Consider the following 288,358-nt stretch of genomic DNA (forward strand, 5'->3'; position numbering starts at 1 on the left):
TGCATACACGGAGACGCCAAGGACTACCCTGCAGCCAGAGTAACCATGGAAACAGACTGTGATAATCTGACCCATGTGGTAGTAAAAGACTAAATTCATCCGGTCATACTCGGGCAGGATTTTTCTCTGTTCTGGAACTTGTGGCAAAAAGGGGCTGTACAGAGGGCCTCAGTCAAAAGCCAGGCCCCTCTGAAGGAAACTCCGTCAAAATCAGAGATGAAGGAGTTTCCCATATGTGTCCACACTGGAGAGGATGACGAGACGGTAACAGAGGAGCCCAGCTTCTCCAACTTAGAGGTGCCAGAAGAGAACTTTGAGACTGCTTAACTTCAGGACCTTACATTGAAGAAGGCATTTGAGAATATGACTGTATATAAGAGGGTTGCTAAAGAGCCTGAGGCTGACACCAGGTTCCCTCATTTTGTAGTACATGGTGAGTTATTGTATCCGGTAACCAAACTGAGGGGAGGAGAGATAGTAGAGCAGTTGTTAGTTCCAGGACCCTACCGGCGAAGGGTTTTAGACATGGCCCATTCACATGTTTTTGGTGAACATATGGGATGGAGAAAACTCAGGAGAGTGTGTTACAGAGGTTCTATTGGCCAGGGTGTTACTGAGAGATCCTGAATTATTGTATGTCCGGCCCCACCTGTCAGATAACTGCTCTTACTTCCGACTTCCAAAGCCCCTTAGTTCCCTTACCTCTGATAGAAATCCCCTTTGAGAGCATTGCTATGGACCTGGTAGGTCCCCTCGTGCCATTGAGGAACGCTTCAGCTAAGAGTATCGCCCTGGAGCTTGTCCATATCTTTGCCATGACTGCTTTGCCGAAGGAGATTTTGACAGACCAAGGGACCTGGTTTATGAGCAAAGTAATTCGGGAGCTGTGTAGAGTCCTCCATATCGCCCAGCCGTGAACCTCCACTTACCATCCGCAGACCGATGGGCTGATGGAGAGCTGCGCTCGTTCCTGCTCTTTTTTATCAGAGAAGTCTCACAGGCCTACACTGGCTTCTCGCCATTTGAGCTCCTGAACGGCCGACATCCTCGAGGGCTACTGGAGATCACCAATGAAGGAGTAGAACCATCTCAAGGAGAATCACAATGAAATGGACAGCATGTGGCTTAAATATGAGTGTCTGAGCAAAGGGTCTGAATACTTATGAGCATGTGATATCTCAGTTTTTCTTTTTTAATAAATTTGCAAAAATTTCTACATTTCTGGGGTTTTTTTTCAGTCAAGATGGGGTGCAGGGTGTACATTAATGAGAAAAAAATGAACTTTTTTGAATTTACCAAATGGCTGCAATGAAACAAAGAGTAAAAAATGTAAAGGGTTATGAATACTTTCCGTACCCACTGTATGTGTCACTGCGCATATTGGCTTCAGTGATGTGAAACCAGAATAGTTTTCCTCCAGCATGCTATGTGTTGAGAGGGTTAAGTTATGTTATAGGCTGGTTTAAAGTGGACCTCCATAGAGTGGGTGGGAGGAGGTCCACCATATCTCCACCTGCAGAGTTCTGACAGGACCTGTGTGATGTCAGGGTCATGTGATAATCACATGGGGTGCTAAAAAGCTGGCCTTGAGAGTCAGTGGGTGTGGTGTGTTAGGAGAGGTGGAACTCCCACATAGCTCCTGGAGGAGCTAAGGATGCTGTGCGTGTTGCCTGCAGTGAAGCCTACAGGGAAAGGACTCTCTTTAAACCTTACCTTTAGTTTTTGTTTTACCGTTATTCCAGGCTCTGTTTATTTTTCCTGAACCCTGCTGAAGTCTATGCTGACCATAATAAACTAGCAGGTGAACTACCACCAGTACGGTTCCTGTGTCTACCTGATCTATCTATCTATCTATCTATCTATCTATCTATCTATCTATCTATCTACATATCTGTGTCTGTCTATCTATCTAACCTATCCATTTATTTATCTATCTATCCATTTATTATCTATCTATTATCTGTCTATCTACATATCTGTGACTGTCTATCTATCTATCATCCGTGTCCTCCACATTGTCAGTACAGGCACACATCCGAGCTGTAACTAGTAGCTTTCTGTTTTTGTCCTGTGTGAGTCATCCTGTCCGTCTCCTATTGGATGTGAGCTGAGCTCCCTCGGGATTGTGAGTCAATTCCAGCCATTCCTGGCTCCATTCACAGATTGCTAGCGTGCAAACCTAGGGAGCATTTCATTCAGTAGAGTTCATTCATATAAAATCTGCAACGCCCCCAACATCCTTAACTAGAGAATGATGCCTGGGTGACTTCTGGCTGATGCATGGGTTGAAGGAGGGCTCATTTCACAGGATATATGGACTTTCTGATGCCTCACTTTCTGTGAAAGAAGCAAGCTCGTGTTCAGCAGCTCCTACCCTGGATTCTAATTTCCTTACATAGGACAGCAGGATCACATGGATATACTACACTTTGTGGACAGTAGCTAGTTAATGTATCTATTTAGGCTTCTGGATCTATAGCTGCATGCAACATACATCTGTATTGTACTTTTTAGGAGCATTCGTTTGTTGTTATGGTGTATAGATTTGTATACATTTCTTAATGTGAAATTATGCTCCATAAAATACAACTCTTCCGGTGGATTGAGGACTGATGACTGCGGTGTCTATTATAAAATGTCCGTGAGTATTATCATTAGGCTATGAAAGACCACAGTTCGCCCAGGGGACACGTTTTGCATCAGCTCTTTTGTGGACACCCAGTAATGCTTCAACGGGCCAAGTACAGTCGATTTAGGAATGACTCTATAACAACTACAGAAGAATGTTCACCGACCCCAACTTTAAATGCCAAAGCTTGTGCCAACTCTCATACAAACGCTATGTCCTATATACCAGTAGAAGACCTCACCTTGGTGGCACAGGACAATACAACTACATTATGCACTTTTATGCCCAAAATGCCACATTTTAAACTGTCCAGCTCAGCGAGCCTGATGAGGTTGAGGCATTTCTCTCTGGGGACTAAACAAGTGCCTAGATTAAAACTGACAGGCAGTCCCAGTGCTCCAAATAGCCCAACATCTGCAGAAAACACTTTCAACAGCTACATGAGCTCTTCTCAAGTACGGCAGGATGTGGAGGTGAATGTAAAACCCCAAGAGGATTGTGCTCTGCCAGAAAGTGAGAAGTCTCCCCCTGGTCAGAAGAACAGCTACATACAGCACGTCAACATGGGACCTGTCTTCTCCTACCATGTAAAAGTGAGTAGCCTGCATACTGTATAAATATGGGTTAGTACATAAAGTCTAGCATGGGGCTGCATGCCATATTTTGCATGCTTGGCTACCATCACCCAGCTTTTCTAGTTTACTAAACATCAAGTTCACTATTAGGCAGCAGTTGGGAACATGTGTTGACTTTGTAATGTTGGGTACATTCATTGTCAACCATGCTTTCCTAGTGACAGATAATAAGAGAAAGAGGTAACCTGTCACATGAAAAAACGTTATTAACCTGCAGAAATGAGGTTAACCTGCAGGTTGTAGCACTCTGAACCTGCACAGCGCCCGGACTTAAACCCCCGCTGACGGGAAGAAATTAACTTTATTCCCCTGGTAGCGTTCCTTTCTCAGTCACCACTCTGTGGTATAAAGAACGGCATCTGTAACCGCACCCCTGCAGTGACTGACAGCAGCTCAGCATTAGACCTGGCTGTCAGTCAGTGCTGTGGGTGCATTTACAGCCTGTTGCTTTCTATACAAAGAATGTTTTTTTATTGAACCAGCATTGGCACCACTCCCGAGACTGAGACCTGAACACTGCCAGGGGCAATAAAGTTAGTTTCCTCCCCCAGAGGGGCTCTAAGTCCCGGCACCGGGCAGGTTAGTAACGCTATTAACCTGCAGATTAACCCCATATGTACATGTTAATAGCAGGTTTTCACACCTCACAGATGGATACAGGTGGAATGAAGCTGTTTAGAAGTATTGCTTAAAGTAGTATTCTCAAGTTTGGAAGTTTTCTCCTATCCATGGCAGTCCGACTGCTGGGACACCCACCAATTCCTAATAGAATGGGCTCTGAATTGTCCCATGTTTATGGAGCAGTGGCAGATCATGCACACTGATGTGACCCCCGGAGGTAGCCCAGCTATGTGCTCAGCTGGTTCTCCCAGAAGAATGAATCGCGCGACCATGATTGACCACCGCTCCATCCATGTTGTCTCTTCCAGTTCTTGGAATCAGTCCCAGTACTCTCAGTCAGACCCCAGCGAGCAGGAAGCTATCCCCTATGCTATGGATAAGGGATAATTTTCAAAGTTGACAATACCCCTTTAATGACAGATTAATAATACCTTCCTGTACAGCAATTTATTGTGATAAAACATTGGGGCGATGGTGAATTCTGGCTGTAAAACGCAGCTCATCTCCTCTCTCACTAACCTTGCTTCATAGCACCACTCACATAGGACATGAAGTGCAGGCAGCCGTCTCATCAAACCAATAAATTCTCTAAAACGGTTGGCGTGAAAAAGTTTCTACACCTTCACTGAAACCTGAGAATGACGGCAGTGACTGGTAATATCACAATAGGTGTTGAAAATCCAGCCTATAAATGGCCGTACAAGTCTGCCTGTGTAATTACGCTGTGAGTTATTGGGTGACTTATCGCTAATGTTTGTTGTCCTGCCCATTCAGCTCAGAAATACAGACTTGCTTTAAAGTACTGTGTCATGTATCTCCATTCTCCAGTAATGCTGATCCAAGACCGAATGTTACACAAGGTGATACTGCGGGAATATTTTCGAATTTTAGATATCTGCAGAAATTATAGTGCTGCAGACATCTGCAAAAATGATTTGTTCACCGAAGCCTCTCATGCTGAAAGTCAGAGCCGGAGTAGTAGTATTCACTAACGGACAGACACACTGTGCATTGTAGGCATGACACATACATTAATGTCTGTGTGCACAGAGTCTATGTACACTGCTATGTAGGCAATACATACACATGGAATCCCTTAGATGATGAAATTCTTAAGGTTCACTCTCAGGGCTAGGATATCAGCGCCGTAATGCTAAGTCTCAGAGCATTCTGTGCATTAGAAAACCAGGCTTAATATTATTATATTTCTATTTCACATACCGGATGTCTCAGAAAAACAATGACCAAACAATAGCACATTCTCGGTACCGTACTGTTCAATGGACAGACAACGGATTTTACCTCCGTTAACGATTGACAGCTCCTTATTAATCAAAGCAGTTGTGAGCTTAACTTTGTGCTAAAGCTGCAATCCAGAAGATTTTATTTTCCCTATATATTACAGCATAGGCTATCATTAAAAGGAATCTGTCACCAGGGTTTTGCTTTCATCTGAGAGCAGCATGATTTTGGGGCAGATAACCTGATTCCAGTGATGTATATACTGTGCCAATATTCAAAAAGGGGACAAAAACTGAACTCGGAAATTATAGGCCAGTAAGCTTAACCTCTACTGTGGGTAAAATCCTGGAGGGCTTTCTAAGGGATGCTATACTGGAGTATCTGAAGAGGAATAACCTCATGACCCAGTATCAGCGCGGGTTTACTAGGGACTGTTCATGTCAGACTAATTTGATCAGCTTCTATGAAGAGGTAAGTTCCGGACTAGACCAAGGGAGCCCAGTGGATGTAGTGTATATGGACTTTTCAAAAGCTTTTGATACGGTGCCACACAAAAGGTTGTTACATAAAATGAGAATAATGGGGATAGGGGAAAATATGTGTAAGTGGGTTGAGAGCTGGCTCAGGGATAGGAAACAAAGGGTGGTTATTAATGGAGCACACTCGGACTGGGTCGCGGTTAGCAGTGGGGTACCACAGGGGTCAGTATTGGGCCCTCTTCTTTTTAACATATTTATTAATGACCTTGAAGGGGGCATTCAGAGTAGAATTTCAATATTTGCAGATGACACTAAACTCTGCAGGGTAATCAATACAGAGGAGGACAATTTTATATTACAGGATGATTTGTGTAAACAAGAAGCTTGGGCTGATAAATGGCAAATGAGCTTTAATGGGGATAAATGTAAGGTCATGCACTTGGGTAGAAGTAATAAGATGTATAACTATGTGTTTAATTCTAAAACTCTGGGCAAAACTGTCAATGAAAAAGACCTGGGTGTATGGGTGGATGACAAACTCACATTTAGTGGCCAGTGTCAGGCAGCTGCTACAAAGGCAAATAAAATAATGGGATGCATTAAAAGAGGCATAGATGCTCATGAGGAGAACATAATTTGACCTCTATACAAGTCACTAGTTCGACCACACTTAGAATACTGTGCACAGTTCTGGTCTCCGGTGTATAAGAAAGACATAGCTGAACTAGAGCAGGTGCAGAGAAGAGCGACCAAGGTTATTAGAGGACTGGGGGGTCTGCAATACCAAGATAGGTTATTACACTTGGGGCTAGAGTTGAGCGACTTTCATTTTTTTAAGATCGAGTCGGGTTTTGTGAAACTCGATTTTGTCCAGAGTCGAGTCGAGTGCAGTCGGCCGATTATCGCTAAAAGTCGGGGATCGACCGAAACACGAAACCCAATGCAAGTCAATGGGGAAGCATAGTCGGCAGTGAGTGGAGGCCAGGAAAACACCTACAGTGCCCATTTTAATGCCAAAAACATCCATTCTTGTTTCTGAAGCTTGTCAATCTTAATTAACTTTATAATAATAGTTGGGCATAGGGAATTGGGGGTCATTTGGCAAAAGTTGTGGGGGGAGTAGGGCCGGCTCAAGTTTTTCGTGGGCCCAGGAAATGCGGACTACGTCACGGCGGTGTTGCAGGGAAAGGTAAGTATTTCAACGTTGCAAGTGCTGTGATCCTGAGCAAGCAGGGGGGGCCCACTCGTTCGCATTGGCACTGGCACAGGGCCCCTCAAAGTACAGCGATGTGTGTTTGCATGGCGGGGGCGCCTCCCACCAGCAGCGACACTTTTGCGTACTCTGAGGGGCCCTGTGCCAGTGACGTCGCCAACGAGTATGCCCCCCCACCTGATGAAGGAACCTGCACTTTCATCTGCACCTTCCTCTCTGTCCCTGTGTAAGGTGGTATAACATGCGGGAAGGGGAACCTTACTTTCAGCAGGGTCAGATTCTGGCTGTGTAGAGTATAAGGGGAATGTAGTGGTCTAGGTCAATGTACCAGCAGACTCATCTAGCAGTGGCTGGGCAATGGGCAGGATGAGGAGGAAACAGATATAGGGCCAAAGAATAAAGTAGGCTAAATGCAGTTCAAAATTGGTAACAGGACTAAACAGGCGGCATTGCTTTGTTCAGTGGAGTAGCAAACCCAAGAGCAGAAGACACTGTTTCAAGGGCCTAACCACACTAGTAGGCCAAATGCAGTTTAATATCTGATAGTATAGGGCGAAAGCCAGAATGTGGAAGCTCAGCTTTGTTCAGTTGAGGACAACACCAGGCAGGGGCAGACAGACACCTTTAGTAGGCCGGAACAGCCAATTTTTTAAAAAAACAGCAGTTAGTAAGAGGCAGAAGGTAGAAGCTCAGCTTTATTCAGTTGAGGACAACACCAGGCAGGGGCAGACAGACACCTTTAGTAGGCCGGAACAGCCAATTGCATTTTTAAAAATGGTAATTTGGAACTGAAGGTTGAAGCTCAGCTTTATTCAGTTGAGGACAACACCAGGCAGGGGCAGACAGACACCTTTAGTAGGCCGGAACAGCCAATGGCATTTTTAAAAATGGTAATTTGGAACAGAAGGTAGAAGCTCAGCTTTATTCAGTTGAGGACAACACCAGGCAGGGGCAGACATTCACCTTTAGTAGGCCGGAACAGCCAATTGCATTTTTAAAAATGGTAATTTGGAACAGAAGGTAGAAGCTCAGCTTTATTCAGTTGAGGACAACACCAGGCAGGGGCAGACATTCACCTTTAGTAGGCCGGAACAGCCAATTGCATTTTTAAAAATGGTAATTTGGAACTGAAGGTTGAAGCTCAGCTTTATTCAGTTGAGGACAACACCAGGCAGGGGCAGACATTCACCTTTAGTAGGCCGGAACAGCCAATTTTTTAAAAAAACAGCAGTTAGTAAGAGGCAGAAGGTAGAAGCTCAGCTTTATTCAGTTGAGGACAACACCAGGCAGGGGCAGACAGACACCTTTAGTAGGCCGGAACAGCCAATTGCATTTTTAAAAATGGTAATTTGGAACTGAAGGTTGAAGCTCAGCTTTATTCAGTTGAGGACAACACCAGGCAGGGGCAGACAGACACCTTTAGTAGGCCGGAACAGCCAATTTTTTAAAAAAACAGCAGTTAGTAAGAGGCAGAAGGTAGAAGCTCAGCTTTATTCAGTTGAGGACAACACCAGGCAGGGGCAGACAGACACCTTTAGTAGGCCGGAACAGCCAATTGCATTTTTAAAAATGGTAATTTGGAACTGAAGGTTGAAGCTCAGCTTTATTCAGTTGAGGACAACACCAGGCAGGGGCAGACAGACACCTTTAGTAGGCCGGAACAGCCAATGGCATTTTTAAAAATGGTAATTTGGAACAGAAGGTAGAAGCTCAGCTTTATTCAGTTGAGGACAACACCAGGCAGGGGCAGACATTCACCTTTAGTAGGCCGGAACAGCCAATTGCATTTTTAAAAATGGTAATTTGGAACAGAAGGTAGAAGCTCAGCTTTATTCAGTTGAGGACAACACCAGGCAGGGGCAGACAGACACCTTTAGTAGGCCGGAACAGCCAATGGCATTTTTAAAAATGGTAATTTGGAACAGAAGGTAGAAGCTCAGCTTTATTCAGTTGAGGACAACACCAGGCAGGGGCAGACATTCACCTTTAGTAGGCCGGAACAGCCAATTGCATTTTTAAAAATGGTAATTTGGAACAGAAGGTAGAAGCTCAGCTTTATTCAGTTGAGGACAACACCAGGCAGGGGCAGACATTCACCTTTAGTAGGCCGGAACAGCCAATTGCATTTTTAAAAATGGTAATTTGGAACTGAAGGTTGAAGCTCAGCTTTATTCAGTTGAGGACAACACCAGGCAGGGGCAGACAGACACCTTTAGTAGGCCGGAACAGCCAATTTTTTAAAAAAACAGCAGTTAGTAAGAGGCAGAAGGTAGAAGCTCAGCTTTATTCAGTTGAGGACAACACCAGGCAGGGGCAGACAGACACCTTTAGTAGGCCGGAACAGCCAATTTTTTAAAAAAACAGCAGTTAGTAAGAGGCAGAAGGTAGAAGCTCAGCTTTATTCAGTTGAGGACAACACCAGGCAGGGGCAGACAGACACCTTTAGTAGGCCGGAACAGCCAATTGCATTTTTAAAAATGGTAATTTGGAACTGAAGGTTGAAGCTCAGCTTTATTCAGTTGAGGACAACACCAGGCAGGGGCAGACAGACACCTTTAGTAGGCCGGAACAGCCAATTTTTTAAAAAAACAGCAGTTAGTAAGAGGCAGAAGGTAGAAGCTCAGCTTTATTCAGTTGAGGACAACACCAGGCAGGGGCAGACAGACACCTTTAGTAGGCCGGAACAGCCAATTGCATTTTTAAAAATGGTAATTTGGAACTGAAGGTTGAAGCTCAGCTTTATTCAGTTGAGGACAACACCAGGCAGGGGCAGACAGACACCTTTAGTAGGCCGGAACAGCCAATTGCATTTTTAAAAATGGTAATTTGGAACTGAAGGTTGAAGCTCAGCTTTATTCAGTTGAGGACAACACCAGGCAGGGGCAGACAGACACCTTTAGTAGGCCGGAACAGCCAATTTTTTAAAAAAACAGCAGTTAGTAAGAGGCAGAAGGTAGAAGCTCAGCTTTATTCAGTTGAGGACAACACCAGGCAGGGGCAGACAGACACCTTTAGTAGGCCGGAACAGCCAATTGCATTTTTAAAAATGGTAATTTGGAACTGAAGGTTGAAGCTCAGCTTTATTCAGTTGAGGACAACACCAGGCAGGGGCAGACAGACACCTTTAGTAGGCCGGAACAGCCAATGGCATTTTTAAAAATGGTAATTTGGAACAGAAGGTAGAAGCTCAGCTTTATTCAGTTGAGGACAACACCAGGCAGGGGCAGACAGACACCTTTAGTAGGCCGGAACAGCCAATTGCATTTTTAAAAATGGTAATTTGGAACTGAAGGTTGAAGCTCAGCTTTATTCAGTTGAGGACAACACCAGGCAGGGGCAGACAGACACCTTTAGTAGGCCGGAACAGCCAATGGCATTTTTAAAAATGGTAATTTGGAACTGAAGGTTGAAGCTCAGCTTTATTCAGTTGAGGACAACACCAGGCAGGGGCAGACAGACACCTTTAGTAGGCCGGAACAGCCAATTTTTTAAAAAAACAGCAGTTAGTAAGAGGCAGAAGGTAGAAGCTCAGCTTTATTCAGTTGAGGACAACACCAGGCAGGGGCAGACAGACACCTTTAGTAGGCCGGAACAGCCAATTGCATTTTTAAAAATGGTAATTTGGAACTGAAGGTTGAAGCTCAGCTTTATTCAGTTGAGGACAACACCAGGCAGGGGCAGACAGACACCTTTAGTAGGCCGGAACAGCCAATTGCATTTTTAAAAATGGTAATTTGGAACTGAAGGTTGAAGCTCAGCTTTATTCAGTTGAGGACAACACCAGGCAGGGGCAGACAGACACCTTTAGTAGGCCGGAACAGCCAATTTTTTAAAAAAACAGCAGTTAGTAAGAGGCAGAAGGTAGAAGCTCAGCTTTATTCAGTTGCAGCTTCTTGGCAATAATATAAAGAAGACGCGACAGGACAACACTCGGTGGATGCCATATCTGTGTTTTCAATGGAAAAAAACCTTTCAGTTAACTACTTGCAGGAGCAAGTTTTTGTAGCTGGTGGACAATTTTTTTTAAAAAAAGCAGTTAATAAGAGGCAGAAGGTAGAAGCTCAGCTTTATTCAGTTGCAGCTTCTTGGCAATAATATAAAGAAGACGCGACAGGACAACACTCGGTGGATGCCATATCTGTGTTTTCAATGGAAAAAAACCTTTCAGTTAACTACTTGCAGGAGCAAGTTTTTGTAGCTGGTGGCCAATTTTTGTACTGTACCAGTTTTTTGTTGTATGTGTTTTTGTTTTTAATGTTAAAATGTCTGCATTTGATATCTCTCCAGTATTTTCTTTTTTATAAGCAAAATACTGCAGTTTTACATCGGTTACATGGATACACAGGCAGCTTGGTGGTGAGTGGAGGAGTATTTAAAGTAGGGACCGCAGACAGGCTATCAAAGGCCTAAAATAACAAACAATAGGCTCATGGCAGTTTTACAGCGGTTACATGGATACACGGGCAGGCAGCTGGTGATGAGTGGAGGAGTATTTAAAGTAGGGACCGCAGACAGGCTATCAAAGGCCTAAAATAACAAACAATAGGCTCATGGCAGCTTTACAGCGGTTACATGGATACACAGGCAGCTTGGTGGTGAGTGGAGGAGTATTTAAAGTAGGGACCGCAGACAGGCTATCAAAGGCCTAAAATAACAAACAATAGGCTCATGGCAGTTTTACATCGGTTACATGGATACACAGGCAGCTTGGTGGTGAGTGGAGGAGTATTTAAAGTAGGGACCGCAGACAGGCTATCAAAGGCCTAAAATAACAAACAATAGGCTCATGGCAGCTTTACAGCGGTTACATGGATACACGGGCAGGCAGCTGGTGATGAGTGGAGGAGTATTTAAAGTAGGGACCGCAGACAGGCTATCAAAGGCCTAAAATAACAAACAATAGGCTCATGGCAGTTTTACAGCGGTTACATGGATACACGGGCAGGCAGCTGGTGATGAGTGGAGGAGTATTTAAAGTAGGGACCGCAGACAGGCTATCAAAGGCCTAAAATAACAAACAATAGGCTCATGGCAGTTTTACAGCGGTTACATGGATACACGGGCAGGCAGCTGGTGATGAGTGGAGGAGTATTTAAAGTAGGGACCGCAGACAGGCTATCAAAGGCCTAAAATAACAAACAATAGGCTCATGGCAGCTTTACAGCGGTTACATGGATACACAGGCAGCTTGGTGGTGAGTGGAGGAGTATTTAAAGTAGGGACCGCAGACAGGCTATCAAAGGCCTAAAATAACAAACAATAGGCTCATGGCAGTTTTACATCGGTTACATGGATACACAGGCAGCTTGGTGGTGAGTGGAGGAGTATTTAAAGTAGGGACCGCAGACAGGCTATCAAAGGCCTAAAATAACAAACAATAGGCTCATGGCAGCTTTACAGCGGTTACATGGATACACAGGCAGCTTGGTGGTGAGTGGAGGAGTATTTAAAGTAGGGACCGCAGACAGGCTATCAAAGGCCTAAAATAACAAACAATAGGCTCATGGCAGTTTTACAGCGGTTACATGGATACACGGGCAGGCAGCTGGTGATGAGTGGAGGAGTATTTAAAGTAGGGACCGCAGACAGGCTATCAAAGGCCTAAAATAACAAACAATAGGCTCATGGCAGTTTTACAGCGGTTACATGGATACACGGGCAGGCAGCTGGTGATGAGTGGAGGAGTATTTAAAGTAGGGACCGCAGACAGGCTATCAAAGGCCTAAAATAACAAACAATAGGCTCATGGCAGCTTTACAGCGGTTACATGGATACACAGGCAGCTTGGTGGTGAGTGGAGGAGTATTTAAAGTAGGGACCGCAGACAGGCTATCAAAGGCCTAAAATAACAAACAATAGGCTCATGGCAGTTTTACATCGGTTACATGGATACACAGGCAGCTTGGTGGTGAGTGGAGGAGTATTTAAAGTAGGGACCGCAGACAGGCTATCAAAGGCCTAAAATAACAAACAATAGGCTCATGGCAGCTTTACAGCGGTTACATGGATACACAGGCAGCTTGGTGGTGAGTGGAGGAGTATTTAAAGTAGGGACCGCAGACAGGCTATCAAAGGCCTAAAATAACAAACAATAGGCTCATGGCAGTTTTACATCGGTTACATGGATACACAGGCAGCTTGGTGGTGAGTGGAGGAGTATTTAAAGTAGGGACCGCAGACAGGCTATCAAAGGCCTAAAATAACAAACAATAGGCTCATGGCAGTTTTACAGCGGTTACATGGATACACGGGCAGGCAGCTGGTGATGAGTGGAGGAGTATTTAAAGTAGGGACCGCAGACAGGCTATCAAAGGCCTAAAATAACAAACAATAGGCTCATGGCAGCTTTACAGCGGTTACATGGATACACAGGCAGCTTGGTGGTGAGTGGAGGAGTAGTGCAAGGAGTGTCTGTCCCAGTACTCCCAAAATATAAATAGATGTTAATGTCTCGCAAAACAACCAAAACAAAAAAAAAGGTGGCATACTTAGGTACAGGGGTGGGCTCATCTACTGAGTTTCTGACATAGTAATTTGGCAGTAACTATTTAATGGTGCCAATATAGGACACAGACACAGACTACTTTAAGTTGCATCATAGATGTCTACAAATTTGTATTGTCAGTGCCAGACATTGAATGATGTCAGCGAATAGACTAAAGATTGGTGGAGCTGTGCGACATAATTTTGCACGTGGTAGAGCACATTTTGAGCTGGGGTAGGGGGGAACTCTCTTGAGGCCGGCGGGACCGCCCCAGGGCCCCTCATTTTACAACGGTGTGTCTGACGTTGGGTGCGCACCGCCACCGCCAGAGACACTACATTGTACTATGAGGGACCCAGTAGCAATGCCGTCAACCAAAAGCGAGCACACCCACCTCTTCAGACAAACAGCAGTCTCACGGGTGCTTGCGCCAAGTCGCGATACCACGGCCCCGTGTGGGGAGTTTGGCCATTTAGGGAGGTGTAAACATGTCGTATGCTGTACAATCAGCTGCAGCAAATTAGACATTAGAAAAGTAATTCACAGGCAAGAGCTTTTCATAGGAAAGCTAGGTGTCGGCCGGGCAAGGTGGGGCAAAAGATTTCGAAATCCAGTTGTGGTTCATTTTAATGAATGTTAGATCGTCAACATTTTGGGTAGCCAGACGAGTCCTTTTTTCGGTTAATATTGAACCTGCAGCACTGAATACTCTTTCTGATAGGACACTTGCTGCCGGGCAAGCAAGCTCCTGCAATGCATATTCTGCCAATTCTGGCCAGGTGTCTAATTTGGAGGCCCAGTAATCAAATGGGAATGACGGTTGAGGGAGAACATCGATAAGGGATGAAAAATAGTTAGTAACCATACTGGACAAATGTTGTCTCCTGTCACTTTTTCAATTGATGCAGCAGTACCTGTCCTGTCTGCGGTCATAGCAAAATCACTCCACAACCTGGTCAGAAAACCCCTCTGTCCAACGCCACTTCTGATGTGTGCACCCCTAACACTCCTAGTCTGCTGCCCCCTGGAGCTCGTGTGAGAACGATCACGTGCGCTGTGTGCTGGGAATGCCTGAAGCAAACGGTCAACAAGAGTTGATTGTTTGGTTGCTAATATTAGTTCCAAGTTCTCATGTGGCATAATATTTTGCAATTTGCCTTTATAGCGTGGATCAAGGAGGCAGGCCAACCAGTAATCGTCATCGTTCATCATTTTCGTAATGCGTGTGTCCCTTTTTAGGATACGTAAGGCATAATCTGCCATGTGGGCCAAAGTTCCAGTTGTCAAATCTCCGGTTGTGATTGGTTGAAGGGCAGTTGCAGGCAAATCTACGTCACTTGTGTCCCTCAAAAAACCAGAACCCGGCCGTGACACGCAACCAATTTCCTGTGCCCCCGGGAAAGGTTCGGCATTAAAAATATACTCATCCCCATCATCCTCCTCGTCCTCCACCTCCTCTTCGCCCGCTACCTCGTCCTGTACACTGCCCTGACCAGACAATGGCTGACTGTCATCAAGGCTTTCCTCTTCCTCTGGTGCAGACGCCTGCTCCTTTATGTGCGTCAAACTTTGCATCAGCAGACGCATTAGGGGGATGCTCATGCTTATTACGGCGTTGTCTGCACTAACCAGCCGTGTGCATTCCTCAAAACACTGAAGGACTTGACACATGTCTTGTATCTTAGACCACTGCACACCTGACAACTCCATGTCTGCCATCCTACTGCCTGCCCGTGTATCCTCCCACAAATAAATAACAGCACGCCTCTGTTCGCACAGTCTCTGAAGCATGTGCAGTGTTGAGTTCCACCTTGTTGCAACGTCTATGATGAGGCGATGCTGGGGAAGGTTCAAAGACCGCTGATAGGTCTGCATACGGCTGGCGTGTACAGGTGAACGTCGGATATGTGAGCAAAGTGCACGCACTTTGAGGAGCAGGTCGGAGAACCCAGGATAAGTTTTCAATAAGCACTGCACCACCAGGTTTAAGGTGTGAGCCAGGCAAGGAATGTGTTTCAGTTGGGAAAGGGAGATGGCAGCCATGAAATTCCTTCCGTTATCACTCACTACCTTGCCTGCCTCAAGATCTACTGTGCCCAGCCACGACTGCGTTTCTTGTTGCAAGAACTCGGACAGAACTTCCGCGGTGTGTCTGTTGTCGCCCAAACACTTCATAGCCAATACAGCCTGCTGACGCTTGGCAGTAGCTGGCCCATAATGGGACAACTGGTGTGCAACAGTGTCATCTGCCGATGGAGTGGTTGGCAGACTGCGTTCTGTGGAAGAGCTGTAGCTTCTGCAGGAGGACGAGGAGGAGGAGGAGGAGGGGGTGCGAACGCCTACAGCCAACTGTTTCCTAGACCGTGGGCTAGGCACAACTGTCCCTAAATTGATGTCGCCTGTGGACCCTGCATCCACCACATTCACCCAGTGTGCCGTGATGGACACATAACGTCCCTGGCCATGCCTACTGGTCCATGCATCTGTAGTCAGGTGCACCTTTGTACTCACAGATTGCCTGAGTGCATGGACGATGCGCTGTTTAACATGCTGGTGCAGGGCTGGGATGGCTTTTCTGGAAAAAAAGTGTCGACTGGGTAGCTCGTATCGTGGTTCAGCGTACTCCATCAGGGCTTTGAAAGCTTCGCTTTCAACTAACCGGTAGGGCATCATCTCTAACGAGATTAGTCTAGCTATGTGGGCGTTAAAACCCTGTGTACGCGGATGCGAGGATAAGTACTTCCTTTTTCTAACCAGAGTCTCATGTAGGGTGAGCTGGACTGGAGAGCTGGAGATCGTGGAACTTTCGGGTGTGCCGGTGTACATGGCAGACTGAGAGACGGTTGGAGACGGTATTGTTTCCGCCGGTGCCCTAGATGCAATATTTCCTCCTACAAAACTGGTGGTTCCCTGACCCTGACTGCTTTTGGCTGGCAAAGAAACCTGCACAGATACTGCCGGTGGTGCGGAAAATGGTGGCCTTACAGTGACGGAAGGGATGTTGCGTTGCTGACTAGCTTCATTGGCCGAGGGTGCTACAACCTTAAGGGACGTTTGGTAGTTAGTCCAGGCTTGAAAATGCATGGTGGTTAAGTGTCTATGCATGCAACTAGTATTTAGACTTTTCAGATTCTGACCTCTGCTTAAGCTAGTTGAACATTTTTGACAGATGACTTTGCGCTGATCAGTTGGATGTTGTTTAAAAAAATGCCAGACTGCACTCTTCCTAGACTCGGATCCCTTTTCAGGGATTGCAGACTGAGCTTTAACCGGATGGCCACGCTGTCCTCCAACAGGTTTTGGCTTTGACACGCGTTTTGGGCCAGATACGGGCCCGGCAGATGGAACCTGTTGCGATGTTGATGCCTGCTGCGGCCCCTCCTCCACCTCCGCTTCTGAACTACTGCCGCCTGCACCCTGTTCCCCCAATGGCTGCCAATCGGGGTCAATAACTGGGTCATCTATTACCTCCTCTTCGAGCTCGTGTGCAACTTCGTCTGTGTCACTGTGTCGGTCGGTGGTATAGCGTTCGTGGCGGGGCAGCATAGTCTCATCAGGGTCTGATTGTGGATCTGTACCCTGAGAGGGCAATGTGGTGGTCTGAGTCAAAGGAGCAGCATAGTACTCTGGCTGTGGCTGTGCATCAGTGCACTCCATGTCAGAATCTACTTGTAATGGGCATGGCCTGTTAAATGTTTCACTTTCTAAGCCAGGGACGGTATGTGTAAAGAGCTCCATGGAGTGACCCGTTGTGTCGCCTGCTGCATCCTTCTCTCTTGTTGTAGTTTTTGCTGAGGAGGACAAGGAAGCGACTTGTCCCTGACCGTGAACATCCACAAGCGACGCGCTGCTTTTACATTTACCAGTTTCGGAAGAGGAGGCAAAAGAGCTAGAGGCTGAGTCTGCAATGTAAGCCAAAACTTGCTGTTGCTGCTCCGCCTTTAAAAGCGGTTTTCCTACTCCCAGAAAAGAGAGCGTTCGAGGCCTTGTGTAGCCTGACGACGAAACTGGCTCCACAGCTCCAGACTTAGGTGGAATATTTTTATCCCCACGACCACCTGATGCTCCACTACCACTACCATCATTACCAGCTGACAATGAACGCCCACGACGACCTCTTGCACCAGACTTCCTCATTGTTTTAAAATCTTAACCAAAGTAACTTTATTTGTTGCTGTCAAACAACTTACACGGTGAGCTATAACTTCAGTATGATTTCAATATCCCTTAACAGGTTGGTGAGACCACAAGGAAAATCAGGCACAATGTTACACACTCTGTTTTCTGTGGCACAAAATCACAGAGATGACACACACGCAGGACTGTCACTCAAGCACTAATGTCAATATTAATCTCCCACCTAATTTATTTTTTTTTTTTTTCTCAGGGAGACTTTAGAAACCAAATAATATTAAAAAAACCAAAAAAATAAATAGGCTTTCTATGGCCCACTGAATGAGAGAGAGAGGTGGCACACCCAGGAGTCAAGACTGGCACACAAGCTGAAAGGGCAATATTACTCTCCCACTGTTTTTTTATGTATTTTTTGTTTTTTAAGGGAGACTTTAGAAACCAAATAATATTAAAAAAACCAAAAAAATAAATAGCCTTTCTATGGCCCACTGAATGAGAGAGAGAGGTGGCACACCCAGGAGTCAAGACTGGCACACAAGCTGAAAGGGCAATATTACTCTCCCACTGTTTTTTTATGTTTTTTTTTTTTTCAGGGAGACTTTAGAAACCAAATAATATTAAAAAAACCAAAAAAATAAATAGCCTTTCTATGGCCCACTGAATGAGAGAGGTGGCACACCCAGGAGTCAAGACTGGCACACAAGCTGAAAGGGCAATATTACTCTCCCACTGTTTTTTTATGTTTTTTTTTTTTTCAGGGAGACTTTAGAAACCAAATAATAAGAAAAAAAATAAATAAATAAATAGGCTTTCTATAGCCCACTGAATGAGAGATAGCACACACAGCAGTGGCACACAAGCCCTGACTGAGGCCAATATTTTTCTCCCACTGATTGATGTAGTGTTTTTGTGTTGAGGTAGATTTTAGAACACAAATCAAGGAAAAAAAAAAATGCTTTCTATGGCCCACTGAATGAGAGAGAGAGGTGGCACACCCAGGAGTCAAGACTGGCACACAAGCTGAAAGGGCAATATTACTCTCCCACTGTTTTTTTATGTTTTTTTTGTTTTCAGGGAGACTTTAGAAACCAAATAATATTAAAAAAACCAAAAAAATAAATAGCCTTTCTATGGCCCACTGAATGAGAGAGAGAGGTGGCACACCCAGGAGTCAAGACTGGCACACAAGCTGAAAGGGCAATATTACTCTCCCACTGTTTTTTTATGTTTTTTTTTTTTCAGGGAGACTTTAGAAACCAAATAATATTTAAAAAAATAAATAAATAGGCTTTCTATGGCCCACTGAATGAGAGAGGTGGCACACCCAGGAGTCAAGACTGGCACACAAGCTGAAAGGGCAATATTACTCTCCCACTGTTTTTTTGTTTTTTTTGTTTTTTAAGGGAGACTTTAGAAACCAAATAATATTAAAAAAACCAAAAAAATAAATAGCCTTTCTATGGCCCACTGAATGAGAGAGAGAGGTGGCACACCCAGGAGTCAAGACTGGCACACAAGCTGAAAGGGCAATATTACTCTCCCACTGTTTTTTTATGTTTTTTTTTTTTTCAGGGAGACTTTAGAAACCAAATAATATTTAAAAAAAAAAATAAATAGGCTTTCTATGGCCCACTGAATGAGAGAGGTGGCACACCCAGGAGTCAAGACTGGCACACAAGCTGAAAGGGCAATATTACTCTCCCACTGTTTTTTTTATGTTTTTTTTGTTTTTTAAGGGAGACTTTAGAAACCAAATAATATTAAAAAAAACAAAAAAATAAATAGCCTTTCTATGGCCCACTGAATGCGAGAGAGAGGTGGCACACCCAGGAGTCAAGACTGGCACACAAGCTGAAAGGGCAATATTACTCTCCCACTGTTTTTTTATGTTTTTTTTTTTTTCAGGGAGACTTTAGAAACCAAATAATATTAAAAAAAACAAAAAAATAAATAGCCTTTCTATGGCCCACTGAATGAGAGAGGTGGCACACCCAGGAGTCAAGACTGGCACACAAGCTGAAAGGGCAATATTACTCTCCCACTGTTTTTTTATGTTTTTTTTTTTTCAGGGAGACTTTAGAAACCAAATAATAAGAAAAAAAATAAATAAATAAATAGGCTTTCTATAGCCCACTGAATGAGAGATAGCACACACAGCAGTGGCACACAAGCCCTGACTGAGGCCAATATTTTTCTACCACTGATTGATGTAGTGTTTTTGTGTTGAGGTAGATTTTAGAACACAAATCAAGGAAAAAAAAAAAAAATGCTTTCTATGGCCCACTGAATGAGAGAGAGAGGTGGCACACCCAGGAGTCAAGACTGGCACACAAGCTGAAAGGGCAATATTACTCTCCCACTGTTTTTTTATGTTTTTTTTTTTTCAGGGAGACTTTAGAAACCAAATAATAAGAAAAAAAATAAATAAATAAATAGGCTTTCTATAGCCCACTGAATGAGAGATAGCACACACAGCAGTGGCACACAAGCCCTGACTGAGGCCAATATTTTTCTCCCACTGATTGATGTAGTGTTTTTGTGTTGAGGTAGATTTTAGAACACAAATCAAGGAAAAAAAAAAAAATGCTTTCTATGGCCCACTGAATGAGAGAGGTGGCACACCCAGGAGTCAAGACTGGCACACAAGCTGAAAGGGCAATATTACTCTCCCACTGTTTTTTTATGTATTTTTTGTTTTTTAAGGGAGACTTTAGAAACCCAATAATATTTAAAAAAATAAATAAATAGGCTTTCTATGGCCCACTGAATGAGAGGGAGAGAGGTGGCACACCCAGGAGTCAAGACTGGCACACAAGCTGAAAGGGCAATATTACTCTCCCACTGTTTTTTTATGTTTTTTTTTTTTTTCAGGGAGACTTTAGAAACCAAATAATATTAAAAAAAACAAAAAAATAAATAGGCTTTCTATGGCCCACTGAATGAGAGAGAGAGGTGGCACACCCAGGAGTCAAGACTGGCACACAAGCTGAAAGGGCAATATTACTCTCCCACTGTTTTTTTATGTATTTTTTGTTTTTTAAGGGAGACTTTAGAAACCAAATAATATTAAAAAAAAACAAAAAAAAAAAGGCTTTCTATGGCCCACAATTAGAGAGAGAGAGGTGGCACACCCAGGAGTCAAGACTGGCGCACAAGCTGAAAGGGCAATATTACTCTCCCACTGTTTTCTTAATTTTTTTTTCTTTTATTTTCAGGGAGACTTTAGAAACCAAATAATATTAAAAAAACCAAAAAAATAAATAGCCTTTCTATGGCCCACTGAATGAGAGAGAGGTGGCACACCCAGGAGTCAAGACTGGCACACAAGCTGAAAGGGCAATATTACTCTCCCACTGTTTTTTTATTTTTATTTTTTTTTCAGGGAGACTTTAGAAACCAAATAATAAGAAAAAAAAATAAATAAATAAATAGGCTTGCTATAGCCCACTGAATGAGAGATAGCACACACAGCAGTGGCACACAAGCCCTGACTGAGGCCAATATTTTTCTACCACTGATTGATGTAGTGTTTTTGTGTTGAGGTAGAATTTAGAACACAAATCACGGAAAAAATAAATAGGCTTTCTATGGCCCACTCAGTGAGAGATGGCACACACAGGGATGGCACTGTAGCAGAAATGCCAATCTTAATCTCCCACAAAAAAAAAAAAAAAAACAGGGACTGTCCTACAATTACTATCTCCCTGCAGTAATCTAAGCCAGGTATGGCAGGCAGCAATAGGAGTGGACTGATGCACAAATTAAATAAAAAGTGTGGACAAACAAAAAAGATAGCTGTGCAGAAAGGAACAAGAGGATATGTGCTTTGAAAAAAGCAGTTGGTTTCCACAGTGGCGTACACACAGCAATGCAGCTATCACGGAGCCTTCTAGGGCAGCCCAATGAGCTACAGCGCTGAGGAAAAAAAAAAAAAAATAGCTTCCACTGTTCCTGCACACCGAAGGTGGTGTTGGACAGTGGAAATCGCTACAGCACAAGCGGTTTGGTGGTTAGTGGACCCTGCCTAACGCTCTCCCTGCTTCTGACGAAGCGGCAGCAACCTCTCCCTAAGCTCAGATCAGCAGCAGTGAGATGGCGGTCGGCGGGAACGCCCCTTTATAGCCCCTGTGACGCCGCAGACAGCAAGCCAATCACTGCAATGCCCTTCTCTAAGATGGTGGGGACCAGGACCTATGTCATCACGCTGCCCACACTCTGCGTTCACCTTCATTGGCTGAGAAATGGCGCTTTTCGCGTCATTGAAACGCGACTTTGGCGCGAAAGTCGCGTACCGAATGGCCGACAAGCACAGGGGTCGGATCGGGTTTCATGAGACGCCGACTTAGCCAAAAGTCGGCGACTTTTGAAAATGATCGACCCGTTTCGCTCAACCCTACTTGGGGCTATTTAGTTTGGAAAAACGAAGGCTAAGGGGTGATCTTATGTTAATGTATAAATATATGAGGGGACAGTACAAAGACCTTTCTGATGATCTTTTTAATCATAGACCGGCGACAGGGACAAGGGGGCATCCTCTACGTCTGGAGGAAAAAAGGTTTAAGCATAATAACAGACGCGGATTCTTTACTGTAAGAGCAGTGAGACTATGGAACTCTCTGCCGTATGATGTTGTAATGAGTGATTCATTACTTAAATTTAAGAGGGGACTGGATACCTTTCTGGAAAAGTATAATGTTACAGGGTATATACACTAGATTCCTTTATAGGGCGTTGATCCAGGGAACTAGTCTGATTGCCGTATGTGGAGTCGGGAAGGAATTTTTTTCCCCAATGTGGAGCTTACTCTTTGCCACATGTTTTTTTTTTGCCTTCCTCTGGATCAACATGTTAGGGCATGTTAGGTTAGGCTATGAGTTGAACTAGATGGACTTAAAGTCTTCCTTTAACCTTAATAACTATGTAACTATGTAACTAGGCTGCTTACTGTAGTTTTGATGAAATCAGTTTTATTTGCTGCACATTTACAAGATCTCTGAATGCTGACATACTGTATGTATAACCCTACTAACACCAATGATTTTTGTCTATGCACAGTACACAGAGCCATTTGCCAATCAGTGGTTTTAAAGAGCTCATGAATATGGAGGACTACATGGCAGCAGGTTTAATAGTTTTCTAGTGATAATTTTCTGCTGGTAAAACAGTGATTTTATTGACACTATATTAAACAGTCCTGTAAGTGAAACATCACTGGAATCTGGGTCCGCGTAATGAATTAGGAGCATATTAAAATGACATGCGCCCTGCCACAAGTATAATCCAGTCAGGGACTGAAGTAAGATTTGTGGCATAAGGTACACCACAAGCAATCATGAATTATGTCAGGGTATGCAACTCCGCTATATCCAATAATCAGGACAAATTCTCAATTGATTGAAGAATAAAAACTGAAAATGTAGGCCCCTTAAAAAATAGTGAGGAAAGAATGGTTGTAGATGACGAGGAAAAAGCTAACATATTAAACACCTTCTTCTCCACGGCATTCACGGTGGAAAATGAAATGCTAGGTGAAATCCCAAGAAACAATGAAAACCCTATATTAAGGGTCACCAATCTAACCCAAGAAGAGGTGCGAAACCGGCTAAGGCTACGTTCACATTTGCGGTCAGCGCCGCAGCGTCGGGCGCCGCAGCGTCGCCGCATGCGTCATGCGCCCCTATATTTAAAGGGAACCTATCACCCCGTTTTTTTCGGTATGAGATAAAAATACTGTTAAATAGGGCCTGAGCTGTGCATTACAATAGTGTAGTTTGTGGACCCCGATTCCCCACCTATGCTGCCGAAATACGTTACCAAAGTAGTCATTTTCGCCTGTCAATCAGGCTGGTCAGGTCGGATGGGCGTGGCTTCTTCCCCCAGATATTGCGTAGTTTTCCGTTGGTGGCGTAGTGGTGTGCGCATGTCCAACGTCCCCAATCCTGCACGGGGGGGTGAAAATAGCAGCGATGTCCGTTATTCCATTGGTGGTCGGTGGGCGCGGCCATCTTCCTTTGGCCGCGCGTGCGCAGAAGCGGCGCTCTGCTGGCCGCGGCTTCAGGAAAATGGCCGCCGCGATCTCCATCTGCGCACGCGCGGCATCCCGCGGCCATTTTCCTGAAGCCGCGGCCAGCAGAGCGCCGCTTCTGCGCACGCGCGGCCAAAGGAAGATGGCCGCCCCCACCGACCACCAATGGAATAACGGACATCGCTGCTATTTTCACCCCCCCGTGCAGGATTGGGGACCTTGGACATGCGCACACCACTACGCCACCAACGGAAAACTACGCAATATCTGGAGGAAGAAGCCACGCCCATCCGACCTGACCAGCCTGATTGACAGGCGAAAATGACTACTTTGGTAACGTATTTCGGCAGCATAGGTGGGGAATCGGGGTCCACAAACTACACTATTGTAATGCTCAGCTCAGGCCATATTTAACAGTATTTTTATCTCATACCGAAAAAAACGGGGTGATAGGTTCCCTTTAACATGGGGGCGCATGGACATGCGTCGCACTTGCGTTTTGCGCCGCATGCGTCACTGCGGCGCCCGCATCCGGGCGCAGAGGATGCAGCAAGTTGCATTTTTGCTGCATCCAAAATCAATGAAAAAAAGGACGCATGCGGCGCAAAACGCAGCATTGTGCATGCGTTTTGCTGCGTTTTTGTTTGCGTTGTGCGTTGCGGCGCCGACGCTGCAGCGCACAACGCAAATGTGAACATAGCCTAAATAAGATTAAAATAGATAAATCTCCGGGTCCGGATGGCATACACCCACGAGTACTAAGAGAACTAAGTAATGTAATAGATAAACCATTATTTCTTATTTTTAGGGACTCTATAGCGATGGGGTAGGTTCCGCAGGACTGGCGCATAGCAAATGTGTTACCAATATTCAAAAAGGGCTCTAAAAGTGAACCTGGAAATTATAGGCCAGTAAGTCTAACCTCTACTGTTGGTAAAATATTTGAAGGGTTTCTGAAGGATGTTATTCTGGATTATCTCAATGAGAATAACTGTTTAACTCCATATCAGCATGGGTTTATGAGAAATCGCTCCTGTCAAACCAATCTAATCAGTTTTTATGAAGAGGTAAGCTATAGGCTGGACCACGGTGAGTCATTGGACGTGGTATATCTCGATTTTTCCAAAGCGTTTGATACCGTGCCGCACAAGAGGTTGGTACACAAAATGAGAATGCTTGGTCTGGGGGAAAATGTGTGTAAATGGGTTAGTAACTGGCTTAGTGATAGAAAGCAGAGGGTGGTTATAAATGGTATAGTCTCTAACTGGGTCGCTGTGACCAGTGGGGTACCGCAGGGGTCGGTATTGGGGCCTGTTCTCTTCAACATATTCATTAATGATCTGGTAGAAGGTTTACACAGTAAAATATTGATATTTGCAGATGATACAAAACTATGTAAAGCAGTTAATACAAGAGAAGATAGTATTCTGCTACAGATGGATCTGGATAAGTTGGAAACTTGGGCTGAAAGGTGGCAGATGAGGTTTAACAATGATAAATGTAAGGTTATACACATGGGAAGAAGGAATCAATATCAACATTACACACTGAACGGGAAACCACTGGGTAAATCTGACAGGGAGAAGGACTTGGGGATCCTAGTTAATGATAAACTTACCTGGAGCAGCCAGTGCCAGGCAGCAGCTGCCAAGGCAAACAGGATCATGGGGTGCATTAAAAGAGGTCTGGATACACATGATGAGAGCATTATACTGCCTCTGTACAAATCCCTAGTTAGACTGCACATGGAGTACTGTGTCCAGTTTTGGGCACCGGTGCTCAGGAAGGATATAATGGAACTAGAGAGCGTACAAAGGAGGGCAACAAAATTAATAAAGGGGATGGGAGAACTACAATACCCAGATAGATTAGCGAAATTAGGATTATTTAGTCTAGAAAAAAGACGACTGAGGAGCGATCTAATAACCATGTATAAGTATATAAGGGGACAATACAAATATCTCGCTGAGGATCTGTTTATACCAAGGAAGGTAACGGGCACAAGGGGGCATTCTTTGCGTCTGGAGGAGAGAAGGTTTTTCCACCAACATACAAGAGGATTCTTTACTGTTAGGGCAGTGAGAATCTGGAATTGCTTGCCTGAGGAGGTGGTGATGGCGAACTCAGTCGAGGGGTTCAAGAGAGGCCTGGATGTCTTCCTGGAGCAGAACAATATTGTATCATACAATTATTAGGTTCTGTAGAAGGACGTAGATCTGGGGATTTATTATGATGGAATATAGGCTGAACTGGATGGACAAATGTCTTTTTTCGGGCTTACTAACTATGTTACTATGTTACTATGTATGTTACTATGAGTAATGAAACGCTATGGCAGACCCAGGAGGACCCACTGCTTACACAAAGACCTAAAAAAGCTAGACTGCAGTTTTCAAAAATATATGTGAGTAAGCTAAAATTCTTCTGGGAAAGCTTCTTGTGGACAGATGAGACCAAGATAGAGCTTTTTGGTAAAGCACATCATTCTACTGTTTACCAAAAACAGAATGAGGCCTACAAAGAAAAGAGAACAGTACCGACAGTGAAATATGGTGGAAAGATGGTTCAAAGTTGCTTTGGGGTTGTTTTGCTGCCTCTGGCCCTGTGTGCCTTGACTGTGTGCAAGGTATCTTGAAATCTGAAGATCACCAACGCATTTTGGGTTGCAATGTAGTGCCCAGCATTAGAAAGCTCGATTTGTGTCAAAGGTTATGCGTCAAGGATTTGTGTCAGCAGGACAATTACCTCAAACATACTTCAAGAAGCACCCAGAAATGGGTGGAAACAAAGCGCTGGAGAGTTCTAAAGTGGCCGGCAATGAGTCCGGATCTAAATCCCATTAAGCACCTGTGGAGAGATCTTAAAATTGATGTTTGGAGAAGGCATCCTTTAAACATGAGAAACCTGGAGCAGTTTGCAAAAGAAGAGCGGTAAAAATTCCAGGTGAGAGGTGTAAGAAGCTTGTTGAATTTTATAAGAAGTTATTGATTGCAGATATTTATTCCAAAGGGTGTGTAACCAAATATTAAGTTGAGAGTGCCATCAATTTTGTCCAGCCCATTTTTGGGAGTTTGTGTGAAATTATGTCCAATTTGCCTTTTTTGCTCTGTGTTTTGTGTTGTTCCAATACACAAAAAGGAAATAAACGTGTGTAACAAAATATGTAATTGCAATAATTTTCTGGGAGAAATACTTCATTTTCTGGAAGAATTTCAAGGGTGCCAACACTTTTGGCCATGACTGTATACCCTGGTACAATCACTGCTAACTCCACAATAGCAAAAGGAACAAGCTGCCACCATAAATCGTTTATACAGGCCGATTCAACATGAGTTACTGGTAGTGTTTCACTTCAGGGGTGCGGTTTTCAGAGCAAGAGGAACATAGCTATTAAATTTTATATATTTAATCCTAAAAGTTAGGCAGTGTTTACAAAAAATATACAAAGATGATAAAAAATGGAAAAAAAAAACAAAATGGTATATACAATCACATAAAATAAAAGGGATAACAAAAGAAAAAGTACTAAATGCGTGTAACGGAAATGGTTCAGAGCTTAGCAGAGGGAACCCCTTCTTTTAGGAAAACTGACAGAACCAAAGCAAGCTGTATCTTCCAGGACTGACAAATGACAAAAACCCAAACTCTGATTTTTATTAGATCAAGGTAATACCCACATATCTCAATACCTTTTCCAGTGAATTAGTTTACATCGCATTTATAAACCTTGTAGAATATGTACCCTATCCATGCCCTCCTAACGTTTGTTCTGTATAGTTGGAGATATTTTACTGGGATTTCATGTAAGCTAAGAGTGTGGATATTTCATAGGAAGACACTAGTGAAATAAGCAAATTTAACATAAATTCATCATATTGTAAATAGATTTGTTCTGAAACATTCCTATAAAATCAGTGTCTCAGCTATAAAGGCATATAGTGGTTTAGTAAAACTCAGGAAATATAGAACTGTCATTCCTAGGTTTTATTGTACTGGATTAGTCATAAGGCCATTAAATATATCACACCTGTGTCTTGAAAAGGGAACAACACAGCAGCAAAATATCGCTAGTGCAGTTTATTAACCCTAGTTATGTAGACAACGTTTCTGCTCTACTTTAGAACCATTTTCCAGCACGGCATCTTAGTATCAGTGATCCTAAATACCCATATTATGAAGACAATAATTGAAAGATCTTGCCTACAAATCTAAAAAATGTTCATCTGTGTGACATATATATTGTAGGGCTTCACGCTCTTAGATAGGCATTAGGTAGCATTCACACAGGCAACGCGGTTTGGCCCAAACACATGCAGCTTATTGCTTTCAAAAAACATCAAAGCATTAAAAACCAAAACAACCTCTTCTGGGCACAAAGGTATAACAGCAAATAAACAGTTCATTCAGCATGCACAAATATGTCAGTGCAGGCTCGCCAAACAGATTATAGTCATTTCTGCAAAGTGCGAGCGCTTGAGAGTAGAAGCAAGATGAAGAAAGGCTGCCACTAGAAAGGCTGATAAGGTACCCATAACTTTGCGAGTGCATGGCGCATTTGCAGTATTACAGCACGGCAACTGGACATCACAGGGCAGTGTGATGTGCATGGGAGGGCAGTAGTATTGCAATGAAGAGAGGAGGCAGAGTTTCTTCCAGGCATCGCACGCCCCTGAGCCTGGAATAAATAAATAACATAACATCTACATTGCAGTTATGAGGCATACAGGTAAGACTAGTTTAACCATTCCAGTACCTGTATTCCCATAGTAATACCTTAAAAGCATCCCAGGGATGACATTCTCTTTAAATTTGATTTGTGAACTGAAACATTTAAGCGTGACAAACATGCAAAAGAAGAGGAAATCAGGAAGGGGCAAACACTTTTTCACACCACTATAATATACAGTATATACACTGATTACAAATATAAAGGGAACACTTAAACATCATAATGTAACTACAAGTCAATCATACTTCTGTGAAATCAACCCATCGAGTTATGAAGCAACACTGATTGGGAATCAATTTCACCTGCTGATGTGCAAGTGTAACAGACAACAGCTAGAAATGATAGGCAATTAGCAAAACAACGGCTATAAAGGAGTGGTTTTACAGGGGGTGACCACAGACCAATTCTCTGTTCTCATCCTTTTTTGGCTGTTTTTGTCACTTTTGCATTTTGTCATTGCTCTCACCCCTAGAGGTCCTGTACAGTAACATGAGACGTTGTCTACAACCCACAGAAGTTGCACAGGTAGTGCAGCTTATCCAAGATGGCACATCAATGTGATCTGTGGCAAGAAGGGTAGCTGTGTCTGTCACCACAGTGTCCAGAGCATGGAGCAGATACCAGGAGACAGGCCAGTACACCAGGAGACATGGAGGGGGCGTAGGAGGGCAACAACCCTGAAGCAGGACTGCTATCTCCTCCTTTGTGCAAGGAGAAACAGGAGGAGCAGTGCCAGAGCCCTGCAAAATGACCTCCAGCAGGCCACTAACACCCATGTGTCTGCTCAAATGGTCAGAAATAGACTCCATCAGGGTGTTACGAGGACCTGATGTCCACAAGTGGGTGTTGTGCTTACAGCCCAACACCATGCAAGGCGAATGCCATTTGCCAGAGAGCAAGATTGTAAGATTTGACACTGGCACCCTGTGGTCTTCACAGATGAGAGCAGGTTCACACTGAGGCACATGTGACAGATGTGACAGAGTCTGGAGATGTCGTGTAGAGTGTTCTGCTGCCTGCAACATCCTCCAGCGTGACTGGTTTGGCAGTGAGTCAGGAATGATGTGGGGAGGCCTTTCTTTGGAGAGCCGCACAGTCATGTGCTAGCCTGAGGTACCCTGACTGCCAGTAGGTACCAGGATGAGATCCTCAGACCCATTGTGAGACCATATGCAGGTGCAGTGGGCCCTGGGTTCCTTCTGATGCATGACAATGCTAGGCCTCATGTGGCAGAAGTGTCTCAGTAGTTTGTGCATGATGAAGGCATTGATGTTATGGTCTGGCCTGCCCGATCCCCAGCACTGAATCCTTTCGAGCACATCTGGGACATCATGTCTCGTTCCATCCACCAACGCCACATTGCACCACAGACTGTCCAGGAGTTGACTGATACCTTAATGCAGGTCTGGGAGGAGATCCCTAAGGATAACATCCACCGCCTCATCAGGACAATGCTCAGGCATTGTATGGAGGTCATACAGGTGCGTGAAGGCCACACACACTACTGAGCATTATTTTCTTGTCTTGAGGCATTTCCACTGAAGTTAGATAAGCCTGCAATTTGATTTTCCACTTTGATTTTAAGCATCATTCCAACTCCAGACCTCCATGGGTTATTAGTTATGATTTACATTCATCATTTTAGGTTTTATTGTTCTCAATGCATTCCACTATGTAATGAATAAAGATTTGCAACCAGAATATTTCATTCAGTGATATCTAGGATGTGGGATTTTAGTGTTCCCTTTATTTTGTGTTTTATTGTTCTCAATGCATTCCACTATGTAATGAATAAAGATTTGCAACCAGAATATTTCATTCAGTGATATCTAGGATGTGGGATTTTAGTGTTCCCTTTATTTTGTGTTTGAGCAGTGTAGTTATTTTTACCACTTATATTGAGAACTGAGGGAGGTGAGTGATAAATGACACAAAAAGACTTCTCAAAAGAAGACAGGCAAAGCATAGAGTGTCCATTGCATTTAGAAATTTGCTCCACCATGATTTTTTTGAGCAGTATATATATATATATATATATATATATATATATAGATAGATAGATAGATAGATAGATAATTTAAAAAAGAAGGCAGCACTCCATTTTTCTTAGTAAATGTGCAGGATTTAATCAGACCCACATGTCTGTTCAACGTTTCGGCTCAAGTGAGCCTTTCTCAAGCCTTGAGAAAGGCTCATTTGAGCCGAAACGTTGCACAGACATGTGGGTCTGATTAAATCCTGCACATTTACTAAGAAAAATGGAGTGCTGCCCTCTTTTTTTAATTTTGTGGACTTTGGATAACCAGTGGACAGGTTACCTGGGGGCTTTGCACCCAGAGATAAGTAGAAGCGTTGTGCTGTTCCTTTTTTTTGAATATATATATATACATATATATATATATACATACATACACAGCTCTGGCAAAAATTAAGAGAACAGCTCTGGCAAAAAGACCACCACATCAAAACCCTGTCATGGGCAGCCCAATCTACAGACCTGAGCCCCATTGAAAACCTCTAGGATGTAATCAAGAGGATGATGGATAGTCACAAGCCATCAAACAAAGAAAAACTGCTTACATTTTTGCACTAGAAGGAGTGTGAAAGACGCATGAAAGCTGTGATTAAAATTCATGGTTATTCCACAAAATATTGATTTCTGAACTCTTCCGTAGTTAAAACATTAGTATTGTTGTTTCTAAATGATTATGAACATGTTTTCTTTGCATTATTTGAGGTCTGAAAGCACTGGAGTTTTTTATTTTGACCATTTCTCTTTTCAGAAAAAAATACATAATTTATTGCTTGGAAATTCGGAGACATGTTTTCAGAAGTTTATAGAATAAATGAACAGTTTACATTTTACTCAAAAATATACCTATAAAGAGAAAAATCAGACAAACTGAACATTTTGCAGTGGTCTCTTAATTTTTGCCAGAGCTGTATATATATACAGTACAGACCAAAAGTTTGGACACACCTTCTCATTTAAAGATTTTTCTGTATTTTCATGACTATGAAAATTGTAAATTCACACTGAAGGCATCAAAACTATGAAATAACACATGTGGAATTATATACTTAACAAAAAAGTGTGAAACAACTGAAAATATGTCTTATATTCTAGGTGCTTCAAAGTAGCCACCTTTTGCTTTGATGACTGCTTTGCACACTCTTGGCATTCTCTTGATGAGCTTCAAGAGGTAGTCACCGGAAATGGTTTTCACTTCACAGATGTGCCCTGTCAGGTTTAATAAGAGGGATTTCTTGCCTTATAAATGGGGTTTGGACCATCAGTTGGGTTGAGCAGAAGTCTGGTGGATACACAGCTGATTGTCCTATTGAACAGACTGATAGAATTTGTATTATGGCAAGAAAAAAAGCAGCTAAGTAAAGAAAAACGAGTGGCCATCATTACTTTAAGGAATGAAGGTAAGTCAGTCCGAAAAATTGGGAAAACTTTGAAAGTGTCCCCAAGTGCAGTTGCAAAATAAGTTTATCCGAGTCACCAGCCTCAGAAATCGCAGGTTAACAGCAGCTCAGATTAGAGATCAGGTCAATCCCACACAGAGTTCTAGCAGCAAACACATCTCTACAATTGTTAAGAGGAGACTTTGTGCAGCAGGCCTTCATGGTAAAATAGCTGCTAGGAAATCACTGGTAAGGACAGGCAACAAGCAGAAGAGACTTGGTTAGGCTAAAGAACACAAGGAATGGACATTAGACCAGTGGCAATCTGTGCTTTGGTCTGATGAGTCCAAATTTGAGATCTTTGGTTCCAACCACCGTGTCTTTGTGCGACGCAGAAAAGGTGAACAGATGGACTCTACATGCCTGGTTCCCACCATGAAGCATGGAGTAGGAGGTGTGATGGTGTGGGGGTGCTTTGCTGGTGACACTGTTGGGGATTTATTCAAAACTGAAGGCATACTGAACCAGCATGGCTACCACAGCATCTTGCAGCGGCATGCTATTCCATCCGGTTAGCGTTTAGTTAGACCATCATTTATTTTTCTACAGGACAATGACCCCAAACACACCTCCAGGCTGTGTAAGGGCTATTTGACCAAGAAGGAGAGTGATGGGGTGCTACACCAGATGACATGGCCTCCACACTCACCAGACCTGAGCCCATTCGAGATGGTTTGGGGTGAGCTGGACCGCAGAGTGAAGGCAAAAGGGCCAACAAGTGCTAAGCATCTCTGGGAACTCCTTCAAGATTGTTGGAAGGCCATTTCCGGTGACTACCTCTTGAAGCTCATCAAGAGAATGCCAAGAGTGTGCAAAGCAGTCATCAAAGCAAAAGGTGGCTACTTTGAAGAACCTAGAATATAAGACATAATTTCAGTTGCTTCACACTTTTTTGTTAAGTATATAATTCCACATGTGTTAATTCATAGCTTTGATGCCTTCAGTGTGAGAAGGTGTGTCCAAACTTTTGGTCTGTACTGTGTATATATATATATATATATATATATACATATATATATATATATATATATATATATATATTTTATTTATATATATTGTTTATTTTCGTTGTGTGTATTGGAACAACACAAAAGACCTGAGAAAAAAAAGACAAATTGGATATCATTTCACACAAAACCCCAAAAATGGGCCAGGCAAAATTTTGTCACCTTCCCAAAATTGTGGGTAAACAACTTTGTTTCAAGCACGTGATGCTCGTTCAAACTCACCTGTGGCTAGTAACAAGTGTGGGCAATATGAAAATCACAACGGAAGCCAGATAAAAAGGTGAGACATTAACTCAATCTTTGCATTGTGTGTCTGTGTGTGCCACTCTAAGGCTGTGTGCACACGATGCGGATATAGTACGGATCCGCAGCGGATTTTTCCACACAGAAACGCTGCAGTTCCGCAAAGTGATTTACAGTACAATGTAAATCAATAGAAAAAAAAAAAGCTGTGCTAATGGTGCGGAAAAATCCGCATGAAAACTGCGGTAGATCAAAAGAAGTAGCATGCTACTTCTTTTGTGCGGAATTGCAGCTTTTCTGATCCCTTCCATTATAGAAATCCGCAGGGGTAAAAAACGCATCAAATCCGCATCAAAACCTCACAAAATCCGCAGCAAATCTGCACCTGCAGATTCTGCCAGGAGATGCAGATTTTGTGCAGAAAACTCTGCACCTCAATCCGCAATGTGTGCACATAGCCTTAGTGTTAAGGACAGACCTGAGTTGGAGTAGTGATATTGCATCCACTAGGGGCAGCACCGGCAGGTAGCATCATCAGGGTATAGTCTGAGGTCAGTACACGGAGCAGCAGTGTAGTTGGAAGGATAAGCAGGAATCGTAGTCAGGATATAGCCAGAAGTCGGTACATGGAGCGGCAGTAGGATCTTGAGGATAAGCAACAGGTGGGAAGAAGCTAGACTAAAGGTTGGAGCACAATAATCTTGCAATGAAGGAAGTGCAGTGCCAGGTTTATGTAGGGTGCTCAATCAGGATCACAGGGTGAGCCAATCAGGAACTTGGGTTGGAGACATCAGGAACTCAGGTTGGAGACATGAGGAATAACACAGGTACTACTACCTATCTGATTTAGCAAGGAACTGTCCAGTGAGCTGAATAGCTCAGAGGGAAGAGCTGCCACCTGGTGAACAAGAGCCGCTGGGTTCGTATCATGACACTAAGCATGAAGAACAGAAAGAGGAGAAGAGAACTGTATGATGACTTGAGAACCAAAATTGTTGAAAACTATCAACAATCTCAAAGTTATAAGTTAATCTCCAAAGATCTTGATGCTAATTTGTCCAACGTGTGCAACATAGTTAATACATTTACAACCCTTAGCACTATAGCTAATTTCTCTGGATGTGGACGGCATAGAAATAATTGATGAAACGCAGCAATGAGTCTGGATCTAAATTCCGTTGAACACCTGTGGAGAGATCTCAACCCCTTTCTGGCATTGGACAAACTATTCCGTCCATGTGACCTGGGACTTAATTCCCATGGACGGAATAGTACGTCCAATGCGAGGGGAGCACGGCCGATCGCGGCTGGGTGTCAGCTGATTCTCACAGCTGACACCCGGCACTTTAACCCCCAGAACACTGCGATCAAGTATGATTGCAGCGTTCCAGAGCCGACAGAGGGGCTGATAGCCCCTCTGCGTTTGGATCAGAGATGACGCGGGGTCTTGATCGCTCCCATGGTAACCAGAGCTGAGAGACTTCCTGCCATGCGCAGTGCATGTCAGGAAGTCTCTGAGGTCAGTGTGCACAGAGTGCAGCGCTGACAGCTTCACATCTGCATGCCATATAAGCGATCAGCCTGCACAAAATGAGTGAACCATAGTGGGACACAGTGTAAGGCCGGGGACACACACAACGTATTAAAAAATGGTCCGTTTTTCACGGACGAGAATCGCACAAATGTTTTCAAAACAGTGATCCGTGTGCAGTGCGAGGATGCGATTTCCTCACATCAAATTATCCGTGTGACATCCGTATGGCATCCATATGGCGAGATTTTCTCGCAGGCTTGCAAAACCAACATCTAATGGATTTTTCGGCTCAAATGTTCGTTTAAACATATATACAGTATATATACACTCACCGGCCACTTTATTAGGTACACCATGCTAGTAACGGGTTGGACCCCTTTTGCCTTCAGAACTGCCTCAATTCTTCGTGGCATAGTTTCAACAAGGTGCTGGAAGCATTCCTCAGAGATTTTGGTCCATATTGACATGATGGCATCACACAGTTGCCGCAGATTTGTCGGCTGCACATCCCAAAGATGCTCCATACAAGGCAGGATGGATCCATGCTTTCATGTTGTTTACGCCAAATTCTGACCCTACCATCCGAATGTCGCAGCAGAAATCGAGACTCATCAGACCAAGCAACGTTTTTCCAATCTTCTACTGTCCAATTTCGATGAGCTTGTGCAAATTGTAGCCTCAGTTTCCTGTTCTTAGCTGAAAGGAGTGGTACCCGGTGTGGTCTTCTGCTGCTGTAGCCCATCTGCCTCAAAGTTCGACGCACTGTGCGTTCAGAGATGCTCTTAGGCCTACCTTGGTTGTAACGGGTGGCGATTTGAGTCACTGTTGCCTTTCTATCAGCTCGAACCAGTCTGCCCATTCTCCTCTGACCTCTGACATCAACAAGGCATTTCCGCCCAAAGAACTGCCGCTCACTGGATTTTTTTTATTTTTCGGGCCATTCTCTGTAAACCCTAGATATGGTTGTGCGTGAAAATCCCAGTAGATCAGCAGTTTCTGAAATACTCAGACCAGCCCTTCTGGCACCAACAACCATGCCACGTTCAAAGGCACTCAAATCACCTTTCTTCCCCATACTGATGCTCGGTTTGAACTGCAGGAGATTGTCTTGACCATGTCTACATGCCTAAATGCACTGAGTTGCCGCCATGTGATTGGCTGATTAGAAATTAAGTGTTAACAAGAAGTTGGACAGGTGTATCTAATAAAGTGGCCAGTGAGTGTATATCATTGAGACACACATATATATATATACTGTATTTATATTTAATTCAGCGCTAGATATCCTAAAAGCCGGTAATTCAATTGCCGGCTTTTCATTTCTCTTTCACAAACCCGACATGATATGAGACATGGTTTACATACAGTAAACCATCTCATATCCCTTTTTTTTTGCATATTCCACACTAATAATGTTAGTAGTGTGTATGTGCAAAATTTGGGCGCTGTAGCTTGTAAAATAATTTGCGGTGATGCGCCCCCTGCTGGATGTCCTCATATGAACTCGAGCGTGGGAAAAAGGCTCGAGTTCATATGAGGACATCCAGCAGGGGGCGCATCACTGCGAATCAAGGTAACTACAGGACATTCCCCTGCACTCCATTCATTCACAACATTTTACAGACAGGAGCGGGTGCATTAGCACAGCTCCTGGCTGTAAAATGATTTAACCCCTTCAGATGGATTTACATCGTGGGACTGACGGAATGACGGAAGGTATGAAATATTGTTGTTTGTTTTGTTTAACTTTGTTTCAGGTGACAAGGGTCTTCAGGTGGATTACCAGTATAATAAAATATTAAAACACCCTGTGTCTTTATTTCATTAAAATACTTTTAAATAATGTGTGTGTGTTTTATTAACCATTTCGTACTATTGGATTAATAATGGATAGGTGTCATAATTGACGCCTCTCCATTATTAATCTGGCTTAATGTCACCTTACAATAGCAAGGTGACATTAACCCTTCATTACCCCATATCCCACCGCTACACGGGAATGGGAAGAGAGAGGCCAAGTGCCAGAATAGGCGCATCTTCCAGATGTGCCTTTTCTGGGGTGGCTGGGGGCAGATGTTTGTAGCCAGGGGGGGCCAATACCTCTCTAGGCTATTAATATCTGATCTCATTCACTGGCTTTACCACTCTGGCGGAGAAAATTGCGCGGGAGCCCACGCCAATTTTTTCCGCGATTTAACCCTTTATTTTACAAGCTACAGCGCCCAAATTTTGCACATACACACTACTAACATTAGTAGTGTGGAATATGCAAAAAAAAAAGGGATACCAGATGGTTTACTGTATGTAAACCATGTCTCATTTCATGTCGGGTTTGTGAAGGAGAAAGAAAAAGCCGGCAATTGAATTACCGGCTTTTCACTAACACCGCTGCGTATTTCTCGCAAGTCACACTGCTGGTCCGTGTGGAATCTGATTTTTTTTCTCGCACCCATAGACTTGCATTGGCGATAATGGGAGCTGCCCCATAGATTAACATTGGGTCGAGCGCTATGCGATTTTTTCTCGCATTGCACTCGTCCGTATTACGGTCTAGTGTGACCCCGGCCTAAAAGTTAGAATTAATTAAAAAAAAAAATTAATAATTGTAAAACTATAAAAAAATAAAAAAAAATAATAAAAAATCAATATTTATTCCATCAATAAATAAATATTTGAATTAAAAAAATCTAAACAATAAAAGTACACACATTTAGTATCGCCACGTCCGTAACAACCTAACCTATAAAACTGTCCCACTAGTTAACCCCTTTAGTGAACACCACAAAAAAGGCAAAAAAACAATGCTTTATCATCATACCGCCAAACAAAAAGTGGATAACATGCGATCAAAAAGACAGATATAAATAAACATGGTACCACTGAAAACATCATCTTGTCCCGCAAAAAACAAACCGCCTTATAGCTCCATTATCGGCAAAATAAAAAAGTTATAGCTCTCAGAATAAGCGATGCAAAAGAATGATTTTTTATATGAAATAGTTTTTATTGTATAAAAGCGCCATAAACATAAAAAAATATAAATGAGGTATCACTGTAATCGTACTAACCTGAAGAATAAAAACTGCCTCATCAATTTTACCACACACGGAATGGTATAAACGCCCCCGCTAAAAGAAATTCATGAATTGCTGTTTTTTGTTCATTCTGCCTCACAAAAATTTGAATAAAAAGCAATCAAAAAATGTCATGTGCCCGAAAATGGTACCAATAAAAATGTCAACTTGTCCTGCAAAAAACAAAACCTCCTATGACTCTGTGGGCCAAAATATGGAAAAATTATAGCTCTCAAAATGTGGGGATGTAAAAACTATTTTTTTGCAATAAAAAGTGTCTTTTAGCGTGTGACAGCTGCCAAACATAAAAGCCCACTATAAAAACCCGCTATAAATAGTAAATCAAACCCCCCTTTATCACTCTCTTAGTTAGGGAAAATAATAAAATTTTAAAAAAATGTATTTATTTCCATTTTCCCATTAGGGTAGGGTTAAGGCTAAAGTTAGGGTTAGGGTTGGGGCTAAAGTTAGGGTTGGGATTAGGGCTAGGGGTGTCTCAGGGTTAGTGGTGTGTCAGGGTTAGGAATGTGGTTAGGGTTATTGTTAGGGTTGGGATTAGGGCTAGGGGTGTGGTTAGGTTTGGGATTAGGGTTAGGGGTGTGTTCGGGTTAGGGGTGTGGTTAGGGTTATGGTTAGGGTTGGGATTAGGGTTAGGGGTGTTTTGGGGTTAGGGTTGGAGTTAGAATTGGGGGGTTTCCACTGTTTAGGCACATCAGGGGCTCTCCAAACGTGACATGGCTTCCAATCTCAATTCCAGCCAATTCTGCGTTGATAAAGTAAAATGGTGCTCCTTCCTTTCCGAGCTCTGCCGTGCGCCTAAACAGTGGTTTACTCCCACATATGGGGTATCAGCGTACTCAGGACAAATTGGATAACAACTTTTGTGGTCCAATTTCTCCTGTTACTTTTGTGAAAATAAAAATTTGGGGGCTAAAAAAATCATTTTTGTGGGAAAAAAAGGATTTTTTATTTTCACGGCTCTGCCTTACAAACTTTATTGAAACACTTGGGGGTTCAAAGTTCTCATAACACATCTAGATAAGTTCCTTGGGGGGTTCGAGTTTTCAAAAAATGGGGTCACTTGTGGGGGTTTCTACTGTTTAGGCTCATCCGTGGCTCTGCAAACGCAACATGACGCCCGCCGACCATTCCATCAAAGTCTGCATTCCAAAACGTCACTACTTCCCTTCCGAGCATGGATATGTGCCCAAACAGTAGTTTTCTCTGACACATGGGGTATCAACAAACTCAGGACAAATTGCACAACAACCTTTGGGGTCCAATTTCTCCTGTTACCTATGGAAAAATACAAAATTAGGGGCTAAAAAATCATTTTTGTGGGAAAAAAGATTTTTTATTTTCACGGATCTGCGTTATAAACTTTAGTGAAACACTTGGGGGCTTAAAGTTCTCACAATACATCTAGATAAGTTCCTTGGGGGGTCTAGTTTCCAATATGGGGTCACTCATGGGGGTTTCTACTGTTTAGGTACATCAGGGGCTCTGCAAACGCATCGTGATGCCCGCAGACCATTCCATCAAAGTCTGCATTCCAAAATGGTGCTGCTTCACTTCAGAGCTCTGCCAAACGGTCGTCCCCCCACATATGGGGTATCAGCATACTCAGGACAAGTTGCACAAAAACTTTTGGGGTCTAATTTCTCCAGATACCCTTGGGAAAGTAAAATATTGCGGGCTAAAAGATAATTTTTGTGGAAAAAAAATATTTTTTTATTTTCACGGCTCTACATTATAAACGTTAGTGAAACAATTGAGGGTTCAAAGTGCTCACCACACATCTAGATAAGTTCCTTGGGGGGTCTAGTTTCCAAAATGGGGTCACTTGTTTGGGGGATTCCACTGTTTAGGCACATCAGGGGCTCTCCAAACGCAACATGATGTCTGATCTCAATTCCAGCCAATTCTGCGTTGAAAAAGTAAATGGTGCTCCTTCCCTTCCGAGCTCTGCCATGCGCCCAAACAGTGGTTTACCCCCACATATGGGGTATCAGCGTACTCAGGACAAATTGCACAACAACTTTTGAGGTCCAATTTCTCCTGTTACCCTTGGGAAAATACAAAATTGGGGGTAAAAAGATCATTTTTGTGAAAAAATATAATTTTTTATTTTTACGGCTCTACATTATAAACTTCTGTGAAGTACTTGGGGGTTCAAAGTTCTCCCCACACATCTAGATATGTTCCTTAGGGGGTCTACTTTCCAAAATGATGTCACTTGGGGGTTTCCACTGTTTAGGCACATCAGGGTCTCTCCAAACGCGACATGGCGTCCAATCTCAATTCCAGCCAATTTTGCATTGAAAAATCAAAATTTTCACCAAATTTCTGTTTTTTTTTCACAAATAAATGCAAGTCATATCAAAAAAATGTTACAACTATCATGAAGTACAATATGTCACGAGAAAACAATGTCAAAATCACCCGGATCTATTGAAGCATTCCAGAATTATAACCTCATAAAGGGACAGTGGTCAGAATTGTAAAAATTGGCCTGGTCATTAACATGCAAACCACCCTTGGGGGTAAAGGGGTTAATATTGCTGAAAAGGCATCCTTCAAATATAAGAGACCTGGAGCAGTTTACAAAAGATTGGTATAAGAAGCTTGGTGATGGTTATAGGAAGCGATTGATTGCAGTTATTTATTCCAAAGGGTGTGCTTCAAAATATTAAGTTCAGAGTGCCAACAATTTTGTCATGACCATTTTTGGGGTTTTGTATGAAATTCTGTCCAATTTGCCTTTTTTTCTTAGTTCTTTTGTGTTGTTCCAATACACACAAAGGAAATAAACATGTGTATGACAAAAAACATGTAATTGCAATAATTTTCTTGGAGAAATTCTTAATTTTCTGGAGCAATTTGAAGGATGCCAACACTTTTGGCCATGATTGTATAGTCCTCAACATTAAAATTTATACAACAAGAAGAAAAAGTGGAATTATGAAAATCGTAGGAGTTAATGATATGCAAATGATGAAAAATATGGAATTTAAATTTTCGAAACCTCTTGATTTGTTTAGTATCGAGTCTGCGCATCACATGCATAAATACCTGCACTTACACACCTTGGCTGCAATCAATGAGATTATTAATAGTTGTCTAAAGAATGTTCTGCCACGCTAAATGTACTTGGGCACTCAAATCATCAAGAAAAATGTGTAAACTTGTATTTCTTTTTTTCTTTACATTTCTCCCTCCCCCTACGATATGAGCAAAAAAAAAAGGAAATTGAAAACCTAAAAATTACACCTCATGCGTCATGAAAAAAAGAGGCAAAATTAGTAAAGAACAGGTATTTTTAGAGCTGTTAAAACAAGATGTACGAAAAAAACTGTCTGGTCTGGAACATGGCAAAATGGTCTGGTCCTGAGCTGGTTAAAGGGAACCTGTCAGCTGATAAATACCACAGATTGGGCAGTATGCATTATGCAACAGCTGTACATTCTCAGCCATGTATGTTTGACTCTGAAACTGGGGTGTTTCAGAGAAAAATCTACTTTAATAGCTGCTAGGGACAAAAACCATGCTGTAGACTAGTCGTACAGACCTTCCCAAGCAGCTTCTCCCTGCCTACTGCCCTGGAACATCAGGTCTCTGCCCAAGTGTGGCTACTAAAGTATGTTTTTCTCTGAAACACTGCAGCATCAAATATGCTTGGCTGAGATCACACTGCCAGTGCCTGATACATGCTGCCTATGGATTGCACAGCATGTATCAGCTTACGGGTTCACTTTAAACATAATATCATAAAATAAATTACTCAAAAATCAAGAAAGGCCAATTATTCAGATTATGATATACAATCCAAAAACTTATCAGATTTACTCCATTGTGACCCAAAAAGTTTGTTTAAAAAAGGGGACACAAACTAAAAATGTATACGTCGTCTGGGCAAGTCAAATAAATCATGGTGGAGCAAATTTCTAAATGCAATGGACACTCTACGCTTTGCTTGTCTTCTTTTGAGAAGTCATTTTGTGTCATTTATCACTCACCTCCCTCAGTTCTCAATATAAGTGGTAAAAATAACACTGCTCAAACAAAATAAAGGGAACACTAAAATCCCACATCCTAGATATCACTGAATGAAATATTCCAGTTGTAAATCTTTATTCATTACATAGTGGAATGTGTTGAGAACAATAGAACCTAAAAATTATCAATGTAAATCACAACTAATATCCCACGGAGGTCTGGAGTTGGAATGATGCTCAAAATCAAAGTGGAAAATGAAGTTACAGGCTGATCCAACTTCAGAGGAAATGCCTCAAGACAAGGAAATGATGCTCAGTAGTGTGTGTGGCCACCACATGCATGTATGACCTCCCTACATCGCCTGCGTATGCTCCTGATGAGGCAGCGGATGGTCTCCTGAGGGATCTCTTCCCAGACCTGGACTAAAGCATCCACCAACTCCTGTACAGTCTGTGGTGCAACATGACGCTGGTGGATGGTGCGAGACATGATGTCCCAGATGTGTTCAATCGAATTCAGGTCTGGGGAATGGGCGGGCCAGTCCATACCTTCAATGCCTTCATCTTGCAGGAACTGCTGACACACTCCAGCCACATGAGGTCTGGCATTGTCCTGCTGTAGGAGGAACTCAGGGCCAACCGCACCAGCATATGGTCTCGCAAGGGGTCTGAGGATCTCATCTCGGTACCTAATGGCAGTCAGGTTACCTCTGGTGAGCACATGGAGGGCTATGCAGCCCTCCAAAGAAATGCCACCCCACGCCATTACTGATCCACTGCCAAACCGGTCATGCTGAAGGATGTTGCAGGCAGCAGATCGCTCTCTACGGCGTCTCCAGACTCTGTCACGTCTGTCACAGTGTGAACCTTCTTTCATCTGTGAAGAGCACAGGGTGCCAGTGGTGAATTTGCCAATCCTGGTGTTCTGTGGCAAATGCCAAGCGTCCTGCATGGTGTTGGGCTGTGAGCACAACCCACATCTGTGGACGTCGGGCACTCAGACCATCCTCATGGAGTCGGTTTCTAACTGTTTGTGCAGAAACATGCACATTTGTGGCCTGCTGGAGGTCATTTTGCAGGGCTCTGGCAGTTCTCCTCCTGTTCCTCCTTGCACAAAGGCTGAGGAAGCGGTCCAGCTGCTGGGTTGTTGCCCTCCTACGGCCCCCTCTATGTCTCCTGGTGTACTGGCCTTTCTCCTTTTAGCGCCTCCAGCCTCTGGACACTACACTGACAGACACAGCAAACCTTCTTTCCACAGCTCGCATTGATGTGCCATCCTGGATGAGCTTCACTACCTGAGCCACTTGTGTGGGTTGTAGAGTCCGTCTTATGCTACCACGAGTGTGAAAGCACAACCAACATTCAAAAGTGACCAAAACATCAGCCAGAAAGCATTATTACTGAGATGTGGTCTGTGGTCCCCACCTGCAGAACCACTCCTTTATGGAGTGTGTGTTGATAATTGTGTCATGTCGGACACTGTTCCGACCAGGTCGTTCGACAGACAGCGGTAATTCTGCTTTTGACCACTATGTGCTCATTGGCTTCGGCTAGATTTTAGCTAGCTGTTCCGGGGTTAATTTACCTGATCCTCGGATTGGAAGCTGGGCCATGCCCATTGCCTTTAAATAGTTCTCCTGATCATTGGGCGTCGCCGATTATAGCTTCTGTCTTGTGCGTTGTTATCTCGGTCTGGAGTGGAGAGCTGGTTGTTGGAGATTCGTTGCTGGTGGTGTATTTTCCTTTGTCTTATTTACTCCTTCCTATATTTGTATATATTTTGCCCTGCACGTTTAGAGTGTATTCCTGTGTGACTGCGGCGTGGTGTATATTTTCCTTTATCCTTGTCTGTGCTAACTGTGGGTATTGGTGTATTACCTCTTCACTGGGTGGTGGGTGGAGGTTTCAGCCTAGGGTTGAAACAGGAGACAGGGTGAGGTTCGAGGCCTTGACATGCACACCATCAGTGTAAACTCCAGGTAGAGGGTCAGTCAGGATTTCCGTAGTCTGAGGGAAATTGCAGGGGCCCGGGTTATTTGCTCTCACTCACCTAGTCTCCCCGTGACAAATTGCCAATAATTTGCATCTGTTGTCTATTCCATTTGCACAACAGCATGTGAAACTGATTGTCAAACAGTTTTGCTTCCTAAGTGGACAGGTTGATTTCACAGAAGTTTGATTTACTTGGAGTTAAATTCTGTTGTTTAAGTGTTCCCTTTATTTTTTTGAGCAGTGTATAATTGTGAATATAAATCCTTTACTTTATGACTTCATAATTTTTTTTAGAACAGATAAATCCAATATCAAGGTACAGTAAGTATCCACAACTGTGAGAGTTAAGGCACAATTTACATTATTTGTGATCTTCCCTGTTATGATCTGGTGACCTTGGAGCCGCATGAAACTTTCTCTGGAGTCGGTGGAACCTGTACTGACCGCAATGTTGTGAAATTGGATTCTGGGCTCCCCCGGTGGCCACTTGTGGAATTGTACTTGTGTGCATCATCCCCTCTGTTCACCTGCTCCTATCAGGATGTGGGAGTCGCTATATAACCTTGCTCCTCTGTCAGTTTCATGCCGGTCAACAATGTAATCAGAAGCCTTTCTGTGCATGTTCCTGCTACTAGACAACTCCCAGCTAAGTTGGACTTTTGTCCTTGTGTGTTTTTGCATTTTGTTCCTGTTCACAGCTGCTGTTTCGTTACTGTGTCTGGAAAGCTCTTGTGAGCGGAAATTGCCACTCTGGTGTTATGAGTTAATGCTAGAGTCTTAAAGTAATTTCTGGATGGTGTTTTGATAGAGTTTTCTGCTGACCATGAAAGTGCCCTTTCTGTCTTCTTGCTATCTAGAAAGCGGACCTCGATTTTTGCTAAACCTATTTTCATACTACGTTTGTCATTTCATCTAAAATCACCGCCAATATATGTGGGGGCCTCTGTCTGCCTTTTGGGAAAATTTCTCTAGAGGTGAGCCAGGACTGTCTTTTCCTCTGCTAGGATTAGGTAGTTCTCCGGCTGGCGCTGGGCATCTAGGGATAAAAAAACGTAGGCATGCTACCCGGCCACTTCTAGTTGTGCGGCAGGTTTAGTTCATGGTCAGTATAGTTTCCATCTTCCAAGAGCTAGTTCTCATATATGCTGGGCTATGTTCTCTCGCCATTGAGAATCATGACAGTTTGACCGGCCCAAAAAAAAGGGTTAAATTACTGGCTGGGAAAGGAGAGAAAAAAGAAGTCTGCTATAATTTTTTTTTTTTTTTTTTTTCCTCTAGTTCTGAGTGTGCTCTTAATTGAATCACTTGCTAGTCTGCCTATACTGCAGCCTTCCTCTCTTTCTCTCCTTCTAATCCTTGAATGGCTCTGTGTTCACCTGTTTCAAATGGATCTTCAGAGTGTAGCTACAGGTTTGAATAATCTCGCCACAAAGGTACAAAATTTGCAAGATTTTGTTGTTCATGCACCTATGTCTGAGCCTAGAATTCCTTTGCCTGAATTCTTCTCGGGGAATAGATCTCACTTTCAAAATTTTAAAAATAATTGCAAATTGTTTTTGTCCCTGAAGTCTCGCTCTGCCGGAGACCCTGCACAGCAGGTCAGGATTGTAATTTCCTTGCTCCGGGGCGACCCTCAAGACTGGGCTTTTGCATTGGCACCAGGGGATCCTGCGTTGCTCAATGTGGATGCGTTTTTTCTGGCCTTGGGGTTGCTTTATGAGGAACCTCATTTAGAGCTTCAGGCGGAAAAGGCCTTGATGTCCTTGTCTCAGGGGCAAGATGAAGCTGAAATATACTGCCAAAAATTCCGCAAATGGTCTGTGCTTACTCAGTGGAATGAGTGCGCCCTGGCGGCGATTTTCAGAGAAGGTCTCTCTGATGCCATTAAGGATGTTATGGTGGGGTTCCCTGTGCCTGCGAGTCTGAATGAGTCCATGACGATGGCTATTCAGATCGATAGGCGTCTGCGGGAGCGCAAACCTGTGCACCATTTAGCGGTGTCTACTGAGAAAACGCCAGAAAATATGCAATGTGATAGAATTCTGTCCAGAAGCGAGCGGCAGAATTTTAGACGAAAAAATGGGTTGTGCTTCTATTGTGGTGATTCAACTCATGTTATATCAGCATGCTCTAAGCGTACTAAGAAGCCTGACAAGTCTGTTTCAATTAGCACTTTACAGTCTAAGTTTATTCTATCTGTGACCCTGATTTGTTCTTTGTCATCTATTACCGCGGACGCCTATGTCGACTCTGGCGCTGCTTTGAGTCTTATGGATTGGTCCTTTGCCAAACGCTGTGGGTATGATTTGGAGCCATTGGAGGCTCCGATACCTCTGAAAGGGATTGACTCCACCCCATTGGCTAGTAATAAACCACAATACTGGACACAAGTGACTATGCGTGTTAATCCGGATCACCAGGAGGTTATTCGCTTTCTGGTGCTGTATAATCTACATGATGTTTTGGTGCTGGGATTGCCATGGCTGCAATCTCATAACCCAGTCCTCGACTGGAGAGCTATGTCTGTGTTAAGCTGGGGATGTAAAGGAACTCATGGGGACGTACCTTTGGTTTCCATTTCATCATCTATTCCCTCTGAGATTCCTGAATTCTTGTCTGACTTTCGTGACGTTTTTGAAGAACCCAAGGTTGGTTCACTACCTCCGCACCGGGAGTGCGATTGTGCCATAGACTTGATTCCGGGTAGTAAATACCCTAAGGGTCGTTTATTTAATCTGTCTGTGCCTGAACACGCGGCTATGCGAGAATATATAAAGGAGTCCTTGGAAAAGGGACATATTCGTCCTTCGTCATCTCCCTTAGGAGCCGGTTTTTTCTTTGTGTCTAAAAAAGACGGCTCTTTGAGGCCGTGTATTGATTATCGACTTTTGAATAAAATCACGGTTAAATATCAATATCCGTTACCACTGCTTACTGATTTGTTTGCTCGTATAAAGGGGGCCAAGTGGTTCTCTAAGATTGATCTCCGTGGGGCGTATAATTTGGTGCGAATCAAGCAGGGGGATGAGTGGAAAACCGCATTTAATACGCCCGAGGGCCATTTTGAGTATTTGGTGATGCCTTTTGGTCTTTCAAATGCCCCTTCAGTCTTCCAGTCCTTTATGCATGACATTTTCCGCGATTATTTGGATAAATTTATGATTGTGTATCTGGATGATATTCTGATTTTTTCGGATGACTGGGACTCTCATGTCCTGCAGGTCAGGAGGGTTTTTCAGGTTTTGCGGTCTAATTCCTTGTGTGTGAAGGGTTCTAAGTGTGTTTTTGGGGTTCAAAAGATTTCCTTCTTGGGATACATTTTTTCCCCCTCTTCCATCGAGATGGATCCTGTCAAGGTTCAGGCTATTGGTGATTGGACGCAACCCTCTTCTCTTAAGAGTCTTCAGAAATTTTTGGGCTTTGCTAACTTTTATCGTCGATTTATTGCTGGTTTTTCTGATGTTGTAAAACCATTGACTGATTTGACTAAGAAGGGTGCTGATGTTGCTGATTGGTCCCCTGATGCTGTGGAGGCCTTTCGGGAGCTCAAGCGCCGCTTTTCTTCCGCCCCAGTGTTGCGTCAGCCTGATGTTGCTCTTCCTTTTCAGGTTGAGGTCGACGCTTCTGAAATCGGAGCTGGGGCGGTGTTGTCGCAGAGAAGTTCCGACTGCTCCGTGATGAGACCTTGTGCTTTTTTTTCCCGTAAATTTTCGCCCGCCGAGCGGAATTATGATATTGAGAATCGGGAGCTTTTGGCCATGAAGTGGGCTTTTGAGGAGTGGCGTCACTGGCTTGAGGGGGCCAGACATCAGGTGGTGGTATTGACTGACCACAAAAATTTAATTTACCTTGAGTCTGCCAGGCGCCTGAATCCTAGACAGGCGCGCTGGTCGTTGTTTTTCTCTCAGTTTAATTTTGTGGTGTCTTACCTACCGGGTTCTAAGAATGTTAAGGCGGATGCCCTTTCTAGGAGTTTTGAGCCTGACTCCCCTGGTAATTCTGAGCCCACAGGTATCCTTAAAGATGGAGTGATATTGTCTGCCGTTTCTCCAGACCTGCGGCGGGCCTTGCAGGAGTTTCAGGCGGATAGACCTGATCGTTGCCCACCTGGTAGACTGTTTGTTCCTGATGATTGGACCAGTAGAGTCATCTCTGAGGTTCATTCTTCTGCGTTGGCAGGTCATCCTGGAATCTTTGGTACCAGGGATTTGGTGGCAAGGTCCTTCTGGTGGCCTTCCCTGTCACGAGATGTGCGAGGCTTTGTGCAGTCTTGTGACGTTTGTGCTCGGGCCAAGCCTTGTTGTTCTCGGGCTAGTGGATTGTTGTTACCCTTGCCTATCCCGAAGAGGCCTTGGACGCACATCTCGATGGATTTTATTTCGGATCTGCCTGTTTCTCATAAGATGTCTGTCATCTGGGTGGTGTGTGACCGTTTCTCTAAGATGGTCCATCTGGTTCCCTTGCCTAAGTTGCCTTCTTCTTCCGAGTTGGTTCCTCTGTTTTTTCAAAATGTTGTTCGTTTGCATGGTATTCCGGAGAATATCGTTTCTGACAGAGGGACCCAATTCGTGTCTAGATTTTGGCGGGCATTCTGTGCTAGGATGGGCATAGATTTGTCTTTTTCGTCTGCTTTCCATCCTCAGACTAATGGCCAGACCGAGCGGACTAATCAGACCTTGGAGACATATTTGAGGTGTTTTGTGTCTGCGGATCAGGATGATTGGGTTGCTTTTTTGCCTTTGGCGGAGTTCGCCCTCAATAATCGGGCCAGCTCTGCCACCTTGGTGTCCCCGTTTTTCTGTAATTCGGGGTTTCATCCTCGATTTTCCTCCGGTCAAGTGGAATCTTCGGATTGTCCTGGAGTGGATGCTGTGGTGGAGAGGTTGCATCAGATTTGGGGGCAGGTGGTGGACAATTTGAAGTTGTCCCAGGAGAAGACTCAGCTTTTTGCCAACCGCCGTCGTCGTGTTGGTCCTCGGCTTTGTGTTGGGGACTTGGTGTGGTTGTCTTCTCGTTTTGTCCCTATGAGGGTTTCTTCTCCTAAGTTTAAGCCTCGGTTCATCGGCCCGTACAAGATATTGGAGATTCTTAACCCTGTGTCCTTCCGTTTGGACCTCCCTGCATCCTTTTCGATTCATAATGTTTTTCATCGGTCATTGTTGCGCAGGTATGAGGTACCGGCTGTGCCTTCCGTTGAGCCTCCTGCTCCGGTGTTGGTTGAGGGTGAGTTGGAGTACGTTGTGGAAAAGATCTTGGACTCTCGTGTTTCCAGACGGAAACTCCAGTATCTGGTCAAATGGAAGGGATACGGTCAGGAGGATAATTCTTGGGTCACTGCCTCTGATGTTCATGCCTCCGATCTTGTCCGTGCCTTTCATAGGGCTCATCCTGATCGCCCTGGTGGTTCTGGTGAGGGTTCGGTGCCCCCTCCTTGAGGGGGGGGTACTGTTGTGAAATTGGATTCTGGGCTCCCCCGGTGGCCACTTGTGGAATTGTACTTGTGTGCATCATCCCCTCTGTTCACCTGCTCCTATCAGGATGTGGGAGTCGCTATATAACCTTGCTCCTCTGTCAGTTTCATGCCGGTCAACAATGTAATCAGAAGCCTTTCTGTGCATGTTCCTACTACTAGACAACTCCCAGCTAAGTTGGACTTTTGTCCTTGTGTGTTTTTGCATTTTGTTCCTGTTCACAGCTGCTGTTTCGTTACTGTGTCTGGAAAGCTCTTGTGAGCGGAAATTGCCACTCTGGTGTTATGAGTTAATGCTAGAGTCTTAAAGTAATTTCTGGATGGTGTTTTGATAGAGTTTTCTGCTGACCATGAAAGTGCCCTTTCTGTCTTCTTGCTATCTAGAAAGCGGACCTCGATTTTTGCTAAACCTATTTTCATACTACGTTTGTCATTTCATCTAAAATCACCGCCAATATATGTGGGGGCCTCTGTCTGCCTTTTGGGAAAATTTCTCTAGAGGTGAGCCAGGACTGTCTTTTCCTCTGCTAGGATTAGGTAGTTCTCCGGCTGGCGCTGGGCATCTAGGGATAAAAAAACGTAGGCATGCTACCCGGCCACTTCTAGTTGTGCGGCAGGTTTAGTTCATGGTCAGTATAGTTTCCATCTTCCAAGAGCTAGTTCTCATATATGCTGGGCTATGTTCTCTCGCCATTGAGAATCATGACACCGCAAATCCTGAACTAACACCGCAACTAGAAGTAGCCGTGGGGTGTGCCTAACATACCCTAGACACCTCGACACAGCCGGAGGACTAAATACCCCTATAGATGGAAATAGGAATGCTACCTTGCCTCAGAGCAGACCCCCAAAGGATAGGCAGCCCCCCACGAATAATGACTGTGAGTAGGAGAAGAATAGACACACGCAGGTAGAAAACAGGATTTAGCAAAAGAGGCAACTCTAGCTAAATAGGAAAGGATAGGACAGATTACTAAGCGGTCAGTATTAAAACCCTTCCAAAAATATCCACAGCAGATAATACAAAAAGTTCCACAATCTAACTAAAGACATGGAATGTATATCTGCCACTCCAGAGAATCCAACAAGACTGAGAAAATACTGACACAATCTAAGCTGGACAAGAAAACACAGAGAATAGCACTGAATTGTGAAGCACACAACATGTGTGCCACAGGAAAAAAAAAAACAGACACTTATCTTTGCTGATTTGGCAGAAAGGCAGGAGGAACCAGGCAGAGGTCCTACACCTCCCAACAACAATTGACAACTGGCAAGGACTAATGAATCCTGCACGCCTAAATACCCCAGTCAGAACTGCAATCAGCAGATACACCTGACCAGGACTGCAACTCAGGGGCAACTGCATTACCACCTACAACCACCGGAGGGAGCCCAAAAGCAGAATTCACAACAGTACCCCCCTCTTGAGGAGGGGTCACCGAACCCTCACGAGAGCCCCCAGGCCAATCAGGACGAGCCAGATGAAAAGCATGAACCAAATCAGCAGCATGGACATCAGAAGCGAAAACCCAAGAATTATCCTCCTCGCCATAACCCTTCCATTTGACAAGGTACTGAAGCCTCCGCCTCGAAAAACGAGAATCCAAAATCTTCTCAACCACATACTCCAACTCCCCATCAACCAAAACAGGAGCCGCAAGATCCACAGAGGGAACAACGGGCACCACATATTTCCGCAATAAAGATCTATGGAAGACATTATGGATAGCAAAAGAGGCCGGAAGCGCCAATCGAAAAGACACCGGATTAATAATCTCAGAAATCCTATAAGGACCAATAAACCGAGGCTTAAACTTAGGGGAAGAGACCTTCATAGGAACATGACAGGAAGACAACCAAACCAAATCCCCAACCCGAAGCCGGGAACCAACACACCGACGACGGTAAGCAAAACGTTGAGCCTCCTCCTGAGACAACACCAAATTGTCCACCACATGAGCCCAAATCTGCTGCAACCTATCAACCACAGAATCCACACCAGGACAGTCAGAAGGCTCAACCTGCCCAGAAGAAAAACGAGGATGAAAACCAAAATTACAAAAAAAAGGCGAAACCAAAGTAGCCGAACTAGCCCGATTATTAAGGGCAAACTCGGCCAATGGCAAAAAGGCCACCCAATCATCCTGATCGGCAGACACAAAGCATCTCAAATAAGTCTCCAAAGTCTGATTAGTTCGCTCGGTCTGGCCATTTGTCTGAGGATGAAATGCAGAAGAAAAAGACAAATCAATGCCCAGCCTAGCACAAAAGGCCCGCCAAAACCTAGAAACAAACTGGGAACCTCTGTCGGACACAATATTCTCCGGAATACCATGCAAACGAACCACATGCTGAAAAAACAACGGAACCAACTCTGAAGAGGAAGGCAATTTAGGCAAAGGCACCAAATGAACCATCTTAGAAAACCGGTCACAAACAACCCAGATAACCGACATCCTCTGGGAAACCGGAAGATCAGAAATAAAATCCATAGAAATATGCATCCAGGGCCTCTCAGGGACCGGCAATGGCAAAAGTAACCCACTAGCACGGGAACAACAAGGCTTGGCCCGCGCACAAGTCCCACAGGACTGCACAAAAGAACGCACATCACGTGACAACGAAGGCCACCAAAAAGACCTACCAACCAAATCTCTGGTACCAAAAATACCAGGATGACCAGCCAACACAGAACAGTGAACCTCAGAAATCACTCTACTAGTCCATCTGTCAGGAACAAACAATTTCCCCACAGGACAGCGGTCAGGTCTATCAGCCTGAAATTCCTGAAGAACCCGCCGTAAATCAGGGGAAATGGCAGAAAGGACCACCCCTTCTTTCAGAATGCCGACCGGTTCAAGGACCTCAGGAGAATCAGGCAAAAAACTCCTAGAAAGGGCATCAGCCTTAATATTCTTAGAACCTGGAAAATACGAAACCACGAAATCAAAAACGGGAAAAAAACAAGGACCATCGAGCCTGTCTAGGACTCAGCCGTTTGGCAGACTCGAGGTAAATCAAATTCTTATGATCGGTCAGGACCACAATACGGTGCTTAGCTCCCTCAAGCCAATGTCGCCACTCCTCAAACGTCCACTTCATAGCCAACAACTCCCGATTGCCGACATCATAATTGCGTTCAGCAGGCGAAAACTTGTGGGAGAAGAAGGCACACGGTTTCATCAAAAAACCAACAGAATCCCTCTGAGACAAAACAGCCCCTGCCCCAATCTCAGAAGCATCAATCTCAACCTGAAACGGAAGAGAAACATCTGGTTGGCGCAACACCGGAGCAGAAGTAAATCGGCGTTTAAGCTCCTGAAAGGCAGAGACAGCCGCAGAGGACCAATTCGCCACATCAGTGCCTTTTTTCGTCAAATCAGTCAAGGGTTTAACCATGCTGGAGAAGTTAGCAATGAAACGGCGATAAAAATTTGCAAAACCCAAAAATTTCTGAAGGCTCTTCACGGATGTGGGTTGAATCCAATCATGAATGGCCTGAACCTTAACCGGATCCATCTCCATAGATGAGGGAGAAAAAATAAAGCCCAAAAAAGAAACCTTCTGCACCCCAAAGAGACACTTAGACCCCTTCACAAACAAAGCATTGTCACGAAGGATCTGAAATACCATCCTGACCTGTTCCACATGAGACTTCCAATCATCGTAAAAAATCAAAATATCGTCCAAATATACAATCAAGAATTTATCAATATAAGTCCGGAAGATATCATGCATGAAGGATTGAAAAACAGATGGAGCGTTAGTGAGCCCGAATGGCATCACAAGGTATTCAAAATGGCCTTCGGGCGTATTAAACGCAGTTTTCCATTCATCACCCTGTTTAATACGAACAAGATTATATGCCCCCCAAAGGTCAATCTTCGTAAACCAACTAGCCCCCTTAATCCTAGCAAACAAATCGGAAAGCAAAGGTAAAGGGTATTGAAACTTGACCGTGATCTTATTCAAGAGGCGATAATCAATACAAGGTCTCAAGGAGCCATCCTTCTTAGCAACAAAAAAAAAACCTGCTCCCAACGGTGAAGAAGATGGTCGAATATGCCCTTTCTCCAAAGACTCCTTAACATAACTCCGCATGGCGGTATGTTCAGGCACAGACAGGTTGAAAAGTCGGCCCTTAGGAAACTTACTGCCTGGAATCAAGTCAATCGCACAATCACAGTCCCTGTGCGGTGGAAGGGAACTGGACTTGGGCTCATCGAATACATACTGAAAATCAGACAAAAACTCTGGAATTTCAGAAGAGGAAGAAGAGGAGATTGACATCAAAGTAACATCATTATAAACCCCCTGACAACCCCAACTAGTCACAGACATAGATTTCCAATCCAACACAGGATTATGTACCTGCAACCACTGGAAACCCAGCACGATAACATCATGCAAATTATGCAACACCAGAAATCGAAAATCTTCCTGATGGGCTGGCGCCATGTGCATGGTCACCTGTGTCCAGAACTGGGGCTTATTTTTAGCCAAAGGTGTAGCTACAATCCCCCTTAAAGGAATAGGGTTCTGCAAAGGCTGCAAGGGAAAACCACAACGCCTGGCAAACTCAAAATCCATTAAGTTCAAGGCGGCGCCTGAATCCACAAACGCCATGACAGAAAATGATGACAATGAGCAGATCAAGGACACCGATAACAGAAATTTAGGTTGTACAGTACTGATAGTAAATGAACTAGCGATCCTTTTTGTCCGCTTAGGGCAGACTGAAATGACATGAGAAGCGTCGCCACAATGACTTTGCTCTAAGGACGACGCCACAGCGCGCACAGTTTGACGCTCTCACAAGCGCCGATGAATCTGAATGGCCAGAGACATAGAATCACTCAGACCGGAAGGCGTGGGAAACCCCACCATAACATCTTTAACGGATTCAGAAAGACCCTTTCTGAAAATTGCCGCCAAAGCATCATCATTCCATTTAGTCAACACAGACCATTTTCTAAATTTCTGACAAAACAATTCTGCCGCCTCTTGACCCTGAGACAGGGCCAACAAGGTTTTCTACGCTTGATCCACAGAATTCGGTTCATCATATAATAATCCTAAAGCCTGAAAAAAGGAATCTACATTAAGCAAGGCCAGATTCCCAGATTCCAGGGAAAATGCCCAATCCTGTGGATCGCCACGCAGCAGGGAGATGACAATTTTAACCTGCTGAATGGAATCACCGGAGGATCGCGGTCTCAGAGCAAAAAACAGTTTACAATTGTTTTTAAAACCCAAAAATTTGGACCTATCACCAAAAAACAAATCAGGAGTAGGAATCTTCGGCTCTAAAGCAGGAGTCTGAACAATATAATCAGAAATACCCTGTACCCTAGCAGCAAGCTGGTCTACACGGGAAGCTAATTCCTGAACATCCATGCTGGCACAAGACTCCTCAGCCACCCATAAATAAAGAGGGAAAAAAAGACAAAACAGACTGCAGAAAAAAAAATGGCTCAACACCTTTCTTCCCTTTTTCTGAGATGCATTTAATTCATTATGGACCAGTTGTACTGTTATGATCTGGTGACCTTGGAGCCGCATGAAACTTTCTCTGGAGTCGGTGGAACCTGTAGTGACCGCAAATCCTGAACTAACACCGCAACTAGAAGTAGCCGTGGGGTGTGCCTAACATACCCTAGACACCTCGACACAGCCGGAGGACTAAATACCCCTATAGATGGAAATAGGAATGCTACCTTGCCTCAGAGCAAACCCCCAAAGGATAGGCAGCCCCCCACGAATAATGACTGTGAGTAGGAGAAGAATAGACACACGCAGGTAGAAAACAGGATTTAGCAAAAGAGGCAACTCTAGCTAAATAGGAAAGGATAGGACAGATTACTAAGCGGTCAGTATTAAAACCCTTCCAAAAATATCCACAGCAGATAATACAAAAAGTTCCACAATCTAACTAAAGACATGGAATGTATATCTGCCACTCCAGAGAATCCAACAAGACTGAGAAAATACTGACACAATCTAAGCTGGACAAGAAAACACAGAGAATAGCACTGAATTGTGAAGCACACAACATGTGTGCCACAGGAAAAAAAAACCAGACACTTATCTTTGCTGATTTGGCAGAAAGGCAGGAGGAACCAGGCAGAGGTCCTACACCTTCCAACAACAATTGACAACTGGCAAGGACTAATGAATCCTGCACGCCTAAATACCCCAGTCAGAACTGCAATCAGCAGATACACCTGACCAGGACTGCAACTCAGGGGCAACTGCATTACCACCTACAACCACCGGAGGGAGCCCAAAAGCAGAATTCACAACACTTCCCTCTATATAATAAGTGCCACAGACTAAAAAAAATAAGTTTAACAAGTTCAAATTTAAATACCAAATATAGTTTAATCTGAAAACTCTACCCTGGACCTGGGTGAGTGCACTGATGATCTGTAAAAAATATTTAGAATTGAGAGTCCTCAGTGGTTGATACCTTTTTAATGCTAACTGAAAAGATGGTAACAAATTGCAAGCTTTTGAGACTACTTAGGTCTCTTCATCAGGCATAGGTTAATACACAATCTGAAGAGTCACATACAGTTGTGCTCAAAAGTTTACATACCCCAGCAGAATTTTAGCTTTCATGGCCTTTTTTCAGAGAATATGAATGAAAACATCAAAACTTTTTCTCCACTCATGGTTAGTGGTTGGGTGAAGCCATTTATTGTCAAACTACTAACCCAAAACATCCAAATGACCTGTCACGGGGGTACTGGGTAGACTACAGCTGATTACCCGGGCCCCTGCGATATCCCTCAGACTAGGGAAAACCCTGTCTGTCCCTCTCCCAGAATTTACACTGATGGTGTGCTTGTCTGGGCCGCCAGGCCTGACCCTGACTCCTGTTTCAGTCCTATGCTGAAACCTCCACCCGCCACCCAGTGATTAGACCACACACCAACCCCCACAGAAAGTACAGACAGGGAAAACTAAAAATGCATCACGCTGCAGACACACAGGAAAACACTATAATGTGCACAGGGCAAAACAAGTACAAATATAGGAAGGAGAAATATGACAAAGGATAATACACCACCAGATATGATATTTCTTCTCCTAGACCACCACTCCAGACCGAGATCACCAGGGACAAGACACAAGCTATAATCGGCGACGCCCAAAGTCCAGAATGACTATTTAAAGGCCACGGGCGTGACTGTTATGATCCGGTGACCTTGGAGCCGCATGAGACTTTCTCAGGAGTAGGTGGAACCTGTACTGACCGCAAACCCTAAACTGTCACCGCAACTAGAAGTAGCCGTGGGGTGTACCTAACACATCCTAGACACCTCGACACAGCCGGAGGACTAAATACCCCTATAGATGGAAATGGGAATTCTATCTTGCCTCAGAGCAGAACCCCAAAGGATAGGCAGCCCCCAACAAATATTGACTGTGAGTATTAGAGGAAAGACACATGCAGGCAGAAATCAGGATTTAGCAAAAGAGGCCACGCTAGCTAAATAGGAAAGGATAGGACAGAATACTAAGCTGTCAGTATTAAAACCCTAAAAATATCCACAGCAGATAATACAAAAATTCCACCATCTAACTAAAGACATAGAATGTATATCTGCATCTCCTGAGAACCCAACTTGACTGAAATATCCAAACACAGTCTAAGCTGGACAAGAAAAAACATAGAATAGTACTGAATTGTAAGGCACACAGCATGTGTGCTACAAAAACAAAACCAGACACTTATCTTTGCTGAATTAGCAGCAGGGCAGGAGGAACCAGACAGAGATGCAAAACCTCCAAGAACAATGGACAACTGGCAAGGGCTCCTGCACACCTAAATATCCCAGTCAGAGCTGCAATCAGCAGGGACACCTGCCCAGGATTGCAACCCAGGGACAACTGCATTACTACCAACAACCACCGGAGGGAACCCAAGAGCAGAATTCACAACAGTACCCCCCCCTTGAGGAGGGGTCACCGAACCCTCACCAGAGCCCCCAGGCCGATCAGGACGAGCCAGATGAAAGGCACGGACCAAATCAGCAGCATGGACATCAGAGGCAAAAACCCAAGAATTATCCTCCAGGCCATAACCCTTCCATTTGACAAGGTACTGAAGCCTCCGCCTCGAAAAGCGAGAATCCAAAATCTTCTCAACCACATACTCCAACTCCCCATCAACCAACACAGGGGCCGGGGGATCAACAGAGGGAACAATGGGCACCACATATTTCCGCAATAAAGATCTATGGAAGACATTATGGATAGCAAAAGAAGCTGGAAGGGCCAATCGAAAAGACACCGGATTAATGATCTCAGAAATCCTATGAGGACCAATAAAGCGAGGCTTAAACTTAGGGGAAGAAACCTTCATAGGAACATGACGGGAAGACAACCAGACCAGATCCCCAACCCGAAGCCGGGAACCAACACACCAACGACGGTTAGCAAAACGTTGAGCCTCCTCCTGAGACAATACCAAATTGTCCACCACATGAGCCCAAATCTGCTGCAACCTGTCAACCACAGAATCCACACCAGGACAGTCAGAAGGCTCAACCTGCCCAGAAGAGAAACGAGGATGAAAACCAAAATTACAAAAGAAGGGTGAAACCAAGGTAGCCGAACTAGCCCGATTATTAAGGGCAAACTCGGCCAATGGCAAAAAAGCCACCCAATCATCCTGATCAGCAGACACAAAGTATCTCAGATAAGTTTCTAAAGTTTGATTAGTTTGCTCGGTCTGGCCATTTGTCTGAGGATGAAATGCGGAAGAAAAAGACAAATCAATGCCCAGCTTAGCACAAAAGGCCCACCAAAACCGAGAAACAAACTGAGAACCTCTGTCGGACACAATATTCTCCGGAATACCATGCAAACGAACCACATGCTGAAAAAACAACGGAACCAAATCAGAAGATTAAGGCAATTTAGGCAAAGGCACCAAATGGACCATCTTAGAGAACCGGTCACAAACAACCCAGATGACAGACATCTTCTGGGAAACCGGAAGATCAGAAATAAAATCCATAGAAATATGCGTCCAGGGCCTCTCAGGGACCGGCAATAGCAAAAGCAACCCACTAGCACGGGAACAACAAGGCTTGGCCCGCGCACAAGTCCCACAGGACTGCACAAAAGAACGCACATCACGTGACAAAGAAGGCCACCAAAAGGACCTACCAACCAATCTCTGGTACCAAAAATACCAGGATGGCCAGCTAACACAGAACAATGAACCTCAGAAATCACTCTAATAGTCCATCTATCAGGAACAAACAGTTTCCCCACTGGACAGCGGTCAGGTTTGTCAGCCTGAAATTCCTGCAGAACCCGTCGTAAATCAGGGGAGATGGCAGAAAGGACCACCCCTTCTTTCAGAATGCCGACCGGTTTAAGGACCTCAGGAGAATCAGGCAAAAAACTCCTAGAGAGGGCATCAGCCTTAATATTCTTAGAACCCGGAAGATACGAGACCACAAAATCAAAACGGGAAAAAAACAAAGACCATCGAGCCTGTCTAGGATTCAGCCGCCTGGCAGACTCGAGGTAAATCAGATTTTTATGATGGGGCAAGACCACAATACGGTGCTTAGCTCCTCGAGCCAATGTCGCCACTCCTCAAATGCCCACTTCATAGCCAACAACTCCCGATTGCCGACATCATAATTGCGTTCAGCGGGCGAAAATTTATGGGAAAGAAGGCACACGGTTTCATCAAGGAACCAACAGGATCCCTCTGAGACAAAACGGCCCCTGCCTCAATCTCAGAAGCGTCAACCTCAACCTGAAACGGAAGAGAAACATCCGGTTGACGCAACACCGGGGCAGAAGTAAATCGGCGTTTAAGCTCCTGAAAGGCAGAGACAGCCGCAGAGGACCAATTCGTCACATCAGCGCCTTTCTTCGTCAAATCTGTCAAGGGTTTAACCACACTGGAGAAGTTAGCAATGAAACGGCGATAAAAATTAGCAAAGCCCAAAAATTTCTGAAGGCTCTTCACAGATGTGGGTTGAATCCAATCATGAATGGCCTGAACCTTAACCGGATCCATCTCCATAGATGAGGGAGAAAAAATAAAGCCCAAAAAAGAAACCTTCTGCACCCCAAAGAGACACTTAGACCCCTTCACAAACAAAGCATTATTACGAAGGATCTGAAATACCATCCTGACCTGTTTCACATGAGACTCCCAATCATCGGAAAAAATTAAAATGTCATCCAAATATACAATCATGAATTTATCAAGATAAGTCTGGAAGATATCGTGCATGAAGGACTGAAAAACAGATGGAGCATTAGAGAGCCCGAATGGCATCACAAGGTATTCAAAATGGCCTTCGGGCGTATTAAACGCAGTTTTCCATTCATCACCCTGCTTAATACGAACAAGATTATATGCCCCCCGAAGGTCAATCTTCGTAAACCAACTAGCCCCCTTAATCCTAGCAAACAAATCGGAAAGCAGAGGTAAAGGGTATTGAAACTTGACCGTGATCTTATTCAAGAGGCGATAATCAATACAGGGTCTCAAGGAGCCATCCTTCTTAGCAACAAAAAAAAATCCCGCTCCCAACGGTGAAGAAGATGGCCGAATATGTCCTTTCTCTAAAGACTCCTTAACATAACTCCGCATGGCGGTATGTTCAGGCACAGACAGGTTGAAAAGTCGGCCCTTAGGAAACTTACTGCCTGGAATCAAGTCAATTGCACAATCACAGTCCCTATGCGGTGGAAGGGAACTGGACTTGGGCTCATCGAATACATCCTGAAAATCAGACAAAAACTCTGGAATTTCAGAAGTGGAAGAGGAGATTGACATCAAAGGAACGTCATTATGAACCCCCTGACGTCCCCAACTAGTCACAGACATAGACTTCCAATCCAACACAGGATTATGTGCCTGCAACCACGGAAAACCCAGCACGATAGCATCGTGTAAATTATGCAACACCAGAAATCGACAATCTTCCTGATGGGCTGGTGCCATGCACATGGTCACCTGTGTCCAGAACTGGGGCTTATTTTTAGCCAAAGGTGTAGCATCAATGCCCCTTAACGGAATAGGGTTCTGCAAAGACTGCAAGGGAAAACCACAACGCCTGGCAAACTCAAAGTCCATTAAGTTCAAGGCGGCGCCTGAATCCACAAACGCCATGACAGAAAATGATGACAATGAGCAGATCAAAGACACAGATAATAAAAATTTAGGTTGTACAGTACTGATGGTAAATGAACTAGCGATCCTCTTTGTACGCTTAGGGCAGACTGAAATGACATGAGAAGCATCGCCACAATAAAAACACAACCTATTCTGACGTCTGAATCCCTGTTGTTCCGTTCTAGACAGAATCCTATCACACTGCTTTGACTCAGGCATCTGCTCTGAGGACGCCACAGCGCGCACAGTTCTGCGCTCCCGCAAGCGCCGATGAATCTGAATGGCCAGAGACATAGAATCACTCAGACCAACAGGCGTGGGAAACCCCACTATAACATCTTTAACAGATTCAGAAAGACCCTTTCTGAAAATTGCCGCCAAAGCATCCTCATTCCATTTAGTCAGCACAGACCATTTTCGAAATTTCTGACAATACAATTCTGCCGCTTCTTGACCCTGAGACAGGGCCAACAAGGTCTTCTCAGCTTGAGCCACAGAATTTGGTTCATCATATAATAATCCTAGAGCCTGAAAAAAGGCATCTACATTAAGCAAGGCCGGATTCCCAGATTCCAGGGAAAATGCCCAATCCTGAGGGTCGCCACGCAGCAGGGAGATGACAATTTTAACCTGCTGAATGGGATCACCAGAGGAACGAGGCTTCAGAGCAAAAAACAGTTTACAATTGTTTTTAAAACTCAAAAATTTGGACCTGTCCCCAAAAAACAAATCAGGAGTTGGAATCCTAGGTTCTAGAAGCGGAGTCTGAACAATATAATCAGAAATACCCTGTACCTTAGCAGCAAGCTGGTCTATACGAGAAACTAATCCCTGAACATCCATGCTAGCACAAGACTCCTCAGTCACCCAGAGGAAAAGAGGGAAGAAAAGACAAAGCAAGCTACAGAAAAAAAATGGCTCTTTCTTCTCTTCTTCTGAGATGCATTTAACTCATTGTTGGCCAGTTGTACTGTTATGATCCGGTGACCTTGGAGCCGCATGAGAGACTTTCTCAGGAGTAGGTGGTACCTGTACTGACCGCACCCCTAAACTAACACCGCAACTAGAAGTAGCTAGTCCTAGACACCTCGACACAGCCGGAGGACTAAATACCTCTATAGATGGAAATGGAATTCTATCTTGCCTCAGAGCAGAACCCCAAGGATAGGCAGCCCCCCACAAATATTGACTGTGAGTATAAGAGGAAAAACACACGCAGGCAGAAAAACAGGATTTAGCAAAAGAGGCACTTCTAGCTAAATAGAAAAGGATAGGACAGAATTCTAAGCGGTCAGTATTAAAATCCTAAAAATATCCACAACAGATAATACAAATATTCTACATCTAACTAAAGACATAGAAAGTATATCCGCATCTCCTGAGAATCCAGCATGACTGAAAAATCCAAACAAAGTCTAAGCTGGACAAAAACACAATGAATTGCACTGAATTGCAAAGCACACTGAATGTGTGCACAGAGACAAAAAAAAAAGACACTTATCTTAGCTGAATTGGCAGCAGGGCATGAGGAGCCAGAGAGAGATGCAATCCCTCCAAGTACAATGGACAACTGGCATGGACTCATGGATCCTGCACACCTAAATACCTAATAGAGCTGCAATCAGCAGAAACAACTGCCCGGATTACAACCCCAAGACAACTGCACTACCACCAACAACCACCGGAGGGAGCCCAAGAGCAGAATTCACAACAGCTAGCACAAGGCTCCTCAGCCACCCAGAGGAAAAGAGGGAAGAAAAGACAAAGCAGGCTACAGAAAAAAAGGCTCTTTCTTCCCTTCTTCTGAGATGCATTTAACTCATTGTTGGCCAGTTGTACTGTTATGATCCGGTGACCTTGGAGCCGCATGAGACTTTCTCAGGAGTAGGTGGAACCTGTACTGACCGCAAACCCTAAACTGTCACCGCAACTAGAAGTAGCCGTGGGGTGTACCTAACACATCCTAGACACCTCGACACAGCCGGAGGACTAAATACCCCTATAGATGGAAATGGGAATTCTATCTTGCCTCAGAGCAGAACCCCAAAGGATAGGCAGCCCCCACAAATATTGACTGTGAGTATTAGAGGAAAGACACACGCAGGCAGAAATCAGGATTTAGCAAAAGAGGCCACGCTAGCTAAATAGGAAAGGATAGGACAGAATACTAAGCGGTCAGTATTAGAACCCTAAAAATATCCACAGCAGATAATACAAAAATTCCACCATCTAACTAAAGACATGGAATGTATATCTGCATCTCCTGAGAATCCAACTTGACTGAAATATCCAAACACAGTCTAAGCTGGACAAGAAAAAACATTGAATAGTACTGAATTGTAAGGCTCTCAGCATGTGTGCTACAAAAACAAAACCAGAGACTTATCTTTGCTGAATTGGCAGCAGGGCAGGAGGAACCAGACAGAGATGCAAAACCTCCAAGAACAATGGACAACTGGCAAGGGCTAATGAATCCTGCACACCTAAATATCCCAGTCAGAGCTGCAATCAGCAGGGACACCTGCCCAGGATTGCAACCCAGGGACAACTGCATTACTACCAACAACCACCAGAGGGAACCCAAGAGCAGAATTCACAACACGTGACCCAGCCTCCAACCCGATTACCAGCTAGATTAACCCCGGACAACCTGGATAAAGTCTAGCCGGCGCCACTGATCATATAGTGGGCGAATGTGGAATTACCGCTGTCTGTCAGACGCCCTAGTGTGAATAGCGTCCGACATGACATGACCTTGATGAAAAATTCAAATACACCATTTCTTAATACCATCTATTGCCCCCTCTAACATCAATGACAGCTTGAACTCTTTTGTGGTAGTTGTAGATGAGGTTCTTTATTATCTCAGATGGTAAATCTGCCCACTCTTCTTGGCAAAAAGCCTCCCGTTCCTGTAAATTCCTGGGCTGGTGAGATCTCACCAGAATGGCTCAATGATATTGAGGTCAGGAAACTGAGATGGCCACTCCAGAACCTTCACTTTTTTCTGCTGTAGTCAATGACAGGTCAACTTGGCCTTGTGTTTTGGATCGTTGTCATGTTGGAATGTCCAAGCATGTCCCATGCGCAGCTTCTGTGCTGATGATTGCAAATTTCCCTACAGAATTTGCTGATAATGTGCTGCATTAATCTTTCCTTCAACTTTGACCAGGGTTCCTGTGCCTTTGTAGCTCACACATCCCCAAAACATCAGCGATCATCATAGGCCTTGTTGACCTCTCTCCAAATTTCACGTTTCTAGTTGTGGCCAAAAAGTTCAATTTTGGTCTAATCGCTCCAAATTATCTTGTTCCAGAAGTTTTGAGGCTTGTCACTGTGCTGTTTTGCATATTGCAGGCAAGATAATTTGTGGCATTTGCGCAGTAATGGCTTTCTTCTGGCGACTTGACCATGCAGCCTATTTTTCTTCAAGTGCCTCATTATTGTGTATCTTGCAACAGCCACACCACGAGTTTTCAGAGAGTCCAGCATTTCAGCTGATGTTATTTGTGTTTTTTTCTTTGCATCCCAAACAATTTTCCTGACAGTTGTGGACGACCGCTTTGGTGGTCTACCTGACCGTGGTTTTGTTTTTACAGAACTCCTGATTTTCCATTTGTTAAACTACAGTTTGAACGCTGCTGACTGGCATTATCAATTCCTTGGATATCTTTTTGTATCCCTTTCCTGTTTTATACAGTTCAACTACCTTTTCCCGTAGATCTGCTGACAATTCTTTTGCTTTCCCCATGACTCACAATCCAGAAACGTCAGTGGCTGGATGAAAGATGCAAAATCTGTCTGGATCTCAGAAACTCACTCAGCTTTTATGCACAGACACTGATTAAAAGCAAACAGGTCACAGGTAAGGAATGTAACCTTTACTTGCTATTCAAACTCATTTGTGTCAACTTCTGTGCATGTTTTCAGGCCAAAATCACCAAGCTATGTGTCATTATGATTTTAAAAGAGAAAACACAGTAGTTTGATAATAAATGGCTTCACCCAACCACTAACCATGAGTGGAGAAAAAGTTTTGGTTTTATCATTCATATTCTCTGAAAAAAGGCCAAGAAAGCAAAAACTCTGCCGGGGTATGTAAACTTTTGAGCACAACCGTTATTTATGCACAACACAGCACAGAAATAACGCAATAGATAGGACATGTGAGGTGAAGCAGAGCTATCATTATGGGAGAGGGATAAACAATTGTGGACATAAATATTGGAACAGTTCATAGATAAGGAGTGTGAAAGTTTTATTGTCCTCTGATTTGGGTCTATCTGTGTTGTGATGCCCCCACAAAGTCTGAGTAGCAAATTTCTTAATTGATGTAAAATACATAAATCCATGTGACACATTCATTCCTGCACTGAGTGTGTCAAAGGATGTCCTGAGTTTATACTCCCAGACCCTTCTGTCTCTCTGAGATTTGAAGTTATCTTTTAATAAAGTAATTTCATGTCCATGGTGCTGTGATCAGGGAGAAAAAAAGTTTGGCCACATTCTTTTTTCTCTTAATGTGTGGTGATGAGAAATCATCCTTGTTCTAAGCTTTTGCCTTGTCTCCCCTACATACAGACCCCCGGCTGGATATTTAGTACAAATATTTAAGTACAGCACATTAGCACAATAAATGTTATTTTTCTTTAAATTACTCCAACTGGAATAGATAATGAAATAGTTTAAACATTTTTTTGGGGAGACACTCATAAAATTAGCTATTAAGTGAAGGCATGAAGTAGTTGTCAACGAGACCTAACAAAAAGGATTATGTAAATTATAAATTATGTTTGGTCATATTCATTTTTATTAAACTGAAAAAAATGTAGAACTAACAGTTATTAGACAAGACATTTTTTTTCTAGACATGCAAATCAAGAAAAAAATTATAATAGGAGAGCAAATCTATGACAATCTGTCAAGTTGGCATTTTGTTTATGGCACACTTCCAATTGCAGAACTGTATTTTATTACATATAAAACAATTATGAACGACTCATATGGATCCATATTTCGGCCCCATAGTTTTAAAAGGGGAAATAAGGCTCAGTAATAGAAATGTTGCCCATCTATAAAATATTAGAGACACATTTGTCTTGCATTAGTGACATTAAATGTGCAGTGATTTGAAAAAGGATTCATACCCCGTAAACTTTTCCAAATTTTTTTCACATTACATCCACAAACTTGAATGTTATAAATGTACCGGGTTTGCACATCTAGAGGCTAACATTTTTGCCCATTCTTCTAGCACTAGCTCAGTGAAGTTACATGGAAAGTGTCTGTGAACAGCAATTTTTAAGTCTTGTCACAGATTCTCAATGGAATTTATGTTTTGACTTTGACTTGGCCATTCAAACACATGAATATGCTTTGATCTAAACCATTGCATTGTAGCTGTGGCAGCATGTTTAGGGTTGTTGTCCTGCTTGTAGGTGAACCTACGCCTCAGTCTCATGTATTGTGCTGCCTCTTACAGGTTTTCCTCCAGGATCGCCCCTTTCAGATTATCCTTTGACAGTATCCTTCATTACCCCCTAACGAAGGAAAATTCTGAAACGCATTTCAAGGGTGTGCCACACTGCCACAATCTGTTCCCCGGACCACCAAGATAATATCTACAGTTCTATATATTTACTGACCATGTCTTGATCTCTTTGAGTGTTCTTTTTATGACACTCTTTTTATCACACTCTATGACTATACTTTGCTGGCTATGAGTAATCTTTAATGACTTACACAGATGTTGCCATTTAACCTACATTCTATTGATAATTGCTTTGGCCCCTGACTATTATAGTCGTTTTCACTTGTTCATATTTATTTGTATATTTTTTCAGAGCTTAATGTTTGTATACACACTTCCTTTCATTTAGTCCTAATTTGTGTATTCATACAGTATGTTTTATATACCACCATAATAGCTTTGTGTTCTACCTTCCATATTTTGATCAACATCGTCTTACCCAATAGTGAACTATTTATTTATTTTGAGGTTTTTTTGGCTATAAATTAGACACAGCATATACCCTATAAATATTCACATATATACAATGTACAATACCTTGCTAATTCCTTTTCAGAAGCTTTCCTTGTGGTTCAGCACGTTTTTTCAATAGTACCATTGTCTCATTTTATGTGTATGCATGATGCATCACCTTTGTTTCGATCACTGTATGGGCACCAATCTTCTTCAGTACCACCTCGTAACCAATTGTTTGTTAAATAAAGGTTTTTTACTCTTATGATCTTCCTTGTTCCGACTTTTTATGACCACATGTTTGGTGTTTTTCTTTTGGGTTCATTATTCTTCCAAATGGTCTGCCATTCACTTTTTAGCAATTATATTTAAAGGTTATAATTTTCCCATTAGTGTTACATATGCTATTTGTCGTCTGAGATCTAATATTTGCACAGTCCAGTATATGTTTTGTCCATCGCATAGGAAACCTGCCATTTCATCAGCCAAGTACAGTAAATTCACAGCCCGAACAGTCAGAATAGAACAGATAGATAGATGTCTGTGACATATATTATTAGTGCAGCGCGGGTGTATTTGAATATACATGTATTTAGCTAATAAATAAAAGAAAAAAATGACTTGAGAGGAATACCCTTATTTTTAATAACCAGCTGAGGGAAAGCAGACAGCTGGCGGCTGGTGTTATTATTCTGGGATAGGGCCACTATCCATGGATCTTCACAGCTTTGTAACACCTTCACGACCTATGACGTATGTATACCACATAGGTCATGTCTCTGCACTCTATGCAAGCTCCGGCGCTGAGCCCGCATGTTTTCCTTACAACCGCGGATGGAATCGCACCGCCATATTGACATAAAAATAAAAATGTTATTACTCTGAGAAGACAGGTAGCAAAAAACAGAAACGCAAAAACGGAAAACCCCAAGGTCGTGAAAGGGTTGATATCAGCTCACAGCTGTCTGCATAGCCTTTACTGGTTAATAAAAAGGCTGGTGAATCCCAAGAAATTTTTTCTTTAATTTATTTATTAGCTAAATATATGTACAATAACATACACACGAATTGCACTAATTATATATGTCACTGACATATTTCTATCTATCTAGTATATTATGAAATTTCTCATTATTCAAGTGGTGACATTAGTAAGATTACCAGCAGGCATGTTCTTATGCTTATTCTTATTGTTATTGCTATTGTTCTTGGGGTATGAATACTTTTTCAAGGCACTGTAAACTAAAACATCAAATTCTGCTTTGAACCAGTTCTATATTGCTCATAGTTTGTGATCCAAATGCACCTATTAAATGGAACAATCTTTATATTTTGCAATGATTTCTCTATTTCACTGCCATTTCTAGATTGTATTATTCAGACTAACTAAGTGAATTAGACAATGGATTTAACACAGGATAAACTGCTCCATGCTACCGTGTGGAGCAAGTATGAGTCACCGAGACACTGTATGGATACCAGATCTTCCTGGCACTTATCTTTACCATTAAATAAAAAACAGACCGACCTTGTCGGAAGTTGAATTAACATGGGTGACTCATGCATGGTTCAATCTCATCAGTGATTCAGATATTTTCTTTCCTTGGCTCAGTCTTGTGCAGCAGTGTACTTGTCCATTTCATTATGAAATTAAAGGAAAATACATTAATGTTATGTTCATAGTAACCTAATGCACATGGCACTTACAAGCCAGTGTAATTAATCAATGCTAAAATATCTGTGCTCTGAGCAAGGAAGTTCATGCGGATGTTATGTGATATGATCTGTAGCATAGAAATAGCTCACCATTGTATGCAGGATACACGGATGGGTGTAAGACTCAGATGTGAATATTGTAATATTATTATAATAGGGTTTCACATTCTGTCAAGTTCTAGTATTTTCAAGTGCAAGAATGGCGCTGAAGACTATTCTGTCATCCATAATACTGGAAAAGAAGGTAGAAATACTAAAGGAAGTCTTGACTGCAAATATGATTACAAATAAAATTGCTTTGAAAAAGTAATATATCTTTAGTTTTGATCTAGACTCCTTTTCCCAACTGCGTACCTAACGATTGTCATTTACAGCTAGGAGTAATTTGACAATAAAGTAGGGGATGAAGAAATCATTATCCACTGTTGCTCTATTCTCCATTGAGGTAACGCAGAATGCGCAACTGTAAAGATGATTATGGTGCAATCGGCAGTAAAACAGCCTATATCTTTAAATGAATTGTCAGAGAAGATAAAAATATAATATATGTGCAATTTCCATACATATGGGTAGACGCTAGAGATGAGCGATTGGAATCACAGGACCTTGGTAGAGGGCACCAGGGGCCACATTAGTAGACCATGAGTACCAAACAAAAATCATGTGAACCACCTCCCATCTGCCGGCATCCCCAGCACTTGTTCTGATTAATAGGCCTGATGTGATGTCAAGTGTACTACTTCTGTTCTTTACTACTTATATATTCAACCCATGTTCAGAGATAGTGGTCACTGTTTGGCCATTTAGGCAAGATTATTGAGTCCATGTGAACTAATTGATCTAGGGATTTATTTTTGAATGACGTAGTAAAGCCCAACATACACTTGAGACTTGGCTGTCGGTCAAACGATGCTTTGGCTGATCATTAGGCCGGCAGCCATATTGGATGGCTCTCCCATACACACTACATCACTTATGATGCTTTGTTTCAGGGGGAGAGGGCAGGGGCAGTGGCAGTGACTATCCCTTGGTGATGACACATTTGACTATCCCAGCAAAGAGGAACTAGTGAAACAAAAACTAAAGCAGAGTAGTGAGGGAAAGGTAGTGACTTTTTAATTAAAGTATATTAGAAAACAGATTAAATTCTGACATTAAATAGGCATTTAGGATTAAATAAATTTTAGTTCTTGGCCACCTTCACAGAGTGTCAGCCCTCCGTTCTGATTGATTCATTTCTTGTTCTATCTGTGAAAGGTTCCCTCTTGTCTAATAAAACATCTGTTAAGCACCTCATTAGAGTTTGTGTCTATTATCTTCAAATAGAGAGTTTCTTTTTTTTTAAAACAATTGTGAGACTGAAATAAAAAAAATGGAAAAAATAGGGTTAGATTAAGAAATAATTTACTTAAAATGGATGAAGTGATCCTGAAGAAAACATGTAATGAACTGTATTTTTGGTAAAGAGAATCCAATAGATTATTGTCTTGAAGAAAACACAGTTCTGTGCCGTGAATTCTAGACTGGTATAATTATTAGGATTATGTTATAACAATTGATAGTGTGCAAATTGACTAGTGGGGAAAGCTAATGGTACTTTGAAATGTCCTTGTCCCAATCTGACAGTCTGCCACGGATGCTAAGGGGCCGTTTACACAGACCGACCGGTGGCATGGTATGACCGCCAATTGGTAAACTCTTACCGATTAGTGATAGCTTATTAGCCAGTGGATCAAAGTAAATGAGATCTAGATTGCTCAGTGGGCATACATTGCCATTGTTTTTAGCAGCGCTAGTCCAGTTTACACAGTATGATGCACCACTGACAACGATGATCTACAACACCTAGTAAAAATTATGGAATCACCGGCCTTGGAGGATGTTCATTAAGTTGTTTAATTTTGCAGAAAAAAAGCAGATCACAGACATGGCACAAAAGTAAAGTCATTTCAAATGGCAACTTTCTGGCTTTAAGGAACACGAAAAGAAATCAAGTACAAAAAATGTGGTAGTCAGTAATGGTTGTATAATAGGGGTTGTATAATGCTGCATAAAAGACCAATTCAACCGTTAAACAAGCGTTTTGCTTGTTCATTGGGCGATCTGCATCTTGTTTGCATAGCAAAATAATTATGAAATGAGCATTTTTAGTAACACTCGCTAACAATTATCTTACCATGTAAATGCTCCTGTTTCTATGAAACATTTCAGATGGAATTCCTATTAAAGGGATTATCACACAGATTATGGTGTAAATAGCTGAGATCCTTACTGATCACGTGTGCAAGGGTTGCCATATACCCTTTGTGTCCACTTCTTTGTTCACTTTTATCCCTCAGTGATCATCAGTTTTGTACAACTTGGACATTGAGTGGAGCTTCAATAGATTAAGATTTTCATCAGACAGAATTGAACAAAGCAAAAAGCATTGCAAACTACAGATTGGACTTACGTAGAATATTAGGAAAATCATTTGCTAAAAGGTCAAATTGTTTTTTTTCTCTGTGTATTTAACAGTCTATTACTTACAGAGAAACCCCATGAGATGTGAGGTGGGGGGTTTTGGAGCAAAATCCATAATGAGCATTTTATTAAACATTTTTATAGCGGTTTTAAGCCACTCAATTACTTGGGAATTAAAAGGATCTGTATTTCAATTCCAGTCACAACGCTTAATCTGTAAATAAAAGATAACATCGGCCTGTATTCTCCTCTGAGTAATTCTGATATTGATTTTCTCATCTTAGTTTAGAGTAGCTTCCCACGCACAGGGCACAGAGGCAAGTGAACACTTACTCATCATCATATGATCTCAGTGCATGACTCACCTACTCCACTGAATATTTCATTTTATCAATGACAGGGGAGAGGTGCTGGCTAAGAGCATCTCTCTGCGCATAACACAGGGAGAATCCATAATGAAGATCTGCAGATGGAGCACTGCAGGATAGGTGCACAACTACAAATCCCAGCAAAGGCTGCACAAGAAAAGTAATAAGGTCATAATCCCATCAGCTATGAGGCATGTTCTCATAATATATTATATACATAGAGATAGATAGATAATGTATGTGTGTGTATATATATATACTGTATATTGTAACAGAGTCACTGGCATAGTATGTGAAGGGAGATATGGGTCACTGCGCATACTGCAGTCAGTCATGTAAAACCAGAGTGTTTTTGCCTCCAGCACGCTAAGAGCTGAGAGGGTTAATAGGAACCAATGTTATGGGCTGGTTTTAGTGGACCTCCATAGAGCGGGTGGGAGGGGGTTCACAGTATCTCCACTTGCAGAGTTCTGACAGGACCTGTGTGATGTCAAGGTCATGTTATCATCACTTGGGGTGTTAACCCCTTCCCAACCCATGACGCCAAGTAGGCGTCATGAAAACCCGTGCCAATCCGACCCATGACGCCTATGTGGCGTCATGGAATGATCGCGTCCCTGCAGATCGGATGAAAGGGTTAACTCCAATTTCACCCGATCGGCAGGGACAGGGGGAGTGGTACTTCAGCCCAGGGGAGTGGCTTCACCTCCCCGTGGCTACGATCGCTCTGATTGGCTGTTGAAAGTGAAACAGCCAATCAGAGCGATTTGTAATATTTCACCTGAAAAACTGGTGAAATATTACAATCCAGCCATGGCCGATGCTGCAATATCATCGGCCATGGCTGGAAACCCTGATGTGAGCCCCCCCACTCCACCGATCGCCCCCCCAAGCCACCGATCTGTCCCGTAGTCCCCTCCGTCCTGTGCTCCGCTCCCCCGTCCTCCTGTCCGCTCCCCCCGTGCTCCTATGCCACCCCCCTGTGCTCCGACGCCCCCCGTGCCCCGATCTCCCCCCACTTATACTTACCGAGGCTCCCGGTGCCCGTCCATCTTCTCCATGGGCGCCGCCATCTTCCAAAATGGCGGGCGCATGCTTAGTGCGCCCGCCGAATCTGCCGGCCGGCAGATTCGTTACAAGTACATTTTGATCGCTGTGATAGGTTCTATCACAGTGATCAAAATAAAAAAATAATAAATAACCCCCCCTTTATCACCCCCATAGGTAGGGACAATAATAAAAAAAAGAATTTTTTTTTTTCTTTTTCCACTAGGGTTAGGGTTAGAACTAGGGTTAGGGGTAGGGGTAGGGTTAGGGTTAGGGCATGTGCACACAGTGCGGATTTGGCTGCGGATCCGCAGCGGATTGGCCGCAGATGCGCAGCGGATTGGCCGCGGATCCGCAGCGGATTGGCCGCTGCGAATTCGTAGCAGTTTTCCATGAGGTTTACAGTACCATGTAAACCTATGGAAAACCAAATCCGCTGTGCCCATGGTGCGGAAAATTCCATGCGGAAACGCTGCGTTGTATTTTCCGCAGCATGTCAATTCTTTGTGCGAATTCCGCAGCGTTTTACACCTGTTCCTCAATAGGAATCCGCAGGTGAAATCCGCACAAAAAAACACTGGAAATCCGCTGTAAATCCGCAGGTAAAACGCAGTGCCTTTTACCTGCAGATTTTTCAAAAATCGTGCGGAAAAATCTCACACGAATCCGCAACGTGGGCACATAGCCTTAGGGTTAGGGTTGGAATTAGAGTTAGGGTTGGAATTAGGGCTAGTGTTGGAAATAGGGTTAAGATTAGGCTTGTGGTTAGGGTTACGGATAGGGTTAGGGGTGTTATGGACCTGGTGGTTAGGAGCACCCGGAATGACCTGATGAGTAAACTAGAAATCGGTACAAGCTCTGGGAAAGTGGGAACTCTGCTGACCGCAAACAGTACTCCTATCACACACACTAGAAATAGCCGTGGAGCGTACCTAACTCTCCCTAGACGCCTCTTCACAGCCTAAGAGCTAACTACCCCTAAAGATAGAAATAGAAGCCTAACCTTGCCTCAGAGAAATTCCCCAAAGGTAAAGGCAGCCCCCCACATATAATGACTGTGAGTTAAGAGGAAAGTCACAAACACAGGAATGAAACAGGTTTTAGCAAAGGAGGCCAGACTTCACTAATTTAGTCAGAGGATAGAAAAGGGAGCTATGCGGTCAGCACAAAAGACTACAAAAAACCACGCAGAGTAAGCAAAAAGACTCCCCACACCGACTCACGGTGTGGAGGTGCCACTCTGCACCCCAGAGCTTCCAGCTAGCAAGGGAATATCATGATAGCAAGCCGGACTAGAAATAGCAGTACTAAGAAATATATTCGGGAAGCAGTAACAAAAAATGAACTAGCAAAGACTTAGCTTCTGCTGGAGTAGACAGGTCCTCAGAGAAGTCCAAGAGAGATCTGAACCAATACTGAACCATTGACAGCTGGCATCAAGTAACGATCTGAGTGGAGTTAAATAGGGAAGCCAGCAAGCAATAAACGAGAGCAGCTGACAAAGCCAACCTCAGTGACCAGCAGTTCCGCTCAAAGCCACCAGAGGGAGTCCAAGAGCAGAACTAACCAAAGTACCATTCATGACCACAGGAGGGAGTCCGAGAACGGAATTCACAACATAGGGGTGTGTTGGGGTTACAGTTGTGGTTAGGGTTGGGATTAGGGTTAGGGTTGGGATTAGGGTTAGGATTAGGGTTAGGGTTGGGATTAGGGTTACGGCTGTGTTGGGGTTAGGGTTGTGGTTAGGGGTGTGTTGGGGTTAGGGTTGTGATTAGGGTTATGGCTACAGTTGGGATTAGGGTTAGGGGTGTGTTGGGGTTAGCGTTGAAGTTAGAATTGAGGGGTTTCCACTGTTTAGGCACATCAGGGGTCTACAAACGTAACATGGCGCCACCATTGATTCCAGCCAATCTTGCGTTCAAAAAGTCAAATGGTGCTCCCTCCCTTCCAAGCCCCGACGTGCGCCCAAACAGTGGTTTACCCCCACATATGGGGTACCAGCGTACTCAGGACAAACTGGGCAACAAATATTGGGGTCCAATTTCTCCTGTTACCCTTGGAAAAATAAAAAATTACTTGCTAAAACATAATTTTTGAGGAAAGAACAATTATTTTTTATTTTCACGGCTCTACGTTATAAACTTCTGTGAAACACTTGGGGGTTGAAAGTGCTCACCACACATCTAGATAAGTTCCTTGTGGGGTCTAGTTTCCAAAATGGGGTCACTTGTGGGGTGTTTCTACTGTTTAGGCACATCAGGGGCTCTGCAAATGCAACATGATGCCCGCAGACCATTCCATCACAGTCTGCATTTCAAATGTCACTACTTCCCTTCTGAGCCCTGACGTGCGCCCAAACAGTAGTTTACCCCCACATATGGGGTACCAGCGTACTCAGGACAAACTGGGCAACAACTATTGGGGTCCAATTTCTCCTGTTACCCTTGCAAAAATTAAAAATTACTTGCTAAAACATAATTTTTGAGGAAAGAACAATTATTTTTTATTTTCACGGCTCTACGTTATAAGCTTCTGTGAAACACTTGGGGGTTGAAAGTGCTCACCACACATCTAGATAAGTTCCTTGGGGGGTCTAGTTTCCAAAATGGGGTCACTTGTGGGGTGTTTCTACTGTTTAGGCACATCAGGGGCTCTGCAAATACAACATGACGCCCGCAGACCATTCCATCAAAGTCTGCATTTCAAATGTCACTACTTCCCTTCCGAGCCCTGACGTGCGCCCAAACAGTGGTTTACCCCCACATATGGGGTATCAGCGTACTCAGGAGAAACTGGACAACAACTTTTGGGGTCAAATTTCTCCTGTTACCCTTGGGAAAATTAAAAAATTTTGGGTTAAAAAAATATTTTTGAGGAAAGGAAATACATTTATTATTTTCACGGCTCTGCGTTATAAACTTCTGTGAAGCACTTGGGGTTCAAAGTGCTCACCACACATCTAGATAAGTTCCCTTGTGGGTCTAGTTTCCAAAATGGGGTCACTTGTGGGGAGTTCCTACTGTTTAGGCACATCAGGGGATCTGCAAATGCAACCTGACGCCCGCAGAGCATTCCATCAAAGTCTGCATTTCAAAACGTCACTACTTCCCTTCCGAACCCCGACGTGTGCCAAAACATTGGTTTACCCCCACATATGGGGTATCAGCGTACTCAGGAGTAACTGGACAACAACTTTTGGCATCCAATTTCTCCTGTTACCCTTGGGAAAATAAAAAATTGTGGGCTAAAAAATAATTTTTGAGAAAAGAAAAATTATTTTTTATTTTCATGGCTCTGCGTTATAAACTTCTGTGAAGCACTTGGGAGTTCAAAGTGCTCACCACACATCTAGATTAGTTCCTTGGGAGGTCTAGTTTCCAAAATGGGGTCACTTGTGCAGGAGCTCCAATGTTTAGGCACACAGGGGCTCTCCAAACGTGACATGGTGTCCGCTAGCGATGGAGATAATTTTTCATTCAAAAAGTCAAATGGCGCTCCTTCCCTTCCGAGCCTTACCATGTGCCCAAACAGTGGTTTACCCCCACATGTGAGGTATTGGTGTACTCAGGAGAAATTGTCCAACAAATTTTAGGATCCATTTTATCCTGTTGCCCATGTGAAAATGAAAAAATTGAGGCTAAAATAATTTTTTTGTCAAAAAAAAGTACTTTTTCATTTTTACGGATCAATTTGTGAAGCACCTGGGGGTTTAAAGTGCTCACTATGCTTCTAGATAAGTTCCTTGGGGGGTCTAGTTTCCAAAATGGGGTCACTTGTGGGGGAGCTCCAATGTTTAGGCACACGGGAGCTCTCCAAATGCGACATGGTGTCCGCTAAAGATTGGAGCCAATTTTTCATTCAAAAAGTCAAATGGCGCTCCTTTCCTTCCGAGCCCTGCCGTGCGCCCAAATAGTGGTTTACCCCCATATATGAGGTATCAGCGTACTCAGGACAAATTGGACAACATCGTTCCTGGTCCAGTTTCTCCTTTTACCCTTGGGAAAATAAAAAAATTGTTGCTAAAAGATCATTTTTGTGACTAAAAAGTTAAATGTTCATTTTTTACTTCCATGTTGCTTCTGCTGCTGTGAAACACCTGAAGGGTTAATAAACTTGAATGTGGTTTTGAGCAACTTGAGGGGTGCAGTTTTTAGAATGGTGTCACTTTTGGGTATTTTCAGCCATATAGAACCCTCAAAAAGACTTCAAATGTGAGGTGGTCCCTAAAAAAAATGGTTTTGTAAATTTTGTTGTGAAAATGAGAAATCACTGGTCAAATTTTAACCCTTATAACTTCCTAGCAAAAAAAAAATTTGTTTCCAAAATTGTGCTGATGTAAAGTAGACATGTGGGAAATGTTATTTATTAACTATTTTGTGTCACATAACTCTCTGGTTTAACAGAATAAAAATTCAAAATGTGAAAATTGCAAAATTTTAAAAATCTTCGCCAAATTTCCTTTTTTTTCACAAATAAACTCAGAAATTATCGACCCAAATTTAACACTAACATGATGCCCAATATGTCACGAAAAAACATTCTCAGAATCGCTAAGATCCGTTGAAGCTTTCCTGAGTTATTACCTCATAAAGGGACACTGGTCAGAATTGCAAAAAATGGCCAGGTCATTAAGGCCAAAATAGGCTGGGTCATGAAGGGGTTAAATACTGTAACGCCGGTGGGTTTATACCTTGTTTCTTCTGCGTTACTTTTGCATGTTTCTGCTTTAACCCTTGTTCCTCTCCCCCTAACTTGCAGGGATACTGTAGTCTGTTACCTGTATGGATGCAGCTCAGTTCACACCTACCCTGCTTTTTTTAGGGTTTGAGAGTGCACCTGTGTTGCTTCCTCAGCCTATCGCTGAGGGGCAGCTCCTATATAAACTCTCTGTTTCCTGTTGGGCGTTGCCAGAGCATTGCATTGTGTTTCTGTGTCTTGCCTTGTGTGTGAGGTATCCAGCTCCTGTTCTGTCTGCAGTATGTTCTGGGAGAGCTGATACCTGTCTTCTGCCTGTTCTGGGGGCAGAGTACCCAGATCCGCCTATCCTGGAGGCTGCATATCCAGATCTGTTTGTGTTTTGTTTTTCCGCTTATTCTGGGGGCAGAGTACCCAGACCCGCCTAACCTGGAGGCTGCATATCCAGTACCTGATCCTGTCTGAACTGTGTCCATTGTGTTATGTTCCTGAAGTCCCTTTGTGTCTGACACCCCGCACCCAGTGACTGAAGTTTCAGGGCTCATCTTTTAAAGATGGAGTCCGGTGTTCTTGCTGAGCTCTTACTATGCTGTGCTCAGCCTTCCATGCGGTGCTAACCCCATCTGGCCCAGTTTTAGTCCGGCGGTGCTTGCACCATCACACTTGAGTTCCTTCCTAGGTCCGATGCCCGGAGCCTGACGGCCGTAGCTAGGAACCTGATGACCACCGCTACCTGGTCCTGTGCCATCCGTGTTCCAGCCTGTGTCTGATGTCTTGCCTGTGACCTGATGGTCCACTCTGTGATGACGTCTGTCCTGGGTATGTGTCTGATGTTCTCCTGCTGAGCCTGTGCTGCGCCTGAGGCCTGAGAGAGAGGCCGTCCTAGTAAGCCCGTGCCAGATGACCCTGGACTGCATCAACCCGTGATGTCCTCCTGCCTTCATCTGTTATCCTGAGACATGTACCCTACTCTGATGTGTGGAATCGGGATCTGACATCATTATGTTTTGTTATGTACTGTGTTTTCATTTAAGTAAACTTTGTTTCTTTATACCTGAAGTTGTGCGGTGTAATCTAGTTCTGCATATTGCCATCTTGTTCGGGGTAGCTGCAGGTTGAAACTTGCAGAGAAAGAACTCTGCTATACTTTATTTGTTTTGTTTTAAGCCAAGAAGGCTCTGATTTTGTTTTCTGAACCCTGCTTTGGTGTATGAAGACGTTAATAAACCTGCAGGTGCTTCACCACTAAAGTGTGCCTGTGTCTAAATGAAGAAGTAGCATATACAGTGGGGCAAAAAAGTATTTAGTCAGTCAGCAATAGTGCAAGTTCCACCACTTAAAAAGATGAGAGGCGTCTGTAATTTACATCATAGGTAGACCTCAACTATGGGAGACAAACTGAGAAAAAAAAATCCAGAAAATCACATTGTCTGTTTTTTTATCATTTTATTTGCATATTATGGTGGAAAATAAGTATTTGGTCAGAAACAAAATTTCATCTCAATACTTTGTAATATATCCTTTGTTTACAATGACAGAGGTCAAACGTTTTCTGTAAGTCTTCACAAGGTTGCCACACACTGTTGTTGGTATGTTGGCCCATTCCTCCATGCAGATCTCCTCTAGAGCAGTGATGTTTTTGGCTTTTCGCTTGGCAACACGGACTTTCAACTCCTTCTATAGGGTTGAGATCTGGAGACTGGCTAGGCCACTCCAGGACCTTGAAATGCTTCTTACGAAGCCACTCCTTCGTTGCCCTGGCGGTGTGCTTTGGATCATTGTCATGTTGAAAGACCCAGCCACATTTCGTCTTCAATGCCCTTGCTGATGGAAGGAGGTTTGCACTCAAAATCTCACGATACATGGCCTCATTCATTCTTTCATGTACCCGGATCAGTCATCCTGGCCCCTTTGCAGAGAAACAGCCCCAAAGCATGATGTTTCCACCACCATGCTTTACTTCTCCCAAAACTCCTCTGGATCATCCAAATGCTCTCTAGCAAACTTCAGACGGGCCGGACATGTACTGGCTTAAGCAGTGGGACACGTCTGGCACTGCAGGATCTGAGTCCATGGTGGCGTAGTGTGTTACTTATGGTAGGCCTTGTTACATTGGTCCCAGCTCTCTGCAGTTCATTCACTAGGTCCCCCCGCGTGGTTCTGGGATTTTTGATCACCGTTCTTGTGATCATTCTGACCCCACGGGGTGGGATTTTGCGTGGAGCCCCAGATCGAGGGAGATTATCAGTGGTCTTGAATGTCTTCCATTTTCTAATTATTGCTCCCACTGTTGATTTCTTCACTCCAAGCTGGTTGGCTATTGCAGATTCAGTCTTCCCAGCCTGGTGCAGGGCTACAATTTTGTTTCTGGTGTCCTTTGACAGCTCTTTGGTCTTCACCATAGTGGAGTTTGGAGTCAGACCGTTTGAGGGTGTGCACAGGTGTCTTTTTATACTGATAACAAGTTTAAACAGGTGCCATTACTCCAGGTAATGAGTGGAGGAAAGAGGAGACTCTTAAAGAAGAAGTTACAGGTCTGTGAGAGCCAGAAATCTTGATTGTTTGTTTCTGACCAAATACTTATTTTCCACCATAATATGCAAATAAAATGTTAAAAAAACAGACAATGTGATTTTCTGGATTTTTTTTTCTCAGTTTGTCTCCCATAGTTGAGGTCTACCTATGATGTAAATTACAGACGCCTCTCATCTTTTTAAGTGGTGGAACTTGCACTATTGCTGACTGACTAAATACTTTTTTGCCCCACTGTATATACATAGGTAGAAATACAGATTAGTATAAGGCCACCACAGCATTAGATAGTCCCTCAGTTAGGAACGTAGGTTTAATATTTATAGACAGTGATTCTTCACTTTATGTGCAGTGAGCTTATGGAACTCTCTCCCACATGATATTGTAATGGTTGATTCACCACAAAAATTCAAGCAGGGTCTGAATGTCTTACTTGTAAAATGGAAAAAATGTGCTGAAAAACTCGGCTTATACAGTAATCTGATTGCCGTAAGTGGAGTTGGGAAGGAATTTCCCCCTAATATGTAGCAATTTGTGTCTCCCCTATGGAGTTTTTGCCTCCTTCTGCATCAACATGGTGGGTTATAGGTTGAACTCAATGGACTTATGCCTCCCTTCAGCCTTAAAAACTATGAAACTGTAATATGTATATTATAATATGCCATACCTGTGGCTTATGACACATATATATTTCATTGTTCATTAATGGCTTAATACTTAGCCTTTATTCAGGGAACCTTCCAGGCCCATACTTAGGCTCATTAACTCCAGTGTATCTGATTAGCCTTATTTTCTTACTGGTGGCTTATTTGCTTGTAGTTTATAATGATCCTGCCCTTGTCATAATAAAGATAGACCTCGCTTCCTGGTAAGCTTGTAATAGACATATGATCTGCAGCCCTTTTAAGGCTAAGTTCCCACGGTCATTAATCGGCAGCGCTTTGTCCGCTGCGTCCAAAGAGCTGCCGGCTTTTGAACCATGTGTTTATTTAACCGTGCGGAATCACCGCATCCAATACATTGTATGGGTGATATTTATCTTGCGGAGGCTCGCGTCTCCACAAGATAAATTGACATGCTGCGGTCTGGAAAGAGGTGCCACATGTCAGTCTCCCCAAGCAAGCCGCGGGCATCTGTGCATGCATAGTGGACATGGGATTTCTTGAAATCCCGTCCATTATGCTGAAACATCTGTACGCTGCGGGTTGGACTCTTCGGATGTACACAATGTCAAACCAGCAGCATTTACTGACCGTCGGAACATACCCTAACAAAGGGGAGATGGAGGAACAGGGAGATAGCAGCAGGACTGTGCCTTAGACTTCCTTAACCCCTTCCCGACCCATGACGCCACGTAGGCGTCATGAAAACCCGTGCCAATCCGACCCATGACGCCTATGTGGCGTCATGGAATGATCGCGTCCCTGCAGATCGGGTGAAAGGGTTAACTCCTATTTTACCCGATCTGCAGGGAGAGGGGGAGTGGTGCTTCAGCCCAGGGGGGGTGGCTTCACCCCCCCGTGGCTACGATCGCTCTGATTGGCTGTTGAAAGTGAAACTGCCAATCAGAGCGATTTGTAATATTTCACCTAAAAAACTGGTGAAATATTACAATCCAGCCATGGCCGATGCTGCAATATCATCGGCCATGGCTGGAAAACCTGAAGTCACCCCCCCCACACCCACCGATCGCCCCCCCAGTCCTCCGTTAGTCCTCCGGTCCCCTCCGTCCGCCTGCCGGCTCCCCCGTCCTGCTGTCCGCTCCCCCCTGTGCTCCGATCACCCCCCCTGTGCTCCAATCACCCCCCCTGTGCTCCAATCCACCCCCTCACCACCCCTTCATACTTACCGATCCTCCCGGTGTCCGTACGCCTCCTCGCTGGGCACCGCCATCTTCCAAAATGGCGGGCGCATGCGCAGTGCGCCCGCCGCATCTGCCGGCCGGCAAAGTACATTTTGATCGCTGTGGTAGGTTCTATCACAGCGATCAAAATAAAAAAATAATAAATAAACCCCCCCCCCTTTATCACCCCCATAGGTAGGGACAATAATAAAATAAAGAAAATATTTTTTTTTCTTTTTCCACTAGGGTTAGGGTTAGAACTAGGGTTAGAACTAGGGGTAGGGTTAGGGGTAGGGTTAGGGTTACGGGTAGGGTTAGTGTTAGGGGTAGGGTTATGGCATGTGCACACAGAGCGGATCGGCCGCGGATCCGCAGCGGATCGGCAGCGGATCGGCAGCGGATCGGCAGCTGATCGGCCGCGGATCGGCAGCGGATCGGCCGCGGATCGGCAGCGGATCGGCAGCTGATCGGCCGCGGATCCGCAGCGGATCGGCCGCGGATCGGCAGCGGATCGGCAGCGGATCGGCAGCGGATCGGCCGCGGATCCGCAGCGGATCGGCCGCGGATCCGCAGCGGATCGGCCGCGGATCCGCAGCGGATCGGCCGCGGATCCGCAGCGGATCGGCCGCGGATCCGCAGCGGATCGGCAGCGGATCCGCAGCGGATCGGCAGCGGATCCGCAGTGGATCGGCCGCGGATCCGCAGTGGATCGGCCGCGGATCCGCAGAGGATCGGCAGCGGATCCGCAGCGGATCGGCCACGGATCGGCAGCGGATCGGCAGCGGATTGGCCGCGGATCCGCAGCGGATTGGCCGCGGATCCGCAGCGGATTGGCCGCTGCGAATTCGAAGCAGTTTTCCATCAGGTTTACAGTACCATGTACACCTAAGGAAAACCAAATCCGCTGTGCCCATGGTGCAGAAAATTCCGTGCAGAAACGCTGCGTTGTATTTTCCGCAGCATGTCAATTCTTTGTGCGGATTCCGCAGCGTTTTGCACCTGTTCCTCAATAGGAATCCGCAGGTGAAATCCGCACAAAAAAACACTGGAAATCTGCTGTAAATCCGCAGGTAAAACGCAGTGCCTTTTACCTGCAGATTTTTCAAAAATCGTGCGGAAAAATCTCACACGAATCCGCAACGTGGGCACATAGCCTTAGGGTTAGGGTTGGAATTAGAGTTAGGGTTGGAATTAGGGCTAGGGTTTGAAATAGGGTTAAGATTAGGCTTGTGGTTAGGGTTACAGATAGGGTTAGGGGTGTGTTGGGGTTACAGTTGTGGTTAGGGTTGGGATTAGGGATACGGTTGGGATTAGGGTTAGGATTAGGGTTGGAATTAGGGTTACGGGTGTGTTGCGGTTAGGGTTGTGGTTAGGGGTTTGTTGGGGTTAGGGTTGTGATTAGGGTTATGGCTACAGTTGAGATTAGGATTAGGGGTTTGTTGGGGTTAGTGTTGAAGTTAGAATTGAGGGGTTTCCACTGTTTAGGCACATCAGGGGTCTCCAAACGCAACATGGCGCCACCATTGATTCCAGCCAATCTTGCGTTCAAAAAGTCAAATGGTGCTCCCGCCCTTCCAAGCCCCGACGTGCGCCCAAACAGTGGTTTACCCCCACATTTGGGGTACCAGCGTACTCAGGACAAACTGGGCAACAACTGTTGGGGTCCAATTTCTCCTGTTACCCTTGCAAAAATAAAAAATTACTTGCTAAAACATAATTTTTGAGGAAAGAACAATTATTTTTTATTTTCACGGCTCTGCGTTATAAACTTCTGTGAAGCACTTGGGGGTTGAAAGTGCTCACCACACATCTAGATAAGTTCCTTCGGGGGTCTAGTTTCCAAAATGGGGTCACTTGTGGGGTGTTTCTACTGTTTAGGCACATCAGGGGCTCTGCAAATGCGATGTGACGCCCGCAGACCATTCCATCAAAGTCTGCATTTCAAATGTCACTACTTCCCTTCCGAGCCCTGACGTGTGCCCAAACAGTGGTTTACCCCCACATATGGGGTATCAGCGTACTAACAACAAACTGGGCAACAAATATTGGGGTCCAAATTCTCCTGTTACCCTTGTGAAAATAAAAAATTGCTTGTTAAAACATCTTTTTTGAGGAAAGAAAAATGATTTTTTATTTTCACGGCTCTGCGTTGTAAACTTCTGTGAAGCACTTGGGGGTTCAACGTGCTCACCACACATCTAGATAAGTTCCTTGGGGGGTCTAGTTTCCAAAATGGGGTCACTTGTGTGGGGTTTCTACTGTTTAGGCATATCAGGGGCTCTGCAAACGTAACATGATGCCCACAGACCATTCCATCAAAGTCTGCATTCCAAAACGTCACTACTTCCCTTCCGAGCCCCGGCATGTGCCCAAACAGTGGTTTACCCCCACATATGGGGTATCAGCGTACTCAGGAGAAACTGGACAACAACCTTTGGGGTCCAATTTCTCCTGTTACTCTTGCAAAAATAAGAAATTCTGGGCTAAAAAAATATTTTTGAGGAAAGGAAACACATTTATTATTTTCACGGCTCTGCGTTATAAACTTCTGTGAAGCACTTGAGGGTTCAAAGTGCTCACCACACATCTAGATAAGTTCCCTTGGGGGTCTAGTTTCCAAAATGGAGTCACTTGTGGGGAGTTCCTACTGTTTAGGCACATCAGGGGCTCTGCAAACGCAACCTGATGCCCGCAGAGCATTCCATCAAAGTCTGCATTTCAAAACGTCACTACTTCCCTTCCGAACCCCGACGTGTGCCAAAACAGTGGTTTACCCCCACATATGGGGTATCAGCGTACTCAGGAGAAACTGCACAACAACTTTTGGGGTCCAATTTCTCCTGTTACTCTTGCAAAAATAAAAAAATTCTGGGCTAAAAAAATATTTTTGAGGAAAGGAAACACATTTTTTATTTTCACGGCTCTGCGTTATAAACTTCTGTGAAGCACTTGGGGGTTCAAAGTGCTCACTACACATCTAGATAAGTTCCCTTGGGGAACTTGGGGGTCTAGTTTCCAAAATGGAGTCAATTGTGGGGAGTTCCTACTGTTTAGGCACATCAGGGGCTCTGCAAACGCAACCTGACACCCGCAGACCATTCCATCAAAGTCTGCATTTCAAAACGTCACTACTTCCCTTCCGAACCCCGACTTGTGCCAAAACAGTGGTTTACCCCCACATATGGGGTATCAGCATACTCAGGAGAAACTGGACAACAACTTTTGGGGTCCAATTTCTCCTGTTACCCTTGGGAAAATAAAAAATTGTGGGCTAAAATATCATTTTTGAGAAAAGAAAAATTATTTTTTATTTTCATGGCTCTGCGTTATAAACTTCTGTGAAGCACTTGGGGGTTCAAAGTGCTCACCACACATCTAGATTAGTTCCTTGGGAGGTCTAGTTTCCAAAATGGGGTCACTTGTGGAGGAGCTCCAATGTTTAGGCACACAGGGGCTTTCCAAACGCGACATGGTGTCCGCTAACGATGGAGATAATTTTTCATTCAAAAAGTCAAATGGCGCTCCTTCCCTTCCGAGCCTTACCATGTGCCCAAACAGTGGTTTACCCCCACATGTGAGGTATTGGTGTACTCAGGAGAAATTGCCCAACAAAATTTAGGATCCATTTTATCCTGTTGCCCATGTGAAAATGAAAAAATTGAGGCTAAAATAATTTTTTTGTGAAAAAAAAGTACTTTTTCATTTTTACGGATCAATTTGTGAAGCACCTGGGAGTTTAAAGTGCTCACTATGCTTCTAGATAAGTTCCTTGGGGGGTCTAGTTTCCAAAATGGGGTCACTTGTGGGGGAGCTCCAATGTTTAGGCACACGGGGGCTCTCCAAACGCGACATCGTGTCCGCTAAAGATTGGAGCCAATTTTTCATTGAAAATGTCAAATGGCGCTCCTTCCCTTCCGAGCCCTGCCGTGCGCCCAAACAGTGGTTTACCCCCACATATGAGGTATCAGCGTACTCAGGACAAATTGGACAACAATGTCTGTTGTCCAGTTTCTCCTTTTACCCTTGGGAAAATAAAAAAATTGTTGCTAAAAGATCATTTTTGTGACTAAAAAGTTAAATGTTAATTTTTTACTTCCATGTTGCTTCTGCTGCTGTGAAACACCTGAAGGGTTAATAAACTTCTAGAATGTGGTTTTGAGCACGTTCAGGGGTGCAGTTTTTAGAATGGTGTCACTTTTGGGTATTTTCAGCCACATAGAACCCTCAAAATGACTTCAAATGTGAGGTGGTCCCTAAAAAAAATGGTTTTGTAAATTTTGTTGTAAAAATGAGAAATCACTGGTCAAATTTTAACCCTTATAACTTCCTAGCAAAAAAAAATTTGTTTCCAAAATTGTGCTGATGTAAAGTAGACATGTGGGAAACGTTATTTATTAACTATCTTGTGTCACATAACTCTCTGGTTTAACAGAATAAAAATTCAAAATGTGAAAATTGCGAAATTTTCAAAATTTTCGCCAAATTTCCGTTTTTTTCACAAATAAACTCAGAAATTATCAACCTAAATTTACCACTAACATGAAGCCCAATATGTCACGAAAAAACAATCTCAGAATCGCTAGGATCCGTTGAAGCGTTCCTGAGTTATTACCTCATAAAGGGACACTGGTCAGAATTGCAAAAAACGGCAAGGTCATTAAGGCCAAAATAGGCTGGGTCATGAAGGGGTTAAACCTCCTACTGGAGCTGAGCTAAATAGCAAACAAACTGCCTATGTGGCATAATATTGATCAAAAATGTATATTGCACCATTCTATGGTCCTGGATCTACAGTTTTGGTCATATTCATATACTATACACTGCTACATACACTATTACTATCTAGACTGACATAAAACAATGTGTAGAAAGGTGATCCCTGTAGGAAACTTGATCGGATTTCTGTATCTACCTTTCTTTTTGATTTATTCCTGATTTAATAAGATTTATTTAGCCAACAACATACAACTTAATTTCCTATATTTGAATTAGTAAACCAATCCAATTTTTTTTTCCAAAAGGATATAAAATGAAGAGTTCAACTAAACAGTATCATGATTCAACTTGTAATATAATCTAGTATTTACAATACGTTCTTGGAAATGTAAGAGTCTAGACGTCAATGATAATTAGTTTGTGCACTACCCATCACATGATGGGAAACTTTCCAGTAGAATTAAGAGTATATGATTGGGGCATTGTGTGGTTTAACTTCCTATTATAGCATTCATAGCAGTTAGGTTTGTAGATCAGGCAAACAACTGATTCAGCCGGTTTACTCCATTGCTTCCACTTTTTGGGCTGTGAAAACTGATCATACCAACACCAAGCTTACAAGTTATGACTTGTTCCGTGTTTTTAAAGCTATCCAAAAAATCAGGAGATCCAGCACCTTGATAAAGCTGTAAACTTTATTTTCCGTCCAGTAAGAAAACAGTACAGGATGTTTTTTTTTTCATGGCTTGGTTTGGAGAGCCAATCTGCTTAGGGTGCTTTCACATTGCATTGTGTGTTCCCGTCAGGGCATAAGTCCAATATTCCCCGCAAAACGGGATCCAGGCGCATGAGTCGACAGGGCCAATAGACTGCAATGATGACGGCAGAGCGAACGTGAGCGCTGCCGTGCACTTTTTTCTGGATTGTATGACTACATGATGCGGACACTCAGACGTAGTAGACTGCGTCTGAGTGTCCACCTCCTGTAGACGTACACTGCAGAAAAAAGTGCGAACGTGCACTCTGCCGTCATCATTGCAGTCTATTGGCCCTGTCAGTGCATGCGTCCAGACTCCGTTTTGCAGGGGGTTTCAGACGTATGCCCGACGGAGACACAACACAATGTGAAAGCATCCTTATGCGTTGCTGTGTGGTCTCTTCCCCTGTCTGCTGAGCTATTGCCTTTTCTTCCCTGTCCAAAAGCTGATGGTTCCAGTTGTATTTGTTCGCTCTTCTTGATTTGCTCCTCTCTAATTATTTTCCATTTTCTCATTTTGGTCTGCCCTATCACATTCTGGGTTTGATTTTATATGTTCAACCTTTGTTGCACTTCATTGCTGGCTATACATATATATCTCCAGGTGTGCTTGGGTTTAGAAGTTCCAGCCCTTCAGCTAAGAGATTTTACCTTAGGGACCCACTTATCTATGGACTTTGTCACCGATTTGCCTAATTTTGGCAGTAACACAGTCGTATGGGTGTGGGGGAAGCGTTTTAGCAAAATAATTCATTTGGTCCCACTTCAAAAGTTGCCAACTGCTAAGAGCTTAGCAAATTTGTTCATTTCTCATATTGTTAAATTGCATGGTGTTCCCAAAAAACATTATTTCTGATAGAAGGGCTTGGTAGTGACTGGTTCAGAAGAGGGGCTAATCACAGTCGTAGGAAGGCTTCTGTCTTCAGCATGGGGGATTTTGCATGGCTATCGTCAGAAAATGTATGGTTAATGGTCATGTCTATGAAGTCTACACCTAAATTTATAGGTCCTTATAACATTGTTAAAATTTTAAATCCTGTGTGACAGTTAAATTGCAACTTTCTATTGCCAGGAGGAATAATAGTTTCCATTCTTCCCTTTTATAAAAATTTGAAGGGACACCGGTTCCTAAAGTCACAATTGAGGTGAATTTGGGAGGGGATCAGGAGTATGAGGCAAAGTGAGTTCTTGGTTCCAGGTAGGTCAGGCGCCATCTGCAGTATCTCTGTCATGGTTCTCAATGGCAAGAGACCGTAGTAAAGCATACAAAGGACTAGCTCTTGGAAGATGGGAACTCGAGCTGACTGTGAGCTAAACCTACCGCACAACTAACAGTGGCCGGGTAGCGTGCCTACGTTTTATCCCTAGACGCCCAGCGCCAGCCGGAGAACTGACTGACCCTAGCAGAGGAAAATACAGACCTGGCTTACCTCTAGAGAAATTTTCCCCAAAAGGCAGACAGTAGCCCCCACATATAATGTCGGTGATTTTAGAGGAAATTGACATACGAAGTATGAAGATAGGTTTAGCAAATTGAGGTCCGCTTACTAGATAGTAGGAAGACAGAAAAGGGAACTACACAGTCAGCTGAAAACCCTTTCAAAACACCATCCTGAAATTACTTTAAGACTCTAATATCAACTCATGACACCAGAGTGGCAATTTCAGCTCACAAGAGCTTCCAGCCTCAGAAATACTCAAACACAGAGAACTGGAACAAAAATGCAAAACAAACTTAGGACTCAAAGTCCAACTTAGCTGATAGTAGTCTAGGAGCAGGAACATGCAACAGAAAGGCTTCTGGTAACATTGTTGGCCGGCATAGAAATGACTGAGGAGCAAGGCTAAATAGACAACTCCCACATCCTGATGGAAACAGGTGAACAGAGGAGATGAAGCACATAAGTGCAGTACCACCAGAAACCACCGGGGGAGCCCAGAAACCAAATTCACAACAGTACCCCCCCCTCAAGGAGGGGGCACCGAACCCTCACCAGAACCACCAGGGCGATCAGGATGAGCCCTGTTGTGAATTCTGTTTGTGGGCTCCCCCGGTGGTGTTTTATGGTATTGCCACTTATTTGCCTTCTTCTATCCTTGATCACCTGTTGACACCCATTAGGGGAGTTTCCTATTTAAGGCTGCTTGGCTGCTGGTCCGATGCCGGCCAACAATGTATCAGTAGCATTCTGTTGCATTCTCCTGCCTCAAGTTCCAGTTCAGCTAAGTTGAATTTTGTTCCTAGTTAATGTTATTTTTTGTCCAGCTATCTGCAATGTGACTCTCTGCAGCTGGAAGCTCTCGTGGACTGAAATTGCCACTCCAGTGGCATGAGTTGTCACTGGAGTTTTAAAGTAATTTCAGGATGGTGTTTTGAAGTTGACCGTGAAGTAACTCTTTCCTGTACTTCTGCTATCTAGTAAGCGGACCTCACTGTGCTAAATCTGCTGTTCATCCTACGTATGTCTTTTCCTCTTGACTCACCGTCAATATTTGTGGGGGCCTGCTATCTCCTTTTGGGGTTCATCTCTGGAGGTAAGGCAGGCCTGTATATTCCTCTGATAGGGGTAGTTAGATCTCCGGCTGGCGCGTGGTGTCTAGGGCATCGTAGGAAACACTCCCCGGCTACTTCCAGTGTTGTGTCAGGTTCAGGTCACGGTCACTTTAGTTTCCATCACCCGAGAGCTAGTCCGTTTGTTATTTTTGATTTCCCTGCCATTGGGAAAATCATAACAGTTTGGCCGGCCACATGTGTTAAAACTATGCACTAAAGCAGGAAAGGATATGAAAAGGTTTTTTTTTCCTTCTGTGTTTGGAAAGTGCACCTTAGTGCTTATTTGTACTCCTTGCTTAAACTGCAGTCTTCAGCCTTTTTTTTTTTTTTCTTCCTCTCCTCTTAATCTTTGAATGGCTTTGGTTACACCTGTTTGAATCATGGATCCACAGAGTTTGGTTGCAGGTCTGAATAACCTGGCTTCAAAGGTCCAGAACTTACAAGATTTTGTTATACGTGCTCCAATGTCTGAACCTAAGATCCCTATGCCTGAATTTTTTACCGGAGACAGATCCCGTTTTTTGAATTTCAGAGAGAATTGTAAATTGTTTTTGTCTCTGAAATCTCACTCTGCTGGTGATCCTGCGCAACAGGTTAAAATTGTTATTTCTCTATTGCGGGGTGACCCACAAAGTTGGGCATTTGCATTGTCGCCAGGGGATCCTGCGTTATTAAATGTAGATGCGTTTTTTCTGGCTTTGGGGTTGCTTTATGAAGAACCTAATTTAGAGATTTTGGCTGAGAAAGCCTTGATAGCTCTTTCCCAAGGGCAAGATGAAGCTGAGATATACTGCCAGAAATTTCGTAGATGGTCGGTACTTACTAAATGGAATGAGTGCGCTCTAGCAGCTAATTTTAGAGAAGGTCTCTCTGATGCCGTGAAGGATGTCATGGTGGGGTTCCCTGTGCCTACAGGTCTGAATGATGCCATGAAATTGGCTATCCAGATTGATCGGCGTTTACGGGAGCGCAAATCTGTGCACCATATGGCGGTATCTTCTGAGCAAAAATCTGTGCACCATATGGCGGTATCTTTTGAGCAAAAACCTGTGCACCATATGGCGGTATCTTCTGAGCAAAAACCTGTGCACCATATGGCGGTATCTTCTGAGCAAAAACCTGTGCATCATTTGGCGGTGACCTCTGAAAAGGCACCAGAGCATATGCAATGCGATAGTGTATTGTCTAGAGGCGAACGACAGAATTACAGGCGCAAAAATGGGTTGTGCTTCTATTGTGGAGATCCAGCTCATGTTATATCAGCATGCTCTAAACGCATAAAGAAGGTTGATAAAAAGGTTGATAAATCTTTTTCTATGGGTACCTTGCAGTCTAAATTTCTTTTGTCCGTGACATTGATTTGTACTTTATCATCTGTTACTGTGGATGCTTATGTGGATTCTGGCGCCGCTCTGAGTCTCATGGATTGGTCCTTTGCCAAGCGTTGTGGGTTTGATTTAGAGCCTCTGGAGGTTTCTATTCCCTTAAAGGGTATTGATTCTACACCTTTGGCTAGCAATAAATCACAATATTGGACACAAGTGACTATGCATCTTTCCCCAGACCATCAGGAGATTATTCGTTTCCTTGTGTTATATAATCTACATGACGTATTAGTACTTGGATTACCATGGTTACAAATTCATAATCCAGTCTTGGACTGGAGATCAATGTCTGTGCTGAGTTGGGGATGTCGGGGGATTCATGGGGATGCACCTTTGGTTCCCATTTCTTCATCTACTCCCTCTGAGATCCCAGCATTTCTGTCAGATTTTTATGATGTCTTTCAGGAGCCTAAAACTGATTCTCTCCCCCCTCACAGAGAGTGTGACTGCGCTATTGAGTTGATTCCCGGTAGTAAATTTCCTAAGGGTCGCTTGTTTAATTTGTCTGTACCTGAACATACTGCTATGCGGGAGTATATCAGAGAATCTTTAGAAAAGGGTCATATTCGCCCCTCTTTGTCTCCATTGGGGGCAGGGTTTTTCTTTGTGGGTAAAAAGGATGGTTCATTGAGACCTTGTATCGACTATCGACTTCTGAATAAGATTACTGTTAAATACCAGTACCCGTTACCTTTACTGACTGATCTTTTTGCTCGCATAAAGGGGGCGAAGTGGTTCACTAAGATCGATCTACGTGGTGCGTATAATTTGGTGCGGATTAAGCAGGGGGATGAGTGGAAGACCGCATTTAATACGCCTGAAGGCCATTTTGAGTATTTGGTAATGCCTTTCGGTCTCGCGAATGCCCCTTCCGTTTTTCAGTCCTTTATGCACGATATTTTCCGTGAATATCTGGATAAATTTATGATTGTGTATTTGGATGATATTTTGATTTTTTCGGAGGACTGGGAATCTCATGTTCAACAGGTCAGGAGAGTTTTTCAGGTTTTACGAGCTAATTCTCTATTTGTGAAGGGCTCAAAGTGTATTTTTGGGGTTCAGAGAATTTCCTTTCTGGGATATATTTTTTCCCCTTCATCTATGGAGATGGACCCTGTTAAGGTTCAGGCTATTTGTGATTGGATACAACCTACTTCTCTAAAGAGTCTTCAGAAATTCTTGGGATTTGCTAATTTCTATCGCCGATTCATAGCGGGTTTTTCTGCCATTGCTAAACCTTTGACTGATTTGACCAAGAAGGGTGCTGATGTTGCTAATTGGTCCTCTGCGGCTGTGGAGGCCTTTCGGGAGCTTAAGCGCCGTTTTTCTTCTGCTCCTGTGTTGCGCCAGCCTGATGTTTCGCTCCCGTTCCAGGTTGAAGTAGATGCTTCCGAGATCGGAGCAGGTGCAGTTTTGTCGCAGAGAGGTCCTGACTGCTCAGTGATGAGACCATGTGCGTTTTTCTCTCGAAAGTTTTCGCCTGCTGAGCGAAATTATGATGTTGGAAATCGGGAGCTCTTGGCCATGAAGTGGGCATTTGAGGAGTGGCGTCATTGGCTTGAGGGTGCTAGACACCAGGTGGTGGTCTTGACTGACCACAAAAATCTAATTTATCTTGAGTCAGCCAGGCGTCTGAATCCTAGACAGGCGCGCTGGTCGTTGTTTTTCTCTCGATTTAACTTTGTGGTCTCATATCTGCCTGGGTCTAAGAATGTGAGGGCGGATGCCCTCTCTAGGAGTTTTGAGCCTGACTCGCCTGGTGATTCCGAACCTACTGGCATCCTGAAGGATGGGGTGATATTGTCAGCTGTCTCCCCAGACCTGCGGCGCTCTTTGCAGGAGTTTCAGGTGGATAGGCCTGATCGCTGTCCGCCTGGTAGACTGTTTGTCCCTGATGACTGGACCAGTAGAGTTATTTCGGAGGTTCACTCTTCCGCGTTGGCAGGTCATCCTGGAATTTTTGGCACCAGGGATCTGGTGTCTAGGTCCTTCTGGTGGCCTTCCTTGTCTCGAGATGTACGTATTTTTGTGCAGTCTTGTGATGTTTGTGCTCGGGCTAAGCCCTGCTGTTCCCGGGCCAGCGGGTTGTTGTTGCCCTTGCCTATTCCTAAGAGGCCTTGGACGCACATCTCTATGGACTTTATTTCTGACCTTCCTGTTTCTCGTAGGATGTCCGTCATCTGGGTGGTGTGTGACCGTTTTTCCAAGATGGTTCACTTGGTACCTTTGCCCAAATTGCCCTCCTCCTCTGAGCTGGTCCCTCTATTTTTTCAGAATGTTGTGCGTTTGCATGGTATTCCTGAGAATATAGTTTCTGACAGGGGTACTCAGTTTGTGTCTAGATTTTGGCGGGCGTTCTGTGCCAGGATGGGCATCGACTTGTCGTTTTCGTCTGCATTCCATCCTCAGACTAATGGCCAGACTGAGCGTACTAATCAGACCTTGGAGACTTACTTGAGGTGTTTTGTGTCCGCTGATCAGGACGATTGGCTTGATTTTTTGCCATTGGCAGAGTTTGCCCTTAACAATCGGGCCAGTTCTGCCACTTTGGTTTCTCCATTTTTTTGTAATTCAGGGTTTCACCCTCGCTTTTCGTCCGGTCAATTGGAATCTTCGGATTGTCCTGGAGTAGATGCTGTGGTTGATAGAATGCATCAGATTTGGGGACAGGTTGTGGACAATCTGAAGTTGTCCCAGGAGAAGACTCAACAGTTCACTAATCGTCATCGGCGTGTCGGTCCTCGTCTTTGTGTTGGGGACCTGGTTTGGTTGTCTTCTCGATTTGTTCCTATGAAGGTCTCGTCTCCTAAGTTTAAGCCTCGGTTTATCGGCCCTTATAGGATTCTGGAGGTTCTCAATCCTGTGTCCTTTCGTTTGGACCTCCCAGCATCTTTTACTATTCATAATGTTTTTCATCGGTCATTATTGCGGAGGTATGAGGTGCCGGTTGTTCCGTCTGCTGATCCTCCTGCTCCTGTGCTGGTTGAGGGTGAGTTGGAGTATGTGGTAGAAAAGATCTTGGACTCCCGTGTTTCCAGACGGAAACTTCAGTATCTGGTTAAGTGGAAAGGCTATGGTCAGGAGGATAATTCTTGGGTGACAGCATCTGATGTTCATGCTCCTGATTTGGTTCGTGCATTCCATAGTGCTCATCCAGATCGCCCTGGTGGTTCTGGTGAGGGTTCGGTGCCCCCTCCTTAAGGGGGGGGTACTGTTGTGAATTCTGTTTGTGGGCTCCCCCGGTGGTGTTTTATGGTATTGCCACTTATTTGCCTTCTTCTATCCTTGATCACCTGTTGACACCCATTAGGGGAGTTTCCTATTTAAGGCTGCTTGGCTGCTGGTCCGATGCCGGCCAACAATGTATCAGTAGCATTCTGTTGCATTCTCCTGCCTCAAGTTCCAGTTCAGCTAAGTTGAATTTTGTTCCTAGTTAATGTTATTTTTTGTCCAGCTATCTGCAATGTGACTCTCTGCAGCTGGAAGCTCTCGTGGACTGAAATTGCCACTCCAGTGGCATGAGTTGTCACTGGAGTTTTAAAGTAATTTCAGGATGGTGTTTTGAAGTTGACCATGAAGTAACTCTTTCCTGTACTTCTGCTATCTAGTAAGCGGACCTCACTGTGCTAAATCTGCTGTTCATCCTACGTATGTCTTTTCCTCTTGACTCACCGTCAATATTTGTGGGGGCCTGCTATCTCCTTTTGGGGTTCATCTCTGGAGGTAAGGCAGGCCTGTATATTCCTCTGATAGGGGTAGTTAGATCTCCGGCTGGCGCGTGGTGTCTAGGGCATCGTAGGAAACACTCCCCGGCTACTTCCAGTGTTGTGTCAGGTTCAGGTCACGGTCACTTTAGTTTCCATCACCCGAGAGCTAGTCCGTTTGTTATTTTTGATTTCCCTGCCATTGGGAAAATCATAACAGAGCCCTATGAAAGGCACGGACCAAATCGGAGGCATGAACATCAGAGGCTGTCACCCAAGAGTTATCCTCCTGACCGTAGCCCTTCCACTTGACCAGATACTGAAGTCTCCGTCTGGAAACACGGGAGTCCAAGATCTTCTCGACAACGTACTCCAACTCACCCTCAACCAACACCGGAGCAGGAGGCTCAACGGAAGGCACAACCGGTACCTCATACCTGCGCAACAATGACCGATGGAAGACATTATGAATAGAAAAAGATGCAGGGAGGTCCAAACGAAAGGACACAGGGTTAAGAATCTCCAATATCTTGTACGGGCCGATGAACTGAGGCTTAAACTTAGGAGAAGAAACCTTCATAGGGACAAAACGAGAAGATAACCACACCAAGTCCCCAACACAAAGACGAGGACCAACACGACAACGGCGGTTGGCAAAATGCTGAGTCTTCTCCTGGGACAACTTCAAATTGTCCACCACATGCCCCCAAATCTGATGCAACCTCTCCACCACAGCATCCACTCCAGGACAATCCGAAGACTCCACCTGACCGGAAGAAAAACGAGGATGAAACCCCGAATTACAGAAGAAAGGAGAAACCAAGGTGGCAGAACTAGCCCGATTATTGAGGGCAAACTCCGCCAAGGGCAAAAAGGCAACCCAATCATCCTGATCCGCAGACACAAAACACCTCAAATAAGTCTCCAAGGTCTGATTAGTTCGCTCGGTCTGGCCATTAGTCTGAGGGTGGAAAGCAGACGAAAAAGACAAATCAATGCCCATCCTAGCACAGAACGCTCGCCAAAATCTAGACACGAATTGGGTTCCCCTGTCAGAAACGATATTCTCCGGAATACCATGCAAGCGCACCACATTTTGAAAAAACAGAGGAACCAGCTCGGATGAGGAAGGCAATTTAGGCAAGGGAACCAAATGGACCATCTTAGAAAAACGGTCACACACCACCCAGATGACAGACATCTTCTGAGAAACAGGGAGATCAGAAATAAAATCCATGGAGATGTGAGTCCAAGGCCTCTTCGGAATAAGCAAGGATAACAACAATCCACTAGCCCGAGAACAACAAGGCTTGGCCCGAGCACAAACATCACAAGACTGCACAAAACCTCGCACATCTCGCGACAGGGAAGGCCACCAGAAGGACCTAGCCACCAAATCCCTGGTACCAAAGATTCCAGGATGACCTGCTAACGCAGAAGAATGGACCTCCGAGATGACTCTACTGGTCCAATCATTAGGAACAAACAATCTACCAGGCGGGCAACGATCAGGTCTATCCGCCTGAAACTCCTGCAAGACCCGTCGCAAATCTGGGGAAACAGCAGATAATATCACTCCATCCTTAAGGATACCTGTAGGTTCAGAATTACCAGGTGAATCAGGCTCAAAACTCCTAGAAAGGGCATCCGCCTTCACATTTTTAGAACCCGGTAGGTAAGAAACCACAAAATTAAACCGAGAAAAAAATAACGACCAGCGCGCCTGTCTAGGATTCAGGCGCCTGGCGGACTCAAGATAAATCAAATTCTTGTGGTCGGTCAATACCACCACCTGATGTCTAGCCCCCTCAAGCCAATGACGCCACTCCTCAAAAGCCCACTTCATAGCCAAGAGCTCCCGATTACCAATATCATAATTTCGCTCAGCGGGCGAAAACTTACGAGAAAAGAACGCACAAGGCCTCATCACGGAGCAGTCGGAACTTTTCTGCGACAAAACCGCCCCAGCTCCGATTTCTGAAGCGTCGACCTCAACCTGAAAAGGAAGAGTAACATCAGGCTGACGCAATACAGGGACGGAAGAAAAGCGGCGCTTAAGCTCCCGAAAGGCCTCCACAGCCGCAGGGGACCATTCAGCAACATCAGCACCCTTCTTAGTCAAATCAGTCAACGGTTTAGCGACATCAGAAAAACCAGTTATAAATCGACGATAAAAATTAGCAAAGCCCAAAAACTTCTGAAGGCTCTTAAGAGAAGAGGGTTGCGTCCAATCACAAATAGCCTGAACCTTGACAGGGTCCATCTCAATGGAAGAGGGGGAAAAAATGTACCCCAAAAACGAAATCTTTTGAACCCCAAAAACGCACTTAGAACCCTTTACACACAAGGAATTAGAGCGCAAAACCTGAAAAACCCTCCTGACCTGTTGGACATGAGAGTCCCAGTCATCCGAAAAAATCAAAATATCATCCAGATACACAATCAAAAATTTATCCAAATATTCACGGAAAATGTCATGCATAAAGGACTGAAAGACTGAAGGGGCATTTGAAAGACCAAAAGGCATTACTAAATACTCAAAATGGCCCTCAGGCGTATTAAATGCGGTTTTCCACTCATCCCCCTGCTTAATTCGCACTAAATTATACGCCCCACGAAGATCAATCTTAGAGAACCACTTGGCCCCCTTTATTCGAGCAAACAAATCAGTAAGCAGTGGCAAAGGATACTGATATTTAACCGTGATTTTATTCAAAAGCCGATAATCAATACACGGCCTCAAAGAGCCATCTTTTTTAGATACAAAGAAAAAAACGGCTCCTAAGGGAGATGACGAAGGACGAATATGTCCCTTTTCCAAGGACTCCTTAATATATTCCCGCATAGCAGCATGTTCAGGCACAGATAGATTAAATAAACGACCCTTTGGAAACTTACTGCCCGGAATCAGATCTATAGTACAATCACACTCTCTGTGCGGAGGTAGTGAACCAATTTTAGGCTCCTCAAAAACGTCACGATAATCAGATAAAAATTCCGGAATCTCAGAGGGAATAGATGACGAAATGGAAACCAAAGGTACGTCCCCATGAGTCCCCTGACATCCCCAGCTTAACACAGACATTGCTTTCCAGTCGAGGACTGGGTTATGAGATTGCAGCCATGGCAATCCAAGCACCAACACATCATGTAGATTATACAACACAAGGAAGCGAATAATCTCCTGGTGATCCGGATTAATACGCATAGTTACTTGTGTCCAGTATTGTGGTTTATTACTAGCCAATGGCGTGGAGTCAATACCCTTCAGAGGTATAGAAACTTCCAGAGGCTCTAAATCAAACCCACAGCGTTTGGCAAAGGACCAATCCATAAGACTCAAAGCGGCGCCAGAGTCGACATAGGCGTCCGCGGTAATAGACGATAAAGAGCAAATCAGGGTCACAGATAGAATAAACTTAGACTGTAAAGTGCCAATTGAAACAGACTTATCAACCTTCTTAGTACGTTTAGAGCATGCTGATATAACATGAGTTGAATCACCACAATAGAAGCATAACCCATTTTTTCGCCTAAAATTCTGTCGTTCGCTTCTGGACAGAATTCTATCACATTGCATAATCTCTGGCGCCTTCTCAGTAGACACCGCCAAATGGTGCACAGGTTTGCGCTCCCGCAAACGCCGATCAATCTGAATAGCCATTGTCATGGACTCATTCAGACCTGTAGGCACAGGGAACCCCACCATAACATCCTTAATGGCATCAGAGAGACCCTCTCTGAAATTCGCCGCCAGGGCGCACTCATTCCACTGAGTAAGCACAGACCACTTACGAAATTTTTGGCAGTATATCTCAGCCTCATCTTGCCCTTGAGACAGGGCCATTAAGGCTTTTTCAGCCTGAATCTCTAAATGAGGTTCCTCATAAAGCAGCCCCAAAGCCAGGAAAAACGCATCCACATTGAGCAACGCAGGATCCCCTGGTGTCAAAGCAAATGCCCAGTCCTGAGGGTCGCCCCGGAGCAAGGAAATTACAATCCTGACCTGCTGTGCAGGATCTCCAGCGGAGCGAGATCTCAGAGACAAAAATAATTTACAATTATGTTTGAAATTCTGGAAGCGAGATCTATCCCCGGAGAAAAATTCAGGTAAAGGAATTCTAGGTTCAGATACAGGAGCATGAATAACAAAATCCTGTAAACTTTGAACCTTCCCAGCGAGATTATCCAAACCTGTAGCTAAACTCTGAGGATCCATATTAATCAGGTGAAATCAGAACCATTCAAGGATTAGAAGGAGAGAGAGACGAAGGCTGCAGTAAGCAGAGATGCTAGTGAATCAACTAATGAGCAAACTCAGGAAAAAAAAAAAAAAATTCTCTGCAGACTTCTTTTCTCTCCTTTCTTCTGCCAATTATTTTAACCCTGGGCCGGCCAAACTGTCATGTTCTCAATGGCCAGAGACCGTAGTAAAGCATACAAAGGACTAGCTCTTGGAAGATGGGAACTCGAGCTGACTGTGAGCTAAACCTACCGCACAACTAATAGTGGCCGGGTAGCGTGCCTACGTTTTATCCCTAGACGCCCAGCGCCAGCCGGAGAACTGACTGACCCTAGCAGAGGAAAATACAGACCTGGCTTACCTCTAGAGAAATTTTCCCCAAAAGGCAGACAGTAGCCCCCACATATAATGTCGGTGATTTTAGAGGAAATTGACATACGAAGTATGAAGATAGGTTTAGCAAATTGAGGTCCGCTTACTAGATAGTAGGAAGACAGAAAAGGGAACTACACAGTCAGCTGAAAACCCTTTCAAAACACCATCCTGAAATTACTTTAAGACTCTAATATCAACTCATGACACCAGAGTGGCAATTTCAGCTCACAAGAGCTTCCAGCCTCAGAAATACTCAAACACAGAGAACTGGAACAAAAATGCAAAACAAACTTAGGACTCAAAGTCCAACTTAGCTGATAGTAGTCTAGGAGCAGGAACATGCAACAGAAAGGCTTCTGGTAACATTGTTGGCCGGCATAGAAATGACTGAGGAGCAAGGCTAAATAGACAACTCCCACATCCTGATGGAAACAGGTGAACAGAGGAGATGAAGCACATAAGTGCAGTACCACCAGAAACCACCGGGGGAGCCCAGAAACCAAATTCACAACATATCTCATTAAGTTGAAAGGTTGTTGTCCTGAAGATAACTCCTGGGTTGATTTGGAGGATCTTCAGGTGGATCACTTGGTGAGGGAGCGATGCTACACGATAGGGGCTCTGAGGGTCCCTTGGCCCCTCTTAGAATGGGGGTACTGTCACGGCTCAGTTTGGGGATTTGTATGCTGCGTGGTGAATTCGGCTGTCTGCTGAGCTATTGCCTTTTTGTCCCTGTCCAAATGCTGATGGTTCCAATTGGCTTTATTCCCCATTCTTGGTTTGCTCCTCGCCAAGTGTTTTCCATTTTCATGTTTTGGTCTGCCCTATCACATTCTGGGTTGGGTTTTATATGCTCACCCTGCACTTCCTTGCTGGCTATACCTCTATGTGGACTTGGGATTAGGAGTTACAGCCCTTCAGGTAAGGGATTTACCTTGCATGTTAAACAACAGTTGAAATCCTGCACTGAGTCTTCCCTCCCAGTTCCTCTTCCTTTCACCTTTTTAGGTTTCTGGGAGGTTATACTTGTTCTGTTGGATATTGACCTTCCTTATCTTTCCATCAACCTTATATAAATGTGTTTTCATTTTCTCACCTTGGGTTTTGTATATACCTGCACACTTTCCTCTCCTCTTGTTGGCAGTGTGTTGCAGCCTTCTCTCTGGTTCCTCAGGAGGTACGAGAATCCTCTTGATGGCCTTTTAGTGCCAAGGTGGTGTTTTTGAGTTGAGCTAGGGTCTTTCCAGTCTGTACAGGGACCAGTTGGGTGTGAGTGTGGCGTCTCCCTTTACAGTAGAAGATCTTCCCTTTTTCACTTACCAGTGAATGAGTGCGTGTTATGTTCATAACAGGAATGCCCAAAATCAGAGGAAAAATGTGCCATTGGAAAACATATTAATCCTGGTTGATGCATTTCGAAGTATAATAATTTTTACTGTGTTTTTACTGGACAAAAAATAAAGTTTACGGTTTTATCAAGGTGCCGGATCAGCTGATGTTTTGATTGCACTATTGCTATGGATTGAGGACCCTTTGCACTTACCTAGACAGGTGAGCAGCTTATCTGTTCTGTGTTTTTAAACTGTTGATTGACCAGAAGAGATTTAATTATATGTGAGGTGATTATCTAGCCTGTTGGGCAGTCATATAGTGTGCCAATTGGGCATTTGTTATACATCTTAATCTAGAGTCTGGTCAAAGACTCATTTTTTAAGTAATTCAGAGTGGGAGGAAGTAATTTGCTTAACCAAAAAGGTTACAGTTAAACAGTAGCTCAATTCTTTGCTGCATAATGTATAGCCCTATTACTCCATGTATATGAAAATGTATTAACCCTGTTTTGCCATTAAAATTAAATGAATAACTGTATATTCAATCAGCTTGTCTTTGTGTTTTGCAGTACATGGGTTGCATTGAAGTGTTGCAGTCCATGAGGTCTCTTGATTTTGGCACCAGAACACAAGTTACAAGGTAAAATGGATGCCTAACCATTATAGATTGTCAGTTCGTTATTGTTATATACTTGTTATCTTTAGTAAGCACTGATAATAGTTTTCCTAATATGCTATTTTACTTTCAAAATGAGCATCCCAGCCTGAATCTTTTATAACCTATAGATTGGACAGATGATAAATGCTAGAATAAGGGGATCCAATTGCTGGGACCCACATGAATCATCAGTAGGATGGGTGCAAGACCCTTTAAGTAGGGTAGTGTCCTAACTATGAGTTTTCAGCTGTGTAGTGCAGCGGTAGCCACACTGTGCAGTGATGAGGCGGTGACCCAGCAAAGTTCAAAGCAAAATGTGTTTTAATGTTCAACTCACAGAAAATACACAGCACACAATGTCCTCCAGATAGCAGCCGGGAAACAAAAGAGTCCACATTCGAGTCCTAGCTGCCGTGGGAGACTGCACCGCCGTGTACACTGTAGGTGCCAGGCCTTTTGGCTTTGCTTGGCCTTTTGGCTCCGCTTGCCTATGTTACCTCACACAGGGGGAGCTCTGCAGAGCCTTCTACTCTGCACACTTGCAAAACCAAACTGACACACCCAACCCTCTGCTTCAGGAGCTTTTACAAGGAACCTGTGGCCGTAGGCCACATGGAAAACCCGACCGGGAAGGAAACGGACTGCCCCACTACCATCCTGTAGTCCATTTCAAAAACAAAAGCCCAGAGCAGTTTTTTTTTTAAAATCTGCCTTGGACAAATAGCTTGCCCAAGACCAACACTTACTTTTATTTTGTATTGCAATCACAGCTATGCCTGTGACTGCAATGCACTCCCACAGCCACAATATGCCTCTCTGCGCATCCTGGGGGGGCACATAGCAACCCTCACATGTGACACTGGTCACTGCCTCACAGCTGTTACAAGACTAGAAGAAAATATTAAGAAAAAAATAAGCACTAAACAGAAAGTGTGTATAAATAAACATTTGTATACCAGTTAATGTATATAAAAAAGTAATGTACATTGTTAATTTCATAAATCACTAATCATTCATGGGTGATTACATTTAAAGCATCTTAAATAAAATATTAATGAAACCTCTTATGCCTTCCATGCAACAATGAAACCGTTTTGTACACCATGGCTAGCTCAATATGCTTATACCAGAACTACCTATAATATAAATTAAAGGGAACCTGTCATACAAAAATACACCAATAACCTACAACTGAAAGCCAGAGACTGTCGGAAGGAATACAGTTCATTTCTTCCTGGCAGTGGGGCTCTAAGTGCGGGCACTGGGCAGGTTCAGAACGCTATTAGCCTGCAGATTAATCAGATATCTGCAGGATGATAGCGTTTCTTTCAGAGGTGGATTAAGGGTAGCCAGGGCCCCGGGCTGTTCAGACACTGTGGGCTCCCCCGGTCATGTGACGGAGGTCATGTGACGGGGGTCATGTGACGGGGGTCATGTTATACCCGAACCAGATTATTCCAGAAAAATGGCCGGGCCCTACTCTACTGTAACCTATTAAATATTTGTTAAAATCTGCAATACAATATAGGTATATTTTGACCAATAATATCACATACAAGGAACAAATACCACCGCGCCATGACCAGACCACAAATTACAACCACAGTGATCAAATAATATCACATACAAGGAACAAATACCACCGCACCATGTCAAGACCACATATTACCACCACTTGGTGACCAAATAGCACATTCAAGGGACAAACACCACAACACCATTTCCAGACCACATATTACCACCACATAGTGACTGAATACTACAATACTGATCAGTAATTAAAAACAAAACAAAACACAATACTATCACCATAAGTGCCAGTATTCACAGGAGATCTGTACTTAGTATGCAGTGTCTGTGTAGAGGTAATACAGAGATCACTGGTGGTATTATACACAGGAGCTCTGCATATAATGTATAGGTAATACAGTGATCACTGGTGACATTGTACACAGGACCTCTGTATATAGTATACAGTGTATAGTGTCAGTGTATAGGTAACACTGACTCACCAGTGACGTCTCTAGGTGAAGTCCTTCATCTTTCATCCAGCACAGACCGCCATCATTTCTTCCAGCCAGGATTCGTTTCTGCAGGAAATAACACAGTTATCTCGAGCACTGCTTGCAGAACACATTACTTAATTTTTCACAACTTCTACATTACACCACATGGAGAAAAAAAGGCGATATAGTGTCACTCTGCACAGTAACAGGACCGCCCCCCCCCCCCATTTAAAACAGTATACTCAAAAAATAAAATAAATACATCACTGCAGTAATAATATCCCTTAATTAGCCCCTATGGTAATAATATTCCCCACCCTGGCCCTGAGTATCTCATTCCTGGCTCCAGCCATATGTTCTCCCATCCTGCACTCATGAGTATCCATTCTACACCATATGATCTCCCCACCCTGCCCCATCTGTCTCCATCGTATCCATCCTGCCCCATGATCCAATCCTGCCCCATGTCTTTCATTCTGCCCCGTGTCTCCAATCATGCCCCGTGTCTACATTCTGCCCATGCCTCCAGTCCTGCCCCCAGTGTGTCCAGCAATCTGCCCCTGTGTGTCCAGCATATTACCCCCAGTGTGTCCAGCATATTACCCCCAGTGTGTCCAGCAATCTGCCCCAGTATGTCCAGCATTGCCGTCAGTGTGTCCAGCAATCTGCCCCAGTGTCTCCAGCATTGCTCCAGTGTCTCCAGCAATCTGCCCCAGTGTGTCCTCCAGCATTGCCCCCAGTGTGTCCAGCAATCTGCCCCCAGTGTGTCCAGCAATCTGCCCCAGTGTCTCCAGCATTGCCCCCAGTGTGTCCAGCAATCTGCCCCAGTATGTCCTCCAGCATTGCCCCAGTCTGTCCTCCAGCATTGCCCCCAGTGTGTCCAGCAATCTGCCCCAGTGTCTCCAGCATTGCCCCAGTGTCTCCATCAATCTGCCCCAGTGTGCCCTCCAGCATTGCCCCAGTGTGTCCAGCAATCTGCTCCAGTGTCTCCAGCATTGCCCCAGTGTCTCCAGCAATCTGCCCCAGTGTGTCCTCCAGCATTGCCCCAGTGTGTCCAGCAATCTGCCCCAGTGTCTCCAGCAATCTGCCCCAGTGTCTCCAGCATTGCCCCAGTGTCTCCAGCATTGCCTCAGTGTCTCCAGCAATCGGCCCCAGTGTCTCCAGCATTGCCCCCAGTGTGTCCAGCAATCTGCCCCAGTGTCTCCAGCATTGCCCCAGTGTCTCCAGCATTGCCCCCAGTGTGTCCAGCAATCTGCCCCAGTGTCTCCAGCATTGCCCCAGTGTCTCCAGCAATCTGCCCCAGTGTGTCCTCCAGCATTGCCTCAGTGTGTCCAGCAATCTGCCCATGTCTCCAGCATTGCCCCAGTGTCTCCAGCAATCTGCCCCAGTGTCTCCAGCATTGCCCCCAGTGTGTCCAGCAATCTGCCTCAGTGTCTCCAGCATTGCCCCAGTGTGTCCTCCAGCATTGCCCCCAGTGTGTCCACCGTTAGCTTATCAAAAAACAAAACAAAACAAAACAAAAACAAACAGAGTCTCCTCACCTGTCCAGCGCTCCAGGCGGCGAGGTCCCTCCAGCAGCGCACACTCGCCGGCGACTGACAATGACGTCAGACGCCGGCGACATGTGCGCTGCGGCCGACTTCAGCTGCCAGCCTCCAATTGGCTGGCGGCTGTTGTTAACTATTGACGTGCGGGCGCGCGCCCGCACGTCAATAGGAAACCGCCGCAGCGCCGGAAGGGCCCGGTGAGCAGATGAGACGGGGCCCGATGCGGGCCCCCTCTCTCTGCCCACCGGGTCCGGGGGCACATAAATGCCAGCGGGCATTCACACTCACACCACTGGGCCCTGGGCTACCGCCCATATTGACCCTCTGATAATCCGCCCCTGGTTTCTTTACATGACATAACATATGTATTGTACAAAAAAAGGTAGCAATATATCATGAAATAAATGAATGCTCATCCCTGAATGCCCAGAGTCACAGTTTGAAGATCACTGCTTTAAAGGAAACTTGTCAGATCAGTGAAATCAGAAAAAAAGCGTTGTAGGCTAGGGGCTATAATTAGGGCAGCATGGTGGCTCAGCGCTGGAGTCCTGGGTTCAAATCCCATCAAGTACAACATCTGCAAGGAGTTTGTATGTTCTTCCCTTGTTTGCGTGGGTTTCCTCCCACATTCCAAAGACATACTGATAGGGAATTTAGATTGTGAGCCCCATCAAGGACAGCGATGATAATGTGTGCAAACTGTAAAGCGCTGCAGAATATGTTAGCGCTATATAAAAATAAAGTATTATTATTATTAGCATCCTGAGCATGTCTACATATGTCCATGTCATATCTCACACCCAGTGGTGACAGGAGAAAAAGGCATTATAATGGCACTGCACCCTGCTTTACAATGAGCTATTGTTTAGTCATGTCCACTGTACAACTAAATACTTACATAATGTAGCTAAAACAAAGGGAAGTGTATAGGTACATCCATAGAGGGCACGATCCTGTATGTCTTAAGTAGTAAGTTATTCCCTCCTGATCCCGAGTGTCATTCGACTGGATCATCATTCAGAGCAAGAATTTTATTAGTGATGAGCGAGTGTACTGGTTGCTCGGGTTTTCCTGAGCACGCTCGGGTGATCTCCGAGTATTTGTTAGTGTTTGGAGATTTAGTTTTTGTTGATGTAACTGCATGATTTACGGCTGCTAGCCAGCCTGAGTACATGTGGGGGTTGCCTGGTTGCTAGGGAATCCCCACATGTAATCAAGCTGTCTAGTAGTCGCAAATCATGCAGCTGCTGCAAGGAAAACTAAATCTCCGAACACTAACAAATACCCGGAGACCACCCGAGCGTGCTCGGGAAAACCCGAGCAACAAGTACACTCGCTCATCACTAAATTTCATACATTTACATATTAAGAATTTTTTTTTTCTCTTCTACAAAAGCATCTAAGCCCTTTTTGAAATCATGGATGGTTCCTGTTGTGACCAGCTCCTGGGGTCGGCTGTTTCACAGATGAATAGTTCTCATAGTAAAGAAGCCTTGCATCCTAAGAAGACTGAACCTTTCTCCTGGTGGAGGGAGTGCCCTGTCTTTTGAGAGGGGGTTATAATGAAACAGCTTTTGACCATATTTTTGTATGGGCTATTTATGTGCTTCCTTTAATCTTTCCTCATAGCTAAGATCCTCTGTGCCCCTTATCAGTTTTGTGGGTCTGCTTTGTTTTTTCTAACTCCAGAGAATTCTCTCTATGAACTGGTGCCCAGAACTGAACTGCATATCCAAGATTAATAATCTAATATATAATTGCCTAGAATACTACTTCCTGCAATTTGTGCCAACTTCCGTGGCTTTGTCCGGAACTAATGTCCGGAGCTAATGTCCGGAGATAATGTCCGGAGCTAATGTCCGGAGATAATGTCCGGAGCTAATGTCCGGAGATAAGTGACGTCACCAGTGTCCTACACCCAGGCAGAGCACAGGGGCCCCAGGCAGCATATGGGGCCCCAGGCAGAGCACAGTGGCCCCAGGCAGAGCACAGGGGCCCCAGGCAGCATATGGGGCCCCAGGCAGAGCACAGTGGCCCCAGGCAGAGCACAGGGGCCCCAGGCAGCATATGGGGCCCCAGGCAGAGCACAGGGGCCCCAGGCAGAGCACAGTGGCCCCAGGCAGCATATGGGGCCCCAGGCAGAGCACAGTGGTCCCAGGCAGAGCACAGGGGCCCCAGGCAGCTTATGGGGCCCCAGGCAGAACACAGTGGCCCCAGGCAGAACATGGGGCCCCAGGCAGAGCACAGTGGCCCCAGGCAGAGCACAGGGGCCCCAGGCAGAACATGGGGCCCCAGGCAGAGCACAGGGGCCCCAGGCAGAGCACAGGGGCCCCAGGCAGCATATGGGGCCCCAGGCAGAGCACAGGGGCCCCAGGCAGCATATGGGGCCCCAGGCAGAGCACAGTGGCCCCAGGCAGAGCACAGGGGCCCCAGGCAGCATATGGGGCCCCAGGCAGAGCACAGTGGTCCCAGGCAGAGCACAGGGGCCCAGGCAGCCTATGGGGCCCCAGGCAGAGCACAGTGGCCCCAGGCAGAACATGGGGCCCCAGGCAGAGCACAGGGGCCCCAGGCAGAGCACAGGGGCCCCAGGCAGCATATGGGGCCCCAGGCAGAGCACAGTGGTCCCAGGTAGAGCACAGGGGCCCCAGGCAGCCTATGGGGCCCCAGACAGAGCACAGGGGCCCCAGGCTGCATATGGGGCCCCAGGCAGAGCACAGTGGCCCCAGGCAGAGCACAGGGGCCCCAGGCAGAACATGGGGCCCCAGGCAGAGCACAGGGGCCCCAGGCAGAGCACAGGGGCCCCAGGCAGCATATGGGGCCCCAGGCAGAGCACAGGGGCCCCAGGCAGCATATGGGGCCCCAGGCAGAGCACAGCGATATTTTGGACCACTGTGCGGTGTTTCAGACCCCCTGTGTGATGTCTGGGGCCCTGTTCTTAAGTATATTAAAGATTAAAGTAACGTATATTAAAGTATATTATAGATCAAATTTGACACGTTTATGAGCACCATTGAGTGATATACTCAAGAATGACATAATTTTTCAACATTTTATGGTTTCAAACTGTAAACACTCAGAGTTTTTTTTACTTCAACCAGAAAACCTTAACGGTTCATAAAAAACTTGACTGTTCAGGATATGATAAAAGTCATAGTATTCTGAATCTTTAACTTATAAAGATACCTTTACATGGGGTGATTATTGGTTCCAGAGAGGCTTTCGGCCGATAATCGTACACATGGCTGGTGACAGGACAATACAATATAAACGTTCAAAGGTAAACACTGATAACATTAAAATCTAATATATAATTGCCTAGAATACTGATGTCTTTCATCACTCCCCTCATAAGCATGTTCATGGATCCTGTGTAACTGTACCTTAAATAACAAGAATTGTCAAGAGCTGGTGAGTGCAGCCATTTTTTGTTCTTTCTTACTATTATTTATTAATTGTATTATTCTTACATTTGAATAAATAAAGTATATATGGATTCTAGACTCCCGATTCTTTAGAATCGGGCTGCCATCTAGTAATAATAATATTTATATAGTGCCAACATATTCCACAGCGCTTTACAGACATTATCATCGCTATCCCCAATGGAGCTTATAATCTAAACTAGATGGTGGCCCGATTCTAACGCATCGGGTATTCCAGAATATGCATGTCCACGTAGTATATTGCCCAGTGACGTAGTATATTGCCCAGTTACGTAGTATATTGCCCAGCCACGTAGTATATTGCCGAGCCACGTAGTATATTGCCCAGTCACGTAGTATATTGCCCAGCCACGTAGTATATTGCCCAGTAACGTAGTATATTGCCCAACCACGTAGTATATTGCCCAGCTACGTAGTATATTGCCCAGCCACGTAGTATATTGCCCAGTTACGTAGTATATTGCCCAGCCACGTAGTATATTGCCCAGTCACGTAGTATATTGCCCAGCCACGTATATTGCCCAGTAACGTAGTATATTGCCCAGCGACGTAGTATATTGGCCAGCTATGTAGTTTATTGCCTAGCCACGTAGTATATTGCCCAGCAATGTAGTATATTGCCTAGCCACGTAGTATATTGCACAGCCACGTAGTATGTAGTATATTGGTCAGCCACGTAGTATATTGCCCAGTAATGTAGTATATTGGCCAGTGACACAAAATAAAAAATAAACATATACTCACCTTAGTCCTGGCTCCTGTGTACGGTGCACGCGGCAGCTTCCGGTCCTGGGTTGGTATGACTATCAGCGCAGGACCTGTGATGACGTCGCGGTCACATGACTGTGACGTCATGGCAGATCATTCTCGTGCAGGCGCGCAGGACATGTGATGAAGTCGCGGTCACATGACCGTAACGTCATGGCAGGTCCTTCTCCCGCAGGCGCGCAGGACCTGTGATCACGTCGCGGTCACATGACCGTGACGTAATGGCAGGTCCTTCTCGCGCAGGCCCTGTGATGACGTCGCGGTCACATGGCCGTGACGTCATGGCAGGTCCTTCTGCCATAGCATCCTTAGCACCGGAACCTGCCGGCGGACAGGACGCGACGTCGGAGGGTGAGAATAACGTTTGTTTTTTTTAAATTATTATTATTATTATTTGTAACATTAGATCGTTTTACTATTGATGCAGCATACGCAGCATCAATAGTAAAAACTTGGTCACACAGGGTTAATAGCTGCGTAACCGGAGTGCATTACACCGCGCTCCGGTAACGCTGGCATTAACCCTGTGTGAGGGCTGACTGGATGACTGGAGGGGAGTATGGAGCGGGCACTGACTGCAGGGAGGAAAGAGCGGCCATATTGCCGCCGGACTGTGGCCGTCGCTAATTGGTCGTGGCAATGGTCGTGGGCATTTTGCCACGACTAGTGTTGAGCGATACTTTCCGATATCGGAAAGTATCGGTATCGGAAAGTATCGGCCGATACCGTCACAGTATCGGAATCCAATCCGATACCGATACCCGATCCCAATGCAAGTCAATGGGACGAAAATATCGGAATTAAAATAAACCCTTTCTTTCCTTGTAGGTTAATTCTACATGAAGGAAAACAACTAAGAATAATGTAGGATGTATTGGGGGAGGTGGCGGAGACATTAAAGGCACAGGGGTTTATCCCAATCAAATAGAATAGCAGTATTTTTAATTTTTTTATGACGTTCGGCGTTAGAAAGAATTTGACTATGTTAATTTTTTATTTATTTTGTCAGATATTGATGTTTCACTACTTCCACGCCCTTCACCCTATTTTTTACTTCTCCCACACTTTCTTCTTCATTATCCTCATCATCAGCTTCTGTGACATCAACTTCTTCACCTTATTCATCTTCTTCTTTTCTACGTATATATATATATTTTTTTTTACATTGTTCATATTCTTTTTATTTAACTATTATCTTTTTTATATTCAACTTCTTCATCATATTCTTATTTGTGACAGGCATTCCCGTAGTTGTTATCTATAAAAGTTTGAAGATTACACCTTCCGTTCTGCCTGTCACAAAACAGTTACATTTGTCCGCGTTCAGTTTGGCCTGCAGCATCAGGCTTTATCCAGGGGCACCACGAGGAGGAACGGACTCACCCCCATACACTGCTTAGTCTTCTTCTGCTTATAATTTAGATAATATCTTTTGCTCTGATATTTAGTCTTATGCTTAATGTTCTTCTGCTCTTTGTTCTGCAGCCTCTTGTTCTTCTGCTTCTCGGTCTTCCAGGTTGTCGTCGTCATCTCCAGTGTCGTCATCTCCAGGGTCGTCGTCATCGGGGTCGTCGTCATCGGGGTCGTCGTCATCGGGGTCGTCTTCAGGGTCATCGTCTCCAGGGTCGTCGTCATCTCGGTGGTTGTCGTCTCTGGTGTCGTCATCATCTTAGGGGTGGTCTTCCGGGTCATCGTCTTTCGGGTCTTGAACTTGGAAATGTAGCAGAAGGTACAAGAAGGCTGAGAAAATGCCGAGAAACAGCTGATGGAACTGGAACTTGGATGGCTACCCGAAGGTCCAAGAGCCAATGGAACTACCGAGGACCAGCTGACGTTACTGGAACCCGGTTACTAAGCAGGAGGTACCCGTGCCTGAAAGCACTACCAAGGACCACCTGACGTTGGTGGAACTCGGATACCCAGAGGGAGGCACCTAAGCCAAAGGCTCTGCCCGGAACCAGCTGACGGTACTGGAACCAGGATGGGGAGCAGAAGGTACAAGAGCAAAAGACACTGCCGAGAACCAGCTGACGGTACTGGAACCCGGATGGGTAGCCGAAGGTCCAAGAGCCAATGGAACTACCGAGGACCAGCTGACGTTACTGGAACCCGGTTACTAAGCAGGAGGTACCCGTGCCTGAAAGCACTACCAAGGACCACCTGACGTTGGTGGAACTCGGATACCCAGAGGGAGGCACCTAAGCCAAAGGCTCTGCCCGGAACCAGCTGACGGTACTGGAACCAGGATGGGGAGCAGAAGGTACAAGAGCAAAAGACACTGCCGAGAACCAGCTGACGGTACTGGAACCCGGATGGGGACCTATTCAAGCTTGTCTTCCTAGGGCCCCAACTGGCGGTGTGTTAGAGCCCAGGGACAGCAGGAGGAGGAGCAGGGGGAGGGGAGTGTAGGCCGAAGCCTGCACTGGCGGCAGCTTTGGGTGTGTTGTGTCTGCGTGGCTTTTGCAGGACACGTTGCCGGCTACACAGCAGGGGAACAGCTGGCGGTGCTGGACCCCACTGACACATTGGCGAGGTGTTTGGCTCTGTGCAGCCAGCACTTCCGGACAGCAACTAGCGTTGTTGGAGCCCGGGCTCTGCAGGTGGAGCAGAGTGTAGGCCGAAGCCTAATTGAACCGATTTCAAAAGTCACCTTTAACCCCCCCTCAGGGGTTACAAAGTAGAAGAGCCACAGCTTATGCAGCAGCAGTGCTGCGCAAGTCAAAGGTTGCTCTTGTAATTTTTCTCCTTGCACACGCTGAATGGAACACGTATAACATTTAGCCCTTTATACAGTCAAACTGTGTAATGGAGGCGAGAGTTCCCTTTGTAATGAGACGCAGCACAGGTGTCAAGAATCCCACCTTGGTGCTGGGTGCAGCCTCCCGAGCGTTGTTATTTGCTGTACAGGAGTCTGCGCTGTCGTGTTATCCCCTGGCCTAGCGCCGTTAGCGCTGCCCATCTTCTGGCATCATGTAATGTCGGCCGGTGCGGTTCGCGATGACCATGAATCCCAGCCCCGCAGTGTCTTAACATTGTTAAAACACTGCGGGGCTGGGATTCAGGGCCTGGCGCAGCACATATGTTCGCCTCTCACACTCGGGTCCTTACACCCGCTTCAGACTGTGCGGCGTCATCTGATCCCTTATCGCATGCCACGGCCATGAAGCCGCACAGTCCGAACAAGGCGGAAGGAGAGGAGGGACAGGCGAACTGATGCACTGATCCTGCCCATCAATCACACCCTCGCAGTCCCAATAAATAAGACACCGAGGGGCGTTGTGTGGGTCAGGGCGGCCGCAGAGGCGCAGCCAGCCAAACAATGATGCCAGAAGACGGGCAGCGCTACCAAGGGGGTTGCAGCGTGTCATTACAAAGGAAAGTCACACCACCGGGACGGTTAAATGGTCACACAGAGGACACATTTCAGACGTGTTTTCAGTTCCACATGTGCGAGGAGAATACGTTTCTGAGCCACCTTGCACACATGCAGCATTACCGCTGTACAAGGTGGCTGGATAACGTAAAAACGCCTGGGGGAGGGGGGACAGGTTCCCTTCAATTTCAGTTCTTGTGTCTGCGTGGCTTTTGCAGGACACGTTGCCGGCTGCACAGCAGGGGAACAGCTGGCGGTGCTGGACCCCACTGACACATTGGCTGGTGTTTTTCTCTGTGCAGCTAGCACATCTGGGCCCCAACTGGCGGTGTGTTAGAGCCCAGGGACAGCAGGAGGAGGAGCAGGAGGAGGAGGAGCAGGGGGAGGGGAGTGTAGGCCGAAGCCTGCACTGGCGGCAGCTTTGGGTGTGTTGTGTCTGCGTGGCTTTTGCAGGACACGTTGCCGGCTACACAGCAGGGGAACAGCTGGCGGTGCTGGACCCCACTGACACATTGGCGAGGTGTTTGGCTCTGTGCAGCCAGCACTTCCGGACAGCAACTAGCGTTGTTGGAGCCCGGGCTCTGCAGGTGGAGCAGAGTGTAGGCCGAAGCCTAATTGAACCGATTTCAAAAGTCACCTTTAACCCCCCCTCAGGGGTTACAAAGTAGAAGAGCCACAGCTTATGCAGCAGCAGTGCTGCGCAAGTCAAAGGTTGCTCTTGTAATTTTTCTCCTTGCACACGCTGAATGGAACACGTATAACATTTAGCCCTTTATACAGTCAAACTGTGTAATGGAGGCGAGAGTTCCCTTTGTAATGAGACGCAGCACAGGTGTCAAGAATCCCACCTTGGTGCTGGGTGCAGCCTCCCGAGCGTTGTTATTTGCTGTACAGGAGTCTGCGCTGTCGTGTTATCCCCTGGCCTAGCGCCGTTAGCGCTGCCCATCTTCTGGCATCATGTAATGTCGGCCGGTGCGGTTCGCGATGACCATGAATCCCAGCCCCGCAGTGTCTTAACATTGTTAAAACACTGCGGGGCTGGGATTCAGGGCCTGGCGCAGCACATATGTTCGCCTCTCACACTCGGGTCCTTACACCCGCTTCAGACTGTGCGGCGTCATCTGATCCCTTATCGCATGCCACGGCCATGAAGCCGCACAGTCCGAACAAGGCGGAAGGAGATGAGGGACAGGCGAACTGATGCACTGATCCTGCCCATCAATCACACCCTCGCAGTCCCATTAAATAAGACAACGAGGGCTGTTGTGTGGGTCAGGGCGGCCGCAGAGGCGCAGCCAGCCAAACAATGATGCCAGAAGACGGGCAGCGTTACCAAGGAGCTTGTTGCGTGTGTCAATACAAAGTCAAATCACACCTGAGGGACGTTTTAATGGTCACAGAGGACACATTTTAGACGTGTTCACTTCAACATGGGCAAGGAGAATAAGTTTCTGAGCCACCTTGAACACATGCAGCATTACTGCTGTTCAAGGTAGCTGTAAAACATAGAAACACCTGGGGGAGGGGGGACAGGTTCCCTTCAATTTCAGTTCTTGTGTCTGCGTGGCGGTCGCAGGACACGTTGCCGGCTACACAGCAGGGGAACAGCTGGCGGTGCTGAACCCCACTGACACATTGGCTGGTGTTTTTCTCTGTGCAGCTAGCACATCTGGGCAAAAACTGGCGTTGTTAGAGCCCAGGGTCAGCAGGAGGAGCAGGGGGAGCGGAGTGTAGGCCGAAGCCTGCACTCGAGCAAGTTGAAAGGAAACCTTTAACCCCCCCCCCCCAGGCGTTTGTAGCTGAAAGAGCCATTGTGTACAGCACTAATGCTGGAAAAGGTAAACTTAGCTCTTTTAATTATGGTCCTTGCACATGCGGAACCTAACATTTATGAAATGTGTCTCCTCACAGCGTTAAACCGTCCGGTAGGTGGAACTTTCCTTTGTCGTGTGACGCAGCACAGCCATCATTTTTACCCCCTTGGCGCCGTGCGCCGCCTCCTCAGCGTTGTTTGAATCTGTCCCGGAGCCTGCGCTGTTAGGTTAGCCCTTGGCCATGCACACATGTTGCGCTGCCCGTCTTCTGACCTCATTTGGTGTCAGGCTGGCTGCGCCTGTGCGGGTGCGCTGGCCGAGATCCCGCCTCGCAGTGTCGTCTAATGTAATCCCACCGCGGGCCTGTGATCCGTGCCCGTGCGCAGTGCATATCCTCTCCTCTCACTCCCCTCCCTACGGCTTTTTCAGACTGTGCGGTGTCACGGCCGTGGCATGCTATTAGGGACCAGCTGACATCGCACAGTCTGAAGAAGCCGTAGGGAGGGGAGTGAGAGGAGAGGATATGCACTGCGCACGGGCACGGATCACAGGCCCGCGGTGGGATTACATTAGACGACACTGCGAGGCGGGATCTCGGCCAGCGCACCCGCACAGGCGCAGCCAGCCTGACACCAAATGAGGTCAGAAGACGGGCAGCGCAACATGTGTGCATGGCCAAGGGCTAACCTAACAGCGCAGGCTCCGGGACAGATTCAAACAACGCTGAGGAGGGGGCGCACGGCGCCAAGGGGGTAAAAATGATGGCTGTGCTGCGTCACACGACAAAGGAAAGTTCCACCTACCGGACGGTTTAACGCTGTGTGGGGACACATTTCATAAGTGTTTGGTTCAGCATGTGCAAGGAGCATCACGAAAAGAGGCACTTTTTCCCTTTGCATCATTACTGCTGCACAAGGTGGCTCCTTCAGTAACAAACGCCTGGGGGGGGGGGGGGGGGGTCAGGTTCCCTTACATTTAACTTGTTGTGCCTGCGTGGCGGTCGCAGTACACGTTGCCGTATACACAGCAGGGGAACAGCTGGCGGTGCTGAACCCCACTAACACATTGGCGAGGTGTTTGGCTCTGTGCGTACAGCACTTCTGGACGGCAACTAGCGGTGTTGGAGCCCAGGGACAGGTGGAGGAGGAGGAGGTTGGAGGAGGTTGGAGGGATTGCCACACACACAGCAGGGGAACAGCTGACGTTACTGAACCCCAATAACAGAGGAGGGACTGTTGACTGTGCGTACAGCACTTCTGGACGGCAACTGGCGGTGTTGGAGCCCAGGGACAGGTGGAGGAGGAGGAGGTTGGAGGAGGTAGGAGGGATTGCCACACACACAGCAGGGGAACAGCTGACGTTACTGAACCCCAATAACAGAGGAGGGACTGTTGACTGTGCGTACAGCACTTCTGGACGGCAACTGGCGGTGTTGGAGCCCAGGGACAGGTGGAGGAGGAGGAGGTTGGAGGAGGTAGGAGGGATTGCCACACACACAGCAGGGGAACAGCTGACGTTACTGAACCCCAATAACAGAGGAGGGACTGTTGACTGTGCGTACAGCACTTCTGGACGGCAACTGGCGGTGTTGGAGCCCAGGGACAGGTGGAGGAGGAGGAGGTTGGAGGAGGTAGGAGGGATTGCCACACACACAGCAGGGGAACAGCTGACGTTACTGAACCCCAATAACAGAGGAGGGACTGTTGACTGTGCGTACAGCACTTCTGGACGGCAACTGGCGGTGTTGGAGCCCAGGGACAGGTGGAGGAGGAGGAGGTTGGAGGAGGTAGGAGGGATTGCCACACACACAGCAGGGGAACAGCTGACGTTACTGAACCCCAATAACAGAGGAGGGACTGTTGACTGTGCGTACAGCACTTCTGGACGGCAACTGGCGGTGTTGGAGCCCAGGGACAGGTGGAGGAGGAGGAGGTTGGAGGAGGTAGGAGGGATTGCCACACACACAGCAGGGGAACAGCTGACGTTACTGAACCCCAATAACAGAGGAGGGACTGTTGACTGTGCGTACAGCACTTCTGGACGGCAACTGGCGGTGTTGGAGCCCAGGGACAGGTGGAGGAGGAGGAGGTTGGAGGAGGTTGGAGGAGGTAGGAGGGATTGCCACACACACAGCAGGGGAACAGCTGACGTTACTGAACCCCAATAACAGAGGAGGGACTGTTGACTGTGCGTACAGCACTTCTGGACGGCAACTGGCGGTGTTGGAGCCCAGGGACAGGTGGAGGAGGAGGAGGTTGGAGGAGGTTGGAGGAGGTAGGAGGGATTGCCACACACACAGCAGGGGAACAGCTGACGTTACTGAACCCCAATAACAGAGGAGGGACTGTTGACTGTGCGTACAGCACTTCTGGACGGCAACTGGCGGTGTTGGAGCCCAGGGACAGGTGGAGGAGGAGGAGGTTGGAGGAGGTTGGAGGAGGTAGGAGGGATTGCCACACACACAGCAGGGGAACAGCTGACGTTACTGAACCCCAATAACAGAGGAGCGACTGTTGACTGTGCGTACAGCACTTCTGGACGGCAACTAGCGGTGTTGGAGCCCAGGGGCAGGTGGAAAAGCAGAGGAACACAATGTAGGCCGAAGCCTGAGAAAGTCGAAAGGGAACCTTTAACCCCCCCCCCAAGGCGTTTGTAGCTGAAAGAGCCAGCTTGTGCAGCACAAAAGATGCAAAAGGAAAAGGTGGCTCTTTTCATCATGCTCCTTGCAAACACAGAACTAAACACTTTTAAAATGTGTCCCCTGAAGCCGTGAAACCGTCCCGGAGGTGGGACTTTCCTTCGTAATATGACGCAGCACAGCCATCATTACTACCCCCCCGCCGCCGTGCCCCGGCTCCTCAGCGTTGTTTGATTCCGTCCCGGAGCCTGCGCTGTTATGTTATCCCGTGGCCAGGCACACTTAGCGCTGCCCATCTTCTGACATCATTTGGTGTCAGGCTGGCTGCGCCTGTGCGGCCGCGCTGGCCGAGAGCCCGCCTCGCAGTGTCTTCTGATGTAATCCCACTGGGGGCCTGGGATCCATGGCCATGCGCAGTGCATATCCTCGCCTCTCACTCCCCTCCCTACGGCTTCTTTTTCAGACTGTGCGGTGTCACGGCCGTGGCATGCTATTAGGGACCAGCTGACACCGAACAGTCTGAAGAAGCCATAGGGAGATGAGTGAGAGGTGGAGGTTCAGATATGCACTGCGCATGTCCATAGATCCCAGGCCCCCAGTGGGATTAAATCAGAAGACACTGCGAGGCGGGCTCTCGGCCAGCGTGGCCGCACAGGCGCAGCCAGCCTGACACCAAATGATGCCAGAAGACGGGCAGCGCTAAGTGTGCCTGGCCACGGGATAACATAACAGCGCAGGCTCCGGGACGGAATCAAACAACGCTGAGGAGCCGGGGCGCGGCGCCGGGGGGGTAGGAATGACGGCTGTGCTGCGTCATATTACGAAGGAAAGTCCCACCTCCGGGACGGTTTTACGGTATCAGTGGACACATTTTATAAGTGTTAAGTTTTGCGTGTGCAAGGAGCAAAACCAAAATAGCTACCTTTTTCCTTGTGCAGCATTACTGCTGCACAAGGTGGCTCTTTCAGTAACAAACGCCTTGGGGGGGGGACAGATTCCCTTACATTTCAGTTGTTGTGTCAGCGTGGCGGTCGCATGACACATTGCCGGCTACACAGCTGGGGATCAGCTGACGTTACTGAAACCCAATAACACTGGGTCGTATGTTTTGACTGTGCAGACGGCACATCTGAGCCTCAACTGGCGGTGTTGGAGCCCAGGAATTTAAGTTCAGGTGGTAGAAAGATGAACACAACAGGAGACCTGGATAACGTATACAGTGACCTAATTATTTAATCAGGAGGAGGAGTGGCAAATTCCTGCGAGATCCAGGCCTTGTTCATTTTCAGGAAAGTAAGCCGGTCAACGTTATCGGAGGATAGTCGCATGCGACGGTCAGTTAGTACACCACCTGCAGCACTAAAGACACGTTCCGATAATACACTGGCCGCAGGGCAAGACAGCACCTCCAATGCATACTGGCTTAGCTCTGGCCATGTATCCAGCTTTGAGACCCAAAACTTGAAAGGGGAAGAGCCGTCTGGGAGTACAGCAAGAGGGCAAGACATGTAGTCTGTCACCATCTGAAGGAACCGTTGCCTCCTGCTGACTGGAGCCCTCTGTGATGGTGTAGACTTTTGTGGGGGGCACAGAAAACTGTGCCACAGTTGGGCCATACTGGTCTTGCCTTGGGCAGAGGCACTGCTTCTGCTCCCTCTTTGTGCAGAGCCTCCACCACTGCCTGGACGCACTGAGCTGCTTTGGAATGCACTAGCAGCACTTCTCTCAGTTGGAATGGAGAAGATGATGGAACTGACCAGTGTGTCTTGGTACTCCCGCATTTTTCGCTCCCGGTTCAACGGTGTGATGAGGCTTTCTACGTTGTCCCGGTAGCGAGGATCGAGGAGGGTGAACACCCAATAATCAGACATGTTGAGAATGTGGTCGATGCGGCGGTCGTTTCTCAGGCACTGCAGCATGTAATCCACCATGTGCTGCAGACTGCCAACTGCCCAAGAAACGCTGTCCCCAGCTGGAGGCGTGATCTCTGCCCGCTCGTCATCACCCCACCCTCGCTGTACACACTGAGTACTGGACAATTCGGGAACTCCCTCCTCTGGACGGATGTCTTCCTCCTCCATTGACTCCTCCTCATCCTCCTCACAAACTGTCCCCTGCCTACGCGTTTGTGAGGAACCACGTGGCGCTGACTGTCCAGAAGATGATGGAAGTGGTGAATCCTCATCCTCCACCTCTTCCACAACATCATCCCTTAGCGCTTGCAGTGATTTTTCAAGCAGGCAGATAAGGGGGACAGTCATGCTGACTAGTGCATCATCTGCACTCGCCATCCGCGTGGAATAATCAAAGGGACGCAAAACCTGGCAGACATCCTTCATAGTGGCCCACTCTGTGGTTGTGAAGTCTGTACGGCGCTGACTGCGACTTTTTTGCGCCTGATACAGCTGGTACTCCATTACAGCTTGCTGCTGCTCACACAACCGCTCCAACATATGTAACGTGGAATTCCACCTGGTAGGTAGGTCACATATGATGCGATGTTCCGGCAGGCGGTGTCGGCGCTGCAGAGCCGCAATGCGCGCTTTTGCCGTGCTGGAACGCCGCAAGTGAGCACACTCTAGGCGGACCTTGTGCAGCAGTGCATCAAGATCCGGATAGTCCCTCAAAAAACTCTGCACGACCAAATTGAGCACATGTGCCAGACATGGGATGTGAGTGAGGTTGCCGAGGCCCAGGGCTGCCACCAGATTTCGGCCATTATCACACACTACCATGCCTGGCTGGAGATTCGCTGGCTCAAACCACACATCGCTCTCCTGCTTGATGGCATTCCAGAGCTCCTGCGCTGTGTGGCTACGATTCCCCAAAAAAATTAATTTCAAGACGGCCTGTTGACGTTTGGCCACGGCTGTGCTCATGTCGGTCGTAACAGGTACACGTTCATCACGGGTCCATGTGGAGGTGGACTGTGACGGCTCCTGCAGCGATGATTCTGAGGAACTGGTGTAAGAGGAGGAGTCAATGCGTACAGAATGGATTCCTGCAATCCTTGGAGTGGGCAGGACACGTCCTGCGCCACTCGCACGGTCTGTACCCGGCTCAACTACATTAACCCAATGGGCAGTGAGGGAAAGGTATCGCCCCTGTCCATGTTGACTGGTCCACGCATCGGTGGTGAGGTGGACCTTGCTACTGACGGCGTTCAGTAGCGCGTGTTTTATGTGTCCCTCCACATGCTTGTGCAGGGCAGGGACGGCTTGCCTGCTGAAGTAAAAGCGGCTGGGCACACTGTACTGTGGGACTGCCAATGACATCAAGTCACGGAAGCTGTCAGTCTCCACCAGCCTGAATGACAGCATTTCCAGTGACAGAAGTTTGGCAATGCCTGCAGTCAGAGCCTGTGCTCGTGGGTGGTTTGACGAGAAAGGCCGCCTTTTCTCCCATGCCTGTACTACCGATGGCTGTAGACTGGGCTGGGAGTGTGTGGTTGACTGGGAAAGTGGTGCTGCGAGTGGAATGACAGCGGGTCTCTGGACAACAGGGCCAGAGGTTCTTCCACGGCGATCCTGGGAGGAAGCCGAACCAGCTGCGTGTGAGCTAGAGGAAGAGGCAACACGAGCTGAAGAGGTGGTAGCTGCCGCTGTTGGTTGGCCTAGCTCTTCAGTGTGTTTGTCTAACTCCGCCGGGTGCCTGTTGCGCACATGTTTCCACATGTTGGAGGTATTGAGGTTGGCGACTTTTTGACCTCTTTTGATTTTTTGATGACACACCTTGCATCTGACATAGCAAATGTCATCTGCAACTGTGTCAAAAAAGGACCAGGCACTGCAAGTCTTGGGAGCCCCCCTTTTGACTTTTGGAAGAGACATGCTCCTTACGGGTGCCAAAGCGGAGGCTGCAGGATCCGCAGTCTTCCCCCTCCCTCTCCCTCTTTGGGCCGTACGGGGAATCTCTTCCTCAGAGCTGCTCCCACCACCTTCCTGTCCCTGACGCCAAGATGGGTCAAGGACCTCATCATCTACACTACCCTCTGCCCCCAACTGCTCCTCCTGGGTAGTCTCAGCAGCAGAGCACGCACCAGTAAGTGGCACCTGAGTGTCATCATCAGCTGATGCGGCCTGCGAGGTGGTGACCGGAGCCACTGGCCCACCCGCCTCTTCAGAGGAAGACAGAAAAAGCTGTTGGGCATCACTGCACCCTGCCTCTTCTTCCATTTCTCCAATGCTGCTTGGCTGGCCCCCTGTTTCCAAGCCAAGAGATGATTCAGAGAACAGAAGTAGAGACTGCTCCTGTCCTGGGATCTCTGTCTGCCTGGGCAATTTTGCAGGTGGTGAAGAGACAGATGGCTGCTCTCCAGTGCTCTGTGTCTGAGAGGATGTGGCACTAATGGAAGTTGATGCATTAGCTGCCATCCATCCCACAACGGCTTCAATTTGGTCTTCACGCAGCAGCGGTGTACGGCGCTCGGCGACAAAGCTGCGCATGAACGACTGTTCCCTTGTGAAAGTGGGTGCTGATGACTCACCGGTGCCCGCAGCAGGCACAGAATCCCCACGTCCCCTCCCTGCTCCGCGCCCACGCCCACGCCCACGTGCCTTACTCACTGCCTTCTTCATCTTGGTTGACTGATAAAGATAAGCAGAAAAGTACTAACGGCTTTGTGTGCTTATTCCTGAGCAACTCCTCCTAACAGGTATAAGACACACTAATTTTCTAAAGTGTGGACTAGACTTGAATATGAGCTAATGTGGCCTACACAAATGTAAAGTGGTGTAACTGGTGTGTTTGGTGAACTTTATTATTTATTTATTTTTTTGGGGCTGAACTGACAACGGATAGAGCTGCAATCACACGGAGACCGTGCAGACAGCCGTAAACGGCGCTGCAAGGCCCAAAAACCCTCCTCTACTTTATCCTATGTAGTGTTTTTCCACAAATTAGCTGGAGACGGGTGGAAAGACACTAATAGGATTTTTTAAAATAAATTAGCAGCAGACTACACTACTTTGAAAAAAAAGAAAATTGATTTGGCGGTATGACGCAGTGAAAAACCCTGAGCTGCAGACAACCAGGCTACGGCTGCTCACAGACTACAGGGCGAGCTGCAGTCACACGGAGACCGTGCAGACAGCCGTAAACGGCGCTGCAAGGCCCAAAAACCCTCCTCTACTTTATCCTATGTAGTGTTTTTCCACAAATTAGCTGGAGACGGGTGGAAAGACACTAATAGGATTTTTTAAAATAAATTAGCAGCAGACTACACTACTTTGAAAAAAAAGAAAATTGATTTGGCGGTATGACGCAGTGAACAACCCTGAGCTGGAGACAACCAGGCTATAGCTGCTCACAGATTACAGGGCGAGCTGCAGTCACACGGAGACCGTGCAGACAGCCGTAAACGGCGCTGCAAGGCCCAAAAACCCTCCTCTACTTTATCCTATGTAGTGTTTTTCCACAAATTAGCTGGAGACGGGTGGAAAGACACTAATAGGAATTTTTGGAAAAAATGTGCAGCAGCCTGCACTACTTCAAAAAAAAAAAAAAAAAGGACAGTATGAGGCAATGAACCACCCTCCCTGAACTGAATACAACCAGCTATGGATGGCCTATGTGGCTGCACTCAGACTAGAGAGTGGGCTGCACTCACACACACACACACAGAGAGACCTTGCAGATCGCTGTGAAAACAGCGCTACAAGGCAAAAGGAAGGTGAATAGTAGGTGAACACAGCGGTTGCTAAATTAGCCTTTGGAAAGCACAAAGAAGCAAATCGCTATCTCTAAACTGTCCCTCAGTCAGCAAACAGCGTCCTGTCACTAACTGAATTCACAGCAGAGTGATCGCAAAATGGCGCCAGCGACTTTTAAACTGCATCATGACATCATTTCAGCAGCCAATCACAGCCTTGCCAGTAGTTTCATGCCCTCCATGCTAAACAGGATGTGCCCACACTTGGAATCTTTCTCATTGGCTGAATTTCTGAATTTTGAATCATTGAACTTCCGATTCCGGTATCCGATACGCGCCAAGTATCGGAATCCCGGTATCGGAATTCCGATACCGCTAGTATCGGCCGATACCCGATACTTGCGGTATCGGAATGCTCAACACTAGCCACGACCAATCAGCGACTTGGATTCCATGACAGACAGAGGCCGCGACCAATGAATATCCGTGACAGACAGAAGGACAGACAGACGGAAGTGAGCCTTAGACAATTAATTGTAGGATTCCCTATCAGTATCTCTTTGGATTAGGTTGCCCTAACAATTTGGATAGTTGTTGGATTACATCCTTGTCCGTAAGTCCATGCCTTTTTTAATACATGACAATACCTTGCTGGCATTAGAAGCCACTAATTAAATTGAATGTTTTTATTTAGAAATACACCCAGATCTTTCTCTACAAGTGACTCTCCTACTTTTACTACCTCTAGAACATATGATACCCTCTGGATATTAATGCTGACATTCACAACTTTACATTTCTTCACATTGAACTTCATTTACCAAACGGATGCCCAGACACTCAATTTTTCCAAGTCAGCTTTTAATTTATCAACATCTTGATAACTTTCTTAATAAAACCATACTGATAATCAATTATAATGATATTTTGTAATACATGCTTCTGTATGAAGTCACATACAGGTCCATCAAACTTATTTCCAACAATGGTTGTTAAGCTTACTGGTCTATAATGATATGAGAAAGACCTAGAGACCATTTTGAATACGGGTACCACATTAGCTTTGTGTCAGTCACACAGCACAGTACCAGTCCCTAGAAAGTCCCCAAAAATTATGTGTAGGGGCACAGCACAGCGATAACTTTGCTAAGTTTCTTAAGAATTCCTGGATGCAGCCAATCTGGGCCCGCAGCTTTATTCATACTGATTTTATATAACTTAGTGTTATGCGCAGGAGTTAATCTACTCGGTAATGACTCTCGCCGAACCAGCAAATGTACCGTTACATACGCACTTAGCATAAGCTGGGCCAGCTCCAGGTTTTCGTAAGTCCCGGGTAAAAGAGTACCAATGGGCCCCTTTAACACATACAATGATTCATGATGCACAGAGAAGAAATATAGGTATAGTACAATACCAAAGATTTCACTTCTTACAGTGATATCTATAGTAAATTTTGCAATAGCTCAGAAACCAGTGAATCCTTGCAGCGCTCAGTGCATGCTCTGTGGGAATTCAAAAGTCTGCAGTCAGTCACACAGAGTGACTGCAGACTTTTCATTTAGACCGGACAGTAAATTCCTCCATACTGTATTATGGCCCCCACATAGTCCTCCATAAGTATTATTGACCCTGCATAGTCCTCCATACAGTATTATTGTCACCACATAGTCCTACAAATAGTATTATTGGCACCATATAGTCCTCCATACAGTATTATGGGCACCACATAGTCCTCCATAAAGTGTCATGGGCACTACATAGTGCTTCATGCAGTATTATGGGCCCCACATAGTTCTCCATACAGTATTATGGCAATCACATAGTGTTCCAAACAGTATTATGGGCACCACATAGTCCTCCATACAGTATTATGGGCACCACAGTCCTCCACATAGTATTAGGGGCACCACATAGTCCTCAATACAATATTATGGGCATCACATAGTCCACCATACAGTATTATGGGCACCACTTAGTCCTCCATACAGTATTATGGGCACCACATAGTCCTTCATACAGTATAATGGGAGCCACATAGTCCTTCATACAGTATAATGGGCACCACATAGTACACCATACAGTATTATGGGCACCGCATAGTCTTTCATACAGTATAATGGGCACCACATAGTCCTTCATACAGTATAATGGGCACCACATAGTCCACCATACAGTATTATGGGCACCGCATAGTCCTCCTTACAGTATTATGGGCACCGCATAGTCCTCAATACAATATTCTAGGCATCACATAGTCCACCATACAGTATTATGAGCACCGCATAGTCCTCCATACAGTATTATGGGCACCACATAGTCTTTCATACAGTATAATGGGCACCACATAGTCCTTCATACAGTATAATGGGCACCACATAGTCCTCCATACAGTATTATGGGCACTGCATAGTCCTCCATACAGTATTATGGCCACCACATAGTCCTCCATACAGTATTATGGCCACCACATAGTTCTCCATACAGTATTATGGCCACCACATAGTGCTCCATACAGTATTATGGGCACCGAATAGTCCTCCATACAGTATTTTGGGCACCACATAGTCCTCAATACAGTATTATGGGCACCACGTAGTCCTCCATACAGTATTATGGGCACCGCATAATCCTTCATACAGTATAATGGGCCCCACACAGTCCTTCATGCAGTATAATGGGCCCCATATAATGCTCCATACAGTATAATGGCCCCATATATTGATCCATATGGTATATAATGGACCCATATAGTGCTTCATAAGGTATAATGGCTCCATATATTGCTCCAAGCAGAATAATGGGCCCCAAGTAATGCTTCATACAGTATAATGGGCCCCATATATAACTCCATAGAAAATAATGGGCCCCATATATTGCTCCATACAATATAATGGCCCCATCTAATGCTCAATGCTCCATACAGTAAAATGGGCCCCATATAATACGCCATACATAATAAATAAATAATCAAATACTCACCTGTCTCCATTCCCCACTGCTCTGGTCTCTTCAGCATCTTTTGAATCTTTGTACTGCTCAGCACAGAGGGCATGCTGTAGTGATGTCATCACTTCTGCCTTTCGTAAGTCACAGAGTCAGAAGATGCTGAAAAGACCAGAGCAGCGGGAAACAGGAGAGGTTAATATTTGAGAATTTGGGGTTGTGCCGGTCCCCTGACTCACGGACGCCATAGTGTGCCTATGTCCCCGACGACGAGAGGGCCCTCGACGCCGGTTATGAACGCAAGCCACCAATGCGAAGCATCTCCTTAAGGGATGAGATATTCTGCACCCACTCCAGATAAGGAGGGGGGCTTTTACAGAGTTCTACCCAGTCTGCTGGCACTGGATAGCTGGAGTCTGGTGACGTGGACGATGTTAGAGTCAGGATACCATAGTAAATAATAAACTAGCAGCATTAAACAAAAACAAAAAGAAAAGAGGAACCCAAAGACAATAGCTAAGGAAGAGGAAATGGAAAAGACCATAAGCAACTGCTGAGAAGTAACCTGAACGTCTACCAGAAAGCACTCACCTACTGCTGCACAACTGAATAAACAGCACTGGACCGGATCGGAGCAGGCTTTAAATAGCCAGCCCAATACTAAAGATAAAATTCAGGTGATACATTCCTCCCAGTCATGTCCAGGGAGCCACTCTCTGCTCACCTGAACAGCAGGGTGCACACATTTCCACCATTGGCTTACACCAGACAAGGCAGCAACCTGCGCTGCCTGGCAACCGGGAGACACAGCGTCCCTTGTCTCCCACAAGTAAGAAGCGCAGCATCCATCCAACGTTCCCACATTATTATTATTATTATTATTATTATTATTATTATTTATTTATATAGCATCATTGATTCCATGGTGCTGTACATGAGAAGGGGTTACTTACAAACTACAGATATCACTTACAGTAGGCAAACCAGCAATGACAGACTGATACAGAAGGGCGAGGACCCTGCCCTTGCAGGCTTACATTCTACAGGATAGTGGGGAAGGAGACAAAAGGTTGGGGGGTTGCAGCAGCTCTGCTGTTGGTGAGACAGTAGCTCCGGCATTGGTGAGGAGGCAGCAGGGTCATTGCAGGCTGTAAGCTTTCTTGAAGAGGTGAGTTTTCAGGTTCCATCTGAAGGATCCGAATGTGATTGATAGTCAGACGTGTTGGGGCACAGAATTCCAGAGGATGGGGGATATTCGGGAGAAGTTTTTTAGGCGATTAGGTGAGGAGCGAATAAGTGTGGAGGAGAGAAGGAGGTCTTAGGAGGATCGGAGGTTACGTGCGGAAAGATATTGGGAGATTAGTTCAGAGATATATGGAGGAGACAAGTTATGGATAGCTTTGTAGGTCAGAATTAGTAATTTGAACTTGATACGCTGAGGGAATGGGAGCCAGTGAAGAGATATTCAGAGGTGAGAAGCGGAGGAGTAGCGAGGAGAGAGATGAACTAGTCGGGCAGCAGAGTTAAGAATGGTCTGTAGAGGTGCGAGAGTGTTAGCAGGGAGGCCACAGAAAAGGATGCTGCAATAGTCAAGGCGGGAGATGATGAGGGCAACACAAGCATTTTAGTAGATTGAGTGTTGAGGAAAGGATGGATTCTGGAAATATTTTTGAGCTGAAGGCGACAGGAGGTGGAAAGAGCTTGGATGTGTGGTTTGAAGGACAGGGCACAGTCAAGGGTTACTCCGAGGCAGCGGACTTCAGGTACGGGGGAAAGCGTGATGTCATTTATTGTGAAAGCTATGTCAGGTAAGAAAGATCTGTGAGATGGAGGAAAAATGGTGAGTTCAGATCACACACCATTTCCACACACGAGAAACCACCATGTATAATTGCCCCATCCAAGTTCCACCCCAGTACGGTCAGACAGGTGGAGCAGTCTGGAAACCGGAGGAGGATGGTTGCATCCACGGCAGGTATTCCTAACACTTAGCTTGAACCATATCTACATTTAGCCAATTGATTATAGCAGTTGATACTAAGAGCACAGACAGAAGTGTTCAGTATAGAGTACATGTTCAACCTAAAATTAGCCTTAAAAGTGATTAAAAAAGGTTATGAACCTCAAAGTAGCACAATAAAAACTTTAACTCATTCTATAAATAAGAAGCTCAAAGGCTCTGGAAAAGCAGCATGGCTCCTCCCTAAATAAAATCCAGTGAAATCTACTCTTACAAATCCAAATTGCCCGCTCCATTCTGAGCCGCACAAGTATGCCTAAACTGCAGTTATCCTCCACATATATGGTAAAGGTTAGAAGGACCTATTTAACCCCTTCATGACATTGGACATACTGATATGTCATGGATCGATATCGCAACATTTAGGAGGCTAGGAGAGGGCACCCTCTTCTGTCTCATCGGCACCCCTGTGACATTATCGGGAGGGCCTGATAGTCGTCATGGCAACCCAATGTCATCATGATGACCTCTGGGTCTGCTAGCGTCTGTGACGTGCGTATAGCGTGTCATGAGCATGGTCTAAGAGGTTTCTGTCTGTGGAATACTGACATTTATAAAGCATTTTTACAGGGATCAGAGTAATGAAAGTTAAAGTCCCATAGAGGGACTAAATTAAAAAGTATAGAAAAATGTAAAAATACTTAAAAAACAAAACACACAAAAATAAAAAATATTGAAGAAAAAAATGTTACACCCATAAATACATACAGTATATTTATGTAAAAAAAAAAAGTACACATATTTGATATTGCCGCATCTGGAATGACCCAATCTATAAAACTGTCACACTAGTTAACCCCTTCAGTGAACACTGCAAAATAAAAAATAAAAACGTGGAAAAAAACTATGCTTCATCATATTCCTGAACAAAAAGTGAAATATTTTTTCATAAAATAGTTTTTATTGTGTAAAAGAGGCAAAATATACAAACAAAGATGTAAGTGTGGTATAGCTGTAATTGTACTGACCCAAATAATAACGCTGCCTTACCAATTTTACTACACAGTGAACGGCAATAAAAAAAAAACAAAAATTCCTGAATTGCTGTTTTGTGTTCATTCTGCCTCCCAAAAATTGGAATAGAAAACGATCAAAAATGTCATGTGCGTGAAAATGGTACCAATGTAAACGTGGAATCATCCTGCAGAAAACAAGTTCTTACATGTCAGCAGAAATATAGCACAGTTATAGCTCTCAAAATATAGTGAAGCAAAACTTGTTTTTTGCAAAAAAAAGCATCTTTTAGTGTGTGACAGCAACCAAACATAAAAAACCTTATGTAAACCTGGTATCGCTGAACTCTCACCAACCTGAAGAATAAAGTAGTCTAATCCCTCATACCGCACAAGGAACGGTATAAAAAAATAAATAAGAACAATTTTTCACCTGCTGCTGAATTGTTAATTCTGCCTCCCAGAGATCGCAGTAAGGTTCGGCTCACATTCATCCTGCACTCTATGCTGAGCGCTTACACCTGGGTTTCTGTGTAAATATCTGAAATATGTGATTCAGACAGGACCTTCATGCGGAAGATTCCCTATAATGAGGGAGATGGAGGCACTTTGAACTCGGTCTGGCCTATGACCCGGAACTGTCCATTTTTTTTAAGCATGCACAAAAGCTAAATTGGGGCTAAAACAACATTTTAGTGGTAAAAAATGTAATTATTCTTTCTTCACCAGTCAATGATATAATATTCTGTGAGACACATGTGGTGTCAACAAGCTCACTGCACCACTAGAAGAATTCATTAGGGGGTGCAGTTTGTAAAATGGAATCACTCATGGGAGAAGGATCCGCTGTTTTGGCACCTCAAAGGCACTTACATAAAGTACAATGTGTTATGAATAAAAAAAACAATCTCCAAATCTCTGGGATTTGTTGAAGTACATAGTGACAAGTCAGATTTAAAAAAAATGTGGTTTGGTTACAGAAGTTGGTTGCCGACGAAGGGGTTAAATCACCGTCTCATGGCAAATGAACTGATTGTAAGTTTCTTTGAAGTTGATTCAAATTTAACTATGATAGAAACACATGACAGCAGGATGACCTGAATACAGTTCACATGGAAGAACCTCTGCTTAAAACAAGATGTTTCCTTCTAAAATTAAAATAAATAGAAATACAGAAAGCCCCCATCTACTAATACATACAATCTTTACCAAAATTGTAAACTTGCTCACCCTGCTCACCCACTTCCTGAGGCTGCGTGGCAACACCTAGGAGTGGCACCCAAATGCCACCTTCTAAAGGCTGGAGGGGGCAATCTTGCCCAACCAAACAGTTAAAAAAAAAAAAAGTAAATTATCCAATTTTTATGTGCTGTCTATTGACACTTTTGTACAAACGACCTCTACAATAAAACAGGAAAATGACAATTTTTGTGTGTATGTACAGTACAGACCAAAAGTTTGGACACACGTTCTCATTTAAAGATTTTTCTGTATTTTCATGACTATGAGAATTGTACATTCACACTGAAGGCATCAAAACTTTGAATTAACACATGTGGAATTATATACTTAACAAAAAAGTGTGAAACAACTGAAATTATGTCTTATATTCTAGGTTCTTCAAAGTAGCCACCTTTTGCTTTGATGACTGCTTTGCACACTCTTGGCATTCTCTTGATGAGCTTCAAGAGGTAGTCACCAGGAATGGTCTTCCAACAATCTTGAAGGAGATCCCAGAGATGCTTAGCACTTGTTGGCACTTTTGCCTTCACTCTGCAGTCCAGCTCACCCCAAACCATCTCGATTGGGTTCAGGTCTGTTGAGTGTGGAGGCCAGGTCATCTGGCGTAGCACCCCATCACCCTCCTTCTTGGTCAAATAGCCCTTACACAGCCTGGAGGTGTGCTTGGGGTCATTGTCCTGTTGAAAAAGAAATGATGGTCCAACTAAACGCAAACCGGATGGAATAGCATGCTGCTGCAAGATGCTGTGGTAGCCATGCTGGTTCAGTATGCCTTCAATTTTGAATAAATCCCCAGCAGTGTCACCAGCAAAGCACCCCCACACCATCACACCTCCTCCTCCAAGCTTCACGGTGGGAACCAGGCATGTAGAGTCCATCCGTTTACCTTTTCTGCGTTGCACAAAGACACAGTGGTTGGAACCAAAGATCTCAAATTTGGACTCATCAGACCAAAGCACAGATTTCCACTGGTCTAATGTCCATTCCTCTTAACTGTTGTTGTAGAGATGTGTCTGCTGCTAGAACTCTGTGTGGCATTGACCTGGTCTCTAATCTGAGCTGATGTTAACTTGCGATTTCTGAGGCTGGTGACTCGGATAAACTTATCCTCAGAAGCAGAGGTGACTCTTGGTCTTCCTTTCCTGGGGTGGTCCTCATGTGAGCCAGTTTCTTTGTAGCGCTTGATGGTTTTTGCCACTGCACTTGGGGACACTTTCAAAGTTTGCCCAATTTTTTGGACTGACTGACCTTCATTTCTTAAAGTAATCATGGCCACTCGTTTTTCTTTACTTAGAATTTGTATTATGGCAAGAAAAAAGCAGCTAACAGTCTATTCAGTAGGACTATCAGCTGTGTATCCACCAGACTTCTACACAACACAACTGATGGTCCCAACCCCATTTATAAGGCAAGAAATCCCACTTATTAAACCTGACAGGGCACACCTGTGAAGTGAAAACCATTCCCGGTGACTACCTCTTGAAGCTCATCAAGAGAATGCCAAGAGTGTGCAAAGCAGTCATCAAAGCAAAAGGTGGCTACTTTGAAGAACCTAGAATATAAGATATAATTTCAGTTGTTTCACATTTTCTTGTTAAGTATATAATTCCACATGTGTTAATTCATAGTTTTGATGCCTTCAGTGTGTATGTACAATTTTCATAGTCATGAAAATACAGAAAATCTTTAAATGAGAAGGTGTGTCCAAACTTTTGGTCTGTACTGTATATATATTACGAAATTCATGCTCATTCTGACTTTTATGTGCTACGATTTTACTCTAATTATGTTTTGATTTTCATCCCCACTGTCATTCGTTTTCTATTGACTGTCTTTATGTAACATATGAGGCAGATTGTCTTGTTCACCCAGACTAGACAGACCTGGAAAATTTGCCCTAGAGCTCATTGCCAACCTCCATCCTGTGATCATCATTCTGTCACAAGGTTTTCATGTGAACGTAGGGCTCTTTCAGAAGTTTCCTGTAAATTACAGTACTGGTTTTGGTACAGAAATATATGTAGAAATGCAAAACATGTGGGGAATTTATTTGTAAAGCATGGCATAAAAATTCCCTTTGTGACACCTGATGAATCTGAAACTTCAAGGTTCTAGAAGACGGAGCTATGGGTGAAAAAACAATTGTTACATTCACTTACAGTACACAGTAAATTAAAAAGATTCTGCGCACAGTTGGTGGACTTAAAGGTTCTACCTAATGTAATCATTGATGATTATGGTAAGCAAAAGGGTTTTTTTTCCGACGAACCAAGTAAATTTTAATTAATAGATTTTGGAATAATAAAAAAGTTTCAGAATTGGATGTCTTTAACCCCTTAACGACCGCCGATACGCCTTTTAACGGCGGCAGTTAAGGGTACTTAAACCACAGCGCCGTTAATTAACGTCGCTGTGGAAAAAGTGAATAGCGCCCCCCAGAGTCGGATTTTCTCTGGGGTCTCGGTTGCCGAGGGTAGCCGAGACCCCAGAGAACATGATTCGGGGGGTTTTTACCGACCCCCGAGTTGCGATCGCCGGTAATTAACTGTTTACTGGCGGTCGCAACAAAAAAAAAAACAACGCGATTTGCCATTTAATTTCTCTGTCCTCCGATGTGATCGCACATCGGAGGACAGAGAAATAGTGTCCCCGATGGCCCCCAATAGCCCCCCAATACTCACCTATCTCCCCCGGTGCTCCTCGTGGCTCCCGATGGGCGCCGCCATCTTTTTTCCAGGAAAAAATGGCGGGCGCATGCGCAGTGCGCCCGCTGCCCGGCACCCGGAAGATCTTTGGGGTCTCGGCTGCCGGGGGTAGCCGAGACCCCAAAGAACATGATCGGGGTCGGTTTTTACCGACCCTGTTTTGATGTGATCGCACATCAGAGGACAGAGAAATAGGGGGATTCGGGGACCCTATCATACTCACCCGGTGTCCCCGGGTCCTCCTGCGTCTCCTCTTGCCGGCCGGCTTCTTCCTCTGCAAAGAAAATGGCGGGCGCATGCGCAGTGCGCCCGCCATCTGCTGCCATCTGCCGGCCGGCAGGAGAGACGAGTTGGGGCTAAAATTAGGGTTAGGGTTAGGGCTAGGGTTAGGGCTAGGGTTAGGGTTGGGGCTAAATTTAGGGTTAGGGCTAGGGTTAGGCTACTTTCACACTAGTGTTTTTTGGCTTCCGTCGCAATGCGTCGTTGGAGAAAAAACGCATCCTGCAAAAGTGCTTGCAGGATGCGTTTTTTTTCTCCATTGACTTGCATTAGCGACACATTGCAACGGATTGCCACACGTCGCATCCGTCGTGCGACGGATGCGTCGTGCTTTAGCGGACCGTCGGCACAAAAAAATGCTACATGTAACTTTTTTTGTGCGACGTGTCCGCCATTTCCGACCGCGCATGCGTGGCCGGAACTCCGCCCCCGCCCTCCCGCACCTCACAATGGGGCAGCGGATGCGTTGAAAAAACAGCATCCTCTGCACCCGTTGTGCGGCGCTTACAACGCTAGCGTCGGTACGTCGGCCCGACACACTGCGATGGGCCGAGTATGACGCTAGTGTGAAAGTAGCCTTAGGCTTCTTTCACACTTGCGTCAGTACGGGGCGGTCGCAATGCGTCAGCCCGACGTACCGACGCACGTTGTGAAAATTGTGCACAACGTGGGCAGTGGATGCAGTTTTTCAATGCATCCGCTGCCCAGTCTATGTCTTGGGGAGGAGGGGGCAGAGTTACGGCCACGCATGCGCGGAAATGGCGGACGCGACGTACAAAAAAAAGGTTACATTGAACTTTTTTTGTGACGACGGTCCGCCAAAACAACGGATCCAGTGCACGATGGACACGACGTGTGGCCATCCGTCGGTAATACAAGTCTATGGGCAAAAAAGGCATCCTGTGGGCACATTTGCAGGATCCGTTTTTTGTCCAAAACGACGGATTGTGACGGATGCCACACGACGCAAGTGTGAAAGTAGACTTAGGGTTAGGGTTGGGGCTAAAGTTAGGGCTAGGGTTAGGGTTGGGGCTAAAATTAGGGTTAGGGTTAGGGTTGGGGCTAAAGTTAGGGATAGAGTTGGGATTAGGTTTAGGGTTTGGATTAGGGTTGGTATTAGGGTTACGGTTGGGATTAGGGTTACGTTTGGGATTAGGGTTGGGATTAGGGTTAAGGTTAGGGTTGGTATTAGGGTTAGGGGTGTATTGGGATTAGGGTTAGGTTTGAGGTTAGGGTTGAGATTAGGGTTAGGGGTGTGTTGGATTTAGGGTTTTGATTAGGGTTATGGTTAGAGTTGAGATTAGGGCTGTTTTGGGGTTAGGGTTGTGATTATCGTTAGGGTTGTGATTAGGATTATGGATCGGGTTGAGATTAGGGTTAGGGGTGTGTTGGAGTTAGGGTTAGAGTTAGAATTGGGGGGTTTCCACTGTTTAGGTACATCAGGGGGTCTCCAAACACGACAGACAATTTTGCGCTAAAATAGTCAAATGGTGCTCCCTCCCTTCTGAGCTCTGCCGTGCGCCCAAACAGTGGTTTTTACCTCACACATGGGGCATCAGCGTACTCGGGATAAATTGGACAACAACTTTTGGGGTCCAATTTCTCCTGTTACCCTTGTGAAAATAAAAACTTGGGGGCTAAAAATCTTTTTTGTGGGAAAAAAATATTTTTTTATTTTCACTACTCTGCATTATAAACTTCTGTGAAGCACTTGAGCATTCAAAGTTCTCACCACATATCTAGATAAGTTCCTTAGGGGGTCTAGTTTCCAAAATGTGGTCACTTGTGGGGGGTTTCTACTGTTTAGGTACATCAGGGGCTCTGCAAACGCAACATAACACCCACAGACAATTCTATCAAAGTCTGAATTCCAAAATGGCGCTCCTTCTCTTCCGAGCTCTGCCGTGTGCCCAAACAGTGGTTTACCCCCACATATGGGGTACCAGCATACTCAGGACAAATTGGAGAACAAATATTGGTGTCCAATTTCTCTTGTTACCTTTGTGAAAATAAAAACTTGGGGGCTAAAAAATCTTTTTTGTGGAAAAAAAAATATTTTCTATTTTCACTACTCTGCATTATAAACTTCTGTGAAGCACTTGGGCATTCAATTCAAAGTTCTCACCACATATCTAGATAAGTTCCTTGGGGGGTCTAGTTTCCAAAATGGGGTCACTTGTGGGGGGTTTCTTGTCATGATCTCAATGGCAAGAGATCATAGCATAAGCATATATAAGCAAGCAACTAACAGAGCAGCAAGGTTATATAGCGACTCCCACATCTTGATGGGAACAGGTGAACAGAGAAGATGAAGACACCAGTTCAATTCCACCAGTAGCCACCGGGGGAGCCCAGAATCCAAATTCACAACAGTACCCCCCCCTCAAGGAGGGGGCACCGAACCCTCACCAGAACCACCAGGGCGATCAGGATGGGCCCTATGAAAGGCACGAACCAGATCAGAGGCATGAACATCAGATGCATTCACCCAAGAATTATCCTCCTGGCCGTATCCCTTCCACTTGACCAGATACTGGAGTCTCCGTCTGGAAACTGTTGTGAATTTGGATTCTGGGCTCCCCCGGTGGCTACTGGTGGAATTGAACTGGTGTCTTCATCTTCTTTGTTCACCTGTTCCCATCAAGATGTGGGAGTCGCTATATAACCTTGCTGCTCTGTTAGTTGCTTGCCGGTCAACAATGTTATCAGAAGCCTCTCTGTGCTTGTTCCTGCTCCTAGACAACTACTAGATAAGTTGGACTCTTGTCCATGTTTGTTTTTGCATTTTTGTTCCAGTTCACAGCTGTAGTTTCGTTACTGTGTCTGGAAAGCTCTTGTGAACAGGAATTGCCACTCTGGTGTTATGAGTTAATGCCAGAGTTTTAAAGTAATTCCTGGATGGTGTTTTTGATAGGGTTTTCAGCTGACCATGAAAGTGTCCTTTCTGTCTTCTGCTATGTAGTAAGTGGACCTCAAATTTGCTAAACCTATTTTCATACTACGTTTGTTATTTCATCTCAACTCACCGCCAATACATGTGGGGGGCCTCTGTCTCCTTTCGGGGTATTTCTCTAGAGGTGAGCTAGGACTAATATTTTCCTCTGCTAGCTTTATTTAGTCCTCCGGCTGGTGCTGGGCATCTAGAATCAACGTAGGCATGCTACCCGGCCACTGCTAGTTGTGCGTTAGGTTTAGTTCATGGTCAGCTCAGTTCCCATCTTCCAAGAGCTAGTTCCTATATATGCTTATGCTATGTTCTCTTGCCATTGAGATCATGACAGTTTGACCGGCCCTCAAAGTGTTAATTGTTTGGGCTGAAGCAGGAGAAAAAGAAGTGTTGAAGGGAAATTTTTTTTTTTTTTTTTCCCCTCAGAGTTTTGCTGCCTAGCCCTTAATTGCTGTCTAGCTGCTTCTTACCTCCTCTTAACCCTTGAATGGCTCTGTGTCCACCTGTTTGTAATGGATCTTCAGAGTGTAACTGCAGGTTTGAATAATCTCGCCACGAAGGTGCAGAATTTGCAGGATTTTGTTTGTCATGCACCTGTATCTGAGCCGAGAATTCCTTTGCCGGAATTTTTCTCGGGGAACAGATCCGGGTTTCAGAATTTTCGAAATAATTGCAAATTATTTTTGTCCCTGAAATCTCGCTCTGCCGGAGACCCTGCACAGCAGGTCAGGATTGTGATTTCCTTGCTCCGGGGCGACCCTCAAGACTGGGCTTTTTCATTGACACCAGGGGATCCTGCGTTGCTCAATGTGGATGCGTTTTTTCTGGCCTTGGGGTTGCTTTATGACGAACCTCATTTGGAGCTTCAGGCAGAAAAAACTTTGATGTCCCTATCTCAGGGGCAAGATGAAGCGGAAATTTACTGCCAAGGATTCCGTAAATGGTCTGTGCTTACTCAGTGGAATGAGTGCGCCCTGGCGGCGACTTTCAGAGAGGGTCTCTCTGATGCCATTAAGGATGTTATGGTGGGGTTCCCTGTGCCTGCGGGTCTGAATGAGTCCATGACAATGGCTATTCAGATCGATAGGCGTTTGCGGGAGCGCAAACCAGTGCACCATCTGGCGGTGTCCACTGAGAAGTCGCCAGAGAGTATGCAGTGTGATAGAATTCTGTCCCGAAGCGAGCGGCAGAATTTTAGACGGAAAAATGGGTTGTGTTTCTATTGTGGTGATTCTACTCATGTTATATCAGCATGCTCTAAGCGCACTAAAAAGCTTGGTAAATCTGTTTCCATTTGCACCTTACCGTCTAAATTTATTCTATCTGTGACCCTGATTTGCTCTTTGTCATCTATTACCACGGACGCCTATGTAGACTCTGGCGCCGCTTTGAGTCTTATGGATTGGTCCTTTGCCAAACGCTGTGGGTATGATTTAGAGCCTTTGGAGACTCCTATTCCTCTGAAGGGGATTGACTCCACCCCATTGGCTAATAATAAACCACAATACTGGACACAAGTAACTATGCGTATTAATCCGGATCACCAGGAGATTATTCGCTTTCTGGTGCTGTATAATCTACATGATGATTTGGTGCTAGGATTGCCTTGGCTGCAATCTCACAACCCAGTCCTCGACTGGAGAGCTATGTCTGTGTTGAGCTGGGGATGTAAGGGGGCTCATGGGGATGTACCTGTGGTTTCCATTTCATCATCCATTCCCTCTGAAATTCCTGAGTTCCTGTCTGACTATCGTGACGTCTTTGAAGAATCTAAGCTTGGTTCGTTACCTCCGCACCGAGAGTGCGATTGTGCCATAGATTTAATTCCGGGTAGTAAATACCCAAAGGGTCGTTTATTTAATCTGTCTGTGCCTGAACATGCTGCTATGCGAGAATATATAAAGGAGTCCTTGGAAAAGGGACATATTCGTCCATCGTCATCTCCCTTAGGAGCCGGTTTTTTCTTTGTGTCAAAAAAAGACGGCTCTTTGAGACCATGTATTGATTATCGGCTTTTGAATAAAATCACTGTTAAATATCAATACCCATTGCCGTTGCTGACTGATTTGTTTGCTCGCATAAAGGGGGCCAAGTGGTTCTCTAAGATTGACCTTCGTGGGGCGTATAATTTGGTGCGAATCAAGCAGGGGGATGAGTGGAAAACCGCATTTAATACGCCCGAGGGCCACTTTGAGTATTTAGTGATGCCTTTTGGTCTTTCTAATGCTCCGTCAGTTTTCCAGTCCTTTATGCATGATATTTTTCGCGATTATTTGGATAAATTTATGATTGTGTATCTGGATGATATTCTGATTTTTTCGGATGACTGGGACTCTCATGTCCAGCAAGTCAGGAGGGTTTTTCAGGTTTTGCGGTCTAATTCTTTGTGTGTGAAGGGTTCTAAGTGTGTTTTTGGGGTACAGAGTATTTCCTTTTTGGGATATATTTTTTCCCCCTCTTCCATTGAAATGGATCCTGTCAAGGTTCAAGCTATTTGTGATTGGACGCAGCCCTCTTCTCTTAAGAGTCTTCAGAAATTTTTGGGCTTTGCTAACTTTTATCGTCGATTTATTGCTGGTTTTTCGGATATTGCTAAGCCATTGACCGATTTGACTAAGAAGGGTGCTGATGTTGCTGATTGGTCCCCTGATGCTGTGGAGGCCTTTCGGGAGCTTAAGCGCCGTTTTTCCTCTGCCCCTGTGTTGCGTCAGCCTGATGTTGCTCTACCTTTTCAGGTTGAGGTCGACGCTTCTGAGATCGGAGCTGGGGCAGTGTTGTCGCAGAAAAGTTCTGACTGCTCCGTGATGAGGCCTTGTGCCTTCTTTTCCCGTAAATTTTCGCCCGCTGAGCGGAATTATGATGTTGGGAATCGGGAGCTTTTGGCCATGAAGTGGGCTTTTGAGGAGTGGCGCCATTGGCTTGAGGGGGCCAGACATCAGGTGGTGGTATTGACTGACCACAAAAATTTGATTTATCTTGAGACCGCCAGGCGCCTGAATCCTAGACAGGCGCGCTGGTCATTATTTTTCTCTCGGTTTAATTTTGTGGTGTCATACCTACCGGGTTCTAAGAATGTTAAGGCGGATGCCCTTTCTAGGAGTTTTGAGCCTGACTCGCCTGGTAACTCTGAGCCCACAGGTATCCTTAAGGATGGAGTGGTATTGTCAGCCGTTTCTCCAGACCTGCGGCGGGCCTTGCAGGAGTTTCAGGCGGATAGACCTGATCGTTGCCCACCTGATAAACTGTTTGTTCCTGATGATTGGACCAGTAGAGTCATCTCTGAGGTTCATTCTTCTGCGTTGGCAGGTCATCCTGGCATTTTTGGTACCAGGGATTTGGTGGCAAGGTCCTTCTGGTGGCCTTCCCTGTCACGAGATGTGCGAGGCTTTGTGCAGTCTTGTGACGTTTGTGCTCGGGCCAAGCCTTGTTGTTCTCGGGCTAGTGGATTATTGTTGCCCTTGCCTATTCCTAAGAGGCCTTGGACGCACATCTCGATGGATTTTATTTCAGATCTGCCTGTTTCTCAGAAGATGTCTGTCATCTGGGTGGTGTGTGACCGTTTTTCTAAGATGGTCCATTTGGTTCCTCTGCCCAAGTTACCTTCTTCTTCCGAGTTGGTTCCTCTGTTTTTTCAAAATGTTGTTCGTTTGCATGGTATTCCTGAGAATATCGTTTCTGACAGAGGGACCCAATTCGTGTCTAGATTTTGGCGGGCATTCTGTGCTAGGATGGGCATAGATTTATCTTTTTCGTCCGCTTTCCATCCTCAGACGAATGGCCAGACCGAGCGGATTAATCAGACCCTGGAGACATATCTGAGGTGTTTTGTGTCTGCTGACCAGGATGATTGGGTTGCTTTTTTGCCATTGGCGGAGTTCGCTCTCAATAATCGGGCCAGCTCTGCCACTTTGGTGTCCCCGTTTTTCTGTAATTCGGGGTTTCATCCTCGATTTTCCTCTGGTCAGGTGGAATCTTCGGATTGTCCTGGAGTGGATGCTGTGGTGGAGAGATTGCATCAGATCTGGGGGCAGGTGGTGGACAATTTGAGGTTGTCCCAGGAGAAGACTCAGCTTTTTGCCAACCGCCACCGTCGTGTGGGTCCTCGGCTTTCTGTTGGGGATTTGGTGTGGTTGTCTTCTCGTTTTGTCCCTATGAGGGTCTCTTCTCCTAAGTTTAAGCCTCGGTTTATCGGCCCGTATAAGATATTGGAGATTCTTAACCCTGTTTCCTTCCGTTTGGACCTCCCTGCATCCTTTTCTATTCATAACGTTTTTCATCGGTCATTATTGCGCAGGTATGAGGTACCGGTTGTGCCTTCCGTTGAGCCTCCTGCTCCGGTGTTGGTTGAGGGTGAGTTGGAGTACGTTGTGGAGAAAATCTTAGACTCTCGTGTTTCCAGACGGAGACTCCAGTATCTGGTCAAGTGGAAGGGATACGGCCAGGAGGATAATTCTTGGGTGAATGCATCTGATGTTCATGCCTCCGATCTGGTTCGTGCCTTTCATAGGGCCCATCCTGATCGCCCTGGTGGTTCTGGTGAGGGTTCGGTGCCCCCTCCTTGAGGGGGGGGTACTGTTGTGAATTTGGATTCTGGGCTCCCCCGGTGGCTACTGGTGGAATTGAACTGGTGTCTTCATCTTCTTTGTTCACCTGTTCCCATCAAGATGTGGGAGTCGCTATATAACCTTGCTGCTCTGTTAGTTGCTTGCCGGTCAACAATGTTATCAGAAGCCTCTCTGTGCTTGTTCCTGCTCCTAGACAACTACTAGATAAGTTGGACTCTTGTCCATGTTTGTTTTTGCATTTTTGTTCCAGTTCACAGCTGTAGTTTCGTTACTGTGTCTGGAAAGCTCTTGTGAACAGGAATTGCCACTCTGGTGTTATGAGTTAATGCCAGAGTTTTAAAGTAATTCCTGGATGGTGTTTTTGATAGGGTTTTCAGCTGACCATGAAAGTGTCCTTTCTGTCTTCTGCTATGTAGTAAGTGGACCTCAAATTTGCTAAACCTATTTTCATACTACGTTTGTTATTTCATCTCAACTCACCGCCAATACATGTGGGGGGCCTCTGTCTCCTTTCGGGGTATTTCTCTAGAGGTGAGCTAGGACTAATATTTTCCTCTGCTAGCTTTATTTAGTCCTCCGGCTGGTGCTGGGCATCTAGAATCAACGTAGGCATGCTACCCGGCCACTGCTAGTTGTGCGTTAGGTTTAGTTCATGGTCAGCTCAGTTCCCATCTTCCAAGAGCTAGTTCCTATATATGCTTATGCTATGTTCTCTTGCCATTGAGATCATGACAGGAAACACGAGAGTCTAAGATTTTCTCCACAACGTACTCCAACTCACCCTCAACCAACACCGGAGCAGGAGGCTCAACGGAAGGCACAACCGGTACCTCATACCTGCGCAACAATGACCGATGAAAAACGTTATGAATAGAAAAGGATGCAGGGAGGTCCAAACGGAAGGAAACAGGGTTAAGAATCTCCAATATCTTATACGGGCCAATGAACCGAGGCTTAAACTTAGGAGAAGAGACCCTCATAGGGACAAAACGAGAAGACAACCACACCAAATCCCCAACACAAAGCCGAGGACCAACTCGACGGTGGCGGTTGGCAAAAAGCTGAGTCTTCTCCTGGGACAACCTCAAATTGTCCACCACCTGCCCCCAGATCTGATGCAATCTCTCCACCACAGCATCCACTCCAGGACAATCCGAAGATTCCACCTGACCAGAGGAAAATCGAGGATGAAACCCCGAATTACAGAAAAACGGGGACACCAAAGTGGCAGAGCTGGCCCGATTATTGAGAGCGAACTCCGCCAATGGCAAAAAAGCAACCCAATCATCCTGGTCAGCAGACACAAAACACCTCAGATATGTCTCCAGGGTCTGATTAATCCGCTCGGTCTGGCCATTCGTCTGAGGATGGAAAGCGGACGAAAAAGATAAATCTATGCCCATCCTAGCACAGAATGCCCGCCAAAATCTAGACACGAATTGGGTCCCTCTGTCAGAAACGATATTCTCAGGAATACCATGCAAACGAACAACATTTTGAAAAAACAGAGGAACCAACTCGGAAGAAGAAGGCAACTTGGGCAGAGGAACCAAATGGACCATCTTAGAGAAACGGTCACACACCACCCAGATGACAGACATCTTCTGAGAAACAGGCAGATCTGAAATAAAATCCATCGAGATGTGCGTCCAAGGCCTCTTAGGAATAGGCAAGGGCAACAACAATCCACTAGCCCGAGAACAACAAGGCTTGGCCCGAGCACAAACGTCACAAGACTGCACAAAGCCTCGCACATCTCGTGACAGGGAAGGCCACCAGAAGGACCTTGCCACCAAATCCCTGGTACCAAAAATGCCAGGATGACCTGCCAACGCAGAAGAATGAACCTCAGAGATGACTCTACTGGTCCAATCATCAGGAACAAACAGTTTATCAGGTGGGCAACGATCAGGTCTATCCGCCTGAAACTCCTGCAAGGCCCGCCGCAGGTCTGGAGAAACGGCTGACAATACCACTCCATCCTTAAGGATACCTGTGGGCTCAGAGTTACCAGGTGAGTCAGGCTCAAAACTCCTAGAAAGGGCATCCGCCTTAACATTCTTAGAACCCGGTAGGTATGACACCACAAAATTAAACCGAGAGAAAAATAATGACCAGCGCGCCTGTCTAGGATTCAGGCGCCTGGCGGTCTCAAGATAAATCAAATTTTTGTGGTCAGTCAATACCACCACCTGATGTCTGGCCCCCTCAAGCCAATGGCGCCACTCCTCAAAAGCCCACTTCATGGCCAAAAGCTCCCGATTCCCAATATCATAATTCCGCTCGGCGGGCGAAAATTTACGGGAAAAGAAGGCACAAGGCCTCATCACGGAGCAGTCAGAACTTTTCTGCGACAACACTGCCCCAGCTCCGATCTCAGAAGCGTCGACCTCAACCTGAAAAGGTAGAGCAACATCAGGCTGACGCAACACAGGGGCAGAGGAAAAACGGCGCTTAAGCTCCCGAAAGGCCTCCACAGCATCAGGGGACCAATCAGCAACATCAGCACCCTTCCTAGTCAAATCGGTCAATGGTTTAGCAATATCCGAAAAACCAGCAATAAATCGACGATAAAAGTTAGCAAAGCCCAAAAATTTCTGAAGACTCTTAAGAGAAGAGGGCTGCGTCCAATCACAAATAGCTTGAACCTTGACAGGATCCATTTCAATGGAAGAGGGGGAAAAAATATATCCCAAAAAGGAAATCCTCTGTACCCCAAAAACACACTTAGAACCCTTCACACACAAAGAATTAGACCGCAAAACCTGAAAAACCCTCCTGACTTGCTGGACATGAGAGTCCCAGTCATCCGAAAAAATCAGAATATCATCCAGATACACAATCATAAATTTATCCAAATAATCGCGAAAAATATCATGCATAAAGGACTGGAAAACTGACGGAGCATTAGAAAGACCAAAAGGCATCACTAAATACTCAAAGTGGCCCTCGGGCGTATTAAATGCGGTTTTCCACTCATCCCCCTGCCTGATTCGCACCAAATTATACGCCCCACGAAGGTCAATCTTAGAGAACCACTTGGCCCCCTTTATGCGAGCAAACAAATCAGTCAGCAACGGCAATGGGTATTGATATTTAACAGTGATTTTATTCAAAAGCCGATAATCAATACATGGTCTCAAAGAGCCATCTTTTTTTGACACAAAGAAAAAACCGGCTCCTAAGGGAGATGACGATGGACGAATATGTCCCTTTTCCAAGGACTCCTTTATATATTCTCGCATAGCAGCATGTTCAGGCACAGACAGATTAAATAAACGACCCTTTGGGTATTTACTACCCGGGATTAAATCTATGGCACAATCGCACTCTCGGTGCGGAGGTAACGAACCAAGCTTGGATTCTTCAAAGACGTCACGATAGTCAGACAGGAACTCAGGAATTTCAGAGGGAATAGATGATGAAATGGAAACCACAGGTACATCCCCATGAGCCCCCTTACATCCCCAGCTCAACACAGACATAGCTCTCCAGTCGAGGACTGGGTTGTGAGATTGCAGCCAAGGCAATCCTAGCACCAAATCATCATGTAGATTATACAGCACCAGAAAGCGAATAATCTCCTGGTGACCCGGATTAATACGCATAGTTACTTGTGTCCAGTATTGTGGTTTATTATTAGCCAATGGGGTGGAGTCAATCCCCTTCAGAGGAATAGGAGTCTCCAAAGGCTCTAAATCATACCCACAGCGATTGGCAAAGGACCAATCCATAAGACTCAAAGCGGCGCCAGAGTCGACATAGGCGTCCGTGGTAATAGATGACAAAGAGCAAATCAGGGTCACAGATAGAATAAACTTAGACGGTAAGGTGCAAATGGAAACAGATTTACCAAGTTTTTTAGTGCGCTTAGAGCATGCTGATATAACATGAGTAGAATCACCACAATAGAAACACAACCCATTTTTCCGTCTAAAATTCTGCCGCTCGCTTCGGGACAGAATTCTATCACACTGCATACTCTCTGGCGATTTCTCAGTGGACACCGCCAGATGGTGCACTGGTTTGCGCTCCCGCAAACGCCTATCGATCTGAATAGCCATTGTCATGGACTCATTCAGACCCGCAGGCACAGGGAACCCCACCATAACATCCTTAATGGCATCAGAGAGACCCTCTCTGAAAGTCGCCGCCAGGGCGCACTCATTCCACTGAGTAAGCACAGACCATTTACGGAATCTTTGGCAGTAAATTTCCGCTTCATCTTGCCCCTGAGATAGGGACATCAAAGTTTTTTCTGCCTGAAGCTCCAAATGAGGTTCGTCATAAAGCAACCCCAAGGCCAGAAAAAACGCATCCACATTGAGCAACGCAGGATCCCCTGGTGTCAATGAAAAAGCCCAGTCTTGAGGGTCGCCCCGGAGCAAGGAAATCACAATCCTGACCTGCTGTGCAGGGTCTCCGGCAGAGCGAGATTTCAGGGACAAAAATAATTTGCAATTATTTCGAAAATTCTGAAACCCAGATCTATTCCCCGAGAAAAATTCCGGCAAAGGAATTCTCGGCTCAGATACAGGTGCATGACAAACAAAATCTTGCAAATTTTGTACCTTCGTGGCGAGATTATTCAAACCTGCAGTTACACTCTGAAGATCCATTACAAACAGGTGGACACAGAGCCATTCAAAGGAGAGAAAAAAAAAAAAAAAAAAATATATCAGCAGACTACTTATTTCTCTCCTTTCTCAGCCAAGGATTTTAACCCTTTAGTGGGCCGGTCAAACTGTCATGATCTCAATGGCAAGAGATCATAGCATAAGCATATATAGGAACTAGCTCTTGGAAGATGGGAACTGAGCTGACCATGAACTAAACCTAACACACAACTAGCAGTGGCCGGGTAGCATGCCTACGTTGATTCTAGATGCCCAGCACCAGCCGGAGGACTAAATAATGCTAGCAGAGGAAAATATTAGTCCTAGCTCACCTCTAGAGAAATACCCCAAAAGGAGACAGAGGCCCCCCACATGTATTGGCGGTGAATTAAGATGAAATAACAAACGTAGGATGAAAATAGGTTTAGCAAATTTGAGGTCCACTTACTACATAGCAGAAGACAGAAAGGACACTTTCATGGTCAGCTGAAAACCCTAATCAAAAACACCATCCAGAAATTACTTTAAAACTCTGTCATTAACTCATAACACCAGAGTGGCAATTCCTGTTCACAAGAGCTTTCCAGACACAGTAACGAAACTACAGCTGTGAACTGGAACCAAAATGCAAAAACAAACATGGACAAAAGTCCAACTTATCTAGTAGTTGTCTAGGAGCAGGAACAAGCACAGAGAGGCTTCTGATAACATTGTTGACCGGCAAGCAACTAACAGAGCAGCAAGGTTATATAGCGACTCCCACATCTTGATGGGAACAGGTGAACAGAGAAGATGAAGACACCAGTTCAATTCCACCAGTAGCCACCGGGGGAGCCCAGAATCCAAATTCACAACAGTTTCTACTGTTTAGGTACATCAGTGGCTCTGCAAACGCAACATAACGCCCGAAGACCATTCTATCAAAGCCTGCATTCCAAAATGGCGCTCCTTCCCTTCCGAGCTCTGCCGTGCGCCCAAACAGTGGTTTACCCCCACATATTGGGTACCAGCATACTCAGGACAAATTGGACAACAACTTTTGTGGTCCAATTTCTCTTGTTACCCTTGTGAAAATAAAAATTTGGGGGCTAAAATAATCTTTTTTGTGGGAAAAAAATGTATTTTTTATTTTCACTACTCTGCATTATAAACTTCTGTGACACACTTGGGCATTCAAAGTTCTCACCACATATCTAGATAAGTTCCTTGGGGGGTCTATTTTCCAAAATGGGGTCACTTGTTGGGGGTTTCTACTGTTTAAGTACATTAGGGGTCTGCAAACGCAACATAACGCCAGCAGACAATTCTATCAAAGTCTGCATTCCAAAACGGCGCTCCTTCCCTTCCGAGCTCAGCCATGCACCCAAACAGTGGTTTACCCCCACATATGGGGTACCAGCATACTCAGGACAAATTGGACAACAACTTTTGTGGTCCAATTTCTCTTGTTACCCTTGTGAAAATAAAAACTTGGGCTAGAAAATTTTTTTTGTTAAAACATTTTTTTTTTATTTTCACGACTCTGCATTATAAACTTCTGTGATGCACTTGGGCATTCAAAGTTCTCACTACACATCTAGATAAGTTCCATGGGGGGTCTAGTTTTCAAAATGGGGTCACTTTTGGGGGGGTTTCTACTGTTTAGGCACATCAGGGGCTCTCCAAACGCGACATGGCGTCCGATCTCAATTCCAGTCAATTTTGCTTTTTGAAAAGTCAAATCGCGCTCCTTTGCTTCCGAGCTCAGCCATGCGCCCAAACAGTGGTTTACCCCCACATATCGGGTGTCGGCGTACTCAGGACAAATTGTACAACAACTTCTGGGGTCCATTTTCTCCTGTTACCCTTGGTAAAATAAAAATTTGGAGGCAAAAAGATCATTTTTGTAGAAAAAATGCGATTTTTTTATTTTCACGGCTCTACGTTATAAACTTCTGTGAAGCACCTGGGGGTTTAAAGTGCTCACCACACATCTAGATAAGTTCCTTAAGGGGTCTAGTTTCCAAAATGGTGTCATTTGTGGGGGGTTTCCACTGTTTAGGCACATCAGGGGCTCTCCAAACGTGACATGGCATCCGATCTCAATTCCAGCCAATTCTACATTGAAAAAGTAAAACGACACTCCTTCTCTTCCAAGCTCTGCGGTGCGCCCAAACAGTGGTTTACCCCCACATATGGGGTATCGACGTACTCAGGAGAAATTGCACAACAACTTTTGTGGTCTAATTTCTCCTGTTACCCTTGTGAAAATAAGAATTTGTGGGCGAAAAAATCATTTTTGTGAAAACAAATGCGATTTTTTATTTTCACGGCTCTACGTTATAAACTTCTGTGAAGCACTTGGGGGTTCAAAGTGCTCACCACACATCTAGATAAGTTCCATAAGGGGTCTAGTTTCCAAAATGGTGTCACTTGTGGGGGGTTTCCACTGTTTAGGCACATTAGGGGCTCTCCAAACTCAACATGACGTCCGATCTCAATTCCAGCCAATTCTGCATTGAAACAGTCAAACGGCGCTCCTTCACTTCCAAGCTCTGCGGTGCGCCCAAACAGTGGTTTACCTCCACATATGGGGTATCGGCGTACTCAGGAGAAATTGCACAACAAAATTTGTGGTTACATTTCTGTTTTTACACTTGTGAAAATTAAAAAAAATGGTTCTGAAGTAAAATGTTTGCAAAAAAAAGTTAAATGTTCATTTTTTTCTTCCACATTGTTTCAGTTCCTGTGAAGTACGTAAAGGGTTAATAAACTTCTTGAATGTGGTTTTGAGCAGCTTGAGGGGTGCAGTTTTTAGAATGGTGTCACACTTGGTTATTTTCTATCATATAGACCCCTCAAAATGACTTCAAAGGTGATGTGGGCCCTAAAAAAAACATGGTGTTGTAAAAATGAGAAATTGCTGGTCAACTTTTAACCCTTATAACTCCCTAACAAAAAAAAATTTTGTTTCCAAAATTGTACTGATGTAAAGTGGACATGTGGGAAATGTTATTTATTAACTATTTTTCGTGACATATCTCTCTGATTTAAGGGCATAAAAATACAAAATTTGAAAATTGCTAAATTTAAAAATTTTTCGCCATATTTCCATTTTTTTCATAAATAATCGCAAGTAATATCGAAGAAATGTTACCACTAACTTGAAGTACAATATGTCACGAAAAAACAATCTCAGAATCAGCGGGATCCGATAAAGCGTTCCAGAGTTATAACCTCATAAAGTGACAGTGGTCAGAATTGTAAAAATTGGCTCGGTCATTAAGTACCAAATTGGCTCTGTCACTAAGGGGTTAAATAAAATGTTCCTGTGCTGAGATAATCTTATAAATGTGTTCTTGCTGTGTACTGTGTAATGACTGTGAAGACATACAAGAGCACCAAAAAATTGGATTAACAAGACCACCAAACCAAAGATTTAAGCTAAAAGAATCTTTTTCATTATTATTTAAATTATAATTTTTCATCATCCATACAAATAGACCTAAAAAGGAGGAAAAATAAAATAGGGGAACATCACAGTCCAAAAAAGAGCATGGCTGTGTCTGACCGTACAGGAACATACCAGAGCTTCTGCGCAGGGGATGACGCAAAAGAAGCATAACAATTATTTTTATTCCAAAATCTATTGATTTAAGTGTAGCTTGTTCTTGGGAAAAAAATGCTACACTGGAAAAATGAATGCTTTTGTCTGACTGTTTGGATATTCAACTGATCCATTTAATCACTGGGTTACGTTTTATACATTAGGCACAACGGAAGGGATCAGGCAAGAGAAAAAAAAATTGCCATAAAAATGGAATACATTGCATGTGCCAATTTTTTATTCTATGTGTTTTCTAGCAAAATGCACCAATCATATTGCAGCATGTGCTCCATCAGGATCAAACTGTCACTATTTTCTACTTTATACATTCATGTATACTTAAGATGATATTAACAAGTCCATATATCATTGATATATCATATCCCTATAAGAAGATTAGAAAGATTAGAATACAATTTATGTCAATACACAAGGTACTTTTATACTTTGTGAATAATGTTTTTATCCAACTCATCCCCCTCAAGTTACAAAGTATTCTTCTGACCCCAAAATTGCTTAGTTTATAGTGACTGTTCCCGAATTTTACACCACTTTTGCACTTGCACGAACCAAGCTAGAATAATTGAAGCACTGAAGCAATTTGATCAGAGCCGTGTTTTACCCCATACTCATTTCCAGAACTGGACAATAATGTCTTTTTACTAACACTGGACAGATTTTTGCTGAATAACTATCTTTGTTCACATAGGATCTTTCCGTTTTCTACAAACAATAAAGCTTTCTGTTCGGTGACGAGCAGTGCTTTTTTTCTGCTTAAAAGCAATTTTTTTTCCAATAGAATTTTTTACCTCTTATATCATCCCTCTGTTCTCAGGAAATTACAATGAACAAAGAAGGCTAGTGTAATTGTGATTACTGAGTGGGCAAAAAAAAAGATGAAAAAAAATGGATATGCATGAAAAACCATAATACAGGAAAATGAAAAATAAGATTTTCCAGTAAAGAATCATTTCAGATAAATCATCCAGTTAGTTATCTCTGGATGGACATACAGCATTTCCCATTTCCCCATTTTAATGGGAATTTGGGGAATCAAAATCTTTATTTAATTGGAGAAAAAGATCCCAGCTTCAGTTAACTTGCTGTAACTGAGACAGTAAATTGGACACGGCCTTGAGTATCGTGAGAACATATCATCGGTATATTTACAACATCAACATTAAAAGTGTAGAAAATATGCGGCACTTTATACACTTCACAGATCTTCAAATACCATGAACCGTAGGAGTGACAGCTCTCGAGAGACAAAAGCCGCTCATAGAGATTAGGCCATTATGAGCCGAAATCAACAATTTCAGCTAGATCTGCCAACAGTTGGCCATCTTTTGACATTTTTTAAAGAAACAACCACTATGTTTGTTTTTTCTTCAATTATGCTCAGTTTAAAGTTCACAGTGTAAACAGATAATTGCGGTCAATCAAGGAATATGATCTGACAAATGAGTGTTTCTTGCACCTGTAACTAATGATTATCTACACATTATTAGAAATGTTTGGAAACCATGATTATTTGTTGAAAAGAAGAACACAATATGCTCCAGTGAATACCACATCAATAATAGTTTAACAGAAAAAACTGTTATTGTGATATTAGGTTTACAGAAAATAACGCAAATGGGTGATGAGAAGAAATGTTTAGTCCTAGTTCCCGAAAATTAGCCACACATTAAGGGGGCTGTCGCTTACAAAAATGCCAATTTTGCTATTTACCAACAGATATAGTGGTAATCTGCAATTAAAAAGTGTTTTATTCATGTTTGGCTGTGTAACTTGAAAAGGAAACAGGGTAAACATAATGCTTTATTCTTCCTGCAGCCGCTCACTTCCAGTCATCAGGGCGATGCAGGGAGCTGTAACAATCACAGTGTGTAGTGAGTGCACTGTTATCACTGCCCCTTATACACCTCGACTGCCAGTTTACTCTGCAGCAGTCAGTCATTGTGCAGGGTGAGTGATTACGGTGTGCTCACTGTGTGACTGTTACAACTCCTAGCACCACCCCTATGACTGTCAGCGAGCAGCTGCAGGGAAAATTTAATTTTCTCCCTTTAGCCACTCTTCCAGTTAGCGCTCATTTAGATCAGCGTATAAACGGTCCTTGTTCTGTCTGTATGCAAAACGGGTAGCGTAAGGACAGCACACAGACCACTGCAAGCAAAAAAATCTCAGCATGATCTACTTTGATCCAAATTTCAGATGAGACTCGCTCATAATAGTCAATGGGTGCATAAAAACTGATTACATACAAGGTATCATCCAGATGTAATGTGTTTTTTATGGATCCAGTACAATTATCAACATAAGAAGCTGTATTTGACATTTTATTAAATTGTGTGTGTAAAAACTGGATGCTATACAAATATAAAAAATGGACATATGGATGGCAGTACTGCTAAAAAGAAAAAATCGCCTTGTTTTTTTCTGGATAAAAAACAGATGATTTTGCACATGCTTGTCATAACCTGGCCTTATGCTGGCAAGCATGGTTAAAATGCTATTTACCTGCAGATTAGCACTAAATCAGCAGGTAACTAGCATTTATGCACAAGACAGGTTCCCTTTACGCCAACAGCAGGAAATATTATAAAATAAAAAACAACCAATACTTACCTGTTAACTCCCTACCTCTTTAGCCCTAATAGCAATGACGTGCCATACAGCCACAAGTCTTCTGCAGCCCATCACTGGAAGAGATGCTGCCATGCATAGCACAAGACTGTTGGGGAGAGTCCGTGGTAGCAGTGGTCACATGAATCTACAACATGAGACCACCAGAGAATTTTTGGGAGCGGAAGGAGCTTTAATGGTTGTGTGTTCGTGTTTCTCTACAGAATTGTTCTGTACATATCCATGATGTGCACTCATTTAAGTCTATTGGCCTACACTGTACCGCCGCATACCAACTTTATACCCGTAGACCACATCGAAACTAAGGGCATTTCTGTGAAATAGCTTCCAAAAGAGATAATCCATAGCATCAAGCGATCCCTTTCACTGTTGGCTTTAGAAGTCTGATGGGAAATATAAAGATTATTATGTAAGTGACTGCAGATACCTAATGTTCACTGTCTATGTCTGTTTACAGGGAAGCAATAAGTCGTCTCTGTGAGGCCGTCCCTTGTGCGAAAGGAGCTGCCAAGAAACGAAAAGTAATTATCAGTTTGTACATAAGTATTATTTGCTCATATAGTATGTAGTGCCTCTAGTGTTCACATAAGAGGGAGGAACAATGTTATATATACAAAAATCTGTAAAGATCACATTCACTGATTCAGTAATGCAGTTCTTTCATGTTTGGCTTATTAACCATTATTTTTTGTTCTTTTATTAAACGTCCATTACTTACCGTAATTTTTGGGGGAAATGAACACACTATTAAAAATATGGTATGCATATCTTGAAATACCCTCCTGTGCCAGCGCCATTCCAGCTGAGATGATTGTGACATCAGAGGTAAGTACAAGCATTATTATTTAGGGGTTGTCCTAGTAGACTACAACTCCTTTAATCCACACAAGCAGAGGGGAACCACATTTTTGAATTGTAGAATATGATCTGAAGGCATTTTTTTCAAGCTTTATTTGACCATGTGTGCAATATTGAGTTAAAAGTAATAAAGGAGCCTTAGTAATAAATTACCGTATGTGATAAATGGTCTGTGGAGAAATAAAATATAAAATATTAGAAGGGTTGTTCCCTGCTAGGACAACTCCTTCTCCTACCCCTGGCTTGTTACCGATAGAATAAAAAAAGTCTATACTTACCTCCCGTGCCGCTGCCGTTCCCGCGGTGTCGATACTCAGTTTCCCTGAGGCTCTTGTGCAATTTTTGTGATACAGATCATCTACAGCCCTGACTTCCTCTTAATGTTCAATTTGTCCTAAGGTGAGCACAGTTACACTAGGGCTTATTGGGTGCCGGGTCATGTGTCACAGCAACTGCACGGATGCCCGGTGAGAGCGAGTACTGAAACTGCAGGAACGGAGACGGCACAGCAGGTGAGTATATGCTTCAGAAAATGCTCTTGTTTTTTTCATGAAGCATCTTTTCTAATTTTTTTTTTGTTTGTCTACTGAGTGCTGTTTGACCTCCAGCGCTTTTTTGAGCATTTTTGAAGCTTTTTGTGGCTTCATTTGTATTAGTAATTTCTGTATTTTTTTACCTACTTTTAACAATTAAGAAACCGCTAGAGGTGTTTCAAGTAATAACGATGACAAAATGCACAAAATGAATCCTCTTGAGCCCTTCCATTTGACTTAGGCCGGCGTCACACTCAGTGTATGAAAATACGGTCCATTTTTTACGGCCGTAATACGCAGAAATGTTCCCAAAATAATGGTCCGTATGTCATCCGTAGGCAGAGTGTGGCAGCGTATTTTGCGCATGTCATCCTCCGTATGTAATCCGTATGGCATCCGTACTGCGATATTTTCTCGCAGGCTTGCAAAACCGACATCTAATGGATTTATGTGCTCAAATGTTCGTTAAAACATATATACAGTATCTATATATATATATATATATGTCATTGAGACACATATATTTATATTTCATACAGCGCTAGATATCATAAAAGCCGGTAATTCAATTGCCGGCTTTTGCTCTCTCCTTCCCAAACCCGACATGATATGAGACATGGTTTACATACAGTAAACCATCTCATATCCCTTTTTTTTGCATATTCCACACTACTAATGTTAGTAGTGTGTATGTGCAAAATTTGGGCCCTCTAGCTATTAAATTAAAGGGTTAAATCGCGGAAAGAATTGGCGTGGGCTCCCGCGCAATTTTCTCTGCCAGAGTGGTAAAACCAGTGACTGAGGGCAGATATTAATAGCCTAGGGAGGTACCATGGTTATTGGCCCCCCTGGCTAAAAACATCTGTCCCCAGCCACCCCAGAAAAGGCACATCTGGAAGATGTGCCTATTCTGGCACTTGGCCACTCTCTTCCCACTCCCGTGTAGAGGTGGGATATGGGGTAATGAAGGGTTAATGTCACCTTGCTATTGTAAGGTGACATTAAGCCAGGTTAATAATGGAGAGGCGTCAATTATGACACCTATCCATTATTAATCCAATAGTACGAAATGGTTAATAAAACACACACACATTATTACAAAGTACTTTAATGAAATAAACACACAGGGTGTTTTAATACTTTATTAGACTCTTAAACCACTTGAAGACCCTCGTTCTGTAAAAAAGGAAAAATAAAAAAACAACAATATCCCAAACCTATTGAAATTATTGCAATTGAATTACCGGCTTTTATGATATCTAGTGCTGTATGAAATATAAATATATATGTGTCTCAATGACATTATATATATATATATATATATATATATATATAATCTACCTGTTCTATTCTATTCTATTCTGTCAGTGTGATTTTACTGTACACCGCACTGAATTGCCGGCTTTTCTCTATAACACCGATACATATTTCTCGCAAGTCACACGCATGGTCCGCGTGTAATCCGTATTTTTCTCGCCCCATAGACTTTCATTGACGATTTTTTTGCTCAATACGGTGACAAACGCAGCATGCTGCGATTTTCTACAGCCGTACAAGACCGTATAATACGGATCAGTAAAATACGGCAGATAGGAGCTGGGCCATAGAGAATCATGGTACCGTATGCAATCCGTATTTTCTGCACCTCTCATACGTCCGTAAAACTCGCTAGTGTGACGCCGGCCTTATAGTGTAAAGAATGGAGCGTCTTCCAAGTGGAAAAACTCCCAAAGAATGGTCAGGTTAATTCTTTTAACCACTTGGTGTTTTAAGAAAACTAAACTAAAAGCCTGACTGTATGAACAGCAAGTGTTTTTTTACATAGACATGAATATGTTCACTCTTTTGAGTGTTTTTTAATAGCTTTTTCAGGCAGTTTTTGGAGTGGCCAAACTCCAAATCTGCTTAAATAAGACACTGTGTGAACATACCCTAAAGGGTTATTTTGCAACTGTTTGGCACTGGCTGCGGAATAATACTTTGTCCAGAAAAACTTTTCCATTTTGTTAGAATGAGCTTATTAGAAATTGAAAACTCAGTTCCATTGTTGCCATTTTACCAAGAACAAGGTTTACAAGGTCAGTTTACAAGTCTGTAAATTTTCCAGCAAGTAATGAAATATAATGTCTCAAACATGTGATTTTCAGGCCGTTATCTAAGGCTTCTTTGTTTGCAATGGTTTTAGCAAAGTTATCCTCTCCATGACCAGAACAAGGGAGGAATCTTTAGTGGGAAGTCCACAGTCTTTTAATTAGCAAATTGACATATAATTCACCATCCAAGAAATTTGTCTGGGTTTATAACGAAGGATGTCACCAAATGATACTAAATGAAACAGATAAGCCTCAATGACACAGAGTGTTCTTCGTCATAAAGTATACTTATTATTTAAGGGGTACATAATAAATAAAAACACATTTTCCATGCACATTCCATGCACATTAGAAGCTGGGACATTTATATTAAGGTACATGGGTTGATAAAGTGTTTTGGGTGACATAATGTCTGCATTTATGACGCACACTGAAGAACAGCAATACTTTAAGTAAAAAATAGAGAACTGAGAACTTGATTTATAGTTTCGTAAATGGAGACATTTACATCTAAAATGAAATGTTATATGGAATGCTTTTTTTTTTTTTTTTTTTTTTACAAAGTTATCTATAATTTCAGGCAAGAACGGTCTCTCCACTTTATAATCAAGAACTGAATATCTAAAATGATTTTGACCATACGGGACTTTGCCCATATGTGTTTATGCAGCAGTGTTTACATAGCAATCACGTAGTTTACAGCAGAAAAATGAGTGTCGTAATTAATATATTGTATAGAGAAGTCATGACGCCCTTTGGGAGCAAATCTACAACCAGGTACAGGTGGGTTGTGCTTAACATACATCAGTATTGGTACCACATTTCTGGGCTAAATTTAATTTTCAAGTTGTTTTCAGGCTTTTGTCTATTTTTAAAGTGGTTGTCCAGCCTCAGGGTATAAGTCTTCTGTCAATCTATGTGACTGCAAACTTGTGAATACTCAAAGTGTGTGCACTGCATGCAGACAGGATTCTGCTGTGCCAGGAGCTGCAGGCACGTGATCGAATATATGTGATTTGCAAACATGCTGTCATGTACCGACTTTATGGACACAGCCTCGCTCATTTAAAGTCTATTGAGCAGGGCTGGACGGTGACCATAAGTATACATATCGCATATATGTGGTCACATGAATGCCCACTCCTGGCAAATTGTCACAGCGCGCAGTCAGTGTGCTGTGAGGATTTACAAGTCTAACTGTACCCTACAAGTATACTAGTGTACCCTAAGGTCAGGCAACTCCTTTAAAACCACATCAAAATAAACTATGGCTGTCCTGCATAATTTTTGGCAACCTTAGAGATACAGTGGGTACGGAAAGTATTCACACCCCTTTGAATTTTTCACTCTTTGTTTCATTGCAGCCATTTTGTAAATTCAAAAAAGTTCATTTTTTTCTCTTTAATGTACACTCTGCACCCTATCTTGACTGAAAAAAACAGAAATGTAGAATTTTTTTCAAATTTGTTAAAAAAGAAAAACTGAAATATCACTTGGTCATAAGTATTTAGAGCCTTTGCTCAGTATTGAGTAGAAGCACCCTTTTGAGCTAGTAACGCCATAAGTCTTCTTGGGAATGATGCAACAAGTTTTTCACACCTAGATTTGGGGTTCCTCTGCCATTCTTCTTTGTAGATCCTCTCCATTTCCGTCAGGATGGATGGTGAACGTTGGTGGACAGCCATTTTCAGGTATCTCCAGACTGGCACGTGGACGCATTCATGTTTCCTTCAATGGCAACCAGTCATCCTGTCCCTGCAGCTGAAAAACACCCCCATAGCATGATGCTGCCACCACCATGTTTCACTGTTGGGATTGTATTGGGCAGGTGATAAGAAGTGCCTGGTTTTCTCCACACATACTGCTTAGAATTATCACCTAAAAGGTCTATCTTCGTCTCATCAAACCAGAGAATCTTATTTCTCATAGTATGGGAGTCCTTCATGTGTTTTTTAGCAAACTCTATACGGGCTTTCATATGTCTTGCACTGAGGAGAGGCTTCCGTCTGGCCACTCTGCCATAAAGGCCCGACTGGTGGAGATATGACCATGTGATATTTCAGTTTCTCTTTTTTGATAAATGTGCTAAAATTTTGACATTTCTGTTTTTTTTTTAAATCAAGATGGGATGCAGAGTGTACAATAATGGGAAAAAATTAACTATTTTTTGAATTTACCAAATGGCTGCAATGAAACAAAGAGTGAAAAATTTAAAGGGGTCTGAATACTTTCCGTACCCACTGTATAGTCTAGTTAATGCTAACCCACTTTTAACTTCCCTAACAGGGAATCAAGAATAGGTAAAAGGGAGTCTCTTATTTGGAGAGAGTTGTTATTTTTAGAGGACCTTTGATTCCATAATGCTGTACATTAGAAGGGGTTACATACATGATACAAATATAAAACAAGGTTAACAAACTAACAATGACAGACTGGTACAGAAAGGAGAAGACCTTTCCTTTGAAGCCTTATAGGCTAGAGGAAAGAGATAGTAGGGTAGGGGGTTGCGGCAGCTTCAGTGGTAGTGAGGTGGCAGCAGGGTCATTGCAGTCTGTAAGCCTTCTTGAAATGGTGGGTTTTCAAGTTCCTCTTAAAGGTTCCAATTGTGGTGGATAGTCAGATGTGTTGAGGCACAAAATTCCAGAGGATGGGTGACACTCGGGAGAAGTTTTGGAGGTGATTGGGTGACGAACTATGAGTGTGGAAGAGACAATGAGGTCCAGAGGTTGTGTGTTGGAAGATATTGGGAGATTAGTTCAGAGATATACGGAGGAGACAGATTAGGTACGGCTTTGTAGGTCAGTGTTAGCAGTTTGAACTAGATATGTTTGGGAATTGGTAGCCAATTAAGGGATTTACAGAGGTGTAGCATGGAGAGAGTTGGATTAGTTGGGCATCAGAGTTAATGACGGACTGGAGAGGTGTGAGAATGTTAGCAGGGAGGCCACAGAGGAGGATATTACAGTAGTCGAAGTGGGAGATGATGAGGGCGTGTACTAACATTTTAGTAGATTCAGGGTTGAGGAAAAGACAGATTCTGGAAGTATTTTTGAGTTGGAGGTGGCAAGAGCTTGGATCTGCAATTTGAAGGACAGGGCTACGGTTTATGCTGTCTACAATAAGCCAGCAGGTGAACTACTACCACAACTGTTCCTGTGTCTACCTTGTGAAGCAGCTGAGTGAGTCAACCACTCACAAGTGGTGTTTTGAGTGCGGGCAGTGTTCCAGGAACATGCAGACAGGCTGAGAACAACTGCATGTCCTGGGTGTAATCCACCATTCAGAGCAAGATGTCCGGCAGCATGGAGGAGCTTGTGAAACATCTCGTCCAGGTACAGCAGCAACGTCAGCTCACCAGTCAACAATAGAATTTGGCGCAACAGGAGACAAATAAGCTGTTAGCATAGCAGCTTCAGCAACAGCAGCAGGAGGCACTAGCATGTCAAATGGAGCTTCTCGCAGAGGCGGTTCGTGTAAGGCCAGAGGTCTCCTCTCTGCCTCCAGGTGATGATGCGTACGTCCGGAAAACGGTAAGACGAGCCATACAGAAAATGACCCCAGGGGATGATGTTGAAGCCTTTTTGACTGTGTTCTAGCAGGTAGGAGAGCATGAGAGGCTACCGCCAAAGCAGTGGGCAGAGGTGCTGGCCCCCTATTTGACTGGTGAACCCCAAGAGACGTATTATGACTTAGCCCTCCAGGATGCCAAAGAGTATGGCAAATTAAAAACTGACATTCTGGCACGCCTGGGAGTGACAATGTCTGTAAGGGCTCAGCGAGTACACAGCTGGGCGTATGCTGGTGACAAACCCCCAGATGTTTGTTCTTTTGCACCTGGTTCAAAAGTGGCTGCAGCCACAGACTTCCACTCTGACCCAAATGGTTGAGCGTGTGGTGATGGACAGGTTCATCCACTCCCTCCCGAGGCCGATACAGACCTGGGTTGCCCAGGGCAAGCCCCAGAATGCAGACAACTTGGTCGGCCTGGTTGAGAGATATCAGGTTGTGGAGAAATCACCCATAGCTGGGGGTGTCCCAACCCAGCAGAAGGGTCACCTAAGCCTGTTATGAAGGATGTCGTCTGTTGGCGGTGTCACAATCCTGGACACATAGCCACCCAGTATCATATTTCCCCTAAACCAATGGACTGCAGCCTAGGCTGACGCTGCTCCTACTATGCCTACCCGGCCTGCAGTGTGGAATGTCAACCCAGCGAGGGTCACCAGTCGTGTACCAAGTCCGTCAATGGGGTAATGGTTCTGGGACTGTTGGACTCAGGAAGTCTGGTGACACTAATCAGCGCTGCACTGCCTCACCAGTTAATCCCTAACAAGTTTGCGGACATCCGCTGCATACACAGAGATGCCAAGGGCTACCCTGTAGCCAGAGTAACCATGGGAACAGACTTTGTTAATCAGACCCATGAGTTTGGGGTGGTTAAAGACTTAATTAATACGATTATTCTGGGTCTGGATTTTTCTCTGTTCTGGAACTTGTGGCAAAAAGGGGGCTGGACAGAAAGCCCAGGTGAAAAGCCAGGCCCCTGTGAAGGCAACTCCGTCAAAATCAGAGGCGAAGGAGTTTCCCCTATTTATCCTCCCTGGAGAGAAGGATTAGACGGTAACAGAGGAGCCCAGCTTCCCTAACTTAGAGGTGCCTTAAGAGAACTTTGGGACTGCTCATCTTCAGGACCTTACATTGAAGGGGCATTTGAGAACATGACTGTATGTAATGCGGTTGCTCAAGAGCCAGGGGCTGACATCAGGTTCCCTCATTCTGCAGTACATGGTGAGTTATTGTATCGGGTGACCAAACTGAGGGGAGGAGAGATAGTAGAGCAGTTGTTAGTTACAGGACCCTACCGGCAGAGGATTTTAGATGTGACCCATTCACATGTTTTGGGTGGACATCTGGGGGTGGGGAAAACTCAGGAGAGAGTGCTACAGAGGTTCTATTGGCCAAGGTGTTACCGAGAGATCTTTAATTATTGTAGGTCCTGCCCCACCTGTCAGATAACTGCTCCTACTTCTCATTTCTGAAGACCCTTAGTTCCCTTACCTGTGATAGAAATCCACTTCGAGAGGATTGCTATGGACCTGGTAGGTCCCCTCGTTAAATCAGCACACGGCCATCAGTACATCTTAGTGGTCATGAACTATGCAACCCGGTACCCAGAAGCAGTGCCACTGAGGAACACCTCAGCTAAGAGTATTGCCTGGGAGTTTGTCCATATCTTTGCCAGGACCATTTGCCCAAGGAGATTTTGATGGACCAGAAGACCCCGTTTATGAGCAAAATGATGCAGGAGCTGTGTAGCGTCCTCCAGATCACCCAGCTGCGAATCTCCATTTACCATCCGCAGACCAATGGTCTTGTGGAGAGCTTCAACAAGACCTTGAAGGCCATGCTCAAGAGGGTTATTGAGAAGGACAATCAGAACTGGTACTATCTTCTCCAATTCCTGCTTTTTTCTATCACAGAAGTCCCACAGGAATCCACTGCCTTCTCACCGTTCAAGCTCCTGTACGGCTTACATCCACGAGGGCTACTGGACATCGCCAAGGAAACCTGGGAAGCCGAGTTCACGCCACACTGGAGTGTCATTAAGCATGTCGCCCAGCTGCAAGAAAGGATGGCTCATGTAATACCTATTGTAAGATAACATTTTCTCCAGGCACAGGAGGCCCAAGCGAGGGTATGCAACCGATTAGCAAGGCTAAGGCAATTTTAACCCAGGGACCACGTGCTAGTACTCATCCCTATGGTGGAGAGCGAATTCTTGGCAAGGTGGCAAGGCTCGTATGAAATTGTGGAAAAACTCGGAGACGTGAATTACAAGGTACACCAGCCTGGTCGCAGGAAGCCGCACCAGGTAAACTATGTGAACTTACTCAAGCCTTGGCGGGACCGTGAACCACTGGAGGCCCATCCGAAAGCCAAGATTGAGGAGGTTGTGATTGCTGAGACGCTAATGCCAGCCCAGAAGCAACAATGTCGAGAACTGCTGCAGCAAAACTGTGACCTGTTCTCGGAGTTGCCAGGGCACACGTGGAACACGATGTACTAACAGAGCCGCATGTAAGGGTAAACCTCAAACCCTACAGAATTCCCGAAGCACGCCAGGAGATAATCTCCAAGGAGGTGAAGAGAATGTTGGACCTCGGGGTGATAGAGGAATCAAGAAGTGGCTGGTCAAGTCCTATTGTCCTTGTACTGAAGCCCAATGGCGAGTGGCGGTTTGGTAACGATTACCGCAAGCTCAATGAGGTGTCCCGTTTTGACGAGTACCTGATGCCCCACGTGGATGAAATCATTGAGCGACTGGGGCCACCACCACCCTCGACCTGACGAAGAGCTACTGGCAGATCCCCATGTCCAAGAGCGCCAAGGAGAAGACGGCCTTCTCTACGCCGGATGGGTGTTTTCAGTACACCAGAATGCCCTTTGGACTGCAGGGAGCCCCAGCTACCTTCCAGAGGATGATGGAACGATCCACACAATAAATATGCCACAGCCTACTTGGATTACATCATTTTCAGCCCTGACTGGAATTTGCATCTGCCAGAGGTACAGGCGATTCTCTATGCATTGAGGAAAGCGGGATTTACCATAAATCCCAAGAAGTGTGCCATAATGAAGGAAGAGGCCAGGTACTTAGGCTACATCAGGCGAGGCAAGATCAAGCACCAGTTAAATAAGATAGAGGCAATTCAGAAGTGGCCGCAACCGCTCTCCAAGAAACAAGTGAGTTTGTTTATGGGGATTGGGACATTACTATCATTTTATCCCTAACTTCGCCATAATTGCCGCACTGTCAACAGATCTGCTTGTGGGCACCAAGTCAACAATGGTAAAATGCACTCCTGACACAGAGATGGCATTTCAAGACCTGAAGCAGGTTCTGTGCAAGCATCCAGTTCTGGTGGCACCCAACTTTAGTAAAGAATTCATAGTCCAGACTGATTCTTCAGAAGTTGGATTGGGAGCCATGCTGACACAAGAAATAAATGGAAAAGAGCATCCCATCTTGTATCTGAGCCAGAAACTCTCATCTTGCGAGAAGAACTACGCAATAGTCGAGAAAGAATGCTTAGCCATAAAGTGGGCCGTTGACACCCTGAAATACTACCTGCTAGGCTGTAGGTTTAAGTTAGTGTCAGACCATGCCCCTCTAAGATAGTTGAGAGAGAAGAAGGGTAAAAACATCAGGGTGACTAGGTGGTTCTTAGCCCTTCAAGACTTCACGTTCCACGTAGAGCATAGGCCAGGGAAGTTACATGGCAATGTAGATGCTCTCTCCCGAATTCCCTGTTTAGTATCTGAAGGTGTCAAAACCCCAGGCTTTGGGCAGAGGAGGGGAATATGTGACAGGGTCACTGGCACAGTGAATGAAGGGAGATATGTGTCACTGAGCATATTAGCTGCAGTGATGTGAAACCAGAATAGTTTGCCTCCAGCATGCTATGTGTTGAGAAGGTTAAGTTTATTTTGGGCTGGCTTTAGTGGACCTCCATAGAGCAGGTGGGAGGGGGTCCACCGTATCGCCACCAGCAGAGTTTTGACAAGACCTGTGTGATGTCATGGTCATGTGATCATCACATGGGGTGTTAAATACCTGGACATGACAGTCAGTGGGTGTGGTATTTTGGGAAGAGGTAGAACTCCCACGTGACTCTCATAGGAGCTAAGGATGCTGTGTGCGTTACCTGCAGTGAAGCCTGCAGGGCAAGGACTCTGATGGTGCTCTACAGCAGATGAACTACTACCAGAACTGCTCCTGTGTCTACCTCGAGAAGCAGCTGAGTCAAACCCTCACACTGGTTTGTTTTGTGTTCTAGTAGGAGGGATCTGAAGTTAAGGAGCAGGTCTGCAGATGTGGTCAAGTGGGGAGGTAAGAGGGAAGGTGAGATAAACATTTTGTTTGGAGAATGCTGGGTTTTGGAGGTAGTGAAGGAGAGTAAGGATTAGTGTAGCAAAAACTTTAAGGGCATAAGTTATCATGGTGAAAAGTAAGTGTGGGAGATAGAGCGGTAAGCACAGTTGACAGTGGTAGCTCTTACCTTCTGGTCACTTCTGGGACATTTCTGCTATTTTTTAATGTGCATTTGAAAGCTATGCTTGAGAAAATGCACTTAAGATGTTACAAAGAAGGTCTCATTCTAAAGAATAGCGGGCACATCTATCCACTGCATGAACAGGCAACTTATTTGAATGGATCCAATGTAACGCTTCATTACTCCTTTGAAGGGACTGCATAGAAATTAAACAATTGATGCCACATTATCCCACAGACAACTGATTGATGTACTGATTGATGTAGGTCCCATCAACAGGCGATGTTATGATCTGATTATTTTCAAGGAGCGAGTCTAGCAAAAAGGAATTTTCAATGCTTAAGCGGCATATACTGTTATTGTGTTCTCATGTAGCTGTCATGGTTGCTCTTTGGATGTCTCCTGAAAATCAGCTATGTATCCACATTTTTAATGTGTGTTTTTTTTCGATTATGACTAGGAGGGAATAGCAAATGCTTTAGAATATTTAGAGCTTATATATCAAGTCAAAATGTAAGCAAGATATAATGGTGCCACAAATAATTTTCTGTCTTTTTTTTTTACATCTAGCCTCCTGTAAAATTTCTTTTCTCCATTCTGGGGAAGAGCAATCTCCAGTTTTCTGGAGTTAACGTCAAGTTGACCATCTCCACCAACAGCCTTATGCTGACTAATATTGACACCCAGCAGGTAGGTGTGAAGACCGTGCAAATATACACCAAAGTATAGTATGATACAAACTTAGGTTAATTGCCGCAATTTAAAACCAGCTTCATGCAACTGATTTCTACACACCACATTCAGATGTATGGGAAGCCTGTGATTTATAGAACAAATCTGCCACCTGTGAATATATCCATATAGTCATCATTCTCAGCCACTGAATAGTCTCCTCTTCAAATCAGATGCCATCCACTGTATTCATGGACGCCAGCATTTCCCTGAAACAAAAAGCGAAACTTGATAATCTTTTAAAATATATCTGCTTCTGGGTATATGTTAATTCATGATGTCACAGGAGTAGTATTCTGGGGAAGTAACAGACATGCAAAAGGACAAGTTCTGAAAACAAACAAAAGAATAATAAGGCAAACTGATAATTGAATGGGAGGAACAACACAATAGGTACGGGACACTAATTCTGGCCGGAGGGACTGCCCTTGGTTTGGCAATATGAATATGCATAAAGTTGTATAAGCCCCTCTCCCAGCCGGTGTCTGAATTACTCCTGGATATAATGTGCAGTGAAGCATCGAGGGTAATAAGGAGAGGTTGAAGATATGCATCATCTTCAGATTATTACCATACGTTGGATTATATATAGGCCTTGTGTAACTTCACCATGGTTTTTACCTTCCCATTGTAATTTTCTTAGGTAGTTGCAAATCACCATATGCAATCAATATCTTTCGCTTCTGGTGGAGATCCGGTACGTATTATATTTCATCTTTTTTAAAACAATTTATATTATAGCGTTATATATATATATTTTTACTGAATGATTCTGTATGGAATTATTATTATTATTTATTATTATAGCGCTATTTTTTCCATGGCACTTTACATGTGAGGAGGGGTGTACATAATAAAAACAAGTACAATAATCTTGAACAATACAAGTCACAACTGGTACAGGAGGAGAGAGGACCCTGCCCGCGAGGGCTCACAATCTACAAGGGATGGGTGAGGATACAGTAGGTGAGGGTAGAGCTGGTCATGCAGCGGTTTGGTCAATCGGTGGTTACTGCAGGTTGTAGGCTTGTTGGAAGAGGTGGGTCTTCAGGTTCTTTTTGAAGATTTCGATGGTAGGCGAGAGTGTGATATGTTGTGGTAGAGAGTTCCAGAGTAGGGGGGATGCACGAGAGAAATCTTGTATGTGATTGTGGGAAGAGGAGATAAGAGGGGAGTAGAGAAGGAGATCTTGTGAGGATCGGAGGTTGCGTGCAGGAAAGTACCGGGAGACGAGGTCACAGATGTATGGAGGAGACAGGTTGTGGATGGCTTTGTATGTCATGGTTAGGCTTTTGTACTGGAGTCTCTGGGTAATGGGGAGCCAGTGCAGGGATTGACAGAGGGGAGAGGCCGGGGAATAGCGGGGGGACAGGTGGATTAGTCGGGCAGCAGAGTTTAGAATAGATTGGAGGGGTGCGAGAGGGTTAGAGGGGAGGCAACAGAGCAGGAGGTTACAGTAGTCGAGGCGGGAGATGATGAGGGCATGGACTAGGGTTTTTGCAGATTCTTGGTTTAGGAATGTACGGATCCGTGAAATATTTTTGAGTTGGAGGCGGCAGGAAGTGGAAAGGGTTTGGATATGTGAGTTGAAGGAGAGATCAGCGTCAAGGATTACCCCAAGACAGCGGGCTTGTGGGACTGGGGAGAGTGGGCAGCTGTTTACTGTAATGGATAGGTTCGTTGGGGAGGTCGCGTGAGATGGGGGAAAGACGATGAATTCTGTTTTGTCCATGTTAAGTTTTAGAAATCTAGCGGAGAAGAAGGATGAAATAGCGGATAGACATTGAGGGATTCTGGTTAGTAGGGTGGTGATATCTGGTCCAGAGATGTAGATCTGTGTGTCGTCAGAATAGCACAGCAGACTGTTCTTTTACATACAGAAGAAAAAACGTATACAAAATGTGCCAGTCTGACAGACGCCAAAAGCACACTCTTGTCTTCTGTCAGGTGACTATGGGACTATGGATATGTCTGACATATTCGACAGCGAACAGATACTGCATAACGCCATGAGAACCCACTCCATCCGTCTGTATCCGTTTACTTTCAGGACACATCCTAAATATTATCTAATCACACCTTTCTATGCGTTAAATGTTATTTGCATGAAATTATTCGAGGCCGGAAACAGGCCAACTGTAATGTCCTTCAGCAGAAATACTAACATAGGCCCCAGAACACATCAGGTAAATGTCGGCTGAAACATCTGATTCCGACCATAATGAATGATTATCAGCTGTCTTGGTGAAACGAACACTTGTTCTTGTGAACTGATGGTCGATTGACGAACGTTCGGCATCATTCAAAAGACCAATTGTGTATGTTGGATTTTTTGTGGCCGATCTTAAGTACTCATAGAATCATAGAAGTTGGAAGGAACCTCCAGTGTCGTGTCCAACCCCCTGCTCAATGCAGGATTCACTAAACCATCTCAGACAGATGTCTGTCCAGCCTCTGTTTGAAGACTTCCATTGATACTGGCTGTATCATTAGTCTAAAAATCCAACACGGCCAATACTGCCAAAAATGTGTTTTTTGAGCGTTTTCTGACCAACGAATGAATGCTCCTCAGCACATATTTGCCTCATGTGTATGGGGGCCTTTAATGTCAAGAAAAGTGTCTGTCCCAGTGATTACTACTTCATCTCATGTCTCTGGGTCCTGGATGTTAAACTTCTGATACATCTATTTACATGTGAGTTAAGGACATCTCTTTTGTAAACCACTCTCTTAGGGTATATGCACGTGTTGGTAGAAAAAATGCTGCAAAAAATAAGAAAGATATATATCTTGGTACCGTGTTAGCCAGTGGATCGAAAAATATTTAGAATTGAGTCCTCAGTGGTTGATATCTTTTAATAGCTAATAGCCATTAAAGGGCAAAAAATGAGCACATTTTTGCATTTTTTTTGTGTTTTTTCTCAGTCATTGTGTAAAACACTGCAAAATGCTGAAACAATTGACATGCAGCAGATATGAAACCGCTTCAAATCTGCAACGAAATATGAGCAGCATGTGCATGAGATTTTAGAGCTCTTATTAACTTTTTTTAATAATTGTAAAACACTACGGTAAAAAGTGGCAAAAATGCAACATGTGAACAAACTCTTATACTTTGTTCTTTAGGTTTAGTGTTCCTTTAACAGTTGCACGATCTATGGATCTTTAACATTGAAAATGTATTTATTATTTTAGGACACAACTGACTATGTTGCATACGTAGCTAAAGATCCAGTAAACCAAAGAGGTAGGACATACATTACATATTTCCATTTTTCTTCTCGAGCATTTACCTTTGTTCACTCTATTAGATCTGTACAATAAACAAGGGTCATCAAGAAATTTGTAGTATCAAAAATCCTTGGTGCTGATTCAATGTAAGCTAAGAGCAGAACAGGACAGCTTGTAACTAAAATGCAATGGTATTTGCACTGCAACCGTAGTTATAGAAGAACCAGTAAGACTGGCTTCACACATCCAAGCTACGCAGTTCATGTATGGATCATGATTTCCAGATCAGCTCTTGGTCTCCTGACCATAATTCTAAAGCCTTGTAAATCCTTATGAGTAATTTGTTGAGTTCTGGACAGGAGATCACATCTATAGACTGTGGAAATCTGATGTTTGAAACTGGTCTAAGGGCTTGAGACTTCATGGCACTGGAGAGCAACCCAAAAATGTAGTAGAAGAGGACCTGGATGACACAGATCTCTGGCCAGCTGCAGAGGAAGAGCTCAAGGCAGCGGAATGCACTTTGTGTCCTGCAGAAAGTAGATCAACTGTGGACCAGTTAGAGACATATAGGTGCGCAAATGGGCTCACATCCCAAGGGACTTGAATGCATTCAGTGAAAACCAAAATGATGTGGAGGAACTTCAGTGAAGCTATAATTTGTCCTTAGCAGTTATTAGGGTTCAAGTGAGACAGTGACCTGTGTGTGGGCTAGGCTTTTTTTTATATGTAGTTTTGATGCAATCACTGTTTTATCAGCAGGAGATTATTATTTCAGGACCAGTAAACTTGCTGCCAGGTAGTTATGTATATGAGCTATGTATAATCCCGCCCTCACCACTGATTGGCAGTTTTCTCTGTACACTGTACATAGGCAGAAAGCAACCAATAAGTGATGTGGGCGGGGTTATACAGAGTTTAACATTCAGAGAACTGCTAGAACAGCAGCAGATAAATCAGTAATTGTATCAAAATGACAGTAAGCAGCTCAGAAAGTGACACATCGCTGGAATCAGGGTATCTTCCCCTGCATTATTCTGCTCTCAGATGAGGTAGCGAAACCCTGGTGACAGATTCGCTTTAAAACGTAAATAAAAGCTGAAAATAAGGATATTACAGGGGTAAAATCAAACAGAGCCATTAAATTAACCATTTCCAAACACAGCTGTCTGTATTTATATTTCTTTTAGTATCTCATATTGCCATACCGGACAAATAAACGAGATGTCATTAGTCTGGGACTTTACATTGGAATATATTTAATCTAGTGTACATACAGATGGATACAACTACATGCCTTGTTGATGGGACTTAATGGTGTGATTCCATTACATATGAAGCAATGTATACTGGACAGATAGGGAAGAGAGAAAAAAAGATCATTTCTTTGTGGCTATATGTCCTGCATTAGTCATAGAGGAGTCAGACTGAAGCTAAACAGAGTCTCCAATATCCTCCAGGAAATCTGATTTATCAGTGGCAGTGATACCGGAAAACAGAATAACAGAGTTCTTTTTTTGCTCAGTTATCAACAGCTTTGGTTCCTCATCTGCTGCATATCTCCATCAGGAACACAAGCTGCTTCATTACGATGTCGGACCAAATAGACTTCATAGAGTTGGCAGAGCTTGATCTGAAAATGTACATGTACATACAAGTGCTTCTCACTAAATTAGAATATCATCAAAAAGTTAATTTATTTCAGTTCTTCATTACAAAAAGTGAAACTCATATATTATATAGAGTCATTACAAACAGAGTGATCTATTTCAAGTGTTTATTTCTGGTAATGTTGATGATTATGGCTTACAGCCAATGTAAGCCCAAAAGTCATTATCTCAGAAAATTAGAATAATTAATAAAAACACCTGCAAAGGTTTCCTAAGAGTTTAAAAAGGTCCCTTAGTCTGTTTCAGTAGGTTCCACAATCATGGGGAAGACTGCTGACCTGACAGATGTCCAGTAGGCAGTCACTTACACCCTCACAAGCAGGGTAAGCCACAAAAGGTCATTGCTATAGAAGCTGGCTGTTCAGAGTGCTCTATCCAAGCAAATTAATGGAAAGTTAAGTGGAAGGAAAAAGCATTTTAGAAAAAGGTGCACAAGCAACTGGGATAACCGCAGCCTTGAAAGGATTGTTAAGAAAAGGCCATTCAAAAATTTTGGGGAGATTCACAAGGAGTGGACTGATGTTGGAGTCATTGCGTCAAGAGCCACCACACACAGAGGTATCCAGGACATGGGCTACAAGTGTCACATTCCTTGTGTCCAGCCACTCCTGACCAATAAACAACGCCAGAAGCATCTTACCTGGGCCAAGGAGAAAAAGAACTGGACTGTTGCTCAGGGGTCCAAGGTGCTGTTTTCAGATGAAAGTAAATTTTGCATTTCATCTGGAAATCAAGGTCCCAGAGTCTGGAGGAAGAGTGGAGAGACAGATAATCCAAGCTGCTTGATGTCTAGTGTGAAGTTTCCACAATCAGTGTTGGTTTGGGGAGTCATGTCATCTGCTGGTGTAGGTCCACTGTGTTTTATCAAGACCAAAGTCAGGGCAGCCGTCTACCAGGAGATTTTAGAGCACTTCATGCTTCCCTCTGCCGACAAGCTTTTTGGAGATGGAAATTTCATTCTCCAGCAGGACTTGGCACCTGTCCACACTGCCAAAAGTACCAATACCTGGTTTATAAACAGCAGTATCACTGTGCTTGATTGGCCAGCAAACCCGCCTGACCTTAAACCCATAGAGAATCTATGGAGTATTGTCAAGAGGAAGATGAGACACACCAGACCCAACAATGCAGACGAGCTGAAGGCTGCTATCAAAGCAACCTGGGCTTCCATAACACCTCAGCAGTGCAACAGGCTGATCGCCTTCATGCTACGCCGTATTGATGCAGTAATTGATGCAAAAGGAGCCTCGACCAAGTATTGAGTGCATTTACTAAATATACATTTCAGCAGGCCAACATTTCAGATTTTAAAATAATTTTTCAATCTGGTGTTATAAAGTATTCTCATTTACTGAGATAATGACTTTTGGGTTTTCATTGGCTGTAAGCCATAATCATCAACATTAACAGAAATAAACACTTGAAATAGATCACTCTGTTTGTAATGACTCTATATAATATGAGTTTCACTTTTTGTAATGAAGAACTGAAAGAAATTCACTTTTTGATGATACTCTAATTTAGTGAGAAGCACCTGTACATGGCACATGGTCGCAGACATCACTTTAGGAAGAGAGAGCTGATCCTACAAAAAATGTTGCAAATAACTCTAGCGACATACAAAGTGAAGTTCTCAGATTTAGCTTTTGCACATTGGTTCAGGACATCCGCTTATATTTTTGGGCAGCTTGCATTGTGACAAATTGTACCTCATCCAAGAAATGGATTTGGTCACTAGTCTAAATTGTGTGACATGGCCACTTCTAAATGGCTTCAGAAATAATAAAGACGTCAATGAAGCACGACATGATGTGCAGTGGTAAACCACCACCGACCGGCAATATAGTTGCATGGTGGTGGTTGTTTAATAGCCCAGTCTAACACAAATACTCACTGAACGATCTGTGATAAATTGCTCAGCGCGCATAGGCTGCATTGTTCTCGGCAGCACGAGTCCTGTTCAGAGTTACCAATTTGACTTTTTTTTTTTTTTTCTGGACAGCTTATATAAAAATCACAGACAGACAATATTTTTTACAGATACAATGGAAAACCATAATAAATAATTCTTATTATAAATGATAAATGTCTACAGCCCATAATTCTGATATGAAGATATTATCTACATTCACTATGAACTGTAAAATGATAATTACAGTAAAAGAATTCTGTATAAGTGTCTTCAGCTTCACAAAAAAAAAATCACAGATGCCTTACATTTTTGTATGGACAGAGCAAAAAAAGTGCCCCATTTTTTGGACTGTCCTGGAATTTCTAGACTGTTCGCAACCCAGGTCCTGTTTACAAAAAGGACAATGTGCTGCCGAGAATGATTATCTATTGTCCAGCACAAAAGATCATTTCACCTGACGATCAAATGAGTGTTTTGAGCTCATTTGTCTAGTGATCAACAGCCTGTTTCGACTGTACATTTATCATGAAGCAAGCATTCTAAGGAACGCTCGTTCATGATCATAATGCAGTGTGAGCGGACCGCTACTCAGAAGCAGCAGTGTGTAAGTGGCAAGTGATTTGATGCATCACCCTCCAGACTTGCGGTGGATACCGGGTCTTTGGCCACATCCTCTCATCTGACATGTTGATATGCCCAGAACTGGCTTCTGACTACCAGTTCATCTGGCATACTCCATATATTGATTATCATCTTTACTCTAGTGGGTTCAATTGCATACCCATTTACTACTTCTAATAGTACACTGATGAAGATCTTAAAAGACCGAAATGTTTGTTGTGACTACTGTATGTATCTCACATTATATTAAATTTGTCTCTCATCACATCCACTTGGGTGTGCCAAGTATATATACCATAGGACAACTGGAGGCAGGGGTCAGCATAAGAGCATTCTCGGGGCAGGGCTTCCCTGATGGTCCTGGGTAATAAGGGGAAATATGAGTTATTTGTAACTGAACAATAAAGGTATTGAAAAAGGAGCTTTTTCTTTTCATTTGTAAGCATTTGTGTAGTACTCCCATAAAGATTCATGGACACTGCAGTCTATACATTTATTTTGTGTTGATACCAACAGGGACTTTAGGTAGGGATGTACATATGAGCCATTACTTCTAGGGAGGACATTCCCTGTGCATTGATTCCTTAGCAAACAGAGGATATACAGAATGGCTGTGTGCTAGCGGGTGCTATTCAGACTTCTTCAACTGCCATAAGACACTGCAGTGTAGAAAGCATAAAGGGCAAACTTGGGAAACAGTGACATCTAGTGGTGAATAAAGTAACAGCATGTGTTTTCCTGAAAATGTCAGTCTTCAGTTACATATTGTGAGATTTCAGAAACATAACCTGCAAGCATTTTGTCAAAAATTGTACCAAAAAGTAGACTACAACGGTGAGCCTAATGTATTATTTGTTTTAGCTAATGTAGTTCTTCACCCTTTATAGTTTTGAAAAGTGTCTACATAGCTAAGAGGATGTTTGGCAAGTAATTATCAAAAAACTAACCAGCACTTGCAAAGAGAAAAAGACAAATGTGAACAGGTGTAAGCTGAGAGAGCCGCTCTAAATATTGTGGCAAGCAGTTATGAGGAGCTAAAGAGCTGGTCTTCAGTAATGTTCATTTACAAATATATCTTTATGTTTAGCAAGAAAAATAATGCAATCTACTAACAGAAATATAATGTATACCTCTTTACAATTTGCATTTTTCTAGCTTGTCACATTTTGGAATGTCCAAACAGCAAAGCTCAAGAGGTGATCAATACAATCGGACAGGCGTTTGAACTGCGTTTTAAGCAGTTTTTGAAGAGTCCATCCTTCATAGAAGAGAGGTAATCTATGCGTTACATTGATTTCCCAGTACAGAAAGCTGCTCCTCACATGTGGATTGGGGACTCCAGGTGGCCCTTGGGACCGGTCATTGTCAGGCAGGACCTTGCGACTGGCAGGGGATACAATCCAACAGCCATTGTGATGGGTTCTTAATCCTAGGAGCCACTTGCCATTTTCACACTTTTTCTTTTTAGTCTCTCTTTGTAATTGTAAATTATTATTAATAATTAGCTCATTAGTTTTTTATTCTTGATACAGAACAATGCCACGTGTTATATCCTGTCTTGTCCATCAAGCTGAAAAGATTTCAGCCCTTTTTATATGACTGCTGAGATTTGCAAGGTTTCAATGTTGTCAATGTGGTCAGCAAATCTACTTCCTATTCTGTCTGTTTATAGCACATGACAAGTGTACAGAGGATAGTGATGGATAGATGGAATTAACCAGGATTGAGAGGTTTTGCTCTATAAGTGGCCATGTTATGGGGAATAATATGTCATTTTATAACTGGGTCTTATTACAAATGTTGTCACTTTCATTCATGATAATGACGGATCATTTTGATATACTATAAATGATCAGAGGCGAACAGACAAGCAGCATCTCCACCAATCCAAAAAATGGTTGTGCATACAGCACCGAGATTTATCGTAATGTGCAGAGAACTATTTTTGATACATGAGATGAGTTTTAATACGAGTTGTCTGGTCTCCTGTTATTGATGACCCACAGTGGGGAAAAAAAATATTTAGTCGGCCACCAATTGTGCAAGTTATTCCACTTAAAAAGATGAGAGAGGCCTGTAATTGACATCATAGGTAGACCACAACTATGAGAGTCAAAATGAGAAAACAAATCCAGAAAGTCACCTTGTCTGATTTGGCAAGATTTATTTTGCAAATTATGGTGGAAAATAATGATTATTGTGATGAATACTAATTCCTTGAATTTGAATACTGATTCTATGAATATATTATGAGGATAATATAAAATATTGAAGTATAAATATAAAGGAAACTATTATAACAGAGTGGATATGGTTTATGCCGTTTATTATAAAGTCTATGGGGCCGTGCACGTGTCTGTTTTTTCCGCTGCATACCCAAGTTTGATCCAATATTCGGATCGCACTGGGCCATGCAAGTCAATGAGTGCGTGGGAAACATCGGACCACACTCGGTGACATTTGAGTGCAGTTCGATTGCCGCAGGCTGACATAATGGAAAAGATTGAGAATTTTTTTCTCTATCTTCTCCTCATCCGAGTGAATCGGAGCACACTCTGATCATAGTGTGATTTACATGATCAACCGATTTCTCTTGGATGTGAGAATACAAGGTCATCTAGAATAGGTGGCCAACATCAGACCGGTGGAGGTCCAACACCCCGTACCCCAATCGATCAATTGTTTTCAACTCATGCACGGTTAAGATGTAAGCACTGAATATAGCTGGACAATACGGCTGTTTCCTTGGTCATGGCTGTTGCCTTGAACTGCAGCCCAGCTCCTATGTTGCAGCTATATTGATGCTGTTAAGAGGAGATGTTTAAGGATATTCTGACCCAGTCACCTAGCTACCACAACTTGTCCTGTCAAAGTCATTCAGATCCTTACACTGACCCATTTTTCCTGCTTTGAAGACATAAGAAAATACAAGCACTAGAATTCATCTAATAATGGCGGCCATTGTAATACCCATAGGAGTAGTATCTGTGTAGGCAACAAGGCAAAATATACAGTATCCTTAAAGGGAAACCTGGCTTTTCCCCGTACTGACCCCCTTGATAGACACGTTTCTCACTATATTAATATTGAGAGACATGTCAGTCATCTGGAGACACAAAATTCTATGGGAAAGCTAGAAAGAGGGTTGTTATGATCTGGTGACCTTGGAGCCGCATGAAACTTTCTCTGGAGTCGGTGGAACCTGTACTGACTGCAATCCTGAACTAACACCGCAACTAGAAGTAGCCGTGGGGTGTGCCTAACACTCCCTAGACACCTCGACACAGCCGGAGGACTAAATACCCCTATAGATGGAAATGGGAATGCTACCTTGCCTCAGAGCAGACCCCCAAAGGATAGGCAGCCCCCCACGAATAATGACTGTGAGTAGAAGAATAGACACACGCAGGTAGAAAACAGGATTTAGCAAAAGAGGCCACTCTAGCTAAATAGGAAAGGATAGGACAGATAACTAGGCGGTCAGTATTAAAACCCTTCCAAAAATATCCACAACAGATAATAAAAAAAAGTTCCACAATCTAACTAAAGACATGGAATGTATATCTGCCACTCCAGAGAATCCAGCAAGAATAGCACTGAATTGTGAAGCACACAACATGTGTGCCACAGGGAAAAAGAACCAGACACTTATCTTTGCTGATTTGGCAGAAAGGCAGGAGGAACCAGGCAGAGGTCCTACACCTCCCAACAACAATTGACAACTGGCAAGGACTAATGAATCCTGCACGCCTAAATACCCCAGTCAGATCTGCAATCAGCAGATACACCTGACCAGGAACGAAACTCAGGGGCAACTGCATTACCACCTACAACCACCGGAGGGAGCCCAAAAGCAGAATTCACAACAGAGGGTGCTGCAACATGCATAGAAAATATATCAATGTGTATGAAGAAAAAGACCTTTGCATAAAAGTTGCATACCTCAATATAGGAAAAATATACAAAATATCTTTATTGACCACAAAAAGCACACAGTGAATAAAAACATTTAAAAGTAAAAAAATACAACAACCCTAGTACCATTAAAGTCCATATGACTATAGATATATATAAGATACAATCCAAAAGGAATATATGCAATGTATTAATAACAGTGACTCAAGCCCCAGTATATGTATCAAATGTGAAGATTGTCCCCAATGCTGATAATCACAATCAAATTGAGTGTGAGAATACAGCTCAATAAATACACACGATAGGAAAATCTATGTGTCCAAAGTTGGGCGTCCCCAAAATTGGTAGTCATCTGGAGACTGGCTGGAAGAACCTGGCCGGGGACCGTCCATAGAGGAGACAGTCAGGACTCGTAGTCCCCACTGGTTTTTCAAAGTATACTTACTTTGAAATGCCGCAGAGTTTCAGAATAAAACATACCTGACAACTGACAGCAATCGCCCAGCCAGAGCTTGATTCTTGCTACCAGTGGCTCGGGCCGCATGAATCTGGTGGCTGGTTCTCTATAAAAACTTCAAAGCATTTCTTATTTTCTGTCAGAAAACATCTCTCTAGTGTTTAGTAGAAGTTATCAATTTATCCCAGGGAAAAAAAATGTATTTAGAGTATAAAAACCGTTACACTGTTCATTTCTGTGGGTTACATTTTTTTGTATATTTCCTACAAGCAAATTTACCAATTGTGTAAAATATGCCAGAACTTGAACAAATTGAAAACATGCACAAGTTAAAAGAAAGGAAATGCCTTTTTTCCTGTCAAAGTTCTGGGAAATAAAATATAGACGTTTCCGCTGAGTGCTTCTCTGAGAAGTTTCAGAGCGTTTGCCAATTAAAATAAGTCGTGTTTGTATTTTATCACATAAAACAAGACTTTATCTTCCAAGGAGAATAATGGAGAAACTGAGAAATCCTTTGAGGCCATAAAATGCTGTAATGGAAGATGATAAGGGGTTTTACATGAAATCTACCAGATGTGGCAATTACCAAAAAAAATGACATTGACAATGTAACTGGAAGAAATATTTGATAAAATAATTTATAAAAGCAATGTAATGGGAAAGAAGCATAAAACCAACAGAGACTCTGCAGATTAAATACGTTCCCTACAACAAGATTTATCAGACTTCCTTCCAATGTCATTGATATAAACACTCATTATCTCTGACCTCGCATTGTCTTTCCAGACAAATTAAAAGATAACTATCTCATCTGGAATTCTCTCAATACTGCAGGAATATTTCTGCTGTAAATTGGTCCTTTACTCTTTGTAGCATTGTCTCCAACTACTATACTGTATGTACTAGAATGATGCAGAGAAGAGTTCTACTGGTCACGTCTATGCATTTTTATCTTGTGGATTTGCCAGATATGGCCACATTTATATATCTGTTTGACATGTCTTAGGCCACATTCACACATTCAATATTTGGTCAGTATTTTACCTACGTACTTATAAACTAAAACCAGGAGTGGGTGATAAATAAGAAGTGGTGACGTGTTTCTATTATACTTTTCCTCTGATTGTTGCACTCCTGATATTGGCTAACACATACTGAGGTAAAATACTGACCAAATACTGAACGTGTGAACATGGCCTAATTAATATAGCTTGAACTAGGAAGACAGACTTTTTACTTCAGAGTTCCATTCTAGCTTCATCTGTTTTTAAGGGCTTGTTCAGATCAGAGTATTATATAGACATGTGCAGTTTGAATAAAAATCAGCAGATTGGCCAATGGAACTGCATAGGGATGTTCAATCTGAAAAAAAAAAAATCGCAGCATGCATTTTCATTCAAGTCGCAGAAGAGACTCTGCCATTCAAGTCGCAGAAGAGAGTCTGCCACTCTAGTCGCAGAACAGACTCTGCCACTCAAGTCTCAGAAGAGACTCTACCATTCAAGTCGCAGAAGAGACTCTGCCATTCAAGTCTCAGAAGAGACTCTGCCATTCAAGTCTCAGAAGAGACTCTGCCATTCAAGTCTCAGAAGAGACTCTGCCACTCAAGTCTCAGAAGAGACTCTGCCACTCAAGTCTCAGAAGAGACTCTGCCATTCAAGTCGCAGAAGAGAGTCTGCCACTCAAGTCGCAGAAGAGACTCTGCCATTCAAGTCGCAGAAGAGACTCTGCCATTCAAGTCTCAGAAGAGACTCTGCCACTCAAGTCTCAGAAGAGACTCTGCCATTCAAGTCTCAGAAGAGACTCTGCCATTCAAGTCGCAGAAGAGAGTCTGCCACTCAAGTCGCAGAAGAGACTCTGCCACTCAAGTCGCAGAAGAGACTCTGCCATTCAAGTCGCAGAAGAGACTCTGCCATTCAAGTCTCAGAAGAGATTCTGCCATTCAAGTCTCAGAAGAGACTCTGCCATTCAAGTCGCAGAAGAGACTCTGCCATTCAAGTCTCAGAAGAGATTCTGCCATTCAAGTCGCAGAAGAGAGTCTGCCATTCAAGTCTCAGAAGAGATTCTGCCATTCAAGTCGCAGAAGAGAGTCTGCCATTCAAGTCTCAGAAGAGATTCTGCCATTCAAGTCGCAGAAGAGACTCTGCCATTCAAGTCTCAGAAGAGACTCTGCCATTCAAGTCTAGGGGTGTGAGAAAAATTGTATCCCTCACACAACTATCCGGCATCCAAATTTTCCGAATACATTTTCATTATTACCATAGGAAACTGTATTTGATCAGTACATTGGTACATTCTTGTATGTAGCTGTATGAAAATACATTGCCCACTTGCATCAAACAGATGTTACATGCCTGTAAACAATGGACACGTGGATGGTACACAGATGACTAAATGTATGAAAAACGGATTAAAGTAGTCCTGAGTATTTTTGGATGAAACTTGGACAGTTTTTCATACACTTATCTATCCCTGGCCTTTCAGTATATAAAAAAAAGCTATGAGAAAAAAAACTGATGTGACTATGAAAGTTTCTCTCAGATGGTAACACTTACATTGATGTGTGGATATAGCCTAAAAATGAGCCTAGTAGAGGCTTAAATCCGATTGTGCAATCATTAACACAGCACAAAAATTGTTGAGTAAAACACCTTAAAATGTAGCAAAATCTTTGCACAATATAAAGTTGTGGAAAAATGTGAGGACTTCTGGCGTTTTCACGCCAGTTTTGTCTGGTTCTGACAAAGTAGGCAGAGAAAGCGTGGGATGTGGAAAAGCGTGCCCAAAAATTCCTGAGAAGTTTTTGTCTTGTCTCTGACTGAGGCACAGGCGCATGTAGTATATCCATTGTAAGATGTGCAAAATTCATTAAGCCTCTTAATGAATTAGGAACATCCCAGCACACCCATGATTAAGACAGTCATGCGCAATGCCAGTTATAATGAATCAAACCCATACATTTTTTATACTACACTTAGTTTATGCATCAGAGAAACACACAGGACAAATGGTGAATTTAGACAAAAGGTCCTAAGGACCTGACGGATGCCAAAAGAATATCATTTTGCATTCCTGGGCACTTATACAACAGCTTATATTGGAGTCCTCCTCTGAAGGTTTATGTCTGTATGTGCAAATTATACACTGCCCCAAAAAATAAAGAGAACACTAAAATCCCACATCCTAGATATCACTGAATGAAATATTCCAGTTGTAAAACTTTATTCATTACATTGTGGAATGTGTTGAGAACAATAAAACCTAAAAATTATCAAAATAAATCACAACTAATATCCCACGGAGGTCTGGAGTTGGAATGATGCTCAAAATCAAAGTGGAAAATGAAGTTACAGACTGATTCAACTTCAGTGGAAATGCCTCAAGACAAGGAAATGATGCTCAGTAATGTGTGTGGCCTCCACGTGCCTGTATGACCTCCCTACAATGCCTGGGCATTCTCCTGATGAGGCAGTGGATGGTCTCCTGAGGGATCTCCTCCCAGACCTGGACTAAAGCATCCGCCAACTCCTGGACAGTCTGTGGTGCATCGTGACATTGGTGGATGGTGCGAGACATGATGTCCCAGATGCGTTCAATCAGATTTAGGTCTGGGGAACGGGCAGGCCAGTCCATAGCTTCAATGCCTTCATCTTGCAGGAACTGCTGACACACTCCAGCTCAATGAGGTCTGGCATTGTCCTGCATTAGGAGGAACCCAGGGCCAACCGCACCAGCATATGGTCTCACAAGGGGTCTGAGGATCTCATCTTGGTACCTAATGGCAGTCAGAAAACCTCTGGCGAGCACATGGAGGGCTGTGCGGCCCTCCAAAGAAATGCCACCCCACACCATTACTGACCCACTGCCAAACCAGTCATGCTGAAGGATGTTGCAGGCAGCAATCACTCTCCACAGCGTCTGCAGACTCTGTCACGTCTGTCACATGAGCTCAGTGTGAACCTGCTTTCATCTGTGAAGAGCACAATGCACCAGTGGCGAATTTGCCAATCCTGGTGTTCTGTGGCAAATATCAAGCATTTTGCATGGTGTTGGGCTGTGAGGTCGGGCTCTCAGACCATCCTCATGGAGTCGGTTTCTAACCGTTTGTGCAGACATATGCACATTTGTGGCCTGCTGGAGGTCATTTTGCAGGGCTCTGGCAGTGCTCCCCCTGTTCCTCCTTGCACAAAGACTGAGGTAGTGGTACTGCTGCTGGGTTGTTGCCCTCTTACGGGCCCCTCCACGTCTCCTGGTGTACTGGCCTGTCTCCTGGTAGCGCCTCCAGCCTCTGGACACTACGCTGACAGACACAGCAAACCTTCTTGCCACAGCTCGCATTGATGTGCCATCCTGGATCAGTTGCACTACCTGAGCCAATTGTGTGGGTTGTAGAGTCCGTCTCATGCTACCACGAGTGTGAAAGCATAACTAACATTCAAAAGTGACCAAAACATCAGCCAGAAAGCATTGGTACTGAGATGTGGTCTGTGGTCCCCACCTGCAGAACCAATACTTTATTGAGTGTGTCTTGATAATTGCCAATAATTTCCATCTGTTGTCTATTCCATTTGCACAACAGCATGTGAAACTGATTGTCAAACAGTGTTGCTTCCTAAGTGGAAAGTTTGATTTCACAGAAGTTTGATTTATTTGGAGTTATATTCTGTTGTTTGAGTGTTCCCTTTATTTTTTTTAGCAGTGTATATCAGGAGAAAGAAGGTCGGAGTATAATGGTTTAAAAAGCTGCTTTTTATTATTAGGCAACATAGCCAAAAGTTATAAAATTGTAGAAACAAGACAGGACTCCACAATTCTTGGAAAGACTGACTGGTACAATAAAGTTAACCATTATCCGTGGGAAGGGGGGGGGGGGTGACAAATTGAGGGGATGACACTATAGTCAAAATGCCAGCAATATACATACAGATGCCCCCTACGGTCGGAAAATCTATATTTGGAAGTCACAACATTGTACCCAGTGATGGAGAAGAAATCAGGAGACCAGAAAATCAGGTGCGTAAATCCCCATCCCCAACGCGCGTTTCGCGTGGATATTGTAGTTGCTTTTTCAAGGGAAGGTGTATAGAAATTACCTTCTTTCTCCTGACATATAGTATATTTTGGAGTGGGTTTTCTTGTGTGTGACTCAAAGCCTTACATAAACTTAATTTTTTACATCACCACATCTGTATTTATCACCCACTCCTGGTTTTGGCTTACAAATACTGAGGTAAAAACTCACCAAATACTGAACGTGTCCTAAGGAATAGTAAAAAAAAATGCACAAAATGGGCAGTATGAAGCCTGTACAGATATTTTTGTTGTGAATGTTACACTTTTTAGTACCAAATATAAACTTTGTGATGAAATCTGCTATCTATATGCAGCAGAATAAAACACACTGCAGGTTTGGTTATTAGAACTTTCGAAAACTGCATTCATTTACATTGTATGGGACTAATCCAACACCAAACATACATCCTGTGAACATAACATAAAAAAGACTATAGCTCAGGATTGATACATCTACTACAGGTCCTTCTCAAAAAATTAGCATATAGTGTTAAATTTCATTATTTACCATAATGTAATGATTACAATTAAACTTTCATATATTATAGATTCATTATCCACCAACTGAAATTTGTCAGGTCTTTTATTGTTTTAATACTGATGATTTTGGCATACAACTCCTGATAACCCAAAAAACCTGTCTCAATAAATTAGCATATCAAGAAAAGGTTCTCTAAACGACCTATTACCCTAATCTTCTGAATCAACTAATTAACTCTAAACACATGCAAAAGATACCTGAGGCTTTTAAAAACTCCCTGCCTGGTTCATTACTCAAAACCCCCATCATGGGTAAGACTAGCGACCTGACAGATGTCAAGAAGGCCATCATTGACACCCTCAAGCAAGAGGGTAAGAAATTTCTCAACAAATAGGCTGTTCCCAGAGTGCTGTATCAAGGCACCTCAATGGTAAGTCTGTTGGAAGGAAACAATGTGGCCGAAAACGCTGTACAACGAGAAGAGGTGACCGGACCCTGAGGAAGATTGTGGAGAAGGACCGATTCCAGACCTTGGGGAACCTGAGGAAGCAGTGGACTGAGTCTGGTGTGGAGGAAATGGGCTACAGGTGCCGCATTCCCCAGGTAAAGCCACTTTTGAACCATAAACAGCGGCAGAAGCGCCTGACCTGGGCTACAGAGAAGCAGCACTGGACTGTTGCTAAGTGGTCCCAAGTACTTTTTTCTGATGAAAGCAAATTTTGCATGTCATTCGGAAATCAAGGTGCCAGAGTCTGGAGGAAGACTGGGGAGAAGGAAATGCCAAAATGCCTGAAGTCCAGTGTCAAGTACCCACAGTCAGTGATGGTGTGGGGTGCCATGTCAGCTGCTGGTGTTGGTCCACTGTGTTTCATGAAGGGCAGGTTCAATGCAGCTAGCTATCAGGAGATTTTGGAGCACTTCATGCTTCCATCGGCTGAAATGCTTTATGGAGATGAAGATTTCATTTTTCAGCACGACCTGGCACCTGCTCACAGTGCCAAAACCACTGGTAAATGGTTTACTGACCATGGTATTACTGTGCTCAATTGGCCTGCCAACTCTCCTGACCTGAACCCCATAGAGAATCTGTGGGATATTGTGAAGAGAAAGTTGAGAGACGCAAGACCCAACACTCTGGATGAGCTTAAGGCCGCTATTGAAGCATCCTGGGCCTCCATAACATCTCAGCAGTGTCACAGGCTGATTGCCTCCATGCCACGCCGCATTGAAGCAGTCATTTCTGCCAAAGGATTCCAGACCAAGTATTGAGTGCATAACTGAACATTATTATTTGTTGTTTTTTTGTTTGTTATTAAAAAACACTTTTATTTGATTGGCCGGGTGAAATATGCTAATTTATTGAGACAGGTTTTTTGGGTTATCAGGAGTTGTATGCCAAAATCATCAGTATTAAAACAATAAAAGACCTGACAAATTTCAGTTGGTGAATAATGAATCTATAATATATGAAAGTTTAATTGTAATCATTACATTATGGTAAATAATGAAATTTAACACTATATGCTAATTTTTTGAGAAGGACCTGTATATAATTGTCTAAGGGTCACTTCCGTCTGTCTGTCCTTCTGTCTGTCAGTCTGTCTTTCTCTCTGTCACGGGTATTCATTGGTCACGGCCTCTGTCTGTCATGGAAATTCAAGTCGCTGATTGGTTGTGGCAAAACGCCCACGACCAATCAGCGACGCGCACAGTCCGGAAGAAAATAGCCGCTCCTTACTCCCCGCACTCCGTGCCCGGCGCCAGCATACACCCCTCCGGTCACCGCTCACACAGGGTTAATGCCGGCGGTAACGGACCGCGTTATGCCGCGGGTAACGCACTCCGTTACCGCCGCTATTAACCCTGTGTGACCAAGTTTTTACTATTGACGCAGCCTATGCAGTGTCCATAGTAAAAACATCTAATGTTAAAAATAATAAAAAAAATTAAAAATCATTAGATACTCACCTTCCGCCGCCGCCTTTCCCGCTCCTCGCGATGCTCCGGCCGGTCCATGCAAGCGGCACGTTCCGTTGGCAAGGATGGTCTGGCAGAAGGACCTGCCATGACATCGCAGTCATGTGACCGTGAAGTCATCACAAGTCCTGCGCGCCTGCACGAGCAGGACCTGCCGTGACATCACAGTCATGTGACCGCGACATGGCCATGTGACCGCGACGTCATCACAGGTCCTGCGCTTAAAGGACCTGCCATGACGTCACGGTCACGTGATCGCGACATCATCACACCCTGAGACCGGAAGCAGCCGCCTGCACCCCATACAGGTGACAGAGCTACAACGCGCCTGCGGAAGGTGAGTATGTGTTTATTTTTTTAACCTGTGACATATGTGACTGCCTAATATACTACGTGGCTGCGCAATATACTACGTGGCTCTGTGCTGTATACTACATCACTGGGCAATATACTACGTGGCTCTGTGCTGTATACTACGTCACTGGGCAATATACTACGTGGCTCTGTGCTGTATACTACGTCACTGGGCAATATATTACGTGGCTCTGTGCTGTATACTACGTCACTGGGCAATATACTACGTGGCTCTGTGCTGTATACTATGTCACTGGGCAATATACTACGTGGCTCTGTGCTGTATATTACGTCACTGGGCAATATACTACGTGGCTCTGTGCTATATACTACGTCACTGGCCAATATACTAAGTGGCTCTGTGCTGTATACTACGTGGCTGGGCAATATACTACATCGCTGGGCAATATACTACGTGGCTGGGCAATATACTACGGGGACATGCATATTCTAGAATACCTGATGCGTTAGAATCGGGCCACCATCTAGTGATAAATAATACTGTTTACATTCATATCCCTTTATTCAGCTCTTGGTATTCAGTAATGGACACATGCTTTTCATTTCTCATGGATGCTGGCTTCCTCATATGCATTACTATCATCAGACTGTGCATTTTGTGTGTTTAGTGAAGTATCAAGCCCTGATAATGTGGAGAAAATGGAAAGAAAAGGCCAAGAATACTACAACGAGGTCCCAGGTAAAGAGCCCCCTGCTGGTGGTTTACTAGATCGAAGGATGCAGGAGGAAATCACAGATGTTAGAAAGGATTCTGATAAGAAAGGCCTTAAGGTTGGTCCTACAACTTCTAATGACATGTATATAATGCATTGAATTTCTGTTCTGTTGTTCTGAAATTAACAGTACAGTGACTTTTTTAAATTCATTCTATCACTAGTCAACATTTATCATTGAAATTCCAACACAAAGAAAGAAAAATGTGTGCAATAATGGAAATCACAGGATGGAGAGAAAGAATAACGTTTTCCAAATTCTGAAAAAGTAGAAACCAATTTTTTTTTAAAACATCTCGATTTATTCAGTATTGAGTTTAAGAGCCATGCACTGAAAATAACGCACTTGCACTCCCCGGCTGCTATCAATGAGGTTACTAACCCCTTATTGACCTCCGCTGTGCATGAATGGCACAAGTCGGTGGTGGGTGTATGGAGGAGCGGGCTCACAGAGTGACCTCGCCCCATAATCGTCATGTGATGGCTGTTTTACAACCTGGACCTGCTTCTAACCGCCACATTCAGAAGCATTAACAGTGTGCTCGTATGGGAGGTGCCTCATTCTATGCTGCTATTGGTACTCCCATGGCGTGATCACTGAAGGGTCAAAAGAGACTGTGATTTTTACTATATGCAGCAATACTATGGTATTGCTATGTATGGTACAAGTGATCAGATGATCGCAGGTTCAAGTCCTCTAAGGGAAACTAATAAATACAGTAAAAAGTTCTGAAAATAAATAGGGACCGGTATATTGTCCCCTCGGAGGAAGCTGTACGCAAACCGCGTGCCAGGGTTGCTTCCTTGGCTTCCACACAGGTTTATTTACCTCCTTTCACTTTATACCATTGTTGATTTAATTCTTTCCTTACAGCTCTTAGTCTAGCATGGAATTGTGTCAATACAATATACTGGTCCTATTTATTTTCATGACTATAATTGGGATATAATACATTATCCTACATCTGATTGACTATTCACTTGATTTTATGTATTGTTCCCTCCTTTTAACCAGTGACCACACTCATGTGGCTAATGCACAACCTTTTTCAGCAAACATTTGCCTTGTGGATACTTTCCTTTTTTAGTAAAGATCCTTGTCATACTCCAAGTAATTTTTTTTATTCTGTTTATTTTCTTGTAGAATCGTATTCCACTTTGTATTTATTTCATTTAATTCTGATGCATACCTCTGGAGACTTATCATTGAATGCTGTATTTTTGTGAAATTTTGTATCTGAAATTCTTGGTGTATGTACATTTACTACTATTCATTGACTATTATTGGCTGTATCTAAAGGCTTCTTGTGTGGCTTTGCCTGTGTTTGACACTCTCCTTTTAGATTCTTTTAATATGTCTTGAAATTTTGTTCAATAAAGATTTGTCTTTTTATTGTTGACTAAATATTCCTGTGTTTCTATAGGTTTTTTATGTTGAGAAGGGGTTAATAGTTGTCTGAGGATTGTTCTGCCACACTGAATGCAGTTGGGCCCACAAATCATCAAGATCCGCTGCTGGCAGCTCCCTTTGAAACTACAGACCAATGGCATTCCATATGTGCGATATGAAAAAGACTGGACACGCTACATGCCATGGTAGAACTTTTTGGCCACTCAGGCTGCTCACAATAGCATGAGCAACATGTGGTCCGACACTGTAGTGTTGAAAAATGGCTCTAGATTACATTGATTTGATGGTTGAACCAGAGGTGCAGACATTTCTCCAAAGTATCCCAGGAGCTGATTTTCAGTAGAAAGCTGAATATGTCCCTGGATACTGTGAGCAGCCTGCATGACCTAAATGTGCCACCATGGACTGCCGCGTCTTGGGATTTTTCTCTCATTGAGCACATCCGAGATCCTGGTCATCAATTGCCAAGGGAGCTGCCAACAGCGGATGTTCATCATTTCCATGCCCAAGTGCATTCAGCATGGCAGAACAATCCTCAGGTAACCATTAATAACCTTACTGATAGAAGCCAAGACATGTGAGTGACGGGATTTCTGCATGTGACTCTCATACTCGATACTGAATAAATCAAGGTGTTTTGAAATTTTTGTTTTAAATTTTCCATCATTTGCATATCATTAACAAGTCTATCCATCCTGTAATTTATATAATGTCATGACTTTTCCTTCTTGGTGTTGCAATTTTAATTTTTTAGGAGTGTGTATACCAGAGTATAGTTGCAGAAATGTGTATGTATATATATATTCTATACACTGCTCAAAAAAATAAAGGGAACACTAAAATCCCACATCCTAGATAACACTGAATTAAATATTCCAGTTGTAAATCTTTATTCATTACATAGTAGAATGTGTTGAGAACAATAAAACCTAAAAATTATCAACATAAATCATAACTAATATCCCACAGAGATCTGGAGTTGGAATGATGCTCAAAATCAAAGTGGAAAATGAAGTTACAGGCTGATCCAACTTCAGTGGAAATGCCTCAAGACAAGGAAATGATGCTCAGTAGTGTGTGTGGCCTCCACGTGCCTGTATGACCTCCCTACAACGCCTGGGCATGCTCCTGATGAGGCGGTGGATAGTCTCTTGAGGGATCTCCTACCAGACATGGACTAAAGCATCCGCCAACTGCTGGACAGTCTGTGGTGCATCGTGACATTGGTGGATGGTACGAGACATGATGTCCCAGATGTGTTCAATTGGATTCAGGTCTCGGGAATGGGCGGGCCAGTCCATAGCTTCAATGCCTTCATCTTGCAGGAACTGCTGACACATTCCAGCCACATGAGGTCTGGCATTGTTCTGCATTAGGAGGAACCCAGGGCCAACCGCACCAGCATATGGTCTCACAAGGGGTCTGAGGATCTCATCTCGGTACCTAATGGCAGTCAGGCTACCTCTGGCGAGCACGTGGAGGGCTGTGCGGCCCTCCAAAGAAATACCACCCCACACCATTACTGACCCACTGCCAAACCGGTGATGCTGAAGGATGTTGCAGGCAGCATATCGCGCTCCACGGCTTCTCTAGACTCTGTCACACCTGTCACATGTGCTCAGTGTGAACCTGCTTTCATCTGTGAAGAACACAGGGCGCCAGTGGCAAATTTGCCAATCCTGGTGTTCTGTGGCAAATGCCAATCGTCCTGCACGGTGTTGGGCTGTGAGCACAACCCCCATCTGTGGACGTCGGGCACTGAGACCATCCTCATGGAGTCGGTTTCTGTTTGTGCAGAAACATGCATATTTGTGGCCTGCTGGAGGTCATTTTGCAGGGCTCTGGCAGTGCTCCTCCTTGCACAAAGGCTGAGGTAGTGGTCCTGCTGCTGGGTTGTTGCCCTCCTACGGCCCCCTCCACGTCTCCTGGTGTACTGGCCTGTCTCCTGGTAGCGCCTCCAACCTCTGGACACTACGCTGACCGACACAGCAAACCTTCTTGCCACAGCTCGCATTGATGTGCCATTCTGGATGAGCTGCACTACCTGTGCCACTTGTTTGGGTTGTAGAGTCCGTCTCATGCTAACACGTGTGTGAAAGCACAACCAACATTCAAAAGTGACCAAAACATCAGCCAGAAAGCATTGGTACTGAGATGTGGTAGTTGGTCCCCACCTGCAGAACCACTCCTTTATTGTGTCTTGATAATTGCCAATAATTTCCAAATGTTGCCTATTCCATTTGCACAACAGCATGTGAAATTGATTGTCAAACTGTGTTTGATTTCACAGAAGTTTGATTTACTTGGAGTCATATTCTGTTGTTTAAGTGTTACCTTTATTTCTTTGAGCAGTGTATACACACAGTACATATTCAGACATACACATTTCTGCAAATTTTTCATACTAGTAACAAATCTGTAGCATATACATATTCCCTTAGTGCTGTTCTCCCATTCAGATTACTATTTTACACTGCTGTACATGATCATGGTAATGTAAAATCTTGTAGTTTGACCTTGAGAACTGGATTTGGCCACCACTGGTGTACAGAATAAAGTTTAGATTATATGGGTTTCCTTTGGCAACTATAGGTTCCTCTCATACTAAAAGATATACCAGTGACTGTTGTCGTGGCATTAAAATAGGTCTTAGTTGACATTTTCAGGACAGAATTACAGGTGGATACTAAATAATGAATACAAAAATGTATAATAATAATTACATGGTATAGAATAAATTCCAGAGGCAGGTTGTTATTTTTCATCGATTTCTATTTTCTGAACGAGTGTCTTCTATCTTAGGGGGGTTGCTCCAAAAGTGTCAACATATATGAGAATTGTCTAGAGAACCAGAAGACAGTAGGTATGATGTTCATTATATTTTAAAGCTTACTTTGTAACAGTACAAAATGACACTACATACATTAATAACATATTTTTTCCATATCACTAATAAAAATCAATTCAGAAATCTTACAATTTTTCACGTTGCCCAATAAGGGCTTATAAATATTTTATTTTTACTGTGAATTGAGATACTGATTTGGCACTTATCCTAAGGGTACTGTCACACAGTGCCATTTTGATCGCTACGACGGCACGATCCGTGACGTCGCAGCGATCGTATGATTATCGCTCCAGCGTCGTAGACTGCGGTCACACGTTGCAATCACGGCGCTGGAGCGATGCCAAAGTCCCCGGGTAACCAGGGTAAACATCGGGTTACTAAGCGCAGGGCCGCGCTTAGTAACCCGATGTTTACCCTGGTTACCAGCGTAAACTTAAAAAAAACAAACAGTACATACTTACATTCCGGTGTCTGTCCCCCGGCATTCTGCTTCTCTCCACTGTGTAAGCACAGCGGCCGGAAAGCAGAGCGGTGACGTCAGACGTCACCGCTGTGCTCGCTTTCTGGCTGGCCGGCGCTCACAGTGCAGAGAAGCTGAGACGCCGGTGGGACAGACACCGGAATGTGAGTATGTACTGTTTGTTTTTTTACGTTTACGCTGGTAACCAGGGTAAACATCGGGTTACTAAGCGCGGCCCTGCGCTTAGTTACCCGATGTTTACCCTGGTTACAAGCGAACACATCGCTGGATCGCTGTCACACACAACGATCCAGCGATGTTAGCGGGTGATCAAGCGACGAAAGAAAGTTCCAAACGATCTGCTACGACGTACGATTCTCAGCAGGGTCCCTGATCGCTGCTGCGTGTCAGACACTGCGATATCGTAACGATATCGCTAGAACGTCACGAATCGTACCGTCGTAGCGATCAAAATGGCACTGTGTGACAGTACCCCAAGTCATATTGCAAGACTCAAAGGGTTGATTGTGACTTGTAAATTCGCTACTTCCAACAGGTGGCGCTATAGAGTTCAAGTCCTCTTTTTCTCTGAAGAGGCAATTTGCTTATTATTTTATTTATCAGCTTTCAGCAATCCCTATAATCACATTCAGGATAAAGACAAAGAACATCTCTAAATAAAGTCAATAACAAGGGAGCAACCATTTAAAGGGAACTTGTCATATTCAAAAACACTTTTAGGCTGGGTCACAAGAGCGTATATACTGGTACTACCATTCCAAAGTTTCCTTATTTTTGATTGAAAATCACAGCTTTTTCCAATGAAGCGAACATTAAATGATTCAGAAATATACTCTGTTACTATGTGTTACTTTGAAGAATCTAGAATATAAGGCATAATTTCAGTTGTTTCACACTTTTTTGTTAAGTATATAATTCCACATGTGTTAATTCATAGTTTTGATGCCTTCAGTGTGAATGTACAATTTTCATAGTCATGAAAATACAGAAAAATCTTTAAATGAGAAGGTGTGTCCAAACTTTTGGTCTGTACTGTATAAGCTCATGTTAAAAATCGCATTGCAATCAGATAGCAATCACTGCATTCGGATGTAAATCGAATGCTAGGTGTGAGAAATCGGATTGTACTCGCATGAAAAACGCATGACTCTTGCAGGACACTAGTCCGACTTTGCAGGAACAAAATCGGACCGATTTTAAAATTGCTAGTGTGACTCCAGCGCTGGCGTCACACTGGCATATTGCATCCGATGCTAATGACACTTGGCTCCTGCTCGCAGCAGAGCAGGAGCCGAGTGTCATGCGTCTGTGCTCCAATTCTCTCGCACAGGGAGGATCGGAGCACAGCTGCCGAGGAGGCGGTGAAATGAATTTCTCCATCTCCTCCATTGCTGGGGTCCGCTTATAACGCACATCACTCGGATGATATCCAAGTGATGTGCGTTGTCTCACTCGCACCCATAGGGTTATATGGGTGTGAGCGAGCCGAGTTTTCCTTGGTCCGAGACAATCGCAGCATGCGAAAAAGTCGGCTGGCCCCATAGCTTAACATTGGTCCGAGTGCAATGTGATTTTTTATCTAATTGCACTTGGCCGTTTAAAACGCCAGTGTGACGCCGACCTTAGGAGAACAGTATAATGGTTAAAAATATTACAATTATAAAACACTACACACTAAAAAGAGACAAAAACTGCAGTGTCAAAAATGCAACAAAAATGTAAAAAAAAGCCACAATCAAAAATGCAAAGAAAAAAAAACTAAGCAACCTAATTTACATAATTGCAGAAATGCTGCAGAAAATCTGTGACATCAAAAGCTCTTGAAATACTCATTGTGGGAACGTAGCCTTATGACTTGTTCACATGCTGCGTTTATTCTGCGCCTTATTCAAGAGTAAGAACTCTGTGTTTTTGCAGTGGAAAAAATACAGCATTTTCCAGTACCAGCAATTAAATGAGATTCTCATGCACGTGCTGCTGATTTTTTCCTTGCATATTTGAACAAAGTGTTTTTCAAATCTGGAGCACGTCACTTCATTCAGTGTTTTAGCAGCATTTTTCACCCATTGAAAGTGGGGAAAAAAAACATAAAAACGAGAGCAAAAAGATGTAAAAAAATGCACGTATTTTACTCATTTGTTCTGCCAACATTGTGCTTTTGGTGCAGAAAAATTTGCTGCAAATACTTAATGAATTGTGCGCATCTTATCAATTGCATGTACAGCACTTGGAACAATGTTGTTCATTTGGGCTGCCCATGACAGATTGCACTAGTGCCTTCCATATTTCGGATAAGACTTGTCTATTTTAGTTTAGGGATGCAGATCCCATAAGGATCATCCGCATAGCATGATTTTTACAGATAAATTGCAATTCTTAAAGGAAATCTGACAGCTGATACATGCTGGACCAATGTCGGACAACTCTCTCCCTGCGTGTGCCCTGGGACGTTCCTGATTCAAGCATACATGGATCATACAGCTAGTGCCCGATACATGGATCATACAGCTAGTGCCCGATACATGGATCATACAGCTAGTGCCCGATACATGCTGCCCTTGGATGGGGTGGCAAGTATTAGCCGTGAGGGTTCTTTTAACATAGGAAACTGTATTTGGTCTTATAAGTTTGATTAACCGCTAAACTTTAAAAAACAATGCCATTAAGTATATAAAAAGTGGACACATGACAAGTATTGGAGAATTTTCTGTACTTCAATGTGCATTGTATTCTGCCTTCTCATAGCAGTGCCGTGCATGTCAATGTACCTGTATTCTAGGTATAAAAATATATCATTTTTTTTTTCTTAATATCAAATTACTAAAAAATAATTAAAAACAGTTAAGACATTTTTATGCATTCTTTAAAGAAAAATGTAAAGAAAAAAATAAGCAAATTAGACATATTTGTTATGTCTGTAATAGGAACATGTAGAATAGTGAACAGATTATTTATGGTAATTAGTAAATTGTGTAAAAAAAAAAAGGGGTTAATTTTTTTCCCATCTCGAAAAATGTAATTCTGAGGTTATGATCACGCATAGCGTAAATGCTGCATTTTTTTGCACAGAAATTCTACTGCATTTAACTGTGCAAGCAAAGTGGACGCAAATTAATAAAAACGCATACCAACAGTGCATCTAAAGTCGCTGTTGAACCATGCAGATCTGGTGCTTTTCTTACGCTATGGATCTCCATAGGGAGTGTGAAAAAAAACATTAAAAAAAGCTGCTGCTTTTTTAAACGCAGAATCAAAGCTTTTGCGTACTATAATAATACATTAAAAATGAGGTTCAAATCTACAGCAAAAACACATCAAATAAGGGGGAAAGAAGAAACTAAAAAAACAGCAAAAACACAAAAGATTGTTATTGCACAGTTTGGTGCAGACAACTGCAGAAAACATGCTGATATAAAGCAGAATTTACCCTACGTGTGAACACGGCCTTACAGACGCACAGAAGCAAGTCCTCATATAGTAGACCTTATTTAGAAATGATAACTTAATGGCTGTTACAACTAGAGATGAACAGATGTTCGGAAAACGATTGCCGAATCCAAATTTGCCATATTCGTTCCATATTTTGCTTGACGATCGTTTCCAAACATATTCACTTATCTGTACTCCCATTGACTCCAATGGCATTGAGCGAATATTGCAAATATGAAGACCGGAATCCGAACCAAACATTGAAATATTCACTCATCTCTTGTTACAACTATGAATGAACAAAAAAATCCCCAGGTCCCAACTGTCTGGATACAGTGGGACAGTAACAGATTTGGGTCTACACCCTATAGTCTCGGGCATCTGCTGAATGTTACTGACTGCCCCCATCTCCTCCTGCCATGGTAGAAAGAAATAGTGAATGGGTGTGTATGGCTAGGGTCATGGCCAAATATTTGCTGCAACACTGCAATTGCCGCATAGGTTTTCCCTTTTTCTATTCTGTAAAGTTGTGAGTAGGGTTGAGCGAAACGGATCGGACATTTTCAAAAGTCACCGACTTTCAGCAATGTCGGGTTTCATGAAACCCGACCTGATCCCAATGTGGGATCGGCCATGCGGTCGGCGATCTTCGCGCCAAAGTCGCGTTTCATATGACGCTTTCCCCGCCATTTTTTCAGCCAATGAAGGAGTGTGGGCAGCGTGATGACATAGGTTCCGGCTTGCTTTGTGCGGCGTCACAGGGGGTAAAACCGCCATCTTAACGTTTGGGATATAGCGATTTGCACAGTGAAACACAAACTTTGCAGGGACGGAGGGGAGGGAGAGAGTGAGAGAGAGAGAGAAAATATCCATTGACCTGCACTGGGTTTCGTGTTTCGGTTGGCCCCCGACTTTTCACAATAATCGGCCGATTTCACACGATCCGACTTTCGAGACAGTCGGGTTTCACGAGACCCGACTCGATCCTAAAAAAGCAAAAGTCGCTCAACCCTAGTTGTGGGGTATGGTGAAGCAGCTGCATAGGCTTCCTCTATACCCCATATATGCTTCATAAAACCTTTCTTATGATTACATACTTTACTTCAGTTACTAATTAAATCAAACCAAACTTGTGTTTTCAGGTCTCACAACACAGAATGAAGACATGCGAGATATTCTCCCCGGCAGATACATGGATGATCCATGTTATATGAACACAGTGCCAAAAACTGAAAATCAGGATAAGCTTTCAGGGAAAGCATGTGTAAAATCAAGTATGCAAACAAAATATATAAATCTTACTTTCCATTATTGCATTAATATGTAGTGATGTTTCATTACCGTAATCATTGCTTACCAGATGTTCCAGAAAAGCCACATTTCCAGTAAGACAAAGCATTACTGCCTGTTTCTTTCATGAATTATATGAACTACACAATGAAATGTCCTCATCATCTGTGGCACATGAGGACATTGCAGAACCACTATTGGTTTTCCCAGTTAGGAGGATGATGAAAGCTGCATCAACCTTTTGCAGCCATGATCTTGGTTACACATCATATTATCTCATTATGTCATATTATCTCATTTAGGATTTTAGGCTATGCAACATTGTGCCGAGATAATAATTAATAAGGCGGAACAGCCAAAGTCACTTACTACGATTCACAAATGCTTTTACACATAAGTGGCATGAGAGCTCTGAAATGACAAAAATTTTTAGCGCAACTCAGAGTTGTGGCAAAATTTTACACCTTTTGATGTAAGAGGGGGCATCAGGGGCGTCATACCACACCTCGTCTAATTCATCACGAGCTGCAACATTTCCTACACCAGAGATTTCACTCCAGTCCTTGACTTGAGGAGCTTGCCACTCATTATACTCTCTAGATTCATGAAGAGGCATGGCCTCCAGGAGTGTCTAACTCCAGCACACCCCTCATTAAGACCGGTGAGAAAACCGCAATACTTGAATAATTGGGGCCATTGTGTAGACATACAGTTGAAACCAGAAATAAGACACATATGCATCAGAATAAACCTTTCCCGTTTTAGGTCAATTAGGATTACCATAATTATTGCCAAATGCCAGAATAATGAGAGAGAATGTTTTAAGGCATTTTTGTTACTTATTGCAAAGTCAAAAGTTTACATACATTTCAATAGTATTTGGTACCATTGCCATTAAACTGAATGCCTTGAGTCAAACGTTTGGGATATCCTTCCGTAAGCTTCTCACAATAGTTGGTCGGAATTTGGGCCCGTTCCTCCTGACAAAACTGGTATAACAATTTGGAAGACCCATTTCCACCCAAGCTTTAACTTCTTGGCCAATGTCTTGAAATGCATCAGTATTGCCACATAATCTTCTTTTCTCATGATGCCATCTATTTTTTGAAGTGCACCAGTCCCTCCTGCAGCAAAACAACCCCACAACATGATGCTGCCACCCCCATGTTTCACAGTTGGGATGGTGTTCTTAGGCTTCCAAGCTTCTCCTTTTTTCCTCCAGAAGTAACGATGGTCATTATGCTCAAAAAGTTCAATTTTAGTTTCATCAGACCACAGGACATGTCTCCAAAATTAAGGTATTTGTTCCTGTGTGTATTTGCAAATATTAGTCTGGCTTTGTTACAGCATGTTTCTTTTGGAGTAATGGCTTCTTCCTGCCAGAGTGGCCTTTCAGCCCATGTTGATACAATACTCGCTTCAATGTGGATATTAACACAATCTTACCAACTCCCGCCATCATCTTCACAAAGTTTTTTGCTTTTGTCCTTGGGTTCATGTGCACATCTTGGACCAAAGCACGTTCATCTCTGGGACACAGGTCCCGTCTCCTTCCTGAGCGGTATGATGGCTGGACATTCCCATCTTATTTGTACTTGCATATAATTGTTTGTACAGATGAATGAGGCACCTTCAGGTATCTTGAAATTGTACCCAAGGATGAGCCAGACTTGTGCAAGTCCACAATTCTATTCCTGATATCTTGGCTGATTTCTTTAGACTTTCCCATGATGCTACACAAAGAAGCAGTGTGTTTCAGGTGTGCATTAAAATACATCCACAGGTGTGTCTCTAATTAACTCAGATGTTGCCAAAAAAACATATCAGAAGCTACCAAACACATGTCGTCATCATATAGGCAATCCAGAATTGTTTAAAGGCATAGTAATCTTAGTGTATGTAAACTTTTGACTTTGCAGTAAGTAATAAAAATGTCTTAAAACATTGTCGCTCTCATTATTCTGGCATTTGGCAAATATTAATAATTATGGTAATCCTAATTGACATTAAAAGGGAAATGTTTATTCTGATTTCATGTCAGATATTGAGAAAAACATGCACATGTGTCTTTTTACATAGTGTATGTAAACTTCTGGCTTTTACTGTAAGGGTAAGGCTACGTTCACATTTGTGTTGTTGTGTGTTGCGTCGGCGACGCATTGGTGACGCAACGCACAACGCATGCAAAACGCATTGTTTTGTGACGCATGCGTCCTTTTTTTGCATGATTTTGGATGCAAAAAAATGCAACTTGCTGCGTCCTCTGCGCCCAAAAAGACGCATGCGTCACAAAATGCAACACAACGCATGTCCATGCGCCCCCATGTTAAATATAGGGGCGCATGACGCATGCGGCGATGCTGCAGCGCCCGACGCTGCGGCGCACAACGCAAATGTGAACGTAGCCTAAGTTCACACAGGACGTTTTTGCTGCTTTTTTTTCCCCTCAAAACCTGATATTCTTGGCAGGAAAGAAGCTGCGTCAAAAATGCAGGTTTAGGTGCGCTTTTGTTGCTTTTTTTGTTGCATATTTGGTGCATTTTTTTTTCTCTTTGTCCATGCTAATGTCCTTGGATTTTCAGCACCAAAAACGCAGCAAATGATACCTGCATTTTTGCTGCGTTTTTTTCAACACCCATTCAAGTCAAAGGGTGAAAAATGCTGAAAAAACGCAGCAAAAACGCTGAAAGAAGTGACATGCTCTATGTCTAATAAACGCAGCAAAGCACAAAATACTGATCACACAAAAAAAACAATGTGTGTGCATGAGATTTCTGAAATCTCGTAGGCTTTGCTGGCACTGTAAAAATCAGCTGAAAATTAGCATAAAAAAAGCAGCAAAAACGCCCTGTGTGAACATACCCTAACATAATAACATAGTTATTAAGGTTGAAGGAAGACTTTAAGCTTATCTAGTTCAACCCATATCCTAACCTAACATCCCCTAACATGTTGATCCAGAGGAAGGCAAAAAAAACCCATGTGGCAAAGAGTAAGCTCCACATTGGGGAAAAAAATTCCTTCCCGACTCCACATACGGCAATCAGACTAGTTCCCTGGATCAACACCCTATCAAGGAAACTAGTTTATATTACCTGTAACATTATACTTTTCAAGAAAGGTATCCAGTCCCCTCTTAAATTTTAGTAATGAATCACTCATTACAACATCATACGGCAGAGAGTTCCATAGTCTCACTGCTCTTACAGTAAAGAATCCGCGTCTGTTATTATGCTCAATCCTAAGTCATTTGAATATATTTACACAGGTAATCTGTAATCAGGTTACACAGTTGAGAAAAAGCCCACTTTTAAACAAATACATAATAATAAAGAAAAACAATTTTAACGAGTGCAATCTGTATCCTGTAATGGATACTATAATATGGATAGTCATAGTCATGATGGGTAGCTATACTATATTGATCCCCAATCTATTACTTCTTATCAAAAATAGAAACATAATATATTTTCATTTTCTTCATGTCTTAGTAATTCAAGATCCTGAAAAGCTTTGCCAGGCAGGCAAATCACCCATCAAAAACTCTTTGCTGAGGGAAGTATGGTATCATGGGAAAATTAATCGAAAGCTTGCAGAAAGCATGCTCATTCATGATGGAGACTTTTTAGTTCGAGAAAGCACAACATCAGTTGGTCAATATGTACTGAGTGGACTTCATGGTGGACATCATAAGCATCTCCTGCTAGTGGACCCACAGGGAAAAGTAAGTGCTTGCTTGCTTGCTTTCAACTTTCCCATGAAGCTAAAAGACATCTACTGACATCTAACAGAACAGGAAATGTGATATTTTAAAAATAATCGTAGAGGGCACTTTGTTTTATGTCCTAATTACCCATTTTCCTTTTAGATCTTATGGGAGGGACTTTCTGGAAAAAAGAGGAACGTAGAAAGAAATACATTATAAATAGTTATAATATTAGTTTTAAACCAGTTTTTTTGTTTTCATAAAGGGACAGGTTTATAATTCTTAACTCCTTCTGTAACATTGCAAACGTCCTGCAACATCAAAAGAGTTCTGGAGAATATGCAGGAATGATGTAGCGGTAGTGACCACTAGATGGAGCCAAACCTCTCTATAATACCCAGTAGAGATACTAGAAACTTTTCTTTCTGGGATAGCTGGAGAAGACTGCATAAGTAAGTGTGCGTCCTGGGGAATCTGGCACCAGGGCCTTACCCCGAAAAATAGTTTACAGTTACATTTGTCGTTTTCCATATTGACTATGAATTCAATTTTCCCTGATCTCGGCTAACAGTAAATCTGTGTTAAAAACAAATCCAGTCTCAGTGTCATTGTCGCCTATCCAGCTGCATCTTACACTTACTGTCATTGCAAGGTTTTATTTTTCTGTTAAGAACCCTATGAAGATTTGTTTCTTGAGGGATGAATTGTTTCTACCGTTTATTTACTATATAATTCACAACATAATGATTGGAAAACAGAAAAATTCTTGTCTTCTAAGATCGTATGGAAATGGCAATTATTTTATGAGGTTATTTTTACAATATTGACTATGTGGTAAAACTGAAATGTATTAGGCAATACCAAACTTGCCTATTATTTTTTAATATCTAGTAATTGTAGAAAGTAAAAAAAACAAACAACTTAATTGTAGGCTGAAATACAACATGTCCAATTCTTTTCCTCATCTTATTTGCCATACACATAGTCCCCTATACACATAGATTATTTGTGATCTGTCAAAATCCCAATGAGTTTGGCTGATTTTTATCTTACATGTATCCACAGCTTTAGGTCAGGTTCACATAGAGCAGTATGATTTTCGATGAAAGGGGTTATCAGGTCCAAATCAATAAGTTTGCAGTCACTGAGGCTATGTCCCCGCAGTCAGTAATCGGCAGCACTTTGGACGCAGCACATGTCCGCTGCGTCCTAAGCGCTGCCGGCTTTTGAACGCAGGTGATTCCGAATGTGTTCAATGAACTGTGCGGAATCACTGCAACCAATACATTGTATGGGTGATATCTTGCGGAGACTGAGCGTTGCCTCAAGATAAATAGACATGCAGGAAAGACGTGCAACATGTCCGCCTCCGCAGGTAAGCTGCGGGCGCCGATGTGCGCATAGTGGATATGGGATTTCTTGAAATCTCATCCACTATACTGTAACATCTGGCCTCTGTGGGTTGGACGCTATGGATGTACGTAGTGTCAAACCTGCAGCGTTTACTGACCGTGGGAACATACCCTTATTGATTTGTACCGGACAACCCTTTTAATTTTCTTTATAAAATTGCGGCTTTAAGTCTCCTCACCTCGACATGCTTAACATGTCACTCTCCGCAAGGAGAAACAATACTTCTTGGATCCCGGTCAGACGCCTCTCAATCAGCCAAACCAGATCTCCCTTTTGCACTGATGAGGGGCAGTACCCCGAAACACAGTATCTGCAAATTTAGATTCTGGTTTGGCTTTTATCCTAAGTCATGTAACAAGGCTAGTTAAAGGGTCGACATTGACTGTTCGGATTGCTACTTCCAATAGGTGGCACTAGAGTTCTAGTCCTCTTCCTCTCTGAAGAGACAATTTGCATATTTCCCAGAGAAACATTGCAGCTTTAAGTCTCCTCACCTCGACATGCTTAACATGTCACTCTCCGCAAGGAGAAACAATACTTCTTGGATCTGATTTGGCTTTTATCCTAAGTCACGTGACAAGGCTCGTTAAAGGGTCGACATTGACCGTTAGGATTGCTACTTCCAATAGGTGGCACTAGAGTTCTAGTCCTCTTCCTCTCTGCAGAGACAATTTGCATAATTCCCAGAGGAGCATTGAGGCTTTACGTCTCCTCACCTCGACATGCTTAACATGTCACTCTCCGCAAGGAGAAACGATACTTCTTGAATTTTCTTTAGACAAAGCCAAGAATGCGATTATAAAAAAAAAGGGAAAAAACATGTATACCGTATATACTCGAGTATAAGCCGAGATTTTCAGCCCAAATTTTTGGGCTGAAAGTGCCCCTCTCGGCTTATACTCGAGTCACGGTCGGCGGGTGAGGGGGAGAGGGCGCTGAGGCATACTTACCTGCTTCCGGCGCTCCTGGCGCTCCCCCTGCCCGTTCCACGGTCTCCGGGTGCCGCAGCTCTTCCTCTGTCAGCGGTCACGTGGGACCGCTCATTAGAAAAATGAATATGGACTCCACTCCCATAGGGGCGGAGCCGCTTATTCATTTCTCTAATCAGCGGTGCCGGTGACCGCTGACAGAGGAAGAGCTGCGGCACCGAAGACCAGCTGTCCGGGGGAAGGAGCGGGACGCCGGGAGCAGGTAAGTATTACATATTCACCTGTCCGCGTTCCACACGCCGGGCGCCGATCCATCTTCCCGGCGTTTCTCCGCACTGACTGTGCAGGTCAGAGGGCACGATGACGCATATAGTGTGCGCGCCGCCCTCTGCCTGATCAGTCAGTGCGGAGAGACGCCGGGACGGGACGCTGAGGAGCTGCAAGCAAGAGAGGTGAGTATGTGTTTTATTATTTTTATTGCAGCAGCAATGGCACAGCTTTCTATGGCACAGCTATGGGGCAATTCTGAACGGTGCAGAGCACTATATGGCACAGCTATGGGGCAATAATGAACCGTGCAGAGCACTATATGGCACAGCTATGGGGCAATAATGAACGGTGCAGAGCACTATATGACACAGCTATGGGGCAATAATGAATGGTGCAGAGCACTATATGGCACAGCTATGGGGCAATTCTGAACGGTGCAGAGCACTATATGGCACAGCTATGGGGCAATTCTGAACGGTGCAGAGCACTATATGGCACAGCTATGGGGCAATTCTGAACGGTGCAGAGCACTATATGGCACAGCTATGGGGCAATTCTGAACGGTGCAGAGCACTATATGGCACAGCTATGGGGCAATTCTGAACGGTGCAGAGCACTATATGGCACAGCTATGGGGCAATTCTGAACGGTGCAGAGCACTATATGGCACAGCTATGGGGCAATAATGAACGGTGCAGAGTACTATATGGCACAGCTATGGGGCAATAATGAACGGTGCAGAGTACTATATGGCACAGCTATGGGGCAATAATGAACAGTGCAGAGCACAATATGGCATAGCTATGGGGCAATAATGAACGGTGCAGAGCACTATATGGCACAGCCTTCTATGGTACAGCTATGGGGCAATAATGAACGGTGCAGAGCACTATATGGCACAGCTATGGGGCCATAATGAACAGTATGGAGCATCTATTTTTATTTTTGAAATTCACCGGTAGCTGCTGCATTTTCCACCCTAGGCTTATACTCGAGTCAATAAGTTTTCCCAGTTTTTTGTGGCAAAATTAGGGGGGGTCGGTTTATACTCGAGTATATACGGTACTTTTCTTCTCTTACAAAAAGGCATCATGAACTGCACTGTGTGAACCGGGAATTTATTGACTGCAGAATTTTTAGAATAATATCGTCAATGTGACCTATCTATAGTCTCCATCACACAGTTTTCGGGAATATTAATTTACATTAAACACATATCTATGAATATTCTAATGCTGTGATTGAAACATTGTCTTTGTCTAATAGGTGAGAACTAAAGATCGTGTTTTTGACAACGTGAGCCACCTAATAAAGTACCACATGGAAAACGAGTTGCCGATTACTTCATCTGGAAGTGAGCTTAGTCTGAAGCAGCCAGTAAGGAGGCAAGAAGCTGGCGATCTCCAGGGATGAAAGAACTGCAGAAATATTGACTGCATATAAACTATGGGATAGGTGCCATATTTTTTCAGATGTAAACAATACTTATGGACCTCAATCAAACATAAGGAGATGTGATAAATGAAGGCCTCTTTTTCATATGGAGATGTAATTTGCGTTCAGGAAGAGTGTTTTCCAAAACAAACTGCTGTAAAAACTGTCAAGGTTTTATGTAAAAATATATAAATAATACTTGAAAGCACAAACCCCCAATAGTACGTCAGAGACAGACAAAATCAGAGGTATGTGCCTTGGAAGGAAAACTCTTAGCAGGGTAAATGTTTTTGTCTATATTACAGTCATTCTACAAAACTCAGTACCCTGTGTAAAGCTTTATGATATTGGAAGTTGTAAAATATGGAACATATTAAAATGAAATAATGGAAAACAAGAAAAGCTGGCATGTATATACATACATCTAATGAGTTCAATATGAAATTTGAGCAACTTTATATTTTTACTAACAGTGCAATCTTTCTTTTGTAGTGTAAATAGACATATAGATCATTATAAAATGTCCTCTCTTTCTCTGTGGCCCCGTATGGCAACAATTGCTACACTTCAGAAAATTGTATTTTTTTTTTATGTAAGGGAAATACGCCATATGTGGTAAGGAGCAATGTAACAGTGAACCAATACATAAATTGCAAGACTATTGCAGAATAAAGCAATGTTCGGAGTCTAGACAATGGACCTTCTGATTTCTAATTACTTGCAGATGGGAGATGCTTGCTAGTTATATAAGTCAATTATAGACTATGAATATACTTGACATTTTTACTGCTGATGGTGGTTACCTTTACATAATAAAACGGCACTACGTTTCAATCTGCAGTCCTTTTCCTATTTACAAAGTTTGCATAACTTTGGATTTCAGAAGCAAAAGAACAATTATAAAAATTCTGTGGCAAAGTTTACGTATTCTTTAATTATTCTGGCTTTTTTTTATCAATTATATTTGTCAAGGAAACAGTGGGAATGTGAGTTGGGAAAATGTTTGAATTCCACTTTTCAAAGTCTTCTTACATCAATTCAGAATTCATTACCCAGCGTTGATCACAAAGATAAAAACAATTATGCCAGTGCGTAAGTTACATTACGGTCCTATTTAATGCAGAATGAAATATTGTTCTTTCCCTGGATGAGTGAGCTGTAGATGTAAAGGTGGAGGATTTCATCCAGTCTGGATGTGCCAAATTCGAGTACTGGGCTCATACTGGAGTGTTCTGCATCTCTGAATTCATTTAGATGTTTATTAGGGGGGAAATACTTATTAAATTATAGGAAGACTCCTTTTTCTTACCAGAATTTATCTTCAGAAAATGTTTCTCATGCAAATTTAAAGGGATTTCTTCGACTGGATAATTGCATTTTAATGAATTCAGGATCCGAATTAAAATTTAAATAGTTTACTCACCTACCGAAACAGTGTCGTTCCAGCGATGTCAGCGCCCTGTTTCCAGGAGAGTGACGTGACTTGTGCCAGCAGCTCAGCAGCTACAGCCTTTACTACTTCATCAGAGCAGACATCCACCCTTAAGGAGTATTGATGCATCCTACATGTGGCACAACAAGCCATGTCACTCTCTGGGGACAGCGATGCTGAAAAAGGGAAGGAGCCACTGCAGGAGATGAGTATATGCTGTTATTTTATTTTGGTACTCAATTGATTAGGCTGGGGTCATTCAGTAGTGAAAAACCCCTTTAAAGAGGTTATATGGGAGTTTTTTTTCCTATGGTACTAAGCACTTATCAGTAGGTAGTTTGCTAATTACTTGCCTGTTCTGCTGTGCGAAGGTCACTCCTGGCAAAGATGTTCCTGAGTCTTGTGACATCCAGTGACCTTCTCTTCTGCTTTGTGGATGAGGCATCACTACCATGTTGATTGACTCCCCGCTGCCTGACTTCAGGGAGCTGACAGCGATGCCCCATTGATAAAGTAGAGAAGAGGAGAAGGAACTGATCTGTAGATGTGAAGTCACAGGAAGTAAAAGTTTTGTTGCTAGGACCGATCCTTTAACTACTTGTTGATAAGTGCTTAGTCCCATAGGAAAAAAATCTGGGGTAACCCCGTTAAAGGGGTTATCTGGAACTTGTTATTTTTTTACTATAGGCATAAACCTGTTCTGCCTAGTGACAGCTCAGAGCAGTCACTGACTGAGCCGTCATTTTGCTGCTTCACATCAACAGAGCAACTCTTCTGGGATGCTCGGTCGACGGGATGTCACTGCCTACGTCATGCTGACACTGGCTTCCTCAGGCAGCGAGGAGCCAGCTGCCAATCAGTATGACATCAGCAGTCATGCCCTGTCAATAGTGTAGAGCAGAAGACAAGCAGTTGCTCTGTCGACGTGACATCTATAGAAGCCACAGAATCACCAGCAGGAGTAGACTCTGACCACTCTGAAAAGGCAGAGCTCTGTGCCAGGCAGGTAGTTAGCAACTCCCTGCCTGTTAGTTCATTGGTCCATAGTAAAAAAGTCCTGTATAACCGCTTTAATCTGTTTAGAATGACTCAAACTGAATAAAAAAATGTGTAAGTGTAAAACCAATTCTACTCATGGCCCCTATTCTAATGTTCATCAGCTGTGCATTCATTTGCATGACTTCAGTTTTTGTTCATGTATTTATAAATATAAACAAAATGTCTGGATGCATGAAATGTAATTTCAATAACTCATATTACATATTTTATATTGGGCAGTGGTATTTGAATGAAATCAAATAAGCACCTGCATTTTATATGTCTATGCTGAATTCTTCTAGATACTCAACTCTAGCCCAAGGCTTAAGAAACTTACTCATATGCCTTAGATTTTTGTCAGTATTTTTGTAACATTCTTTGCAAGCTAAAACTAGAGACTTTCATGAGCAAATTACACCCCCCGTTTAATGTTGATGTGGAGAACTGTAAGGCTATGTTTACACGTTGCGTTTTACAGTACCAGAAAAGAAATCTCATTCAGTTTTTTCTTACTGTCTTTGCAAACTGCTGCGTTTTTGCATACTGCAGCATGTCACTACTTTCAAGATTTTTTCCGCATATTTGCAGTGTTTTTTCACCCATAGGAAACAATAGATAAGTTAAAAACGCATCCAAAAATGCAGGTATGTTTTTGCTGCATTTTTGATGCAAGAACCTAAAGAAGTTAAATCATGCTTTTTTTGGACACTAAACTTTATCAATGTGCACAAGAGACAACAAAAACGCAGCAAAACCTGCTTTTTGTAAGCATCTTCTTTACTGCTAAGAGAGGTTTTTCCTGCTGGAAAAAAAATGCAACACATGAACATTTTTGCATTTCTGCCCCACTATCTAAGGCTGCTTTCACACTAGCATCGGTACGGGCCCGTCGCAGTGTGTCGGGCCGACGTACCGATGCATGCTGTGAAAGAAATGCCCGACGTGGGCAGCGGAAGCAGTCTTACGACGCCTCCGCTGCCCCATTGCAAGGTCCGGGGAGGCGGGGGCAGAGTTCCGGCCGCGCATGCGGGGTCGAAAATGGTGGACTCGACGCACAAAAAAACGTTACATGTAACTTTTTTTTGTGGCGGTGGTCCACCAAAACACGACGCAACAGTCGCACAACGGTTGAGACGTATGGCACTGTGTTGCAATGCGTCGCTAATAAAAGTCTATGGAGAAAAAACGCATCCTGCGGGCAACTTTGCAGGATACGTTTTTTTCTCCACAACGACGCATTGCGACGTGAAGTGCCCGACGCTAGTGTGAAAGTAGCCTTAATTAGGTTACTTGCATTTTTCTTTGCATTTTTGAGTACTTTTTTTAACACATTATTTCTAGCTATGATTTTTGTCATTGTTTAAATAACACTTCTATATTTTGGAAACTTCCTCTTATTTAGCATTGATAACATTTTATTGAAGAAGCCATGTGGGGATTACATGTGGTTTTTGTTGCATTCCCCAGTGCAGTACTTAATCAGTGGATTTTTTTCATCTCCTTCAAATCTGTGTTGAAAATCTGCAAATAGAATGCATATTTACTGCAAGAAGGCTGAAGATTTCGCAATCACACCTCAATGTCAGTTTGTACAGCATAAAAAAAGTACAGTGGGCATGACGTCTATCTAAATCCCATTTACTTTGCTGGAATTATAATATATTGTGTTTTTGGCACATGAAAATATGTAGTGAAAAAATGCACCAAATACTAATTGTGAGAACTTAGATAAGTATAATATTACAGCATAGGAACGCCACTAATAATTTCATTACATGCATAATAAGAAATATTATAATAATGTGAGGGGAAAGTGTCCTTGCATAGAGCATTTCTTTAGAAATACCCTGGTTTAGGGAAAAAGGGAAAAAAAGAGACAAGTGCGGCGCTTCCTCTGAGCGTAATACGTTTTTACCAACAGTTAAAAAAAAAAATTATTTTAGTTGTGGTTATGCTCACCTTCTATCGGTAAGAAATGCATGTTGAGATTCTCAAGGAATCATTTCTTTAGGCAACTCTTCTCCGTATGTTGTATAATCCAATAAGGTGTGCAGCTCACTTTGGAGAACTATGTGTTGATCCTACTTCGGATCCACGTAGGTGGCGAATTCAAAGGGAAAATAAACTCCAAGCAAATATGGCGCTAAGCACCTACGGATTTTTTGAATGCATCCACTTCCAGTGAAAAATGTTAATAAAAATTCATTTATTTTCTCAAAATAAAATAAAAAAATTAAATATATTTGTAAAATATTTTTAAAATACAGTACAACGCGTTTCGGCTGCTATTTTTACAGTGCAGCCTTCATCAGGTAGCAAAAAAACCCAAAAAGAACAGACATACAATAAGCACTATAAAGTGATGTTACAACCTCCAAGTTTTCTTATTTATGAGGGTTCCTAGAAGGGATTAGCAAGGCGGGACCGGGGATCAGGTTCTCCTTTCCTGACGAATATCTACATGGTAGCCTCTAAAGAGACTCATTTTTCTTATATATGTATATATAAAAGAGCAATTTAGTACTTCTATTCTATCCAAATTGAGCTTTTAAATACATGGTGTTACATTGTTACGAACAAACATAACATTATAAGTATAGGTATAGGTATACACATAATTATAAATATGATTCGCTCTAATACTTTATCAATTTTACTACTATCATCTCTACATGAATCAATTCATCCCATAACAAATACATTGAAAAAATACATAAAAAAAAACACAACAAAAAAGTCCTTTTAAAAAAATGCAAAAAAAAAAAATTAATAAAAAAAAGAAAAAAGGATTTTGTTGTTATATTAATCCATGTGCAATTAACTGAGCTATTTATGACAAACCTTTACACATTCTCTACTACATCATTAAGTCCATTTGGATAAAGGCTTTGTAACTTATATATCCAATATGACTCCTTACGGTTTAATAATTTGTTCCTGTTATTAGCCCCTTTTGGTATATGCTCCAACGGTGTGACCGTGATGCAGAAGCATTTATTGTGCTTCAGCAGGAGATGATGCGATAGACTATGTTTAATCTGCTCGTTCTTTGCATTATAGCTGTGATTATTCATCCGGGCGCTCAATTCCTGGGAAGTTCGTCCCACGTATTGGAGCCCGCATTTGCAAGTCACTACGTAGATGACAAAATCCGTTCTACATGTGAGTCTCTGCTTAATCTTAATTGTTTCCCCAGTAGTATTAGATTGAATACTCCTAGCTCCATGGTTAATGATCTTACAACATTTACATTTGTTTGAAGAGCATCTATATACTCCTGTATTTACCTTCCCTCCATTCACATTGGTATTGTTTCCGATCATATTTTCTATTTTTGGAACCTTTCTTAATTTACTCTGAGCTACAATATTTTTCACTGTCGCCCCTCTCCTAAAAGTTACTCCCGGTTCCCTTGGAAGCATTTTCCCAAGAATCACATCTTTTTTTTAAATATACCAATATTTTTTTAAAATTCTCCTTATCAATACATTCCCTTTATTATAAGTTGTGATAAAATTAAACTTCCAAAGATTTCTCTTATTCTCCTCATTGCTTGCTGGCCGTTCTTTCCCTCTAATTTCCTCTGCATTACAATCTTTTCCCTTCCTACTTGGGAGACAATCCTCCTGTACTTTGTCCAAATTCTTTCTGTATGCTGCCTCGATTAATTTTTCTGGATATTTCTTATCCCTGAACCTTTTCTTCAGTATCGCTGATTGGGTCACATAATCTTTGGTGTTTGTACAGTTTTTTCGTATCCTTAAGAACTGGCTGAATGGTACATTAGTTTTCCACTTTTTATAATGCGCACTTCTAAAGTCCACGTAGCCATTCGTATCACATTATTATATTCTATTTATGGGCTTTGTTTATAAAACCATGATATTCCTTATTAAAATTGCTGTTTTATGCATCTGAATACAAAGAAAAAATATTATTATACCGTAGATATATAGATGATTTGATCATTTTCTGGGCCGGGACGGAGGAAGAAGCCTGTAAATTAATAGATTCTCTTAATAGCAACAACTGGGGCATCTCCTTTACGTCATGCATCAGAAGGGACAAAATTGTGTTCCTGGACCTAGAATTGGGGCATAAAGCGGGGAAAATTATAACAAAAACGCACTTCAAAAGCTGTGATACGAATGGCTACGTGGATTTAAGAAGTGCGCATTATAAAAAGTGGAAAACTAATGTACCATTCAGCCAGTTCTTAAGGATACGAAAAAACTGTACAAACACCAAAGATTAGGAAGTAACCAAAAAGTAGGAAGGGAAAAGATTGTAATGCAGAGGAAATTAGAGGGAAAGAACGGCCAGCAAGCAATGAGGAGAATAAGAGAAATCTTTGGAAGTTTAATTTTATAACAACTTATAATAAAGGGAATGTATTGATAAGGAGAAGTTAAAAAAAATATTGGTATATTTAAAAAAAAGATGTGATTCTTGGGAAAATGCTTCCAAGGGAACCGGGAGTAACTTTTAGGAGAGGGGCGACAGTGAAAAATATTGTAGCTCAGAGTAAATTAAGAAAGGTTCCAAAAATAGAAAATATGATAGGAAACAATACCAATGTGAATGGAGGGAAGGTAAATACAGGAGTATATAGATGCTCTTCAAACAAATGTAAATGTTGTAAGATCATTAACCATGGAGCTAGGAGTATTCAATCTAATACTACTGGGGAAACAATTAAGATTAAGCAGAGACTCACATGTTGAACGGATGTTGTCATCTACGTAGTGACTTGCAAATGCGGGCTCCAATACGTGGGACGAACTTCCCAGGAATTGAGCGCCCGGATGAATAATCACCGCTATAATGCAAAGAACGGGCAGATTAAACATAGTCTGTCCCGTCATCTCCTGCTGAAGCACAATAAATGCTTCTGCATCACGGTCACACCGTTGGAGCATATACCAAAAGGGGCTAATAACAGGAACAAATTATTAAACCGTAAGGAGTCATATTGGATATATAAGTTACAAAGCCTTTATCCAAATGGACTTAATGATGTAGTAGAGAATGTGTAAAGGTTTGTCATAAATAGCTCAGTCAATTGCACATGGGTTAATATAACAACAAAATCCTTTTTTTTAATTCTTTTTTTTTTTTGCATTTTTTAAAAGGACTTTTTTGTTGTGTTTTTTAATGTATTTTTTTAATGTATTTTTTATGGGATGAATTGATTCATGTAGAGATGATAGTAGTAAAATTGATTAAGTATTAGAGCGAATCATATTTATAATTATGTGTATACCTATATCTATACTTATAATGTTATGTTTGTTCGTAACAATGTAACACCATGTATTTAAAAGCTCATTTTGGATAGAAGTACTAAATTGCTCTTTTATATATACATATATAAGAAAAATGAGTCTCTTTAGAGGCTACCATGTAGATATTCGTCAGGAAAGGAGAACCTGATCCCCGGTCCCGCCCTGCTAATCCCTTCTAGGAACCCTCATAAATAAGAAAACTTGGAGGTTGTAACATCACTTTATAGTGCTTATTGTAGGTCTGTTCTTTTTGTTTTTTTTGCTACCTGATGAAGGCTGCACTGTAAAATTAGCAGCCGAAACGCGTTGCACTGTATTTTAAAAATATTTTACAAATATATTTTATTTCTTTTTTTATTTTGAGAAAATAAATGAATTTTTATTAACATTTTTCACTGGAAGTGGATGCATTCAAAAAATCCGTAGGTGCTTAGCGCCATATTTGCTTGGAGTTTATTTTCCCTTTGAACTTGCATAGAGCATGCAAGTATTAACAGATCTTAAAGAGGTTGGCCACAATTGGGGACTTTCTTTTTTTTTTTTTTAATCTTAAATACATTTTAAAATATTTTTTTACAATTGGGTTTCATTATACATTTTTTACTGTTTGGCTTTTACAGGCTCTATTTTTCTTTACACATTCAACTTTAATTTAGTTTGTGGCCATAAGTCAGCAGAGAGCTCAGAAAGAGATTAAAAAGTTACAAACCATCAGAACGAGCTCGCTGAAACATGGTTACCACTTGGTGAAATTATAATAGCCATTTAATTGTTTACCTAATATTGCGATCCATTTACTGTCTGGGAAACAGTGTGTGCGTGTTTCAATTTTCCCTTTCAAACAATATACGGTAATAAGTCACTATTTTGAAATAAATTGTGTCGATTTGATCGAACACATTTCATACATAACTATAAGAATTGAAAAATGTGAAAAACCATGTACCCATCTTTGTTGTTTTTTTTCCCAGTATGAAATATGATTATTTTCAATAAATATAAAATTTCTATATAGATAATTTGTGTCGTTACTTTTGTTAACTAATGTAATACAGGAAACATATCAGCGCAAGTGGAACATCGTAACATATATACTTTGGCACAAGATTAACGGATAATACAGATGACTTAGCAGAGCACTAAATATCACATGAATATCACATGGCAGCACAATCAAAATAACGGTGAAACAGGAGGATGTGACGCTTAAGCCAGGTTAAAATACAATTCTGACTCTATGGGAGTTTTCACATTGCTTTCCAGCACCTGTTCGGTTGCCCCATAGCAGCTTACGTCTTAACCTCCTGCAAAACGGCATTTGGACGTATTCGCCGATGGTACCATAGACTATGATGGTGCTGGCAGAACAAACATGCACTCTGCTGTGCTTCATTTTCAAGCTTATGTGTCTGTGTCTGGGCTTCCGTCTCCAGTAGGCGTATACGCCCGACAATGATGCACAGCTGAGCATACGTTCGCTACGCCGGCACCATTATAGTCTATGGCCCTGTCTGAGCATACATTCGAATCCTTATTTACGAGAGGTTCAGACGCGAGCACCGATGAAGCCACTGTACTTTGTTTTTCACAGACCCATAGACTTGTATTGGCTTTTGTCATCCTTGCTGCTGGGAAAAAACAGACATGTCTCCGTGTGTTTTGCAAGGACACGGCCAGTGTAAAAAAAACGACATGTGCATAGCTTATAATGAGTACGGGAGGCATCTGTGAAAAAAATCGGATGCAACACGTTTTGCAAACACGGACGTGTGAACGAGCCTAATTCTGGACTTAACCCTTGGTAGAATCCACAAGCATTATGCTGGCATTGAATGTAAATGGAGTATTTGATGCCTCGCACATATGCCGTTCTGAAAACCACAGATTGGCTCCATTGAACTACAATTAGGCTAATTTGCATGCAAAGCTATAAAAGCAACTTTCTGCCATAGATTATATTCAGAATTTACTACAGATTTACCTAGAGTACATTTTTGAGAATATGAACATAGGTGTAGAAGACTAAGTGCCGTCAGAAAGTGAGGGTTGCTTCTCCAAAACCCATTAACTATTTTGCCATAAGTTAAACTGATACCTAATTTCCTAAACCACTGTCACATGTACACAGTCAGTCATAACACTTAGGCCACGTTCACACGCTGCGGGTTCCTCTGCGGGTTAATCCCGCAGCGGAATTGAAAATCTGCAGGGCAAAACCGCTGCGGTTATCCCTGCAGATTTATCACGGTTTGTTCCGCGGTTTCCGCTGCGGGATTACTGCTGTACTATTGATGCTGCATATGCAGCAATATGCAGCATCAATAGTAATGTAAAAAATAATAAAAATTGGCTATACTCACCCTCTGACGTCGCGATCTCCCTGGCGCTGCAAGCGGCTGTGCCAACAAGGACCTTCGTGACGTCACGGTCATGTGACCGCAGCGTCATCACGGTCATGTGACCGCGACGTCACCACAGGTCCTGTTCGGCACAGCAACTGAGACCGGACGCCGCGGGCAGCGCTGAGAGGTGAGTATAGCATCATTTTTTATTTTAATTCTTTTTTTTTACACCCAAATATGGTTCCCAGGGCCTGGAGGAGAGTCTCCTCTCCTCCACCCCGGGTACCATCGGCACATTATCCGCTTAACTTCCCGCATCGTGGGCACAGCCCCATGCGGGAAGTTAGCGGTTCAATGCATTTCTATGGGTGCAGAATCGCTGCGATTCTGCACCAAGAAGTGACATGGTCCTTCTTTTTTTCTGCAGAAAATCCGCGCGGATTTTCCACAGAAAAAAAGGATCGTCGGCACAGCGGGTTTTGTTTTCCATTAGGTTACATTGTACTGTAACCTACATGGAAAAAGGATGCGGACCCGCAGCTGCAAAACAGCTGCGGGTCCGCAGCAAAACCCGCAGCGTGTGAACATAGCCTTACATTTCATGTATTTAATTCTACAATAGATCTAATTAGGATTAAAAACGTGACATAGCACTGCAATAACATCTATTTACCTATGTGCTTGTGTCATTAGGACGTGAGCTGTAACAGCATCAATATTGTATAAAGTGGTACAGAGACATGGAGAAGCCAAGAGCCTGCAGGTCCCTGCACTCAATTATTCTTAGTATTCAGCTCTTGTAGCCACAACTAAAAGATAACTTTGTCACCCTGATATGTTTTGCCTTGGTACTGGCATCCACAAGGTTATAAGTGGAAATGACTACTCTTCCATAGTCAAACTTTTAAAAGCTTGGTTCTGACAATGTCATAGGGTTACTCCGTACTTCACCAATCAGAAATTCTTCTACTGGCAATCCTGATTTTGTGGCTTGGCATTTCACACAACCCATCAGTTTCAAGCACCGTTATCTAATTGTCTTTAGCTTGATGCCCATAAGAAGCAGGACAGAGGGGCAAGACTGCACGTGAGGCCCTCCATTCACTGCTGCATCCTGTATTACACTTACATGAATATTTAGACTCTCTGAAGAGGCAATTTGCATATTTAGACTAAGACAAGAATCTTCTGTACAGTGCACTTGGTCAAATGATTACTTTTATCTAACAGTGCTTCAAGATGGTATCCAAATGTGTCGGCGTAAAAACTAACAGGCAAATAGTTGATAGCTACCTGCCTGTTTAACCCAGTTATCAAAGTGGCCACTCTGTGCTGGTAGAGATTAGAGATGAGCGAACATCGTCAGCTCCCTCCTTATTCGGCAAGCTATAGCGCTTCCGAAGAAGCTGCAGCGGGAACCCGGATAGCTGGAGCGCTCCCGATAACACTGGTCAACACAAAAAAATCATCAGCAAAGGTAATATGTGTTGTGAATTCCGTTCTCGGACTCCCTCCTGTGGTCATGAATGGTACTTTGGTTAGTTCTGCTCTTGGACTCCCTCTGGTGGCTTCGAGCGGAACTGCTGGTTACTGAGGTTGGCTTTATCAGCTGCTCTCGTTTATTTCTATGCTGGCTTCCTGTTTAACTCCACTCAGATCGTTACTTCATGCCAGCTGTCAATGTTTCAGTATTGGTTCAGATCTCTCTTGGATTTCTCTGAGGACCTGTCTACTCCAGCAGAAGCTAAGTATTTGCTAGTTCATTTGTTGTTACTGCTTCCTGAATATATTTCTTAGTACTGCTATTTCTAGTCCGGCTTGCTATCATGATATTCCTTTGCTAGCTGGAAGCTCTGGGGGTGCAGAGTGGCACCTCCACACCGTGAGTCGGTGTGGGGAGTTTTTTTGCTTACTCTGCGTGTTTTTTTGTAGTCTTTTGTGCTGACCGCATAGTTCCCTTTTCTATCCTCTGACTATTTAGTGAAATCTGGCCTCCTTTGCTAAAACCTGTTTCATTCCTGTGTTTGTGACTTTCCTCTTAACTCACAGTCAATATATGTGGGGGTCTGCCTTTACCTTTGGGGAATTTCTCTGAGGCAAGGTAAGGCTTCTATTTCTATCTTTAGGTGTAGTTAGCTCTTAGGCTGTGAAGAGGCGTCTAGGGAGAGTTAGGTACGCTCCACGGCTATTTCTAGTGTGTGTGATAGGAGTAGGGTTTGCGGTCAGCAGAGTTCCCACTTCCCCAGAGCTAGTCCCAATTTTGAGTTTACTCATCAGGTCATTCCGGGTGCTCCTAACCACCAGGTCCATAACAAATATGTCTGTTTTATGGAGCTTGATGTGCTGATTCCAAAAATATGCTTACTTTTGCTCTATCACATAAAGTGTCTGAGATAGAAGTATTTTTGCTATTAAGTTATTTCTGCATTTTCAATGTATGTGCCTTTTCCTATGTTATTCCCATTTCTTTGCTTGTCTTACTTAATTGTGAATTTTCTTACAGGGACAACATCAGTAAAGGTTTTACTGAGTTTTATAGGAAAGAGTATTGACAGTGCAGTCAACCAATGACTGCTTCTCGGAAAGTCACATGTTATGGGGAGGAGCTAACTGTTATGAGGCAGTAAGATTTGAGTCAGTCAGAAAAGAATGGTGATGGCAGCAAGGACTGCTATGTGAGACTCTGACAGGAGACAGGCCTCTACAGGGATCTGAGCCCTGCCACAGGGAGATAGAAGGGAAGGCAGCGGACAGCCGCCATTGTGAGAGGATTTTCACTGCATTTCTGGGAGGGCAGGTCACCTCAGAGGGAAGAAAACAGCTCAGCCACTGAGGTGTAACTGAGTGAGGGTCTCCACAGAGAGAGATCCTGAAAGTAGCCAATATCACACTGAGAAACTGCCTGTCTGCAAATGTTCATCTGTAAGGAATAGGCTGACCTGTTTACCTCATAACTTTATATAGTTATCTACCAGATTACCTACAGTAAAATCAGTTCTAAATACAGGCTGCCTTTGGGGAAATATCTACATATACGGTAGTTGTTCGGCTCATTGCATTTTTTTTTAGTTTGCCACCACCATTGAACTGAACTTACTCTACTGTTTGATCTGATTTAAAGGAGAAAAATACCCCGGTAGTGTATCAATCATCCGAACAGATTCTGCTACGTGTGTGGTTCTTTTGCACCAAAAGGCCAAGTACATTCAATTACTCATGATATTAAAAAGATGTACCAGATGTACTTTAAGTGACGGCTTGGTGATCAAGACAGAAGTTGGGCCCCTCATGTGGTATGTTCAAGTTGTTCAAATGGTCTTTGTGACTGGTTGAATATGAGTATAGTGGCTATGCCATTTGCTGTTCCCATGATTTTGAAAGAACCCAAAAATCATAGTGATGACTGCTACTTTTGTTTTGTCAGACTGAAGGACTTTTCTACAAAGAAAAAACATAAGAGTAATTATCCTGAACTTGAATCTGCGATTAGGCCAGTTCCACATGATGGTACCTTGCCAGTTCCTATACCACCGTTGTCTGGACAGGATGAAAATGAAGTAGAATATGAAGACTATAGAGCTGAAGCTACTGGTGAAGACATGGAGACCTCAAGTCAAGATGGGTATGTACATGATGGAGCAGCCGAGCAGGCAGAACGCTTTGCTCAACATGAATTAAATTATCTTATCAGAGACCATTCATTGCCAAAAGATGAAGCTGAACTTCTTGCACCTAGGTTGAAACAGAAGAATCTTCTTCATGATGATGTCAAAGTGTGTTATTACCAAAACACAATTTTTCACAGTTGATGGACCAATGGTGTACTGTATCAATGTGCATAGCCTCTTTGAAGAACTGAATCAATAGTATTTTGTTGCAGATTGGCGATTGTTTATTGACTCATCCCAGAGAAGTTTGAAAGCAGTGTTGCTTCACAATGGAAATATGAAACCATCAATCCCTATTGCTCACTCATGTCATCTAACGGAAAGTAATGAAAATCTGTCAGTTGTTTTGGATGCTATACAATATAAGCATCATCAGTGGAATATCTGTGGAGATTTTAAAGTGATTGGTCTGCTAATGGGAATGCAAGGAGGTTTCACAAAATATTGTTGCTTCTTGTGTTTATGGGACACTAGAAATACAGTAGAGCATTATGTTTGTCGTGATTGGGGACAGAGAAACATCTATGCTCCAGGTAGAGACAATGTTCAGCATAATGCTTTAGTTGCTCCAACAAAAATTTTTCTTCCTCCACTACATATAAAGTTGGGATGAATTAAAAATGCTGGTTGGCATTCCTCCTGTGTCCTCCACTACTCTTGTATTGCTGATTAATAGTGATGAGCGAATATACTCGTTACTCGAGATTTCTCGAGCATGCTCGGGGGTCCTCCGAGTATTTTTTAGTGCTCGGAGATTTAGTTTTTCTTGCCGCAGCTGAATGATTTACATCTGTTAGCCAGCATAAGTACATGTGGGGGTTGCCTGGTTGCTAGGGAACCCCCACATGTACTTATGCTGGCTAACAGGTGTAAATCATTCAGCTGCGCCAAGAAAAACTAAATCTCCGAGCACTAAAAAATACTCGGAGGACCCCCGAGCATGCTCGAGAAATCTCGAGTAACGAGTATATTCGCTCATCACTAATTAACCCTGCCACATTCAAGTCTCCACTACTACCCCTCTGCGTCATCAGTCCAGTTTAAAGGGGTTGTCCAGTCTAAAAAAAAAAAAAAAAAAAAAAAAGTCTGCAGTCATACTACATGACAGGACTGCTGAACTGTGACAGTGTGTAATATGCGCACTGCCAAGATTCGCCTGTATTCCCAAGTGATCACGTGTGGACTTGTGTTCACGTGCAAACTGGTCTTGCCTGCGAGAAGCCCAAGCATCTAATTGGCACGTGACAGACTAATCACATACATGTGGTCACGTGACCGCTTATCTGTGCCGGAAAACGAATCCGCTCCCCATCTCCCAAACCCTGAAGGGAAGCCGCTGGGTGAGGTTTCGAGACCTGAAGTGGTTAAAATACTGAAAAGAAGTGCAGCAAACCGTTTCTACAGAAAGCGGCTAGTCATTATTTTGAGCCAGTTCTGAGCACTTTTTCAGGTGGTTTTTATAGCTGCAAATCTGTGGCACTAGAGTTCTAGTCCTCTTCCTCTCTGAAGAGATAAGGCTGAAGTTGGTTTCTTATTCGTTCAGTTTCTTATTCGGAGCTGAATTTGGTTTCTTATTCGTTAGTTTCTTATCCGGCAATTTTTTCTTTTCTGTTTTTTATAGGTTTAACAACAAAAAAATAAGGGTACTGTCACACAGTACCATTTTGATCGCTACGACGGTACGATTCGTGACGTTCTAGCGATATCGTTACGATATCGCAGTGTCTGACACGCAGCAGCGATCAGGGATCCTGCTGAGAATCGTACGTCGTAGCAGATCGTGTGGAACTTTCTTTCGTCGCTTGATCACCCGCTGACATCGCTGGATCGTTGTGTGTGACAGCGATCCAGCGATGTGTTCGCTTGTAACCAGGGTAAACATCGGGTAACTAAGCGCAGGGCCGCGCTTAGTAACCCGATGTTTACCGTGGTTACCAGCGTAAACGTTAAAAAAACAAACAGTACATACTTACATTCCGGTGTCTGTCCTCCGGCGTCTCAGCTTCTCTCCACTGTGTGAGCGTCTGCCAGCCGGAAAGCGAGCACAGCGGTGACGTCTGACGTCACCGCTGTGCTTGCCGGCTATGGCGCTTACACAGTGGAGAGAAGCAGAACGCCGGGGACAGACACCGGAATGTAAGTATGTACTGTTTGTTTTTTTAACGTTTACGCTGGTAACCAGGGTAAACATCGGGTTACTAAGCGCGGCCCTGCGCTTAGTTACCCGATGTTTACCCTGGTTACCGGGGACTTCGGCATCGCTCCAGCGCCGTGATTGCAACGTGTGACCGCAGTCTACGACGCTGGAGCGATAATCATACGATCGCTGCGACGTCACGGATCGTGCCGTCGTAGCGATCAAAATGGTACTGTGTGACAGTACCCTTAGCATCACAATAATATAAGACAATGCAGTGAGGTGCCCTGATGTGAATACACTTAAAAACGGCTACAAAAACAATAAAACTGGCACAAAAATGGGCATCAAAGTGGGCACCAAAGAGCGCTGAAGAAAGGGTTAAATGCCTTTGGGCCACTGATCTCACACTGCAGACATATAGAACAGGGCGCTCCACATCAAAACCAGTTATCTCAAGCCTGGCCCAAATGGGTGCTGGGCATCAGAACTGGCATCAAAGTGGGCAGACAGTCAATTTTGGCCATTTGAATAAGTAAATGTTTCTAAGGGGTTAAATGACTTTGGGCCACTGATCTGACTCTTAAAATACACAGATAGTGATGCCATGCATCAAACCCAGGTCCCTCCAGCCTGGCCCAAATGAGTTCTGGGCATCAGAACTGGCATGAAATTAGGCAAACAGCCCATTTTCACAGATTTGAATAAGTAACTGATGTTTTTAAGGGGTTAAATGCCTTTGGGCCACTAATCTGACACTTAAAATACACAGACAGTGATGCCCTGCATCAAACTAAGGTCCCTCCAGCCTGGCCCAAATGGGTTCTGGGCACCAGAACTGGCATCAAAGTGGGCAAACAGCCCATTTTCACAGATTTGAATAAGTAACTGATGGTTTTAAGGGGTTAAATGCCTTTGGGCCACTGATCTGACACTTGAAATACACAGATATTGATGCCCTGCATCAACCCCAGGTCCCTCCAGCCTGGCCCAAATGGGTTCTGGGCATCAGAACTGGCATCAAAGTGGGCAAACATCCCATTTTTACATATTTGAATGAGTAACTGATGTTTTTAAGGGGTTAAATGACTTTGGGCCACTGATACCACAGTGCATACATATAGAACAAGGAGCCCCACATCAAAACCAGGTCTCTTCAGCCTGGCCCAAATGGGTTCTGTGCATTAGAACTGGCATCAAAGTGGGCAAACAGCCCATTTTCACAGATTTGAATAAGCAACTGATATTTTTAAGGGGTTAAATGCATTTGGGCTACCGTTATCACAGGTATACAGCTTCTTGTATTGTGGTGCACCTTTAGCACATTCTTTTTTGCACAACACTTATTTATGTAGATACATGTATTGTGTTCACCACGGTCCAAGTCTTATATGATTCCTTCACTTTTTTGTCCGTCCAGTCATTATTTTATTGTTATATACTTTTTGATTAATTCTTCCAAGTACAGGCACATTATGTAGTGCCATTTGCCATATAATAAATAAAGGCATTCTTTTATATACGCTTATATGCCTTGGCCTTAATTTTGATATTTTGTTCTATATATATATTGTCTACCATATTTGACTTCCAATCTTGGTGTTTTTGTTTTTCCACAGTGCATACATATAGAACAGGGAGCCCCACATCAAAACCAGGTCTCTTCTGGAACAGCGTGTCCCTCCCCTGGCCTGTGTCCCTGGACTGCCATGTAATCAGACTGGAGTCAACAACCAGTAGGGGGGAGCCCTCCCCCCATGGAGGGGTGGATCCCATGACACAGAACAATAGACTCATGTGTTGGCTGATTCAATTGTGTGGTGACTTGTGAAGGGCTGGGATCTTAAGGTACCGTCACACTAAACGATATCGCTAGCGATCCGTGACGTTGCAGCGTCCTCGCTAGCGATATCGTTTAGTTTGACACGCAGCAGCGATCAGGATCCTGCTGTGATGTCGCTGGTCGCTGAATAAAGTTCAGAACTTTATTTGGTCGTCCGATCGCCGTGTATCGTTGTGTTTGACAGCAAAAGCAACGATACCAGCGATATTTTACACTGGTAACCAGGGTAAACATCGGGTTACTAAGAGCAGGGCCGCGCTTAGTAACCCGATGTTTACCCTGGTTACCAGCGTAAAATGTAAAAAAAACAAACAGTACATACTCACATGCGTCCCCCGGCGTCCGCTTCCCACACTGACTGAGCGCCGCAAAGTGAAAGTGAAACCACAGCACAGCGGTGACGTCACCGCTGTGCCCTGCTACTGCCGGCGCTCAGTCATTGCAGGAAGCGGACGCCGGGGGACGCATGTAAGTATGTACTGTTTGTTTTTTTTACATTTTACTCTGGTAACCAGGGTAAACATCGGGTTACTAAGCGCGGCCCTGCGCTTAGCAACCCGATGTTTACCCTGGTTACCCAGGGACCTCGGCATCGTTGGTCGCTGGAGAGCGGTCTGTGTGACAGATCTCCAGCGATCAAACAGCGACGCTGCAGCGATCGGCATCGTTGTCGCTATCGCTGCAGCGTCGCTTAGTGTGACGGTACCTTTAGGCTGAGGCGAAATCCCTGTGACCCTGTGTATTGTTGGAAGCTGCCACGTGGGATTGTGTTGTGCCCCACAACTGATGGATCTATTGAATTCACTCAAGGACTATTGCTATTTCCCTGGCATCGGATTGCCGGGTGGCGCCCCCGGATCTACTCCCTTTCTTTTGACTCATTGTGGACTCTGCAGAATTACTTTCAATTGAGTTGTCCCAGTTCCCTGTTCCAATAAATCTTGTTGGATTGTTTATCGGCCTGGTGTCTCTTTCTGCTCTGTCACATACCCCGTCACAAACTGGTGGCAAGCAGTAGGGTCAGAGCAGAGGGAATGGAGGACAGCGGCTCATCAATGTCTGGAACCGGAACCTCAGGATACAGGAACTGGACTGTGGGGAGTTTACAACAAAGGCCCGTGAATTAGGAGTCTGCTATAAAGGACTGACCAAGGACCAACTAATTAAGACTTTAAAAGGAGCTTACTTGCAAGATGGAACCGAAGAAGGATTCCCACAGCAAAGGGAGGAAAGACAGAAGCTGCAGGTAAATACCCCAAAAAGTCAGTGGGTTGTGTGGTATGAGGAGGACATGTCATTGCTTGGGGATGAGGCCACCATAGAGGATAAGAGGGAGGCTATTCGCACAGCTAAGGAGAGACAGCGCATGGTGGAAGCAGCTAGAAGCTCCAAACTGTAACCACAGCACCCACCATGAGGGAATTCCCAAGGGTGTCCCGTAAGGACTTTAAGCCGTTTAACGAGGCTGCAGGCGACATTGAGGGCTTCTTCCAGGACTTCGAACATCAATGTCGATTAATGGAAGTTCCGGAAAGGGACCGAGTCAGACATCTGGTGGGGCTCTTAGATGGTGGAGCTGCGGAAGCCTACAGAGCTATGGACCCTCAGTGGAGCAGTGAGCATGAGGAGGTAAAAGAGGCCATTCTTGAACATTATGTTGTAACTCCAGACACAGAGCGCAGTTCCGCTCCTTAGCCTGTGAGAGGGAAGTATCTTTCAAGATATATGCCCACAGGCTCAAACAAGTGTGTCACCGCTGGCTGGAGGGAGAGGGGGCCTTAACTTGGGAGGCCTTCCTCCAGGTCATCCTAAAAGAACAGCTTGTCCCTCCCCCGGCCTGTGTCCCTGGACTGCCATGTAATCAGGCTGGAGTCAACAACCACTAGGGGGAGCCCTCCCCAATGGAGGGGTGGATCCCAGGACACCGAACAATAGACTCATGTGTTGGCCGATTCAATTGTGTGGTGACTTGCGAAGGGCTGGGATCTTAGGCTGATGCGAGATCCCTGTGACCGTGTGTATTGTTGAAAGCTGCCACATGGGACTGTGTTGTGCCCCTCATCTGATGAATCTATTGAATTTACTCAAGGACTATTGCTATTTCGCTGGCATCGGATTGCTGGGTGGTGCCCCCGGATCTACTCCCTTTCTGTGGACTCAATGTGGACTCATTGTGGACGCTGCAGAATTACTTTCATTTGCGTTGTCCCAGTTCCCCGTTCCAATAAATCTTGATGGAGTGTTTATCGGCCTAGTGTCTCTTTCTGCTCTGTCGCATGCCCCGTCACAGCCGACACAAATTTTTTTACATCAGTAACCAGAGAGGGCCACCAAAAAACCCTTGTCACAGCCTCCCGGGTAGCCAAAATCCCCGGATGGGCACTTAACACGGACTTATGGAACTTTCAAAGGAGCCTGAGACGAAATTGCTCAAGGACAAACAATCTCCTAACTGGCTTGGAACTGAGAGCAAGAGACTGGGCCTCAAAAATCTCTCTCTCCAACTCAGATGAGGTATCGGCCACAACCACCCCAGGTTGAAGAATGGAGGTTTGGGAGGGGACACTAGATCAAAGCTACGGGATAATGCATCAGCCTTAACATTTTTTGATCCCGGGAGAAAAGTAATGGAAAATTGAAACCGAGAAAAAAAAGCGACCACCGGGTCTGCCTGGCGGTCAATCTTTTGGCAGACTCGATGTAAGCTAGGTTTTTATGATCAGTGACCACAGTAATAAGATGAACCGCCCCCTCCAAAAAATGCCTCCATTCTTCAAAAGCCAACTTGACCGCAAGAAGTTCTGTTGCCCACATCATAATTTCTCTCTGCTGAAAAGAACTTTTTGGAAAAGAAGGCACACGGTTTGAGGTTAGTCAGAGTGGTGGGTCCCTGATACAACACTGCCTCCACCCCCACCTTGGAAGCGTCAACCTCTACCACAAAGGGTTCAGAAAGATTCGGTTGAAACAATACCGGGGCGGTCATAAAACATTTTTTCAAAGGCAAAAAAGATTCGACGGCGGACGACGACCAGTTCTTTACATCCGCACCCTTTAACGTGAGATCAGTAAGAGGCTTAACTACCTGCAAAAAACCCTTGATGAACTTTCGATAGTAGTTTGCAAACCCCAAGAAGCGTTGCAAATAGTGATGAGCGAGGTTTTCCCGAGCATGCTCGGGTGGTCTCCGAGTATTTGTGACAGCTCGGAGATTTAGTTTTTGTTGACGCAGCTGCATGATTTACAGCTGCTAGCCAGCCTGAGTACATGTAGGGGTTGCCTGGTTGCTAGGGAATCCCCACATGTAATCAAGCTGTCTAGTAGCCGCAAATCATTCAGCTGTGGCAAGGAATACTAAATCGAGCAGTCACAAATACTCGGAGACCACCCGAGCGTGCTCGGGAAAACCCGAGCAACGAGTATACTCGCTCATCACTAGTTGCAAACCGTTCAATTCACAGGGCTGAACCCAATCACTAATAGCCTGCACCTTCTTGGGATCCATGCAAAATCCCTCATTTACATTTTTCAAATTTTGCAAAAAGTTGGTTTTCCCTGAGTCTCTGAAGGACAGTACACAAATAGTGTAAATGGGTTTCACTGTCAAGGGAGTAAACCAAGATGTTGTCAAGGTAAATAACCACAAAGCAACCGATCAGATCAGCAAACACAACAATATTAAAATTTTGAAAAATGGCCGGGGCATTTGTTAGTCCAAAGGGCATAAACAGATTCTCAAAAAGAACTTCTCACGTGAGAAATGCCGTCTTCCACTCGTCTCCCTCTTGAACCCTTATCCAATTATAGGCTCCACGCAAATCCAACTTAGAAAACCATTTGGCCCTAGAAAATGGTACGCAAGTCAGGAATGAGAGGAAGTGGGTACATGTTTCTTACAGTGATTTTGTTGAGTTCCCGAAAGTCGAGGCAAGGACGCAAACCACCATCCTTTTTCTTTACAAAGAAAAAGCCAGCTGCCACAGGAGAAACAGAAGGGCGGATATGCCCCTTACAAAGACTCTCGGCAATATACTCCTTCATGGCCAGCCGCTCAGGACCAGAAAGATTAAACAAACGGACCTTGGGTAATTTAGCCCCAGGAATTAAATTGATGGCACAATCAAAAGATGGATGTGGCGGTAGAACCTCAGCCTCGCTTTCAGAGAACACGTCTTCAAAGTCCTTCAGGTACTCCGGAATACCTTCCAAACCGACAGACGACACAGAAACAGACTTCAAGGATTTAGATAAGGACACAAATTTACAACATTGGTTAACAGAGTTAGACCCCCCATTGAACAATTTCCCCAGTAACTTAGTTAATAAGAGGGTTATGATGCTGTAACCAAGGTGTCAGGAACATGAGGTATTTGATTGTCTGGGATCACGCACAATGAGCTCTGCTACGTCCCTTAAAGCTGAGCAGACACACGCTGCGGGCCATCCCGACCCCACCCTCTTCTCACTCTGCCTGCTGCTGTGTGTGTAATTCAAAACCCTTTCTAGAATCACTTAAGTTTTATTGCTTTACGCTGCAGAGCAGTCTCCCTAAAACTACTCATACCCCCTCCCACATGGTACTAGTTGAGAATGGTGTAGCCACCATGAGATTCTTTGTTCCATTAACGTGACATATTCTGGCACCGATTCGGGCTAGAGATATAAGAATTATATATTCCAGATGTCCATCGATAGATCTATCACTCACTGAAACCGCTAGCAGCTAAACACAACAAGTGCAAAGTGTGGATTTCTCCTTAAGCGGTTCATGTAAGTACGCTGTGCTTACACTTAAAAGAATCACCCCGACGTGGTGCACCTCGGGAACCTGGTTTATTTCATATACAAGGTTCATACAGCGAGATATGCGTACAAATAGTTTTCATATTCTAAGTAAAGGGGAGGTGTCAGCCTCTAAGTGATGTCACCACAGGGGGAGTGCCTGGGTTTTGGGCTAGGAATACCTTAGTGAGAGAGCATTTTTGCAGTGTCTTTGTCCGGAGTCTAGTTGAGATACAGATGTGTGGCATGCATCTAGATGTATGCCCTCCTCCACAGCACACGGCCAGTCATGAGATAAGAAGACATAACGCTATGTGTTTTTCCACGTTTAATCCCTTTTTTATTTGTAATTGTATTGTACATATGATTTGTCTCCTTTATAATATCTTTTTATACTTTGTAAACCCTGCCTACCTTTTTTCGAGTAAAATATAAAATTACTAGCTTGTCTCTCCATGCTCTAAATGAACTGTCGCTGCCTCTGAGGTGAATAACGCTACTGATTTGGGTTGGCTCCGGACCAGTCAATACTTTGAAAATCTGAGCTGGTGGCAGCATACTTTGTTCTGTGCATTTGGGAGGCTTTGTAGCAACGGCAGTGCTGATAATTATTGTTCCCACCCGAGTGGGAGTAGTTAAATCGCCCTTGCTGCAGCGTGCCCAATAGCCAGTACATAGCAGGCAGCCTTTCTGATGACTAATTACCCTAGGTGCAGTACCCCGACTGACCTGAGGGTAAGGGGGCACCAGAGAGCTGCAAGTTCCAAACCGGAACTGGGAAGTGGGATATAGATAAATCCCCTTCAGAAGGAACAAGGGGTAACCAAACAACCCCGGTTTGTGACAAATTGGTGTGTGTGGGGGGGATGATAAAGGTATCTTCCCCGTGAACCATGACAGATTGCTGGGATCCCGGAGGGATCCGAGACACAAGGCATTTCCAAAACCAACCCACTATTTGCCCACTTTGATACCAAGTGTGGTGCCCAGAACCAATTTGGGCCAGGCTGGAGGGACGTGGGTTTGATGCATGGCATCACTATCTGTGTATTTTAAGAGTCAGATCAGTGGCCCAAAGTCATTTAACCCCTTAGAATCATCAGTTACTTATTCAAATCTGTGAAAATGGGCTGTTTCCCACTTTGATGCCAGTTCTGATGCCCAGAAACCATTTGGGCCAGGCTGAAGAGACCTGGTTTTGATGTGAGGCTCCCTGTTCTATATGTATGCAGTGTGGTATCAGTGGCCCAAAGGCATTTAACCCTGTAAAAACATCAGTTACTTATTCAAATCTGTGAAAATGTGCTGTTTGCCCACTTTGATGCCAGTTCTGATGCCCAGAACCTATTTGGGCCAGGCTGAAGAGACCTGGTTTTGATGTGGGCCTCCCTGTTCTATATGTATGCAGTGTGGTATCACTGGCTCAAAGGCATTTAACCCCTTAAAAACATCAGTTACTTATTCAAATATGTGAAAATGGGCTGTTTGCCCACTTTGATGCCAATTCTGGTGCCCAGAACCCATTTCGGCCAGGCTAATGTGACCTGGTTTTGATGTGGGGCTCTCTGTCCTGGGTTTGATGCAGGGCATCACTATGTATTTTAAGTGTCAGATCAGTGGCCCAACGTCATTTCACCCCTTAAAAACACCAGTTACTTATTCAAATGGCCAAAATTGACTGCCCATTTTGATGCAGTTCTGATGCCCAGAACCCATTTGGGCCAGGCTAATGAGACCTGGTTTTGATGTGGGGCTCTCTGTTCTATGTGAATGCACTGTAGTATCAGTGGCCCAAAGGCATTTAACCCCTTAAAACATCACTTATTCAAATAAGTGAAAATGGGCCGTTTGCCCACTTTGATGCCAGTTCTGGTGCCCAGAACCCATTTGGGCTAGGCTGGAGGGACCTGGGTTTGATGCAGGGCATCACTATCTGTGTATTTTATGTATCAGATCAGTGGCCCAAAGTCATTTAACTCCTTAAAAACATCACTTATTCAAATGGCCACAATTGACTGCCCACTTTGATGCCAGTTCTGATGCCCAGAACCCATTTGGGCCAGGCTGAAGAGACCTGGTTTTGATGTGTGGCGCCCTGTTCTATATGTCTGCAGTGTAAGATCAGTGGCCCAAAGGCATTTAACCCTTTCTTCAGCGCTCTTTGGTGCCCATTTTTGTGCCAGTTTTATTGTTTTTGTAGCCGTTTTTAAGTGTATTCACATCAGGGCACCTCACTGCATTGTCTTTTATTACTGTGATGCTTATTTTTGTTGATAAACCTATAAGAAACAGAAAAGAAAAAATTGCCGAATAAGGCTACTTTCACGCTAACGTCGGTAGTCGCCCGTCACAAAGTGTCAGCGCGACGTACCGACAGAAGTATGTCCTTTCACATTTCCGTCAGAATTCTGGGTGAGGAAAAGAGTGAGAGCGATATTTCCTGCTGCGCATGTGCAGTATTAAACACTGGATGCAATGTACAGAAAAACGTTCCCTTGAACAATGTTTCCAGAGGACGGGCCGCCAAAATCCGACGCATCCAGTGCACGACGGACGAAAGGTGTGGCCATACGTCGCGATCCGTCAGCAATACAAGTCTATGGGAAAAAAACGCATCCTACGGACACATTTGCAGGATCCATTTTTTGCCCAAAACGACGCATTGTGATGGATACTAAACAACGGAAGTGTGAAACAGGCCTTAGAAACTGACGAAAAGAAACCTTCAGCCTCGTTCGGAAGAGACAAGTTGCACCTTGTGAGCAGACACTTCTAGGCTTTTCAGACCGTAAACCAGCAGCCAAACCGTGTTCCTTTCGAGAGAAAAAATTTAAGCGAATAGTTGCATGTAAATATGTTTTTACAAACCACCACACACCGAGGCACGGAACTTATTCCTATCAGGTCCCTAGACGTGCAGCTTCAGAATTAGAAAAACTTCAAAAAAAACACATTAAAAATGTGTGAAATACCCAAACATTTCCTGCCTGTAAAGTAACAGTCCCTAATAATCCCAGCGTAAATAAACGAGTGGAGAAACCGTGCGCATGGATGAACCGGACTATCGGAGCTCTCTCGGCGGCCGCCTCACTCTGGCTGATACCCGCCTACACAAAGCTGCGCAGCCTACCAGCTCATCACGTGACCTAACAACCTTCCCGCTGCCTGTGGCGCCACCGTCCCGCCCACCACAATTTCCGCTTGAGACTGTTGGCTGTACCGCTCAGCCTAACTCTACTGTCACTACCTAGCGGAGGCTCTGTCTGTTTACCACGCCCCTATAGAGTGACAATATTCCGGAGCTGGTTCTGGATTGGTTGTTTCGGCTGTCACTTAGAGCCGTGCTTGGCGAATCAGTGACTTGGCTCCCATTTTGACTGTTGAGAGGGAAGTGGGAGCTTCAGGTGTTGTGCCGCTGCTGTGGTGACGGTGCCGGGAGCCCATGAAGCCGCCGGGCGCTGAGGGCAGTAAGTGTGCTCTGGCTGCGCTGTCAGCTGCATCCGGGGGGTCTGCTTAGCTTGTACATAGGTGAGAGCCGGTGTAGGACTACAGGTACCAGGATGCCTATTGCTGAGAGCTGTGCGTCCATCATTCGGGTCCTGTCGTTCTGTAGAGTGGGGCTGACAGCTGGGCTCGGGGTAGTCCTCCCCAAGAGTCCCATAGCAGTAGGTGGAGCCCTGGGGGCTGTGGCTCCTGGTGGGGCCCCGGGGTTAGGGCCACTCAGGTGGATGGGAGATAATGAGGCAGCACTGATCAGTGGCTGTGCTGGGTGTCAGACCCCCGCCGTCTCCTCTCCAGTCACTGCCTCCGCGTGCACCATATTCTGTGGGACCCTTATAGGGCTGAGGACGGGGGTCTCCGGGGGGCCGTAGACTGTAATGTGACTGTACAGCTCCGCCTGAGACCTTGGAGCAGATTTCACAAGACGGGCGGCTTATTCTCCAGTCTGGAGAACAGAAATAATCGGGGTAAATGATGGCGACCTTCCTAGAGGGCGCCACCACCACCTAGGGCCTCACGTCAGTACTGTGCGTCAGCGCCAGGAGGGGACGTCTGACTGATGCCTGCTTGTGGCGAATGCTGATGTGTGAATAGAGACTATGCTCATTATCAGCCCGAAAGTCAGGAAATGAAATCTCCGACCACCACGATCGCACAATGTGTCACTCAGGAGCTGAGCGAGGACCGTATTTCTGCTCCCGCAGTGTGCGCTTGGGAACATTCCCTTTAACAGATGAGGATAGGCCCCTGATTCCTTGTGGTAACTCCCCTGTACTCAGTACGCGTTGTCACTTCTGGCCGTTATGTCGCTAATGCTTCTTCTCTCCCCCAGCGTCTCCGTATCTGACCGCTCAGAATCACGATGTCTCTGGACTTTGACAGTGGAGCGTTGCAGACCCAGCACGATGACGAGGAGGAGTATGATAAGGAGGATTACGCCCGAGAGCAGGAGGTGAGGCCTGCGGCCCCGGATGGCACCGCCGCCTCCTGTCCCTTCTGATCTGGAATAGGGAGGAGGATTAACGGTAGAATCTGAACCCAGCGCACCATTCATTCTTGGCTCCCTGTACCGCACACCTGCAATTCCCCTGGGGATCAATTACCTGACCCGTCTGCTCTCAGCAGTAATTACCTCTGTGATGTACCGTGCTCCTTATTCTTTTTATTTCTTGTCTGGTGAAAGTATTAAATAGTCAGTGATCCCAGCTCCACGAGCGTTAGGCAAAGTATTTCATTTGTTCTGAAATAATTTTATTAGTATTACAGGTTTTCCCCTAAAAGTGGGGCAATATTTTAATTTTTTGGATTCATTCATTCATTTCTTTATTTTTTATATTATACATGTAGGTGTTGTTTCTAGTCTTTAACTCCGTTTTGGCTTTTATGACAAACTATTTTATTGTCGCGTTCCAGGACCCATAACTTTTTTTTGTTAAATTTTTTTTTCTGCGACGTTCTTATTTAAGAACTTGTTTTTTGTACTATATTTGTGTCACCATATTCTGAGCACTTTTCTTTAGCAAAGCTGTTTGAGGGCTTATTTTTTGCATGATAAACTGTAATTTTCATCAGTGCATTTTTATGATGCAGGCAATTTTTTATCACTTTTTATTACACTTTTCAAGAAGCAAAATGGACGAAAGCATAAATTCTAACTTTATTTATATTTTTTTACATTATTCACTGTAAAGAACCATTAGCATCTTTATTCTGTTGGTTCTGACAATGACAGCAATACCAAATTGATATATATTTTTTCAATGTTTTTCCTACGTTTGCGCAAAAATTATTTGTATTTTATTTAAAAAAATCTTTTTTGGGAGGGGGTCACCAAATTTTGAAAGCTATAGCTTTTTATTTTTCTATAGACAGAGTTTGGTGAGGACTTGTTTTTTGTGGGACAATCTAGTATTTTAGTACCTTTTTTGGGTTCTCATGACAACAATTAATCTGGAATTACTTTTATTTTTGATGGCGTTCTCTTTATTCTGCGTGTCAATGCTATTAAAGAGTGTTGTTTTGTTATATTTGCACAAGAAAATCACTTTTGCATGCCCTATTGTGAGCGCTTTAACTGTTTTTTCCTTTTCTGGGTACAGTTTGGAATATGGGCTTGTAGGGCTTGTTTTTTTTGTGTAAAGAGCTCTTGTTTTTATTGTCAACATTTTGGGATTCATATGATGTTTTGATCACTTTTTTAGATTTTTGAGGAGAGATGAACAAAAACATTAACCTTGTGGATATATAAAAGTTTTATAGGACTGGTCAATAAGGAGGCAACAATATCAGCTATGCGATCTTGTGTATTTATATTTTCCATGTACCTGAAAACCTCGTATATGTAGCTTGAAAAAGGCTCACACACAGAGCAGAAACATTGCACACAAATGGGCTATTTAAAATAGCTTTTTTTACACTAAAATGATGGTGTGCTCCTTTTTTTTTCCCTACAATATTTATAAGTCCCACATGGGGACTAGGACATGTGATGATACATTGATACACTTTACTACTTATGTAGTGCAGGGCATTTTCTAGCATGTCAGTGTGTTTGATAAACAGGCTCTGGCGGGATCTGATAGGTTGAGGTATATGGCACACACAGAGGCCTTTTTTCGGAACTTTTTTTTTTTGCAATATGAACCATGGGCACACCGTTTTCTTGCTGTGCTGATGGGTTGATAAAGGGAGGAACCTTCTTCTGTCAAACTCCTCATATGCTGCTGTTACTATCTGAGCTGTTAAAATGCTCCAATTCCAGCACATGCAGCAGGAACTCTGCTGTGGATGATGGCCGGCTCCTGCTGAATTGCATGGGCACAAATCCTGATCCCATGCCATCCCTGGGACGTACTGTACTCTGGATTGTGGTAATCTGCTTGCAGTCTGATGTACAGTGATGTTCATTTGCGGGTCTGGGTTAGTTAAGGATTCCCTTTGAATTACAATGCCTTTTAACCTCCAGTTCTGGGTAGTATAATGACTAGAAATTCTGTACACGAGATGCCACATTGTTATCTAAAAGGTTATTACCTATCCATGATAACGTGTGATAAGTGGGGTCCGCCTGCTGGGTAGAGCCCTGTCTGAATGGAGCACTGGTCAAGCATATGTACCATTTTTCCCCTATGGGAATGCCATGAAAGCCGAGTACTGTACCACCACTATCCCATAGAGAATGACTAGAGCGGTGATGCGCATGTCTGTACACTTCCCCATTCAGATGGGGCATTTCCGTATCGGTGGCGTTCCCAGCAGTTGAACCCCTCACCAGTCAGGTGTGATTTTGCGTCCTTCAGGTGATGCTCTGTATGCAGCGCGCAGTGACCTGATGATGGGGAGTTTATTGGATCGTAGTTGGAAGGTTTACATCACCAGATATTAGTGTATGAAATCTAATTTTCACATCTGGTGCTCTAAGCAATGTCATTTTTTAGATTGATGCCTTTTCTCCCTACAGCTGCAGCAGCTATTAACAGACCTTCCTCATGATATGCTTGATGACAGCCTCTGCTCATCTTCAGAGCCAAACTTCAGTGACTGTAGTGACCATGACTTATCTGAACAGTAAGTAACGTCTTTTCTTGCTTTGACACTGTCATATCATTTTCACAATTGCTTTCTGACAACTGCATTTTCCATTTCAAGGCAACCTCATTGGAATCCCGAGGAACACTGGGAAAATGATGAAGAAAGATCTGATCATCAAAATGTAGGTACAATCAAGACTTTTTTTTTCCAGCTTTCCGATTTCTTGTTCTTATGGATTATCTGTTCTTGCTTATCAGTGTCAAACTGGTTATAGTGACCGAACAAAGTCTGCTCAGTATATGGGCCTACAAAATGGATCTCCTAGAAGCCAAGATGTGGACGAAATAAAGCCCACTGGGTGGGGAGCTCTTGGCAGAGACAAAGATGAAACTCTCTTACCTAATAATTATATCTACCCCAAAGAATCGGCAAATGAGGAATCGAATTTAGGAACCTTTCACAGTGACAATCATTATGATGGCCCTGACCATTGTTCAACCAGTGAGTTATATCATCTGCCAGAGGACTTTCAGCCTTATACCAATAGTGCACATCCGATGGATGAAGGCTTTCCAGAGGATAAGCATGAGAAGTTTCAGGTGAGTAATGAACATCTATCTAAAGTCATCATGTGTCTGAGGATGATGCTGGTGGAACCCCAAGAACTCAATCCTCTGCTGATTTCCAAACCCAAACCTGTTTGATGCTTGTCTGTGTCTGGTTGTTGCTCCGGCATATCGAGGACTAGTAAGTACTAATGATGCACTGTGCGGCCTTCTCTGGAAACCTCTTATATATAGGCAGGATGGGGGTCTCCTTACCCAATATGGTGGAGAGGTGACCAAGCATGTTGGCGGCTATCTTCTATTTAGTTTGGGGGTGTAATGAAACAGTCGGTATTCTCAGTAAGCCACATAGACTACCACTGGGAGTGCCACATTTATTTTCTCTTGAGATCCTCTTTTTCTAGATTTAAAGGGGTCCTGGAAGTTACGGTGCCACTGTTGCTGTGCTATATGCCATAAAAGTCTCAGACAGTAACATTGCTCAGACAAGTGTTAAGGGGGTTGCCCACTACTTCGACAACCCCTTCCGACTCCCTGTGTTTGCCCCCAGTAAAATAACACCTATGCTCACCTCTGGTGTCTGCGCCGTTCCAGCTTTATCAGCACCGACTCTACTTTTAATTGTGTGGTATTGTTATGTCACGCGATCCCTGAGGCCAGTCAGTGCTGACTTCACGCTTCCCTTCTTTCAGATAAATCAAGACATCTGGATGACGTGAGAGCCGCTGCTGCCCTCTCACCACCTCATGATGTCAATTACATCCGTGTAAGAGGAAAGTGAAGCCAGTGCTGATTGGCTGCAGGGGTCGCATGACATAACAATGTCATGTGATCCCTGGGAGAGCCAGTGCCGCCCCGTGCCTGCTACTGCGCTGCCACTGGAGGGGAGGATAGGTAGTTAGAAAAGGGGCTGTCTGTTTGTGATTGGACTAATGGATCAAAATTACCCATACATGAGAAAATTATTGATGAAACTCTGATAAAAACTAAACACTAATACAAATTGGATTTAAAACCCTAATGGAAATCGCTTTTTTGTTTTGCTTCCTGTAAAAATCATTGATGTCTGAATCAGGCCTCATACGAAATCCACTGTATATATCAGTGTGTTCAGTTTATCCTGCCATAGATTGCATAGCATTTGTAAGCTGTCAAATTACCGTATTTTTTTCCGACCATAAGATGCACTTTTTTTCCTCCAAATTTGGGAGGAAAGTGTGGGTGCGTCTTATGGTCGGAATGTAGCATGTGGGGAGGGGGCAGCAGCGAGTGGGATCGCACTGTGATCCCACTTGCAGGAGGCAGAAAAATGTTCCAGCTGCCTGGAATCCAGTGCTGGGTAAACCACATGTTCCCCATGATTAAAGTGCAGTGAATATTCATTATCCACTTCCCCGCCCACCTGTCAGCTGAGCAGGGAGCAGCACATGAATAGTCCTTCACTTAAACAGGAACACACATGGTTTCCCCAGCGCTGGATTCCTGCAGCAGCTGGGGAGATCTGTGTGTCTCGTGTAATAATAATACCTCCAATAAGAAATGCTGTATAGTTTTTTTTTTTTTATTCGCTTCGTACCTTTCCTCACGTGCATGCATTGTAGTACCTTAGTATATCCATGGTTATGACCACTGATATAGTGATAGTTAGGCCGGGGTCAGACTTGCAAGTGTGATGCGAGAAACTCACGCATCAATCTGTTGCCGGCAGTTCGGACCGGAGTGTTCAGCTGCATAGAAATACATGTGCCGGCGGCAGTGCCTTGTAATGATGCGCGAGTTTCTCGCATCACACTTACAAGTCTGACCCCGGCCTTAGTTACCGTATATACTCGAGTATAAGCCGAGACCCCTAATTTTTCCACAAAAAAACTGGGAAAACTTATTGACTTGAGTATAAGCCTAGGGTGGAAAATGCAGCAGCTACTGGTAAATTTCAAAAATAAAAATAGATACAAATAAAAGTAAAATTAATTGAGACATCAGTTGGTTAAGTGTTTTTGAATATCCATATTGAATCAGGAGCCCCATATAATGCTCCATACAGTTCATGATGGGCCCATATAATGCTCCATAAAGTTCATGATGAGCCCCATAATATGCTCCATATTAAAATATGCCCCATATAATGCTGCACAAAAGGTTAATGATGGCCTCTTAAGATGCTCCATAGAATATTATGCCCCACATAATGCTGCACAAAGGTTGATGGCCCCATAAGATGCTCCATTGACCCCCTGGGACAATGACTCGAGTATAAGCAGAGAGGGGCACTTTCAGCCTAAAAAAATGGGCTGAAAATCTCGGCTTATACTTGAGTATATACGGTAGCTAGTTGCTAGTGGTCTTAACTATAGATACCGAAGGTCCTGCACATGAGGAAAGAGGCAAAGCGAATTAGAAAAACTATACTACATTTCTAATTGACAAAATCACAATAAAAAAAAAGTATATTTATTAAGCACTAGACAAACAAAATATGATCCAATAATATTCCAATGATATAATCATACAGAGTTGTTTGAATATTAGATAAAGGTGCACCAAAAAACGCTGTGTCGCATCATGGAGGAGGGAAAGGCATGGGTTCCAACCAGACTGAATCCCAGCAGTCACTTATTGTAACAACATAAAGTGCCAGTGCACAATAACTACCCAAGCCACTACAAGGATCCACTACTGCACAGATATAACAAGGATAAACCCCATGGTCCAGTGACACAAAGTCTCACACATGCAGTAAGGACAATTAGTCCCATAGTAAAGTCTTACCCTTCTCCTCCATTAATGCCGACACACGCCCCTACGCGCGTTTCGCCCACAGTTTCCTCAGGGGGCCTGGTACTTTATGCTGTTACAATAAGTGACTGCTGGGATTCAGTCTGGTTGGAACCCATGCCTTTCCCTCCTCCATGATGCGACACATAGCGTTTTTTGGTGCACCTTTATCTAATATTCAAACAACTCTGTATGATTATATCATTGGAATATTATTGGATCATATTTTGTTTGTCTAGTGTTTAATAAATATACTTTTTTTAATTGTGATTTTGTGAGTTTCTATACTTCATTTCTTGTGGTGGGTATACAATAGGAAGTATGTCAGGGTACTATCACAATTAGTTCTGGGTGATTCTGACAGGACTAATTTGTGATTATGGTTTCTGGACTTGAGTCTTTGTTTCTGTACATTTCTAATTGGAGGTATTTGCTGATATTATTATTACACCTACTACATACTGGGATAGGATCTTGGAGATGGGAATATCCCTTTGAGTCATTATACCGGGTCAGTAAGAGGGAAGCTGTCAGCCGATATCCGTCTGAAATGGAAAATCTGTTGCTTGTGTATTGTGTAGTTATGCCAATGCTGACATGTTTTTGCAATATTTTAGTGTAATGTCATACTTTAGAGTGGATTTAATATTTTTGCCATTTCTATAGATATTCCCTGCTGCAGAGCGAAATGGCCATCACACGTCAGAGAGCATTCAGCTGAAATACAATCCATACCAACTAAATGTGACCCGGAAAGATGTAGCTGCCAACCAGGACCCTATAAGACGAGATGACAAGTATGGGGACCTGCAGAGAGAGTTCCTGGACACTGGTGAATGTAAGTTTCCTGGTAAAGAATCAGTCTGGATTTCCAAACATTGCTAACACAGTTCTGCAAAAAATAAAATTTCAAGAGATGTTTTGGTCATTCCATGTAATCTTTGTTTTTTTTTTTTTTTTGCTGCTCTGAATCAAAAAATGACCTCCGTTTTGTCATAGGACATCACATTTCCTGACAATTTAGGTCTATTGATGAGCGAGTATACTCGTTGCTCGGGTTTTCCCAAGCACGCTCGGGTGGTCCCCAAGTATTTGTTAGTGTTCGGAGATGTAGTTTTCATCGCGGCAGCTGAATGACTTACAGCTGCTAGCCAGGCTGAGTACATGTGGGGGTTGCCTGGTTGCTAGGGAATCCCCACATGTAATCAAGCTGTCTAGTAACTGTAAATCATGCCGCTGAGGCGATGAAGACTAAATCTCCGAGCAGTCATAACTACTCGGGCACCACCCGAGCGTGCTCTGGAAAACCCGAGCAACTAGTACACTCGCTCATCACTAGTAACTATGTTAAACAAGGCAACACCGCAAAATAAATGAGAATAGACTTCTAAAATTATTTTATTACAAATGTTTCATGAAAATCATCTTTGAACTGAAATGAGCTCATTAACACACACTTACCCTCCCCCCGTGAGGCTTCTCTTGGTACATTTAAGCCTGTGAGGAGCATCTGGAATGTCTCTCTGAAGCGTCCAACAGTAGTCTGCCATCATTGTAATGCTCCATCTTCCCTGGTATCTTCTCTCCATCTCTTCAGTGTCCTTGTGGAATCGTTGACCTTGCTCTTCACTCACAGCTCCCAGATGTTTTGTAAAGTAATCAAGATGGGAATGGAAGAAATCCATTTTCAAACTCATGAGGCAACCTAAAGTTTGAAATGCTTTCAGCATTCATCCAATGATTTTTTTGTTGCCTAAAACTTTCTCTATAACTAGTGATGAGCGAGCATGCTCGTTACTCGAGTTTCTCCAAGCATGCTTGTTACTTGAGTTTTTCTGAGCACGCTCGTGTTGTCTCCGAGTATTTTGGCGTGCTCGGAGATTTAGTTTGTGTCGACGCAGCTGCATGATTTGCGGCTGCTAGACAGCTTGAATACATGTGGGGATTGCCTGTTTGTTTGCCGCCAGCCAATCACGCAGTTCCTATTGATGTTAAAGGAAAAAGAAAATAAGTGGCTTTTAGGATTTTTTTTTTTTCAATATTTTTTTTTCATTGTCAAAACACGAAACACATGGAAATTATATGAAAATAATCAAACAGCCTTTTCAGTCGCAGACCTGTGTAATGGCATTGTATGTCGTTTTAGGTACATCAAATAATATACAATTTGTGCAGTTACAAGTTCTGTACAAGGCGAGAGGGAGACAACTAGAAGAATTAAGTGCCAAGTTGGAAGAAAGTGAGCGAGACATGAGATACCTCAATCACCAGCTTACTATAGTGAAAGGTGACATACGCTAATAATATCTTGGGGGAATGGGAATAATTCTGGGAAACTTTACTTATAAAATGATTTATAATTTTCTTTTAAATGCTTCTTACAATTTTCCAATATTAAGATGAAAAAGATGGAGTGGCAATGAGTCTTCAAGAATCCCAGAATTTGCTTCAGAATACCAAAGAAGTAGAGCTTCAGTTACGAGGCCAGATTACTGCCCTGGAGAAGACCGTTAATGGTCTGACCACAAATGACGAGCAGGTAAGTAATATTACTGAGGATCTGCTCACTTCCTGTCCGAGCCGGGAAGTTCAAGTCTATATGACTGGATTGTTTTAGTCAATTTATGTACATGTGCAGTATTAGGGCATAAGATGTAAGAGGAGTATCCTAGGAATATTCTATGATTATGTGTACGTGAGTGGTATCCACATGCCTGTTAGATTTCATGCTGTAATCTAAAAAATCATTTCCAGACAGGGTTTCCTTGATAAGATAATGGCTTTATACACACACGTCCATCTGCCTGTGTAAGAGCTAATGGGACTCTTTCTAATCCTTTTGTAATTCACAATGGGACAAGACAAGGGTGCCCTCTGTCCCCTTTAATATATGTAATAGTGATGGAACACTTGGCAATTGCAGTTAGGAACAACCCCAGTGTGCACGGTATATCCGTGGGCCACATTCAGTATAAAACTTTTCTATATGCAGACGATCTTTTATTATACATAACACAACCCCTCATTACTTTCCCTTCTTTAATGAAAGAATTTGAACAATTTGGATTGCTAAGTAACTTCAAAGTTACCTACTCTAAGACTGAGGCATTAAACCTCTCTCTCATCAATAGATATTCAGGGTATGAAAACTAACTTTCCCTTCCGCTGGCAATCTGATACAATTACATATTTAGGTATTCAGATCCCTTCCAATCTTGGTAAGTTATATTCTCTAAACTACCATACACTCCTAGAGACAACCCTAAAAGATTTTGCTAGCTATGATAAAAAACCATTATTATGGTTTGGTCGCATAAATACAGTACATTCAAAATGGATATCCTCCCCAGATTCCTCTATATATTTCAGTCATTTCCTATTATCCCACCAGCAAGCTTTTTCAGAACTCTTAAATCAGCATTGATTAGTTTTTTATGGAAGCGTACTAGACCAAGAATAAAACTCCAGACTCTCACTCTATCTAAGGATCGGTGGGGTCTACCGGATCTTAAGAGGTATCACCAGGCCTCGGTACTAATACATCTTTTTGACTGGCATTTTCATAAAGATTGCAAACAGTGAGTCAAAATAGAATAGGAGTATTCATCTATCCCCCCACAATGCCTTCCGTGGATGGAAACTAATGGTGAAATATTAGCAAACCAGGAGATTTTACTCCAAGCAGCCCTGCGGATATGGGATCAGTTGAGATGCAAAAACGGTTTGACAAGACCATACAGTCCGCTTACCCCCATTTTCTTAAAGGGCCACTGTCACCCCCTCCAGCCGTTATAAACTAAAAGAGCCACCTTGTGCAGCAGTAATGCTGCAGTCTAACAAGGTGGCTCTTTTAGTTTTTGATTCAGTTATTCCCTCAATAAAGCGTTTTAAAATTTGTACAAAATAACCTGTCCTTAGACCTGGAGGCGGTCCGAAGCTTCCTCGGTGAATCTCCCAACGGCCGTCACTCTTCTCTTCTGGGGATGTGGTCGCCGCCCCCTGAGCGCTGTTTCTTCTTAAATCCGGCGCCTGCGCTGTGTGTGCCTGCCTGTGACAGGCGCAGTCTTCATTGTCCGTCATAGGTCAGATGCAGGGTGCCTGACTGCGCCTGTGCGGGCAGTGTGGCCACCCTGTTGCTGAATCCCCGCCCCGCACTGTGTTATTCATTATGCACAGTGCGGGGCTGGGGTTCCTGGGCATGCGCACTGCGCTGTTCAGACGCTCCCCCGGTCCCCCGCCTTCCAGCGTTGCCGTAATATACAGGTTTCCTTGCCAGCGTTTGGAATGAAGCAGCCGCAAATAACAACGCTGGAAGGCGGGGGACCGGGGGAGCGTCTGAACAGCGCAGTGCGCATGCCCAGGAATACCAGCCCTGCACTGTGCATAATGAATAACACAGTGCGGGGCGGGGATTCAGCAACAGGGTGACCGCACTGCCGGCACAGGCGCAGTCAGGCACCCTGCATCTGACCTATGACGGACAATGAAGACTGCGCCTGCCCCAGGCAGGCACGCACAGCGCAGGCGCCGGATTTAAGAAGAAACAGCGCTCAGGGGGCGGCGACCACATCCCCAGAAGAGAAGAGTGACGGCCGTTGGGAGATTCACAGAGGAGGCTTCGGACCGCCTCCAGGTCTAAGGACAGGTTATTTTGTACAAATTTTAAAACGCTTTATTGAGGGAATAACTGAATCAAAAACTAAAAGAGCCACCTTGTTAGACTGCAGCATTACTGCTGCACAAGGTGGCTCTTTTAGTTTATAACGGCTGGAGGGGGTGACAGTGGCCCTTTAAATCCTGAATTTCCGCCGGGTTGTACAAAGGACAATTTCCTCTGTTGGAATAGTGATGACGATATTCGCATTAGTCGTTCCTCCCTTCTCAGAACTTAATTTTCCTACTGAAAAATTCTCTTGGCTAGAATACGAGCAGTTGAAATCGTTTATAAATCTTTGGAAGAAGAGGGGACGGCACTCCTTACCGGTGTCACCAACACCATTTGAGAACCTATTCCTTCAGAGCTCACCTCCCTCTCATTTGATTTTCCTTGTATGCAGACTATTAATCCATTCACTCTGTTCAGTGGATCCTGGATTTGTGCATGCATGGGAAACCAAACTGGAGACTACCTTTTCGGAGGAGGATATGCAGAAAGCATTTTTGTTTACGCACAAAATGTTGGGGGCCGGGTACGTTCAGGAGAGGAATTACAAGATCTTGACCAGATGGTATCGGGTCCCAACAAAGCTACATGTGATCTTCCCTTCGATACTAGATATGTGTTGGCGTTGTGGAACAAAGTGGAGCACGATTTGCACATTTGGTGGGATTGTGACCAAATCAGACCTTCTTGGGATGGAGTATTTAACGCATATTGTAATATCTCAGGGGAAAGAATCACTCCCTCCCCCCAGATTGCCCTCTTATCTATGCTCCCAGGCCCTATAGGTACACAAATGTATTCTTTTGAGATTCTGCTTGGCGGCAGCACGTACAATAATACCTAGACACTGGCGGACATCGGTCACTCCATCTATGTCAGAATGGCAGGACCAAATTTTGTTTATTTGTCATATGGAAGATCTATCAGCAGAAGCCACGGGTGACAACATAAAGTTTGTTCGGTTGTGGCACCCCTGGATTCTCTTTAGGAACTCACCCGAATTCTTTTTCCTTATTTTCCTGAAAAGAAAAGACTTCACAATACTGGGAAATAATTGATTTGGTCACCCCTCCTAAACACTTATTTGATCCACATTATTTATCATCCCGAATAGGGAAAACATGGACTAAATATTCCCCCCCCCCCTTACTCCTCCCCACCCTGTCCTCCCTTTGTTTGTCATATCCCTTGTATGATCTTCTCCTTTTCCTCCGTCTTCTACTTTTATATCTAATAGAATTTATATATCCTTCTTAGGTAGCGATATTCACCAATGTTGTGGTATGTTTCTCGTTTGTCTTTTTTCTACTTGATATATCTTTAACATCAAACAGAGAAAAGAGTATAGCGTATAAATTATCTTAAAAGCATCTGTGATCAACTTGGATATACAAGAGCGGTATTATAATTCTCTGGTTATTGTATTCCATGAGGCCCTGAGTGGCCCAAATGAAAATTTGTTTTTTATGTTAGGTTTTGTTATGTATAACCAATTAAATCTAATTAAACTAAAAGGCAATTCTAATTTCTACAAGATATGGCTGATAGATTCCTTGTGTTTTTTCCAACTCCACTGAGTTGCTCTCCCTCTGGAGAAATCGGTCCATCTATGCACGACATAGACCAAAAGCTAGTTGGACTTGGTTCTATAATTTTTCCTGCAGAACATACTTTAGCAATTTTTTAATACTAATTTCTTTGATAGTAACTTTACTGGCTGTTTTTTATTTTTTTTTCGTATGCACCTTTTAATCAGGCATATCAGTTTTGCAATTATTGTGAATTTAAAGGGTTCTCTAACATATATGGCGATAAAATCACTAGCCTTAGTAGTCACAGGGAGTACTGTCATCGTCAACTGCAACTTGACCCCTTTAGGGTCTTTTTCAGAGAAAAAGAGAGTGACATTGAGTCAAAGTTTTATTTTTGCTGACCGTCCAGGGGTAATTTTGAATACAGTACCCTGGTATCCATACATAACCCCTGGATTGACTGCTTTAATGTGGACCCTTTCTAAAGGGGTTTTGTTTTGTATTTTTGCCCTCTCTCTTGGAGCATACATTTTTAATTCCTGTCAGAACTATTATTTTGGACTCAGTTAGGTTATTTTTGGACTCTGATGCTTTCAAGTATGAGGCTGCACAGATTGGCGAGAATTGTTTCAGTCATTGATCCCTTAACATACTTGTCTAAGGGTCCACCGTGTTCACTTATTAATTTCAACCTTTGAGGTATATTCCAGGAAATATATAACCTAAACATTGTATTCAAAAGTAGCCAAAAATCAGTTTATCAAATGTTTCATTGAGTTAAATAATTATGAAAGACAAAATTAACATGCAACACGAGACCTGATTAAAAAAAGATCTAAAATAGGGGAGGGGGAAGGGTGTGCGTGAATGGAAAAATATATATAAAAATTGGTAAATATAGATGAGATAAAAGTTATACCTGGAGAATATTATAATAAAATCCCAATTGATCATATATGTGTGCGCTGCAGCTGAATAATATGTAACAATACTCGGATTAATCAAAAAATATATACAACATATATGAAGATAATATGTAATGGAACGTATTTTCATACGTTATATGTTGTATAAATTCCTTGTTTAACCCCTGAGTGTTGTTACATATATTAATCAGCAGCAGCTCACACACTTAGTATAATGAAATCCCAATTAATCATATATATTTCCTGGTATACCCACCTGTTACTTCATATGTATTGCCCTGTTTTTATACAATAAAATATTTGATATGCTGATTTTTGCTTACTTTTGAATACAGTGTTAAGGTTATATCTTCCATGGTGGTGGACATGCTTGGCACGTAAATGTGGCCTAAGGCTAGGTTCACATTACGTTAGTGCAGTCCGTTCAGCGCATACGCTAACGGACTGCGCTAACGCAAGTGCAGACTTTGGCACAGCGCTAGCGCAGATAGAGCATCGGCTAGCTCCATCTGCGCTAGCAGTGATGGACCCGGAAACGCTGCAGCCCGCGTCTCGGGTCCGTCACTCAATGACGGCACATCGCCTAGCACACGCCCATTGTGGGCGTGCGCTAGCGATGCGTTCGACATGGCTTTCAATGGCGGTGTTAACGGACTACGTTACACCGCGTTATGCCGCTGTGTAACGTAGTCCGTTTAACGTACAGCCATAACGCAATGTGAACCCAGCCTAAGACTACAGAATACTAAAGCCGTCTAAGGGTACGTTCACACAGGACTTTTTTGCTGCTTTTTTTTGCTGCTTTTTTTTAATGCTAATTTTCAGCTGCTTTTTACAGTACCATTAAAGCCTATGAGATTTCAGAAATCTCATGCACACACGTTGGTTTTTTGTTTGATCAGTATTTTCTGCTTTGCTGCTTTTTTTGGACATAGGGCATGTCACTTCTTTCAGCGTTTTTGCTGAATGGGTGATGAAAAAAACGCTGCAAAAACGCATGTAGCATTATTTGCTGCGTTTTTTGTGCAGAAAAGCATGGCCAGCAGGAAGGGATCTCACAGCCAAGAGCTTAGGGGTGTGGTTAGTGAGGTGTGAAGAGCCATTGTGAGCCATTGTGAGGTGTGAAGAGCCATTGTGAGGTGTCCTGATTGTGATCTATTGTGAGGGAGTTCCTGGTAGTAAGGTGTGAAGAGCCATTGTGAGGTGTCCTAGCAGCTGAAAATTGGCATAAAAAAAAACTGCAGCAAAAATTGCAGCAAAAAACTGCAGCAAAAATCTGCAGCAAAAAAGTCCTGTGTGAACGTACCCAAAAAACGCACCAAATACGCACCAAAAAAACGCACCTAAATTAGCATTAAAAAAAAGCAGCCAAAAAAAGCAGCAAAAAAGTCCTGTGTGAACGTACCCTAAGACCTCCCTCCCTCTACCAGTGCTCATGTCGGTGTATCCATCTCCAGTAGGCAAATATACCTGAAAACGATGCCCGACAGAGCATGCTTTCGCTCTGTCGGCATCATTATGGTCTATGATTTCGTCGGCGCACACTTGCGAATCCCATTTTGGGTGTGGGGTTCGGATGCACGCCCCGACGGAGTCACTGAACAGGTGCCTGAACGCAGTGTGAAAGCACCCTTATACAAGTAGCTGCATGTGACGGAACCTGTTTATATAATGATGTTGCTAATTCTTTTAGGATGTGACATGTTATAATTAATATTAGCATTGTGGTGCACTTGGTAAAAAAAAAAAAAAGAAACAAAATTGCTTCAAACCTAATTGTGCTGAATTCTTCATTCATTTATGTAGTTAAGGAAGGAGCTGAAAGTTGCCAAGCTGGCAATGGACAGTATGCAGCAGCAAGTCATGGACCTGCGACGTTCTGACTCGATCCTCAGAGCTAGAGAACAGCACGAGGCTGTCGTATCCATGCTTAAAAAGAAGAACGAGGAGCAATTGCTTTCCCTGCAGCAGACGCTGGATGAGGTTAATGGCGCACTTACCGAGCAGGTATAATCCGTGAGTCACATGTTAATACATGACGTGCTTGGTCTCATGTCTGAGGTCTGGTGCCATACCTCTAAAGTTATATGTACTTGACCTGTAGTATTCGTTATCTGGATTGTTAATGATTTTTCATAATACTTATGTATCAATAGAAAGAAATCTGTAATCGCCTGGAGCAACAAGTGAAAATTTCCGAGAGAAACCAAGAACAAATCAAGTTGGAAAAAACAGAGATTATAAACCGCCTGACCAAGAGCCTGGAAGAAAGTCAAAAGCAATGTGCTAATCTCTTACATACAGGTGAGGATGGCCTTTACTATCGGTTTATGTGCAAAGTTATATTAGTTTTGCTATTTTTTTTTGTGTGTCTAAAACGGAAATGGGTGAGAACTATTAATTAGCGAGCGTGCTCGGATAAGGTGTTAACCAAGCACGCTCGTGTGCTAGCAGTGTCTTCAGCCTGCTCGAATACTATGTTCCAATTGTCGTGGCTGTACAACAGCCGCAACACATACAGGAGTTGCCTAACAAACAGGGAATCCCTACATGTGTTGCAGCTGTCGATCAGCCACGGCGACCCAAACATAGTTTTCGAGCATGCCGGAGACACTTTGTTAGCACACGAGCGTGCTTGGCTAACACCCTGTCCGAACACGCGCACTTGTCACTAGTGAGAACATGTATAGCAGGCGAAGCTGTAATGGATCCTTGTTTGGAATAAACCGAATAGCTGTTGTGTGCCTTCAGCGGGCCACATAAAACCATTTTAGAATATGCACCTTGCTGTAGAGTTCAGAAGACTAGAACAACCCTTTACTTCATCATTTCCACCAGTGCTGGAGACATTGTTTAATATCTTACCCAGACTCCAATCACATGTCTTCTATAGAGGGAACTTGTAGATTGATTGCTGCCCTGTGTTAACAGCAGCAGAAACACTAATTGAAGCCATGTATAATATGAGTTGGAGACCAAGCAGGAATCATGACTGTTGAGAACGCTGCCACCCCGCCATGTCTGCAGCACATGTAGACCATAACAAGTTCAGATTATATTTTGCCCTGAAGGTACTTGTGCTTTCATATTTATCTGTACGGCTAAATAATGCATCCAATGTAGGAATATATTTTACATATCTAACTATCTGAGTAGAATTTCTCGATCATTTTCTTGTTCAACCTTTTTTAGGCTCGATTCAGGAGGCCACTCAGTTACGGATTCAGCTTCAACAGCTGCAGTCTTCCAAATTATTGGGTGATGGCATGAATAAGGCTTTGCAGGTTAGTACTTATTTCTTAGAAAAAGATGTTTGTATTTGTCTAGTTTTTCACATTTGAAAGATGCCTACATGGTAAAAGTAATATCTTTCTTATTTAGGCAGAAATAAATGAATTAAAAGAGCAAATTACCATGTATGAGTCTGCTGCCAAGATGGGCGTTTTCATCAGTGGCGAAGAGGAACAAGAACTATCTGACTCCTATGTGGATCTGGGCATTAGGAAAGTTAATTGGCAGAAATCCCAATTCAACAGGTGATTTCTTATGTTTTAAATTATGTATAGCTTTTAGCTATTCTTCCTGCAAAAAAATGCCATCTAAATGAATGTCTAAAGACATGTTTGAGAACAAAAAAAAAAGCTCAATCTGTGTCATTTAAAAAACAAACAAAAAAAACTTATTGACTATTGTCAATGCATGTCATGGAGAAGTCATCATGTAGAACTTGGTAGGACTGAAAATACAGTTGTTGGTCCTATTGGTCAGGACTGCTTCCTCGTCTTGGTGCACATATTTGGAATTGGTACACGTGTGTTTTTGTATGTTTTCCAGCACTACTTTTGTTACAATGTTTTCCAGTATTTGATGTTTTTTATTATCTTGTGTTATATATGTGAAGGATGATGCATGCTGGTCTCAGAAAGGACCTTTCTTCTGATGACATTGCTATAGAGCTGAAAGCTGAGCTTGAACGCTGCTTGAACAGTAATAAAACAAAGCGACAGCAGATTGTTCAGCTGCAATCAGATCTGAAAGCGTATCAATCAAAAACTGAGGAACTGAAAAAGCTACTTGAAAGTGCTGAAAAAGAGGCCAAGGAATGCAAGGTGATTGTCTATTCCTAGTGCTTGGTGTCTCTCTGGATGGATGCTTTGTATGTCATACTGCACAGTACATGTTTAGATGGCAATGAAGGACCTTCTTTTGATTGTACTTTTTTATTTTATTTTATTCCGCTCACTAGGCCAATTCAAGGAACCATGATAGTCAATTGGAATCTGCATCTTTACATAGTCGAGGAGCAGAAACAAACCAGGAGATTCGTAGATTGCAAGTGGAAAAGCTTCAGCAAGAAATTGAGGTTGAATATCAAGCAGTAGATGTATATTTGTTAAGTTCTGTGAGACGAAGATGTATTTGCATCCATGTTACAGAAAAACCTATAAAGTCTTGTATCCATTTTACTGTTCTAGATTGCCACTTCATGGGCTTTTTTAGAGCTACTTACTGTGATACTGATGCTGCTTTCACTGATCAGAGTGCTTGGATTGATTGTTGCACCTTATGGAAGACCGCTCTTGACCAAGCCTGATGTCATGGCTTGTTTCATTCTCCCTGTGCTCCCTGCCTGCTCTTTCACAGCTTGTATGTGACATTTCCTAGCTTCCAACATGCACATTTACTTATCACATACAAGATCGCTGTGAATGTTTAGCCAAGAAGCACAGAACAAGCCATGACATTACATTCTGTGAACTGTCATGGCGCGTTCTGCGCTCCCTACCCGCACCTTCACTGCTTGTATGTGAAATATCAAGTTGTGAAGAACCAGCAGGGAGCACAGTGTGAGTGTGGCTTCAGAGCTGAACAAACCATGACTGTACAAAGAAACAGGCACCCACTGGAAATTAGGTGTTGTCAGGAGGCTATCTTCCATAAAGCGCAAGAAGAAAATTGCGCCCCTGATCATTAAAGTAGCATCCAAGAAAGGGAGGGGAGCGCTCAGAAGCAGCATCAGCTTCACAGTGAGTAGTTCTAAAAAGCTTTTGACGTGGCAATCAAACAGAAATATGGATATGAGCCTTTATAGTGTTTGATGTAATGTGGATTTAAAAAAAAAATGTTTAATTTTTCTAGTGTACCTCTTTAACACAGAAGTAACTTGAATTTGTCTCAATAAATGAAAAAATATATGTCTGTAACTAATACAACACACAACACACACTGGCTAGCTAATGAATTCTTTTTTTTTTTTTCTTTTTTTTTTAGTTGTCTAATCTAACATGGACAAAACCAAATTCATTTTCTTTCCCCCATCTCACTCGACTCCCCCAACAGACCTATCCATTAAAGTAAATGGCTGCTCACTCGCCCCTAGTCCCACAAGCTTGCTGCCTCGGGGTAATCTTTGACTCTGACCTCTCCTTCAAACCATATATCCAAGCCCTTTCCACTTCCTGCCAACTTCAACTCAAAAATATTTCCTGGATCCGTATATTCCTCAATCATGAATCTGCAAAAACCCTAGTCCATGCCCTCATCTCTCGCCTTGACTACTGCAACCTCCTGCTATGTGGCCTCCCCTCTAACACTCTCACACCCCTCCAATCTATTCTAAACTCTCTGCTGCCTGACTAATCCTCTCATACCCCCGCTATTCCCCAGCATCTCCCCTCTGTCAATCCCTTCACTGGCTCCCCATTGCCCAGAGACTCCAGTACAAAACCCTAACCGTGACATACAAAGCCATCCACAACCTGTCTCCTCCATACATCTGTGACCTAGTCTCCCGGTACTTTGCTACACGCAACCTCCGATCCTCACAAGATCTCCTTCTCTACTCTCCTCTTATCTCCCCTTCCCACAATCGCATACAAGATTTCTCCCACGCATCTCCCATACTCTGGAACGCTCTACCACAACATATCAGACTCTCGCCTACCATGGAAACCTTCAACAGGAACCTGAAGACCTACGTCTTCCGACAAGCCTACAACCTGCAGTAACCACCAAACCACTACACAACCAGCTCTATCCTCGCCTACTGTATCCTCACCCATCCCTTGTAGACTGTGAGCCCTCGCCGGCAGGGTCCTCGCTCCTCCTGTACCAGTCGTGACTTGTATTGTTTAATATTATTGTACTTGTTTTTTATTATGTATACCCCTCCTCACATGTAAAGCGCCATGGAATAAAAGGCGCTGTAATAGTAATAATATTGTTTCCATGTATTTTCTGCAGAAACATTTGCTGTGTATCAATGAACTGACCGCAAATGAGGCAAAATTGAAGGCTGCGAACCAGCAACTTTGCAGTGAAATGAGACAAATGCTGGAAGACTTTGATAAGGATAAGAAGGAATCTATTGAAAGGTGCCAGCCGAATCTTGGTGTATTGTGCTTCTGTCCTAATTTGAGGAGATAAATATACATTCAGCTGTAATGGCCTATTTAGACTTGGCAATAATGGGGGAGCGAGCATTTGTAGGAACACTCGTTCTCAACTATCGGCCCTTTTAAACAGGCTGGCAATCGCACAACAAACGAGCAAAATGCTCTTTCATCGGGTGTAATGATTTTTCAGCAGGCTTAAAAATCAACGGGCAAAGAAAGATCGTATTAACAATTGTTCTGTACGTACAGAATATTTGTCAGACTCTCTAATCAAACTAGTAAACGACCGCTGATCAGCTTGTACAGGTCCTTCTCAAAAAATTAGCATATAGTGTTAAATTTCATTATTTACCATAATGTAATGATTACAATTAAACTTTCATATATTATAGATTCATTATCCACCAACTGAAATTTGTCAGGTCTTTTATTGTTTTAATACTGATGATTTTGGCATACAACTCCTGATAACCAAAAAAACCTGTCTCAATAAATTAGCATATCAAGAAAAGGTTCTCTAAACGACCTATTACCCTAATCTTCTGAATCAACTAATTAACTCTAAACACATGCAAAAGATACCTGAGGCTTTTAAAAACTCCCTGCCTGGTTCATTACTCAAAACCCCCATCATGGGTAAGACTAGCGACCTGACAGATGTCAAGAAGGCCATCATTGACACCCTCAAGCAAGAGGGTAAGACCCAGAAAGAAATTTCTCAACAAATAGGCTGTTCCCAGAGTGCTGTATCAAGGCACCTCAATGGTAAGTCTGTTGGAAGGAAACAATGTGGCAGAAAACGCTGTACAACGAGAAGAGGTGACCGGACCCTGAGGAAGATTGTGGAGAAGGACCGATTCCAGACCTTGGGGAACCTGAGGAAGCAGTGGACTGAGTCTGGTGTGGAAACATCCAGAGCCACCGTGCACAGGCGTGTGCAGGAAATGGGCTACAGGTGCCGCATTCCCCAGGTAAAGCCACTTTTGAACCATAAACAGCGGCAGAAGCGCCTGACCTGGGCTACAGAGAAGCAGCACTGGACTGTTGCTAAGTGGTCCCAAGTACTTTTTTCTGATGAAAGCAAATTTTGCATGTCATTCGGAAATCAAGGTGCCAGAGTCTGGAGGAAGACTGGGGAGAAGGAAATGCCAAAATGCCTGAAGTCCAGTGTCAAGTACCCACAGTCAGTGATGGTGTGGGGTGCCATGTCAGCTGCTGGTGTTGGTCCACTGTGTTTCATCAAGGGCAGGGTCAATGCAGCTAGCTATCAGGAGATTTTGGAGCACTTCATGCTTCCATCGGCTGAAATGCTTTATGGAGATGAAGATTTCATTTTTCAGCACGACCTGGCACCTGCTCACAGTGCCAAAACCACTGGTAAATGGTTTACTGACCATGGTATTACTGTGCTCAATTGGCCTGCCAACTCTCCTGGCCTGAACCCCATAGAGAATCTGTGGGATATTGTGAAGAGAAAGTTGAGAGACGCAAGACCCAACACTCTGGATGAGCTTAAGGCCGCTATTGAAGCATCCTGGGCCTCCATAACATCTCAGCAGTGTCACAGGCTGATTGCCTCCATGCCACGCCGCATTGAAGCAGTCATTTCTGCCAAAGGATTCCCGACCAAGTATTGAGTGCATAACTGAACATTATTATTTGATGGTTTTTTTGTTTGTTATTAAAAAACACTTTTATTTGATTGGCCGGGTGAAATATGCTAATTTATTGAGACAGGTTTTTTGGGTTATCAGGAGTTGTATGCCAAAATCATCAGTATTAAAACAATAAAAGACCTGACAAATTTCAGTTGGTGGATAATGAATCTATAATATATGAAAGTTTAATTGTAATCATTACATTATGGTAAATAATGAAATTTAACACTATATGCTAATTTTTTGAGAAGGACCTGTATATAGTTGAATCGCAAATGTTTAATGGCCCGAATCAGCCGTCTAAAGTGATCATAACCTTTGGATACATTGCCAACGACGAGCACTGATTACTGCAGTTCAATCTCCCCGATACCTGTGACTGGTCTTCATTGGAGACTGGCAAATTGACAATGCTCAGACTGCAGAATTGCAGTGTTTTGTGCAAACCATCAAGTGATCATTGTTCAAGTCCTCTGTGGAGACTGTAAAAATAAAAAAAAAAATAGTACAATGGGGGAAAAAAAAAAGCTTAAACATTTTCAGAAACCTTAAAATTCAAGTGTCTGCCCTTTTTGAAATAATAAAGAATATGCATAGTTGATATATTCTTATCTGTAAAAGTCCCAGCCGTTCAAAATTATTAAAATATTTAACACATACAGTAAATAAAAAAAACAAAACTCCAGAATTAGGTATTTTATGGTTATTTCACCTCCCCCAAAAATCCTTAATTAAAAGCAATCTAAAATGGTACTTAAAAAAAAAAAAACTACATCTTGTCTCTTAAAAGGCAAGACCTTTTACAGCTCCTACTATAGAAAATGACAGAAATATTTTATTTTTACAAAGTTCTACATTTTTTAATACGTTATATATAAGATGATGCACAGGACCATTTGACGCACCTATATTTTAGAGGAGGAAAATAGAAGAAAAATTGAAGCAAAAAAGTGTGGTCATAACACATTGTTATGGAGGGGGAATCTGCTTCTGACACTGTTATAAAGGTAATGTCGTCCAATTCTGTACTAATGTCCCCCGTCCTGATATATATGCCCCTCCATTCTGATGCATATAGCCCTCCATCCTGGTATACCTGGCCCCCATTACGCCACACATATAAAAAAAAAACAAAAACATTCTACTCGCCTTCCCTCTTCTCCCTCGCAGCGTGGCGTCCTGTTCTGATGCTGGTAGCTGACTACAGCATGTTAGCAGCGTATGATGTCACTGCCATGCGCCCACACACAAAAACATTTGCTGCGGGAATATTCAATGCTCCCACACCCAGGACTATGGCTGTGGCGAGCAGTGAATATTCATTTTCCTTAATAGTGGGGATACTTGATCGCTCTGCTGCTGCAGGAAACCGGCAGCTGTGATTTACACGTGTGCCCACTATTAATGAATATTCACTGCTCTCCAGGCCAATAGGGAATTAAAAAAAAAAGTTACGATGTCTTGGAAGAATGGGAAGAAAGTTCAAATTTCAAGGGTTTAAATTAACTATGTGCAGCGCTGTAATTATTGGACACATTTTCAAATAGGATGTGGACTAACAAATCGTTGTCTTCCCAGGTGTGAGCGCATGTATGAGCAGCATCACGTGGACATTAAGAACCACATGAGGATGGAGTTGAGTGCAAATTTTGAAGCAGAGAAGGGACAGCTAAGTCAGGCCTACGACACTAAAATAACTAATTTACAGTAAGACTCTGTATTAATGGGTTGTCGGTGTATAGGACTTTAGCTTTACTCCAATATGTGTGGTCAATAATTTCATGCCCTTTTTCATAATTCCATGCAGATCCCAAATCGCTGAGTTGACCAATGAGATGACGGCAGTGCAGGAATGTTATATAGCAGTTTGTAAAGAGAAGGATGCTCTAGAAGATAATGTCCGAGAGAGTCTGAAGAAAGAGTTTCAGCTGAATGAAGAAAAGGTACATGGGATATTTTGAAATGTTCAATATAAAATGTGTTATGACCAAAGATGCTTGATTTATTTTATTTTTATTTTTGCAAGTGGAGAGAAAAACTGATACAAGACAAAGAAATGACTTTGCAAGCTCTAAAAACAGAGCTAGAGTTAAAGTACCAGTCGTCTCTGTCTGATGAGAAGGCTCAGTGGGAAAAGGAATGCACGATAAAGCAACAACTGGATGCACAGATAACACTGGCAAAAGACAGCTGGATAAAGGAGCACCAGAAGGTATGTGGAGCAAATTCAGCCCCGTAGATATAGTGAATATTCTGATGATATGATCTAACTTTGTTATAGCTGTTTTTTTTGTTTGTTTTTGTTTTTTGAGGGTTTGCATCAGTTCATGTAAAGAACATGCCTACAACTGTAAATACTTGGTTTTCTTTTTATTGTGACACAAACAACAAATACGATAAAACTAGCTGTTTCCAGCCAGCTAACGCTCGGCATGCTCATTGCTATCTAATTAACGCTGCTAGTGATTAAACTAAAGTAAATGATGACAACATTCAATAGCGCTTACGCAGGTGGAAAATTAACTTAAAATGAAGTTAATAACAATAATAATTAAAAATCAGAATAATACTAATACATTTTATTCACACTGTAAAATCAAAAGCAAACAGGATTCGTGTGGTAATGTGTGGGGACAGAGCCTCGTGTGGTAATGTGTGGGGATGCAGCCTCATGTGGTAATGTGTGAGGACGGAGCCTCGTGTGGTAATTTGTGGGGATGCAGCCTTATGTGGTAATGTGTGAGGACGGAGCCTCGTATGGTAATTTAATGTGTGGGGACAGAGCCTCGTGTGGTAATGTGGAGGGACGGAGCCTCGTGTGGTAATGTGGAGGGACGGAGCCTCGTGTGGTAATGTGGAGGGACGGAGCCTCGTGTGGTAATGTGGGGGGGTGGGATTATGTGTGGTAATGTGGTGGGGGGCAGGATTATGTGTGGTAATGTCGTGGGGGGGCAGGATTGTGTGTGGTAATGTGGAGGCGGGGTTGTGTGTAATAATGGGGCGGGGTTGTGTGTAATAATGGGGTGGGGGGGCGGGATTATGTGTGATGTGTGGGGGGCGGACCTACTGTGCAGGGTGTGGGATTAGTGTGTAATCACGATGCCTCTTATATATAGATAGATAACTGAAAGCTAGTCTGTGCATAACTGTTCAGCCCCTAAAGTCAGTACTTTGTAGAGCCTCCTATTGTTCCACTTACAGCTGCAAGTCGCTTTGGAAAAGTCTCTATGAGATTTCCATTTGCGACGAGCGAGCATGCTTGGATAAGGTGTTATCCGAGTGTGCTTGGGAGGATGAGCTGTGTTGGTTTGGTGCCAGACATGGTGTTTACCTTAGTGGCCAAAAAGTTCAATTTTGATCTCACCTGACCACAACACCTTCCTTCATACATTCGGGGAGTCTCCCACATGTCTTTTGGCAAAGTCAAAATGAGCCTTACAATTTTTATGTGTATGTAAAGGCTTTTTTCTGCCCTCTCTTCCATTAAGGCCACTACTATGGAGTTTACGGCTTATTGTGATCATATGGACATTTACTCCAGTCTCTGCTTGGGAACTCTGCAACTCCTTCAGGGTTACATTTTAGTTTCTGTGCTGCCTCTCTGATTAATACCCTCCTTGCTCGGGCCGTGATTTCTGGGGAAATTTGCCAGTCATTGTTGTGTTTTCCTTTTGTACTACCAAAAGAGAAGTTAAAGGGAACTTGTCACTTCGGAAAACGCTATCTATCTGCAGGTAAATAGCATTTGAATGCTGGTCAGCCGGCCTAATGAAAGTGTGGCTACTGGGGGAAAACAAACTTATTTCCTCCTGGTATCCGCCAGCTTTCAGTTATGGGGTATATGCAGAGTCTATATTGTGAGTGATGGCTGTAAGCACACACCCCGGCATTTTCATTGATGGTACTTTCTGCAGCAAACGATCAATCAAAGTGCTAAGGCATACTTGCAGTACAAGTAAGCAGTGCGGTCAGTGGTGTAAGGACTATACTTCCCAGAATACTCATTACCTGAACTGGCACATGTTTAAATAAAGAAACAAGATTGTTGTCTTCCCTTTTTTGTTTTAAAAATGCACCCAACTTCATTACAGTTAGTGGAAATCTTGTTCTCATTTATTAGAAAACGGAGTTAAGGATTCAGGATATGGAAAACCAGTGGAGACATAAACTAGACCGAGCAGTGCATGATGCCAGCGCAAAGTCGCTGCAGACCTTAGAAGATCATGCCGTGCAGACAGATGAGCCACACCTCTCACAATCTGCGTGTGGAACTGAGATGCTAAATGAAGTAAAACTTCAACTTCAGAAGGCCTTGCAAGACAAAGAGAGGGCTGTCCGGGACGTCCAAAATGATCTAGAAGCACAGCATCGAGAGGATATTGCAAAGCAAGTAAGATGTGTGGTTTCTTCAGTGTTAACACTTGCAGGCAGACTTACTCCGTCTAGGTTGAAGCACATGAATTGCCAGTCAATATCTGGGGCAGAATTACTTTGATTACTCAGAGAAGTTGACCATAGACATATGCTTTGTAGCCACAATTTATATAGATTTGGGATGATTATACCCAATAAATTCAGCTTTTTTAACTCTAATTATTAATACATTTTTACCTTTTAAAAACCTCACATACTGGTAATGTATTTTTATTACTCCTTGGTTGGTTTTGCTTTGCTCATGTGGAAGATTAAAATGTAGGCTTGAGAACACAGGGTGCACTATTGTGAATGGGATTAGTTGGATTGGCTCATGTACAACTAGTACCTCTAGGAACCTTAAAGTTCTGTTCTGGCCTTAAACATTTATTACTTATCCATTGATAATTTTGCTTTTTTCTATCGCTTCCTTTGGGGGACACAGGAAACCATGGGTGTAAGCTGCTGCCACTAGCAGGCTGACACTATGCAGAATAAAATTAACTCCTCCCCAGCACTGTACACCCCACCAACTGCCACTAAGTTACCCAGTTTAGCTTAGTGTCAGTAGGAGGTGGACATATGTCTTTTACTAGACCCATAGCTAGCTAAGTTTTCATAATTTTCCAGTTTTGTGTTTTCCCTTTTTTATTTTTCAAAAGCTTCTTCTCTCCATACTTCTGGAGGGAAACAATGTGAATAATCACCCTGTTCTCCTACGTAGGGACGGTGAGTACGGTGTGAACTGCCACCCCGTATCCTCATCTGTCTAGCCAGCAGGAACCTAACCCCTAACACATGAAGAGTGTTTAGGTGATCTGAAGAATGGTCCTGGCTCCCCTCTCCTGCCCGCTCTCCCACCAGAGCCTGACTGTTGTCCGTTCCTCCTGAAATCACACAGTCCAAGGAAGCTCGGACATCCAATGGTCCTTCACAAGCATTAAGGATTGTACAGGTTCCCTATTTTTTTTTTCCCATTCAATCATGAGCAAGAGCGAAGAAGAAGATGAAGAAGAAAAAAGGATAAGATGAGGATGAAATACATTATTTAATGTTTGTCATATACACTATCCCTGTAGATCTACATATAACTGGGGGCAGTATGTTATGTGTGCGGGCTTGTGTGTTACGGAAACAACTCTATCTTTCTTCCGGCTGTTCTCTGTGTTCTCTGAGCTCCGCACCGCTCACCTTTCCTTCTCCAGCTTCATTTGAAAATTTAGTCCCCGGCTTCAGCGTGGCCTAGTCTCTGGCGCTTAACTCCACCCGCCTCTTCAACCTCATCTAGCGTGCCTTTCTCCCTCCCAGCGTGGACACGCCCCTTGTTCCTCCTCTACTGGCACGAACTCTGCACGCCCTTTGATACTCAGGAGGCCCGCCTCTTCCACTCTGCAATCGCCATTTGCTGGTGTCTGGAAACTGCTGCAAAACAGGATCCTCTCAAGACCAGGAGTGTCTCCAATCAGCCCTCCTGGGTCCTCTTCTACATGATCTCTGGGCACAATTTTCAGGACTTCCTCTCCTGTGGGTAAGCTCTGCAGACTGACACCCCAGCGGATCTCCTTACTGTCCCCTAACCTCTGGCATTTATTAGTGAGTCTGCTCAACCTCTGTCATGTCTAATCCTAAAGGAGAGCGCTCTCACCCTCCGCCCTCTACTACACTTGTCAAACACTGTTTACTCTTATAAATGCAGACCCCCCTCAGGTCAAGCTTCTTCCCTCTGTCAGGACTGTAATAATTCACCTGTTCTTACTACCCAGGACTCCAGGAGTTCTCTTCCGCTTCTCTCAAGAGTGCCCCCCCGTCCCAGCATGGGCGACTTCTCTGTGGCAATCCGTTTCGGATCTTACCAACCAAGGTGTCCCGGTCTCTGGTATTCGTGCTGGACAGGTTGCCTATTCCCCCCCTCGGTAGCGCTTGCTGTATCTCAAGATACACTCTATAAGTGTACCATTAATGGTCGTAAGATGATTAGGCAGGAGAGTTGCTCCAGGTCCTCTTCTCACTCTGTCCCCTCCGGGTCCCTCTTGGGGGCCAGCTTCATCACGTTCGTCCTCTCCAAACTCGCTTTCAGACCGGATTTGGACATGGTTTCCGAGTCTGATTCGGATCTGGACACTGATCAAGCCTCCAACATGAGAGACATGGTCCAGAGTCTTATTGTCGTGATCAACCAGACTTTTAATATTAAGCATTCGCCTACAGAGCCCGCAGAACAGTTGGTGTCCTTCAGATGATCAAGACCAACTCTTAGGGTATTTTCTCCCCATAAGGAATTTCAGGAGGTCCTCTCCAGAGAGCGGGAAAATTAATACCAGATGTTTTCAGAGAGGGAAACGACTCAGTATCTTGTATCCCTTCTCCTCTGATCTGGCTGAAAACTGGACAGTTTCTCCTACGGCGGACCCCTCGGTTTCCAGACTATCCACTAACGCAGTTCACCTCTCACGGACGGGGCATCTCTCAAGGACTCCAATAACACTCATAGATTTGTTTGCAAAGTCAGCTTGTGAAGAAGTGGGGTCCACTTTATGCCCTGCCTTTGCCACCACATGGGTGTCAAAGTCTGTATCTGCATGGTTTAAGCAACTCTGGCAAGGCATCCTTGCTGGATCTCCTTCTGCCGAGTTAGCTGACCTAGAGCACCACATCTCTCATGCAGGAAAGTATGTAGTAGCGGCCTCCCTCGACGCTGTCTAATGTGCTGCTCAGGCGCCCAGGCCATCCGCAGAACCATCTGGCTAAATGCTTGGCAGGCGGATTTCTCTTCTAAAAACTCTCTTACCAAGTTGACCTTTCAATGATCATGACTGTTTTCTACCAGGATGGACCAAATTATAAAGGACTCTAATGGTGGGACGAGTTCTCTCCTTCCTCAGGCAAAGCCTCGACGTCCTTCCCTGAAGCATAGGTTTCGGCCTTTTTGTACTTCACGTTAACGGAGGATTTCTCTTGCCAGAAGAGGCCGCAAGCACGACAGGCTAGGAAAATGGCGTCCTTTAAATGGACACCCTCCTGGCGTCCCCTCAACAGGTAGTGTAGATCTTCCAGGAACAGACCTGGCAGATTCTCCTCCACATGACTTTTCTCCGCAGCCCAAGAGTTCCCCCAGAGGGGGCAGTCGTCTCCTGTTTTTCAAGGTTGCTTGGCTCCTGTCTGTCCAGGACGCCTGGGTCAGAAAGGTCATATCTTCAAGATACAAAATAGAAATAATTTCTTAACCCCCAAATCGGTTCTTCCAAACTCATCCCCCAGAGACCCCTTTCTGGTTCCAATTTTTATTCGTATCCATCACCTGTCTTCTCAGATCAGGCGTCATCATCCCCATTTCACAACAGGAACACTTTTCAGGTTTCTATTCCAACCTCTTTGCGATTCCAAAAAAGGATGTGTCAGTTTGGCCCATCCTAGATCTCAAATTACGGAACAAAGGAGTTTATCTACATCACTTCAGGATGGAATCCCTACGCTCTATAATAGCTATAAATAATTAGTCCATTGATATGTAGAATAACACATTCAGAAATAACACAAAAACCTATCCAGAAAATAATTCAAGACAGGCCACACGAATGTATAGTTACAATTATATATTTTATTATAACAAGAAGATGGTAAAAACCTCAACCATAAATAGGATCGGAGGTACTTTCTATACTATGTGTGTATTTATGGTTGAGGTTATTACCATCTTCTTGTTATAATAAAATATATAATTGTAACTATACATTCGTGTGGCCTGTCTTGCTCTATAATAGCGTCTAAGGAACCACTGGAGTTCCTGTACTCGGTGGATATCCAAGATGCATATCTCCATGTTCTGATATTTCCAGGTTATCAGTCATTCCTGCCTTTTGCCGTCCAGCAAGACCACTTTCAATTTGTTTCCCTGCCCTATAGTCTCACAACCGCTCCCAGAGTCTTCACAAAGATAATGGTAGTGGTGATGGCCATCCTTTGGATCAGAGGTTTATTAGTCACACGCTATCTTGATGATATCCTCATCAAGGCTCCGTTCCTTTCCCTGGCTCAGGAAAGTCTATCACTTTCGATACCCAGTTTTGACTCAGCTGGTTACTCAACAGGTCAAAGTCCTGTCTAGTCCCTTCTCTGCGGCTTATATTCTTGGCCATGGTTTTCGACACCCTTCAAGCAAGGGTGTTCCTTCCCAAGGAAAAGAAAGTAGCACTTTGACGGGGGTTTGATCTTTTCAGGCCCCACTGTCTCTCTCCCTTTACTAGGTCATGGTGTTTCTGGGCAGGATGGTGGTGGTTGTGGAGACAATCACCTTTGCACAGTTCCGCCCCAGGTCACTTCTACAGACCATCTTGTCCCAGTGGAACAGATCCCTTCTTTCCCTGGACTGTCCAGTTCGTATCTCACCTCGAATCAGGGCGTCCCTAAACTGGTGACTGTCATCCCTCTCATTCTTCAAGGTCGATCCTTCCTTCCAATTCACTGGCAGGTGATTACAACAGACGCCAGTCTCCTCGGCTGGGGAGCGGTTTTCCGACACCTCAAGGTCCATGGCCGATTTTCCCCGGAAGAGACTTCCCTGCCAATCAACATACTCTAGATCAGAGCCATCCTTTTGTCTCTTCTGCATTGGCAGAACATCCTCAAAGGTCTTCCAGTTCAAGTTCAGACAGACAGCGCCACGGCAGTGGCTTATGTCAACCACCAGGGAGGAATCCGGAGTCCTTTGGCCTTGACCGAAGTCTCCAAGATTCTCCTCTGGGCAGAGAGGTCAGTCCCGGTAATATCTGCAGTGCATATTCCCGGCGTAAACAATTAAAATGACGACTTTCTCCGTCGTGAGGGTGTCGCGGCAGGAGAATGGTCCCTGCATCAGGACGACTTCCGTCAGATTTGCAGGTCTCGCAGTTTGTTTCCAGGTCCCTCGATCCCCTTGCGGTGGGGGCCGACGATAATCTGGTCACAGTTCGATCTGCCCTATCTGTTTCATGCTCTTCCCCTACTGCCCAGAGTGTTGAAAATCAAGGCAGGACGGGGTACCGGTCATCCTGATAACACCAGATTGGCCCAGGAGGGACTTGTATGCAGAGGTCGTCAATCTGCTTGCAGACGCCCCCCGGAGGCTCCCGTCAGACACGATCTGCTTTCGCAGGGTCCAATCTTCCACCAGAATTCTGTCACTCAATTTGACGGTGTGGCTGTTGAGTCCGTGGTTGAAAGAGCGTCTGGGTTCTCGGGGTCGGCGATTCGGACCATGATCCGGGCCTGGAAGCCGGCCTCGTCTCCAGTTTATTACGGGACTTGGAAAGCTTTCTTATGTTGGTGTGAAGCTAATCACGCCACACCTAATAGTTTTCTCCCTTCTGTTTATTTTTTTTCTTCCTTCAGCAGGGCTTGATGCAGGCCTAGTCCTCTGTTCTTTCAAAGGCTATATTTCTGCGCTATAGATTCTTTTCCAAAGGAGTCTTACCTCTCTTTCTCAAATCAGAACTTTTCTTCTGGGAATAGCTCATGCAGCCCTTCTGTACCGAACACCAGTGGATAGTTGGAATCTCAGCTTAGTTCTGGGGGCCCTTAGAGGTTCCCCTTCGAACCGCTACGCCAAGTCTCGCTAACTTTTCTTTCATGGAAAGTGGTCTTATCGTGGCCATCGTTTCCATCAGGCGCTCTTTCTTGTCACTTGCCCTTCCTGGTTCTCCACCTGGATATGTAGTTTTGCAACCTGTGCCTACTTTTGTTTCCCTGCCCTATGGTCTCACAACCGCTCCCAGTCTTCACAAAGGTAGTCACTGCCTTTCATCTCAATGAGGACATTGTCCTCCCCTCCATTTGCCCATCTCCTACTCCGACTTGGTCAGGCCTATTTGCATTTACCTAGCTAGGAACGCCCCCTTCCGGAGGACAGATTCTCTTTTTGTTATTCCCGAGGGTGTGCGTAGAAGCTTTCCGGCTTCTAAGGCTGTGATTGCTCACTGGATCAGAACAGCAATCTTGGAGGTGTACTGATTCAGAACAGAATGCCTCCCCCTGGGATTAAGGCCCAATCTACCTGAACGGTGGGAGCCTCCTGAGTATTTCGTCATTGGGCATCCACCCTACAGCTTTGTAAAGCAGCGACCTGGACTTCCATTCACACGTTCGCCAAATTTTACAGGGTCCATACCTATTCCTCGGCTGATGCTAACCTAGGCAGGAGAATTTTGCAGGTGGCAAGGATTAGTTCCCCGGACAGAATGGAGTCTGTGGTTTTTTTTTTTCCCTCCCTAGGGACTGCTTTGGGACATCCCATGGTTTCCTCTGTCCCCCATTTAAGCAATAGAGAAAACTGGATTTTTGGTTACTCACCGTAAAATCTATTTCTCGGAGCCTTTGTTGGGGGACACGAACACAGCACCCTCCCGTGGTTAACAGTTTGGTTTGTGTGTTCTACTTTTACATGTTGCTTCTCCTAGTGCTTTCTCAATAACTCAATAACTTGGTGCCAGTTGAGGGGTGTACACTGCTGGGGAGGAGTTCATTTTTTTTCTGCATGGTGTCAGCCTCCTAGTGGCAGCAGCATACACCCATGGTTTCCTGTGTCCCCCAATGAAGGCTCCGAGAAACAGATTTTACGGTGAATAACCAAAAATCCTGTTTTCATGGACACCTTTTTAATGGCGTGCCCAACACCGATTTATGACAATGATGTGACCTCAGTGCTGAATCGGTGCTGCAGCTCTTTCACTGTTATTTATTTCATCACCATATACCATCATTCTCCGGCCACCTTGGCTGTTCCCCTGCACACCGGGTGGTTTGGGGTTTCTCCTTTGTGCTCAGGATCAGTAACGTTAATTTTTCTCACTCCACAAATCGTAGAGGTGTACATGAAAATTAAGACACTTGTCCCAAAACGACCTGTCAGCAGTTCTTGTCGACATTATACTCCTTTTTAAGGAGTTTGACACTACCAAAAAGCAATCTTTTTACTATAATTTTTATTGGGTTGTTTTTGCTTTGACAGGTGGAAGTGTCGATAACAAAAGCTCACAAAAGGTGGTTAGAAGAGCTTACAAGTTTATCAGAATACAAAGCAAACTTGAGGCTTGAGAGAGAAAAATGGGAGAGACTTCATGATGTTAATGTGAAAAAGCAGGTAAGTAAAGGGCATTTACGATCTCCTTTATTAATCATATGACTTTTGTTTTAAAGGGTTATTTTGAGAGGGATCTGGCCAAACAGCACCTAATCTCCCCCCCCCCAGATGCCTTTGGCCATCAATTATCAGTAAAACGTATCAATATTTGCTTTGTAGATATCCGATGCTGTTGCTGCAGCTAAAGCAAATTGGAGGTTAGGAACTGGAAAATTTGACTGCAGCAAGAAAGAAAAAGAATTGGAAGAGCAGGTGTCCTCCATGAAAAGGGAGTTGGAGCGAAAGAATGATGAGTTTGAGGCACGAATGAAAGTAGAACTTGGGGAGGCACGTGCTCTGTGGAACAAAGAGCGACAGGAGGAGATTCAGCAGATTCGGGCACAAAATGAAAAGGATTACCGCACATTTTTGAATGAACACAGGACTAAGATCATCGAAGTTCTTTCCACAGCAAAAGCTGATTTTGAAAAGCAAAGAAATGAACTGGTTTCTCAGAAAGAGGCAGAATTGACGGAAATATTTAATCAGCAACTCAAGCAACGGACTTGTGAAGAAACGCGGAAAATCCAAGATTACAATGAAGAGATTTTATGTGAAATCGAGCTACTTATGTCTGACATTCATGACAATGTGGTTGAAAAACGTGTTCCAGAGCGTTTCTCCAATACATCAAGCAATTTAGATGCCCAGTTTTTGGATAAGCTTCGAACTTGCTTACAGAAGTCTGTCATGGGGATTGCTTACCAGGTTATTTCCAATGCAAAATCTGAGTGGAAGCAGGTAATTATTTGTATGTTATTTCAATCTGTAAATGATGAATATACAGTTGGTTAGTCAGCATAAAGACCAAGCTTATTCTTGATGTTTTTCAGAACCTTGATGAGAATTTTGCAAAGAACCACCACCTTTCAGAGAAGCAGTCAAATGGTATTTTTTTTTTTTTTTAAATCATAGAATGTTAGAGTTGTAAGGGACCTCCAAGTCAGAGACTCAGTCCTCTCTATCTTCAAGAGTACTCCCGGGACAGGGATCGTTGGGGTACCAGGGACAGTTTGAGGCCCCGTTCCTTACCGAAGACCGACACAGCATGACATCATAGCAGCCAGTTCCACTCATTGGCCACTTTCACTGTCAAAAAGTTTTTCCTAATATCTAATCTGTATCGTCTCCCTTTTCACTGCTTCTCGTGTTTCCATGTGCAAATGAGAATAAGGATGATTTCTGTACACTGTGACATCCCTTCAGATATTTGTAGACCGCTATTAAGTCTCCTCTTAGCCGCCTTTTTTGCAAGCTAAATATTTCAAGCTCCTTTACCCGTTCCTCATAGGACATAGTTTGCAGTCCGCTCATCATCTTGGTAGCTCTTCTCTGAACTTGCTTCAGTTTTTCAATTGTCTTTTTTAAAATATGGTGCCCAGAACTGGATACAGTATTCCAGATGAGGTCTAACCAAGGAGGAATAGAGGGAGAGAATTACTTCACGTGATCTAGACTCTGCTTGTCTTAGTACATACTAGAACTGTTAAAATTTCCTGGTCCAGATGAATTACATCCTAGGGTACTATGCAAATTATCTCTTCAGAGAGGAAGAGGACTAGAACTCTACTGCCACCTATTGGAAGTGGCAATCCTAACAATTTTAATGCATTTAAATTAGTTAACTGTTCCCTCACCATCACTATTTATTGATAGTATGCAGTATTCTATTCCTTCACTAGTACAGTGAAGATCAGTTGGTTACAATTGCTTTCTTAGAGAACACAGATACAAAAAAGGAATTTAAAAGTTCGGCCTGCTCATTTTTTTTACCATTTCACCCTTTTCATCCTGTAAAAATGTTACAGCATCTTTTAGCATTTCTTTTGCTTTTGACGTACCCCATGATGTGGAAACCTACCATATTTGGAAAGTTTTAGGAGAAACTCAAAAGGTTTCACACGTTTACCAGTTTTGATCAAATCATAGGGATGATCGCTCTGAGATGCCCAGTCACAAGTTTTTATTACAACCACCTAAGACAGAAAATATTTAAGTTGGGAAAAACAAAATCGTAAATTATGGATTCTGTCAAATTCCTTTCTATCCAGTTCTACCCAGATTACTATACTTTCAGAAACCACTATATATGATATAACACTCTTATTGCTTTTATGAAAAACACTTATAAAGCTAATACTAAAAGACTTTGATTAGGGAACGTGATAGGCCGCTCTGAACAAATGTGTTTTGAGGGAGTGCCTAAAACTATGCAAATTGTGGATGGTCCTAATATCTTGGGGTAGAGCATTCCAGAGGATTGGCGCAGCACGGGAGAAGTCTTGGAGACGGGAGTGGGAGGTATTGATTAGTGCAGAGGTTAGTCCAAAGTCGTTTGCAGAGCGCAGTGTTCGGTTAGGTCGATAGACTGAAATGAGGGAGGAGATGTAAGGTAAGAGGGTGCCGTACTGATGAGAGCTTTGTGGGTGAGAGCAGGTACTTTGAATTGGATCCTACAATGAATGGGCAGCTAGTGTAATGACTGGCGAAGAGCGGACACGTCTGAATACTGATTAGCTAGATGGACAACCCTGGCTGCTGCATTAAGGATAGACTGGAGAGGGGTCGAGTAAGGGGGAGGCCAATTAATAGAGCATTGCAGTAGTCCACGCGGGAGTGGATCAAGGCGACAGTGAGGGTTTTTGTTGTTTCCATGGTGAGAAAAGGGCAGATTTTAGAGATGTTCTTTAGGTGTAAGTGGCAAGAGCGGGCAAGAGATTGTATATGGGATGTGAAGGAGAGATTGGTGTCAAACTTAACACCCAGACAGCGCGCCTGCTGCCAGGGTGTTATTATGGTGCCACCCACGGAGAGGAAAATGTCAGATTTAGGGAGGTTAGTAGATGGCGGGAGCAGAAGAAGTTCAGTTTTGGAGAGGTTGAGTTTCAGATAGAGAGCGGACATGATGTTGGAGACTGCGGACAGACAGTCACTGGCGTTCTATAGTACAGTGGGGTTAAGGTCAGGGAATGACTTGTATAGTTATGTGTCATCGGCATACAGATGGTACTGAAAGCCAAATCTGCTGATGGTCTGTCCATTTGGGGCCGTGTAGAGGGAGAAGAGAATGGGGCCAAGGACTGAGCCCTGAGGTACCCCAACAGTGAGAGAAAGAGGAGATGAAGTGGAGCTAGTGAACAGAACACTGAAGGAGCCGTCAGAAAGATAGGAAGAGAACCAGGAGAGATCAGTGTCCTTAATGCCTAGTGACTGGAGCCTAGAGAGTAGGAGAGGGTGGTCAACAGTGTGGAAAGCTGCAGAAAGGTTGAGAAGAATGAGCAGAGAGTAGTCACCGTTACATTTTGCTGTCAGAAGGTCTTTGGTTACCTTGATGAGTGCAGTTTCTGTCGAATGTAGGGGGCGGAAACCAGACTGTGAAGGGTCTAGGAGGGAATGAGTGGAGAGGTAATGGGTAAGGCGGGAATAGATCAGGCGCTCCAAGAGTCTAGAGATGAAGGGGAGATTTGAGACTGGTCTGTAGTTGTTCGTGTAGGATGGGTCGAGGGCTGGTTTCTTGAGTAATGGAGTAACGATAGGGTGTTTGAAGGAGGAGGGGAAAATGCCAGAGGAGAGAGAGATTTAAGATTGTAGTTAGGTGAGTTGTGACGACTGGAGAGAGAGACTGGAGGAGATGAGAGGGAATGGGGTCAGTAGTGCATGTAGTCAGACGAGAAGAAGAGAGGAGCTTGGAGACTTCTTCTGTGATGGGATCGAATGTGGAGAGTGAGCCAGGGGAAATCCAGGGAGGGATGAGAGTCACTGCACTTGGTGGCTGGGAGCGGATTTCCTGATAGATATTATCTATTGTCTCTATAAAGTGGGAGGCCAGGTCATCAGCACAAATGTCTGTGATAGGGGCTTGTGCTTTTGGCCTGAGAAGGGACTGAAATGTCTTTAAAAGTTTCTTGGGGTTGTTGGATAGTGAGGACATCAGGGTGGTGAAGTAGGTCTGTTTGCCGAGGTGAAGGGTAGAATTATAGGTTCTTAATATATTTGAAGTGTATGAAGTCTTCTGGTGTGCAAGTTTTCCTCCATGAGGGTATGTGCACACGTCAGGATTTCTTGCAGAAATTTCCTGAAGAAAACCGGAAATTTTCTGCAAGAAATCCGCATTTTTTTTTGCGTTTTTTTTCCCGTTTTTTTTCCCGTGTTTTTTTTTTTACTATTTTGCAAGCGTAATTAGCTTGCAGAATGCTAAAGTTTTCCAAGCGATCTGTAGCATCGCTTGGAAAACTGACTGACAGGTTGGTCACACTTATCAAACATAGTGTTTGACAAGTGTGACCAACTTTTTACTATAGATGCAGCCTATGCAGCATCAATAGTAAAAGATAGAATGTTTAAAAATAATTAAAAAAATTTGTTATACTCACCTGCAGACAGCCGATCTCCTCAGCGGCGTCCGTTCCTATACATGGTGTGTGTGTGTGTGTGTGTGTGTGTGTGTGTGTGTGTGTGTGTGTGTGTGTGTGTGTGTGTGCGCAGGACCTTCGATGACGTCACGTGAGCGGTCACATGAGCGGTCACACGACCAATCACAAGACCGCGACGTCATCGCAGGTCCTTCACACACACACACCATCTATAGGAACGGAAGACAGAGCATGCACCGCTGAGAGGCGAGAAGACTCCGGGGGCCATCGAAGGTGAGTATATCACAATTTTTTATTTTAATTCTTTTTTTTTTTTTACCAATTATATGGTGCCCAGTCCGTGGAGGGTACCAACCGCACATGATCTGCTTACTTCCCGCATGGTGTGCATAGCCACATGCGGAAAGTAAGTAGATCAATGCATTCCTAGGTGTGCGCAATCCCTGCAATTCCGCAAATTTAATGAACATGTTGCTTTTTTTTCCGCGATGCGATTTTTTTTTCGCGGAAAAAAATGCAACATTTGCACAAGAAATGCGGAATACACTGTAAGTAATAGGCATATGTAAGCTTTTTTTTCGCGTTTTTTTTTTTCGCGGTTTTATAGCAAAAAAAACCGCGAAAAATACTGAACGTGTGCACATGGCCTAAGCGTTCAGCACACCTAGAGCATCGCTGGAGAAATTGGGTTTGCGATTTGAGGGCTGTTTTACTTTGTGTTTGGAGGTTCTGAGGGTGAGGGGAGCTACTTGGTCAAGAGTGCTTCTAAGTGTGTCATTGTAGTGATGTGCAGCCAGATCAGGACAGGAAAAAGAGGAGATTGGGGACAATGATTAGTGTAGGGAGTCTGAAAGTGTGTGAGGGTTAATAGCATGGAGAGTTCTGAATGTGTGGCAGGTAGGAGTGTGCTGGGGTGGACAGGAATTGTGAGTGTGAAGGAGAGAATGTTGTGGTCAGAGAAGGGAAGTGGTGAGTTATCTAGGTAGGAGATTGAACAGAGCCGGACAAAGACCAGGTCAAGGGTGTTACCGTCTTTGTGTTTCAGAGGTTGAGAGCTGTGAGAGGCCTAGAGAAGTCGTTAGAAGTGATTAGAAGCAACGCAATGTGAACCCAGCCTTACAGTGTTTGAATAATTTTTTGTGCCAAGAAAATCTCATTTAAAGCGCTCCCAAAACTATGATCATACATGGTCTTTTTTTTTTTTTTTTTTTGTTAAATGCACAGAATGAGCACAATGCATGCACCTCCGAGAGGCATAACTTGACACAGGTATAAAGTACAAGTCAACAATCCTTGAACTGCAGACTAATATATCTGCACTGGGATTTCAAATATTTAGGCACGATAGAAGTATTGTATCTGTAGGTTTTTATTCTGTGGCTGTAAACAAAGCTTGTATCCATTCACTGACAGCCAACATGACTTTTGATGATGTTTAAAAGAAATAAAATTATTATACAAAGATAAAAGTGATTTTCTGCACTCCACCCTCACGTTTTTAATCTACGCTGTCTGTAATATAGATCCTGTAGAATTATGGATTTTAATTTCTGGGATGACTGTTGCCGAGAACAAGGGACCCTTTAGTTTGTTTTGTTTTGTTTTTTCTCCTGGACAGCAGGATGAGCATTCGCAGAGGTGAATGTTTCGGTCGACAATTTTTGTCATCGCTATTGAGGCCGCACGTGCTCGTCCTGCCTCCCAGCCAAGAAAAGGACAGAGGGCCCCGTGTATTCGGCAGTAATGGGGGCAGCACTAGTTCTGTGTGCTTGGTTCATTTGGAGTTTTTTTTCTGTATGACAATATACAAATCTTCTAGACAGTAAGTCATGGCATGCTGTACAAAGTTTTGGATATAGAGGTATTTTTTTCTGAAAGCATTACTTCTGAGGAAAGCGGACTCCTTCCATATGGAACCTAACAGACTGTGCTGTGCGTGTGGCCTAATTATGTTGTGCCCTTATGTCTAGCATTGATGTATTGATTGTTTTTCGTACCCATTTTAATTACCTATAATGTAAAAAATAATCCACATTCACAAAGGCTTCATCTCCAAGCTTTTTTTTATTTTTTTACGACCGTGTATTGTTTATCCCATTCTTGCCAAAATTGTGTACTTGAATGTTTGAGCAGGAAATGCCTGTGACAATGGCATATAGTCAGGATCCTTTCCGCTTTGAGGAGCGTGTGATCTGTCTTGTATTACACATAAATAAAACATAAGTGTATCGGCTCGATGCTTTGCATGGAGACGTCTTTGGGAAAGTTAATAATAACCTCCATATTGTTGCTTTGTATTTTCTTCCTGTAGGTGAACAGTTGAAAAGGAAAACTGATAATTCAGCATTCTGCTGCTGTGAAAACTGCTTGCAGCAACTTGAGAAATACAAGAAAGACTGTCAAGAACTACGAAGCAAACTGGACAAAGCGTGTCGCCATCTCCAACAAGCCGTGAAAGACCAGAAATTGAAAGCAGAGCAGTTCAAAAGTGAGTAATAGTTCCTGCAATCGCACTTAGGCCTCTGGTACATTTTTTTAGCCTCCAGCGTCTCTGTGGCAGCCAAATACGCCAAAGTTGTGGGGCATGAGTATTTTAACCCCTGAAGATCCCTTGATTCACATCATGTAGTACTGCAAGTACAAGGTACTGTTCTACTCAGACCTAATTCTTTCCCCTTCTCAGAATTTGCTACATTTGCATCCTTTTTATTTAGTTCTCTGTGATCTGATTAGATCAGTAATGTTAAAGGGAACCTGAAAGCAGATACTTGCTGACTGATCCAGGGGCAGCATGTATTAGATACTGGCTTAAAAGCTGCTGGGGACCGAGTTGTATGGTGAAAATAGTAGGACAGGTGGCTCCCTACCCACTCCTAGTGCTGTCCTATTGCTCCCTGCGTGCATGTATATGGAGAGACCTGTCACTCCAGGGCGGTAGGTGGAACCCTGGCAACTTCTCCCTGCCCACCTGACTAGTCTCTCATACGGCTTGGTTCCCTGCCCTTTAAAAGTTGTGTTTTTCTTTTAAATGTCGCATCATTTGTGATATGGCAATTTTATTTTCTACATTCTATGCGGTTGATAAATAGCAAACAACTAGTCATAAGATCGATAGGTAACCTGAATCCTTTTCCATCTCTTCTGTAGAGGTGCCAGCGTTAGGCTGAGGCTACGTGGCCACTTTGGCCTCAACATCTATCCAGCAGCGAAAGATCACTGTATACCACTACATCATCATAGCTAACTGCAGGTGAATGGGGCTGTATCGTGGCACGCAAGATACGGCAACCTTGATAATCAACTTGTAAAAAATCCAACTGTTTCTGGCTTTTTGCTTCTTACCGTACTCGTCACGGTACATGCCGGTCACAGTGCATTCTCCTGCGGTATTGCAGTGGCATAGAGCAATCTTTGGCCTTGACGCAGGTCATGTGGCCAAAGTCACCACGTAGTCCCGGCCTTAGCTAGCGCTGAGTTCTGCAGATCTCAGTCCTGGTGAATACAAGTTACAAAACTGTGTCCAAGAATTGATTTGAATGTCCAACTTGTAAATTATTAAGGCTGGGTTCACATTACGTTACTGGCGTCCGTTAGACGGACTACGTTACACCGCGGCATAACGCGGTGTAACGCAGTATGTTAACGCCGCCATTTAGTCCAATATCGGACGCAGCGCTAGCGCACGCCAACAATGGGCCGTCATTGAGTGACGGACCCTGGGACTCAGGCTGCAGCGTTTCCGGGTCCGTCACCACTAGCGCAGATAGAGCATCTGCTAGCTCTATCTGCGCTAGCGCGATGACACATCGACACTTGCGTTAACAGCAGCCCGTTAACGCAATGTGGAAAACGATAACCTAGGCACTAACACGGTACCAAGATATATTTCTTTCCTGTAATCTAGGCACTACTAATTAGTGGTGCTCAAGTAGGTGCCCAAACCGTGCTAGTTTGATAGATAAACTTGGCACACACAGAACGTAGATGCAGTGAAATTTAATGAGGTAAAGTACATACAGTAGACGTTTCGGTCTGTTTAGACCTTCTTCAATGTACCTCACACAAATATTTGTGAGTCTCAGGGTCATATATTGTAGATTGGAGTTCCCTATGATAATGGGTTGACCGGTTATACCGCAGTGACACCAGGTCAAGAGACATTCGTAGTTGGATGGACGCAGTATTCACTGCTTGTCCAGTGTGGTCTATCCAACGTTAACGCAATGTGAACCTGGCCTAACAGTAAAAATGATGAAAAACTGAAAGATTAGTAGATTTGCTTAGATAAACTGTAATGTCCTCTGTCTTCCACAGGGAAATGACTCTGAAAGGTATTTTAATCCCATTCTTACAAAGTTACAACATGACCCAATAAAGCTCATGAATGCTTCTTATTCAGAGCCAGTATTCCACAGATCCTGAAGATGGTGGTAATGCATTTCAGTAGAGGCGTGCACAGCATTGTAAGCTCACTCCTAAAGAGAGGGAACAACATGAGCGAGAGGCAGAGATGGGATCTAGATTTAGAGCTGTGCTTTTTTTTTTTTTTTTTTCACTGCCTAACAACCTATGATGTGCATTTTCGCAATAGGCTGCTAAGCAAGGTATGAAGTGGGCTCAGAAGCGGAGCCTGCTTCTTACCAGGCATATGCCGGCTGTGTTAGATGGCCATCCTCTGCCTGTAAGTGCAGCGACCAGCTCCGATCGCTGCAGTTTAACCATTGAAATGCTGCTAAATGACAGCAGCATTTAAAGGGGTATTCCCATCTCCAAGAACCTACTGAAATATGTAGTAGGTGTAATAATATTAACAATAATAATAATACTAGCGAATTCCTCCAATTAGAGATGTAGTATAGTTTTTTTTATTCACTATATCGCTTTCCTCATGTGAAGGCATTGCAGCATCCATGCTTAGGACCACTAGACACTAGGTAGCTGTCACTTTATTAGTAACCATGGATATCATGGTCCTGCAATGCGTGCACATGAGGAAAGTGACATAGTGAATAAAAAGAACTATACTACATTTCTAATTGGAGGTATTTTCTAATATTATTACACCTACTACATATTGTGATAGGATTTAGGAGATGGGAATACCGCTTTAAATTACTTCATGGCCGGTGTGAGTATACACTGGCACCTGTTGGCCACATATGATGTGCTTGTGGGGAAACAATGGGTTACTATGGGAGCCAGGGGGGACCTGATAGAGGCCACGTAACTGCCATGTTAGTCCTCCTGTGAAGCCCCACTACAGGCTGTAAAGGACAAACCATCATACGGCTATGTCGACAGAAGAATAAACACTATGCCTCCTGGAAGACGGCGAGGAATAAAAACAAAATTGTCATGGTCATTAAAGGTTAATGTGCAGTCCATTTGGTGAAATGCTTTGGACTATGTGCTCTTCCTTTCGGAGCCCTTCTTTTCAGTACTTCTAGAGTGAAATGTAGGGTAAGGGCTCATTTCCACATGTGAGGCACACGTCCGTATCTCGCATGTGGAAACCAAGCTGTGGAGCCGGCACTCCAGAGCGGAGCGTGCGGCCGCATAGGAACACATGGAGCTGCACAGCTCCGCTCCAAAGTGCCGGCGACAGAGCTTGGTTTCCACATGCGAGATACGGACGTGTGCCTCGCATGTGGAAATGAGCCCTAAGATAAAAGGTCTCCTCATGGAGCATTTTCCCAAGTAGATCCACATTATAAAATGGCGTAACACATACACTCACCGGCCACTTTATTAGGTACACCTGTCCAACTTCTTGTTAACACTTAATTTCTAATCAGCCAATCACATGGCGGCAACTCAGTGCATTTAGGCATGTAGACATGGTCAAGACAATCTCCTGCAGTTCAAACCGAGCATCAGTATGGGGAAGAAAGGTGATTTGAGTGCCTTTGAACGTGGCATGGTTGTTGGTGCCAGAAGGGCTGGTCTGAGTATTTCAGAAACTGCTGATCTACTGGGATTTTCACGCACAACCATCTCTAGGGTTTACAGAGAATGGTCCGAAAAAGAAAAAAAATCCAGTGAGCGGCAGTTCTGTGGGCGGAAATGCCTTGTTGATGCCAGAGGTCAGAGGAGAATGGGCAGACTGGTTCGAGCTGATAGAAAGGCAACAGTGACTCAAATCGCCACCCGTTACAACCAAGGTAGGCCTAAGAGCATCTCTGAACGCACAGTGCGTCGAACTTTGAGCCAGATGGGCTACAGCAGCAGAAGACCACACCGGGTACCACTCCTTTCAGCTAAGAACAGGAAACTGAGGCTACAATTTGTACAAGCTCATCGAAATTGGACAGTAGAAGATTGGAAAAACGTTGCTTGGTCTGATGAGTCTCGATTTCTGCTGCAACATTCGGATGGTAGGGTCAGAATTTGGCGTAAACAACATGAAAGCATGGATCCATCCTGCCTTGTATGGAGCATCTTTGGGATGTGCAGCCGACAAATCTGCGGCAACTGTGTGATACCATCATGTCAATATGGACCAAAATCTCTGAGGAATGCTTCCAGCACCTTGTTGAATCTATGCCACGAAGAATTGAGGCAGTTCTGAAGGCAAAAGGGGGTCCAACCCGTTACTAGCATGGTGTACCTAATAAAGTGGCCGGTGAGTGTATATTCGGTACATGATGCCTTACCTGTAGTGACTGCTTGAGATGGGTTCTTTATTGAGCATATATTATGACTAACACGTGAGTGTCTAGAATGAGATTCCTCACCCCCCGCTAATACAGCATTTGCTAACTGCCCCTCAGGGTTTGTTGACTTCATCTTGTATGGAGACTGTGTATGGTGTTACGTCCCTACACCATGGATCCACCCATTCAAATGGGTATACTGTAATGCGTGGCTACATGGAGTCCTCCAGTCCGGTAGCGGCTCTTTCTAGGGATATCTACTTTAGTTATTAGAGGAGGGTCCAAGCGGTAAACTCTCTCTGATGTTTGTATCCCCTCCTTAGATATAGCTATAGATGTGTCATCTCCACTTCCACCATGCTCTGCTCTTTAGTAAAAGGGATCTATCAGAAATGGCTCACGTACATCTTCTGCATTTTCAGTCATGCGTAGTGCATGTGGAGAGGGCCGACTAATCTGGGGAAACTAACGCCACATTGACGAGTCAAAGGCATAATTCTTTAAAAAAAACCTGAGGGTATAGATACATTTTTTAAACATGGATTTAAGTGACTAACATTATACAGGGCTGGTTAGGCAGGGAATTTAGAAATACATATACTAATGCTGCTTGGTTGGAGGGCACGGGGACATGACGGGTTCCCGTTAATGATAGAAATTATAATAATAGAATTTATAAAATGATGTCTGTGAGTGTTACCATATTCTGTTTCAGGATGGCGCTCTACTCGTATAAGTAATTCCTGACTAGTTTTAGTTTAATTTCAGGCAATGAAATTGTTACCCAAAATCTAAGGCAAGAAAATGCTGAACTTCATAAAACTCTTGAAGAAGTGAACAGTAACAGCACGTCACAAAGGTGAGGTTCTACGGTAGTTTTTGTTTTTTATTTTTGTGTTTTTTTTAATCTTTTATTTCTGATGCTCATGTCTATCAGCAGGCATTTAGCATTTTTTTTTCTTTCTAGAACGAGCTCTCTAACTTAGATTTGCTATGCTTTGTCAGGTTCTATGGTGAATCCCATGCTTTTTTACAGAACCTGGACTCAGAAACCTCTTTTATCAGTACTACTTGCCTGATCTAAAGCCCCATACACTGTAGATGGCTGTCTGCCATACAGTGCTTCAGCCAATTGTTCGGCTGGCACCTATCTCCCCCAAAACTCTCCCTTAGGCCGGGGTCACACTTGTGAGTGCAATGCGAGAAACTCACCTGAGTCTCTCGCCTCAATACCAGGCACTGCCGCCAGCAGTGTGCTGCTGCTTGTATTTCTATGCAGCTGAGTGCTCCGGTCCAGAGTGACTGTGACAGTGCCGGGTATTGAGGCGAGAGACTCGCATTGCACTCACAAGTGTGATCCCAGCCTTACACAGAAGCTCTCAAATTGCCAGGTGCATCTAGATGCTTTTGAGAGCCACTGCCAGACCTCTCTTATGTCTTATCTCTTAGAGAACAAAAAGATCAACAGTCCGAAATCAGATATGACAGATCTTCATCTTCCCCAACATTATTTGTTTGGTGAGATTTAGGAGTCTCCCCATACACATTAGATCATGGGTTCGGACAACCTTGGATTTGTGCATGGGGTTTTAATTTTATGCCCAGATGCAGGGCAGCAAGGAGATGGCATCTAGGCTGTTTGGATAATAAAGCCATTACTTAACATTTATTCGTTAACTCTTTTTATTGTAGTAACCAACAAGACGAGGGTTCAGAGAAGGGCTGCGCTCTTTGTAGAGGAAATGCTCTAGAAGAGATGCGTGCTCAGTATATCAAAGCTGTGGACAAAATAAAAAGTAAGTTGACAACTCAAATTCAACAAATCAACAAACATATAAAGGCCATGATTATGGAAGAATGGGAAGATGCAGAAAAGAGGCTTCTCATTCCCAGAGATTTCAAAGCTAGTCTCCCCTTTGATCCAGAGGAAGTCAAGGTTTGGGAAGAGATCCCAAAAAATGACATTTCTATTGCCAAAGTGGCAAAGAAGACCTCAATTTCCTTTTGAAGACTCGTCACGTCTCCGAGATGCTATGGATAGAAAGGCTGAGGGGTTGCTGAGAGTAAACTGAGATCTGTTATCATTGCAGTAGCTTAGGTATCCATGGTTACGACCACTAACAGCTGACTGTCACTATACGAGTGGTCGGAACTATGGATACCTAAGCTACTGTAATGCCCTGCACATGGGGTAAGCGATATAGCGAATCAGTAGAACTGTAGTACATTTCTAATTGGAGGTAATTGCTAATATTATTAGTACAGCGAAGGAAGGAGGACAGAGACTTTTCCTCAGGTTCAGTGCTGTGCGACTCCGATTTAAAATGAGGGACTCAAGCTCCATGCGTTACTCAGCACTACCCAGTGCTCGATCGAGCATCAGCAAGCATGCTTGCTTATCACTAGTCAATAGTCATTGTAAATGGTAAGTTTACTTTTTATATTTAGTTATCACTTTAAAAATAGAGTACATTTCTCCTTCGCCTCATTGGGGGACACAGACCATGGGTGTATGCTGCTGCCACCAGGAGGCTGACACTAAGTATTACAAAGAAAGTTAGCTCCTCCCCTGCAGTATACACCCCTCTGCTGGCTCCCAGCTAACCAGTTCTTGCTTAGTGTCCGTAGGAGGCACACGGACGGGTCTGCTATTCAGACCCAAAGAACTCTTTTTTTTCCGTTTTTTACTTTTTACTACGGTCGAATGGGGCGACGGATTCTTTCATGTTCCGATCTCCTCGAACCATCAACAGGCGAGCACGGGAGTTTTACCTCTCCGTATCCTCTCCTGCGACGTGGGAAGCCACTGCCTGAGCTGATTCTAGGGGCGACGGGCCCCTTCAAGGGCACCGAACTCCCCCCTCCCTTATCAGACGAGCACTGGAGTTTTACCTTCAGTATCCTCTTCTGCAGCCAGGCCTATTGCCGGACATTCAGCCCTGTCCACCAGGTTTTACCCTCGGCTGTACAGAGGCACCTTCCAGCGTGGCGTCCGAGCAGCCCCCACTGCATCACCACTGAAAAAGCGGATGATGGAAGGAGGCAGACGGTTCCTCTCCACCCCTCTTCTGCAGGGATGGTGGATGGAGGCTCCCCAACCCTGCATCGTCCTATCTACCCGGGCACAGCTCCTACCTGCAGCATCTGCCATGGTCCCCCTCCATATTGGGGTAAGTGCTCCGTGAGATTTGGGTGTTCCGACGGTCAGAGGAGGGCTCCATAGCGACTGGGTCCCCACAGAGCTTCGCGGCACTTTTCCCCTCAGTCTGCGGGTGCGCGCCGGCCGAAGCCATAACTTTAGTCCCCGGCTTCGGCCCTGTTTAGGCCGCAGCCCGGGAGGCCCCGCCCACCGCTTGCTCCCTTCTAGCGGCTCCGCCCCCCTATTCAGGCGCTTCTCGTTCCAGACGAGATCTCGGCGGCCATCTTCCTCCTCCTCCATTGCGGTCACTATTTCTTCTGGAGGGGGCTGCGGCCGGCGGTTTTTCAGCGCTGAAGTCAGCGCTATTCCAGTCGGGGGACTCAGAACCTGAGTAAGGTGAATCGCCCCCCCCCCCCCCCCCCGGCACGCATCCCGGCAGCATTAAGGGACTAGCTTTCCCTGTTTTTTTATGTACTTAAGGCTGCAATTTTCTGGTGCTCCTGCACACTACAGAATGTATAGTACAGTATGCAGGCTTGCAAACGGAGAGCTGTGAGTTCCCAGCAACGAAGCTCTCATGACTCATTCCCTGGTGACTCATTCCCTGGTGACTCATTCCCTGGTGACTCATTCCCTGGTGACTCATTCCCTGGTGACTCATTCCTTCCCTGGTGACTCATTCCCTGGTGACTCATTCCCTGGTGACTCATTCCCTGGTGACTCATTCCCTGGTGACTCATTCCCTGGTGACTCATTCCCTGGTATTTGCTACTCTGCCTCGGTAGTCGCTGGGCCCATAGGTGCATCCCCAGCTTTCCATGCCTTTTTATTAAACCCAGGACCAGCATTCCCTGGTCTTAAGGGTCCCCTAGTTTTAAAAGGGTCACATCCCCAGCATTCTCTGCTCTGCCAGAAGCCGGTCTCTTTTTCCTTAGTACTTAATCAGGCCAGTATGCCCTGGTCTTAAAGGCACAGGGCCAGTAGGCACTGGTCTTAAAGGCACATGGCAAGTGTGCCCTCGTCTTAAAGACACATGACCAGCATCCCTGGTCTTAAAGGAGCATGACCAGCTTTTTTTGTTCTTAAAGGCACATTACCAGCTTTGCTGGTCTTTAAGGCACTTGTTCCTACATTCCTCTCATGACCAGTATTCCTGGTCTTAAAGGCACGTGACCAGCATGCCCTGGTCTTATAGACTCGTGACCAGTATTCCCTGGTCTTAAAGACACGTGTCCAGTATACCCTGGTCTTAAAAGCACATGACCAGTATGCCCTGGTCTTAAAGGCACGTGACCAGTATCCCCTGGTCTTAAACGCTATAATCAGTATGCCCCGGTCTTATAGACACATGACTAGTACGTCCTGGGTTTTTCAAGGCCATGACCAGTATGCCCTGGTCTTAAGGGCACGTGACCAGTATCCCCTGGTCTTAAACGCAATAACCAGTATGCCCTGGTCTTAAAGGCACATAACTAGTACGTCCTGGTTTTTCAAGGCCATGACCAGTATGCCCTGGTCTTATGGGCACGTGACCAGTATCCCCTGGTCTTAAACGCAATATCCAGTATGCCCTGGTCTTAAAGGCACATGACTAGTACGTCCTGGTTTTCTAGGCACATGACCAGTATGCCCTGGTCTTAAAGGCTCATGTCCAGTACGCCCTGGCTTTTAAAGGCACACGACCAGTATGCCCAGGTCTTTAAGGCACGTGACCATTATGCCCTGGACTTAAAGGCTCAGGACCAGTACGCCCTGGTCTTAAACGCAAATGACCAGCATACCCTGGTTTTAAGGGCACATGACCATTATCTCCTGGATTTCAGCATGCCCTGCTTTTAAAGGCACATGAACAGTATTTCATCTTACAAAAGGCACAAGACCAGTATTCCCTGGTCTTAAAGGCTCATGGCCAGTAACCCCTAGCCTTAAAAGCGCATGACCAGTATTTACTGGTCTTAAGGGCACATCATCTATCCTAAGCTGGTCACCCTAACTGAGCTCTGGAGCACTCACATGCTCCCTTTCCTACAATAGGAGCCGTCGGCTAGCAGGGGCCGCAAGTATTCTAGAAAAACGTACAGGTTCTAGAAAATCTCCATCAACATTTGACGGTGATGCACTGGATGACCTCTAAGTAGGATACCATACCTGGTCGGAATTTTATGGGCGACGGGTCCCTTTAAGGGCTCCGATTTCCCCCCACACCTTCAACAGACGAGCACACGGAGTGTCGCCTCCATGTATCTTCTTCTGCATCCAGGTCTATCGCCACAACCTGCCCTGTCCACTCGGAAACCTCAATTCTGGGGATGTACTGAGGCACACATTTGTGGCGTCCCAACAAGGAGGTTTTTCCCCCCTTTGTATCAGATGCAAGAAAGTGGACGATTCCTCTCCACTTCCCTGTTAAGAGATGGTGGATCGAGGTTTTTTATTTTTTATTTATTTTTATTTTTTTCCTTATTTTCTTCTCTGCACGATGGCAGAGACCTGCTGGTTACAGTCCCGCATTCTGTCACTTGTCAGACTCGCCGGGCAGAATTTCTTGCGGTATTCCTACCAGTATCCTGGCCGGTGTATCATCAATTAAGATTCCACAGACGGTCGGATAGCAGGTCTAGTTAGTTCCGTCCTGTGGTTTCGGGTTTAGCGCTCTACCCTTCCTTAGCCGCCACATGGGTTGCTTGACCAAAGGGAGAGAATGAAAGTCTCCGGGTCCCAGACCTTATCTACTTCGTTCCACAGTATAGCTGGCCAATCAAATCTTCTGAGCGAAAGACTAGCAAGGGATCGTATCTCTTCTTCAAGCTCAACCAGCAGTGGAAGCATTGGCCAGGACAGTCTAGATCTAAGGGATCTTGGTTCCAAAATGGAGGGAATGAAAAGTATCTCCATTTCTGGACCCCAAACTTCTAACAACCTTTGACAGGGCCCTCTCTTTTTTCGGATGGAGTTCCTCCGCTCAGCCACTACTTCAACAGAGAAACGTGGTTGTTTTCTGGCATCCATCGTCATCCGGGATTCTTCCCTCACATACCTATTTCTCCTCTCTACTATAATCTCTTCGCCTTTCCATTCGCGAACAGTATTTTCACGACCTGGCCCTTCTGCCTGGCTACCACACCAGAGTGGTCGCAAGGGTCATGACGGTTGTCATGCGCTTCCTGCACCTTAGAAACATGGTCGTCCTGCCCTACTCGGTCGACTCTCTAGCCGCTCTACAAGGACTACGCTAAGTCGTCTATATCACTTGCAATACCCTCTCTCTTGGGCTAGCAGCTAAACTTAGACAAGTTTTTTCCTCATTCCCAGCCCAGCAGATCCTCTTTGACGATGATCCTGCACAAGAAGGATGGTAATTCTCTCTCTCGAGTCAAGGTCGTGGCCCTTCAACACGGAGCTTGTGCACTTGATCACTCATTCCCTCAGTTCATTCAATTAGCTAGGAGGGTTCCGAGCAATAAGATGAAAACGGAAGTAGTTTTCTTTTGCTCCGCTCGTTTTCAGCAAGTCAATCAGGCTTTCAAAAGGTAGTTTCTAAGCTCCTTCCTCATCCAGAGCCTTCTTCTGGTCCAATGGTTATTAGGGATACCAATGCCCGTCTTCTTCTCCCGATCATTTCTCTGGGGATCTGAACAGTACGGCCAATCCCACAGCAGGTCCACTGCCCTTAGGCGGGTCAACCATCCGTCTTCAATTTGGATAATGCCACGGCTGTGCCATACGTCAATCATCTCGCAGGTACCCACAGTCAAGCGCCATGGCCGAGGTACCTCGCACTCTCTGATGGGCCGAGATCTATCATTCGGTGATCTCAACAGTACATGTCCCTGGAGTAGAACACTGGGCGGCTGACATATTCAGCCGTCAGGGTTTTCTCCTCAAGTGAGTGGGAACTTCACTCGGAAGTCTTCCTTCACATCTGCCTTCACTGGAGTACTCCAGATGTAGGTCGGATGGCGTCCAAGCTGAACGCCTATGTACTCCAGTTCATGGTTTGGCTGCAAGATCCAAGTCCATCGCAGTGCATACTCCGTTTCTTCCACGGTACCAATTTCCATAACTCCTCTTCCACTACGTCTGAGACCTTTTTGGAAGCGAAAAAGGCCCCCAGTGATCCTGGGAGACCCGCACTGACCATGTCAGGTTTTCTCGCTTGCGGTACTAGTATTTCTCCGTCTTATTTCGTCAAAATTGGAAATATGGACCTTCTCGCAGGGAGTCTCCACCTGTAGTTCTTCCCTACCGCGTACCGTTAGATCTGGGGGACCTTAATGGTCCTGGGGATCTTACAGTACACTCCTTTTTCGATCCAGAAAGACTTTACGATAAGGGAACGTCACTCCCCTTTCTTCTATGCGTTCTTGTCATCCTGATGAGTCTTCAGAGCTTCCCACTCTGTTCCTTTCAGTCTTTTTTCCTTATTACCATCTATGCATCGTTGCCCTCAAGCCATCCCATTCCCTCGTTGCCAAGGTGGTTTTGTATTCCCACTGTTGCAGGGGCATCGTCCTCTCATCTTTCGGCTCCAGTCCACACATCGGAATGGGTTCTCCATAATCTGGAAGAAGTGAGTGCTCCAAGTGGGTACGTATCGAGGACGGCGTCCTTCCAAAGGTTGGACACTTTGCTTGGGCTTCTCGATGGTAAGTAGGCTTCCCGATGGTCACAGGAAGGGTTTAGCCGGGTTCATCGGCCACGTTAGCCTGGTGGATTCTTTTCACCATCCAGGAGTCCTTCCGTGCTAGATGTCAGCCTATCTCCCTGTCTCAGGTCCGCATGCATTCTTGAAGCACTATAATTCACACACTTCCTCAGATGTGAGTCTGGGCAGGCGGACTTTGCAGGCCGCCTTGGCGCACTTGTAAGTAGCGGTTACACGGCCTGATCTGATGTTGTCCCCACCCAGGGACTGCTTTGGGACGTCCCATGGTCTGTGTCCCCCAATGAGGCGAAGGAGAAATAGGGATTTTTGTGTACTTACCGTAAAATCCTTTTCTCCGAGCCATTCATTGGGGGACACAGCTCCCTCCCTATTATTAGTTGTATTTGTTTTTATCATTTGATATGTTACTCTCATATATGATGTGACATGCTATACGCTTATATGTTATTGATCTCCTACTGCTTTTGCACCGAACTGGTTAGCTGGGAGCCAGCAGAGGGGTGTATACTGCAGGGGAGGAGCTAACTTTCTTTGTAATACTTAGTGTCAGCCTCCTGGTGGCAGCAGCATACACCCATGGTCTGTGTCCCCCAATGAATGGCTCGGAGAAAAGGATTTTTCGGTAAGTACACAAAAATCCCTATTTTCCCCAGTCGTGCTGAGGATTCTAGGAGTTGTAGACACACTGATTACTATTGGTCTTGCTAATGGACAATACACCAGCATTACTGCGACCATGCACTAGAGTTTTTTTCCCTATTGATTAAACAGATGACATGCTTCGTTATATACATGATAGTAAGGGAAGAGCTGCTGAAATGTTGAAAAATGAAGTTCTAAGAGAACGGCAAGAAACGGCTAGGAAAATGCGCAAATATTACTTGACCTGTCTGCAACAATTACTAAAGGACGATGGAAAGAATATGGGGTGAGTGTAAATCAGCAGCTTAATTCTAGGCTCTGAAATATGTCATTGGATTTGTACATTCAGACAAAAGGCAATCTATTTTTTCATGTGGGAATATAACAAGTGCTTGTTAAAGTTCATGCTGTTTGTTTTATGTTATGTTTTTATATTTTATGTTATGTTTTATTTTATCAGAGAATTTTGTGGGATATTAGAGCATAGACAAATTAATTCTTCCCTATGACCATCCTTAGATTATTTAGTAAATGCATACAGTTTTGGCACATTTATAACCAGCATTGACCAGTTCAGGACCGGGACATATTTCCCCCTTCCTGACATGCTTTTTGCAGTCCTTTTCTTTTTCTCTTATCAAGAGAGAAAAAAAAGGGTCTAATTTTTCTCGTTTTAATTAAATCTTTTACAAGCACAAGGGACTGCTAAAAATATTTCCAATTCCTCTTCCCAGCGATTTCAGCTGTCTGTGTCTTCATTCTTTAGTTTTAAATTTATTTGTGCTATTTTTTTTCCATTTATTTTACTTTTATCCCCCATAAGGTCTTAAAACACCTTTGTGGTGAGGGAGTGATTTTAACATCCATATATTCTTTAATTCTTTTTTTTTTTTGGTGATTCACTGTGGCTGCTATATTAGCCCCAGCTATATTGAGATTTCAGCCTCCTGTCCGCATAGCAGAGCTGTCTGTATTACTTGCCCTGTTCTCTCCCTACACCCAGTGATCACATAGTCGCTGAGTCCAGAGGAGTGCTGGTTCAGTGCTGTGTACACAGAAATGGAACGAAGTAAGGAAGGCGTTCCAGCTCCATAAAATTCAAATGCTTTATTTCTCCATTAAAAATTGGTGTAGTACAAACAGTCCTTGCCTTAGCGCAAAAGTCCAAGTACAGAGTACATGCGACGCGTTTCGATCGTACCCGATCTTAGTCAATGCATTTGAATTTTATGGAGCTGGAACGCCTTCCTTACTTCGTTATGTATATCCATCTTAGTCCAAGATGATGTTCCGTGCACCTGCCTGGATTGGTGAGCTGGCTGTGGCTTCTTATAGCCTTTTCTTTTTGCACATTTACACAGAAATGGAGATGGTACACTTGGCAATAAACCATGTCTATCTTCTCTAAGGCCTCTTTCACACCTCTGTGTTTCCGGTATGTGTGGTGACAGTTCTCACACGTACCACAGAGACTTACACATGTAGACTCATTAAAGTGAATGGGTCTGTTCATGTTAGTGTGTTTCCACGGACCATGTGTCTGTTGGCAAAACATGCTGACTTGCCCGTTTTTTAGCTGCAGCACAGGCCGCAAAACGTCCGCACACTTGCAGCAATCAGCACGAGCAGGGGACAATGTTGAGAGTTGTATTCAACTGATGACAGCAAGAACAGGCGGCAGCTGATGTGAGTATTCATCAGCCTGCGCTATAAATAAATGAATAAAAGCATTGACGTGGGTTCCCCTATATTTTTCATCACCAGCCAGGCAAAACTGACACTTGTGAGCTGCAACCCTCAGCTGTCAGCTTTAGCAAGGCTGGTTATCAAGAATAGAAGGGTCCCCACCCTGTTTAAAATTATTTAAAAAAGTAATTAAAAAAAAAACACCGCATGGGCTCCCCCCCATTTTTGACAACCAGCCAAGCTAAAGCAAATAGCTGGAGACTGGTATTTTCAGACTGGTAAGGGGCCATGGATATTGGCTCCCTCCAGCTAAAAATAGCAGCCCGCAGCCGACTCAGAAAAGGAGCATTTGCTCCAATTCTGGCTCTTTGCCCGGTTCTTCCAATTTGACCTGTGGCAGTGGCAAGCAGGGTTCATATTTGTGGGGTTGATGTCACCTTTGTATTGTCAGTTGACATGAAGCCCACTAGTTAGTAATGGAGAGGCATCTATAAGACGCCTATTGATTGCTAATCCTTTAGTTATATTGTAAATAAGCACACAGCAAGAATAAAGTCCTGTATTTGAAATAAAAACAAAACACACTTTAACTTTTTTATTTAAAAATAAAAAACCATTATACTCGCCTAACGCCCATTCCATTGAAGCCCTCATCTCCTGTAATAAAACAAAAATAAAATGCAATAATATCCCTCACCTGTTCGTCGTTCTGTCCCACGCCGTAATCCATGTCTGCGAAAAATAGTTGTCAACCTGGACGGTGTCAAGATGCGACTGTCCAGGCTGAGAACCACTGGAAGAATGAATTGCTGTGAGCGCAGCATCAGTGACCAGCGGTGATCTCAAGGTTACCTCAGGTCACTGAGGCTGCGTTCCCAGCAGAGTCCCTGAACTGCGGGGACCTCAATGAAAAATCACCGCTAGTAGAGTGAGGAAAAAGTCTCACGCTGCAGCGCTCAGCTCAGTGACTTCACCGCAGTTGAGCTCAGTGACTTCACTGCAGTTCTCATTGTGAACTCACTGAGCTGAGAGCTGCACTGTGAGATGTTTTTTCATGGTGCTGAGGTCATTGCAGTTCAGGGGCCCCTCTGGTATTTGTGATACTGATGTAATTGTAAAACGTATATGCCACACGTATTAAACACATGGACACAGATATATCTGGTACTGTTTTTTTCAGTACCGGAATTATCAGGACATGTGCAAGAGCCCTAAGGGAAGTCTGGCTGTGTCTGACAGTAGCTTCCTTCCACCACAGCTTCACAGTCTAGTGCTTGCTGCTTAGACTGCATTGCCATTTTAGAATGTCAGTGCAGGGACAGATACTCCAGTCTCTGCTTGGAAACTCTGCAGCTCCTTCAGGGCTACCTTTGGTCTCTGTGTGCTGCCTCTCTGATTAATGCTCTCCTTGCCCGGGCTGAGGGTTTTGGTGGCCGGCCCCTCTCTTGGCAGATTAGTTGTGGTACCACGTTCTTTCCATTTGATGATAATGAATTTATTGGTGCTCTGGGGGATCATCAGAGATTGGGATTTTTTTTATAACCCAACTCTGACTTGTCTTTCTCAACAACTTTGTCCCTGACTTGTTTGGAGATCTCCTTGGCCTTCATGGTGTTGTTTGGTTAGTGGTGCATCTTGCTTAATAGTGTTGCAGCCTCTGTGGCCTTTCAGAAAAGGTAAAGTGTATATACTGACAGACCATGTGACACAGGTGGACTTCCTTTCACTAAGCATGTGACTTATGAAGGTAATTGCTTCCACCATAAATTTTTAGGGGCTTCATTGAAAAAGGGCTGAATACATATGCACATGTCAATTTTTAGGTATTTCATTCCATAAATTCAATTTATTTGTATATTTTTCTCACTTCACTTCACCAACTTTAGACTATTTAGTACTGATGCATCACACACAAATCCAATTGCAAAAATATTTAAACACAAGTTGTAATGTAAAAAAATAGGGAAAAATCCAAGGGAGTGAATACTTTTGCCAGCCACTGTAGTGCAAAACTGTGAAACAACCGGTTTCATTGATGTTCTCTGTGAAATTTTATTTGACTAATGTACAATATAAATACACATATGTGGATAATAACTGTTTTGCATCTCATTATTCTACTAATGGTCTTTGATTTGTTAGAGCCGAAAAGAAAATAATGAATGCTGCAAGCAAACTTGCAACTATGGCGAAAGTGTTGGAGACCCCAGTGTCCCAAAAAACGAAAAGTAGAAACTTTCGTGTAGGTATGTATCTACACTTTGGGGATACATTTATTATGTTTGCATCTGTTACTTAGGTCTGAGCCCTGCCTCTCTTGTCAATTTTTTGTTTCTTCCTGACATTATTTGTTTACGCCTAAAATAATTTGGTTAGGGGCAACATTTACAACACTTTGGATTTCAAACTTAGAAAATAGGTGTAGTTGAAGATTGTCAGCACAGAATGACGGATCGAACCAAGCACAGGCACTCGGTACATCCTTGGCTTGGTTGAGCATTTGAGTACAACTTCCCAAACTCCTTGTTATATTTATCATCCATTCCGGGCTTTCTTTGGCTTTGGGAAAGTCAGAGCTGTCAATTAAGCAAGAAGCAGGCAAAGATGGATGATAACCAAGTTGGGAAGGTGCACTGGGCCTCACAACCTAAACTCAGCAGCCTCATTGACATATATAAGGCTGAGAAGTTTGAGTTGTGAGACCCGCGGCAAGTCCGCACATCATTGTCTGTACATGGACTGTATATCACAGATGTCGAAATTTAGCATTAAATATAGTAAAACGTGTTATAGAATATGTAAAAGTTAGTATGTCGCAAATATTTAGCATAATTCATACACCTACTTGATTTAAAGAGGCAATCAAGTAAAACAGTGTTCAATTCAGTTTGGCACATAGCCCTGTATGTTAGATTAATCACTCGAAATTGCTAATGAGCTTGACAGATAATTGACAGGTGCAAAGATAAAGGTCACAAGTCTGCCCTTTTGCGTTAGGAGCTGGTGATTATTGAAGGTAGGCCAGGTTTTGGGATGACTTCTGCTCTGTATTTCTATAAAGCAAACATATTCTGCAGCCTTTTCCAGTTCAGAAGATGTATGTAAAATGGAGATCAGACATTACATGGTGACAAACTGATCAACAGTTCAAAAAATAAAAGTGACGGCCCTCCTCACAAGAGCTTAAAATCTATGAGGAAATGTAGAAGGCACAAGGATAAAAAAGTACTTGTTTTGAACCAATATTCAAGCTATCTTTGATACTTAATTGCTCCGTACATAGTGACTGACAGCAGGCTCAGCAATGCATCAACAAAAAGCTGTCTGTCCGTCAGTGGCGGGGCGTGGTTACAGCCGCTACTCACTATGTACTGAGCATCGACTGAAACATCGCCTCAATGACTGAAAGCCGGAGGAATAAAATGTATTTCCTTCCAGAAGCTGGGCTTACAGTGTGGCGGCTACACAGCTTTAGAACCCTATTGACCTGCAAATAAACCTCATGCAGGTTAATCAGTCATCAGCCAGTTCATGTGTGTGCACAGATATTAAGTCCTATGCTGCACAATAATTTACTCCTGACATTAAAATACTGGTACCCCTGAGTCTACGTCCCCACAGTCAGTATTAGGCAGCGCTTTGGACCCAGCACATGTCCGCTCCGTCCAAAGCGCTGCCGGCTTTTGAATGTAGGCGATTCCGCATTTGTTCATTGAACCATGCGGAATCACCGTGCCCAATACATTGGACTGGTGATATTTATTTTGCAGAGACTGAGTGTGACCGCAAGATAAATACACATGCTGCAGTCTGGAAAGACGCGCCGCATGTCCTCCGCAGGGAAGCCGGAGGCATCTGTGCATGCATAGTGGACATGGGATTTCTTGAAATCCCATCCACTATGCTGTAACATCTGGCCACTGCGGGTTGGACGCTGCAGATGTACGCAGCGTCCAACCCGCAGCGTTTATTGACCATGGGGACATACCCTAACAAAGTGGAGAAAATGTTAGTATATTCTCTCCTGGGAAATATGGAGTACTATCCAGCAAGTTCCTTTTGCTTTTAGACTTGTGTAGTTTTATTTGACTTCACTTATTAGAAATATTAAGTTTACAGTAGCCTCACACTAACAGTCGTAATGCACTTGTCTGTACCCAAGCCCTCTGATTCCGCAGTCGCCGTTCTCTCTGTATACTTCATTTGACAAACAACTAGCAGTCTTGACATGGCAGATTACAGTGCATTGGCTTAAACACTGTATCTTTTATATATCTTTTCGATCTTTAATTAGGATTTGCAGTGAGCCAAGATGAAAGTGACTCTGAAGCAAGTGAGCCAATGAGGAATGTTGTAAGCTTCCCAAGTAACAGATCAAGTGGTGGAAACGCAGAACGGAAGACCCTGAACGAGCTCATCAGGAGGCATGCGAAAGAGAAGGGGGACGGGGGAAGATTCACTAATACAGAAGATCCCACCACCATTAGACTTGATGACTCAAAGCAATGTGGAAAGGACAATATTGAGCATAAAGCTGCAGGGCATATAGGACGGTCTATGAGCACACCTTTGGATGACTGTATCGCTTTCAATGGTCCAAATGTTAATGCAGATTCTCTCCAGGTGACATTTCATAAACAGAGTGAACCGTCTGTTCTCCATGGGCTTCAAGATCACGGAAATATGAAGTCTAGACCAGATAAACGAAGGTTTGAACTCCATGAAACTCCAGTGCGGGATGAGAATGGAAGCAATGACTGGACCTGTATGAACATTAAAGGACCTTTTTTAACACAGACTACACAAAGCTCTGTAACCCATTTAAAGGCTTTGTCTCAAAATCTGAACATTCCTGGGAATTTTTCAGCAGCAGGTTTATTTCCCTTCGTGGAGGCAAGTCATGATGGCTTTGGCAGCAGATACGAAGGTCAGAATCACTCGGCACACATTGCAAAGAAGAGAGATCAGACTCCTGGTACACAGCATCCTAGTAAAGCCGAGGGTCACCCCTCTGCAGCTGTTGAATCTAAGCCATACTCTGATGTAGGTCGAGGCAGCCAGCTACTTTCACGGAAATTATTGCTGGATTTTGTATCCCCCAAGCAAGACAGCGGCTTTGATAGTCCGTTGCTTACTTAAACCGTTTTAATTTATCAGGAAAAATGCTCAGAAGGCTTTTACTACTTGTCCGTTTCTTTAGCCGTGCACATTGTTACTACAGAATGAATTGACTTATTTATTTTTTGGCTCCTCTATAGTTTTGTGCCTTTTTTATACTTTATTTTTGTATGTGTGTGTGTTTGTTTGTCAAAATACTTATTTTTATATTTGTGCCTGGTTTTGCATAATTATGTTATTTAAATAAAGATCATTTTATTATTTAACATGCTTTTTTTTAACATGCATATGATATACGGTATGCTGGGAATGTTGGTGTTGTTAGAATGTATTTATGAATAAACCTACTCAGTTGTTAAAAAATGCTGAAATAAAGAGATTTTTCATGAGTTGTATCTACAAGTGTAGACTTTTAAAGAAGTTGCCCACTACTAGCCAATCCCATTGTTAATGGGCTGAGGGAGGTAAGAAAAAAATGTGAAGTCGCCTACTGGATCCATGCCATGCATCCTCCACTGGTTTCCTGTGATCAACAACCAGCATCGGTGCCACATGAAGGCTGCTTGAGTGAAAAGTATACACTGCAGCCGATCAGCAGTTGCCGATTGTCTTAAATGATCACATGACGCCCTTCCTAGATGTTGATGCCAGAGGAACGTCATTGGTTCAGCACTGAGCTTTTTTTTTTTTTGCTCCTGTTAGCTCCCCAAGCTGATTAATAAGGCACTGTGTTGGACAATCCCATTCGTTAATCTTAATTCCAACCACCTTATATCTGACCTAGGTATGTCTGCCAAATGTTTTGGTCCCATGTAAAACCTAATATGTAGATGGTTGAAAGGTGTCATTTGCTTTTTTACTGTCTCAGTGGAAGGTATAAATAAAACAAAATACAGTATATTAATATTCCTCCTAACCCTAAAGGTACCTTCACACGAAGCGACGCTGCAGCGATAGCGACAACGATGCTGATCGCTGCAGCGTCGCTGTTTGATCGCTGGAGAGCTGTCACACAGATTGCTCTCCAGCGACCAACGATGCCGAGGTCCCCGGGTAACCAGGGTAAACATCAGGTTGCTAAGCGCAGGGCCGCGCTTAGTAACCCGATGTTTACCCTGGTTACCAGCGTAAAAGTAAAAAAACAAACAGCACATACTCACCTGCGCGTCCCCCAGCGTCTGCTTCCTGACACTGACTGAGCCTCCGGCCCTATCAGCAGAGCGGTGACGTCACCGCTGTGCTTTCACTTTCACTTTAGGGCCGGAGCTCAGTCAGTGTCAGGAAGCGGACGGCGAGGGACGCGCAGGTGAGCATGTGCTGTTTGTTTTTTTTACTTTTACGCTGGTAACCAGGGTAAACATCGGGTTACTAAGCGCAGCCCTGCGCTTAGCAACCCGATGTTTACCCTGGTTACCAGTGTAAAATATCGCTGGTATCGTTGCTTTTGCTTTCAAACACAACGATACACGGCGATCGGACGACCAAATAAAGTTCTGGACTTTATTCAGCGACATCACAGCAGGATCCTGATCGCTGCTGCGTGTCAAACGAAACGATATCGCTAGCGAGGACGCTGCAACGTCACGGATCGCTAGCGATGTCGTTTCGTGTGAAGGTACCTTAAGACCACCTTGGCCATGTTATTATAGAAGCGGTTATAGAAAAGGTCTTTATGCTATATGTGATTATAGCCTAATTTAGGGGATAGGACTTAAAAAAAAAGCAGCGTATTTAGGCTTGATTCACACATCTGTATTATCATTAAAGAAAAATTGATTCCCCCCTCCCCACTACCTTAGGTGACCAACCCTTTAGTCATAGTACAGATGCCATGATGAGGTTTTATGCCCAGAGTTCATCACTGCAGACTTTCCACCTCTCCTCTTCAGCAGCACTTTCTAACATGGTGCCCTTGAAAATAAGTATCATTATACTGCCCCATAAATACAAATATCTCCCATGCTGAGCCCCTGAATAAATAACTGCCCCTGCAAAAAAATATCACCCCATGCTGCCCCTCAGTAATGTCCGCCACACACTCTTCCATAATATTCCCCCCATGCTGCACCTGTCCATAATGTCACCCACAAGCTGCCCCTCTCTGTAATGTCCGCCACACACTGTCTCCATAATATTCCCCCCATGCTGCTCCTCTCTGTAATGTCCCTGCATGCTGCACCTGTCCATAATGTCACCCACACGCTGCCCCTCTCTGTAATGTCCCTGCATGCTGCACCTGTCCATAATGTCATCCACACGCTGCACCTCTCTGTAATGTCC

At 43.9% G+C, this 288,358-nt stretch overlaps 2 protein-coding genes across 3 annotated transcripts; both read left to right on the plus strand.

The window, feature by feature from the left end:
* The first annotated feature begins 2,224 nt into the window (after positions 1–2,224).
* SHC4 (SHC adaptor protein 4) lies at positions 2,225–203,730 on the plus strand. The gene is made up of 12 exons (XM_077263716.1): positions 2,225–3,222; positions 100,420–100,490; positions 150,713–150,776; positions 162,364–162,483; positions 163,169–163,222; positions 165,721–165,772; positions 171,115–171,232; positions 182,846–183,008; positions 187,164–187,224; positions 192,262–192,393; positions 195,901–196,133; positions 199,994–203,730. The coding sequence occupies exons 1-12, from the start codon at positions 2,662–2,664 to the stop codon at positions 200,138–200,140; spliced, it is 1,776 nt and encodes a 591-aa protein (XP_077119831.1). The 5' UTR covers positions 2,225–2,661; the 3' UTR covers positions 200,141–203,730.
* A 22,278-nt stretch (positions 203,731–226,008) lies between these two features.
* CEP152 (centrosomal protein 152) lies at positions 226,009–286,344 on the plus strand. 2 transcript variants are annotated; one of them, XM_077263712.1, is made up of 28 exons: positions 226,009–226,155; positions 227,022–227,141; positions 229,650–229,756; positions 229,838–229,901; positions 229,978–230,319; positions 233,728–233,899; positions 235,208–235,348; positions 235,461–235,600; positions 241,989–242,189; positions 242,339–242,486; positions 243,375–243,466; positions 243,564–243,718; positions 244,084–244,291; positions 244,429–244,545; positions 246,426–246,556; positions 249,814–249,942; positions 250,043–250,178; positions 250,262–250,447; positions 252,356–252,625; positions 259,631–259,762; positions 259,922–260,542; positions 260,635–260,689; positions 266,486–266,662; positions 271,596–271,686; positions 272,520–272,623; positions 279,404–279,560; positions 283,103–283,206; positions 285,255–286,344. In XM_077263712.1, exons 2-28 carry the CDS (start codon positions 227,052–227,054, stop codon positions 286,097–286,099), a joined length of 5,115 nt encoding a protein of 1,704 aa, XP_077119827.1. In that variant the 5' UTR covers positions 226,009–226,155; positions 227,022–227,051; the 3' UTR covers positions 286,100–286,344. The 2 variants fall into 2 exon arrangements, with proteins under 2 accessions (XP_077119827.1, XP_077119828.1); XM_077263713.1 differs by lacking the exon at positions 252,356–252,625 and having other exon boundaries at positions 226,017–226,155.
* The last annotated feature ends 2,014 nt before the right edge of the window (positions 286,345–288,358 follow it).

This window comes from Ranitomeya variabilis, chromosome 5 (assembly GCF_051348905.1).
Source record: "Ranitomeya variabilis isolate aRanVar5 chromosome 5, aRanVar5.hap1, whole genome shotgun sequence".
NCBI lineage: Eukaryota > Metazoa > Chordata > Amphibia > Anura > Dendrobatidae > Ranitomeya > Ranitomeya variabilis.

What these genes read in the sequence shown, in the direction of transcription:
- SHC4 (XM_077263716.1), top strand. Translation starts at nt 2,662, where the DNA reads ATGAAAGACCACAGTTCGCCCAGGGGACACGTTTTGCATCAGCTCTTT. An exon ending in ACCAGAACACAAGTTACAAG is followed by an intron (nt 100,491 to 150,712) that starts GTAAAATGGATG and finishes GTCTGTTTACAG; the next exon opens with GGAAGCAATAAGTCGTCTCT. An exon ending in CTGATAAGAAAGGCCTTAAG is followed by an intron (nt 183,009 to 187,163) that starts GTTGGTCCTACA and finishes CTTCTATCTTAG; the next exon opens with GGGGGTTGCTCCAAAAGTGT.
- CEP152 (XM_077263712.1), top strand. Translation starts at nt 227,052, where the DNA reads ATGTCTCTGGACTTTGACAGTGGAGCGTTGCAGACCCAGCACGATGAC. An exon ending in TTCAGCTGAATGAAGAAAAG is followed by an intron (nt 250,179 to 250,261) that starts GTACATGGGATA and finishes TATTTTTGCAAG; the next exon opens with TGGAGAGAAAAACTGATACA. An exon ending in GACGATGGAAAGAATATGGG is followed by an intron (nt 279,561 to 283,102) that starts GTGAGTGTAAAT and finishes TTGATTTGTTAG; the next exon opens with AGCCGAAAAGAAAATAATGA.